At 45.4% G+C, this 288,358-nt stretch overlaps 2 protein-coding genes, 1 long non-coding RNA gene and 1 pseudogene across 7 annotated transcripts; 2 read left to right on the forward strand and 2 right to left on the reverse strand.

Moving 5' to 3' along the window:
• Positions 1 to 17,902: 17,902 nt before the first annotated feature.
• On the reverse strand, positions 17,903 to 25,539 carry LOC134366651 (uncharacterized). Its single transcript, XR_010022353.1, has 3 exons — positions 25,470 to 25,539; positions 24,155 to 24,302; positions 17,903 to 18,318 (listed from the first exon to the last, which is right to left on the reverse strand). It is a non-coding gene; the product is annotated as an uncharacterized LOC134366651 (long non-coding RNA).
• A 798-nt stretch (positions 25,540 to 26,337) lies between these two features.
• On the forward strand, positions 26,338 to 143,668 carry WWC3 (WWC family member 3). 2 transcript variants are annotated; one of them, XM_063083238.1, is made up of 23 exons: positions 26,338 to 26,621; positions 65,347 to 65,456; positions 69,576 to 69,779; positions 79,582 to 79,658; positions 80,793 to 80,872; positions 92,592 to 92,721; positions 95,264 to 95,395; positions 98,946 to 99,019; positions 110,496 to 110,738; positions 116,109 to 116,198; positions 116,934 to 117,499; positions 122,765 to 122,885; positions 123,883 to 123,957; positions 124,798 to 124,884; positions 125,987 to 126,179; positions 127,303 to 127,452; positions 127,863 to 128,014; positions 129,090 to 129,255; positions 133,701 to 133,868; positions 136,978 to 137,070; positions 138,786 to 139,013; positions 139,461 to 139,588; positions 141,011 to 143,668. In XM_063083238.1, exons 1-23 carry the CDS (start codon positions 26,338 to 26,340, stop codon positions 141,075 to 141,077), a joined length of 3,618 nt encoding a protein of 1,205 aa, XP_062939308.1. In that variant the 3' UTR covers positions 141,078 to 143,668. The 2 variants fall into 2 exon arrangements, with proteins under 2 accessions (XP_062939308.1, XP_062939309.1); XM_063083239.1 differs by lacking the exons at positions 26,338 to 26,621; positions 65,347 to 65,456; positions 69,576 to 69,779 and having other exon boundaries at positions 80,801 to 80,872.
• On the reverse strand, positions 39,106 to 39,253 carry LOC134368726 (U2 spliceosomal RNA; annotated as a pseudogene).
• Positions 143,669 to 157,018: 13,350 nt separating the features above from the next.
• On the forward strand, positions 157,019 to 228,570 carry CLCN4 (chloride voltage-gated channel 4). 4 transcript variants are annotated; one of them, XM_063083142.1, is made up of 13 exons: positions 157,020 to 157,254; positions 178,138 to 178,332; positions 182,497 to 182,651; positions 185,222 to 185,321; positions 190,468 to 190,655; positions 193,372 to 193,494; positions 206,690 to 206,896; positions 207,017 to 207,097; positions 208,169 to 208,714; positions 211,379 to 211,565; positions 212,227 to 212,625; positions 218,392 to 218,608; positions 228,448 to 228,570. In XM_063083142.1, the coding sequence occupies exons 2-13, from the start codon at positions 178,266 to 178,268 to the stop codon at positions 228,536 to 228,538; spliced, it is 2,361 nt and encodes a 786-aa protein (XP_062939212.1). In that variant the 5' UTR covers positions 157,020 to 157,254; positions 178,138 to 178,265; the 3' UTR covers positions 228,539 to 228,570. The 4 variants fall into 4 exon arrangements, with proteins under 4 accessions (XP_062939213.1, XP_062939212.1, XP_062939214.1 ...); XM_063083143.1 differs by lacking the exon at positions 228,448 to 228,570 and having other exon boundaries at positions 157,019 to 157,254; positions 218,392 to 218,612; XM_063083144.1 differs by lacking the exon at positions 178,138 to 178,332.
• The last annotated feature ends 59,788 nt before the right edge of the window (positions 228,571 to 288,358 follow it).

The raw sequence follows: 288,358 nt of genomic DNA on the forward strand, positions 1-288,358 counted from the left end.
AAGCCTGTCACCGCACAGGGAGGCATGGCAGGGCCGTGAAATGGCCGTGCACGGCTGCAAGGCTGCCTCGGGCCCTACTGGCAGTGGCAGAAGCTGCCCTGTGAGTCCCCGTAATAGGAATCGCTTCCCCTTTCAGAGCAGCAGCCCTTGCTCCTGCTTGAGAATCATGACCCCTCGGATCCTCGACAGGAATTGCTCTGAATGTCACCCTCAGACCGAAATATGGCTGGAGTGTTTTAGATGGAAAAGTTACTGCCCAGCCAATTTTGAGACCCTCCTGAGTAAGAGAATCGTGTCTCCCAGAATCTCTGGGGCATGCGAGGGACGTTGAGACTCTTAATTACAAATAAGCCAAACCAACTTGATTTAGGGTGTCAGTGGTTCTCAACTGTAATGATTTTTGTCCGCCCAGGGGACATCTGGCAATGTCTGCAGACATTTTTTTTTGCTACCGCTTAGGGGGTGGGGTTGCTACAGGCGTCTAGTGCACGGGGGCCTGGGATGTTACTAAACAATTTCTGAAAGGACAGGCAAAGGACAGCTCCCACCACTAAGAATTATCTAGCCCAAAATGCCAACAGTGCCTGTTTGAGAAACCCTGGCCTAAGCCAGAGAAGTAAACAAACAAAACGGCACCTATTACAGGAGTCCTGGGGTACTTCACAGAACATAAGGAGAAGTCGAATCAGTCTCTGTAGTGGATTGAATTATGTCCCCCCAAAACTCCCTGCAGCTTGAATTGTGCCCCCTAAGTTTTATGTATTAGAAACTTAGCCCCCACTGTAACTGGTAAGAGGGTGGGAAATCCTGTTACGGTTATTGGAAGGTGGAGCCTTGAAGAGGTGACTGGATTGGAGGACCGTGCAGTGGTGGATGGATTAAAAGTGTTGGTCAGGGGTGTGTTTCTGAGGGCTTTAAAAGAAGAGAAAGTCTGTCTTTCTCTCTCTGTGCTCTCTGTGCTTCCACCATCTTGCAGTGTGAGACCCCTGGGTCACTTTCGCCACCACCAGACAGACTTTGGACTTCCCAGCCTCAGAAACTGTAAGCAATAAATTTCATTTTCTTTAGAAATCACCCAGTTGGGCTGGCCCGTGGCTCAATTGGGAGAGCATGGGTTAAGTCAAGGGTAAAGATCCCCTTACTGGTCACCTTTAAAATAAATAAATAAATTAAATAAATCACCCAGTTCAGTGTACTTTGTTATAAGCAACAAAAACAGACTAATAAAAAAATATTTAAAAAAAACAGCAGACTAATACAGTCTCCAAAAAAGAATATTTTTTTATATTTCCATTGCTTATCCATGATCCTGGGCAATAGAAGAAGTTCACGGACATTGACCAAATTCTCCTGTACTGTATATATGACTTACCTCCCCAATTCCCAGTCTCTCAGGAAAGAATTAGATTCATCCAGCTCTGGTCAGAGCCTACTCCTATGAACTTCAGCTGTGGCCAGAAAAGCAGGGTCGTGTGGAACAAAGGTGGCACACAGAAGACACTCCATAAACATCTCCTACGTGAATGAATGACCATGGCTGCCGGCGGCCACTCCTGTGAGTTGTGATGGTGTTCGTAGGGAGGGGGCGGAAACCCACAAAGAATCCCTCACATGCGGCCTGCAGGGTTATCTGGTGTTAACTCAGGCTCATCCTGTCTGCTTGGTCACTCTCCCCTGCCCTCCGAGCATTCCCGTGAACCCCCTGCACCAGTCATACAGGCAGCCAGGAACACAGGCTGTTTGTGCTAGTCCATTTCTGTTGTTCATAACAGAATATCTGAAATTAGGTAATTTATAGAGAAATGAAATTCATTTCTTAAAGTATTGGAGGCTGAGAAGTCCACGGTCCAGGGAGCACATCTGCTGAGGGTTGCCTTCTGTGTGCGAACTCTCTATAGTGTCCCATGGTGACCAGGGTGTCACATGGCAAGAATGGGCTGAGCAAGAGAGAGCTGACCTGCTCACTCGCTTTCCTTGTAGAGCCATCAGAACCACATCCATTACTCCATGAACAGCTCAATTCATTCACAAGGGTACAGCCCTCACAATCTAATCATGTATTAAAGGCTCCACCTTTCAAATATCAAAATTGGATTTCCTATACTCAGCACTGTTACAATGGGGGTCAAGTTTCCAATACATGAACTTTTGGGGAACACATTTAACCCATAGCACTCTTGTCTCCTGCAATTTCAGCAACCCCCTGATCTCCTGAAAGCCAGGAGCCATGTTCTTTGACCTTCATTCCCCCAGCCAGCCCATTCTTCCAGCACCTAATTCCCTGTATTAAATCCTCCCTCTTTGAGACCCCCAGAGTTTTCCTGATTAAAACTGACTGACGTAGCAGAGACGGTTTCCGACACTCCTGATTACACACTTGATTATCTCATGTGTGATGACCTGTTGGAGACCACCTCAGACCCCAGAGGCCTATCTGCTTCCTGCTAGGCCTATAGTCTCTGCAAAGCGGGGCTTCTCAAACTTCAGTGTGCATCCGCATCCCCTGGAGGGCTTGGTACAACACGGTGTTCTGGACTCCAGTCCAGCGTTTCTGATTCAGCAGGTGTGAGCTTGGAATGCCAATTTGGAACAAGTCCCTGGGGACCAACTGCTGGAAATCATTCCTAACTAGAGTCTTCCCACTTCTACCTAAAGCACAATCACTCCAAACACCTGAAGGAATTATCAGTACTTTAAAAAAACAAAACACTAACTCTTCAGTGATTACAGATAAAGTTTGTATCAAGACTGCTACAACTAAGGCAGCAGTGCTGTGCCGTCCTATTTCCTAACGTGCTACCAGCGCCGATGGTTTTCAACATCGCCTTTGCACCTCCCGTGTTAATGATGGCATGGGAACCTTTGCAGGCACAGGATAAATGGACTTTTCAAAGTCAAGTGTGATACTTGATTTTGAAGTAGGAAAATTCAGCATAAATTCAGCCCATCCAGGCAACTTTTTTGTTGATATTTAATGGAGAGCAGCAAGAGGATAGAATCAGGCCAATCCGTGGTGGGAGAAACAAGAAGGCAGAGACGAGGCGAGAAAGAAATTCAGTTTCTAGAAAATGAGCAGAACAACCCCTGCACTGGAAACACTGTAAGGAAGCTTGAGATCAATGGTCCATGTTCAAACAAAGTCTACTTTACCACAAGGCACTTTTCTCAAAAAGCCTGGTTTTGGAAGCAAAGAGGTTGGTTTCTCAGCCAATCTGTTGGCATAAAGCTGTGACAGGATCAAAAGAAGACGTCCAGTCAAAAGGAAAAATCCACCAATCCAACTGCTAAACATGGCATTGCCGTATTCCCACTGGGACACGTAGGTGGGGAGGTCAGAGCCCCAGGACCTCTGCACAGTGGCATGGGCATGTAAGACACGTGCCTAGAGGCTTTACTAACTGTCTAAGAAGTAGCTGAATGGGCCCCCACAGCAGCCCCTGGCCTCGCTCACTATCTGAAAAGCAGGTCAGCAACTCCACCCTTGCAGACCAGCTCCTGAACTGCAAAGGGAAGCACGACCTCACATCAGGCCCCAAGAAATGAGATGTCGGTAGGACCGCTGGCAGACCCACATTCAGCTAGTTGAGCCAAAGCACATCCATGCCTCTGACTGAGAGAAACAGCTCAGCCTTCATGTCCCTGGAAGACCGACTCCTGAGTCTTAGAGCCATCACATGCACGTTCATCTGAGTGACAAACAGCTTGGCTGACATGCCCCCGGTGGGCCCACCCTGGGTCAGAGAAGCAGCACAGAGACCCTGCCACTGGCAAACCAGTGCCAGAGATCCTGACACACCATATGCCCACACCCCCATCCTGAGAATCAATGCAGCAACTACATCCCCAGTGAGCCAGCTCCTGAGACAACTGCCCCACAGGGTGCATGTGCACACACCCAACCTGTGAACTAACCCAGTAATATCTCCCCAAATAGCCAAAGCAATCCCAAGCAAAAAGAACAATGTGGGAGGGATCACACTCCCTGACTTCAAAATATACCCCAAAGCTATAGTAATCAAAACAGCATGGTACTGGCACAAAAACAAACACACAGGCCAATGTAACAGAAAAGAGAATTCAGAAATAAATCCATGTACCTACAGCCAACTGATGTTGACAAGGGAGCCAAGAACACACATTGGGGAAAGGACAGCTTCTTCAATAAACGGTGCTAGGAAAATTGGAGGTCTATATGCAAAAGAATGAAAACTAGACCCCTCCTTCTCACCATATACCAAAATCAACTCAAAACAGATTAAAGACTTAAATGTAAGACCAGAATCAACAAAACTTCTAGAAGAAAACATAGGGAAAACACTTCAGGACACAGGTCTGGGGAAGATTTTATGAAAATACTTCAGAAGCACAGGGAACAAAAGCAAAAATTACCAAATGGGATTATATGAAACTAAAAGCTTCTGCACAACAAAGGAAATAGTCAACAAAGTGAACTGACAACCTGTAGAATGGGAGAAAATATGTACAAATTGTGCATCCAATAAAGGATTAATATCCAGAATATACAAAGAGCTCAAATGACTCAAAAGTAAAAAAATAAATCATCTGATTTAAAAATGGGCAAAGGAACTCAATAGACATTTTTTGAAAGAAGATATACAAAAAATGCTCAACATCACTAATCATCAGAGAAATGCAAATCAAAACTACCATGAGATATCATCTCACCACAGTTAAAATGGCTATTATCAAAAAGACAGAAAATAAAATGTACTGACCAGGATGTGGAGAAAGGGGAATTCACTCATTGTTGGTGGGAATGTAAATTAATACAACCGTTATAGAAAACAGTATGGAGATTTCTCGAACAACTACAGACAGCGCTACCACACAATCCAGCAATCCCACTACTGGATATGTGCCCAAAGGAACGGAAATGAACATGTCGAAGGGACACCTACACTCCCGTGTTTATCGTGGCTATATTCACAACAGCCAGGAGTTGGAAGCAACCTAGATGTCCTTCAACTGATGATTAGATAAAGAAAATGTGGAATATATGCACAATGAAAATCTACTCAGCCATAAAAAAGAATGAGATTCTGCCATTTGCAGCAACAGGGATGAGCTTGGAGAAAATTATGTTAAGTGAAATAAGCCTGGCCCACAGAGAGAAAAAAATACCACATGTTCTCACTCATATGTGGAAGCTAAACAAGTTGATCTCACAGAAGTAGACAGTAGAACAGTGGTTACTAGAAATTGGTGGGGAAAGGGCCAGGGGGAAGGGGAGAGGATGGTCAGTGGATACAAACTAGTATAGAGTTAGGAAGAATGGGATCTAGTGTTCAACGGTAATATAAGGAGGCTACAGTTAACCACAAAGCACTGTGCGTCCTTGAATAGCTAGTCAAACTCATGCTGAATGTTCCTAACACAAAGGAGTGACAAATGTCTGAAATGATGGATATACTAAGATCCTGATATGATCATTGCCCACAGTATGAATGTACCCAAATATCATTTTGTACTCCATAAATATATTCCATTCTCTTGGGTCAATTAAGAAAAATAAATTAAGGAGGCTGGCTGGTCTGCGCATTTGGTTAGAGCATGGTGCTGATAACACCAAGGTCCAGGGTTCAACCCCTGTACCAGCCAGCCACCAAAAAGAAAAAACAATTTTTTATTATAAATAATGAAAATAAAAAATTGAAATAATACCATCTATTTTGTCAAACCACAATGGAATAAAACAATAAATCAATAACAACAGGTGCCCTGGAAACTGTACAAATACATGGAACTTAAACAACTTGCTCTTAAACAACAAACGGGTCAAAGAAGAAATTAAAGAGGACATTTAAAAATTCCTGGAGACCAAGGAAAATGAAAACGCAACATACCAGAACCTATGGGATACAGCGAAAGCAGTTCTGAGAAGTTTCCAGCCAGCAGCCAACAAAACAAAACAAAAAAGGCTGACTTGATACTGAAAGAACTACTGTACCCTGCCCAGGAGAGTTCAGAATCTTGAGTTAATGGTAAAGTGAAATTTGGGTGGTTCTGTTGTTTCTTTGTATTTTTATGGATTTTCTAATTTTTTTTTAATGATGAGCATGTATTCATTTTTGCAAATAATAGTTATAAATATCTTTAAAGAACAGTGCTGAATTTTATAAATTACTGTACATTCATAAAGCATTCTTCCATTTCTCCACCAGGTGACAGCAAAAGCACATCAAATAGTAGCAAAAATACTTTCCGAGTATTTGGTCTGGAATTGAATACTGCTGCTAATTGCTCACATGTTTATTTTGACATGTTACTGCACAAATGATTCACTGCATTGTTTATTTTTCTGGTAAAATGACTATATATTCATTGTAAACTTGGTATATGGGAGAAAAACACAAATCACCTGTGTTGGCACTACTCAGGTATAGCCGAGGTTAACAATCTGACATTTATCGTCATGGTTATAGATATGTGATGGAGAGGTGGCTGGCTAGCTGAGCTGCTTAGAGCACAGCCTTATAACACCAAGGTCAAGGGTTCAGACCCCATACTGGCCAGCTGCCAAAGAATAAATAAAGAAAGAAAAATATCCTGCAGGACAGAGGTACGGGAGTGGGAAATACCTGCAAAGGATGCACGGTGTTCCATCCTGTGGACACATTGTAACTTGTTTAACTGATATAAATAAGTACTTTCAGGTGTCTTTATAATTTAACTGTCTTTAAATTATAAAAGTTTTCGCATATAGAAAATATACAGAGAAAAATGTTGTATTCCCTCAACTAATCACTACCCAAAATTGATACTAGTTAATTTTTTGCCATTTTTGCCTCAGATATTCCAAAGAAATCATGGTTTACAGGCACAATTGAAGGGTCACTCTATTCAACTAATTCCTATCCTTCCATTCCAAAAGTAACCTCTAATATAAAGTTTGTATTTATCCTTCCTATATTTGATCTCAGATTTTAACTAAAAATATGTTCCATAAACAATATAGCATTGTTTTGAGTTCTAAAATTCCACACGTAATCATAAGTGTATATCCTTTATTCACTTAACATTATGATTTCAAGACTTACCCATGATCATATAGATTTAGCTAATTTTACCTGCTCTAAGGTAAATTTATAAATATAATTTATTAACACATTCCCCAGTTGCTAAGCATTTTAGGTCGTTTCCAGTAGTTGGAGATCAGTGCTCTTGTGATGGAGCAGTGCGGGCGCGTTCCTCTAGGGGGCGCGCCTAGAGAAGAACTGAATGTGAAGGCCTGAGGCGTTGGGATTCCCAGGAGTGGCTGATGGAAAAGGATGAGGCTCCTCAGTTCTACGAGATAAGGCCGAGTTGTCCTCCCACATCACTCCGCTTTCCAATTCGGCCAGTAGTAAACGAGAGTCCCGCTTCCTCACATCCTGGCCACCACTGTGTGGTAGGAGACGTGGCTTAAGCACCTTTGAGGTTGAGCATCTTTTCGTGCTCACTGGCCAGCAAGGTTTTGTCTTTTGTGAATTTCCTCTCCAAAGCCTTTGATTATCATCCCGTTGGGTTCTTTGTGTTTTTCTTATTGATCTGTACATTTTTTGTACATTTTGATTCAGATAGGGTTTCTACAGGAAGCACGTGGCATGCCCAAACCAGGTAATTTAAGGAGAGCTTAATAAAGGGACTGTTTCTAAAAGCATGGGCAGGTTCGGTACCTAAGGCTGGCAACAGTGGCAGTGCTCAGCACCACAGGCCTGAAGTGGCAAGGAGTGTGTGCGGTGACAATTCTCCCTGGATTTCTCAGCATTCCTGCAGGGTCTGGGTGTTTGGAGCAAAAGGCACTAACGAGCTTTGCTCGAGGCAAAACCAGCCTCGGGAGCTAGACAGAGGGACCTAATAAAGATAGGGACAATCTCCCTCTTCAGAGGCATTCCAAGCCTCTAAAGCCTGCTCCTTCCCCTCCCGGGGAGACTTTGGCTTGCCTTCCAGTGATGCAAACCTAGAGATCTTTCTCCTCAGCCCCTGAGGGGTTTAGTGGCATTCCAGGTAATGAGTCCTCTCTGGAGGGAAGGACCTGCAGGCCATTAGTAGCCCTGACAAAAGCTCAGATCGGGGTTCCTCTCCAGTGAGGCAACCCGTGCTCCTGCAGGTGAATGCCTGGCCCTCCCGGCATGGCCTGTGGGAACTGCGGTGTTGGGTACCAACCCAAGACGTTGCTTGGGCTGCTGCTTTTTGCTGTGAATAATAAACAGTCTGCGTCTCTGACCAGGGCTCCAGGGTCCTGACTCTGGATATGAACATGAAACCGGGCCAGGCTACCTTGTTAGCTGGCAGGTGGGGAAAAGCCTCAGCCCCTTCACAATTTCTGACTTCACGGGAATGAGCAGAGCCCTGGAAGTGAACTGTACTAACAGGAGCTAAGCTTTGATGGAGGGACATAGCCAGCAACAAGCTCATTTTTATGAGGCCGGCAACACCCTGATACCAAAGAGAATAGAGGTTACCAGGGCTGGGAGGAGGGAGAAATAGAGAGATGTTGGTCAGGGGGTACACAGTTCCAGTTATGCCAAATGAGTAAGTTCTGGAGATCTAATGTACAGCATGGTGACTATGGCAACAATACTGTACTGTACACTTGAAATTTGCTAAGAGGGTATATCCTGACTGCTCTCATCACACAGAAAGAAAAGTATGTGAGGTGATGAATATTTAATTAGCTTGATTGTGATTATTTCACAGTATGAAATTTCAATCACCAGGTGATTATTTCACAATGTATATCAAATCATCAAGTTGTATACCTTAAATATATACAATAATTTTTAATACAAAAAAGCTTTCAAAAATCTCCCAAAGAACCAGCAGCACTTTTTCAAACAAGACTACAAAGCCACAGGCAACTAAAGATAAAATACATAAATGGGACTAATCAAACTAAAAAGCGTCTGCACAGCCAGGGACACAATCAACAAAGTGAAGAGACAACCTAAAGAATGGGACAAAGTGTTTGCAAATTGGAACACATAAGGAACTAAAACAACTCAACAGCAAAAAACCCAGATAACCCAATTAAGAAATGGGCAAAGGACCTGAACAGACATTTCCCAAAAGAAGATATACAAATGGGCAACAAGCACATGAAAAAATGCCCCAATCACTAATCACCAGGGAAATGCAAATTAAAACCACAATGAGGTATCATCTCAAACCAGTTAGAACGGCTATTATCAACAAGACAGAAAATAACAACTGCTGGCAACGATGCAGAGAAAAAAAAAGTCTCCTACATTGTTGGTGGGAGTGTAAATTGGTACAGCCACTGTGGAAAGCAGTGTGGAGGTTCCTCAGAAAACTGAAAATAGATCTGCCTGAGCACCCAGCTATCCCACTACCGTGTATATACCCAAAGGGAATGAAATCAATACATCAAAAAGACACCTACACTCCCATGTTCATCACAGCACTATTCACAATGCTCAGAGATGGAATCAACCTGAATGTCCATCAGCGAAGGAATGCATAAAAAACAAACAAAAAAACCCTGTGGTATAACCACAATGGATTACTACTGAGCTATTTTTTAAAAATGATATCCTATCATTTGCAGCAACATGGATGGAACTGGAAACCATCATGTTAAGTGAAGTCAGGCACAAAAAATAAATACTGCTTGATCTCACTCATGTGGAGTTAAAAAAAGTGGTTCTCATAGAAGTAGAGAGTAGAATAATGGTTACCAGAGGCAGGGGAATGGGTGGTGGAGGAAGAAGGGAAAAATGGGGGACTAATGGGTACAAAACTATGCTGTCTATCATAAGTGAATCATTGTGCAGTATATGCGTGTATTGAAACAGCACACTGTACCCCAGAAATACGTACAAATAAATGTTAAAATAAACAAACAAACAAATAAATAAATAAATAAAATATGCAAAAAAAAAAATCTCCCACACGTCATTCTTTTGCATTTAAATGTTGATCAGCTTAGAGTTTACTTAGCGGAGAAGTGAGTTAGGAATCCATGTGAGGTAGAGAGAAGGCTAGCCTGTTTTAGAAATGAGATTCCAAAAATTCAGTGACTTACAGTACAGATCTCACAAAGGGAGTAAGAGGGACATTCCAGATCAATGGGTGCCATGGTTCCAGTCACTCAGGGATTCAGGTGCCATCTTGTTTCTCCTCTGTCTCCTAGGGTGTTGTCCTTGTCTCTAGCTTGATGCTGGGGTGCCCCACGTGGAAAATACATTCGCACTCCCGCTTTATCACATACCAATTCCTCAAACTATGTACAAATTTGAGTCCATTTCTCCTTAGTCTATCTGCTTATTAATGCTTGACTGATACACTTTTAAGATTATGCTAGCTTTGCAGTGTGTTTTAATATCTCACAGATCGAGTACTCTTTCCCCCACTTACTCTTCTTTTGCAAAACGTTTTCTGACTCTTTTGCATCTTTCTTTTTCCACACAAATGTTAAGATAGCTCCTCTATTGCAGAAAATATGTTCTCATATTTGAGATTTTGTAAAATTTGTAGATAAATCTAAGTATTTCCTATTCAAGCTTTTCCATCCGTTCAAGACTTCTTGGAGTCCCCTAGTCGTGTTTTAAGTTTATTAAATATACATTTTGCCTATTTCTCCTTAAATTTTTAAGTGCCGATTTATCTGGGTATAGAACTTTAAATGATCAGGTATTTCCTCTTAGCTGGTAGAAGATATTATTTTACTGTTTTTCTGCTTTTTTTGTTGCTTATGTGATTCCTATTATCAAACAACTTCATTTTCATCTGTAGGTGATTCTATTCTCTCTGTTGCTGTTAAATTTTACTCTTGATTTTGTGTTCTGAAGTTCTAATATGATATGTACAAGTGCATATGTGTTTTTGTTTATCTACTCTGAGAATTCACGTCTTTCATCAACTCAAAAAATCATCAGCTGCCATCTCTTCTCTATTGCCACTTCCACATTCTCTCTATTCCTTCCTTTGGAACTCATTAGACATGCGTTGGAACTTCTCATGTTATCCTTTAAGTCTCTTCAACTTTCATCTTTCCCACTTTTTAATCCCTCTGCAGTACATTCACGGTAATTTTCTCTAATCTATGTTTCTAGTTCACAAATTTTCTCTTTAGCTCTTTAACCCACTCATTGAGTTTATTTCAGTGACAAACTCTTTTCCCCTAGAAGTTCTCTTTTGTCCTTGCTAAATTTCTCGTATAGTTTTGTTGTTGTATCCTGTTATTTTATTATGGTTTCTATTCCTTCTTTCATGTTTGGAATCAACTCAAACCATTTATTTTATGGTCCTTTTTAGATGGTTTTATTATCTTCATTTCTCAGGCTACTAATCCTCAAGTGTGTTGTGTCTGCTAACTCTCCATTATGGTAGATAATTTCTCAATTTTAGCAGGACTCTTCCTCTTGTGGGAGCCCTAAATGACCTGGGTCATGGAAGAGCCCTTGCCATGGGTCAAATGTGGACCCTAAAAGTTCATGTATTGTAAACTTGATCCCCATTGTAACAGTGGTAAGACAGTGGGAAATCCAATTATGGTATTTGAAAAATGTGGCCTTTGAGAGGTGATTAGATCATGAGGACTGTGCCCTTGTGAATGGATTGATCCATTTATGGAGTGATGGGTGTGGTTCTGATGGCTTTATAAGGAGGGCAAGTGAGCAGATTAGCTCTCTCTTGCTCAGCCTATTCTTGCCATGTGACACCCTGCACTACTGTAAAGACTCACCACCAAGTAGAAGGCCCTCACCAGATGTTTTTCCTGGACCTGGACTTCCCAGCCTCCAAACCATAAGAAGTAAATTTAAATTCTTCAGAAATTACCCAGTTTCAGATATTCTGTTATAAGCTACAGAAATGGACTAATACAGCCTTGTAGTGTAGATGGCCTTTGTTTCTGTCAGATACACCAGGGGCTGGATGGGGCCAGGTTTTCCATTAATTTCCCATGTTGGAATTTCCATGCCGCAGGGATAGTGTGTGTTCAGTCTCCATAAATGTGTTGCACAGGCTTGAGATTTTGTTTTCTCATAGGATTGTTTCCCACACCCTCCCGTGGGGTGTCCACAAGAAACAAGCTTTTTTGCTACTTTCCTGTGTAGATGACAAGTTTAACTAGTCCTCCCATTCATGAAGAAGGTAGTTAGTCCATGTCCCAGCTTTATGATAGGGTCTCAGCTCCATCCAGCTTCCCGTTTGGGGGGGGTTTTGGGGGAGGGGGGATGTCAATGTTATATCTTTCATTCCTATACTGGGTATTAAATCCTCAGCCCCTAACTGTGAGTGTCTATGTTGGGATACAATCACCTTCTGACCCAGGAAAGTGAGGCTTCTTTCCAGCTAGTGTGTGTATTTCATATTTGTATTATACTTTATACAACATGTGTATGTGTTTGGAGAAATACGGGGAGCATGGGATACATTACCTCAATCTGGCCAGTTGCTACAACTGGGAGTGGAGTCTGTTTTCAATTTTTCAATACTATAAATAATGCTATGATGACTCTCTTTGCCCATTAATCTTATGAATATCTCTGGTTATTTTCTTTGGACAAATGCCTAGAAATGGTCAAAGAGTGTGAACACTTTTAATATATATGTTGCCAACCCCAAAGAATGCACCACTTCACCTTCCCTGAGAATTTCTGTTTTTCTGTGCCCTTGCCAACATTTGAAAACTTTTTTAAAAAATCATCACTTAGTTAGACAAAGAAAGAGAATCTGAAAACAATATTTTTTACATTCTTAACTGGTTAGAAAAAAATAAAAAGAAGAATAAAATTTTGTGACATGAAAATTTTATGAAATTCTAATTTGAACATTTATAAAGATAGTTTTTTGGAGCACAATCATATATACATTTGTTTACATATTGGGTATGGCTGCTTTCAAACTACAGTGATAGAAATGAGTCGTTGTGACGGACACCTATGACAAGCAACACCTAAAATACAGTCATGTGCCACATAGAAACATTTTGATCAACTACAGACCACATATACGACAGTGATCCTATAAGATTATAGGGTGTATTAGTCTATATCATCTAGATTTACATAAGTACATTCTATGATGTTTGCACATCAACAAAATCACCTAACAACACATTTCTCAGATGTATCCCTGTTGTTAAGTGATGCATGACTGTATATACTCTCTGACCATTTATGGAAAAGGTTTGCCAACCCCTGTTTTAGGTAAAATAAGCCCATACACAAATAAACTGTGGTATGTCATACAGTGGAAGACCATCATTGAGACCAAATGTACTACCACTACACAGAATGACACAAATGAATCTCACAAACGTCAAGTTGAGAGAAAGAAGCCACATACAAAAGAATACACGTAGCATGTTGTAGTGGATTGAATGTCCCTCCAAACTCATTGGAACTTGAATTCTGTCCCTCAAGTTTTATGTACTAAAAACTTGGCCCCCATTGTGACTGTTAAGAGGGCGGGAAATCCTATTATAGTCATTGAAAGGTGGGACCTTGAAGAGGTGATTAGATTGTAGGACCATGCAGTAGTGAATGGATTAAAAATGGTGGTCAGGGGCATTGGTTTGAGAGCTTTAAAGAAAGAGTGAATGAGGAGTTTAGCCTCTCTGCTCTCTTTGATCCACCATTTTTGCAATTTGATACACTGACATCACTGTTGCCACCACCAAGGCCTTCACCAGCTGTGTTCCCTGGACTTTGGACTTCCTAGCATCAGAAAGTGTAAGCAATCAATTTTGTTTGATTTATAAATCACCCAGTTCTGTAGTATTTTGTTATAAGCAACAGAAACAAACTAATACACGTGTCCCATTGATATAAAGTTTAACAACAGACATAAGTGTCCTCTGCTGACAGAAGTCAGGAGAGTGTTAATCCTTTGAGGATGGGATAATGACTGGAAGAGGCCTTGAGGGGGCATCTCAAGTGCTTACCCAGGTGCCAGTTATGTGAGTGAATTATACCTGTAGGTAAGTTATAATTCAACAAAAATTATTGAAAGAAAAAAAGTTGGGGGTGGGGTGGAGAGCACTGCTTGGCCTCATCTGACTCCTTAGGAAGTCCTCTTAGCTTTGTTCTGTGATGAACAGGAAATAGGTTGCCATGTAAAGGCCTAAGTATCAGTTTCCGATACTTATTTCTGTGTAACAAATCACCCCCAAAAATAATGCTTAAATAACACTGTATTATTATTTGCTCATGATTCTGTGGGTCAGGAATTCAGGCAGGGCTCAGCTAGTTGGTTCTTCTGTTCCATGGGGCATTGACGACAGTCGTGCACTGGGCTGCACAACTGCCTGGGATGAAAGGTGTAAGAAGCCTTAAGTTACATTGTCTGACACCTCAGCATTCCTTTCCATGTGGCTGGCTTGGGCTGCCTAACAGCATGGTGATCTCAGAGTAATCAGACTTCTTACATGGTGGCTGACCTCCAAAAGCAAGAAAGTGGATGTGCCCATTCTCTTAGGCCTGGGTATGGAAGTCCTACAACATCACTTCTACCATATTATATTGGCCAAAGTAAGTCCCAAGGCATGTCCATTCAAGAGGGGAGTTAGGCTTCACCTGTTGATAAGAGGAACAGAAAAGCATTTGTGGCCTTCTTTGATCCACTCAGGACTTTCCGTAGGGTGATAGCTGAGCTAGTTGGCCCACTTCCTAGGGCCCCTCGGTTGCTAGGGCCTCCACTGATTGCTGCAGATAACCCCTGCCCCTTTCCATATCATGGGAGACTTCTGCTGAACCATTAATATAACATGTTTATGTTCCCATCACCCAAGTGCCATCTGCATTAACTTCAATAACAAATACACACATAATTTAATAATTTGCAGAGACAATTTTTAAAATAAATTGAATTGGAAACTCAGCTTTTCATTTCAAACAAATAAATGCTACTATGTACTCTGTTGAGCACGAAATTCAAGCAACACATCACTGAAACAGTAATTACTATCACCTGCACCCTTGTCTAGATGTTTAAAGGCCATGGGAATCACCTGAGGATTTTGTTCTGTAGGTCTGGGTGAGGCCCAAGACTCCCCTGAGACTCCCCATTTCTAATGTGGATGCTGATGGTGCTGCTCTGTGGACGCTATTATTGGGCACAATCAGACCACAGTGGACTTCAACCGGTCAAAGCTCAGTAACTTCCAAAGCACATACTGGCTGCAAACAGGGTTATTTGGACCTGCCAACAACACTTTCTAGCTCAATTGGCATAGAGTTAAGCTGGTCCTTTATGTTTTTATTTTTGTTTGGTGGCTGGCAGGTATGGGGATCCGAACCCGTGACCTTGGTGTTATCAGTATCATGCTCTAACTGTATGAGCTAACTGGCCAGCCCCTTGGTCCTTTATAAGGAGCGTAGATCAGTTGGTTATTGATGAAGTAATTTATTCAGATGACAACCAGTCTCTGTCTCCCTCTCTCTCTCACACACACACACAAATCTATCAATGGGAGAGAATGTGACAAGGGCAGAAAATTAGATTCAGATTATGCAAAAACAAGAAGACAAACACTTTAGGAAGAATGCAACTTGTATCATATCAGGTCTTGTCGGCTCTAAGCAGGCTCTGGAGAGCTGAGCAAGGTTTCTGAGTTTGAGTAGAATTTATCTGGTAGACAGTATCGGTATTTGATCATATTATTGACACAGGGTTGCAAAGATGGATTTGTGTTTTTTTATGTGAGCACGTTAATTTGGACATTGTACAGCCCTTCAGAAGCATTGTTTGTGTACCTCAAGAGTGTCATGTGTGTATGTGTGCACAAAAAAGATTTATTCAATTTCACAAATTTGATGGCCAATTTATCTGTTACAAGTTCAATGCCTACTTTTTCTTTAACTTTAGAATTCAGCCTAGAAACCTTGTTATTCTTTTCCTTTTTTAACTATATTGTAAGTCTATTATTTATAGCAACTACTTTTAAGGAGCCTTCAGAAAATGATTGATCCTGTTTGCAAACTTAATTCAACACCTTCATGCATTCTACAGTACATTTAAAAATTAGCATACTGCATTCGGTTCTGATTTTTTTGTTTTTTTTTTCTTCTGACCGGTAAGGGGATCGTAACTCTTGGCACGGTTTTGTCTGCCCTACGCTCAGCCAGGGAGTGAACCGGCAATCCATATAGAGGATCCGAACCCGAGGCCTCGTCGCTACCAGCGCCGCACTCTCCCGAGTGAGCCATGGGGCCGGCCCCGGTTCCTTTTTTAATCACTTCAGTTGTCTCAGTTAACAGATGCATTCTCATGTACACAAATAACTCTTTTAAATCCAAAGAATTGAATTTACAGAGTGAAACTTAAGTTTCTTTACGTGTTCCAATACTGCCTATAGAATTAGTTTTCAACTAAAACCGTAAGTTTAAATTACTCAATTATAAATTTTACAGTGACTCCCAAAGCTCAGAAATTCTTTTAAACTTTAGAAATGCATCAAATATCAATCATACACAGGTTCCTTCTGCACCCCAAATATGAATCCTATAGCTTTGATTCTCTTGAATGTTTCTATACTTTTCCTAAATCCTCCTAGAGCTGAAAGATTCGCCCCTATTCTAGATGATAGTTACCATCCCAGTAACTGAGCCTGTGGGCACACACAAGATTTGGGCCAGACCTTGACTACATTCTTGACAGTGACCCTAATGGGATACATGTGCCCTATTAATAATTGCTCTATCCATGATGCCATGATTCATGGGAGGTGGTTTCAAGGCCCCTGACCCTTACACATTATTGATTCTTCTAGGCACACATGGGCATTTATAGGGCTGACAGCGTTAATCACTTGATGGGATTTTGCATTTATTTGGCTCTCAAGATATGTACTTTTTCCTCTAGCTCTAAAGACCTTTGCACTTAAAGGAATCTTGTGGTAGGTAAATGTCCTTTCTAACTGTTCATAATGACCTTTGGAATCCATGAAATCTTTCTAGAGGCGTTGATTAGATTTGGGGTTAGGGGAAGGTTTGCCTCGGAAGTGGGGGTGTTTTTTCTCTACAGGCACATCATGTGTGGTGTTTCTCTTTTTGTGATGTCATCAGGAACGAATTTTTTTTTGGATATTCCAAATAATATTTAATTTTGGCTGTCTCACATGGCTTTGTCTGAGCTGTGGTCACAGCTTTGGAGGTTATTTGATTGACAAGAAGATGTGATGTATATTGTTAACAAGATAATACCTTATTCATTCAGCAAATATATCTTGATTATCTGCTCTTTGCAGATATACTGTGAAGAATAAAACACATTTTTTTCCGTCTGTTGCATCTTGCCCAGGGTTTCTCAGGCTCAATACTGTTGACATATTGAGCTGGATAACTCTTGTCGTCCAGCACTCGGTACGAGGTTTAGCAGCCTACAATCAATGGCCTCTGCCCACTGGATTCCAGTAGCACCGCCCCTCCCCCCTCCCTAGTCTTGACAATCAAAAATGTCTCCAGACATTGCCAAATGTCCCTAGGAGGCAAAATCACACAAATAAGCACAAATACAAACTTGATGGGGGCTATTGAGGGAAATGGTGTGGTACTATGAGAGATAGCAACAGACAAATCCTGGTGTCTTCGTCCATTTGGGCTGCTATAATAAAGTACCATAGACTGGGTAACTTATAAACAACCTGACATGTGTCCCTCACAGTTCTGGAGGCTGGAAGTCTGAGACCAGGGTGACAGCATGGTCGGGTTCTGGTGAGGGCCCTCTTCCGGGTTACAGACTGTCAACTTCCTGCTGTATCCTCACGTGGCAGAAAAAGAGCAAGCTAGCTCTCTGCCTCCTCCTTATATGAGCACTAATTCTATTCATTAAGGGCTCTACCCTCCTGACCTAATAACCCCCAAAAGGCCTCACCTACTAATAACACCACATTGAGGGACAGGATGTAAATATGTGGATGAATTTTGGAGTGACACAAACATTCAGTCGGTAAACACCTGGTGAGGAAAAGTGTCTCTGAGAAAGTGGTTTTCAAGTTCTGATCCAGCCCAGGAGTCACCAAATGTTTTCTGCAAAGGGGCAGATAGTAAATTTCATCAGCTTTGGGGACCGTGAGGACTGCTGTTGTCTGTATTTCCTGGAAGGTGGTAATCAGATTCACAGGTTTTGATCCCATTCAGGTTGGACTTTTTTGCGAGACTGCATCACAAGTGGTGTGTCTGTCCATGGAACCACATCAGGTCTGGCCATCTCTCTTTTGTGATGTTGGCAGACATTGATGCTCAAAGCTGAAATCCAGTCAATCCTTGGAAGTTCTATTCCTTTATTTTAATCCTAATCCCATCACTCCTTTAAAACATCTAGACTTGGTTATTCAAAGGTGAGTATATACTGCAAAAAAAAGAAAAAAGAAATTAAAGCAAACAAATTTAAGTTTTCTAGTATTGGAAAAATAAATAAACAAACAAAATAAAATGATCTAGAATGCTTCTATAAAGAGATACTTCCCTCATCTACACACAGACTGGGTAGTCAGGAGTCCAAGGCAAATGAGCACATGGCAAATAGGAACATTGCTGGTTTGTCTCTGGTCTATACTGCTTGTTGGCTGTTACAGTCTATGTAACACACTCATGGAGTGAAGCGTGCCATACATGGGGCCTATAGGTTTGGCGAGATTTCTGGGGGCTGCCGTGGTGGGCATCTGCTTTGTGGGATTTCCTGGCACTGACTGGGACTCTGTGAACAGAGTGCTGTAGACTCTAGCCCCACTGAAGCAGCGGCAGGAACCTGGGAGCAAGGTGCCAGGTATCCGAGTTTCCCAGGGCCACCGTAACAAAGTACCATAAACTGGGGGGCTTGAAACAACACAGCTGCATTCTCTCATAGCTCTAGAGGTCAGAAGTCTGAAACCAAGGTGTCAGCAGGACCACGCTCTCTCTGAAGGCTCTAGGGGAGAATCTGTTCCTTGCCCTTGTCTTAGCTTCTGGCGGTTGCCAGCAATCCTTGGCATTCCTTGGTTTGTGGCCACGTCACTCCAATCTCTGCCTTCATTTTCACACGGTCTTCTCCCTGGGTGTCTGTGTCTCTTCTCTCCTTCCTATATGGACACCAGCCACATTGGATTAAGGGCCCACCCTCCTCCAGTGTAACCTCATCATAACTAATTACACCTGCAAAGACCCTATTCCTAAATAAAACCATATCCACAGGGGTTAAGACCTCAACCTATCTTTTGGGTTGGGGCACAATGTAACCCCCAACACCAGGGAACCTGGGCAGTCAGGGCGAGTGGAGGTTCTCCCCACCAGCAGGGTTATGCTGACCCTGGGGAGATAACTGGGCTGCCAGAGAAGGCTTGGGCAACACGTGGTTTGATTTGCACAGATCATTTCCCCCAAAGGATCCCCTCTGCTGTTGCTGAAAATTGCTGTCCTTTTGGAATTTTCAAAGGACACAATGACTAGAAGTCAAAGGTACAGACAGGGCTGGCTTCACGGGCTGCCACCTGTGCAGTCACACAGGGCCCCATGGAAGAAAGGGCCTACACTTATGTTATTGCTCTACTGTAGCCATCTTGAAATTCTTCAGAGTTTTTGAACAAGTGGTCCTGCATTTTCATTCGGTACTGCAAAATGTCGACCACAAATTATGTAGCCAGTCCTGGCTAGGGACACTGGGCAGAGGAGATGCATAGGAAATGAAGGCAAAAATCACGCTCTGCCTTCAGTATGGTTGGCCTGCAGCTGGCTTTTTGTCCTGTTCTACTTCTGTGCCAGGGAGTTCAGACTAAACTTCACAACGACACAGCTTAAAGCTGAGTCACAAACAGAACCAGGCTCTTCAATGTGCTTATTACGCAGAGCAAGCGTGAAAGCGGCCTGGTGGCTGGCGTAGGATTCATTACCTCTCAAGTGATAAAAAATTCCCTACTGATTACGAGGTGAGGCAAGGCAAACACTGTTCAGACGGCTCTTTGCATCAATATCATAAAATCAGTTTTTCTAGATGCCTGCACCCCCGTACTTTCCCCTTCTGTGGGATCTAATACAATGCTTCTCAGCCTACGGGGTCTGGGGTGGGCGTTTCAATGAGCCCTGCTGTGACACTGCTGCTCCACCCCCACACTGTGAGCAGAACCAGGAGCAGAAACAAAGAGTGACTGTTTATAAAGTCAGGCAGTATGGTGGCTAATTTTATGTGTCCACTTGACTGGGCCATGGGGTGCCCAGATATTTGGTCCACCTTTATCCTGGGTGTGTCCATGAGGGTGTTTCGGGATGCCATTAACATTTGAATTATAGACTGAGTAAAACTGCCCTCTCCAATGTGGGTGGGCCTCGTCCAATCAGTTGAAGGCCTGAATAGAACAAAAAGGCTGAGGAAGAGGAAACTCCTGCCACCTGACGCTTTGAGCGGGGACATTGGTCTTTCCGTGCCTTTGGACTTGAACTGAAACATCAGCTCTTCTTGAGTCCCAAGCCTGCTGGCTTTTGGATTGGAACTACACCATCAGCTCTTCGGGTTCTCAGGCCTTCAGACTCAGACTGGAACTACACCATTGGCTCTCCAGTTTGCCGAGCACACATCTTGGGACATGTCAGCTGCCATAATTACATGAGCCAATTTCTTATAATCTCAACCTCTCTCTCTCCTATTGGAACTGCTTCTCTGGAGAAACCTGACTAATACAGGAGGTCACCTGGGATAGCTGAACTTCAGTCTCAGGGCTCATGCTGTTTAGCACTATCTAGATACATTCTCTTAGCCTTGTTTTCCCACTGTGAAGCCTAGGGAATATAATATTATCATAAATTACACACATTCTATTGGGTTTCTCAACCTCGGCACCAGTGACACTGGGGGCAGATTGTTCTCTGTTGTGGTGGGCTGTTGTGTGCACTGTAGGGCATGTGGCAGCATTCTGGCCTTCACCCACTGGATGCCAGTAGCACCCCTCTCCCAGCTGTGACAAGCAAAATATCTCCAGACATTGCCAGATGTTCCCTGGGGGACACAATCGCTCCTGTCCCAGCTGAGAATCACTGATATATAACAACCATCTCAGGGTTGTTGCTCTGTGTGAGGATACCCGTGTTCAGAAACTGTTCCATTCATGCTACAAAAGAGACTCATTTGTAACCCTAGTGTCCCTAAATGAAAACAACAAAAAAACGATTGCTCATTTCTGTGTCAAATAAATCCTCCTTCTTGTCTCTGCAAGCCTGAGATGTCTGAGCTGCTCTGCTTGACTCATAAAGCAGAGGTTTGCAGTTTTAAGAATGTGTTTTTCTATATGCACAGGGGACCAGAATCATAATCCTGAACAGGAGAAAACCAGCTCGGAGGAAGCATCTTGCAGCGTGCTGGCTCACGGCAGCTCCGTCTTCCTGAAATGATGGCTCGCCTGGAATACACTTGAAGTCAGCTCATTAGCCTTTTGGTGAACAGAACCCATGGGACGGGAAGGAAAAGAAGTAAAAGACAGCACTGGGAGGGGAGACCTAGAGAGGAAAGAAGTGGGGGACTTCGAATTTTCTAACTTTGAGAGAGAAATTGGTCTAAAATTGTTTAAAAATCTGAACTTGAATAACTCAGGGACAAATCGAGCCTGCCTAAAACATGACAGCCATTCATCAATTCCAAAGAAGACGCTGTTTTGCAATGAGCACCCAGACAGAGCACAATAAAGCACTAAAATGAACCAAACACAGACTGGCTGGCTCAGCCACACAGCTGACTCTCCGGGAATACCCCGCATCTCTTTCGAGTGGAAGACTAGAAAATGAGAAAAACCTTCATCTCAAAACTGGACGCGTCTCCACAAATCAGGGAAGCCTTACTCGAGACAAGCGCTCCCAGGCTCCCTTTCCACACACGAACGCTAAACAATGACTTTTTGGTTACAAGTCAAAAGAGTGCCTGAAATTTATGTTTTTGCATAAAGCAACAAAATAAAACATCAGAGAATGACCCCACCCCACCCTCATTCCAATTCCTGAGCCCGGGGAGAGGTCTCTTCCGGCATCGAGACAGGAATAAACAGACAGCTCTTCTGATCTCCTCCAGGGCTCCTGCATCTATCTGCATTATTGAAATAAATGACATGCACCGGTAATTGAGTAATTATTTCAGCATTTAAAGAATGCCAAACAATGAACCATTTCTTCTTCAGACCCAATCCGGCCCATTTCCGTTTTCCTTTTAGCACAATGTGAGAATTACCCAACGGTATCACTTCCTAGAACATTCTGTGGTTTACACAAGGTGGGCAAGACTTCTCTGGCAGTATTTCTTTCTCTCATTTTAGACTTGATGATTGCAGCCTTCACAGATTTTCCTTTTCTAGAAGCTTCTAAAGTATTGAAGGTGTATAGATCCCATTTTGTACCTTCCTTTTTAAAATAAGTTCCCCTTTGGGGGGAGGAGTGGGGAAAGAAGGCAGAACCTAATAGAGTGAAAATCTTCAAACTCTGTCCTTGCATGTTGGATTTACTCCTTAACAGGCATTTTAAAGAAAGTATTCTGTGGGCTGGACGGCTAGCTCAGGGGTTACAGTGCGGTGTTATCACACCAAGGTCAAGGGTTCAGGTCCCCATACCGGCCGGTAGCACAAAAAAACAAAGTATTCTGCAAGTTTCCATCACCGCCTTTTAACAGCTTCGGAAGGGAATTTCCCAGCGGGTCGGGTAGGAAGAGAACAAAAGTATTTCCATCTCCTTTACCCAGAGCCTAAGCGGATTCTTTCCTGAGCTGTTTCTCCATCTGAGATCGGATGGGAGGATGGGTCACAACGACGTTCACACTTCGGTTGTCGGCAGGGCTGTGGTTTTAATGTGTAGGAAATAAAGAATGCAGAACTGTGCACTCAGTTAAGACTAGAGACTCCTTTCCCCGGCAGTGTTTTGTGTGTGCACGGGGTTTTCTGTCCACCATGGAAAGCCCCGCTTGACTGTAAGAAAGACAGGCCTTATCCTCCCTACCAATTACACACACACACACACACACACACACACACACACACACACACACACACACACACACACACACACACACACACGACCTCCCGATTTACCGCAAAGCTAGGGCGTCCCTTCATCTCCTACCAACTTCTCCTTCACAACTCCACTCACAAGTCTTTAAGGACACTCAGCAGATGCCTGTTCCAAGTCAAAAAGGGCTAATGGTGTAATAAAGAGGTCTCGGTCACCCCAAGTGCTGGCCTCTTGCTCTCTGCTTCAGCTCCTTTTAGGAAGACAAATGCAACGGCCCCGCTCCGGTTATCTGAGGCAGAGTGGTCCGGGGGCGGTGGGTGGGCACGTGGATTAAGCTTGTTCAGGGAGGGTCTCCACTCTGTCTGCCTCGCATGCCCCGTCACACTTTCTCCTCCACTAATGTGCAGATGAAATTAGGAATACCCACAGGTGTTGTCGTGACATTACACGAGCTCGTATTTGCTAAGTGCTTGGCCGAGAGCAAGCACGTAGGAGACTATCTTAGGTCGGGCTCCCTACAATGGGTGCTTCTAACAGAGGTGGGGGTTCTCGTAGAGTGACTGATCGTGTACGTGAGGCAGGACAGCACAGGGGAGGAGCTGGCAAACCTACGATTTCGGGAGAAGTCTAGCCTCAGCCCGATCCCATGGGGACCTCTCGAGTGTGAAGGGCACCAGTGTGTCCCAGCAAGACAAGGGGGCTGGGCTGTTATACTGCACAATCAATCCCTGGGGGTGGGTGTAGCCTCTCAGACATCTCTTGTCAGTGCAGGGTTATCCTCATTATCCTCTGGAAAAGGCAGCCTGACACAGCCAAGGGGGTTCGGGGGGGTGACGGGGGCTGCAGCATCTGCTGCACAAATCAACAACGGTTGGATGACAGCATCTCTGCATGCTAAGGGGCCAGAGCTCAGAACTCAGGAATCTGAACACCTGAGCCTCAGTTTCCTCATCCAAACCATCTTCCCTTTGGTCTCACAAAGCCTCCTCTGAGTCCCAGCTTGAGGTTGGCACCCTGGCTTCATTTGTAGACAAGTCACAATTGTACTCTAATTGCACAGACTCCATCCTGTTCTCTGCAGCAGCCCAACACCCAGCTCAATGTCCACAACGCACATTTGCCACCAGTATGAACGTGTAGAGATCTGTCAGCTTCAGCGACGCTCCCCTCTTTGGGCTCCTAATTGGATGCAGCGTTCCTGACCCCTGTTCTTCATCTGATGCTTTTCTTACCTTGTCTTTCCTTCTGTGAGTCCTTTGACGTGTGGTGGACGTGTTTCTCCCTCTCTTCTCACCCCTCTCCACAGAGGTTGGTTTCACTCCAATGTGCTCCAGCCCCATTCAGGATTTGGGATAGATCTGTGCCCCGATCTGTGACATCCTGAAACAACAAGGTGCCCGAGAGGGTGGGAATGCCGCTTCACAATGGCCATGTTGGGTGGTAAGGTGACTACTCAGTGGGCAGGAAGGAACGGAAAAGACAGCAGTGGCAGCCTCATTGGCGATAACTCATGCCAATCAGAACGGAAGGTGTCAGAGCAGGGACATCCAGCCCTTGGGATATACCCTGGCACATGCAACATCACAACGTATTTGCTTTTTTGACTTTCCCTTGGACGCTTAATTGTTCATGTATAACTAAAAGAACTCAAGTGGTGGAATTTCTAGCACAGATCATGCAGGTAGGGGTAGATGGTACTTGGGGAGCAAGGAAGTTTCTGTGTTGTAGTGGGAGGTGAGGAGGAAAGATTCCTTGGATAGTCTCCTGGCAGCCTCACATTTTTCCATCTTGTTTTTCTTGGGGTTTTTTTGGTGGCGGGCGGGGAAGAGGGATCGAACCCTAGACCTTGCTGTACAGTCTTCTTTACTAAAACAACTTTTCCCCTTGTAAAAGTAATATTACCATTTTGCAAAGTCTCTGGAAAGTAAATAGCTTTTGCACAATCCCACCGAAGGAACGCAAACTACAATGAGCATTTTGGGACATTTTCTTTGAGTCTATTCCCCTACGTATCTGCATTTGGATCACTGTTAGACTTTTTCCTAGACCTTTTTCTATCACTTGAACAGTGTTTGAAATCCTCTCTGATACTTGCTGGCATTTCCTGGCATAACGTCTTACCGCCAGGGTCTGGAGCACTGCAGGAGCTGGGGGATCTGGAGCAAGATACAGCTTCAACTCTGGGCCTTCAGTGTCACCAGCTATGCGACGTGAGGGGAACAGAAGTTACCATACAGGTTTAATGTTTTAGGAGCTGACCTGGCTTCCTCCCGAGCAACGGCCTACTTGGATTTCTGCTCCAGCTGTCAAACTCTGGGATCCCACAGACTGAATGCAAGAGCTCAGGGAAGGTCGAGGGGCCCCCCGCCCAGAGTGGGAAACCGGGGCCCGCCCTTCTGGGGCTCTCCGGGCAGGGACGCGACGTGGCCACCTGCCCAGATCCTCGCTTCCAGGTGCGTCCTCCCGCCCCCCCCCCAAGAGGGCCGGCTGCGCGTTCCTCCTGCAGCTACCGAGCTTCCTCGGCCTCCCCTCAGGGACTTTACCCACCTTCCCAGGACCAGCTTGGGGGATCGGGAACCCCAGGGCTGAGTCCCCGACCTCCACGTGCGCAGAGGGGAGGACCCCAAACATCCCCGGCCCGGGAAGGGGTCAAGCGAGGTGACCGCTCTCCCCGCCGGGAATTGTTTCGGTCCCAGGAATCAGCCCGGGTGGGGCGCCGTCCTCCCCGCCCTCCTTCCTGTCCGCGGTGGCCCGGGGGCGGGCGGACGCGGCGGCGCCCATCCTGGCCCGCGTGCGGTTTCCCGAGGCCGGTGGAGGGGGTGGAGCGGGAGGGAAGCGGGAGGAGGGAAGCGGGAGGAGGAGGCCGCAGGAGGAGGAGCAGCGGCGCGGGAGGGATGAGGGTGAGGTCGGGCAGCGGGGAGCAGAGGAGGAGCCCCCGAGGGAGGCCGGAGGAGGGGAGGCTGAGGGAGGAGGGGTCAGGAGGAGGCGGAGCAAGGGCGGGGGAAGGAGCCGGAGGCGGCGGGAGGAGGAGGAGCGGCTGACGGGGCGGAGCGGCGGGGCGGGGCGGAGGTGGAGCCTGCGTGCGCCCAGCCCCGCCTACCCGGCCGGCCGGAACGAAGATGGCCGGTCGCGCCGCGGGAATGGAGGGGCCGGCGGCACCGGCGGCAGTGGCGGTGGCTCTGAGGCTGTGACTCGGCGTGCGGCGGTGACCCGGACGACCCGGGCGGAGCGGTCGGCGCGGACAGCGGCGCGCCAGGCCGGGCGAGCGCCGGTGCGCGGGCGGCGGGCGGAGGATGCGCCGGGCGCGGCGGGCGGCTCCCGGCGGCCACCCCCGCGCCCCGGGCGCCGGGCCTTAGTGCTGGCGGAGGAGGCGGCGAGCGCGGGGCGGTCGGGCGGCGGCGGGGCCCGCGCCGTTATGCCGTGGCTGAGCGGCGGCCGGCGGCGACGGCGGGGACAGCCGCGGGAAGCCCCGGGGGAGCCGCCGCCGGCCGCGCAGCCCCAGCGGGAGCCCCCGCCTCCGCCGGCGCCTCCCGACGCGCCCCCCACGCTCCCCGCGCCCTCTGCGCCGCCGCCGCGAGCCCGGGAGAGCGCCGAGCTGCCGCTGCCCGCCGGCTGGGAGGAGGCGCGCGACTATGACGGCCGCGTCTTCTACATCGACCACAACACGCGCCAGACGTCGTGGATCGACCCCCGTGACCGGTAAGGGGGCCGGCGGGGGGCGCGGGACCCGGCGCGGACGCCAGCACCGGGACCGTCGGCCGGCGACGCCGCGGATGCGCTGGCGACACGTCCCGGCCAGCGAGGGGCCGCCAGGAACCCTGGGGCAAGGATCGGGACGACCCCATTCCCGGGGCCAGGGCCAAGATTGGGACACCCTTCCTCACCTGGCCCGGTGCGACGATCGGGGCGCCTCCGTCCCCGGGCCCGGACTCACCTGGAGTCCCCATCCCTTGGGCCCAGGGAGAGGATCGAGGACACCAGGAGGCCTGCGGGTGTGGGCGAAGATCTTGCTTGCCCGGGTCCCAGGCGAGGATGTGATCGCCCCCCTCCCCCAACTTCCAATATTCTTACTCCCTGGGCTCTGGGTGAGGATCACGGTTCCCCCTCTGCGGGCCTCAAGTCTCTGGAGCGCAGAGCCCTGGCCTCCTCCTGGTACCCCGCCGCGGGGCGGACACTGACTCGGTTCCCTCACGTCACCTACTGTCCGGCGCCTGGGAGCTGGGCGCCTGGAATTTCCTCTCCCGAAGCTGACAGATGGGCCACTTTTTCTTTTTCTGCGGCGGCCTCGCCCCTGTCTGCCCCGGGACTCTGCGGCCCACCGCCCCGGCTCTGGCCCCGAAGGCGTCCCGGCTCCCCGGTGGCGAGATGAGCTGTCACCTTGGATCACAAACGTGCGCCCGGCTTCGGGGCGCGGGTTCCTTGTCCGGCCGACTCAGCCCGGTTTCCTTCCAAAGCCTGGTGCCAGACGGGCAGTTTAGGGGTTCTCAGCCCTTTTGGAGTTGGGAGAGCCTGTTCCCAAACTCTGGTTGTTCTTTAGCGCCTTAAGAATCAAGTGAGTTAAAATTTTGTTTGAAAAAACACTTGTGTAGGGCAGCCAGAATGGAATATGATTAGTCCCATATGCTTTTGGAGTAAACGAAAAACAGTTGTATTTTAAGTTTCCTTTTTGTGCGACCTATGCGTGGGGCACGGAGTTGTCTTATTCATGTAAATAAATACGATCAAAGTAAAAAAACTGATTCTTCTAAAAGCACTACCAGATTTCATTTAATGAATTTCACGAGATGAAGCTTTTCCTTAACTTTCTGCTCTCCTGTCTATGGATTTCAGTGGTGCAACTGCTATTAGAGAGTTGTATTTTTGTGGAATTGGGAGTTCTGTTGAAACCAAGTGTTTCCACTGGTTATCTGATATCTTGTCCTCCCTAGAGCAATTTCTCTCTCCCGGGGCCTGAGTGCCAAAAAGGAAATACTGCAGGCTTCCCAGTGATTTCAAGATTTGAAGAGGCGCAGTGGGGTGACATTGTGCCTGCTTCCTCTACCTGCACAGGAAAGGCAGCGTGCATGGCATTGGCATTTGAAAAGGAACTCTTGAGGAGGGACGCTGTGGAATCCTTTGAAGGTTTATCTGGGTTCAGATAGGGAAAAACGAAAGAAAACAAAAGCATTGTGATTCCCTACCATTCTCTCTAAACATTGCAAACCTTTGGACTCAGAAACTAATATAAATCTTAGCACAATTTTATGGGTTAAAAAGATGCTTAGTTATTTTGAAAATCAGGTGAGATCATATTAGAATTTTAACTGAAGGCTAGAGCCCCTGCTGGTTGATCAAGCCTTGGATGGTTCTAGAATTGGTTGAAATGCTTGGAATGTGGTGCCATTTTGTACCGTATGTCTCTTAAAAACCCAAACGACTGGGAAATGAGCCAGTTAAAATTATTGTTTTGCCTCGAAAAGGCAGAGCCCCGTTTTATGAGGATAACGTAAAACAGTTGTGGTTATAGTGGAGTGGGGATCCATGATGAAAGATCTAAATGGAAGAATTTTCATTTTAATGGTGTAACCTGCAACGTAGGTGAGCAGACTCTACAGAAACCAGTTTGTAGAGTCTTCATTTCCATGTATTTCATCTACATTTCATATGCTTTTTCCCCCCAGAAATCAGTTTGTTACTGAATAACATTTTTCACTCTTTTCAGACATAACTTTGTTGTAGGTTTTCAAAAGGTCCTGCTTCTAGTGCTAAAAGTGTCGACTGAGTGAACAAAAGTGGATATTTTACATTTTTTGTAAAGTAAAAACATGTGTGTACTTTTCTGAGTTTTTATAGAGAGAGAAAATTCAGCAGGGGACAGCTTGAACTTCAGCTCCCATAATACCTTGCCTGAAATATGTATGGAATGTTCAGCAAGCCACAGACATGTAAGTGGAGGGCCAAAGGCTGGAATAGTCTTTCTCAGTCCCCTTTCAAAACAGAATGTTGCCGATTTTTACAGGTGACCGGCTAGCCTTTAAAGTTGTAATTAACTTTTATTGTGTGGAAAGAACTGTATGTCAGAGTGCAACGTTTTCTCCATGTGCATCTGACAGTCAAAACCCTTTTTGTGTCACATTTGATTTGAATGTTATTTGGGAAATAAGGACTTTTACCCAACAGCTTCCAAATAGAGAACCGACAGGAGAGGGGCAAATGAACAATCGATTTTTCAAGAAACTGAAATTATGAAGGAATAAATTAATGTAGTAGGTTAGGCAAAAATTGTTTTTGACTTTAAACATCATTTTCTGTATAATTTATTACAAACTGTAATAGCATAACACACGCTGCTGCATGCAGAGTAACTGAAGGCCAAGGGTTGTAAACAAAATCTCTTCTAGGGTTTTACAGTAATTCCATTCAGTGTTATGTTTAACAAGAACGGATACTGCCAGCTCAGGGCACATTGGTGAATTGCTGTAACTCTACTTTTTAAAGTGACAACAAAGAAGATGCAGGCCTCCGGAAACATCTTTACAGATGTGGCTACAGATGTGTTAAAAAAATTCTCAGTATTTTAAAAACAGAATTTTGTAGTTTGATTATGAACCTACCTTAGGTTTAAATTCACTATTTCTGTAGATTGACACTGTGCATATAATTTTCATTGTTTACTGTGACTGATACCTGAAAACTTTGTTTAAAAACAGAAAGCTGACTTACCATTTCTGTGGCTGGTAGTTTCCTTGCATGAGTCTTGTGTGTTTTCCATTAGTGACACACATGTATTCTGCATATGTTAACTCAGAGTACAGGGACCACCATATAAAAAGGTATTTGCCATTTGGGCAGAAAGTGTAGGGAGAACATTTTTGCCTCCTTTGTAAAGTTTCACTGGCTTCGACAGTCTTGTATATGTGTGCTTCCAGAGGGCTGTTTTGATATTAATCCTATAGATGGACCGAGTGGCTGAAACTTAATGTTCTGTTTCCTGTAGTTCGGTTGGAGTTGTACGGTACTGGACGTGCCAGCCACGAGCAGCTTAAGAATGGTGGACGGTATCACATTTGAGATCAATAATCGTGACGATGGTGGAAGACCAAGATTATGTCATGGCATGAGCTTTTGGGGACCCATTTGTACACTAGATGGGATTTGACCTGCACTGCATGGAGAAATTCGGTGGTATATTAAAAGTCCTCTGAACAGGGTTTTGCTTAGAGGAGAAAAGAGTGTATACCTCTGGAATCTGCCAGGTTGGAACCTCACATAACAGAGCCAGATAACATCATTACCCCCTTCTTGAAACCTTTATTCAATTAATAAGTAGGTTTACTATATTTACTCCACAGAGCCTATTTCTGGATTATATAAACTGTCCTGGTTGAGCTTTGTGATAAACAAGCAATGATTTCTCCATTTTTCATTTTTTAAGATTATAGACAGTGTTTATATGAACATGGGAAAGTGTCTTGCTTTTAAGGCCATAAGGGGTCAGCCCCTGGAAGAATCTTCTCTTGCTTCCATTGAGATCAGCAACAACTACTTCTTGGTCTAATGTCTTTCTTTTCCTTTCCTTCCTTTTTTTTTTTTTTTTTTTAAGAAAAGTGAAGTAGAAAAGTCATTCATTTCCAAAAATAGCTTGCGGATGTTTGGAAACCTCCAGGTTTCCTTCTCTGTCCTTCACTCTGATTTCGGAAGTGGAAATAACATGTATCACTGTCTGTGGTAGGTTCTACTTCAGGAGCCCATAGGTCAAATGACATGTTCAAGGTCACCTGGTGAGTTGGGGGGGGGCTTCTTGACTTCTAGCCCAGGTCCTTTTGCTAATGTTGGCTGTTTTTCCAAAAACTTCTGTGAAATTAATCTGGTGGAATAAAAGCAAAGTTAAATTTTACTGAGTTCAGCTATCCCCGCTTAAATCTAATAAAGTGAAGAAATATTTATGAAGATTCTTGGCCTTCTGTTTGCTGGGACGGTATATGGAGACCAAGTTTGTCTGCGAGATGGGAGACAGACATATAAAGTGAAGGCAAGAATGGTGGCCAGGCATCCCAGGATTAATTCAGTTCCTCAGGTGGCGATCCCTTCTGAGACAAGGAGAGAGGGCTCCCTTGAGCCTGGGGCAGTCTTTGTCCTTGTCTGTCCACCTCCTGGGGTGAGAGTGTCTAGTGCTTTCACAGCGCTGGCTGAGGTAAGGGGCAACGTGAGAAAAGTGCTGGAGATGAGGAAGTGCTGGGCATGTTCGGAATAAGTGAGAGAATCAGTCAACTTGACTGGGCCCGAGTTTTCATGTAAGGAAGGTAGGATTCTGTAAGACCACACATAGCTTAGAACCCCACAGCTTTGGCATTAGAAAAGCTAGAATCATCTTGTTCAAACTCCTTTTTTTGCATTGAGAGCCACAGGCAAGGGAAGTGTTCTGCCTCTAGTTAGAAGGGCAGGGACTTGGCCCCCTTCTGACCCCCAGTCCAGTGCTTTTTCCAATACACCACCAACTGCCTGAGTCCCACCCATTTTTAAGCATCCTGCCTCTGTTCAATCGTTTGTTTGTTCATGCCTCCATTCATTCATTCACCAACCAACCGTGTGCTTGTTGCATAGCCTGTTGGCCCCAGGTGTTCTTCCAGGGTTTGGACCTCCATTGGGAGCAGCAGCAGACAGGTCCCTGCCTCGGTAGGGCTTCCGCTGGCTTGTGTCCTTCTCCACGAGGCCGTTCCATGCTGCTCCTGTGCATGGGCTTCTCCCCACAGGGATCCCTTGGCTGTGACTGTGGGGGACATATGCTGAGTGCTCTAGGCATTTGCGTGGATGTTGTCATTGAAAGCCCACAATGGCTGCCCCAGGTGTAGGTGGACACGTGATGAAACTGAGGCCAAGGGAGGTTGACTTAGTGGCCTTGCTTCCTGTAGCCAATGAGGGGTAACATCTGGTCCATTCCAGAGCTGCGCCCTGGTCTACACCTGTCCTTGACCCTCCCTTGACTAGGTCACTGTGTGTCCCTTGCAGTGTGTTATACCCACTGGTTATTTTTTCTTGCGTTCATTGTTTGATATTTACTCCCTCTGTGGTATAATGGGCCTTCAAAGATGTCCACATCTTGGTCCCCAAAACCTGTTAATAAGTTACCTTCCATGGCAGAAGAGACTTTGCCATGTGATTACGTTCAGAATCTTGAGATAGGGAAATGATCCTGGATTATCTGGGTGGGCCCACTGTAATCAAAGGGTCCTTACTAGAGGGAAGTAGGAGGGTGAGGGTGAGAATGATAGACATGTGACAAGGGAAGCAGAGGTTGGAATTATATCACCATGAGCCAAGGAATGCAGGTGGCCTCTCGACGCTGGAAAAGGCAAGGAAACAAACTTTCCTCTAGAGCCTGCAGATGGAATGTGGCCCTGTGACACCTTGATTTTAGCTGAGTGAAACTGATTTTGTACTTCTGACCTCTGGAACTGTAAGATAATAAACTTGTGTTTTTTTAAGCCACTCAATTTGTGGCAATTTGTTACAGCATCAGTAGGAAACTAACATACCCCATGCATTGTTTTCCCAGTGAGTATGGAAGCATCTGGTCAGTTTGGTGTCATTGATAACAGCCACAACAGCTGACATTACATGCCTAGGCAGGTACTGTGCTCAGCATTTTACATCCATTTTCTCTCCCTGGCTGCTCACAGCACCCCTAGTGGGTCCTCTTTTCTTGTGGACTGAGCATGCAGTCTCACTTCCGCTGGGACTCATGTCAGATGCGACACACCGAGTCACAGCTGATTAATTCACCAAATGCGGGTGGTGCGCAGGTTGGATTTCTGAGAGAAGAAGCCAGTTGCAAACTATTGGAGGTTTTCTTGGATGGTGACGGGCCTGAGCTGGAGAGATGAGGGGCGCTAGGGCTAGAAAAGGCAGGGACCGCCTCAGGGAAATCGTGAAGGAAACGATAGGTGAGGAGGACTTAACCAATGCTTGGACGCAGGCAGGTGGGATCAGGAAGGGGTTAAAGGGACCTTGCTAACACCTTCGGAGTAGCTGAGACACACCAGGGCCACCCGGAAGGCCTTCGAGGGACCCCGCTCAGAGGCCTTCGTTGTTTGTTGTTGTTGTTTTGTGTGTTCAATAACTTGGTTACATAGAGAAACATGTTGAGTTATTCAAGTTACTGTATTGCTGATGGGCAGTGTTCTAAAAGGAATCCAAAGCAGCAAAGTGTTACTTTAGACCAGGGTTTCTCAACCTCAGCACTGGTGATTTTGGGGGCAACGTAATTCCTTATTGTGGGGACCGTTCTGTGTGGCATGGGGTGTTTAGCTGCTTCCCTGGCCTCTGCCTACTAGATCTAGAGGCAGGTAGCAACTCCCCCCTCCCCCTGCCAAGTTCTGACAATCAAAAATGACTCCAGATGTTGCCAAATGTCCCCTGGGGGCAGTATTTCCAGATTGAGAAGCTCTGAGCTACCTCTGTCTACCTGGGTACGATGATTGATCTTTAGCAGCCAAATTTGTGTCAAGCGGATTGTCAGCTCCTGATATACTGCGCAACACAGGGTAAGACGATGGAGGCAGGATTGCTGTGTTTCCATGAAGAATGGATGTTAAATATTCTCACATGAAAAACCCTGAACCACTATGTGAAACTGGGACCGTATATTAGTGCGAATGCGTTCTTCAGTTCCTAGCATACCATTGATTAATAGGCACTTACTGACTGTCAAGAGTGTCTACATGTGCAGTGGAACAGGAGCAGCACACTTCAGCCATCTGCAGCAGCCTAGACAGCTGGCCCGGCCTTCTGAATGCATGCACAGGAGGTGTCAGGCTGCCTGAGATGCCCCTAGCCTTTTGAGGATTGCTCCTGCCTCTGCTCAGAAAGTCTAGAAATCCGGAGCAAGGAAATCTGGAAAGGCCGCTTATGGTGCTGTGTGATCTCCAGCACTTTCCATTTGGAGAGTATTCTTTTTATTTCTTTAAAGTGGAAGCGGCGAAGGGAGAGTGGGAAGGAGGAGGGGCAATGTTGATGTTGAGGATGAGGAGGGGGAGCTGGCTGTGCCAACCTGCAGGTGACCAGCCTTGCGGTGTCCCTGGGTGGATCTTTGAGGCAGGTGGGAGATGTCCGAGCAGCTCCTGTGCACCAGCCTCAGGGCCAGCAGGAGAGACAGCACTTGCCACCACGGACGTGGCCTTTGCGGGCTGCGTGGAGCTCGGCCAGGAAACCACAGAGCCACTGCAGGCGACGTGCTTTTTCTGCCACTTAGTCTCGGAGTGTGGGGTCAACTGCATTTCCCCTGAAAGTTATCCCTGTTTTAAAAAATTGAGATAACATTCATGTACTATAAAATTTACCATTTAAGAGTGTACAGTTTAGTGGGTTTTGGTATATTTCCCAGGTTGTGTGACCATCAGCACTATCTAATTTTCATCATCCCCGAAAGAAACTCCCTGTCCCTCAGCACTCAGTCCCTGTCTCCTCCCCGGCCCCTGGCAGCCACTCATCTGCTTTGCATCTCTATAGATTTGCCCAATCTGGAAATGTCACAGGGACCTCTCTGTATATTTCTTTACAACTTCCAGTGAATCTATAATTATTTCAGAATAAAAAGTTTTAAAAAAGGAAATTGGAGAATGAGGGAGCCAAGCAGACATCCAGTTATTTGTAAGTTTTTAAAATTTAGCATGGTGCTGGTAACCCCAAGCTCAGGGTTCGGATCCCCCTATGGGCCAGCCGCCACACAAACAAACAAAATTTAAGTCATCTCCTTTCCTTGCACTCATTTAGATTTTATTCTTTGTCTCCAAAGTACCTCTCATATAGTAGGTCCCCAATAAATGTTTCCTGAATGTAATTATGTGTGTAGAGACAGGTTTTATTTCTCTATAATGATCATTTTGTATTTCTGTATTTCACTGAATTTTTCTTACATATTCTAGAGTTCTCAAGAGCAGTCCCTCCTTGCAAGCTGTCAGAGTCCCCATTTTGTTGGGGTGGCCACTCCTCGTTTTGACTCAAGGGATGTGACCCTTTCTGTACCTCCTGTTGAAGTCCTGGTTGCTCTATGCCAGTGGGTCTCAACTGGGGTGGGGGGTGTGGATTTAGCCCCCCAGAAGGTATTTGGCAACATTGGGAGATATTTCGTGTTGTTACAAGTGGGGGTTGGCTCTCTCGGCATCTAGTACACAGAGGCCATAAGTGCTGCTAATTGTTCTACAATGTACAGGACAGCCCCCACCACAGCGAAGAATGGTCCAGTCCCAAATTGCAGTAGTGCCTGAGATTGTAGCATGTAGCATGTAGGCCTGCAATTGGCTGAGGCAGGAGCACGTGACCCAGAGCTGTCCCGTGAGCTGAGAGGGGAGGTGTGTGTCAGGCATGGTTGGGGAGAAGCCTCCTTGTCCCCGTAGACCTGCATGGAAGGTAGTCCTTCTGCTAATTAATGTCCTGTCTCCACGTAAACCTGGAGCTGGGCAGCCTTGTCGCTGCTCCAAACACCAGGAGCGAGCTGGCTGAGAAGTCGAGGTTGGCAGAGTGGAAAGACTGTGTCTTTAAAACGGTGGATGGATGGATGCATTAAGCTTCTGGAGCTGTCTGCCCTCAGCACTTTTTTTTTTTTTTTTTTAATGAAATGAGAAATAACATGTCCTTATCCTTTTAAGCCGTTGAATTGGAGTTCTGTCATTTGTAGCCAGCGAAGACATCACCCCGCAGTGTTCATCATTAGCGTTCTCATTGGGGGAGTAGGCTGCCACTGAGCAGATATATTATTGCTTATTAAATATTCCTTTACTTAGATTGCCCCCTGATATTTATGATTAAATATGTATTATAGTTATAATGCTGCTTATATCCAATTAATTTCTCTGTAGTCTTTTGTTTTTTGGGTTTTTTTGGAGGCTGTCCCGTACAGGGATCAAACCCTGCACCTTGGTGTTATCAGCCCCACGCTCTAACCAGCTGAGCTCACTGGCCAGCCCAGTTTTATTTTTTTTCATTTTTGTCTTAGGAGATTGTTCTAGGCATGGGGTGAATGCAACCCAATACCTTTTATTTGTTTGTGTTAATACACTTCTGTTTTGGAATGTTTTAGAGTTACAGAAAAGTTGCAAAGATTGGACAGTTTCCCCATTGTTAACATCTCACATCAGAATAGTATGTTTGTCAAAACCAAGAAGCCAACCTTGATACATTACTATTAACCAAACTCTAGAGGTTTGGGTGTCACTAGTTTTTCTTCTAATGTTCTTTTTCTGTTCCAGTGGTGCTTAGAACTGTTAAATTGGTGATATTTGCACAGTTCAACCCAATATCTGTAAGTGTGTCCTCCATCTGTGTTTTGTGAGTATTTTTTTAATACAGTTGACAACCTTGTTAGACTTGCTCCGAGGCTTCACTGTAGAGTGCAGGGATTCTACAGGATTTTGGAATCACAGACCCTGGGAAATCTGACACAAGGTAGGGATTCTGTGTTTGGAACAAGGTGCCAGCACATGGAAGCTTTCAGGAGGATTACAGAGCTCTGGAAGCCCACTTGTGGTTCTGAGAATAATGGAGGCTTGATTTCAAATGGGCAGACACCCCCAGAGATGCCTGCCCCACATTCGCTCTATACGTATCACTGAGTGAGTGAATGCACGCTCATGTATTTTACTATCACTAGCCTAGGTACGTCATAAAGGATTCATTCAACAGTGATTCATGGAGAACCTTCCATGCTTTCTTCAACTCCTCCTGGCCTCATACCCATTCAAGTGTGGGTGGCCCTGACTTCAGACATGAGCCTTGAGTCTTACTCCTGGCTCTGCCATTTGCTGTGTGCTCCAAGGCAGGTTATTGGGGTTCTGTGAGCCTCAATTTTTTCTTGCATAAAATGAGAACAAAATATTTGCCTTTGACATTGTTTTGAAGACTCAATAAGACGAGGTAAAGCACTTAGGGCAATGTCTAGTGCAGAATGGGCATTCATATTTTAAGTTCTCGTCGTCATGTTACATAGTCGGTCAGCTTTGTGATTCTTCAATGTCTTTACTCTTCTGCCTATCAAAATGTTCTCCCTCCATCATGACACTTCTGTTCTGAGTTGCTTCCTTATTTTCCACATGGTTGGGTAGCATTGGAGGTTCACCAGCGTCAGAAGTGCTCAGAATTTGTGGTAACTTTTTCCTCTCTACTTGTTCTTTGCACTGTCTTGGTTTTGTGGCTGGGTGAGTGAAGTTGCTGGAAATGAAATGTTGTGAAAGAGAGAGAACCGGTTAGAACAAAGCCATGGAGCTTTTTCTGTCAAAGGCCAGCTAGCAAATATCTTAGGCTTCGCAGGCCATAGGATCTCTGTTGCATCTGCTCCACTCTGCCCTTGTAGCACAGGGGCAGCCATAGACAACATGTAAGTGAATGGGCCTTGCTGTGTACCAATAAAACTTTATTTACAAAGACAGGAGGCAGGCCAGATTTGGCCTGAGGGCAGTTTACCACTCCAGGATTGATGTCATTCCTGTTTGTTTAACATGTTAATACAGCCGAAGCTTTTGTGTCATAAACTTTCATTATTGTTGCATTTGCTTGGCTACAAATCTGAAAATACCCTGAATGTGTACAGAATTATGAATTTCCAGGTGTGGATGCCATCATGTTCTGGAACTTGAAATTCGTAACATTCAGTGATGTTAGAGACTTAAAAAAAAATTCACGTCATATGATTAGATGTTGTTCCGTGACTGATAGTTACTTAATATTGGACACATATTAAGAATAGGTGAAGTAGATTCAAGGTCAAGATCTTTAGCCACATCTTTTCGGCACCCTTGTACGATATTCTACAAGGCAGTTTTCATACGTGTCTGAATAGCTTTTGGATGTATGTTCAAATGCTCGGATGAAATTACTTATGGGATGAAATGACGTTGGCCCAGATCACTGTGCTGTTTGCAGTCCAAGAGTTTCCTTCCAAGACCCAGAATCGAGGGAGGTGTGGGCGGCCTGTCCATACTGACCCCTTGGAGAGTCCCTGCTCTTGTGGGGCTCACGTGCCAGTGGTGGGAGATGGGAAAGTGGGTGAAAGAAGGTTAGAGAGAGGCAGCAGAAAACAGTTAACAGTTAACTTCAACATCAGCTTAGGTGTTTTCCCAGCAGCATGTGACTGAAGCTGTAAAAGATCTTCCCACCATTAGGCTCACTAATTCCACTAAAATAGTGGTGGTTCTCAGCTGGAGGCAATTTAGCTCCGCAGGGGACATGTGGCAGTGTCTGGAGACATTTCTGGCCATCCCTCCTTGGGGATTTGGGAGTGTGTGCTAAGGGCATCTTGTGGGTAGAGATCAGAGATGCTGCTAAACGTTCTTCAGTGCACAGCCTGGCCTCTGATGCTGGACAATGAGCCGGCCCCAGTGTCAGTAGTGCTGAGGCTCTGGGGTTCCAACAGTGAACCATGCTTGGACAGCCCTTGCCCACGTGGGGCTTCCATTGCAAAGGTGGCAGATAGCCATAACTGAGCATGCCAGTGCCAGATAGGGCCAAATGCTGGCAGGATGAGGCTGATGGGGTGTGGGGTGGGGTGTGGGTGGCCGTTTTGTGGAGGGTGTCAGGTTGCCTTTGAGCCGATGCCTGCAGGGGGTACGGAGGGAGCCTAAGGTATCCAGGGATGGGGGCTGTCTGGGAGAAGGAACCACAGGTGCTGAGGTGAGAGTGACGAGGTGGCCCTTGGAGGACCTTGCAGGCCTTTTCAGGGACTCAGATTGTGATTCTGAATGAGACAGGGAGCCATTCTATTGGGAAGACAACTTTGTATTGCAGTCTCTCTGACTGCTGTGGGGGTCTAGAGGGTGGAAGCTGAAGCAAGAAGACTGGTCAGGAGATGGCTGCTGTCCCCAGGGCCAGGTGATGGTGGCTCAGGCTGAGGAGGAGCAGCAGGGGCACCCCAGACCTTGACGTAGTTTCTCAGGGCCCTGGACACTGTGTCTTGGTCCTCGTCTGATTCAACCCTGCTCTTGAGGCCTCCCCTCAGGATCCTTGCTGGCTTGGGGATGAAGTGTCCTGCCAGAGTGGCTACCAAGGCTGTGTGCTTGGGTCAGCACAGAGCAGCTGGGGTCTTTTGCCTGCCCTCTGCTGAGCTTTGCTGCTGGGGCTGCAGCAATTCCGTGGAACAGGATGCGCTATGCAGCGCACGTGGAATGTTCTTGTCATTTGAGCAGTTGGCTGGGTACCTAAAGATGGCGTCTTTGAAGATTTATACATGCCTTTTGAATGCCCGTATAATGTTATAAGTTCCTGTGTTGAAACAGGTATTTTATTATTACTTAAAAAAAAAGTAGTGATCAGTGATCAGTTACATTCTATACTTGATCTTAGCCAAAAGGCTGAGAAACGATGTGATCAGTTACTTTCTGATGGCTGGGGTGGATTAGAATCTAAAATGGTAGGGCTCAAGTCCATGGGGGCCAACTCTACAGAGCTTTTCATTTTCCCCCAGGAAAGCATTGTGAATGGTCTTCAGAAGTCCTATGGCACTGTTTTGTTTGCTGTAGATATACTGATTCAAAAGGCATCCCGGATAAATCATTCTGTTATTGATGTGGCCCAGGTTGACCCAAGATTGTCTGTTGTTAATCTCAGTATTAAAATCCAAGGCCCTAGAAACCAACCCCCCCCCCCCCCCCCGCCAACATGCATCATAAACCTCCAAAATGTCACCATGTACATGGCATATTGACAAAAATGTCAAGGATGACCAAGAATAGCTTCTTGCACTCACATGTAGTTATAAGAGAAGGACAGAGTAGCTTTTGCATTTCAAGTGCCACTGCAGTGGCCAGAACCACAATTGCTGTTTGAATAACTCAGTGCTCAGCTTTACCTGGAACTTTAGACCTACTTACTTTCAATTTTGAAAGAAGAACACACGTGCTCATTATGCTTTAAAACTGATAGAGAAAATTCTTTTTGTTATGCCATTTGTCACCCAGCTCCTTTTAAAACATAGGTGACTATAAAGTTTTACATTAACGTGTGACTGATAATATACTTGTTTTTCCTGAGTCATTGTCAGTGTCTCAGCTTTAAACCAAGTGCCAGCTCAGTAAATATTTGACGGAATTCAAAGTCTGCATTTCCCTCAGATGGGCTAATTTTTCGCTTGTTATGTAAAATGGAGAAACACGTCACTTTTTCCCACCCACTTAGAACTGGTTAGTAGCCCTCTTTCATCAGTTGGAGTGGACGCAGTCCCTTTTTTGCACCAGTGAAAATAACACCCTGACATTTCACTTCAGGGACAAGTGCTACTTTTGTCTCATTTTCAGAGTTATAAAGCCTTGTGGGTTAATCTCAACCAAGTGGTGGGGAGCAAGAGCTCAGCTGTTTCTTGCACCCGCATGAGCTGTGTGATTGGTTTGTGGGAGAACGCCCTGCAAACCCATGGCTAGTTCAGACAGCCTGGACTCTGCGGGGGCTCTTCATTGTCAGTGCCGAGGTCTTCATTGATGGTGTAGTGGAAAAAGCCAGCACGCCTCTGTGTCTTTCCTCTTTTCTGTGGTCTTTTTTATGTCTCACTGCTGTTGGCTTGCTTTACCTCTCCACCCAGAATTAAAAAAGGTGCCGAGGCATATTCCAAACTACTGAAATAAATGAAAATCAGGAAATTTTCCATGAAGCAAACCAATGACATAATGGTACCTCAAGCATATGAGTTACTGGAATTGGTTTTGCGGAGCGGTTGGCCGATAGTGTTTGCAAAGCTGGGGAGTGTAAGAAGTGGTTGGATTTTTTCCTCACCAAAAGGGCAGCTCTGCATTAAAGTTATAGCTCTTGTATTACTTAATGGGTTTCAAAGCAACTGATGTCCTTAAGTTCTTTTTTTCTCTCATGACTTGCTGCAGAAATAAAGATGAAACAGAAGTATGACTGTTAGGCCATGATTCTGTTACTAATTTGGTCTTGCTACTGGAAAGATGGGATCAAAGTAAGAGCTCTTCAGAAGCAAGAAGAAGGTGCTGGAGAAAGGTGTCGATTGCAGTGCAGTTTATAAAGGAACCAGTGAATGCCATGTGCAGTGATCCTTCCTAGTAACTACCTCTACACCAGTAGAATTGTTAATGAAACCATGTTTCACCATCTCCGATCAATGTTGTTATTATTATTATCTTATTTGTTGTTTTGTGGCTGGCCAGTACAGGGATCCGAACCCTTGACTGTGGCATTACAAGGCAGCGCTTTAACCAACTGAGCTAACCAGCTAGCCCCTGATCGATATTATTAATACCTGGTTTCTGAAATACCTATAAGAACTATGCAGAACTGGACCATCATAGGTTTGAAGCCACAGGCATCATTTCTATTTCCAGGTCAGTCTTGTTCCTCAGATGTCCTGCAGGAATCACAGACTCAAGCACCAGCCCATCAGCAGTCATGTGGCTGGATCCTTCCTGCCGAGTGACATCTCTAACCATGGGTGGTAATCTAGCTTTGAGTTAGATTATTCTCTTTTGTTGAGCTGGCCATGTCTAGAGCCGAAGTTTCTCCTACCCATTTGGTCTTCGTTGGTTCTCCTAAGAACCCATTAATGTTTGCGTTTATTTGGTGTTCATAATGAGCACACAGTGGTCTGCCGATGTTGCGTACAGCTCTGCAGTTCCTTTGAAGTGTTCCTCTGTGCAGACCAAACTGTCTCTGGGCCCTGGCAGCATGCCGTGGGCATGATTTCGAATCTACTCACTGTTCTGGTTATGTTGCTCTTGAGTGCCTTGTAGCTATGATTTTGTCATTACTTTCATCTTCACATCTACTTATATTGTTTTAAAATGTATTTTTTTTCTTTCAGGGAGAGGGAGGGGTCAGCAATGTTACACTCTTTATCCATGATGAGCATAGCATCAGGTAACAACCCTGAGGTCTTAGCTACGGAAGTGCTCCATTTTTATGTTAATCGAAGGTTGTGTGTATGTATGTACAGCATCCTCACCTGGTGCTTTTCAATCCCAGCTGTATGCAGGATTAACCTGGGGAGCTGTATATTTGTATATGTTTGTACTTGTCTTCACACACACATGTGTCCTTCCCCACCCCAGGAGATTCTAATCAGCAGGGCCCAGGAAGCCCCCTGATATCTATTTTCCCCTATTTAAAACAATTGAGGTAAAATTCACATAACATGAAATCAGTCACTAACCATTTTAAAGTGTACAATTCAGTGGCATTTAGTACCTTCACAGTGTTGTGCAACCACCACCTTTATCTGGTTCCAAGACATTTTTATCATCCAAAAAGAAAACCCTGTACCCATTAAGCAGTCACTCCCCATTTATCTCTGCCCCCAGCCCCAGGCAACCACCGGTCTACTTTCTGTCTCTATGGATTTGCCTATTCTGGACTTTTCATGTAAATGGAATCACAGAATATGTGGTCTTTTGTGTGTAGCTTCTTTCACTTAGCGTAATGTTTTCAAGATTCATCCACGTTGTGACAAGTGTCAGTACTTCTTTTCATGGCTAAATAATGTTCCATTGTGTGGATAGACCACATTTTGTTTATCCGTTCATCTCTTGACAGACTGGGTTGTTTCCACCGTTTGGCTATTGTGAATAGTGCTCCTGTGAACATGGGTGTACAAGTACTTGTTTGCGTCCATGCTTTTAATTCTTTTGGGTGTATAGTTAGGAGTGGAATTGCTGGATCATATGGTCATTCTGTGTTTAACTTTTTCAGGAACCACCAAACTGTCTTCCACGGTGGCTGTGCAGTTTTACTTTACCACGTGCATGTGGAAGGGGTCTGGTTTCTCCACATCCTCACCAACACTTATTTTCCATTTTTTAGTTGTTAGCTTTTTTGTTTGTTTGTTTTGTTTTTTGGGCAGCTGGGTGGTACGTTGGTCTTAGGAGGCAGCGCTATAACTAGCTGAGCTAACCGGACTGCCCCACCTTTTTCTTTGTCTTTTTCTCCTGTAATCGCTAACCTAGTGGGTGTGAATTGATGTCTCATCCTGGTTTTGATGTGCATTTTCCTAATGACCCTGACATTGGGCATCTTTTCAGGTGCTTATTGGCCATTTGTATACTTTCTTTGGAGAAATACCTATTCAAGTCCTTTGTCCATTTTTACATTGGGTTGTTAGTTTGCCTTTTTGTTGTTGAATTTCAGGAGTTCTTTATATACTCTGGGTACTAGATTCTTATCCAATAAATGATTCACAGCTGGTATCCTTTTTTGAAAAGTGCTCATAGTAGGTTTCATTAGCACCCCGGCTCAAGAACTATACTTATTTGGGCCAGTGATTCCTTGGGGTTTCCTACAAAATACCTAGAAAACTGGCTTCTTGCCTTCTAGCCACCCAGGTGATTCTGATACCCCACCACCACCCATAAATATAAAATTTCAGGGCAAAACAATTGTTTAACTACGGTGACCAATGACCTAACTGAGTGAACAGGTGTCATTGAAACAGAGAATCTGGTGGTTCCATAGAGTATCAGCTGGCATCAGCTCCCTGCTCCCCCTTTCCTAGAATGTTCTGTGCATTTGTTAAATGTGCAGTAGGCTGTCCTTTGTCACGATCGCTCACGTTACAGGACAGCCCAACCCCCTGAAGTGCCACCAAGACTTGTCAGGCCTCTGAGAGAGGTGACACTTTGTTCACCTGCAGGGCACCTCAGCATTCACGTGTAAGACCTCAAGCTGTGCAGTTCTTATTTCTTTTGGGTTCCTTCTGATGGGGAGAGCACTGTGGGTGCCTGCTTGAAATGTCCCTTTACCCACGTTAACATGTGATATTGAGGTTTTCCACTCTGGAGAACAGTATTGTCAGCCTGCTTTGCCCCTACCTCGGGTACCCTTAATTCCGAAGGCTGGCTAGGGCTTGGCTCGGAGCTGAGAAGGTGGGTTGGTTCCTGGCTGTTGGTGGACCTTTCTGATGACAGAAGTTCTTACCCCATAGGCAACTGGGCACAGGGGCAGGAGGGGCTGGGGACCCCGGGGTTCTCTGCTTCATAGGAATTTCTTTTTTTTTTTTTGTCTTTTTCGTGACCGGCACTCAGCCAGTGAGTGCACCGGCCATTCCTATATAGGATCCGAACCCGCGGTGGGAGCGTCGCTGCGCTCCCAGCGCTGCACTCTCCCGAGTGCGCCACGGCTCGGCCCCCATAGGAATTTCTTAAGGGAAAAGCCCATCCGCTTGATCTGGCATCCATTGTCTTGCAGCATCCTTTGTCACCCTGGTGGTGGCCTTCATGCTCCTGGTCCACAGGGGCTGGAGAGCCCAGCATAGTCCATGCCAGTGGCTCCTCTTTCCTGTGCCCTTCCGCTCCAGTCTGGACCTGCACTCCCCTTCCCCCACCCATGTCTCCTGCTGGTCTAAAATGAGTTACTTCCATACAAACTTTGGGAACAACCTAGGGGATCCTAAGAGCAGACATTGATGTGTGGAAAAGGAGACGAATAAGATGACCTCAAAGGGCTTCAGTGCCATAGAAGTGCATGTGTTTTATTAAATGCCATGTTGGGGCAACGTTTTCTTTTTTTTTTAGGGTGAACGGTATTTTTTGCTGTGCAGTTTCTATAGGATTATCTTGCTTATGTGCATCCTATTCAGTGTCATAGAGAAGTAGGCAAAGGAAAATCTCTTCTGTATAATCTCCTGGTCAGCTGTACATCTCATGTGTTAGTGTTCTCTATACCAGTTTTAAAAATTGATGACTATTTCAGAACCACAGGCTCCCTCCATAAAAGGAGAGACTGACTCTGACGTAGCCGTGGCATTTTATCACTCACTACAGGCAGCAGCGTGTCATCGTGAGCCATATCTCTCTCGTTCATGGCGTTGGCCACCTATCCTCTCTGCCGGGCTGTGTCGTCGGGGTGCCCAGCTGTCTCGTGTCTAATAGCTTTTCCTGCACCTGGCAAGTGGCGGGGCCCGGTCTCTCACTGCTACATGGGTGGATCAATAACTATTTGATTACAGCTCTGAAGACATTTTATATATTCCAGGTGGCACTCTCAGTTTGAAAAACAGTTGCTGGTTAAAATAACTGATCATGTGCCCTCCATATACGTTTCCTCTGTATAGGATAGGAAGAAACAAACTGTTTCAACTTTTATATTCACATTCAGTACAGAATACTTCACTTCTGGTCACCAAAATGTGTGTGGGGGGTGGGGGTAGGGGGGTTCCCCACATACCAGGCAATTCTCCAGTGAACACCATCTGGGTGTCGTATAATTCAGTTCAATTCTGACCCTTTCTATCTGGAGTTAGATCCCACAGGTTAAGGGCTCAGTCCCACAAGACTCCCCCACTTCAGATGCCAGTTGTGAATAGTAGGTTGTGACCTGTGCTTTTGACCGACCAGCTCTAAGTTGGGGCTTCCATGGCCCCTTCTCAGTTTTGATTAACTTGTTAGAATTACTTGCAAAACTCAAGGAAACACTTTTACCACTTTATTATATTAAGTATAATAAACAATACAGATGAACAGCCAGATGAAGAAATATGTGAGGGGATTAAGTTTCTAGTACATGAAACTTTGGGGGACACATTCAACTCATAGCAAGCATTTAAGAAATGCTGCACCATAGACCAATTAAGTCCGAATCCCTGCATGATGTCCCCGGCCAGGATGGAGATACACTGGCTTACATGACTCAATCTTGCTCACAGTAACCAATGGGCAAATATACCTTGACCCTGGAAACTAGAAACGTTGGGGTTTGTAAAGGGGAAAGAAAGGTGGAATAGCTACAAATGCCCCTGTATTATTCCTTTGGAGTGGGGTGGGGAGTGGGGGTGGGAGTAAGGGTTTATGTTCTGCTGACCAAAAATCCTTGCTATTTCTGTTGAATAGCTTCCTTCGCTCAGTTTCCATAGCTTTCTGTCTGTGTCCCACCAGCGAGTGAATCTGCTGGGTAGAGGCGATTTGTTATGTATTTGCTCCCCTGAGATTAACTCTTGGCACTGAGCATCTCACGTAGCTCTTGCAGTGCTGTCTGTGTGTGCCTGGGCTACCATAACAGTAGCACAGGCTGGGGCTTCAACAACAGATATTTATTTTGTCTCAGCTCTGGAGGCCAGAAGTCCCAGGTCCAGTTCTGGCAGGGTTGGTTTCTGATGGAGACTCTCTTCCTGACCTGCAGATGACACACCTTGCTGTGGCCTCACAAGGTGGAGAGGAGAGCTCTGATGTCTCCTCCTCTTCTTATAAGGGTACTAGCCCTGTTGGATTAGGGCCCCCCACCCATATGACCTCATTTAACTTTTATCGCCTCTTCACAGGCCCTATCTCCAAGTATGGTCACATTGGGGGTTAGGGCTTCAATTTATGAATTTTGGGGAGACACAATTCAGTCCGTCGCATTCCACTCCTGGCCCCCCACAACTCATAACCATCTCACATGCAAAATGTATTTATTTCATCTGGACAACCCCAAAACTCTTAACTCATTCCAGCATCATCTCTGAAGTCTAAAGTCTACAGCCTCATCTAAATATCATCTGAATCAGATATGGGTGACACTTGAGGTATGATTTATCCTGAGGCAAGATTCCTTTCTCTCCGTGAACCTGCAAAACCAGACAAATTATGTGCTTTTAAAATACAGTGGTGGGACAGGCATGGATAGACACTCCCATTGCAAAAGGGAGGGATAGGAAAGAAGGAGGGGGTGACGGGTCTCAAGCAAGTACGAAACCTAGCAAGGCAAATGCCGTCAGCTCTTAAGGCTGGAGAACAAGCCTCTCTGACCTGATGCCCAGATTTCCCGGCTCACTGGTGGGGCAGCATCACCCTCATGGCTCTAGGGGGTGACCCCGTTGTCTCTGCGAGGGCCCTGCCCTCTGCAGCTGAGGAGGGAACAGCCTTGTTCCCTGGCCCTGTGGTAGGAGCAGTAGCCCCGTGGTCTCTGAATCGCCTTCAGCGTCATTCTTCAGTTTTCTTAAAGAATAGTGCATGTGCTCATCTGAATATCTCTGTGGTCACATCTTGTAGAGTCCCAGAAGTCCAGCAGCCTTCTTTCATTCTGCCCAATTTCTCTGTCCCCTGCAGTTCAAACTGGCAGTCTCTCTGCTGGTATGATCCCATCTCTATTCCTGGCTTCTGCTGAGATGGCTGCTTGACATCATGGGGAACCACTTCGTGGAGCGACTGTCCAGCCACCCCCTTGGCGTTCTCTCCAGAACAAGCTTCCTCATTTTCCACATCCCTCTCTCTGTCCCTTTGTTTGTCCTCCATCCCTCCATCCATCCTTCAGTCCATCCATCCTTCGGTCCCTCCTGTCATCCCTCCCTCCATCCATCCTTTCTCCCCCCATTCCTCCAGTCCTCCATGCGTCTGAGCATAGTACACTCCAGGGTCTGTGCTAGGTCCTGGGGGACAAGACCTCTGTGATCCTTGACTTCGTGGTGTGCAGAGTCTAGGGGGGGGTGGGGCATCAGAAGACACTTGTCCTTCCGTGAAGATTCAGAGCACAGTCTTGGGATCAGGATTGCCTGGGCTTGTGGGGAGGCTGCCTCTCCAGGGAAAGGGGCTATGGGTGCCTGGAGGGAGAAGATCCTTTGAGTTAAGGTCATTTCCGGGCTTTGGCACTGGGCTGCTGTTTTGGAGGATACAAAGCCAAAAGACCTATGTCCTTGCAGTCTCCTTCTCTGCATTGGATTGCTGGGCTACAGTGTCCAAAAGCCAGGCAGGTGTGGCCCTTTGGCTTTCCTTGGTTTCTGGACCTGAGGGTAATTCCTTACTTCTGTCTTGTCCCCTCTGCTGTCATGAAGCCGGCCTCAGGCACTCGAGGTTGCCTCAGCAGAAGGAGCTCACTGTGGAGTTCTGATAAGCAGTGTTCCAGTGATACGGGTGGCCGGGCAGTTCTGCACAAAATGACACAGGTCCCAGTTACCTGACGGTTTTCTTTGATGGCAGCGGCAAACTCTGCTCAGCTGGCCTCAGGCGCCCAGTGCTGCTGGCTCGCTCTTAGGGATGTGCATTGACAAGTTTGAGAGAACAAATGCATTTCAGAAAAATGGTGCGCCGCGTGTTCTAAGTGTCACTTTAAGTTTTGGAGGCAGCGGGCTGTTGTGCTTTTGTTTTCACCATCCAGTGGTCCTGTTGGCCTGACCTCGGCTCCCCCTGGCCAGGGCTCAAGGTGGCACTTCTTCCTGCCTCATGGCCTTGTGCATCAGCACAGAGAAGGAACGCAGGCTGCAGCCAAGGGTTCCTCCCTGTCTGCAGGGGTTAAGGATGGATCTGCAGTCTTCCTAGTTGTAAAGATTGGAGGAACCTTTGGACAGGTCCTAGTTTGTCCTCCAGAGGAGCTAACTAATTCGGCACGCATGGGCAGCCTGGGTGGACTCAGCCCCATGCACCCCAAGACCGCGTGCACCTTTCCCTGCTGGCGCTTGGGAGGCAGGCTCAGTGTGGATGCTGTGGCCTTCCAGGTGCTTCAGGGTCCAGAAATTTCAGCCCGAGTAGCAGGGGCATATGGGGCCGTGCACTGGCTTGGTTCCACATAGTGTAGTTTGAAATAGTCATTATGATGCGGAGTATTTCCTGTGCTCCTCCAGGTAGGAAACATTAGCTTCTTTTCAGTTCTAAAGGAGAATTTGGGACTTGCTGTTAAGCCATCTCCTGGGGCTGCTGATGGGTCTGGCCTTCAGATGGTTTGAATCAAGTGGTGCTGCCCACGGTCCTGCCCTGAGGATTTTTTTTTAACAATTCTTGTGATTGATATTGAGCAAAATGAGAGTCCCTGCACCAGTGCCTGTTAATTTGGGGGTGGCTTCCTACATACAGGTTGTCCCAAGTGCAGCCCAGTAACACCTGGGCTGCTTCCCTCCTTCATTTGTTCGTATGCCCGTGTATGGGGTCCCTGCTTGGGGGCTGTGATAAAGGTAACAGTGAACCCGTTTCTGCCTCCTTGGAGACTATCTGGAGAGCGTAGCATAGGAGAAATCTTTACACCGACCATGGGTTATGGCTTTGATGGGCATGCATTAATGCAGATATACTGGAGAAGGTCTCACCTTCAGTGTCACACATGCAATGTCTTCCTGATATCACTTAGAAGGGAAACCGTCAGGGCCATGGGAATGAGCAGAAACGGTCTCACAGTAAGTGCAAGAAGTCCTGTTACTCTTCCGATGGCATACAGCTGCAATGATGGTGTTCACCTCACTCTTGCTCAGGGTCCCCACCACGACTGGGCTCCCTCCTGCCAGCACCTCTGGTCTCCCTCCCTGCCACCCACATTCTCTGTAGCCCAAGGGCTCTTTCACAAAGCAGATCTGCTGATGACACGCCTGCTTCACTTTCCTCTGTGGTGTTGTGTCACCTGCAGGGCCCAGCTCGTACTCTTAATGAGGATGGCCATGGTGTCTTCAGGAAGCTTCCTTTCACTCCACCTGTCCTTGCTCCACCTGGATGGGGCCAGAGCAGGTCCCCAGTCCATCTGGGACTGGCCCAGCATGGCTCAAGTGGCCTCCCCTCCTCGTGTGCCCTCCCCAGGCAGGTTAGAAGTGGTCTTGGTGCTCCTCTCAGGCCTAAAACCCACCACTGTTAAAAGCAGCCCTTCCCACATCAAGCTGCGCTTGTTTATCTGGATGGCTCTTCCCCTGGGCAGAAGTTTTGGGCACAGGGTTTCTGAAACTGGAGTTCCCAGACTGGCAGCATCTTGTGTATATATGAGGCCAGCGTTTTGGGTGTAACATAGGCACATTTTTCTGGGAGGAGATTGATAGCTTGTCTCAGATTCGCAAATAGATCCAAGGCCTAAAAAGAACTGCTGTTCCTGAGAGGTTATATTCTCTGCATCCTTTCCTGGCATGTAGTTACTGCTGGGTGCTTGTTGCATGGCTGAAGGTCATAGATGTTTGATGTTCTGTCCCCCAACATGCTTTTATTCAGGGATTCAGTTGGTGATATATGCAAAGATGCATCTGTAAACAGTGGAATTCTCATGCCCAAAAGATAACAGGTTAAGTGATTGCTGAAAAGTTGTGGTTTTTCGTCTGGAGGTGGGGGTGGGCAGGGGTGGTGTTAGTAATTAATGCAAAAAAAGGTGAGTGATAAAATCCTTTTACTCTTACTCTTAGAAGCCTGATATAGGACTTTCTGCAATTGGGCTCCAACACAAAGGGGAGAACTTTGTCTTGAATTTGAAAAGTTTAAATTGAGATTACAGAGCCCAAAGGACTGTGACATCTCTGCTGCTCTGTGCCGCTTGTCGTCCAAAGGGATGACCCAGAACCGTCCGTCCTGAGCTGCCTCCCCTGTGATGCCATTTCTCAAAAATGTTATTGTTCAGCCTCTTCGCTCTCCTTGGCCAGAGAGACTTTCCTCACCCATTTCAGTTGAGTTTACTTCTTCCATTGATTGTTACTATTTATTTCTTTTTTCCTTAATCCTTCCTTAAAACCTGCCTTTAAAATCTTTAAATATCCCTTCCTATCTCTTATAGTCAGTAATAAATTAAAAACCAAAATATAATATTTTATTTCAAAAGGACTATGTTAAGATACCCATCTAGCATTTTGACAATATTACAAATAAAAAGCACGTCATTAACTTCCCTAACTGTGCTCTCACAAGAGTTATTGTCATTAGAAATTTGTCAAGAGGGTAAGGGAGATAAAAAATTATTTAAAAGTGGAGTATGGTGCATATTATGCTTATTCTTATAAAGGGCTCTTGGAATCCTTTAATTTTGCTTGGAATCCCGTCCGCAAGCTCAGCGTGCAAGTGTAGGGAGCTGGCTGATTCCATGTGCAGGCTTCTGAATCCTCAACTGCCTGTGTCCTGGTCTCACCACTTAAAAGTGTGTGTCCCTGAACTCAGTTTCCTCCTAGGTAAGATGTGGGTGGTGATGATTAAATGAGATTCTCCCTGTTTGGCCAAGCACAATGCTGGGCTTCGCCGTGGGGCTGGTGAGTGTGACTGCACAGTTTTAGTTGTGTCTGCAGAACCGGTGGGGTTGCAGGTAGTGGCCCTGCGCATTAAGTGCTTTAGCGCTTACATGACTGGATACATCTGTGTGTAGAGATATCCCGGAGCATTGCCTGTGCAAGTACTGCTGACTCTTACCCAGAGTAGGAGATTATTTTCTATCATACACACAACCAAACCAAAAGTTCATGATGTACTATACCACCCTTATGAAGTGTGATGTGCTTTAATATTTTCTTTTTAGAATAAAGCACTGGGGGCTGGCCGGTTAGCTCAGTTGGTTAGAATGTGATGTTATGACATCAAGGGTCAAGGGTTCGTATCCCAGTACTGGCCAGTCACCAAAAATATAAAAATAAAAAACATAAAAATAAAACACTACCTGGGACCTATTCACTGGATTTCATTGCTCACTAATGGGTTGGGACTATAGTGTGAGGGCCCTGATGTAGAGTAATGTGATGAATGAATACAGAGGATTGGAAATAATTAGGGAATGTTTCAACACATGTCAGATATTTAGAAGATGTCTGGGACATCCATTAGCCATGACTTGGAATTTATGGATAAAAATTGCTGGATGCGTCGACCAGCTTGGAGCAAGTGTGATGACAGTGAAGCTAGCAGTCACAGCCGAGTTCTCTGAGTTTTTCTTTCTTTTTCTTCTCCCAAGGGTTTTGTATGATTTGGAATCCTGAAATCGTTTCTTCCCACTATAAGTGAAGTACTCAATAGGAATCTCAATATGGGTGTATATTTTTAAAATCGTTTTAGTGAGGTGTAATTTACATACCATAAAATTCACCCATTTTAGTATAGTTTGATGAGTTTTAGTCAATTTATACAGTCATGTGACCATCACCACAATTAGGTTTTAGAACATTCCCATCCCCATTCCCACTCCAGCCCCAGGTGACCACTGGCATCCCTGCAAGGACCCCGTGGCCTGCATTGGCTCTCTACAGTTAGCTCTGTGCATCCACGATGCCATTCCTAATGTGACAAGCTGCATTTCCGATTGTGCTGGTAAACAGATCCCAGCACCTGTTATGCCCAGTCCTCGAAGAGGAAGCCATGCATCCAGCACACTGCAGCTCATTCTCTCTAGGATCCAGTCCCTCAAGCCTCAAATCTGGCCACCTGCTCATCAGCATATTCTGTCGAGACCAGCACCATATAAAAACAGCTCTAGAGCTGCCACAGAGGACAGCGTTGATCAAGTCAGGTCTGACTCACCCTGTATACGCAGGAATGCACCTGCTGGGCATGCCCCGGAGCCCTCTGGGGGTTAGGTCAGAGATGGAGGAGATGCCAGTCTTGCCCTGAAGGAACCAGTGTGAGGGGAGATGTGATATGAACAAATAACGACATTCTGCTTGTAGTTTTAATAAATGTAATGGGTGAGGTCAAGTTCTGAGGCTGGCCAAAGAAAGGACAACGTGCTTCCTACTGGACAGGCTGGGTCTGGATAGGAGGAATCTGGACCACATCTTGGAAAAAGCATTAGGATTTGAACAGGAAGGGCTGGGAGCGAAGCATGGCAAAGGGAAAGAATAGCCTAAGTTTGGGGATAGCAAACCGTGACAGCGAGGGGGCTGGAGGAAGCCAGGAGTTCACTGCATGAGGCTTTGTGGTCTTAGAAACGTCGCTCCTTCGACACTCCCACTCGGGGCTTGTGGAGGACGGCTGCTCAGGCCAGGTCTTTCTTAAGTGGACTCAGGCTCAGCTGGGTGGATTTTGCTGTGATCATTCGTAGAATGAGGTGATTGTGGAACTTAGATGAGACCCTAGAGCTGAGGTGCCCAGAGAGGAAGCCCTAGCCACCTGCGATGAAGCCCCTGAGTGAGATGGGCTCGACATGGAAGACATACCCTGGATTTTAAGGACTTCACACAAAAAAACTGTAAAAAGTCCCGTTTACAACTTTTATAGTCACTACATGTGCAAATGATAGTATTTTCAACATATTGGGTTAAATGAAATACGTTTTTAAAATTAATTTCACCTATTTCATTTTACTCTTTTCAGTGTGGGTACTAGACATTTTTGAATTAAGTATGTGGCTCTCATTGTGTTTCCACTGGACAGTGCTGCCCTAGACAATTCTTTTTACCAGCTGGGCAAAAGTTTGTCTTTATGTTACTTGTATAGCTTACATGTGTAGGTGAACAGAGTGTTTTTATGTTGCTTTGGAGTGTGCACTTGATGGGCTTGCTGAGAAATCCTTTTTCTCTGTTATTTTTGCATCAGAAGGACCCCTGTGGGTGGTGCGATCAGGCGTTGCTCTGGGTGTGGTTTCCTTTGGGTGGTAGACTTGCATCTTGGCCTGAGGTCAGCTTGCTTTTAAGCTATGTTTCCCTCCTATAGTAGCATGCTGCTAAATCAGAAGAATAGTGACATTCTCCTAGTTTTTAGAGGAAAAAATAACACGGAAGGAAAACAAACATTGCTGGAGTATGTAATAAGTTCCAGAAACCTTGATATTAGTCCCAGCCTTTCTTCCCCACCACCTCCACAGTACAGAAAACCGAGGCACAGTGAGACTGAGTCACTTGCTGAAGCTTGTCCTCACTAGTGAGTGCTTAAAGTATAGTTTCCTCAGTTTGGAGTTTTTCTCTCTTAGAGTTTAAGAAAATTATCACCATCTATGTCTGGAATTCAGCAAAGTATATACTGAGGGACCTTGCATTTATTCTTTCACCAGTTGGTGGTATTTTTCAGGTGTTCTGATTTGCAGTGAACCATGCCTGAACATGGTTGAGAACTGGTTGGGGGGTTGGGGGGCAGAGCCTGGGGATGTTTGCTGGTCTTCCTAAATACCTCCCAGACTGAATTATCTTAGGACAGTTTCTTCTTTGCTGGAGGGTAGAATATCTTGTTGAGATCTTGTCTCTTTGTCTTCTGTGGACACTCCCTTTCTGGTGGACAGGCACACATTCAGGAAGCCATATTAGAGATAAGAAGTTGGCTTGGTCAGTAGAGAATCAGAACAAAAGGGAACGGGGGTCTTCAGGGATATCTCATCAAGCCTTTCTTACTTGTAAGGATAGATCTGCCTTAAAAAAAAAGAGCTATCCGAACAAGGAATGACCCTGTAGTGCCCTGGCCTCCTGAGTCCTGCTTTTCTTATAATCTAAGCCTTGTGATCCCAATCAAATCCAAAATGTCCTTTTCTCTTTCTATTCTATCCCCTTTCAATTTTGTCTTGAGTATTAATTGGCTCCATTCTGGAGTATATAATAAGTTCCAGAATTTCTGGTATCACTTTCTGGAATTGGCTGGATTAATTTATCAGACATTTTAACGGAAGCCTGTTGTACTCGAGGGCTCTGGCTTAGAGAGGTGAATTAGAGAAGTAGCATCCTTTCTTTCAAGGAAAAACAGACTAATAGGGGAGGTAGCCATGTCAAATGATCGTTACGCTACAAAGTGAGAAGTACTGTTCATAACAGAAATAAGGGCAGTGGTTCTTCTTACTCCTTCCCCCCAAGACTCCATAGTGGGGGAGGGACAAACCAATCCTCTTCAAAAATGTTTATACTTGGCTAACTTTTTTGTGAATCACTAAAGATACTCACATCATCAAATAAGATTAAATATTCAGAGTTTTCACAGATTCTCATTATTTCCCTCCTTCATTCAGATCTTCACGTGTGTAAGCCACCTAACTGCTCTAACAAATAGCTCCAAAGTCTCAGTCACTTAGCAGAATAGAAGTTTGTTGCTCATGTTAGTTCAGTATGGATGGAGGAAGGTCTTCCAAGACCCTCTGATCCACACAGTCATTCAAGGACCCAGGCTTATTCTATGTGGTGGCTTGCCTATGCTATTTTTTGAGGCTTTGCCACCCTCCACTGGGTCCTCTCCCTTTTTGGCCAACAGCCAAGGGAAGAGAGAAGGCATGGAGGATCCTGCCAGAAGCTTTTGGGACAATCTTGGAAGGGTGCGTGTGTGTGTTATTTCTGCCCACTTTCCATTGGCTGGAGCCCATTCACATAACCCCACTCAACTGCAAGGGAGGCTGGGAAGTGGGTGATCATTCTGTGGGCCTGAGAATAAAGTGAAGCAGGGGTTTGTGGACACGTAGCACTGTTACTGCTCCATTGCTTTGAGTAACTAATCCTGACTTACAGGAGGCAGCCTTCAAATATTGGCTCAACTGATGGAACAGTACCATTTTATCATGACTATTGAAAGGGGCATTTGGCATGCTTCTCACTGGGGTTGTGTGACCTGAGTGATATTCTTGCTGGGATATCAGTAGCACTGGCCTTCAAACTCAGGCGAGTTGACCGTGGGCAGTTTCCCCCAGCTGGCTGGCCCATTGCTCCGCTATGAGAAGCTGTGCCCTGTGCTGGCACCTGGCTTTGCAGGTGGAGGGTCAGGAAGATGGATGCACCCCTAGGGGAAGTTGTGTTCCCAGGAGGGACATGTTCATTTAGAAAACTGTCAGTAAGATGTGCCTAGTTGAGAGCCAAAGGACAGTGCCACAACTCGTGGCTCCTGAAGCAGTGAGATAGGTGTGGCACTGCGCCTTTCATTTGTTCAGATCGGAGCCTCTGAGAATGGAGGTCGCCTGCAAGTGCAGTTTCGTACTTCTCAGGCAAGGATGTTTACCTGTATCTGACTCTCTGTGGTTACTTGTCTATGGATTTACTGCCATTTCTTGTAAAATCTCTGAACACCCTTCTTCCTTGAGATAAGTTTGAAAAGCCATTTTTCATATTAATCTGGGAATTTGTCTGTGAACTGTGATAGTTTTGTGTTGGAGACACCGAACAAACTGACAATGTATAATTGTTACTGTTTTTTGATTTTCAAGAAGACTTAATATTTTCACATGGAAATCACAGATGTTATTTAGGAATGATCAGTTCGAAGACTCTATCACTAACAACCGAGACACCGATGCTACTAATACATTGAAATGTCAGTTTCAAGCGTTTAGACTGAGTTCAGGTATGATTACTCTTTACCCTACTTCTAGAATTGGAACATGATGACAAGTTCCAGTTCAATTTCTTTGCATATTCTTTTTTTTTTTTTTTTTGCATGTTTGCACACAGGCAATTTATTTATTTATTTATTTATTTATTTATTTACACATTAAGCTCTTTTATTATTAATACATCATTTGTAAATAGGCTGAATATTTCTTTACAAGACAGTGATTCAGTGGGTTAGAAATTAAGTAAGTCTCTCAGGTAATAACATAAGTGATTATTCCGAATGGCTTTTCAGGACCAATGTGGCAGGTTTGTGGTATATTCACCACTATTTTAAACTTTGACAGAAAAATGAGGAATCTCTTTAAAAGAGCTTTGCAACTTGTTTTTTGGGGGGTGATTGATATCCCTGGGAATCTGCTGTATGCTATGGACTGTGCTCATCAGCGTTTCTGTACAATTTTAGGGAGCTCAGGGACCAGCTCACTGCTAAGCGAGAGCCCTGGCTCTGGGCTGTAAATATTATTTCACTGAAAGCTTGGAGAAGCAACTAGCTCAGGAAACAGGGTCGCATTCACCACACAAGTAACCACAAACAAGCTGGTGTCCAAGTTCTGGCAGGCTTTGAAACTCACTGTGAGCCAGGTATCTTAGAAAAGGTGAAGGAAGTCATTATAATTTCTTGAGGATTGGTTTGGAACTGAAATCGAGATTAATAGTATCCTCTCTGAATAGCATATTAAAAACAAGCATGAATTGGAAATTTAGAGATTGTCTAGTTCCAGGAGACTGGAAAGTATAGTACAAGTGCCAGAGGATTACTCTGGCCTCCTTTTGATAAAGAAACTGTGTTAAGAATCAGTGTTTAGACTTTTCTTTCTGTTCCTACCTCTGTGTTTCTACAATTTGGTATAGTTGGTGTTGTATATTCCAGCCCCCTGAGCCCTGGCTGGGAAGGGAGGTCGTGGGCTTCAAGGCATGGGACTGCCACCAACTGTTCTGCCCACCCTCTCTGGCCCTGCAGTCTCCCTAGCTGCTGTCTTGCAGTTGGCTGAATAATGAATAATGGCCACCAAGATGTCATCGTCCTAATCCCTGGGTCCTGTGAAGATGTTGCCTTGTGCAGCAAAAGGGGCTTTGCAGATGTGATTCTGTTAAGGACTTTGCAATGGGAAGATGATCCTGGATTATCTGGGTGAGTTCAGTGTCATCACAAAGGTCCTTATAAGTGGAAGAGGGAGGCAGAGGAGAGAAAACCAGCAAGATGGCATCCCGAGAAAGACTCAACCAGTCATGGCTGGTTTTGAAGATGGAGGAAGGAAGGGGCTACAAGCCAAGGAATGCAGGAGGCTTCTAGAAGCTGGAAAAGGTAAGGAAACAGATTCTGCCCTAGAGCCACCAGAAGGAATGCAGGCCTGGGGACCCATTGTAGACTTCTGATCTCCAGAACTGTAAGAGAGTAAATTTGTGTTGTTTAAGGCCACCAAGTTTGTAGTCATTTGTTACAGCAGCCAAAGGAAACTAATACAGTCTGAAGCAAGTCTGCTGGAGAAATGTGAGGGTGGCAGGCAGGGGAGTGAAGGGGAGTGGAAGGGAGCTGGGCGCCGTGCTGCAGCTGAAGAGGCTGCACCCAGCTCGCATGCTGCCGTGAGGCTCGGCCCATCATCCCGTTGTAAAGAGTAGGAAACCGAGGCCTAGAGATGCACGGAATAACTCACCCAGGGTTTCATGGCTGTAAACGGCTCTCTTCAAGTGGCCTAGTACCACCTCTTAATAATGAGCCCAGCAGGATGTGACAGATGAAAGGGAACAAACAGAAGCCAGTGTCTGCATCATCTGTCATTCTCTTTCCTTATGGCCCCATTCTTGTAAGAATGACCAGCAAGACTTATTTGTTTGCTCTGCTGGGGCCAAGAAACGTGGTCTGTTAAGGGAAGATCTGTGGGCTGGGGTTGTGGCAGAGAATGCAGTGACTCTGCCCAAAGAGGGCAGGGAGGGGAGCCAGCGGGAGGGCGGGATGGCGTGTTTCCCAGTCCAGAGCTTGCCAGTTCCCAACTCTGGAAAGGCTATTAAACCTACACTGTATCCCCTACTAGCTTGTTCCCTGAAGGTGAAGCGTGCTTGGGCGTGTGGATTTATTCTGAGCCCTTGAATGAATGCATTAAAGATATCCCGAGGGGGTGGTGAAAAAGACCACCTCTTCTGTCGCTGGTGGGAGTGCAAGGAGTAAAGCACTTAGGCAATATATATCAAGCATTTACTGTAAGCTCATATCCATTATTTACAATAAAGGGCAGATAATTGGGATGTACCTAAAAAGATGACTTGAGGTGTCTGGTAAATAGATTGTGGTTGGAAGATTCCAGCATCACAGAAACTGATGCTGACAGAGCTAAAAGACATGAGTAATACCCACATTAAAAAAATCAGGGTGTGTAGTTGTGGCTATATGATATCAGCTGTGGAAAACTATAGGAAGAAGAAAGGAGGAAAATAAGCTAAAATGTGAATCCAGGGCTTCTGGATCATGAGCGATTTTATTCCCTATTCTTTATACTTTACTGTCTGAAATTTTTACATTGAATTTAAGATATAGGGGAAAAGCTTATATCCCTTGACCTTGAAATTTAGTTCTAGGAATCTTGTTTTTAAAATTGTAAATATAGCTTTTGAATTTTATACACACAGATACTCCTTTCATCATCTTTTCTTTTTTTGGCAGCTGGCCAATATGGGGATCCAAACCCTTGACCTTGGTGTTAACAACACCGTGCTCTAACCAATGAGCCAGCCCTCATCGTTGTTTTTTAAATTGAGGTATAATTCACATATGCCATAATATTCACCATTTTAAAGCATACAGTTCATTGGTTTTTAGTATATTCACAGTGTTGTGCAGTCATGACCTCTCTCTAATTCCATAGCATTTCATCATCTCCGGAGTAAACCATGTGCCGGTTAGCAGTCACTCCCTGTTCCCCTTCTTCCCCAGAGCCTGGTAACCACTGATCTACTTTCTATCTCTATGGATTTGCCTATTCTGGACATTTTCTACAGACGGAACCTCACTACACGTGGCCTTCTGTGTCTGGCTTCTTTCACTCACCCTGCACAGTGACTTCAAGGATCATCCACGTTGAAGCATTCAGTACTTCATTCCTTTTTGAGGCTGAATACTTTGCCATTGTATGGATAGACAGTGTTTCAGTCGATGGATGTTAGTTGTTTCTACCTTTTGGCTGTTGTGAATAATGCTGCTAGGAAGATTCATGCACAAGTCTTTGTGTGGACACACATTTTCGTTTCTCTTGTGCGTACACCTAGGAGTGGGATTGCTGGGTCATATGGTAATAAATCTGTGTTTAACTGAGAAAGTGCTGAACTGTTTTCCAAACTTGAGTAGCTCTCATGAATATTTATACTAGTGAAAGTTTGGAAATAATGTGCACGTTAATAGTAGGAGAGTGCTTAGGTAAATTACATTACTCTCCTTAGTGAACAGTTTGTACAAATGCAAGTTATTTATTCAGCAAACATTACTGAACACCTACTTCATGCCCTGTCCTGGACTGAGTCAAAGGCAGTTGAAGGGGGGTAATTGTTCTTGAGGAGGTGGAGCTATTGAGCTATTCCAGGTGATTTACAAATAATTTATGAAAAGGGGACAGAACTCTTACGCTATAAGAGTTAGGGTAGCTTCAGTAATATTTGGAGAGACTTAAAGTATGAGTTAATAAGTAAACATGTTATGAAGTTAAATGCAAAGGGTAAGATAGAAAATTGCATATACTGTATGATCATGACTGTCAGAAAAAACAAAAATGCATTGAAAAGGTAGAGAAAAGCACACCAGAATAGGAATAGTGGTTACCTTTGGGTGGTGGTAGAAATGGAGATTTTTATCCTATTTAGATGTATTTCCTAAACTTGCTGTAATGGAAACAGAAGTCAGCCCCCTAGTCTGTGTGTAGTGGCTATGGGAAGGAGTGGGTGGGGAGAACCTGGCATTGGGTTTTGGGGAGAACTCAAGAAACTGGACTGGTGTACCTGTGGGTGAAGATGGAACCTCAGGGGCAGCACCAGAGTGCAGGCCCCTGGCCCGGACCCCTTCCTCCTCCCTTCTCAGGCTCCAGTCTCCTTTTTGATATCCTCTGCCCATCTGTGGCCCTACCTGGGCACCAGCAGTGCCCCATTGGGTAGTTAATAAGGAAGCTTTTTCATGCTTTCAGAAAAAAAAAAGATTTTCAAAGTTATTAAAAGCTTTAATGATGCTTGTGTAAGAAGACAAAATTGAATTGCTAATATTTTATTTCCTCAAATTTTATTATCTAATCTTCTTTCCATATATTAAAAAGGATTCTAAGATAAGAAATGAGAAACTGCCTAAACCGGCCGATCTACTTACCGGCTCTGCCTATCCCAGAATGCACTACTTTGGGACTGCCCGACAGCCTCCCTTGCAAGCCTTCTTCTCCATGTTTTAAACAAGTGGTGCTTACATACTGATCACCAGACCTGGGACAGGTGGATGGGAGAGGTGGGAAGCACAGAACTTGCATGATCCCTGCCCCATGCAGAGGGTGGGAGGAAGTGTCAATGCGGGGAGTCCTATCACAGTTGGAACTAACTAGAAGTTAGGTGTGAGAGTGCCATGCTCAGAGCAACAGGGCTCTTAGAACAAAGTGCTTTTTCTTTTTAGCTTTACCTTCATTTAAACTATTCTCAATTGTGCGCTCAACATTTGAATTAGTAAAAGCAAATATAATGAAAATCAATTACATTTACAAAAGTAGAAAATGTTTCCCCTAGTGACAATTTAATCACAGGATTAGAAGGCCCATATATTTTGTAGGCGCAAAAACAGCTTGGGGAATTAAAATTAGGCATAAATAAATGCATGGTGGTCTTCGAGAGTCTGAATCATTGGAGGGAGCTGGAATAGAGATCTGCTCTCATTTTGAGGCATCAGGGTCTTTACTTTATGCTAAAATGGCCTCTGGTGCTTTGAGTTCTTCATTTTTGTCATTTTCCTGTCTCCTTCTACTTGTTGATAAGCCACTGTCTTCTCTATGCTACCGCTTATAATAATGTACCTCCTTCCACTTCTAATTTTTCTTCTCTGCTTTCTTGCGAGGGGAATAAGCTGTAATGTTGCCATTGCTCTGCTTTTGTATGATGTGTGAATATGTGTGGGAAAGCTGAAAGACTTAAATGCACTGAGGGCAGTGGGGAGGAAGGGGCTCCTTTTCTGGAGAACTGAAAAATATGCAGACATCTCCAATTCCACCTTATCTTTTACCCATAGTCATTGACATATTTCTAACTTTTTGTTTAGTTCTATTAAATTTGTTCTTTTCTTTTTGGATTCGATTTAGTTTGGTGATTAGCTAAGGTTTTAGCCTTTCCACATACCAAGCAATTTCCACTTTTGTCTTAACTGTGTAAAGTCCATACAACCTTTATGCTAGCATTAGCAAGTTTATTCTTTCTGTTCTTTTATTTTGATAAAAGAATATGAACAGAATGCATTAAATCAGATATAAGCCAAGCTGCTGGGAATCCCAGAAGTGGTTCCTCCTTCTTCTGGCCCATGCTGGCTCTACTTTGAGATAGCTCTGTGTTTCTACCAATGACGATTTTAAAGCCATGCAATGAAACATAAAAATTGCCCACGTGGTGCTGGACAGACCTAAAGATGCCCGAGCTCTTCAAACCAAACTCTTTCCCATGCAAAGATCTGGATCCTAGGTTCATCAGGAAATACCTTAGAAGCATGAATCCACCATCAAAAGTCAGCTAAAGGGGTATCAGGGCAGTTTAAACAAAGGGCCACTTGTCTGAAATTGGAGGTATGGCTGTGGAGGTCCACTGTGGCTGAGGCTTCTAAGTGAGGACGTGAAGGACTCTCTTAGGAGTAAAGCAGATGTGCTTTGGGCTGACTCTTTGCTTCAAAATCTTCCTTCCTTTCCAAGATTCCTGCTGGATTCTGGTGGAATGAGGAGACTAAACAGCTAACCTTCGTTTATGTGGAGGATGTACGCAAATGTAATAAACATGACTGGGGTGGTGATTTGTGCCCAGTGCACACAGTGACTGTGAGGACGGAAGTGGCTCCTGGGCAGTGGAGACGGTATGGGTTTGGGTCAGGTAAAGCCTTCCTGATGATTTGTATAGGGCAGAGCTGACCTGTGCAGGTGAGAGGGGAGTGGGGAGCCTATCCACAGGCCCGGGGAAGACTGAGAATAAGATTGCTCAGACTAGAATAGGTCTGGTGATTTGGGGGGCTAGTGAACAGATCAGTCTCCCTGTAACAGAGGTTGTGTGTAGGGTGGTTGGGAGTCGAAGCAGAAAGAACCAGAAACTTTTCATGGGCTTGGCTTAGGGAGGACTTTTAACACGATCCCAGAGGTTTGCCCTGGCAAACTCAGTGCTGTGCACGTTTGTACAGAGCCGCTGTGCCTGAGGAAGAGTCTGTGGACATCTGTGTCTCCATCCAAGAGTGGGGAAGGGACAAGGGATCATGAGCTCGTCTAGGATGAAGCCTAGCATCTTGCTGAAGGTGCCAATTGTCCGCCAGCCAAGTCTGAGATCTCTCTCCCGGTGGCTCCTGGCCTCAACCTGACATTCAGGAACTATGCTTTTTAGCCAACAACAGCCAGAAAACACTTCTTGCCAAAAAGCTAACACCAAAAGAACTCTAGTGCTCCAAACCCCCAGACATTGCCCTTCTGACAATAGAAGGGGAACCAAAATTTATTCAGCTCTCCTCATTGTAGGTATGTGCTCAAATAGATTCTGAAACTGAGTAACTCATTGGAAGTGATTTACTCATTACTGAAGTAATTTTACCCACTGACACCTTTCTTGGGAGAAAAACATCATTTTGATATTGGTACAGTTTAGAATATTCATGATAGTATGTTCTTCAAATGAGAAAACCACAAAGTCCCCATGCCATAAATATTTTGGAATGATAGTAAGGAAAATAAATGTAGACATGCTCAATGCTGTGATTGAAAATTGTGCCCAAATTTGTCTGTATACAGTGATGCCGCAGCTATCAAGATGTCTCGAGGATGCACCATCCTGATAGATGAAGCAGAGAGACGTGTAGATGTGTATTTCACTGCTCTTAGATAGGACTAAAAAGCGTTCTGTGCATTTCACTGACTCCTGATAGAGGACAGCCTGGATCATCACCGCAAACATCTGCTGGACTGTGAAGGGATGTAAGGGCTTAGGTATTAGTCCTCGTTGCTGCATGATAAATTACCTAGAAATTTAATGGCTTCAAATGACAGTAGACATCATCTCATGTGATTTCTGTGGTGCAGGAATTTGGGGGTGGTTTAGGCGGGTGGTTCTTGCTGGGGGTCTCATGAGACTATGGTCAAGATGTCAGCTGGGCTATAGTCATCTGAAAGGCTTGACGAGGGCTGGAGAATCCACATCCATGCTGGCTCCCTCCTGTGGCTGGCAAGTTGGTGCTGGCTGTTGGCAGGAGGCCTTAGTTCCTCACCACATGGGCTTCTCCATAGGACTGCTTGAGTGTCCTCATGACATGGCAGCTGATTTTGCCCCAGAGCCAGCGGTGCAGGAGAACCAGGTGGGCCCTATGGACTTCTGAGACCAGCTGCGAGAACGTGACCACTTCTCTGTGGTTGTAGAACCTTGCTCTTGGTGTTAGCTGGACTCGTGAGAGTACTCGAGAGTGTGACTCCTCATTGACTTGCTTTAAGGCATCCATTCTGTGGATGGTCATAGAAACTCCTTGTTTGGTTTAGAAAGGAAGAGGACTCACGAGACATGTTGATTCTAACAAAGCCAAAATAAAGTTCACCAAAATGGTAGAAATATCAGTCAATTTATTTTTGGAGCAAGAAGTATGGAAGTGTTATTATAATAACCTGGGTTGTTTTTTAGAGAGAAATTGGAAAAATATAAACTTATAATTTTATAACAGTTCAGAATTATAAAGTGGATTGGGCTCAGCAGTGCTGTAAGAATGGGTTTCTACCTATATTTGTTGATTAAATAAGGTCATGTATGCTTAGAATACACTTGTGCTTGGAATACACCTGTGCTTGGGCATTTTACTCTAGGCTTATTGTGAAAATTATTATGCTAGAATAGCAGCAACATGCTCAGGACTCAATTTGGGTTAAAGTAGGATTGTTTTTGCTGTGGTTTGGTCCCATTCGGGACTCGAATCCCGCACAACACCCTGCTACTACCTGCTTGACTTGGAACCACGCCACCATCACGCCATTCCCGACTGGTAAAGGAACCATGCTGCAGATGTCAGCGTGGTGGATGGGACAGACAGTGTGCAATAAGCTCATCTTGTGGTGTGGTGATGTGTTTTTTTTTTTTTTAGTGCATCATGTTTGGGAGGATATTCGCAGCATATTTCACCTTTATATATTTCTGTTTTTATATTGACTCTAACTTCTTAAAACCATATGTTTAAAATGAAGATTAAATGAAGATTAAAGTCAGTGTTGTTCTGATGGTGTTTATCAGTTTCAAAATACTCTGTGAGAGATAGCCTCATTGTTGAACCAGTTTGGGGAAATCACATGTTCAAAATTCATACTGGTCTCCTGGGGCTTGGCCATGGTGTGGTGTCTCACTTTCTTGGGGCCAGGGACTTGAATAGAAGTGGAAGGATTGAGTTAGTGAGATTTAGGTTATTGGATTCCCATGCATACCAGTCAGTGTGCGTTTATAGAGGCGACCAAAGAGATAGCTGCCCAGACTCAGACAATTATAGGTGTGGCCCGTTTTATACAACAGCTGTGGTCCTCAAACTGCCTTGTCAATCAATGTGATCATGGGGGTGGGGGAGGGGAAGCTCTACTTAAAGAAATCCATCTGAAAACCCTTTACTTTATCTCTGGCACGTGTCAAGCCAAGGTTTCCCTAATCAGATTTCCTTCGAGCAGAGATGCCTGTAGACAATGTGCTTTTGTTGTTTTTCTCCAGAAAAACAAAAAAGGACCCTTTGAAAATTTTGTTTCCTACTCTATAAGGAATACAGGAAATATTTAGTGGGCATCTCGTTGTATTGTGACCTTGCTTGGCTCTTTGCATTTGGTCAGTGGTCGATGTTTAATTCATTAACTTATGACTACTGGTAGATGGAAATATTACAGATGCGTTGTATATAGATTTCAGCTGGTGCTCATGTGTAATGTGTGGAAACAAAGTTGTGACGGAGAATATTTCTCAGGGAGTGAGAAAAGAGCATAGGTGCTCTCCTATTGTTCTGGAAGAGCTGCATTCCATTGTCACCACCTCATTAAACATACTGCTTGGAAGAAGACACTTGTTTTGCCTGTTTTGTTAGTAACTGTCAATATCTATTTTCACTGGTAAAGGTGCACTTTGAGATAGGAATGGTTTTGATTGTGCATATATTAATAAAGTTATTGATTATTATTTAGGCAAAGCTGTTGAATTAATTTTCCAACCAGATAGAGCAAAAGCAGTCAATTAGATAACATAATGTATAATTTTGTACTAAAACCTAATTATAGAGTCAGCAAACTTATACAAAATAGACCTGACTTTCAAATTTGTTTTCCTAATTTTATTTTGCAGGATAACAAAACCACTGACCTTTGCCGATTGTGTTGGGGATGAACTTCCTTTAGGATGGGAAACTGTATATGATAAACAAATTGGAATTTATTACATGGACCACATAAATAGTAAGTAGAGTGCCAGTTTTATGTCATTACATATGAATGAGTTTTCATGTTGAATCTCAAAGATGCTAAACACTCTTTGTAAAAACAATTGTTACTATCCAATACAGCATTAAACTGGGTTTTATAAATATAATCTGAAGTTTTCATTAGCTGAGTTCTTCAAAAAGTGAAGCAATTATGTAATTGTACCTTGCTTGTGTCTTGCTGAGGACTGCATGTAATGTTAATGGAGAGTTTTAATATCTTTTATAGGGAATAAATTTCCCAGGCAGTCTGAAAGCAAATAGCTCTCATAATGAACAGGTTGTTTATTGCCAAGTGGAACTTACAAGTTCTTGGAACAATAAGTGCCCAAGTGGTGGTTACCTTAAAATTCATTTTGTCTTGTACATTTAACTGATACACCAAACCTTTTTGATATTTCTTTTCTTCTTCTTTTTTTTTTTTTTTTTTTTGTGTGTGTGTGTGTGTGTGTGTGAAGGAGAAAATGGTTTAAAGACTGTTGCTAAAACTAGTGGGTCTTTGATCATTCCAGCCTCCTTTGCAAACTGTCTGGAGCAGTGGGTATCAGCCTGGGGTGATTTTGCCTGCCCCTGGGGCAATGTCTAGAGGCATTTTCCCTCAGCAGTGTCTGGAGGCATTTTCCCTGGCCGTGCCTGAGAAAGGTGCTGCTGGCATCTGGTGGCTGCAGCTCCGGGCTGCTGCTCACCATCCTACGTGCACAGGGCAGCCCCACCACAGAGAATGAGCCACCCCAAATGTCAGGAGTGCAGAGGTGGAGAAGCTCTGATTCAGAGTCTCTGTTTCCTTCTAGATCTGCTCTCCACCCTTGGCACTTGGCTTTCTGCCTCTTTGTCAGCCGTCCCCAGTCAGGTCCCAGCTGGGGACCCATTTCTCACTGTCTTGTTTTCATTCTGGCCTTCCTCGGTGTTTTGTTTCTGTCATTGTCATTTTACTGCCAGGGGTGGGGGGTGGGGGTGGATATGAAGCGTGGTTTCCCCTTGGTTTGCTTTCTGTCCTTCCATTTATTAAGATGCATGATGCCCCCCACCTGAGTGATTTTGAAGCCCTTTCCTCTGCGGTCCCATGGCTCCTTGTGTCCCCTTGGTGTGATCCATCGGCCAGGTTGGTGTCTTCAGAGCCAATTCCCGCACTGTGAGCTGCTGGCGACCTTTTGTTTTTTGAGTCTTCCTCTGTCAGATCTCGGGGCAGTGGGGTTTCTGATGCCTGGCACCCACCTTGTATGCGATTGTAGCTGTCATCCAAAGACTGGGTGGTGGTGATTGGAGACGGGGGATAAGCCCTGTCCTGGCCTCCCGGAGGGCTTGTAGGTGGATCCACCGCACATTGGACTGGGCAAAGTGCCTGGACGAAGAGAAGCCAGGAGGCTCCAGCTGAGGGCAGCCCTGCTGTCGGCCCCCAGCTGGCCCGGCACCTCATGGCTGTGTGTGTTCAGGGAGTGTGGCTATCTGGGTGGGGCAGCACCCGGCACGTGAGAGTGCTGTGGGCCTGGGCACACCAACACACCAGGCTTCCTCCTGCCTGGGCCGGGTGGTACGGGTGCTCACTGAACTCCATAGGCACCTGCCTTGCCTGCCTGCTGGTGAGGCCCAGGACCTACTCTGGCTCGCCTCTCTCCTAAACCCAATTTGCTCATCCCTCCATGCCCTCTCCTTTGCTGCTGACGTTCCTTGTCACTTGCTCACTGAGTCACAGCAAGTGTTTGCAGAGCACCTCTCTGTGCTGGCCACTCTTTTTAGGCCCTGGGGACACAGGAACCTGAGGCCCAATCTCCACCCTCAATGGTTTGACACTCTAGAAGTGGCCATGGACCCTAAAGTCAAGTAATCCCCAGATTTACTTTCCTCCGGCCACCATGAGTGTAACTGGGGTGACCCAGCACCATGGGGGGCAGTGGGTAAAGACATCAATTCTGGGGTCACCCCACCTCCTCCCCCTGAGACCTTGAGGGAACCCAACTCTTGATCGCACAGCTCTTGAAAGGCACAGAGCCAGATATTAACCCTGGAACTGTGCAGGTTGACAGTGGGGGAGGGACCAGGGGGCCTGGGCTGATAGCCTTTGAAGTTCCCTGGCCCTCCAGGGCACTGGAGCAGCATGAGCAGGACTCTGATTTTTGCTTTTTTTTTTTTTAAATTTTTTTCATGTTAACTCTTAAGGCCTGGAGAGGCTTTCTAGGAGGGGCTGTGGGGTGGCCATGTGAAGGGGTGAGCAGGGGATGTCAGCAGGAGAGTAGATGGGGAGGGTGTTTCCAAGGGAGAACTTAACCTTAGAACATTCTAGCAAGGACACTTGTGTGTGTGGCGTGGGGAGGTAAAATAGACATAACATAAAATTGACGTTTTTAAGCATTTTGAGGCGGAATTCCCAGAACATAAAATTCAGCATGTAAAAGTGAATAGTTCAGTAGCATATGGTACATTCACAGTGTTGTACAACCATCACCTTTATCTAGTTCCAGAACATTTTCATCACCCCAAAGAGAAACCCATCCCTATTAAACAGTCACTGCCCATTCCCCTCTTCCCCAGCCCCTGGCAACCATTGGTCTGCTTTCTTTCCTTATGGATTTGCCTAGACTGGGTATTTCATATAAGTGGAGTTGTATAACACGTGGCCTTTGGTGACTGGCATCTTTCACTTAACATAATTTTTTTGAGGTTCCTCCATGTTGTAGCGTGTGTCAGCGCTTCATTCCTTTTTCCGCCCCAATGACGTTCCACTGTATGGACTGAGTGAAAGGGCGGCTGAGGCTGTGCCCCTGCCGTCTAGGGGCTCGTAGTTTAGGTGGGAAATAAAAAAGATATAAAAACAGTTAGGTGCCAGGTGGTAAGAATCGCAGTCCTAGCTGTTGCAGAGAAGGGCCAGCGAGGGCTCCCAGAAGAGGTGCCTTTGCGTTGCATCTTGGAAGACGGTATGCTTTCCTGGTGGGCGGAAGATGACAGAAGCAGCAGAAACGGGCACAGGTGAGCCAGACGGGCATATTTGGGGACTTTGGAAAATTCAGTCTGTGTAGAGGATGTTTGTGAAGAAAAGGACAGAAAGTAGAGAAAAAGCTGTCAAATAAGTTTTGGGACTCATCTCACTCTAAGGAGATTGGACTTTGCGCTTTAAAAGAGATCACGTGTTAAAAGAATCGCTGCAGAGTTAGGAAGGTAACCTTGGTGAGTGCGCTGAGGACGGGATTCAGTGGGATGAGACAGGAAGCAGGGGGATTTGGGAGGAAGATCATGAGGGTCTGAATGAACCGAGGGGAGACAGAGAGAAGGGCACGCCACAAAAACGTGCAAGGGTGGTGTGGGGAATGAGTTCTGCCTTGGACGAATGGCTCAGAATTGCTTCAGGTCTGTCCAGGTGATGTGTCCAGGAGGCAGTGGGGCATAGAAGTGGAGCTCAGGAGAGAGGCTGGAGCCGGAGGCAGGCGTGGGCCGTCCGGGAGCCTGTGGAGTGGGCAAGCTGGAGTGGAAGATAGGGAAGTCCTGGGTAGGAGGAGATGGGAAGTCCTGGGTAGGGGGAGATGGGAAGTCCTGGGTAGGGGGAGATGGGAAGTCCTGGGTAGGAGGAGATGGGAAGTCCTGGGTAGGAGGAGATGGGAAGTCCTGGGTAGGAGGAGATGGGAAGTCCTGGGTAGGAGGAGATGGGGAAGTCAAGGAACAGCGAGGAGAGACTGGCCTGGGAGGGGGAGGGAGAAGAGGAGCAAGCCGAATCAGGGGGACAGTGAGTTCATAGTATCCCGGCTCGAAGAAGTCAACAAGATGGTTGTAAATACTAGTAGTGTGACAGTTCCAAGCTCATTCGGGTTCATCTCCTCCAAGACTTATTTAAAGTGTGGTCCTTATCGGTGAGTAATTGCCTTGTATTGTCTTCCCTCCTCCCACGGACTGTTGCGTATCTGTAGAGTTTTCTTCTCATCTTAACTGTGGATATACACATAGGTGTTCCACACTTTAGAAAGGTTTGTGATGTAGAATCTTCCATAATGTGCATACTGGCAATGAATTAATTTTCATATTGGCTAGTAACATCATGGCATGATTGTTGGTCGACCTAAAGATTTTACTTTTAAGTCACATAATGTTCTTACCCTTTGAATTTCAGAACTGACCCAGATCGAAGATCCAAGAGAACAGTGGCGGCGAGAGCAGGAACGGATGTTGAAGGAATATTTAGTTGTAGCCCAGGAGGCTCTCAATGCCAAGAAAGAGATCTACCAGATTAAGCAGCAGCGGTTCGAGCTGGCTCAGGAAGAATACCAGCAGCTGCACAAGATGTGCGAGGATGACAGCCGCTCACATGCCAGCTGTGAGTTGATGCATCATCGTCTTTGGGTAGCACGTGTGCCTTCAAAGCTGTCTTTCTGCTGGGTTATCTGCAAATGCTGAGCTGTACTCAGCAAAATACTGTACTTGGCAAGACAGCTTCATAAGGGTTATAATTGCTCACAGGTAGTTGGTATCCTGCACTGGAATCACATGGTCACTGTAGCCACTGCTTTTGCAAAGATTTATCAGGTGCCTACTTTGTGCCCAGGCACTGTGATATAGTGGTGACTACGATAGGAAAGTCCCTGCCCTCATGGAGCTTATATCCAGGTGGGGACGGTAAAAAATAAACAAGCAAACAATAGAATTTTAGATAGTGCTGCAAATAATAACATTTCAGATAAATTTCAAACAATAAAATTTCAGATCTTCAGTTGGAGATCTGCAGGTGGTCCTGCTTGTCTGGGAGGATCTCTTGGGAAATCCACATGGTGGTTTCATGAATCCTGGCTGGGAAGATGCAGGAGCCTTCAGCCATGTCCCTCACCTGTCTTTTTGTAGCATCCTTTTTGGGGGTTAGGTTTTATCAGGCAGTATGCTGAAGGAAGCGGCACACAGGTAGCTGGAGAATCAGGGGGGCATCTCTTTCTGCCCCTCGTGTGAGACGGCCGTATGCTCCTGTTCTCAGAAGGAACCCGTCCTGAGTTTTGGAGGCTGCCAGAGGTGGGCTCCCATTTCATTAGTACTCAGCAGATGTGCAGGTATTGAAAGACCAGGTCCAGTCTCGGAAGTCAAAGCATTTTGCTACTGGCACTGCTTGAGCCAGTCCTTTCCCAACAGAATTGTCAGGCTCGACAGCCCATCACAGGTGGCCTGGCCACAACTGTCCAGGGTGCCAGTGAGCTGGTAAAGAGTGTATGATGTTGGTACCGCTAGGTTTTATTTTATAAAAACCTGAGTCTTTTTGAGACATGGGGGAACTTACCTGTAACATTACTGCCATGTTGCCAGGTATTTGGCTCTAGTGACACAGCTTTGAACATTAAAGACGTGGTCATAGCTTTATTCTATGTTGCAAGTCAGAATGGAGTTAAGGCCAAGGGGCCAGAGTCTTGTGCTCTTTTTTTAAGGCAGCTCCTGGTGAAAGGGAATAAGCCATAGAAACTGTGGACAATGGTGGGGGTTTCCACCTGTAATAGGAATTCAAGATATTTCTATTACTATGTGCCCTAAAGGAATGGAGGGGACTCAGGTATAATGGTGTGTTGCTTTCAGGTCATCTTATCTCTGTTCTTTAAATATTTGTACATACTAGTTTTTCTTTTCTTTTCTTTCTTTTTTTTTTTTTTTTAACTTTTCATCAGAATGGGATGGGTCAGCTTAGTGCTGATTTCTTACCCCCACAGTTTTCTTTTCTTGTAATGTCTTTCTCTGATTATGGTACCAGGGAAATGCTGGCCTTATAGAATGAATTGGGAAGGGTACCCCCTCTTTTCTGAGAGAGTTTGTGTAGGATCAGTGTTAATGCTTTCTTAACTGTTTGGTAGAATTTACCAGAAAAGCTGCTTGGGCCTAGAGTTCTTTGTGGAAATGTTTTTAACTACAAAGTCAGTACCCTTAATAGATACAGGGCTATTCAGATTTTTTTATTTCTTCTTGAATCAGTTTTGGTATTTGTGTGTTTCAAAGAATTTGTGTATTTCTTCTAATCCAAAAGTCAGAACACTTTTCTGTAAAGGGTTAGATAGCAAATATTTTAGACTTTGTGGGCCATGCGATCTCAGTCACAACTACTCAACCCTGTGGTTACAGTGCAAAAGCAGTCAGAGACAGTGTGCAGACCGACACATGTGGCCGTGTTCCATTGAAAGTATAAAAACAGGTAACAAGCTGGATTCGGCCTACAGGGAGTTTGCCAGCTTGTAAACTCAGCTGTCAAGTCTATAAAGTTGTTCATAGAGTTCCCTTATTGTCCTTTTAATGTCTGTGGGCTCTGAGGTGTTGTTCTCTTTCATTCCTGATGTTAGTAATTTGTGTCTTTGCTCTTCTTCTTAATCAGTATAGCGGTTTTACTTATCCTTACAACGAACTGGATTTTGGTTTTCTTTTTTCCCTCTATTTCTCGTCTGTTTTCTATTTTATTAATTTCTTTTATTTCCTTTCTTCTTCCGAGTTTGGCTTTAATTCATTCTTCCTTTTCTAGCTTCCTAAAGTGGAAACTTAGGTCACTGATTTTAGACCTTTCTTATTTTCTCACTAGCCTTTAAAGGGGTCCTTTAAGTACCACTTTACATCTCACAAATTTTGGTATGCTGTATTTTTATTTTCATTCAGTTCAAACTATTTTTTTGTGTGTGTGGTGAATTTTTTGACCCATGGGTTCTTTAGAAGTAAGTTGTTGGGACTTTTTAAAGGTGTTGTGTTATTGTTGATTTCTAATTTAATTCCATTGTGGTAAGAGACTATACTATGTAAGATTTTGATCTTATGAAATCTTTTGAGGTGACTTTCTGGCCCAGCATATGGTTTCTCTTGGTGATCTTGTGGGACCTGAGCCCATGGGCTTGGTGCCTTGAGGTCACACCCAGCAGAAGCACTGGCTCAGAACTGGCCTGAGATCTTAGAGTTAGCAATTCCAAACCTTTCAGAAAGCTGCTTGGTCAAAGCTAGGTTGAACCATATGAAATTGCCATGTTTGTAGCTAAAGAAGGGCTGAGTATTTATTGGCAGTTTCTTATGATTCAACCTAACAGTGTGTTTCTTTGCAGTAGCCTTTGGGTATGTTATCTGTCACATAGTTGGATTTGGTTAGGTCTCCAAAGAGGATCTCAAATCAGTCTTTCAGAGAATGGAACAGAAGATGCACATATCAGAAAAACATGGCAGGAAGTTTCTCGCCACTGACTGAAAAGAAAAATTGAGTCAAGAGAAGATGTGTGTAATGGACTGGCTGCTACCAGCATAGCCAGGACTTCAGCTGCAGTGACTGTGGCGACTCTGGACTGTATGCCCCTGAGGATGCAGACATAGGGGACCTTAAAGCAGCCTATCCAATACCACACTCACCCTGAGGGAGAGTGAGGGGGGACCCCAATGCAGGGCCAGGCCTGTGGGTTACAAGGGTATTTAGTACTTAGAGTACTGTGGATCTGGGACATCTCACACGATCGGTTTTTTATTTCCGTGGGCTTTTCACTCCCTTGACATTTGGACAAGGGAATTATATGCAATTACATTCCTTCCTGTGCCCCATGGAATTTTATTAATGCCCAATAAAAAGAAATTCTCAAGATGCTCTCTTTGAAGTGGCGTCTGTTTCTTCCATAGAGAAAGCTGATGATTGTGGTGTTGACTTGAGATTCTAACATGCTCATCAGATTCCATTTCCTGACCTGCTAGAAGTCTCTGCGTGACACAGTCCCTTCTTACATTTCTGTAGGTTGCCTTTGAGGCCACAATTAGGCCTGCCTGTTTTCGTGAAAGGGCTGGAGATGCTAGTGGCTGTTCCTGGGGCCTATCAGCTCATCAGGGAAAAAGTCAACTATGAATGGAATCTAGGAGTTAATCCAAGTGATTTATCAAGTTGCTGCTGTCCCTCAGGTTTCCACCAAGTGGTTTCAATCTGCCATTTAACCTGAAGTACAAATTACAGTGAGAAAAACCCTGCTAGACATGACTCGAATTCTTTCTGGCCATAGGGTAAAGTTCAATACAGTGATCCTGTTGGCTTGAATTGCTGTGATCTAACAGATGGTTTGTACAGCGACTCCAGAAGGGCTGGTCCCACGTCAGGAGTTGCTGGTGGCAGTATGCATAGCACACCTGGCTCCAGTTGGCCACATGGGTCTCACACTGCCCAGATCTCTCAGTGCTAGTCATTTCCAGCGGGAGGCCATCTGCTTGTTCTGGTACTGGCAACAGGTTAACACCTGGACTTATTTTCCATTACTTCCTTCACTGGTAATGGCTTGGAGTGAAAGGAACCAATATTCAATGAGGTGTGGTGTTTTTATGCATCGTTATGATTGAACTGACATGCAGTACATGCTCTTACCTTCATTGCTCACTCGAGAAACTGACTGGGAGGCTAAATTACATCCTCACTAGGTGGCAGAACTTGGATTTGAACCCAGATCTGTTTGTCTTTGTGGCCTTCAGTGTTCCGTCCTATTTCCTAGACGTGGGAGAGGTAGCTCAGAAGAGCCGATCATGTTTTTGGAACACCTCGCCACCCCTTCCCCCCTCCCCCCAGTTGTCAAGTTATCTGGAAATAAGGACTGGTTATAAGTTGACAAGATGTCTGGCAATTTTGCAACAATAAGGGGGCAAGTGAAAGACAGAGCACTTGCTACTTCTTGGCTTCCTTTGGCCCGTGTAGGACCACTAAACTATTTATTTCTCAGCAGATATTTATTTAACACTTAGTGTTGGTATATACTAAATGTTGGGGACACAATTTATCACTGGTGGCTGATTATAGGGAGAAATGAGGGTAATAATGGTGAATAGAGGAATTAATTAGAAAAGCCATTTCTTTTTTTTCTTTTTTTAAAGATGACGGGTAAGGGGATCTTAACCTTTGACTTGGTGTTGTCAGCACCACGCTCTCCCAAGTGAGCTAACCGGCTGTCCCTATATAGGAATCTGAACCCATGGCCTTGGTGTTAGCAGCACCTCACTCTCCCAACTGAGCCACGGGCCGGCCCTTAGAACAGCCATTTCTAATGTTGGAGCAGAAGGGTGTCGGGGAGGGCAGGAGGGGGGAAGTGCGTTTTGCTCACACACTTCACAGATTTCCCCCTGAGCTATGGAAATCACCAGAATAAAACTCCATTCATAAGATGGGTAAGATTTTGTGTCAATATTGGGCCATCTGGTATCTAAGAATATCCAAGCCTTGACCGTTTTTATCCCTGACCTATTTTTCTTTTCAATCAGTGGCAAGAAACTTCCTGCCATGTTTTTCTGATATGTGCATCTTCTGTTCCATTCTTTGAAAGACTGATTTGAGATCCTCTTTGGAGACCTAACCAAATCCAACTGCGTGACAGATAAGGTACCCAAATGCAGATGCGTTTCTGAGTTTGAGCACACATGTCTCCATGAGACTAAAACCCAATTCCACTTTATTTCTGTGAGCTTCTGAGCTGGCTGCCTGCTACCCAGTCCAGTTTCAGGCTTTGTAGAACAGTGAGATGAAACTGCTCTTCAGTGGATTCGGTCTCTCTGGACACACCCAGCACTTTTCTGCAGCTCCGTTTTAGAGAGTTTGCTCCTGCTTTTTCATTGCAACATGCTGTGTTTGCTTTCCTTTCAACACTAAATGTCGCGGGAACTTTTTTTCCTGCAGTTATTCCTTCATTCTTCTTGACAAATGCTAGCCTCTGCATGCATTCAGATGAACTATATGACTATTTCCAGGATCTTTTGGGAGAAACTCTTGCATGGGGTAGAATTATAGTCTGAGCCACAGGTCTGTAAATTATGTTAGGCTCGCGGGCTGAATCCTGTCCATTGCGAGTGTTTGTAAATAAATTTTTACTGGAACACAGCCATGCCCGTTTACTTACCTATCGTCTGTGGCAGCTGCAACAGCAGAATTGAGTATTTGAGACAGACCGGATGGCCTACAAAGTCAAAAATATTCACTCTCTGGCCCTTTACTGAAAAAGGTTGCTAACCTTTGGTCTGCACCGTGGTTCTCAACCCTGGTAACAAGTTAGAACCTCCTGGAAGTCATTTAAAAACTACTGCTGCCTGGGGCCTAGCCTCAAGAGACTGATTTAATTGGCCTTGGGTGGGGCCATGCATTTTTTTTTTTTAAGCTCATCATGTGAGGGGTGGCCGGTTAGCTCAGTTGTTATCCTGGCTCCTATGGAGCTACCCCAAGTCTACACTGAAAGTCTCTTTGGGTGGCTGGGAAAGAGTGGCCTTATCTCTCTTGAGAAAGTGCTGACGCGCCCCGAATTCCTGGGTGAGGTGGTGGTGAAGCTTATCAGCCATCAGTCCTGCCAGCCTTCCTTTGAGGCTCCCAGCCCGACCCACAAAGACTGTCTGCCATTGCTGTTCTGTCAAAGGGTTTCTCAGCTGGGTTAGGATAAGGGCTATAACCAACCCACTCTGCCTGCTGTTTTGCTTCATGCAAGCGTGTTGGAGCAGGCAGGAGAAAAATGGATCACACAGCATTCTTCCCACGTATTAGTAGGCAAGTCTCAATCTTGAGTGCTGTAGCAGAGCACGTGTGTTTACTGCAAGACAATCCCCAGTCTGTCCTGGACAGAGAATTCTTGGTTAGGATTTGGTGGAATCTTGTATTACTTCTGTAAATCACCCCTGAGTGGGCTTCTTGAATTCTTTTTGGTCCTTTGCTTTAAGTGCTTTTTCAAATAAATGTCATGCCCCCTTGGTTGGCTGTGGTTATTGACATGTGCACCTGTCTGGTAGAGAATACCTGGAGCCTGTCTAGGCTTGCTGGCCTTTCTACCAGAGTCCTCCTTGGCTCCCTTGAGCAATTCCGGACAGTGCTGATCCCTGGAGGTGCACACCTGGTCCTAAGGAACAACCTGCCCTCAGGGACGTCTTTGGACAAGGACTGCTGGTTATTTTAAAGCTTGTCATCTCCCCAGGGTGACCTGAGGTTCCCACAGCTCAGGCTTGTGTGTAAGAGACAGACACACAGACACATGCATTTCTCCCTTCAATAGCCCATAAAATCCAAATCCGGGATAAGCACTGGGACTTGTGGCATTTTGAGTGCTAAATACACAGGTCAGGTTCACCTGTCGGGCAATGGGCATTGGGGAGCTGGGGGAGCATTCTTTCTTATGCTGGGAAAGTTAGTCCGATGAAAGGATCTTGGGCAGCGGACCCACAGGAGCCCAAGTTCTAGATACTAATTCCTCTGTGAATGATGGCAGAGATCCAGTTGCTACAAACTCAATCTTTTAATTTGTAAAGTGGGGAAACATAATCATTGTCTCACTTTCACAAAGATTTTATGAGAATACTCATAGATGAAATACATGAGAAAGGTACCCTATAATAGCAAGGTATAATAATTTACATTGCTATAGTCCGTCTAAGCTATAACCTTATTATTATATCATCTGAAGCAATATTATATGTCTGAGCAGACTCCTTAAGCTACTTAATAGCTCTGCCCACTCAACTCTTTAAGAGAGAAGAAGACTTCAGAGGTGAAAGTCTGGTGTTTATCATAGCTTAATAGAGGAAGCTATTTCTTTTTATAAGTGTCATGGAGTGCATGCTGTTAAGAGTGGAGTCTGGAGTCCTGAGCTATTCCTTGGACTCTATAAATGGTTCTATTATACTTATTGATATAAGATATATGTATATATTTCAGACACAAGGAACTGAGAATTGTTTATAAGTTGAGTTACAATATTAAAAGTTTTGCCAGTACTGATTCACATCTATCCTTAGCATTTGAAGATAAAATGTATTCAATGTCTCAAGTAGAGTTGCCTTGTCCCTCATTCCAGTCCTGGAATTTTATAATTTTAGAGACCATAGTAAAGGTAACATGAATGGTATCAATATAAGTAAAACCTATTCTGTCATTTAGGATGGTTTCAGCTGTAAGTAACAGAGAAGACTAACTTCCACAGGCATGGACGATAGAGAAATTCGTTGTCACGCAACAGTCCTCTGGAGGTGGGGGGGGGGGGTTCCTCGTGGGTAGATTCAGTGGCTCAGTGGTGTCATTGGTTTATCAGGTTCCCTTTCTAAGACTGGGTACACACCGAGTACCTGGGGGACAGGTGGCTATCTGACAACATCAGGCAACATCGGGATTCTGTTAGTTAGGAAGGAGAAATAGGGGGAAAGTTGCTGTGTAGATGTCCAGCTGTATCCACTACACCTCCCCTGTGTATTTCAAGTCTCTGCTGATTTTCCCTATGGAATTGCACAGACAGAAAAAGTTTGGTGGCCATGATTTCAGATCATTGTTACTAATGTTTAACATTGCAGTTAACTTTGTTGAACTTCGGTGGTGGGGTTACTTTCTACCCTTAGTGGGAGAGATCCCAGGTGATAACTGTTGGCAAGTGGACAAGTTTACAGACAAGTTGTAAGCCCTAGCTTCATTTGCATATTATCTTATCCCAAGTGGAAGGCCTGTAAGCTCAGGTCTGGGAAACTTAAGTCCTAGGAGTTTAATGTGAAGATTTTTTATAAATGAATTTTGTCTTCTGAGGGCATTGTTTAAGGTGTTGCTTTCATTACTTAAATGAAACCAAAGAGTCAGGAGAGATCAAAGTTGTAGGATTTGGAAATGGGCATTTTTGTCTAAGAAAGAATTTTGTTTAAAAATATTTTACTCCTTGCCTTTGAAAGATCACAATTCTAAGAAAATTTGAGATAAAGCTGGCAAACATCTAGCTCCTCCAGATATTTATTCCCAGTAGATTCAGTTGTTTGAAATTCTGAATGGGGCTTAAATAGTAGATTTTCCATAGAACTGTTATGAAAATAAGAGATCTGAACTGCTCAAGTTAGCTTTGGATGTGGTTCTAATTGAGGTTTTAAATAATCTTGCTGTTTAAACTACTCCATGGCTTTGAGCCATCGTTTGCAATATAAAGTAAGGAAATGATTTCGAATTCGTTTCTAGTTGTTGGCACCTAAGTTATCTGAATGACAGTCAGCCTTTGGTACCCAGATCAAAGGAGTAAAAGAAAGGACGCCGGCCCTGCAGATGTGTCTTCTGAGTGGGTGATGTTTAATGACAGTAACCAGGAGGCAGATGACACCAGTGTGGGGTGGTCTACAGATGAAAGCAAAGGAGGCTTGCGCCAGCCAAGGAAGAGAACAGAAGCCAAGTGGCAGTAGTGCGAAAGCCCATGGCTTCAGAAGGCCAAAGGCAGGAGACAGAAGCGTTGAGGAAAAGCAATGCAGAGAGGAGGAGGGGGTGGTGGAAATCAGGCTGCCACCGCCGCTGCAGCACTGGAAAAGGCTGCCGCTCTCTGTGCGGGCAGCACGTGGCTGCCGCTGCTTAGTGTGTGAACAGCTCTGGGGGTCTGTCTTACTCACCCCCAGCTATTGGCTACTTGTAATAATGATGCTGTGTCTGTAAAAGGAGTTTAATCATGTGCACTGCACTGTTTAAGAAAGCATTGAGCTATGTGATATATTTTAGCTACACATCCATCAAAAACGAGCTGTCAGAATAAAAGTGCGAGGGCCTTACTTCGGTTTCCATGGGTAAACAACTTGGGGCACAGCTTCTTCTCAGGCCTGCCAGACACTGACACATTTGAAAGCCGTCTTTTCTATTTTACAAATTCTTAATGTTTTCTTTTTTCTTGTGTCAAAAACTGTTCATCTGGAGAATATAGATATGAAGAAAATAAAAATAAAATCATTTGTAATGCAGCCACTGAGAATAACCAGTTAAATTTTTGTTTCTGTCTTTCCAGTGACTTCTGTGTATGTATTTTAAAAGAAAGTAATAATGGGTTTATACTGCCTGTGCTATTCATATATTAAGAACAGTTTTCCATACTGTAATCATATCCCTTTTTCTTCCTGTGTATATATGGTTTTTAACCCTAGTAGTCTTGTAGTAGAAGTCAACAGAGTTTTGTTTTACCTGTAGCTATATATTTTATCCCATGGGATCATGCAGAAAGTCCTGAAGCAAAAAATCAAACATCAGGAAGATGTGAGGTTGTGAAATGTTAACTCTTTAGGAGCCAGCGCCCACTTGTAAATCTGAGACTTAAAATTATTCAGTACAGTGAATCAGAAGTTCCTTATGTGCATTTATGTATTTATTTTAAAGGATGCATTATAAAAGAAAATATTTTCCTTCTGTTTAGCCTTCTCTGGATATTCGACAAATACAAAGTATGACCCACACCAGATTAAAGCAGAAATAGCGAGTCGTCGGGACAGGGTGAGTAAACCGGTGTCTGCTCAACTAGAAGCGCTCTGCGTATTTGTATGTAATGTCACTTATCATGGTTCACTTCGTGGTGGTCAGTGTATGTAACACTCATTTTGTATGATTTTAGATTTCATGGATTATTACTGCATTTTCTTTTGCTCTCCACTTTCTTCCCAGTAGGAGGAAAAAAAGTTTCCTTTTAAAGCCTTAGCTCATCTAACAAAAAGTAGCCTGTGTCCCTGTGCATGCTTTATGGGGCTAGACCCACCAACCACACGGGAAGATTTTGTGACAGCAGGGCCCGTCTCTGCGGCTGCTCACCTGTGGTAGCAGGTGCCACTTTGCCCCTGGTCAGCCTTGGCAGCTGCTGCTGTCCCCTGGCTAGTCCTAGAGGGATCACTTCTGCAAGGGCGTTTACCAGAAGGGTCCTGATGCCCCTTCCCTGGTCACACCTGAATTCTTTATGTGTTACCTCGTTCCGTCCCTTCAGACCTTTGTCTTGTTTGTCTGGAAAGGCAGATACTTTTGTTGCACTTGCAGTAAAGCATGGGAGACATGTTGGCAGCGAGGCCTCCTCTTCCCCTGGTGTATTGTTCCCTGACCCAGGGTGTATCTTTTAGTGCAGTGGTTCTCAAATTTTAGTACACCTAAGAAAAACACCTGGGAGCTCGTTCAAGGTGCAAGCTCCTAGGCCCACCCTCTGAATTTTGACAGAGGTCTGGAGAGGCTCCCAGAATCTGTTTAATAAGTGCTCTGGGCGATTGAGTTTCTGGTAGGCAGAGACCATGCTTTTAGAAACAGAGTGTTATGTATGGGATCTATGAGTAGTAAGAAGAAGGAAAGATGAGAGAAGTATTACAGAGTGTGCTAATTGTAATTAGCAAATCATTACCTTGAAAAGGAAAACAGGTGCCGGTTCCCCACTCGGCTAGGAATCCATTGCTGATCTGGGATTTTTGTATCTGAGCAAGGCTGTTCTTCTAGAATGGCTGATGTAGTTGTGTGTGACTGGAAGTTCGTGGAGGGCATAGATGACCCACTGAATTGTAAGCTAACTAGAAACTTAGATGACAGTGCTAATACCAACTGTAGAAATAATTTTTCACAGCTTGTTTTTGGAAAAAAAATGTAATTTGTCTTTAGCTTTCCAGATTAAAACGCGAGCTGACCCAGATGAAGCAGGAACTGCAGTACAAAGAAAAGGGGGTGGAGACCCTGCAAGAGTGAGTTGCCTGCGCTCCAGATGGGAGCCTCCTCCCGTGGCCTCCTCCCACCTGGCCTGTTTCATTCTTGGGCACCGAGAGCTTCGCGACCTTCGCTTGCATGCCTTTATTCACGCTTACTATATCCCAGTTCCCAGCAGAAGAATCTCTTTTCCTTGAAGATGCTTCACTCCTTTAAATGGGAAACAGGACTTCTATATTTATGCGCATTCTCTGTAGCAGCACTGTCCAAGACACATGGCTACTTCCATTAAATTTTGCTTTTTGTTAGATTATTCTCTTAAATTTATTTAGGAGATATATTCTCCTAAAATTAAAATTTAAAAGACGATTAAAAATTGAGTTCCCCAGTCTCAGTAACCGCATCTGAAGTGCTCAGCAATCACACGTGGCTAGTGCAGATTTTCTCCCCCACAGCACTAGTGACATTTGGGACAACATAACTTCTTGTGGGGAACTGTCCGGTCCACAGTAGGATGTTGAGCAGCATCCCTGGCCTCCACCCATTAGCTGCCAGTAGCACCCCCATGCACCATTGTGACAACCAAAAATGTCTCCAAACATTGCCAAGTGTCCCCTTTTCTTCTGTTCTCAACTTTACAATTAGAACTTCATCCACTAAGAGCTCGGGGATGCATTTCTTACAATTAGTGAGCTATACTAAATCAGCAGATTTAATGAACTAAAGTTGTTATTTTACCAATAACGTTGGTTTGAAAGAATTAATTTTCTTAGGGAAGGGTATTGTGCGCTTGCTAGCTGAGAGTCACTCTCTCTCGATCCGGAGCCTGACCTCACTTGCTGAGCTTGGACACGTGCTGCACCCGTTCTGCGCCTACGCGTCTCTTCTGCAAATGTCGATCCTATGCTGAATTGTCTGGGAGGCAGCACCAGCTCCCGGTGCCTCGTCAGCCTTCAACAAATGCTAGGACTCCGTATTACTATTACAGATGAGGGTGGAGGCGTGCCACTCTTTGGCGTCCTGTGTGCGGACTCAGTAACAGTGCGTCACCGAGGACCGCAGCACTGTTCTTTAAGGGGAGGTAGTATGTGAACCGGGGTGTTTGACAGATGCAATGATCTCAGCCTCACAGGAAGGGTAGCCGGGGCGTGTCAGACCCTGCTGTTTAACACTTTCTTACTCATCCAGGGTTGGGTTGGCTAGCATTTGTGTGTGACCGTTTTTCATTAAGGTCATGTAGGCACCAGGGGAGACATAAAAGGTGAGCTGGGCCCTGCCTAAAGGGGCTTGGCTCTCTCTGGCCTGTCTCCAAGGGCTGTTCAAAGACGATTGTTTATTCAGAAGCACTGCGGCGCCCCCTGCAGGTGGGTTTTGATAAACCTGTTACTTTAACCTTACCTGTTGTCCATTCGCCTTCTGCTTCCACCCGGCAGTGTGCTAGCGTGTGTTCTCCTGCGTTTTGGATCTACCATCAGGATTCCTTTAATTGGCCCTAGTACAGCTTTTTTTTTTTTTTTTTTAAGTTTGTCTTGAGCAAATTAGCTTCTTTTTCAGTACTGGCTGCTGGTTTGGTCGCTCATTTTGTCCATTTGCTGCAGTGCTTCCAAATGCACTGATTCGTGTTCTGGCATTTTCTCCCCTGCAGTCCAGCCAGCCTGTGGCTGTGTCATCCCATACACCATCTGCTAAAGGGTGGATAAGGAATAAGGAAAGCAAACCGTTTGATTTGCTAGGTTGTCAAAAGTTGCTAGGACTGTCTAGTTGAATTTGAGGTTGGTTTCCAACTGTCATTGGGCCACGCAGTAGCTCTCTCTCATTATTCTACAGTGTCTATGGATAATATGTAATTTTAATGCCAGGCATTTGCATGCTGGAAGTTGTAGTTAATTTAATTCTCACCAGCAGAAGCTCTGAGGAAGATGACTGAGGTTCAGAAACAGTCTGAGGTTGCACAGGACCCCCGAACCTCAGAAGGGAGCCAAGCCCAGCACTTTCCTGCAGGCTATAGCTTCTGTAGTGGGCTGGCTGGGCCCAACACCTGTTCCTTTGCCTGGGTTCCATCATTCTGGCAAACTCTGTTTCCTTATTTCAAGACAAGGGTTATATTGCAATGTAGCTTAAGACTAAATAATCTGGAAAATAAAGTGTGCTGGTGACTAAGAAAACCCCCTTCCCCTTGGCATTGCTAGGAAGTACATTCAGCTCTTGTAGTTGCAGTGATTTCAAGAACAGGAAAGGCAGCCTCTGTTTCTCAGAGCATATTGGACGGGGAAGCAGAAGGCAGTACAGGGAGAGTTTTAGCTTTTTACCTGCGGCCAAAATGAAGTACGAGTTGTGCTCCTGGAAGACGAGGGCCAGTGCTGCTTGTTTTTCTTTCTGCTTTTGTTAGCAAGAGCCTACGTTTGGAACAGTGATTGTAAACTTGCCCCTTGCCAAGGGGAGGCTCCGTGTGCCTGCCAGAGCTGGTGGGGACGCCAGCCCTCCCCCGAGGAGGCCAAGGGGAGGCACAGAGAAGACTCTGGACCTGGCCTTGGTCCTGAGGGGCCCACCCCAGTGGCATGCCTCAGCTTTCCAGATTGGCCTGTTGCCTCCGCTCCGTTTGACACTGCATTGTCACTGTGTGTGTTTACTTTATTCTGTAAACACAGCCTCACAGGAAGAAGAGAAACACGGGCACTTGTGCCACCTTAAAATTCATTGTAAGTGAAAAATAATCTCTCTGGGTTCCACAGTCTGTGAGATGAAAACAGCTTCATTATTTTTCTGGTATTGAAGATTGTGCTTTTATATTTGGATTGAATCATGCAAATTTACATTATTTACTAGGAAATTTTGAAAACTGTTTTCAAGCATTGATGATCCCACCTCTACTGTGAAATCTCAACTATGAGTACAGACAGCACATAAACATGAAGTTTCTCTGATATTATTACATCGATTTAAGGCAGCAGCCCTCAATTTTCCTCCAGAAAATTTTCTGCTGCTCTTGCTTCCCAGAATATCCAGTGTACTCTTTTCCAGAGCACCTCACCAGGAGTTTGGCTTCTTATAACATTTTAAACTCAACTTGTTTATCTTGGTGAAGTTCCTGGCTAGCAAGGAAATCCATCATTACACTTGGGTCCAAGTGAGGAAAAAAGAACCATTTGTATTTTTTAAAAAAAATTTGTATATGTTAATTTTTGTAGAGGGGAGCAGGCCATGGATACATTCTCTGGATTAATGACAGAATCTGTACATGTGTGTGTATGTGTATTATGTACATGTAATCTTTTAACAACAGAAAATGTCAAACATGAAAGAAGAGAGAAATAGTATAATGAAACCCTCTGGAGGGTTTACACCACACAATAGCCAATTGTGGTTTGTCTGTGACCCTGCCCCATGCCCTAAGCTCTTATTGTCTTATTGTCACAAACCCCAGACTCACATTTAATCCACAAATATTTCTTCTAAAGTTATGGACTCCTTTTGAGAACATAACTCTAATACCCATGCTCCACCTCATAGGCTTCCCTTCTCCAGTGAGCCTTCCCATTTCTCCAGATCCAGGTGAGGCCACGCAGTGCATTTGGATAATGTGTCTCTTAAGTCTTTTAAGTCTTTCCTCCCCCTTCTTTCACTGTCCCCCTACCCCCCAGCAAGTTATTTGTTGAAGATAGTAATTTGTTTATCCCAGAGAATTTCCCTGGTGTGGATTTTGCTGCTTGAATTTGCGTGATGTCACTGAACATGTTCTTCTCTCCTCTGTTCTTTATGCAAATAGGTGTCATTAGTTCGAGAGTCCTGATCTGATTCAAGTTAGATTTTTTTTCTTCTTCTTCTTCTTCTTTTTTTTTTTTTTTTTTTAGTAACAATGTTTTGTAGGCGGTGGTGTTACTTGGGGGCACACACACTCTATGGTTGTGGCTTTTCGTGACGTGAAGATTATCTGTGGGTTCTGGCCTTGCTGGCCTGATGCTTCCATTTATAACATTTTCCATCAGCTTGTCACCTCATTGCACCTGTTGAGAATATGTTCCTGAAGGTGGGCTTGCTGGATAAAGGGTGAATGCATTTGTTATATTATTGGATTTGGCCAAGTCCCCCTCTTCAGGGGTTGCATCATTTCTTGTCCCCCCCACTAACGTATAAGTGTGCTGTTTCCCACAGCTTTGCCCCCAGAATGTGCCATCGGCCTTTTGCATTTTTGCCAGTCTCATGGGTAAGAGATCATGTCTCAGGGTAGTTGTAATTTTCATTTCTCTTGAGCCCTTTTATATAAATCTTCAGAAAAGAGGGGCATTATTTACAATGAGTAATTAAAGTCTTCAGAAAAATTGAGCTTTTCCTAGTGGAGGACCCACTAGCCTCTGCTGCTTTAAGGTTTCTGAAGCTTGTAATGGAAATTTATCTTAATGTAGCTCATCAGTAGTATCCAGAGGCAAAGGGAAGATGGGTGAGCCACGAGAACAGGCCGAGTGCACCAGTAGGTGTAGGGAGATTCCCCTCTCTAGTTCTCTCCTGGAGATCTAGAACGTACTTTGTGTTAGATGCCAAGTCATTGTGCAGTCAGCAAGCACATTTAGTGTTGCTTCACCCTGAGTTTCCCATGGTTATGTGACATCAAAGCCTTTTTTCCACCATGACACCTATAACATCCCTGAGTGCTGGTGCGGTGGCAGAAGACGCTTTGGGAGAACACTGCTTTGACCACCTTGTTACCACATCTGCTGTTCATGGTGTGATATTTCCACACCTAGCACTGGATCCTTCTCACAGTTTCCACTGTGATTGCTCTGGGCTGAGCACTGCTATGACTCGCCATTCTCACGTGGCAGCCACGGGTTCTTTAACATGTCTCCTCTACGGTGACCCTCCTGTGGCTTTCTCTCTCACTTAGAATACAGGCCAGACTCTAGATGAGTTGGCTCCCTGGCTCAACCTTACTTCCCCCTGGTTTCACCCTTGCTCACTGGTGCCGACTCCCCCCCTCCCCCTGCCACCCTGCAGGCTGTCCAGCATGCTGGGGACACCCTGCCTTTAGCATTGGTACTTACAACTCTCTGTGCATGGCACGCTCTTTCCCCAAATTCTTGCATGCCTGCTCCCTCCCTTCTGTAGGTCTCTAGTTAGTGGCATCTTGCTAGGATTCTGCTTAACCATCCTATCTAAGAAGGCACTCTTTCCGTCACTCCATCCCCAAGTATGGCTTCATTTTCTTTAAAACACTGATTGCTGCCTGACCTAATGATTTATCTCCTTGACTTGAGTCATGCTGCATGAGGACAGGGACTTTGCTGTGAGATCCTCAGGGCCCAGGCAGTTCCCAGCACAGGCACAGGGTGGGTCTGAGCGAGATGAATGGACGGTAACCTGGGTGCTTTGCAGGGTGGCAGATGCCGCCGCTCTGTGCACCGGCAGCCTTCACCTGGTTCACTTTGTTCTGGGACACTGGCACCCTTTGAGCGAGGGGAGATCCATTTGTGGCCAAAACTTTTGCTTGGGCTGCGAGGAACTCAGGGTGGCCTCTGTAGATTGGGCCAGTCGCCTTCTCGTTAACCACCCCCTGCTGTTTCCTTCTCATCTTCATTAGAAGAGCAATAGTGTGTTTTGGCCTTGTTTTTAAGAAATCCTATGACTTATTACCACTATTGATATCACAGAAAGGAGTGTTCACCAAACATTCCAATAACCAGTTTTTACGAGGTACAGTTTTAGCCTCTGGGTAAGGCTCTTTGCTTCGAACCTTTTAATTTCGTGATTCACTTCCCTACTGGGGTGGTGTGGGTGAAGCTAAACACATTTGTCTCCTTAAATAAGAAGTGACTACACGCTTCTGAGCATTCGATACCAGAACGAGTTGTTATTAGATATCAGAATCAGCATTTTCTGTCCGAGGGGATTTAGTAATTTCCGAAGAGAATGGAATTGTTCACAGTTGGGCAGGCGGAGGTGAACCATATCCCATGAACGCAGCATGTAAGGTAAAGCCGGTGCAGGAACCCAGCGTACTCAGATAACAGCAAAACATACAGAAATGGGGGTGGAAACAGAAAAGCCATTGTTCCTGGTTGTGGGACAGGTCTGGCAGTGCACACAGGACCTGCTGTTGATAGAAAGCTGCCGGAAGCTTTCTGAGGTTCACCCGAGGCCTTCTGCCAGAGCTGCTGATGTCAAAGGTAGCAGCTGTAACAGAACTTTCCACTCTTTTGGGTTGGAATCGGTGGTATTAGCATGGCATATCTTTATAGGGCTGGCAGCCCTTTTCTTCAAGATGTGGGGTTAAGAAGTTGTTTGGTTTCACTCTTTTACTGGTGCAATTCTCTTGACGTCTTAAATTGAGCGATAAATATGGAAACTTTTAAGTGGGGGAGGTAGAGGTTCATGATAAACATCTCTAAAATGCCTTTTCAACACACTAGGTTCCTCATCCGAAGCTGTATCCTCTCCTTTTCTCTCCAACCTGTTTCTTTCAAAAGCAAACCATAAAGCACCAGTTTACTTAGGGATGACAGCTGACTGGCTGAGCGGGTGGCCTTCGGGCTTGACACAGTTTGGAGGCTGTGACTCTGGGTGTATTGCTAACCCAGTGATGAAGAGGATGAACGCTGGTGTGAGGGGACTCGGCTGTGAACCTCACTGCACTTTGTACTGGCTGTGTGACTGCGAGCAAGTCACGCAACCTCCCCGAAGCTGCGTGCCAAATGTAGAGGGTGGAAGGCAAAGACGGCGAGCCTGCATGCTGGCATGATAGCTCATGTCCTTGTCAGTCCACCTGTTACTCTCTGTGAGCAGTCGTCACTTTCCTAATGTCTTATTTGTGATGTATGGTAACAGTACTGTCTTGCACTCCTTTTTTTGGCAGCTGTCTGGTATGGGGATCCGATCCCATGACCTTGGCACTCTAAGCAACTGAGCTAACCGGCCAGTCCCCAAAGTCTTGCACTCTTGATTAAACTTAAAAACAATAAGACAGTTCTTTGGCAGTTGCAGATATTATGATTTTTTTTTATGAACTGGACCACATTGATGTTTTAGAAAATACCAAATCATGGAGCAAATCCCCTAAATTTCACCAAAGTTCTATAGGGAATTTTTTAAAAAGAGAGAGAGCTCTGAAATGCATGAATTTTGCAGAAGTGAAAGAAGAGGTTTCCTGTCCTTTGAAATTTTTGTTAGATGAAAATTGATCGCAATTGGAAATGGAGGTGCTTTGAGTTCTCTGAAATACAGCTTGACCTTATAAAAAACATCCGGACCCACCCTGGCCACTCCAAGGTGGGCGATGGATGTCGTGCCCAGCAGGAAGGGGCATTGCCACACCCCGCCATCCTGTGTGGGCTTTAGAGTCAGAGCATGTGGGTTTGAATCCCAGCTCTGCCAGATATTCACTAGTCATTTGGGCCATTTAGTTAATCTCTCTGAGCCTCAACTTCTTCATTTTAAAATCCGAGTATGCTTATCTCATAAGGCTGTTGAGGGGGTTAAATGAAGTGACAAACGTAAAGCCTGCAGCAAGACCCTGTCACCTAATAGCTGCTTGACACATTGGACTATTTTTAGGTAATATTTATATAATATACTAATTATATAATGTAATCAAATATACTATATGAAATATATTTACATAATATTTTATATAATATTTTAATGTAATATTTTCTATAATAATGTATAATTATTTAAAAATAACAGTATTTTGGAGATTCCTAGCTTTGATATCATGTTATCTAATGGCTTTCCCACTTTTTATTTTATTTATTATTTATCATTTATTACTTATCTGTTCATTATTTGTTCATTCATTTATTTATTTTGGTGGGTGGCTGGTACAGGGATCTGAACCTGTGACCTTCCCACTTTTTAGCAGTGGAACCTTTTCCCTTTCCTTCCCAGCACATGACACCTTATAAGGAACCAGAATGTCTAAAGCAGAGCAAAGGGGAGCTGCCATTGAGGCAGGGCTGAGGGGCCTCGAGCCCTCCCCGGGCTACCCGCTTAGCTACTTGGGCTTGCCACCGTGGGGCACCCTCGGGGCTGGGTCAGAACAGCTGCTCTAGTCCAGTCTTCTTCAAATCCTCATAGCCACTTTGGTAGCCCTAAGGCCAGAACCTAGGTTCCTGGCGTCCAGGTCACGCTTTTGTCGTGTGATGTGCTCTGCCGTGTCACCGACAGAATGAAGTCCTCTCCCTATGGGAACTGGGCCTGCTTGCTTTGTTGTGGCAGCCATTCCCATCCTAGCACCTGGTGCCCCGAGAGGCTGCTGCCTCAATTCCTGCGTTTACTGTGGCCCCACGTAGGCTTCGTAGCTGCTGACAGCTGTAAGGATGTCACCACGTTTCAGTGTAAAGGGAAATGGATGTGGTTAGCCTCTCACACTGCAGCCTTCACAGTGGGTGTGTGTCTGTACTTCTGTGGGTATTGGATGAGCACTGGTTTCCAGGCACTTGAAAAACTGTTCCATGCGGGAGAATTTCATTTCTCTGTGTGGGGGTCCACGTCAGAGGAAGATCCATTTGCTGGGGTGTTCATTCTGGAGGAGCTGCTGGACTTGGGGAGCAGGGGCACTCGCTGCTTACTGACTGGAGAGAGCGACCAGACTTTTCTGGCTTCAGGGTTTTTGCCTGAAATTGATGTAACCCTTTTCTACAGACTTCGTCAGCTTGGTGGGCTGTGGCTTACGACATTATAAGAGATGTATCGGAAAGCTTTTTATCCGAAGATGAATACAAAGAGACAATTGCATAAGTGCATCTAGCCTTCTCTGTAAGAAAAGTTTGGTGGCCTCTCTGGCATAGTTAGTACTTTGAGATGTATGGCCTTGTATTCTGCCTTGCATTAGCGATGCTTGATTCTCCATAGAGTGTCTATGGTTGAAAAACACAAGGCTTACCTTCTGTTTCATGTTTTCCTGCATCGTGTGTCCTGGTGTTGCTGGGATCCCTGCAAGATTAATGGCTCTCTACAGGGGACCTCACCCCCAGCCTGAGCTCTTAAACTGGAGACAGAGAGGAAGATTTCCACCTGTTTCCTGTGTTGCTTTGTCCTTGAATAATTTCATTCCAAAATGGTTCTGTATTAAAGAATTCTTTCTCCTGTCAGTTCACTGGGTATTCACAGTGTGTTGAGACCATGGAGCTCATGTTAGTTGTAACTATTATGTAAGGTCCACCAATGAGTCATAATCAGTCTAAGAAGAGGCTCCTCCAGCCTGGTGGTTCTGGGACCTGGTTGACAGATCCACAAATCTCAGCTCCACCTGTCGAGCTTCACTTTCTCAGGGACCCAGAGGCTGTTGTTCTGGTGAGTGGCTGGATTCAGAAGCCCCATTCATCCCCACGCTTCTGGTTGCTTTGCTTTTCCATCACACCATTCAGCCACACAGCGCCCCCTGTGCACAATTTCAGTGAATGACATTGATTTTTGTTGGGAAGTTGTGACAGGTAAGAAAGCACAAGGTGGACCTTCCACGAACAACACAGTTGACTTGTGTAGGGCCAGGTGAGGCACCAGCAGTGAGGGAGAAAGCCAGCCATTTGGGGAAAGTGATTTTTCTTTTTTAAAGATGACCGGTAAAGGGATTTTAACCCTTGACTTGATGTTGCAGCATCACACTCTCCCAAGTGAGCAAACCGGCCATCCCTATATAGGGATCCAAATCCATGGCCTTGGTGTTATCAGCACCACACTCTCCCAAGTGAGCCATGGGCTGGCCCCTGGGAAGGTGGTTTTGAGGGACCAAAAAAGTTTTGAAAATGTACAGGGGGCTTATATATGCCTACTGCTGCTGTCCTTGCTGCTGGCTCCCACTTCTCAGGAGCCACCAAGTGGCTAGCTGGTACTGTGCTAGCAGCTTGTTACATTTTATTGCTGAATTGCACAGTGCCCCTCAAGGTGACACAGAGTGTTAAAGCTTACCACTTCGCTCACTGGATGAACTGTTCTGCGAAGGGGCCAAAGTGGGGATTTAATGAGAGCAGAGAAAAAAGAGAAAATGTGCCCACAGCCCAAACTTTAGTTCATGCTCACTTATTTTACCATCTTGCATGGAACACTCTATAGGGAAAACTACTTTTACCTTTTTATAAAAATGTATAAATAAAGAATTCTGCTTTGTAGGAGCATACAAGGCAGTGTGTGTTTGAGAAACCTACAGGTCTGTAACTGGGCCTTTATGGAAGTGGCTGCAGAGTCAGGCCATGTTGGGATTTAGGGGTGTCCCCATTCAACTTGCAGGGTCCCATCATGGGCTTGCATGTGCTCTCCATGGGGCAGGACTCAGGACCACTTTTGTACATGTTTTATTTGCAGCTGATCGCAGTCGCAGCAGTGCTGTCACGCCTTGTTCCCAAGGGAAGACAGATTCCTGCCTTTTTCATCTGCTTTGCTCCTATTCCAAGGGTACTGGTAGCTCAGAACAGCCCTGGTGCTGAGTTTGCCTGTGAGTTGTGACATGTGCAGCGAGGAATTTATTAATGATAATAAAGTACCAGATTGATGAATTATTTGCTTTTTCTCCCATGAGTAGATAGATTTCACATTATCCTGATAATAACAATAATCACTGCAAACATGACGCTCCAGACCCTCTGCCCAGTGAGCCCTTTCCTTGCATGTTCTCATCAAATCTCACGCCCATCCAACAGGGGAGGTATTTTGAGTGTCCCTGCTTGAGACTCAAGGAAATATGTTGAAAGAGGTGTCGTGACTTGGCTAGGGTCCCCCAGCCTGTGAACGGCAGAGCTGGGATTCCCCTCGTACCCACCAGCATGCCAGGAGGGTTTTGTGAGTGGAAAACAAGGGAGTTGGGGCTGGCAGTTAATGATCCCGGTTTTCAGGATAACAGAGAAAAAGCATGAGGACCACAGCTGGTGTAATGGTGGGCCCGGAGCCTGAAAAGCTCGCTAGTTGCTTTCCAGAGAGGGAATTCTCTCCATTTCTGGACTGAAGTTTCCCAAGTTCCTTAGCCACAAGGGCTTCCAAGGCTTGAGGCTTGAGACTTAGGGATGGAAGACGTGACAGTGGTCGTGCTCCAGACACCGTCTGCTCTGGAAAGGTGCTTGCAGGCCTCATCTTGTCCTGTGCTCTGTCCTGCTGTGCACAGGGGTTGGTGGAAGAATGGAAGGGTGGAAGAAGGAAAGGGAGGAGAGGGAAGGACAAAAGGATGTTTGGATGGATGCGTGTTGGGATTGAAGGAAAGAATTGAGGAGAGGTGGGTAGGAGAGAGAGGGTGAAAGCGATAAATTAGGACCCAAATGAAATGAAAGAGATAGAGGAGACAGGAGAGTTGCCAGCTTTTGCACAAGGCACCATTATGGAAAGCTCAGTTACCTTTTGCTGTTTCCCTTATATTCTCTTTGCATGCAGATCTTATTCATATGTTTACTTAATAAACATTTTTGACCGCCAACCTGGATGCTTGGGATAAACAAATAAGATGTGGTCCTTTTCTTAGAGACAGGAGTTTACAGTCTCAGGGCCTCCCTCACACCAGTGATGTCGTTGCCTGATCATTAGCAGAGGACATGGCCATCCTGATGGGACATCCTCACCTGCAGAGGAGGCTCCCCCAATAAAGGCCGTCATCCACCAGCCAAGGCTGTGGTCTTTGTATTTACTACAAGGAAGGAAGCTTTCATGGAGTCTGTCTTTGCCAAAACATTGCTTTTCACTGTTTCCTACCTTGATGTGAGGCTTTTGGGTTCTTGTTGTTGTTGTTTAATGGAATGTTAAGATCTCATGAGGAATGACTCTTATTTTTCTTTTTTTACCCAGGATTGATCGTAAGATGTCAAGTGCTCACACCAACTACAAACTGGATGAGGCCCAGGCTATCATGAGTGAGCTCCGGACCATCAAGAAAGCCATTAGTACCGGCGAGAAGGAGAGGCGGGACCTGGTGCAGGTAAAGCCTGGGCCTGCCCCCTTCACACCCCTGCCACTCACCTGCCTGCCTGCTCGTCTGGTTTTTGTTTGTTTGTTTGTTTGTTTTTTAGTTTTTTAAAAAGATATATTTATCATATATGTTATATATTTATTGTCTGTACAATCCATATGTAATATAATGTGCGTATATTATATTTGAATGAGTGTATGATTTTCCTGGGACTGCTGTAACAAAGTGTCACAGACTGAGTGGCTTAGAATGATAGAATTTACTCTCTCAGTTTTGGAGGCCAGAAGTCCGAAATCAAGGTGGCGGCAGGATGGCGCTCCCTCTGAACGCGCTAGGGGAGGATCCTTCTTGGACTCTTCTAGCTTCTGGTCGCTCCAGGCATTCCTTGGCTCATAGATACATGACTCCAACCTCTGCCTCCATAGTCACATGGCCTTCTCCCTGTGTCTCCATGTCTAAATTTCTTCTTCCTATAAGGACACTAGTCATTGGGTAAGGGCCCACTCTAATCCACTATGACCTCATCTTAACCAGATTACATCTGTAAAGACCCTATTTCCAAATAAGGTCACATTCTTGGGTTTCGGGGGTTAGAACTTCAACATGGGGGACACAGACCCACAACAATGGGTGATATGTTCATATTTGTTCAGTAATCAAAATAATTGTAAAGACTGATGATGAGAAATCTTGCTGTCGCCCCCTCCTACCACCTCCCATAAGTACTCTTATTAGTGTTGTGCGTGCCCTTCCTGTGTTCAGGCAGACACAGAAAAATACGAATACGTGTTCAGCTGCCCTCACACAAAGCTAGGACTTTGCCACTGTTCTGCACCAGCTTCCTCACGTGATGATAATATCCTGTACCTTTTCCCATTATATGTGCCCAGAGAGCTTATTCATTCCTCAATAGGGTTGTGTAGTATTTTACCACATGGATATGTCTACATTACATAGCTGGGATCATTGTAGCTCCATATCGTTTTATGCTTTTTGCCCCTTGAACTCCTGGAGTTACTGTTATTATTTTTGGAAAATGTTGAACTTGTACAAATGGATGCACACTGGTCTTTTTACTTGATTCTGGCATACATTCAGTGATTTCTTTTGTAGCTTTTAGTGTTTGCTCAACACCCTAAGTGAGCACCTAGTGCCTGGTAGGCATTTGTTTAGATTCTGCTGAACATAAGACACAGAGGACATATGAAAGAAAGCTCAGACTCATAGGCAAAATGAGACAGATGCACAAATGACTACCTTGCTCAGCAGTGCTTGCTAAGGTCAAGGCCATGAGCGACCTATGGAGAGTCTGTGTGGTGCTTGTTAAAATGCAGATGACTGGGCCCCACCCCAGACCTACTGAATTAGAATCTCTGGAGGTGAGGCCCAGAAACCTGTATTTTCAGATGACCTCTCCAGGCCATGATAGGTAAAGGGTCAATTGTTAGATTTTTTTGGTGCACTGGTAGCACTGAAAACAACTATTATTTACTGAGATCTCTGGGCATATGGTGTTGGACAGGGTGCCCTATATTCATTACCCATATGATCCTAGCCAACTCCCCAGGGTCAACCAGCTGGAGTTTTTCAGCAGGGACACGGAGGCTTTGCCCCACAAGGTCAAATGGGGCTCCCTGGCCTGGCTTCTCTGAGACCACAGTGGGCAACAGCGGGATGAGCCAGCCAGTTGCCTCATTTGGGTTCCCCACCATGGAGGCAGGAGGTCGAATTTCTGGAAGAAGCTTCGGGCCCCAGCATCTCCTTGGAGGTCTCATACTCTGAGGCGTGCCCGCGAGAGGCACGGGCAAAGTCCTCAAAATCAAATAAGTTGTTTTGTCTTTCTAATGTGAACTTGACAATACTGGCTGCTTCCCAGAAGCCTCTGTGTTGATCGCGAGCCAGTTCCATGAGTACTCCTGCACTGGGGCGTTCTGGATTGGGTGTCTGCGGTCCTATCTGCTGAAGGTGAATGTATTCAAAAGTCTAAAAGAAATGGCCCCAAATCTGATTTCTCTTTAACTTTCACATGAAGGGGTTCCATATACCAGAACACATACTTACTCTACGTTTTGTCAAACTTCCATATGCGATGACTTTTGACCATATAGAATTATGATGGAGAAACCAGATTTTAAAAATACGTAAGCAACACCTGGCAGCTGTTTTCACCTTCAGTGTGGTTTATCTATGAAAATCTCACGGTGGCGTTCATCTGTGTCACATACTGATTGGACGTTTTGGGAGGAATGCTTATTTTTTTCTTTAGGAAGTGTGAAGGTTTAAAAAACAGTACGGATGGTCCCAATAATTGTTCTTTGCCTTATTCACGTGCTGCCAGGAGCGCTCAGTCACTATCTGATTTAAATGGGTAGGAATTGTATTAAAGGTGCGTGTGGTGAAAAACAGGTATTTTAAGTCTACTGAGAATAGGGTGCGGGTGGGGACACCGCAGTAACAAAGCTGCAGGCCTGAACTGGGCTGGACGACTGCTGGTAGAGGGAGGAGGAATGGTGCCATCTCTGTTCACTGAGCTTGCCTCCTTCCGTTGCAGAGCCTGGCCAAGCTCACCGGCGGCTTCAAGAACAGCTGCTCTGTCGCCAACACCCTGCAGGATTTCCCTCGCGACCCCGGCTTACCTCCACAGTTCTGCGACGCCGGCTCCCAGACCGATGTCATCGGGGAGGTATGCTGGCCTGGGGAGAAGGGACGAGTGTGCCTTGCGTCACCATTGCTCATTTGGTTTGATTTTCCACTTTCACTTCAGAAATATTTTGGCTTTGCTGCTGTTAAGTTTGAAGGAATAATATTGTGTCCCACATCCAGCTGTGAAGGTTCGGTGGTGTAGGGTGTGGCTGGATTGCTTGTCAGCTCCATCCTTGTGATTTGCATTCTTAAATATGGCAGACTCCTTGTGAGAGTTGTTTAAATGTCTTCTTGACAGACACGTGGCTTTTTAGAGCACAGATCAGCAAACTTTTTCTGTAAAGAATCAGATAATAAATATTTCAGGCTTTGCCGACCATATGGTCTCTGTCATTGTGGCACAAAAGTAGCCATAAGTGATGTGTGAGTGAATGAGTGTGGCTGTGCTCCAATAAAACTTTATTTACAAAAACAGGCAGCGGGCAGGATTTGGCCTGAGGGCCATAGTCTGCTGATCTCTGGCTGAGACTGGTGATTTCCAAAGGCTTGTAGCTGTGCCACCTTGGGTTATACTTCGTTGCTGTTTCTTACTCTTCTGAAAGAATGTCAGGAAATTCAATTGAATTAAGAGTAATTTTGTTTGAGACTTGGAAGAATTTCATAACGCCCCTTTTGATAATTAGGGAAGCCTTGAGTCAGCCACAAAAACAAAGCTGGGAAAATCACCATTGGAAGCAGGGTTGTGAGTATTCAAACACATTACTACTGTAATGTCATTGAGTGAATTTTGACATTAATTTGTTACCAAAGGGAAAAGCAGTTTACCTCTTCTTTTTCTTAGGCTTATTAAGTAAAGATGAAGTATCAATGGAATGCTCAATGCCCCTCCCACCTCACTAAATTAAATAAATAAAAAGGAAGTTAAAAAGGGAACAGAAACAATTGATAGAAAACTCTGGGTTTTAAATAATTAGCTAATATTTTGAAATTTTGGCAAATAGTGCCTCTTTGAGGGGCGTATAATGTAGTAAATAATGAGTCTTTATGTCTTAGATGTCCTGGAACAGGCCTATCTTCGATTTTACCCTCATTAGTCTCAAAAGTACACTTGGCCATTTTCGATCAGGCCTCTTCTTTGGTTTAAATAATACAGTTACCACCTATAATACACAGAGAAGAATCTGTGAACCCAAAATATTTGGCATTTTTGCATAAAGATTTTGGAGTGAAGGAGGGAAAGAAGTACGAGACTCATTGAATTCTGTGACTAATTCATTGCTGCTTAGAACTGAGAGACTCTTAACCAGTTTGAGAGAAGCAGGTAAGATCAAAGGTTCTCTAATGATTGAAATAAACCATTCTAAAAATGTCAGGTGGGGAGTGGTGGCTGGTTATGCTACTGTAGCAGTAAATTATCATCGTTTATGAGCCCCTGTGGTTTACTGGGGCTGGCTCTGGGTTGGCAGCTTCCCAGCTATTATCTCGGTTTAAGTAGTTGTTCCCATCTCTCTTTGACAGGCGGGGAGACAGAGGTGCCAGGTTACCTGAGGTCATGTAGCTAGGGAGAGGCAGGTCTGGGTTTGAATGAACAACTCTGATCCCTAAGCCCCTGTACTTTCTACTATATCATGTTATTATAGAAAAATATGTCAAAAGGCTATGATGTATTAGTTAGTCATTGTGACATAATGAATTAACCCCAAACGTATTATCTTAAAACAAGACTCCTTTATTATCTCACTATTTCTGTAGCTCAGGAGTCTGGGCTGGGTGCTCTGCTTCAGGGTCTTTCAGGAAATTGCAGTCAGGGTGTCAGCAGGGCTATGGTCTCATCTGAAGGCTCGCCTGGGGAAGGATCCATCCCAAGCTTACATGATTGGTGGCAGAATTCAGTTCCCTGAAGGTTGTTGGACTGAGGGCTTTGGTTCCCTGCATGTGGGCCTCTCCAGCACAGGAGCTTGCTTTGGCAAAATGGGCTGAGAAAAAAAAAGCTGAGAAAAAAACTGAGAAAAGCTGAGAGAGTCTGCTAGCAAGATGGAAGTCATAGTCTTTTGTAACCAAGTCACAGAAATGACTTCCATCACCGTTGCTGTGTTCTGTTGTTTAGAACCAAGTCATAGGCCCAGCCCTCTCTCAGGTGGAGGGAATTTCACATGGGGTAAATCCCAGGAAGTGGAGATCATTGGGGGACATCTTAGAAGTCTGCCCGCCTCACTTACTTCTTGCTTTGAGTCCATTTTATGGGGTGGATGTTGATGTATATCAGACATGCTTTTCAAGTCCAGGGATTTTGAGCCACAGGTTTGTAGCTGCTATAGGGTTGCACAGGAACTGTGAAGCAGGAACCTGTCAGATCGTTCGGCTGTCTTTTCTTTTGACTAAAACGCCCATTTAATTCCTGAAGAAGAGTGTAAAAACAAAGCTTAGAGGTGCATAAACAGCTAAGAAAAGAGGTTTATGAAGTGACTTCTATTGATCTTCATGGAGAGTTGGCTGCAAGGTCTCTAATAAAGAGTCCCAAGGAGCAGCTCAGCTCACCTCCACTGTAGACAGGCTTTGGAGCTGTGACACGGCAGCCTAAATATATTTATATTTAGGAAACCATGGAGAGGGGTATTGGATGCAGTCGTTTAAACATGTAAACTGTGACACTCTTGTTGGAGAATGCTTGGTCCCTATAAGCCACTTCCTCATCTTGCCACTCAGCAATAAAGTTGTAAGGAAATTCCCCATTGACATGGATCAAAACTCGTATTGATAAATTCATCACTAATCATTCAAGTAGAATATGAATATTTGTTGACATGAGGTCATTTCTAAAACATAAGGCTTGGTGGTCGTAATATATGGTCTAGTAAGGTCATATCTACAGATGGACCTGACTTAATGAAACTAGAGTTGTATAACATTTCCAGGAACAAGAAGAGGTAACCAAGGTGAGCTACAGTTAGCTCTTGTACATGTCTTTTTTGGTTTTATGTAGGATTTTGTTGCCTTTAATGTAACAGGTACGAAAATATTTCAGTCCAGCTACCAATCACGTTCAGAGTGCTGTCTTTAAAGTCTGGCTCTCAGATTCTCTGCAGCCCAGGCTTTCTAGAGCTTGCTTCCCTTCCTTGCACCTGTGGCTCCTTAACATGCCTGTGACATTGAGAGGTGTCCAGTCCACACCTCACACAGCTAGTCCATCTTCTTCAGACCTTGGGATTTCTTAGTAGAATGTCATTATTTTACATTTGCTGAGGAATTAGAGAATATACTACACAAAATGAGATGACTTTTTGCCTTTATATCAACTTATTTGTTGTTGCTTGGAATTACACAGTAGATGAGTATACTTCCACTATAAAACAATAACAACGAGAAAACACCAGTTTCAGGAGACAAAAGGCTTCCCAGCCCCAAGGCCAGAGGTGGCAGAAGGGTAGTGTTTGGTGTGTTTCCTTCCAGACCTTTGAAAAATTGAAATTGAAAGACAAATTAAAAGAGTATTCTTCCTTGTTGCCAAAAGTCTAAATGAATTTCTATTTTGAAATGTGTTTTTAATATGTGTTTCCTTTCTTTTTTTTTTTCTCTTCTGTTCCGGAAAGTTTGTCTTTGATGATAAAACAAGACTCGTAGACCGAGTCAGACTTAACTGGCAGTACGAAGAAGCCAGAAAGAGGTAAGAAGCACATTTTTCCAAGGTCACCATCTGCTTGCTTCCTTTCTCCTGTGGAAGGCACATGGCAAAGTTCCAGTACGTGACTGTCCACAAAGGATCTTCATTTACACGTAGCTGCTTAATACATACGACAAACTTTCAAGTGCATTTAAAACGTGACATTCTCAATATTGCAAACAGTCGTAAAGATGTGATTCAATAAGAATAGAGACACATTCGGTTTTCTTTGCCATACCGAGTAGTTCGGAACTCCCACCCCTCCTTCCAGGAGACTGAACATCAGTCCCTCAGACCAGCTGCAGTGAAACCATTCTGTCTTCTATATACGTGACTACTAACTAGGTTAATGCGAAAAGCCGCGTATCTTGGTTTAAAAGACATTCTAATAAGTATTAGGCCAACAAATGGTAGCAGTACCTAATCAATTTTATTTCACTAGAGAGAATCCACATGCCGCCATTTTTATGTTGACCTGTATTGTAAATCATCTGCCTCCTGCCAGTTGTGACTTCACTGGGTTTGTGCATTTGCGTGGCTCTGCTCGTGTCCCACCCAGTCTTTCCCTAGGACCTGGGCAAAGCTGAGTGGCCTCCGGCTCCTCTGCAGTGCATCATGTTTCTGCTCTCATGCCTAGTGGCCTGTTCTCACAATTCTTTCCCTACCCTGGCTCTTATGTCCTCTTTTTAGAGACTCCTCTCCTTGGTGTCTTCTGGAAAGAGTCTTAACACCAAATCATTTCAAAACATGTGCTTTGGAAAAGTATGAAACATCTTTTTAAAAAAGTTTCTTTAGTTGCAAATGAAATATGATCTTGGCGGGGGTGGTGGTGGGAGGAGTAGGGCAGGGGATCCTTTCTGGAAGCTGAACAGTTGGGCATGTTCAGAGTACTGTATGTCTCACGGATGTCTGGATGTCTGGAAATCCACTTCGTTGGCTTTTTAGAAAATGTAAAAATAGCAGCAAAAGCAGATCATATGACTCCCTGCCACAGGGCCAACTTAAACTGACATGGTCCTTCTGTTCACTGGGAGGGTTTTTTTTTTGGCAGCTGACTGGTACGGAAATCCAAACCCTTGACCTTGGTGTTATAAGGCTGCACTCTAACCAACTGACCCAACCAGCCAGCCCACACTGGGAGGTTTTATACCCAAGTCCTCCAGGCATTTTAGGATGTACTCGTGGTGGGCTTTCAATTTCTCCAAGGAACGCTGCCAAGTTCATTTAGCAGTACTGGTTATCTCCGTGGTCACATTCTTCATTTATCATGCATTCCTTCTCTTCAGCTTGCTGGAGTTTATGAGGGGTGGTTGTCTCTTCTGAATGATGAAGCTGCTCGTTCTGCTCTTTCTTGCATATTTCTGGTGGAACTGCAAAGTGTGGGTGCTGGAATTTGCTGTGCTGTATTAAACATGGAAAATAGATCATTGCTAGACTTAGGAACATAATCGTTATGTGTTTTGCTGTGACATTTACCAAATATAGCAAGTGATTTCTTTGTCTTCAAGAGAGATGGTATCAGTACACAGTGAGTAACCTTTTTAATGTCATGATAATACATTTGGGCAAATAGAAAATTATTTGGGAGCAGACACTACGCTTCATCAGTACTGTTGAGTAAAAGTATTACTTCAAGATCATAGACTCTTGCTAGGAAATGCACTGCAGCTACAGAGGAAGGTCCTGTTGTCAGCATTTCACCCTTTGCACAGTGGGGGCTTCTCAGAAATGCCTTTCTGGGCTACGCTGAGACATTTAAAACATCAGAGACGCATCCTAAAGTTGTCTTGGGCTGGCTTGCCTGTCCTTTTGCTACTAGCATAGTGGTTTTCAACCTGCGGAGTGGGCTACCAGGAGATTTACTCCTTTACCCTCCAGGAGATTTCTGGCAATGTTTGGAGGCGTGTTTTATTGTGACAACCCTGGGGCAGGTTCTGCTGGCATCAAGTGGGCAGAGGCCAGGGATGCTGCTAAATATCCTACAGTGCATAGAACAGTCCCCACAGCAAAGACTTATCTGGCCCCAAATGTCAGTAGTGTCACGGTGGGAAACCTAACTCTAGGACTTCTACCCATCTTGCTCCTGAGTCCTTGCTGTGTGTGGACAACGGGGCCTACATGAGCAGATTGCCTGCTAACTCACGGCTGGTAGCCCACTCCTCTGGGGCCTCCTTGCTTGCCCTGTTCCAGGCATGTTGGCTGCTCAATGTTCCTCAGACACGCTAAGCCCCACTGGTATCCCACTGGATATCCCACTGCCCAGCAAATTTGTGGCTTAGTGCCTGGAGTGGGATGAATAATGGCCCCTTAAAGGTGTCTACATCCTGTTCCCCATAACCTGTGAATATGTTACCTTCCATGGTAGAAGGGACTTTGCAGATATGATGAAGCTGAGGATTGATATGGGTTGAATTGTGTTCCTCAAAGTTCCATGTATTAGAAACTTAATCCCCACTGTGACAGTATTAAGAGGGTGGGAAATCCTATTATGGTCATTGAAAAGTGGGGCCTTGGAGAGGTGATTGGATTGTGAGGACCATGCCCTAGTGAATGGATTAATCCGTTGATGGTTTAATGGTGGTCATGGGCGTGGTTCTGATGACTTTAAATGGAGAGCACGTGAGAAGCACCCCCCCCCCTCCAAGAGCAAGGCCCTCACCAGATGTGTTCTCTGGTCTTTGGATTTCCCAGCCTCTGAAACTGTAAACAATAAATATTGTTTGTTCACAAATTACCCAGTTTCAGGCATTCTTTATAAGCAAAGAAAAGGACTGATACAGAGATCTAGAGATAGGGAAATTATCTTGGATTATCTGGGTGGGTGCATTGTCACAGTGTCATCACAAGGGTCCTTCTAAGAAGGAGGTAGGGGGATCAAAGGCAGAGGAGGAGCTGTGAGGATGGAAGCCGAGGGCAGAATCATGCATGGCCATGAGCCAGGGAATGTGGGCAGCCCCTAGATGCTGAAAGAGGCAAAGAAGCAGATTCTCCTCTAGAGCTTCCGGAAGGAGAACAGCCGTGCAGACTCGTTTTAGACTTCGGCCCTCCAGAACTATAACAGAATGATGGGTGTGGCTTTAAGCCTCCAAGTTTGTGGTTATTTGTTACATCAGCAGGAACAAACTCATACAGTGCCCTTGGCCCTTGTGTTTGCTCTGCCTGGAAAGGAGTGCTTTCCCCAAATTGTCACATGGCCTCTGCTCTCCTTTTGATCACCCTGTGAGAAAGGTTTCCTTGACCATCCTGAATAAAATTGCACCACCCCATCCCCACCCCCACCCCTGTCACCCTGTTTGGCCAAGCAAATGTTATTACCTAACCTGTTTATTTGCTTTTTGGCGGTCTCTCCCTGTGAGAATGTAAGCCCCCTGAGGGTAGCGATTATAGGTCATTGCTCTACTCCCAGTAGCTACATACTCAGTGAATACTTACTGAATGAATAAATGACTGTCTCGTTTGGTCTTATCTGCTATTTGGCCTTCACCCCTGGGAGTAGGCAAGTTGTGGGCCCGCGTCAACTCCTGGCCAACTGTTCTGCTCCTGGCTCCCTTCCCCAGGGCCTACATCCTGGGTGGAGTCTCGGGTAACCCCCCCTTGCCTTGAGAAGGGAGAGGGCTTTAAGACATGGGGGCCTTTAGGGATCTAACGTGGGCAAGGGATTGTTACTCCCTCTCAAGGACTGTGTTCATGCGATATACAAACACACCGAGCTCAGCTCACAGTTCCTGGACCTGCACGAACATTGAAGAGGGCTAGTGGTGTTTGAACCCTCTGTGATAAATCCTCTTTTGGGGGGCTGGAGAAAATGGCATGAGAGCTGGGCCCCAAAGGAGTGCTGGGATTCCAGCTGCCTATACATTGGGGAAGGCCCTTCTTAGCTAGGAGGGGAGTGGGCGTCAGGGCCAAGGTGGGGGGTTTTCAGTCTGCAGCAGCTGGACTGGCCTGAGTAGCAGAATGCAGGCGAGCCAGGAGTGGAATGAGGACACTGTGAGCAGAGAAGCACGGCCATGCGCGGGGGTCCACGAGGGCCTGGGAAAGCCTGGAGTTGGCAGTGCTGGGCATGCTAGGCCTTTTGAGTTGGGAATGTTAAGTGTGAGCCATCCAAATGGTAGCATGTTCAGGAGAGCGACGAGAGGAACCAATATGGGGATTTTCCACATATGGATGATACTTAAGTCATAGAGTGGCTGAACTCACCTCGGGAGAGACAATACACTGAACAAGGAAGAGACTCCAGGACTGAGCCGCGAGAATGTCCTGTAAAAGGTCAGGGTGAGATTGGCCAGAGGGGTACAGCAAAAAGTCCAAGAGAGGATAGCTGGGAGCAGGAGGACAGACAAGGAAGTAGACCTCAAAAAGCACTTTCCTCCAAGGGACCGATGGCAGTGGAGGACAGTGGCAGATTTCCGTAATGCCGACTGACCTTTTTCCATTTAATGAACTCTCTTGTTCTGATGTATATCTTTTTTTCTGTTAAAGCCTCTTTCTCTTATGAAAAACAATAGATGATGTGTGTTGGTTTTTTTCAAAGTCTTTATGTGGCAAAATAAAAAGTTGGCAGTCCTAAGTTAGCCCCTCCCCACCCCCTTTCTTAAATTGTCCTGGCCTGTGGGACGCGTGACGGCGATGGCGCTCTCCCTGGAATGAAAGCAGGAGGAGGAGGCGGCGCCAGAGAGGCTCATGCATTAGGGATGAGGATCATTAAGGCAGCTCTTGATTTTTGACAATGAACTTGGTGCTTTCAACAGGATTTAAGGTGCTTAGAAACATCCTTGAAGCATTCTTGTCAGTGGAGTCCTTAAACAGTTGATCATGGTTCACTGATCCATTCATTGTGGCCCCTCTGTGGCCTGGTCCTCTGATGTGGTGTCAGTGTACCCTGCCAGTCACCTGGGAGTAATTACATTCTACCTCCAGTCATTCCAAGTTGGTGCTTGTAGTTAAGGCTTGACCGGAAAGCAAGTGTGGGCCCAACTTGTCAACTGCTGTGCTGTAGCTCCCGTAATCCCAGGCGGCACTGGCAAGGCGCTAGGCTTTCTACACCTTGTAGCATTGTCAGGGCAATCTTATTACCACCCATGCCCCCCACACCCCTGGACAGGTTGAAAGTTAGGGAAGGTTAATGTCATCAAATCTCACCCAGCACCAGACCACAGATTTTATTACAATTGCTTTTTCTGAGTGTTTTTTCGGACTGTTTTTGAATGAGGCGCATGATTAGACCAGCGTAGACCTGGGAAGAGAGCAGCAGCAGGCAGTTCTCTGTTAACAACTAAATTTAGAACAGATGTTAACATTCTAGGACCCAGGTAAGGTGCACCGCAGTCAAAGCACAATGGTTTTGAGGTCCTGTCCATGGACTCTGCATGCAGCCCCTGCATGTGGCTGGGACACATCCCTGATATCCCCACGAGCGTCACTGGAGAAGGGGTGTTCCACGTACAGGAAAGCATCATGTACCCCCGTTCACCGACCAAAGCATTAAAAAGAATACATCCTTTTACTGGTGCATGAGCAAAGAATCACGTGTCCTTCCCTGCTCTTTCACTATGAGGCTAGTGAACGTCATGCAACCTTTTCTTTTGCCCAGGTGGACTTGCGTTAGTTTAGTGCCAGAATTCATTGTTCAGTCTTTTCGTTCTGCCACCTCACCCTTGGACATTAGTCTCCCAGTTCTCATATTTCAGATTATTCACCCTGCAAAGTTTAGCTTCCCTGCTGTATTAGTCAGGGTTCCCCAGAGAAACACAACCAACAGGATACAGATAGAGGGAGAGGGAGAGAGATTGACTGATTGATTATAGAAATTGGCTCATGTGATCATGGAGGCTGAGAAGTCCCACCGTCTGTCATCTGCAAGCTGGAGAACCAGGAAAACTGGTGGTGTACTTCAGTCCAAGTCCGAAGGCCTGAGGACTGGGGTGCGAAGTTGAGGGTGGGGCGAGTGGTGTTGGTGTAAGTCCTGGAGTCTGAGGGCCCAAGAACTGGGAGCTCCAATTTCTGAAGGTAGGAGAAGGTGGATGTCCCAGCTCAAGAAGAAAAAGCGAATTCGCCCTTCCTCTACTTTTTTGCTCTATTTGGCCCCTCAACAGATTGGATGATGGCCACGCACATTGGTGAGGGTGGATCTTCCTTACTCAGTCTACTGATTCAAATGCTGACCTCTTCCAGACACCCTCACAGACACACCCAGAAGTAATGTTTTACCAGCTATCTGGGCATCCCTGGGCACAGTCAAGTTGACACATAAAATTAACCATCATGCCTACCCTCTGCAGAAAGAACCTCTTGTGCTTTGCCACCTCTAAATGGTGGGGAAGTTTATGCCTTTATGCATTTGGGAGAAGTCTTCCTTGTATATCTGTATTTGAGATTGCTTTTAAGATGTGGGAAATTGTCAGAATGCAGAATTCTGGACAATGAGGGGTTTCATATGTATTCAGATTTAAAGGAAGTTTGTGGAAGTGGAACTCATAATTCCAAGTAGTGGTGTGATTTCTAGAGAATTCTCTAACCAAACTGCCACTGTCATGGTGACCAGATTTGTTTTGTGTTTTCAACTCTGAGTCATGTGAAATGTATCAAAAGGACAGCGTCTGCCTTTCCCTTCAGGAACATCTCTTCGGATTCCCAAGGCAGACTTTATGATAGGAGTGTTTTCACATTACTTGTTTAAAAAATTTTAGAATTTTTTAAAGCAAAGTTGGAGGAACAAGTCTTCTTGAAGCAATCTCAATGACGCAGATGGATCCTTATTTTTAACCTAAGAGCACTTGTTCCAGAACTGTGCACAAAGTGTAGCCGTTTCCATAGAAACACTCTCAGCCTTGATAGGATCAAAACATTTGGTCCACCCAATTTCTCCGTGTCTTAGTTTTTGTTGCCAAGATCAGTCCTGCTGTTCATCCGTTGTCAGGAATCAGTGTAGTGTTATGATTCCAGTCGAATTTGATCAGTCACTTGGATTTTCCCTTCATTTCTCAGGTGACTTCATATCTGGGTTTTGGGGGGTAGGGCGTGGTTAAACGTCTTTCCCATTGTATCTCCATCTTCCCCATTCAGGTCAAGAGAAAGAAGCCTGTAAACTTTCTGCTTTTTATGTAACAAAGTTGCTCTCAGAAGATCTGTACTTTCCAAGGGGAGATATGGGAAGTTAAGGGAAGCTAAGGACAGGGTAGTATATTGGCGTATTAGTAGACCCTTCTTACGCCTCATATTCTAGATTCAGATGTCTCGAATTTTTGACGTAAAGTGTTGAGCAGAATGGACACTGGTTTAATCAATATTTAGTTTAATCAGCTTTAGGAATTTCATCGTCCATCTGACTTAGATCTCAGCTGAGATTTTCTTTAACTTTTGCATTTCATTTAAATTGATATTTACAAAAGGATAACTAAGAGAAAACATAAGAAGTATCAACTCTGTAGCCGTAATCGAAATCTGAAGGCATGAGGCTTTCAGCTGACCACACGTCTTGGAATGTGGCACTGGGATCTGTTACGACTCATCACCATCAAATGCTGGAGTTCCATTTGCTATTCCAGAAAGGATTTTAGTAACATGAGTAATTATACAGTAGACTGTAGATTTTAGGTATCAATTTAAATAATTGGGGATCACTCTTGATATGCCTCAAAACTTAATAGTTCATTTTTTTCCAAGAAAAATGCAAATCATATTTAAGATTTCCATGTGAATTGCGAGGGTCTAAGTAGCTTCTGCAGCATAAATGGAGGTTTTCATTCATGATTTAATGATGCCTGGGTTGTAACAGAAAAGGTGTCGAGGGAAAAATAATTCATATTTTACTTCTATACATTAGACCTGCCCAGTGAATAAAATTTGGAAATCACATAATAAATATGAAGTCTGAATGCTTGATTGAGGATTTGCTTTCATTTCTTCACTATCTGGGCTTGGGGACATATATTTTAAAGCTTTTAAAGGCATTTGAGAGAGATTATATAGGCCATAAAATGTATTACCTATCAAAAATAAAAATCAGTAAAGAATATAGTTGACTTGTTAGGAAAAAAAGAACCTTCACCAATTTTAAGTTGCTCTCAGTTCTCTTTACAAATGAACTTGGGAAAGTTTTTATTTTTTCAAATTTTAATCATGACCTTGCTTTGCTTCCATGTATTTAATTTCACTGGAATGATATTTCAAAGAAAAGCCTTTCTGGAAATTGCTTTTCCTTTAGTAGCCAGAAGTGGAACAAAGCACTTGCAGGAGTGCAGTTCCACGCAGCAGATCAGCTGTTTGGCATGGGTAGAGAAGAAGGTGCATTGAAACTTGGTACATCTGTGTTTAGCCTTAGGCAGGAAGTCTGTTTCTTCAAGTAAACCTAACATACTAAAGATATTCCCTGTGGACGGCTCGTTTCCAGGCCAGCAGCGTGGCAGACAAGGCGTACTGTCTTAAAGGCAAAGACTCAATTGTTGAAGGAATCCTTCTAGTGCTTTTGGCTTCTAATACAGATAGACAGATAGACGTGCCTCTCTTGACTTGGCTGAAGCAAGCCCCAATTGTCCACTCCCAGAGTATGGCTACAAGGAGGGAAATTACACTTCCCAATATATGCCAGTATTCTAGATACATAGCTCTAAAATGAACATGCAATGGTTTGCACAGTTATGAGATTTTATTATTAAAAAAGCACTAGTTTAAGCATATTTAAGCATAGAAATGTTTTTCTAGTGTTCAGCACAGCTCAAACAACTTTTCCAGATGGGTTGCAAGAGGTCAGCCTCAGAGATTTTGTTTCTGCTGGAGAGGTCGTCCCTTGCCATATGTCTTTGCGTGCTTTTCCTGCCAGCTGTGGAAAGTTATAGTGCATGGCTTAATTTTGGCTGCTGTACTATTTCTTTATGCCTGCAGTGGGCAGGCCTTTTGAAATTTGCCCTTTGCCTCACCTCCCTTCTATAATTCATTTTTTCCCCTTCATTCTTTTTTTCTGATAGTGCATATTACTTGAGATTTTCCTGGAGAGGTTGTGGCTATCTGGAATTGGATCTTCTGCCACCCACAGCTTGAATCCCTGTAGACTAGTCGCTACCCTAGAGCTGGTAGACTCACATGGAGCCTAGATCTCCTCACAGTTAAACCTCAGCAAACTCAAAAGGAGCATTTTAAAAAATATGTCTGTACTATACATATAATAATTAGTATAAATACAAAATGACCTGGCTAACTTTAGCTGGGCTTGGGTAGACTTTCCTGTGGACCAGATAATTTGAAATGAAATAAAGTAGGAGGACTCAGTAGATTTGCTTATTGTTCTTCAAGTCTTTTATATTTATTCTTTGCCTTTGACTTGTCTTGGTCTACGTAGAATGTTCCAGAAATTTCATTGGGTATACTGATTTGGCACAAACTTATTTATGGGTCCGCTTGGAGTGTATTTTCCTTGGGCTTCAGTTATATGACTTCCATAAATTTTAATTACACTAATTAGACATGTGGAGGTTTAAGCCCAATTGGATTCCTAACCCTGTTCAGCTGCCTCTGTCATTAGTTTTTTGAGTAACATGATTGGGCACTATTTTCCAATATGTTTTCAGGAAACTGGTTTTAAGTTAAAAGAGAACTTGTCTAATAAAGCTACTAACATTCAACTAGTTTCTTTACCTTCTTGGAGAATTGGACCTGAATAAAATGAATACATTTAAACTATAACTTGTATACCCCCCTTTTTTACCCCGTAACTGTGGATTTTCAGATCAGTCCAGTTCCTAGAGAAGGAGTCATGCTGGATCCTCCAGCCAGGCTGATGGGTCCCTGTGCTCATGTCTAGTTAGGGTGGAGCCTGACTTGGCACATGGCCAACGGGTTTTAACATGTGCGCCAACTTCAGGCAGATGGTGGTACCTTCGTGGAACATGGTGTTGAGAAGGATTTTGAGGTCCGGACCCAGCAGGCAGGGCCTTGATTAGTGCGGTTTACCCTGGGCACGGAGGGGAGTCGTCTCAGGACTCCTGCCCTGCATTTGCCATTCCCGTTTTAGTGAGGAGTGTCACATCGATGCCTAGTACAAACTCCTCACAACTCTGAGGCCAGTTAAACGTCCAGGCCAGGCCAGGCTGCAGAGGAGGCAGCTGTCTGAGAGCCGTGGGTGCAGTTTGAGTGAGCATCAGAGCACCTGGAGGGCTTGTCAGAACCCACATTGTCAGTCTCCATCCCCAAAGTGTCAGATTCAGTGGGCCTGGGCTGGGGCCTGAGATTAGCATTTGTAACAAGCTGCCAGGGGATGCTGAGACTGCTGGTGTGGGGCCCCCACTTTGAGAACTGCTGCCTTCAAGGATACAGGGCTATGGGTGCCCACTGCTTACCTGTTCTCACAGCCTTCTGTGATTTCAAAGAAGTCTTTGGATTTTGTTTTGGGCGTGTGTGCCAAACTCTGTCCTCCAGAGCATCGGGTACAGGTTGTATCTGGCATTCCTAGTTTATATCTGGAAACAGATATCCCTCATTGTTAACCCTACCTGAAGGGATTAAAACATTCTAGTCCTTGTTTCAAAGGATGTGTTAAAAATACGAGCCACATCTGCTTCATTTAATTTGCATTCAACACCACCGCAGGACATAAAACGTGACATAGTCTGTTTGCCAGGCAAGCACTTGGAAATTTAAGGGCATGGAAATTGACAAGAGTCTCTGCTTTTACACCTGAGCATTGGCACGCTCATGCACTTGGTGAGATGGACTGGTTCATGTGCAGCCGGCACCCTCACTGGCCGGGCCGCCTCTGGTTCTCTTGTGCATGGGCTGCCGTGTGTGTGCACTGAGTAATGCACTCAGCCTTTGTTGAGTGCCTGCTCTCTGCCAGGGCTTTGAATTCACATATGGCCAAGGTCTCTGGTGCAGGCAGGAACACACGGAACCAGGAGACGTGGGCACCAGGCTTCACAGGTGTCCTCTCCAGAAGCCCGGCTAACGGTGCGTCTCCCTCCTGTTATTTTCTCAAGGCATGTCAGTGGTTGGGAACAGTCCAGGATGCATCTCTCCAGTGCCCAGTGCAGTGTGTAGCTACTGATGGGGAAGGGGGGAGAAGTGAGTTGGCTCCCACCTTCTCTGGGACAGTTTCACATGGGGAACCAGGAATCCGAAATAGCGGTATGGGCATGTTGAGGACCGCTAGCCATTTTTTTGTGGGTGGCCGGCCGATCGGGGGATCCGAACCCGTGACCCTGGCTGTGCTCTAACCAGCCATCTCTGACCGCTAGCCTTTTTGCCAGTTCTTTGAAACAAGCCAGATGTGGTTGTTGTCATCTCGGATCTCAGACTAGGGGAGATTCTGCAAAAGACTTACGCACGGTTTTTATGACCCATCGTTTCCAAATCCTTTTAAGGTTCACTCTGTGCAAGGATTTCACTGTTCAGCCAAATGAGTTCACAGAATCAGAGTGATGGTGCTGAGAGAGTGTGAAGTCGAATTTTTCAGTTCATTGATTTTCCCGCCTCTCTCCCCCTCTCACAGAGTCTGGAATATCCAGCAGCAGCTGGCCCAGCTTGACAATGAGTCCTGGCCGGGCATGGCTGAGGCGGACAGGGACCGGCTGCAGCTGATCAAGGAGAAGGAAGCCCTGCTTCAGGAACTGCAGCTCATCATCCAGCAGCGGCAGGCAGCGGGAGACGTGGAGCGGCTGGAGGAGGAGCGGAGGCGCCTGGAGGAGGAGATCCAGCGCGCGCGGGCCACATCCGCACAGGGTGCCACCGAGAGGTGCGCGGGCTTCCGGCTGCCAGGGCGGACCCTGGGGCAGAGCTGCACTGGCCGGCTGCCTACGGCTTGAGGATGTTCTGGCCTGGGGCTTTCCTTACCAAGGAGAGGGGAGGGAGAGGCGGGGGGAGGTATGTCTTGCACCTGCAGTAGGGGCCAGCTCCTCGCAGGGCTCCCGAGGCTCCTGGTGCCTGTTCAGAAGTAGGAGGTGACCAGAAGGGTGGAGGAGTGAGGAAGGACAGGTGACTCACCAGCTGCACCCTGCCCCTCCTGCTGTGTTCCTGCCTGCTCGGTGCTTTTGCCTCTGTTTGTCTCTATTTTGGGGACAGCACTCTGTGCAGGCTTGGGGTCACCAGCAGGAAGGTGGGGAGGCAGGTGTGGGACGGGCCACTCTGTTGCCTGGGGAGAAAGTCCCTGTTCCTGCCATCGTCAGTGTTGTGGAAGTCTACCTTACCACTTTTATCCCCAGCTTCGGTTTCTAGCCAGGAAAGCCTGCTCTTTCTTTTGCAGTAGGAAGTCAGCAGCCTATTGTGGGTCCCTTTCCGAACGTGCCTCTCCTCAATTGGTCTCGAGACTCTTCCATAGCATAGGACATGTGAAGCCAGCATGCTGTCTTTTGTATTCCTCAGTGCTGAGTTGTGCAGCCTTTCATTGTGTGACACGTTTCCTGGTTTCCATTTGTCGTGTGCGATTGCTGATTGTGTCAAAGGCTGGGTCTGCTTTCCACATTTAACAGCTGTCAGAAGTTTATCTGTGGATATCTGCCAGGCTTTGGAGAGCCCACCCCCTGTACGTTAATACACTGGCTCCCTAAAGTTCAGTGTATTAAAATGGTCATGGGCTGTGTCTGTATGAGCATTCTCCGCATAGAGTTTAATAGTCGCCTGAAGGAGTTGATCTGCACAGATGCACTTGGAGCTAGTATTTCATCCCGTCCTGTGATTGTTCTCCATACGGTTAGGTGTTCTTTGTGTTTGGGTATCCACCATTGATCTTTATGGTAGGCGAGGATGTGGCAGGGCGTGAGGAGCTCGTGGAGGGCCGTGATGGTGTTTGGAGAGTCCAGCTCCTAGTTATGGGCAGAGCGAGTTCATTTTGCCTGACGTGACAGCATGCCCTGTCATATCAATCAGAATAAACCAAGGTTAATTCTGAATCTGAAAAGAGACTGTGCAACTGAAGTTTTCTTCTGTGTTCTTGTGCTTCTGTATTTTTTTATTTAAATGTTACCTTCTGTTCTGCCCTTGATGTTTTGTTGCATATGGTCTGGGTAGGAAGGCCTGAGAGTTCTAGTTGGTTCTCTCTTAAGGGAGTTGGATTTGGTCCCCCAAACACTACTTCACAGGACCCCATAGCCACACACTCGTGACTGTGGCTGCCCTATCCATGTGGAAACCCAGCCCATTTCCCAGGGCACAAATCCACAGAACTCCACGGAGCCAGTGTTGTCCTGATGCCTGGGCTCCAGGCCTGGGACACCAGAGCTCGACCAGCTTTGACCCAAATGGCGCCTCTTGTGGGACCAGCCCAGGTGCTGAGTCGTGGGACCCAGAGCCCTCACCTGGGACTGAATTGACCCACGCATTTCCTGTATCTGCCAGGGAGAAACACGCCCATGCACTAAGTGCTTTCGTGCCGGGTCCCCATCTCCCATGTGCCGTCTCTGTCTGGGACCTCTGCTGCATTGTGAGGAGATGGGCCGAGCATCGCTCCTGCAGCTCTTGATGTCCTGTGTGGGGGGATGCAGGGCATGTTTCTCAGTGTCGCCTCCCTTCATTTGGGGTGTGCTTCAAGGTAGGAGGCCTGCCCTAGCGCAGGCTGTGGGGCGATGGAAGGAGACTCAGTGTGGAGCCAGGCACAAAGGGACTGAGCTTGGCGACTGAGGATGTGCGAGCTGTGTGACCGGGGCCCAGTCCTTGACTGTGTCAGCTGCAGTAGCGTCATCTTAGGGGCTTAGAGGCATGCAAATCCTTGCCAAGCCTCCTGCCGCTGGCCAGTGACATGCGGAAGGCATTCCAGCCGCTTGCCACCAGAGGCTCTGGAGGGAGCATGTGCACGTCTCTCAGGTACAGGAGCAGGACTAGCTTTCACACTGCTCCGTCAGGACTTCAGGACACCCTTCGTTATTCAGCCTGCTCTGGTTTGGGTGTGGCAGGCATTTAGGCAAGATGCTGAGGTTGCACAGAGAACCCCAGGGGCGACTACTTTTGTTATGAGGCTGTGAAAATGAAAGATCTGTCAAAAAGCAGAAATTTGGTTTTTGTTGAAGCTAGAGTTAAATTTTCCTTTCAGCCACAATTTAGTGACATCTTTACAATAAAGTACTTTATCTAAAGGAAATAAAGACAGTAAATTAGGCTTTCTGTTTTCTTAATGTGTTAGCCTATTTTTATACTCCTTTCATAGCAGTGGTTCTTAATATTCTTTGAAGTTCATCCCCTTTGAAGTGGGGACACGAGGCTTTCTACTTCTGGGGTTGGACCCTGGCCAGTTTTCTGCCTTTATGTATCCCCTTTCTTGGTAGTTGGAAAAATGTGTACAAAAAGTAAGGCAAATATTTCAGACTCCTGGTTTAGCACTTTATGTCCCATACAAGTTTTAGGTGTCTCAGTTACTGATGGCATGGTTAATGTGAATGCTCCCACCCCTGTTCGGTAAGAAAATCACATTTTTAGTCATCTGCAACTTTTAGAAACTAGCATAAAGGTAGACTGTGTCTGTGGGCACTTGTGGGCACTCGTGGGTGGTCTTGTGTACAGACTGTCTATCTGTCTCTCTCTGAAATGCACCTGTTCAGTGTAATAACAAGTGTGATGTATTAGATAGAAGCGGGCAGTTTGTTCTAAAAATTTTTTTGCTGCAGATAAAACAATCTGAAAATAAGTCATGATTAATCAAAGACAATATAAAATTGTTGTGCTGCACATATGAATGTGTCTGCATATATATATATATATATATATGACAATGTAGAGATATGGAACACATGGATGGATTTTGTAATAGGCTGGAAATCTTACCCTGGGCACTCGAGAGTGGAGCCAATTTTCAGTAAGAACTCAACTTAGATTCTGTTAATTTGGGAATTGAGCTAATAGAATTCAAAGTGGGTTAGAATTTATGCAAAAGCATTAAGAAAAAAATTAACAGCTGTGCACCAGGCTTGGGTATATTCCCGACAACAAGTCACTTTCTGGGCCGGTTGCTGTTTGCTGTAGGGCGCCCTCTGCTGGTGTGGTCCCTGCCCTGGAATGCTGTGTGACTTTCCTAGTGTCCCTGGTGGTTGTGAGAGTGCGATACAGAGAGTGGTTTTCAAGTTACAGCTCGAAAACCCAGTGAGGGCTGTGTTTTCATCTCTTTATTCTCTACAACTTCAGGGGAAAAAAAAAAAGATGGAATTTTTGAAGCTATCTTCCTTGATAAGCCATAGGTAGGAAATGAAGTATAACAAAATCTGGAAAATGTTTCACTATTAAAGGAAGCCCCTCTTTCTTGCCACATATGTTGACAACAGAAATGTATGGAAGGAGGTAGGGGCAGCGCAATGTCTTGGTAACGTGGCTTGGCTTGGGGTTCGAGCCAGCTTGGCCAAGCTTTGAACTTGCGTAGCTGAGGCCAGTTCCTTTCGCTCCTCGACTGTCAGTTTCTCCTTAGTTCTGAGACGACATACAACTTCCACTCAGCGGAACTTTGCAATTGCTTTTACAAAATTATACTCGGAGGAGTTTATTACAGCTGTTCTCAAACATTTTGGTCCCAGGACCTCCTTCCAGTGTGAAAATTACTGAGGACCCCAAAGAGCTTTTGTTTATGTAGACTTTTATCTACATGATTTAGAAATTAGAACTGAGAAATTTTTTTAAACATTATTAATTTATTAAAGATAACAATACAAACCCTGTTATATGTTAATATAAATGACATTTAATGACTGATAAGTTTTTTGAAACCAAACAAATGTAGTGAGAAGGATGGTATTATTTTTACATTTTTATAAATCTCTTTACCGTCTGGCTTTCTAGAAGGCAGCTGCTTGGGCATTCAACCTTTTTTTTTTTTAATTGAAACATAATTGTACAAGCTGCTTTGATGCATCACTTTGGGTGAATCTGTGAAGAATATCTGACTGCCTGCGGTATGTAGTTGGGAAAGAGGGGACCTCATAGGACCCCTGAGAGAATCTTGATGATCCCCAAGGGTCTTTGGACCACACTTTGAAAACCATTGATTTTAATATGTGATATACACCTTTAATATTGGTTGTGTAGTGGCTCTAGTCATGAAGATGTTTGACTGAGTAGGAAACGCTGTGGGCCATCCGTGCCAGAGTGTAAAGGAGCAGGGCATGTTTTACTGCAGTGTCAACATTTGCAGTTCTCTCTGCATATAGGAGAAACAAAGACACATTCACATTTATGGCTTATTGTTCAAACTTGTAAACTAATTCATACTGGATTGTGCTCCTGTGTTTAAATTGGTGGTACATCAGTTTCTTTTATTGATGAAAGCTGTTCTTTGTTGACCCCTTGTCATTTGCCATGCATTATTTTATTTATGCAGCATCGATTTTCTGGACTAGATTGTGGCCTCCATTTTAGCAGGTAATAAAACTAAGGGCTCAGAGAGGGCAAGGCACTTACCTGCCCAAGGCCGCACAGCTTGCGAGTGAGCAGCAAAGTGGGATTCTTTGAATTCCAGGCTCACTCTCACCCTCGCCAAGCTCTCTAAAGTAGAAGGGAGAGAAGAATCACCTCCAACCCCGTGACCTAAAGAGAGCTACAGCTGCTATTTTATTTGCTTCTAATACTCTAATTCTGTAGATTTTAGAATTGCATTTGGGGGGCCGGCCCGTGGCTCACTCGGGAGAGTGCGGTGCTGATAGAATTGCATTTGGTTTTGCCTGGAAGGGGGCCTAGGATGTGGGAATCGGATTTGTTCCATGGAATTCCAGCACGTTACCATATTGCTCTGCATTTGAACCCATCTTCTAGTTGGCCTAGTCTGCCATCCTCGTCTGTTCTTCTGACCACCCGCCTATCCATGTGCCCATCCATGCACCCACCTGCCTGTCCACTCATCCATCCACTCACCCATTCAGCCGTCCATCTGTCTGCCCGTAGTACACACACTCACCCGTCCACGCAGGTGTTAAGCTTCTCCAGCATGTCAGGCACTGCTCAGGATGCCGGGGACATATTTCTCCAACAGGACAGAAACAGTCTCTGTTAGCTTGGTGCTTATGACCTTAATGCTTTGAGAACTGATAGTCATTCCAACCTAAATCCATTGTGGAAACTTGTAGTTGAATGTCTTATTATGAAAATATGCTCTTTATCTCTCATATCCACTAATCAGCTACGTTCTTACCAACAGGATTTTACTTCAGGAAAAAAGAAATTGTCTCCTTATGCAGCTGGAAGAAGCTACCCGCTTAACATCCTATCTCCAGTCCCAGTTAAAAAGGTAGGTTACTTCATTTAAAAGAGAAAACTATACTTAATTATTGTGGTGAACTTCATCATTCCTTTTAGCTTAGATTTTCTCCTACTGGAACTCAGACCCTGAATAGAAGAGTGCGTACATTATGTTTTGAAGACGACCTGCTAATAATATGGGACTCAAGGAATTTGAGGAGAACCAAATTTGGCTTCAGAATAAATAACAAGTCTGAAGTCAAATTTATCTAAGGATTTTGTAATCTAACAGCTTTATCAGAAGTGTACATATGTGCCCGTGCACATTTCTATTTTGGGTTTTTTGAAAAAGAATATGAATATTTTTAAGGTAAGAAAGATATGGATGCTCAATGATAGCTCATGTTTTCAAGTCCTTACTGTATCGTGAAGCTAATGTTCAGGGCTTTGTATGTATTTTCTGTTATTCCCCCTAACGATGGCATTAGGGTGGAACTGTTACTGCCCCAGTCCCCAGTGAGCTCGTGGGAGGCTCAAAGAGGTGAAATCACTTGACCGAGTGCACGCAGCTAGTACACATTTGAGCCTGGACTTGACCTCAGGCACGACTCTTTGCTGTTGCCCACTGCTCTCTGCCGTCATTGAAAAGAAACAAAGGAGGTGTTGATGAAGGCCAGGCAAATTCTGGGGTTTTTCGGGTGTGCTCCGTCCCTGGGAATGCTGCTGCTGGGGGTCGTTGCCCTTGGGGCCCCGTCTGTAAGGTCGCGTTGCGCTCTCGTTTCAGCCTGTCTGCTAGCACCCTGACGGTGTCCTCGGGGAGCAGCCGCGGGTCCCTGGCCTCCAGCCGCGGGTCCCTGGCCTCCAGCCGCGGATCGCTGAGCTCAGTCAGCTTCACTGACATCTACGGCCTCCCGCAGTACGAGAAGCCCGACGCCGAGTGCGGCCAGCTGCTGCGCTTCGACCTCATCCCCTTTGACTCCCTGGCGCGGGAGGCCCCCTTCTCAGACCCCGCAGGCCACTCGGCCTTCCACAGGCAGAGGCGGTCCCTGGACACGCCACAGTCCCTGGCCTCGCTGTCCTCCCGCTCCTCCCTGTCCTCTCTGTCGCCCCCAAGCTCACCCTTGGACACCCCCTTCCTCCCGGCCTCCCGGGACTCGCCTCTGGCGCAGCTGGCGGACAGTTTTGAGGTGCCAGGCCTGGGCGCCCTGGACAGGCTGCGGGCTCAGGCCTCTGCCCTGGGGGACGAAGACTTGCAGGGCTCGGCGTCCCTTCAGCTGCATGGATTCCCCGGGGATGGGGAAGGACCGCGCGAGCGAGGACCCCAATTGGCAGGCGCTCCCACGGGTGGAAGTAAGTGCTGATAAGGCTTCCTGGGTGGCAAAGTCTACCATTCGGGGGGACGTTGTGTTCAATTCTTGGAGGCCGGCTGGCTTTTCAAGTCCATAGTGAGCTTTAAATTTAGGAACATTGACAGGGTCAGGAAGGGCCCAAACCTGCTCTTGTCATTTGCGTCTGTGTTGGGGAAAGATAATTGAAATTGGCAAGGTAGTCTTTCCCAAGCATTAGCTTGTTTGCAGAAGGCACTTAATTGTTGAAAAGGAGGGTAAGATCCACCCAGTCTTCCACATTCAGAGGCTTCTAACGACATCCTGGGGCCTGAGTGAACTCTGCAGGGTGTTTGCCAGGACAGAGCATTGTGTGTGACGCCCAAGACCAGCACGTGCACTGCTGGTAGCCCAGCAGAAATCTCCATTTCCTCTGTCGCTGTGGCTGCATCTCTATCCTTTGTCCTCGTGGTTTTCAAGGATGCAATTCTGTCAGACATGGAAATGAAAATAGTTGGCATGATTTCAAAAGACGTGCCAGTAAGATATCAGTCTTTTCTACTCAGGGAATTTCTGAAGTCAAGAAGCGTGTCACTGCATGGAGCTTCATCCATCCAGTCGGTGTTAATTCAGCTCCTTCTTGGTGCCAGGGTCTATCAGCTTGTAGCCCATGTGGAGAACCAAACTGCTATTCTAGAGAAAAGTCCAGCCCGTGCCTTGTACACAAAGCAGAGTCTGGGCTTCAGCCCTGTTCATCTTGCCCTCATGTGCTTTTGGAGCCAACCCCCAGTCACTTTAACTTTCATAGGTTTTAAAGTTGATCAAGAACAAGGTCTCCCATTCCTGAAGTTCAGCGCATTTAATGAACTTGTATTTGCACAGTGGAAATGTTTTAGACATTCCATTTAGTCAAACAATAGATAATTTGTATAGCATAGTAAATCTCATAGATCTCAAACAGGGGGGGGTTTGCCACCACCCCCCCCCTTAGCAACATCTGGAGACATTTTTGCTTGTCACAGCTGGGGTGGGGGATGCTACTGACATCTAGTGGGTAGAGACCAGAGACGCTGCTCAATATCCAGCAATGCACAAGACAGTCCCCACCGCAAAGAATTGTCCAACCCCAAATGTCAATACAGTAGCCCCGACCCCCATCCACAGGGGATATGTTCCAAGACCCACAGTGGATAACTGAAACTGCAGATAATACCAAACCGTATACATAATACTGTGTTTTTTTCCTATACATACCTATGATAAAGTTTAATTTATAAATTAGACACAGAGATTAACTATAATTAATAATAGCAGTTATAGCAATATACTGTAATAAAAGTTGTCTGAATGTGGTTTTTCTCTCAAAATATCTTATTGTATTACACTCATCTATTTTTGAACCTCAGTTGACCACAGGTAACAGACCAGGGAAAGCAAAACTGCAGGTAAGGGGGGCTCCTGTAGTGCTGAGGCTGAGAAACCCTGGTAACATACTACTGAGTGGTTATGCAGCAAAGGGTGGAAATAAAACTAGAATATGGAACCAGTGTGGTGGAGTGGAAACAACTTCGGACTAGCAGCATGGGGACTGGGATTCTGTTCCCTGCCCTGTTGACTGCTAGCTGTGTGACCTTGAGCACATCCCTAGACTTGCCTGAGTCTCGCCTTCCCTGCTCTTGAATGAGGTGATCTTTATGGTCTCAGCCATTCACCACCATTCTGTTACCCATGAAAGACTGCTATAGGATAGTAGTCTGTGTTAGCACTTAATGTGTTTAACAGAGACTCTTATGTTCTGGGGCTGCCTGATGGCTTTTCAGCATCTCTGTTATTTTGATGTCTTTCTCTCTGTGTTTGCGAACACACTTTCATATCCTCAGATACATTGTTTCTGTAATTCACATATACAAGTACCCTTCATTAGCCTTGTTCTTTTTTTTTTTTTTTTTTTTTTTTTTTTAGCAGCTGGCCTGTGCAGGGATCTGAACCCTTGAACTCGGTGTTATCAACACCGCACTCTAACTGAGTAAGCTAACCAGCCAGCTCTTTATTCTTCTTTAGAATCGCAGATTCGTTGCTCCATATTTACTTCTTTTATTCAAAAAAGAAAATATGCAATAAGGACTGAATTGCACATCTGTCATTGCTTAAGCTTACTTTTCTCTTAGTCTCCCCACACCTCTCTCCCAACTTGTTTTTAAAGGTTGAGTCTGGTTATAGAGAAAATCTACGCAAGGCCTAAGGGCCCCTTTGGGCCAGGGGAAAGACAGGGTGGGAGGGCGAAGAGGTGACTTAATTGGTGATCTCGATTTCTTTATTTTTCCTTCCCACTCCCGTGGCAGATGGTTCAAACTTAGACTTGGAAGCATTTGCTTATACTGTATTTAGACACTGCCACCTGCTGGTGGGTTCTTGTATGACATTTTCATTGACTTGTGTCCTTAGAAACGAAATAATGGACCCAGTCAGTGGGTCCTGTTGGGTGCTCCCAGTGGGCTGGGTTGGGTAACCAGCATCAGGCATGGGACACAGGAACTCCTCACCTCCCTTGGTGCTTGTGGGGGCTCCTGAACCCAGACTCGTCATAGCTTCGTGGAGTTGAACCTTGGTGCTCGTCATACTACACCTGGCCCATCGTTTACCGATGCCCAGGACGCGTAGTTTCCTCCAGCTTTTCAGTCTTGCTAGAAACAGTGCAGTCTCAATTTGGTCCAAACAAGTTTTAGTAAGATAAAATTTTAGTAAGATAGAAATAAAAAGTGCCCAAACCTACAGAGAAAGCTCTGTGAATGATGAATGATTTCTTCCTTTGTGTTTTAAATCAGTCAGAGGAGACAGAAGGCAGGACAGAGGAGTGGGGCAGTAGATGGTAATCTTTACCATTTTTTTGCATTTTTACTACAGTTTTGTCTTCCCGGGATTTTAAAACCCAAATGTGTCATGATTTTGAAATGCTTTACTATTTTCATCTACCCATTAGTATTTGCTAATTAAAATCCATAAAAAGCTTGACTTTGCTCATCTATTTACTGATGTTTTTATTAAATTCATACTCTGTTTAAAATTGTTGGCTTAAATTCTGCAGTTTTTTCACTTTGTGCTTTTTTTCCCTTATCTCTTCTCATGCGGCTCGACAGACGCGTTCACTGTAAGTGGCCTTGGGATTCCCCTCATTGCCCTTAGTTGCTCAGGCTGTGCACATCTTTGTGCTGTGAGTCAGTGTATTTAGGGTGGCTGGGGTGTGGCCAAGGAGGGCATATCTTATAGCTGTACTTTAATGTAGCTTATCAATTGTCATTATCATTATTACTTCAAGTTTAACATTCATGATGGCTACTAAAGTTGTGTTAAGAACTTTTTAAAAAGTTTTAACTATTCCCTCAATGTATTTTTTTTCCAGAATTTAGTGATGTTCATTATTTTAATATGCCAGGTGACAGCTTTGCCCACAATGTGGTTTTCACTGTGTTTTCTTCCTTTTTATCAAGCAGTGTTCATGTCCTTGGGTCTCAGTGTCTGTCTGTCTGTCTCTCTGTCTTTAATGATGGAAAGGTCAGAGACTTCTTAAATGAGTGTGTGAGATTTTTGGATTTCCTGCTTCATTGGCATTGCTCCCCATGTGGTCAACCTCGTTGCCTTGAAGCTCAGGAGCGGGTGTCTGGGGTATGCAGTGTGGGGTCTTCTGTGAGCTTCCTCCCGGGAGGCAGCTCCTGCTTCCAGTTGCTGTGAGTTCAGTGTCTCAGCCTGCGGATCAGTTCATTTCCTTTCTGTCTTCATCGACTTCCATTGTAATGATAAAAGAGAGATTTGGTGAGAGTTGCCCCATCCCACTGGGTTAACTGGAAGTGCCTAGGATTGTTACCTGTTGCTATTCCTTAAGGGGATTTAAAGCTCTGTTCAGGAACTATGCCAAGAGGCAGGGATGGGAGTGGAAATCATGATCCGTTTGGTTGCTAGGGATCGGCGCAGCAAGCTGGCAGGTTCCGCGTGCAGTTTAGGACTGGCCAGGGCAGAAGCTCAGAATTCCCCCAGGCTTGGCACTACAGACCTTTGGAAAGATAGCTTTTGTCTCCAGTTGACATCGTGAGACCAAAGGCCACAGCCCCATCTGTTTGTTTTGTGTGCTGTTCAACGTGTTTGTATTTAATCGGTGTGAGTCATAATTTGGTTGAACAGGGAGATGGTCGTCAGCAGACTCACCATTTCCCCCAACCCGGGAAGGCGCAGATGTCAGGACTTTCAGTGTGTAGAGCCTAGATAGCCAAAGAAAAGTACAGAGGCTGCAGACGGGCCTGCGTTGTTAACAAGAGGCATCATGATGTTTGAGTAATGTTCAGTTTGGGGCTTCATATTTTATTCTGTGTTCTATCAAAGTATCCTCTTTATAAAACATCGAGACTCCAGTGCACATATTCACATTTAGCATGGAAAGATTAAATGCATATTATTTTTATTGGTTTTGTGAAATGTAACTTACTGCAGTGAGGGAAGGGGTAAAAACAGTTGAGGAAATGTTAAAAGGAAAACATTCAGTGGTTATCTTTGGCTCTTGATTAAGATAGATATGAAACATAAAAATAAGCTGCCCAGTAACCATAGCATTCTAACCCAGGAAAGTAATTCTGGAAGCAGCTCTGGCTCCAGGGCAGCTGGGGAGGATGCTGTAGTCCCAGAGACAGACAGACCTGAGCCCCCAGCATCCTCCCCGTGAGCCGCACATCTCCGAGGAGGTGTTTTCAAAAGATGAGTCTGGATTCAGCCGTGTCTTTTGACTTGACGGTCACTAAATTTTCTTAGGGTTTATTTGGATAATTTAAACGAGTTTTTTTTTTCTGATTACAAAAGCAACACGGTATATGTTTATTGCATTAAATATGGAAAATACCAAATAGCATAAGGAAGGGAATGAAAGGTATCATCACTTGGAGAGCACACCTGCAGTTCCCATTCGGGGTAATATTTCTTTCATGGGCTTTTGGGTATGAGAGTGTTTCTTAAAGTGTGCTTCGAAGGGCTTCCAACCATCATCTCATGTTCTATGTTCTCATTAAGGGGGCTAAAAGAGACTTATGAATCCAAAGGTCTTTCTAGATAGCTTAAAATCTCTTAAAGAAGTAGCCAGAAGTTTATTTGTTTAATTTTTCAGTATTGAGCACAAGCGTATTTATATGTATGTACATATCACGACGTGTCTCTGGAACGCTCAGTTCCTTAGTGTGTGCTCTAATGTAGAGGTCCCTGGCCTCCCTTGCCATCATCTCCTGACCGCAGGTGTGTCCCTTATTTGTAGCAGTGACTCTTCGAGAAGACAGCGCCAAGAGGTTGGAGAGGAGAGCACGCCGTGTCTCTGCGTGCCTGTCGGATTATTCGCTGGCGAGTGACAGCGGGGTATTTGAACCTCTAACCAAAAGGTTAGAAGCTGATCTTATTATTTCCTTCTCCCTAAGCAGACTTACCACTCATTACTGTTCAGCACAAAGAAGATCTATACTGAAACTTTTATGTATTGAAGCTTTGTTTGTATATCCAAGGGTAGGATGTTTTTCTAGCTTCTTTCAACTTTGGGAGGTTGGGCCTTAGAACTCTACAAAGAAGGGCCAGCCCATGGCTCACTCGGGAGAGTGTGGTGCTGCTAACACCAAGGCCATGGGTTCGGATCCCTATATAGGGATGGCCGGTTGGCTCACTTGGGAGAGCGTGGTGCTGACAAGACCAAGTCAAGGGTTTAGATCCCCTTACCGGTCATCTTTAAAAAAAAAAATAAAGGAACTCTGCAAAGAAAACGCCCCTCTCCCATGTGGCATTTGGAGGCCAGCTCTTGCTCTGTAGTTCCAGGATGACTTCTTTCTCTCTGGCCCTGGTGGGTCTAAGGCTTAAGCCCAATAGAACTGAAAAAGGAGAATCAGCGTATGAAAGAGACCTGCTTTTCTGAAAAGGACCTTCATTAGGAATGACTTTCCTCCCTCCCTTCCTTCTTTCCTTGGCTATACGAATTGCTTTGCAATGATAGAACACTTTGGAATTCTGTGCATTATTTTGATTGGGTATCTTCATGTCATTGTTTGTACATTTGTAAATCTTAGGTATCTATAAGACGTTTTACTTATTGCAAACTTTTTGAAAGTTAATTTTTGAATGGTGCTCTGAATATCACATGTGGTTTTGAAAAGTATGCAAAGTTATTTTCTGAAAAAATGAAAAACACAAAAAAGAAACACTTTGTAGGCCGGTGCCCAGTGAGATGGATCCTGGGGACCTGCCCTTTCAGCCACTTAATGGATTTATTTATGTGTCAGTTTGATGAAGCTTTTCTCAGGAAGAAGCACTCTTAACATGAGAGAGCTTCTGCAAAATCCATAGTATTCCGTTCCCTATACAATAAGCCGGGTGGATTTCGATTGTGTTCAGGAATGAAGATGCTGAGGAGTCTGCATATGGAGACGCGAGCACTAGCGAAGGTCCCCACATCCACGTGGGATATTTGTGAGTACAGAAGACTCCTTCCCTGGTGCTCTTAAAGACCAGTAGATCAGGGCCCGCCTAGTGGTTCCCACTTCCATGCACAAGCCTGGAGGGATAGACGGACCCATGTGACTTGGGTGCTGCTCTCCTGTCCTTGATACCCCCAATCCCACTTCAGCTAGTCTCAGGTGAGGGAACAGAGGTGGTGGGAAGGAGTGACAGGGAAAAGTGGCTCCGTTGCTGCCTTTCAACTCTTGAGATTCATAGCTGGGAACTGTCATCTCATGGAGCTGGGGTTTCAGGGCATCATAATGCAGGGGGTATTGAAAACTCCCAGTGAAGTCTGGCCCTTGGGGCAGTTTTCCTACATTTCTTCCAGGAATTGATTGTGTTCACTGCAGCACAGGTAGTGGGGTCCTTCCTTGGTCCCCAGAGTAAGTAATCGGGTGGTTTGCAACACAGCACTTTTTGGCTTCTAATGGCAGTTTCAATAAAGACAGTGACCGTAGCGTTCACAGTAGCACTGTAGGCTGTGCAGATGCCTGCAGATTCCCTTTGCTCTCTCTCGTTATGCCGATCCAGGGCTTGTCAGTGTTGGCACTGCTGAGGTTTGGGACTGGATTATTCTTTGTCATAAGAGACTGTGTTAGGCACTGTAGGAAGCTGAGCAACTTCCCTGGCCTCCACCCACTCGATGCCATAGCATCCCCCTCCAGTTGTGACGATAAAAAATGTCTTCAGACATTGCAGATTTCCCCTGGGGGCAAGGTGGGGGAAAGCCACCCTTTGCTGTAGTTCAGTCAGAAGGACTTTTCCAGCAGGGGGCTTTTACGGTCCGTGGACGCCTGTTTTCTGTTCTAGGCACGACAGTGCCAGCGAATGTCTCCTCGTGCATGTGCTCCAGCTGAAGAACTTGGCCGGGCTGGTTGTGAAGGAAGACTGCAGAATGTAAGCTCCCCGGGCCCAGTCCGGCAGATGGTGGCCTCGCTTGGGCCCTCCCCCACACCTCATGGCTCTGCCACTCTTCTGCTTGGCAGCTTGGGGAAAGGGAAGAGAGTTCGAGAACCTGAATTTACAGTAAAACACCAGGGAATGTCTGTGTGCAGTATAAAGCATCGGAAGTTTTAAAAAAGAGTCTGATTAATTATTTGAGGTAGAGGAAGTTAACAGTGCCGGACTAGCCGTGTGCTTTGCAGATGCTAAGAAAGTGCCCGCCATTGGCAGTATTTGGGTTTAAAATGTCCTCCTCTGTCGTGGGGATGAGTGGTGACAATGCAGCCACTTTCGGCTCTGTGGTCGGTGAAGGGCATTATGAGGCCTCTGGCAGGGATCAGGGCATCCTTGGCTGAGGAGGGAGAAGAAGATATGTGTTGGGACCAGTTGGGAGTCACCTGGTGACTTCGGCCTCTATAGTGAGATCACTTTTGTCTGAGCTCTGAGGCCCCAGGTGGGTGCCTGATAGAAGGTTCCACTTACCCAGGCAGGTGACCACACCTATAATGGTCCATTCAAGTCCCCTTCCCTGAGCCTTCTTTATCAACTAGTTATCTGGAGGCCTTGGAAGCAGCCTGGCTGGAGTGGTGAGGATGCAGCCTGGGCTCCTGCCCACCCCAATGGTCTGCTTTGCAGTTGGCAGGTTCTGGGGCTCCTCCCGTGTGCTGCATTCAGGGCGGGGGGCGGAGAGGCCGGGAAAGACTGGCTGATGGGCTAAGTCGGCAGGCGGAGCCATGAGTGGAGAGACAGGGGCTCTTCCTGAAAAAGTGGTGAACAGCAGAGCCTCGGAAGCCCTCTGGAGTCTTCAGTACTCACCGAGGTCTTTCTCTTTGCCAGGGACCTCCCTGCCTGCCCATCCCCAGGGCACATCGGTTCTCTGGACTTACTCTTAGTTGAGAAAGGAACTTTTTCCACAGGGTGTTGAAATCCTCCCGTGGGCGACCGGACAGGGTGACACGCGGGTCCTGGGTCGTGCTGTCCCTGCCGTGCCGGTAGGAGACTGCGCGGCAGTAAGCGCTGCCCGCACCCATAGGCTCTTCCCCCCTGTCCCCTGCAGCCACGTCCGCGTCTACTTGCCCCCGCTCAACTCCAGCACGCCCACCACGTACTGCTCCAAGGCCCTGGAGTGGCAGGCGCCGCTGCTGTTCAACGAAGTGTTCAGGATCCCCGCGCATTCCAGCTCGCTGACGCTGAAGTCCCTCCAGCTCTACGTGTGTGCGGTGAACCCGCAGCTGCAGGAGGAGCTGCTGGTGGGCGACACGGCCCCCTGCCTGCCCCTCCCTCCATCCTTTCCTCCCATTTCAGTCCGTCCTTTTTTCTTTCTTTCTTTCTTTTTTTTTTTTGGTCTGTCTCTCTTTCCTTCCTTCTTTTTCTCTCTTTGTCCTTTATTCTTTTGTCATTCTCTCTGTTAGTTTTTGTCTGTGTTTGTCTCGCTCTTTTCTTTTGTCTGTTTCCTCCCCCTCTGTTGCCCTCTCTCCCTCCGTCCCCTCTCTCCCATTTTTTGTCCTGTGATGGGTAGCTTACAAATTGTGGTGATGTCAAGTAGTCCCTGCAGCTGGGAGTCCAGAAAGGGATGGTCAAACCAATGATCCTGTCAAGTGTTTTATATTTTAAATGTGTTAATTCAACTAGTCGTTGCAAACTCCCCACGAGATAACTTCCCCTTTATCCCCATTTTCAGTTGAGGAATGAAGTACGGTTGACAGATTAACAAATAAAAATATAGGCTAGTCAGTTAAATTTGAATTTCAAATAAATTATAGATACCTTTTTAGTGTAAGTATATCCCATGCAATATTTGAGACTTATACTAAAAAAAAAAAAAAAAAATCCATTGTTCATTTTTAGAATTTCAAATTTGCCTCTATGTCCTGTGTGTTATCCCTAGGACGAGGCCTGAAGAGCCAGCAGCTTGTCTTCAGTATCCCCGCCATCTAGTGCGCAGGCCAGGATTTTGAAGCCAGGGTGGTTTCTTTCCACGGGTGGAATTTTTCCCCTTGGTCCTGTCCCCTAGCAGTGGAATTCGGGATTGTGGAGTTCAGCAGTCCTTTGTTATTTCAAGGTTTTCTGGAGGAATCAGTGGCTCATCTTGGGGGAGCCCTGAGCTTGACCCAGCACCCCAGGTTGCCTGTCCTTTGTCCCCTGTTCCCTTTCCAGCACTTTAAAGATTGGGCCAAACAAGCAACCAGGGAGCCACCCGTTAGGATCCTCTGTGACCATTTGCATTGTACTGCAGTCCTTTTAATAGGAATGAAATATTTTAAGTCTCTTTTGGCTAAGATTGAAGGGTGAACTTGATGTTTTAAAGGACTCCAGTTGTTGAGGTGAGATCCTTCAGTACCTGGCCTGGCTTTCTTTTTAACACTCCTGCAGGGCATCGCTCAGATCAACTTGGCTGACTACGACAGCTCAAGTGAAATGCAGCTGCGCTGGCACCCCGTCCAGGTCTTCACCAGCTCTGAGCTGCCCAGGACTGGGGAGAGTGCCGCACGAGACCCCATGCACACTGTCGCTGGAAAGACGGTACTTGGCCCTGGGCTAAGGAGCTGATCACGACTGCTTTCGTGACTTTGAGACTGGCTTTTACTTGAGCAAATCATTTCTAAGTGTTTATGTAGACAAAATCAGAGTGTAGTGGCAATGATGAAGTAGGATTTCAAGGAAGGTCATAAAAATGGAACGTATCCATCTGTATGGCCATTTCCTGATAATGCTTTTTAATGCAAACGTGTTGGTGACCACAGGCAGGTGGCGTGTTGGTTATTTTTAAGCTGGAGCCCTCGGAGCTGTAGGAGCAGGCAGTGGCGATGTTCTGCTGGGGGGAGGGCGGTTTCTTCTGCTGAGTCGCAGAAAGCGGAGGCTGCCCCCGCTGTCGCTGTCCACCGCGCCTCAGAGCCACCGGGCTGAGGTTTTCAGCGCCCTGTCCCCTGCAGGATGCAGTGTCAGTGCTGCTGGCCAGAACCACGGCCCAGCTGCAAGCGGTGGAGCGAGAGCTGGCTGAGGAGCGGGTGAAGCTGGAGTACACCGAGGAGGAGATCCTGGAGATGGAGCGCAAGGAAGAGCAGGCCGAGGCCGTGTCCGAAAGGTGGGCGCCAGGCCACCCGCAGAAAGGGATGCGAAGCTGATTTTCTTGGGGCCTGGCAGCTGGCGTGTCAGTCAGTCATGGCTCTTTCCGAGGAGCTGTGTCTTTGGGTGCAAGTTGCTTTTCTCATCCACGCCTCTAGAACGTGCTGGGCGATTCTTCTGTACCATCGGCCAGAAGTTGGGGTTCTGGCTGGAATTGAATGCTAATCGGGTCAAGGGCGAGACCCTGAACTCTCTCCCCCAACTCTCCATGTAGGCTTTTCACCTTTTCCTGCTGTCCTGGAATTTCCCTTCACAAGTAGGACTCTTAAGTGACTCCCCTCTGCTAGGATTGAATCAGTAAGGTCCCTGTTCATTGTTTTGGGTTTTCTTGAACAGCTTTATTGAGATATGGTCTACCTGCCATACAATGCACCCATTTAAAGTGCTCAATTCAGTGGTTTTTAGCAGTCACAGTGTGCCACCACCATAGTGCATTTTAGAGCATTCTCGTCATGCCGGAAAGAAACCCCACCCCCACCGGCAGTCGCCCCCTCCCTCTTTCCCTCCGGCCGCTGGCAACACGGATCCGTGTTCTATCTCCGGATCTGCCTCTTCCACACATTTACCATAAATGGAATTACATAGCGTCCTTTCACATTTTACTTGAAGCAGCTATTGGTGAATCCTCGACTCCGTGGAGTGTTGCTCTCCTTCCACATCTCTCCATGAAGAGTGTCATCTTTCCAAAGCTTCCTGCTGCTTCCCACTGGCTTTCCCTGAAGTTGCTTAGAGAGGAATTTATTTTTGGTAGGGACAGTGCAAGGCAGAGGGGAGGGTATTGTGGGGGGTGGTTTCTGGCATCTTCAGTGACTATGATTGGTTGATAAAGAAAGACCCTCTTAATGAAAGGCCTTGAAATGTTGTCTTCCCTAGAAAACAGAAATGCCCTTTTACTTCGTGAGAAAAGCAGCCGTCTTCAGTCTTTGGAAAGAAATGGGTTTTATCTGGTGCCTCTGTTACTGTGCTCAGAAAGCAGCAATGAAATAAATCCCTTCTGATGAACATTTTGTGGGATTTTGCTGTGTCACCTTCAGGAGCTGGCAGGCTGACTCGGTTGACAGCGGCTGTAGCAACTGCACCCAGACCAGTCCCCCGCACGTGGAGCTCTGTTGTGTCACTATTGACTCCATCCACAGACACGTGTTTGCTGGCCACGCGGACCCTTACAGCCCAGAGAAACTCCAGTCCCTGCCGCTGAAGGTCAGTAGGAAATGCCAAGGGATTTTACAGAGCCCCTGGATGTGTTGCTGTACGATACGAGGCACCGCCATGGAAGGAGGGGGTGTGGCAGGCCTGAGGGGGCAGAGGAGGTGCACGGAGGAAACCAGAGCTGGTGGGCTCAGCCGCAGGCAGAGCGGCGGGGGTGACCTACAGACTCGCCCAGCAATGGTGGCTCTGGGGAAGTGATGGTGTGAAATGGACAGGGCTGTCGGATTTGGGGTTGATGGATAAGGTCACGTTTCACTGAAAGCTTGAGGAGAAGAAGTGGATGGCCTCAGATCTGTAAAGGGCTTAAGATGCGCATGAGAACCCCAATGGAAACGTTTGTCAGCATTAGATCACAAGGAGGGTACAACCACAACTAAAAAAGATAGATCTTACTCCTTTCTGTGCAGTCTTGCGGCAGTCCGTTCCCATCTTCAGGGACTCATAAAGCTCAGGAAGTTTCATGAATCCCAAAGGTATTGGACGCTGATAGTTACTCTTCCCCCTTTGTGACATTAAGAACAGCAAAGTAACCATTTGCCCCTTCTGGTCATCTGATCTTAGTTGTGCCCCTCACCACATCTTCAGGGGAGACCTCTTTCCTGTTTGCAGTGGCGAATGCTGGAGGAGCCCAGTGAGGTTAGAAGACACTGTATCAGCGCTCTATCAAAACTTTGTTCCCAAACTGTCCCACTCACAAAAACATTTTATCACCACGCTGTCCTCACCCTGTAAACAAAGTAAAATCTGCCCCCTGGGCAGCTTCCCAAGCTGCGGCCCATTCAGCAGGTTTGGAGCGGTTGTTTTGGACTAGCTGCCAGTAATTGCTGCTGTTCTACTTTATAAGACCTTGAAAAGCATCAGCCCCAGTCAGGGTGCTTGGTCATGGGAGGCTAGTTTGGTGACCCCCACCCCCGCTTCTAATTTCAAAAACTTCAAATCTACAGAAAATTTGCTAGTGTGAACAAAAGAGGACCACAGGATCCACTAAAGAGCAAAGGGAGACTTTATTTTCTAGAAAAAGAAAAAAAAGGAAAAGGACAGTGTGCAGATTGGGGGTGTTGGGAAAATAGAATAGTTTGGTCAGGGCCCTCGCCTTGGGTCCAGTTGGGTATGGTTCAGCTTTCTTCGTAAGCAAATTTGTGTGTGTGTGTGTGTGTGTGTGTGTGTGTGTGTGTGTGTGTGTGTGTGTGTGTGTGTGTGTGTGTGTGTGTGTGTGTGTGTGTGTGTGTGTGTGTAGTTAGTGTGCATGCACACCAATGTATCTTTTTAGTTTTGTTGCTATTCTTGTGTTCTTCAGAGAAAGAGAGAGAGAGAGAGGAGTTTTAGTGAAGCAGGCGGGCGGGTGTTGGCCTTGGGCATCCGCCCGGTGCAGCCATACTTTCCAACCTGTGGCTCCGAGGACCTTTTGGCTGGTTACGTAGCTCATAGACCTGCGTGTAAGGGGTCTGGTGACCCAGCCTGTCGTGTGGAGGGTCTGGTGACCCAGCCTGACATATGAAGGGTTTGTGACCCAGTCTGTGAAGGGCTTGAGGGGTCTGGGAGCTCCAGACCCAGCCCTGGCTCAACCATCGGCCCAGTCGGCAGGATTACTGGCAGGTAAAAGAGCCCGACAACTAGCATGGTCATGTGGCTTGACAATTGGCATCACGAACAGGATTAAGAGTGCTACAGCTGGCGCTGTGAGCAGGATTCCAGGCTTTAGCCTAGCCAGACGGGGACACAGGCCCTGACTGGAGCGAGACAAGCATTCAGGAGAACAGAGGAGGAAGCCGGTGTCTGTGCCTTCCAATGTCAGGTCACACGCACGTTCGGCGAGCTTAGAGGAATGCTGTGAACACGTGGGGAAGGCTGTGCACATGCGTGGTGAGTAAACTCGTCACAGAAGTGACTGCGCAGGCTCTGTGGGCTGCCCTGGCTGGTTTTGATGTGGCCTCTCTTGTCAGAGAAGAGGGAGAAGAATGTCCTTGGAGTCTGTTTCTGTCTGATCGGAGCCACAGTGGGCCCTCAAGAATGAGAAGGAGGGGTCGATGGCTGGTGCCAGGCAGACTTGTGGAAGGGCGGCATCAAATCCGCAGCTGTAGCTGGCTTGGCCTTGTCTTCTGAGAGTTGCCGTTGCTTAGTTACAGACGAGCAACGTTCAGAATGGTCAGTGAGATACATTCATGCAGGCCCTCAAATCCGTGTCTGCCCTTTCCCTCCCTCTGTGGCCATTTGGTTCTGTTTAGCAATTGAGTGTCCCTTTTCACCACAGAGTGTCCGTTTTGTCTGTCCTTTGGGGTACACTTTAACACTGGAATAGTGCAGCGACATCCGTATAGCTACCTGTCACCTAGAGTCCCCAGCCATTCGTTCTTTACCACATTCGCATTCTCTCTCTCTGCGTGGGCCGGTGAGGGTGCCAGGCATCGTGGGTATGCAAAGGAGAAGCAAACAGATACTCCTGCCCTCAAGCGGGGGCAGGTGATGGAAAGGATAAATCAGGAAAATGCGATAGTATTTTAGGTAGTCAAAGGGGCTATTGGAGAATAAGAGGGTGGTCAGCGGGGTTTAGCTTTAGACAGGTTTGCAATGTTAGAAAGGGTTTACATTTAGAAATGGAAATTTATATTTGCACTTGAGAAAGGTCAGCATTGTAAAATGGTGCAACCACTATGGAAAACTGTGTGGTGGTTCCTCAGAACATTAAAAATAGAACTACCATATGATCCAGCAATCTCACTTCTTCTGGGTGTGTATCCAAAGGGAAGTGAAAGCAAGATCTCAAAGAGATATTTGCACACTTGTGTTCCTAGCAGCAATAGCCAGTGGTGGAAGCAACCAAAGTGCCTGGTGACAGATTTATGGATAAGCAAAATGTGGTGTATTCATAAAATGGAATGTTATTCAGCTTTAAAAAGGAGGGAGATTGTGGCACATGCTACGACATGGATGGATGAACCTTGAGGACATTATATTAAGTGAAAGAAGCCGGACACAAAAAGACAAATGCTCTGTGAGTCCGTTCATATGAGGTACCTGAAGTAGTCAGATCCCAGAGACAGAAAGTATATCGGACTTGCCAGGGGCTGGGGGAGCAGGGAATGGGGAGGTGTTTCATGGGGACAGAGTTTTAATTTTGCAAGATGAAGAAGTTCTGGAGATCTGTTGTAGAACAATGTGAATAGATTTAACACAGCTGAACTGTACCTTTAAGGTACAGTTAGTGGTTAAGATGGTGATTTTATGTTATGTGTTTTCTACCACAATTAAGAGAACGGTCATGGAAGACCTCAACTGAGAAGGTGATTTTTGAGTAGAGGCCTTAAGGACGGAAGCGCAGGAGCCTGCAGGGTGGAGACCGCGCAGGTGCAGGAAGGACAAGTGCAAGTGCATGGGGCAGGGAGGGAGTCATGGAGCTGAAGATGGAGGGAGGGGGCCAGAGCATGTAGGGCTCACTAGGGACTCTGGCTCTTCTCTGAGAGGCGTGGGAAATTGGTGGGCGGTTTTGAGCCCAGTGGTGATGTAATCTGACTTAAGGTTTTTTGGTTGGTTTTTTCTAAAATTTATTGAGATGAAATTCACATAACATAAAGTGAACATCTGAAAGTGTACAGTTCAGTAGCATTTAGCACATTCACAGTGCTGTGCAACCGTCCCATTCCTCCTCCCTTCAGCCCCTGGCAGCCACCAAAATCTACTTTCTGAGATTTGTCTATTCTAGATGCTTCATGTAAATGGAATCTATACAATATGTGGCCTTTTGTGTCTGGCTTCTTTCACACAGCGTAATGCTTTTGAGGTTCATCCATGTTGTAGTGCGTGTCAGAGCTTTATTGCTCTTTATGGCTGAATAGGATTCCCTGTACGGATAGAGCACATTTTGTTTATGTCTTCGCCCATCGATGTGCATTTGGGCTGTTTCCACCTTTTGCCTATTTGAGTAATGCTGCTGCAAACATCTGTGTGCAAGCATTTGTCTGAACACCTGTTTTCACCTTTTCCGAGAATGTGACTAGGAGTGAAATTGCAGGACCTGACTTGGGTTCTCCCAGGATCTCCCTGGTGGTTGTGTTGAAGACAGATTGAAGGGGCAAGGAGGCGTGGGATCAGGGAGACTTGTAAGGCGCCCACTGCACTAATCCAGGCATGAGATGATGGCGACTTGGATGAAGGTTTGGTGACAAGTGGTCGAAATTTGTTTAATCTTGACCATAGAGCCAAAAGGATTTGCTCTTGAACCCTGTGTGGGGTGTGTGACAGAGTGGAGTCCGGGATGGCACTAAGATGCTTTTTGCATAAACAAGTGGAAAGAAGTCCCCGTGAGAGGAGGGGGCGGGGGCTGTCACAGTTCCTCCAGTTAGACCTCCAAGTGGAGGAGTCAGGGAGCCAGTTGCTCACCCGGAGTTTATTGCTTGTATTATGGAAGAAATCATGGTAATCAATGAACTACCACCTAGGTTGACAAGGAAACCAACACAGAGGACGTCTTCCCAGAAGCAGCAGCGAGCCCTCTTCTGAAGGAGCGGCCGGGCCGCCGGGTCCGCGGGTCGCCTTTTGTTCGGAGCAGCACAATCGTCCGGTCTCAGACCTTCTCACCCGGAGCGCGAAGCCAGTACGTTTGCAGAGTAAGTTGGGATTCCTCCGCCACCTGTCTGGGGCGTTTTCTTTTCTGTTCCCTTTGTTGTATTTTGTTTTTTTACTATTTGTGCCAAAAGGCATATGTGTCCTCACACGTAGCACCTGTCGGTGTACACCGGCCGCAAATGGAGCTGAAATCGGTGTTGTGTCATTGTCCCCGCTGTCGCCCCATGCTTACGTACCTCGGATGGCTTCAGGATTCTAATACTTTTTCCCCTGGGTTTTCAGGGTTGTATAGGTGCCACCTAGTGGTCAGGAAGCAGGCCAAACCATTTCTGCCTCAGTCGAGGAATAACACGTCAAAGCAGGGGCTCTGCTGGGTTGGGTTGAGGCCTGGGCAGTAGGGCCCTGCATGTGGTAACAAGTCCTGCGGTGTGGCTGAGCCCCGACTCACCCATGTGGGCATGTGCCCTTCAGGGAAGGCGAGGGATGCTCACAGGTCTCACCCTTGGCTGCACCTTGCTGTCGGATCCGGTTGGGGACTTCACCAAACATTGATGCCTGGGTCTCATCTCCAGAGATCTGTCATTGGTCCCAGGTGGGGTCCAGGCATCAGAGCCTTTGGAAGCTCCCAGATAGTTCTAACGTGCATGCCCTGAGGTGGGTGGAGGGAGGCCTGGGCCAGAGTGGTCACTGGAGACAGGACATGTATTGGGGGCTGCAGACAGCGGCCGTGTGACAGTATCAGTACAGACTTGGACAGAGAAGGGGCTTTTAAGGAGAAATGGTCATGACACAGTGGACTGGAGGAGCTGTTTGGGTTGAGAACCTTGACCCTTCCCGTCCCTCTGAGTTGGGCCGTTGAAGTAAACGCCTTCCTTTGAATGAGTGGGCTCCATGAGGGCAAAGCCAAAGTTAGATCATAGGAGAGAAAAAGACCCTTGTGCTCTGGAAGGAGACACTGGGAGTTGCAGTTCTGGGCTCCCCAACCCACAATCAGGTGTAGTAATTTGCCAGGACACACAGAACTCAGGCCATTATGTTAATGATTATGGCGTGGACAGTGAAGGGATACAGACTGAGGTCAGCACAGGGAAGAGGCACAGAGCAGCGTTCAGGAGACCACAGGCTCCATCCTCTTCCAGTGGAGTCCTGGGGACGGCACTTGTTTCCCCTGGTCACAATGATGGCAACACAAGGGAGCACTGCCAGCCAGGGATGCTTGCTAGGCCTCGGTGTCCAGGGTTTTTATGTGGTGTTGGTCATGTAGGTGTGGCTGGTGGCCTGATGGCTGACCTGAGACTCTACCTCCTCCAGAGCTCAAGCTGATGGCCCAGGGCCTCCTGCAGTCACACTGTTAGCATAGACTGTGTGGCCTGTCCCAAGGCCCCCAGGTAAACAAAGACACTCTCCTCAGGTGGGACATTCCTGGCCTTACAGGTCATCTTACAGGTTACCTTCAAGGAGTTGGGCAAGGACTAAACCTTTCCTGGGGCGAGGTAAACCCTTTGCTGCACAGGAGTGAATGGCAGCGGGTTGGGACCTCGGTAGCCCAAACTGCCCCTCGACCATGCTGGCGAGACCTGCTGCCGCTGTCCCCACAGATGTGCTGTGTCCCCACTGGCGGCTGCCCTGGCTAGCACAGGGTCAAGTCTGAGCACCCTGCGCCATCACACATCAGCCCTGTGGAGGCTGATGCTTCAGCGTGCCAAATTGAAGGCCCTCCTCACGCCCTCCTTATTCCAGGCTGTTGTGAATACAGCGAGGAGCCGCCTCGAGGCTGCTTACTGGGGGACTGAGGTGCTGAAGGGACAAACGCTTGGCTTCCCCAGAGCAGGAGTGCCACTCCTGTGCTGTGCTCTGAGCCCTACCTAAAGGCTTGGGTGGATCGGTGATGCTTCTAGAGGCCTCGTTGTTTTTGTATGTTGATTTGTGTTGCTTCGCCCCCTATGGATTTGTCACTCCACTTCCTCTGGGTGACAGAGACGCAAAGGATTACTCAAAGCCCATCTCTTCTGAGCAGCGAGAAGCCCCAAAGTGGTTAACTTCCCTGGAAATGCTCCAATGAGAGGCATCCCTTCCTCGGGAAATTAACCCTGAATTGGGGTTCTCTTCCTGGATATATTCTCCAGACCAGGAAGTTACAGGAAGAGAACATAGGTGGGGTTATAGTTTAACAGTATAGGCTGGCAGCTTTCAGTGAAACAAGCCAGATGACATTCCAGTAGACAATTAAGTGATCTTACAGCAATTTCTCAGTATCTTTACATAACAATCAGTAACTAGTCTGTCCTTGAGCCAGCAACCTTGCTGTGCCACAAATCTTTATCTTACACCAGAGACTTTATAGCCTGAGGAAAATTTCCAGTCCTCCGCAAGGTCAATATTTGAAACTGCAAGGCTTTGGAAAACCAGGCCCTGTGAAGTACATTTGCTTTATAGTATATTCCACATTTGTACATGTTTGTGTGATCATGGGGCAGGTGAACTGCCATGCCACTGCATTTCCCGAGTATTTCGGGTTCATTGGCATGGAAAATAAGGCCATGAAGGCAAGGACTTTGGCTTTTTCACAGGTGCACATTGATCCTGAGGCGAGACCCCAACCCCCAATTAAATCCATAATGTGTCAGCTCCCATAAAGAAGGAATTTTTTATTTTCCTTTTTAAAAGCAGACCTTTCCCCCTCACTGGCACAGTGGGAGTTGGTGATGTTGGCTTGTCTTACTACCAGGAACAAGTCTCTTTTTAGGAAAGCCATTTTTCCCACCTCTTGCCAAAGCTAGATATACAGCCAGTGAGAATGACTGGCCATCCACGCTGAGGACAGCAGTCGCTTTTGTGAGCATCATACACAATGCCAGATCATGGTTGGTGTTGGTGAGACAGAAATTTTGTTGACCCAATTATCCTGGAAACCAGCTCGGGAGTTTTGTTTGTTTATTTCGTTTTTAGTTTTGTCTTTTCATTTTACTTGAAACTCTTGTGTATGTTTTATTTTAAGTGAAACCCAAAGACCTGGTAAAAGCACCAAAAGTTTTAAGTATGTTTGAGTGCCTGTGACGAGAAAGGAAGGAATCCCATTCAGAGTACACACAGAGAATGAATATTGAATTTTGGAGAAAGTATTTCTGAACATCATTCTTTTTGGTACAGCTTTATCGTAGTGACAGCGACAGCTCAACACTGCCCCGGAAGTCCCCCTTTGTCCGAAATACTTTGGAAAGACGAACCCTTCGGTATAAGCAGGTGTGTGCCCATAAACCAACATGGAATCTGTACTTGCTTTGGGAGTTATTTCTGCAAATCCTTAAAAGGTAATGTTTCAGGTCATATTAATTAGAAGGTAATATTTTTATTTCCTTGTTTACTTAGCATTTAATTTTTGAAAGCATATATAATGTTACCAATATTTCTTAAGTTAATATCATGATTTCAGATAATTTGTGATCTTTACATTCTTACATGTAATAAATTAATAAATAGTTGACCATTTCTATAAAATAGGTTGTTTTTTCTTTTTTGACAGGAGAATGTATATAGTTTAGAAAATTTGAGTTTTTCAACATAAAGTATTCTTCTACATAAGACTGTTCTATGGTTTTCATTTCCTTTGCTTACCAAGTTTTTTCTTTATAGCGTGCCAGTTTATAAAGTTTTGGTGCTTTCAGTTTGTAAGCTAGTGAGTCCCTATCTTTTCTGGGCAAGGATCCTTTAGGCTACATATACTAAAAGAAAAAAAAAAAATCCCAGATTTTCATGTAGTAATTGTAGTAAGAGTAGTTGCAGACTGAGAATAATAAGAAGGTACATAATTCAGCTACAGAAGTGTTTCTCGGCAGCAACACTATTGACGTTTTGGATGGATCGTTCTTTTTGTGGGGTCTGTCTGGTGCACTGTAGGGTGCCGGCACCATTGCTTCTCATCCCGCTGGATGCCAGTAGCACGCCCACCCTCCATTTTGACAACCAAAGATGTCTCCACACATTGCCAGATGTCCCCTGGGGGACCAAATCCCCCCTGGTTGAGAACCACGGAACTCTACTATGAATTCAGCAGTGCTTTTAAATGATTTTGTATTTATTAAATTATAACCGTTATTTCTATTTAAATTCTGTGTCTGTGCAAAATAGTGCTATGCGTGTGTGAAAAGCATGCACTTAGTCCACTGAACAATGTTGATCTGCCCTAGGCTCTGTTTCCCATTTGATGGGAAGCACTGCTCTCAGCTCCATGACCAAAAGTCTTTTCTCCTCTTAGGACTTTTTTGAACATAGCACATTTGCTTACTTGAGGCTTATATGGGAAAGAAGGTTTTTTGGCAGCTCGTGTGTGTGTGTGTGCATGGGTGTTTATGTATACTGTTTTAAACAAAAAAAGCACTTGTGGTTTATAACATGCTGTTTTTCCCATATACATTAGATCATTAAGATTTTTCCACGTTAATATATTTTTTCAACTGTTTACAGTGGCTGCATTTTATGCTGGCCTTGTAATTTATTTAATCAGTTTCCTGATGTCATATATTTAGGGGTTTTTTTTCCTAAACCTTAATTGCTTTTTCACGTCAACAGTTGTGCCTTTCAGGTAAAAGTCAAAAATGAAATTTCACAACCAAAGAAAATGCTCATTTGTTGGTTTTAAACATATATTATCACATGACACTTCAGGAAGATTGTGCCCATTTTTGATCCTGCCAGCTCCACGTGTGAGGGCCTATTGCTCCACACTTTTGCAAATATGTAGGTCATCACTAAAGAAAACAATTTGCTGTTAACTAACCTTGATCTTGAACTGGAGATTTACATTCATCTTGCCCAAATCTATGTTTTTAACCTGGGGCCACGCTTAAGGAAATACCTGTGTCTGACCTATCTCCTAGTAATTGTGGAAGAACCTTCTAGAGGGCCTGAGCGGGCCTACCGTGGGCCAAGTGTGTGCTCACAGCCACCGTCTCGTGCAGTCCTGCAGGTCTTCCGTGGCTGAGCTCATGGCCCGCACCTCCCTGGACCTGGAGCTGGATCTCCAGGCGTCGCGTACGCGGCAGAGGCAGCTGGACGAGGAGATATGCGCCCTTCGCGAGCTGAGGCAGCGGCTGGAAGACGCCCAGCTCCGAGGCCAGACCGACCTCCCGCACTGGGTGCTCCGGGACGAGCGCTTCCGCAGCCTGCTGAAGGAAGCCGAGCGGCAGGTGAGAGGCCACGTCCCGGCTCCTGCCTGCTCAGGGCCGCTGCGCTTTGCCCGGTTGTGCTGGCCTGGAATGAGCATCTCAGGGGATGAGCCTATAATCTCCATGATCCAGGCACTTGCCTTAGGGAGCCAGTTCTCTGCCTACCCAGGCTGGGAGGCTGGCATTTACGGTGGTGCCAGCACACATCTGGAGGCTTTGGGGGCTAGAGGGAACGATCCTGGGCCCTCCCCACTTTGTGGGAGGAATGTTCTGGGTCCCCAGTCTGCCCGGCCTGTCTCCAGGTACCCCTAGCATCCCCTGTGAAGAATTCCAGAGGTCTTGCTCCCCTCTGGGTCTCACTGATGGTGGTTGGTTCTGCTGGGCTCCAGGGCTGGCGGTGGGCTCATTCATCCTGCCTTTAAGAAATAGCAATAGAAACGTCTTGTTCATCAACCATTGCTGTTCCAGACAAGACAGACCAAACTTGACTACCATCAGGAACAGGCAGCTGAGAAGATGCTGAAGAAGGCCTCCAAAGAGATCTACCAGCTGCGAGGGCAAAGCCACCAGGAGCCCGTCCAAGTGCAGACCTTTAGGTACGGGAGACACGGAAACCTGCACGGCCCTGCTGGGCACTGCTTTCCTCTTACTGTTATGACGTTGCTAGGATAAAAAGCACAGTGAGTGTTGAAAAAGCCCAGGGAAGTTGAGGACAAAGCAGGAATCCATGGTAACCAGCATCCCCACTACTAGTAGTAGTTCGATATTTTCTTTTGATCTTTTTTCCTACACACTATTTTCTTATGCTACCCAAAATCATAACGTAGGTTCACTTTTGCATTTAGCGTTTTTAAAATTAAAATATCCCGTACCGCTACGTAATCTCTTACCTTGTTAAACTGTAATGTTTCATCTAGTAGATATAATTTACCCAACTACTCTATTATGTAATATGCTGCTGCTTTCCAAATATTTCCTATTTGTAAGTGACAGTGACTTACATACATATACATGTCACTTTTGCTTTTTTCATTAATTTTTGACTGAAACAAAATCTACGTACAGGAAAGTGTGCATATCATGTGTAATAGTTCAGTGATTTGTCACAAACTCAGCGTCACAAGATTCAAACATTATCAGCACCCCCAGATTTCCCACACTACAGTTACCACTGCCTTGAATTCTAATAGCATAAATTAATTTTGCCTGCGTTTGTTTTTTTATAAGAGGGGAATTACACATATGTATCTGTGAAAAATTAAGGTGAAATTCACAGAACATAAAAGGAACCATTTTTAGGTGACCAATTCAGTGGCATTTGGTGCATTCACAATGTTGTGCAAGCATCACCTCTGTCTACTTCCAAAATATTTTCATCAGCCCAAAAGGAAACCGCCTTGTACCCATTAAGCCATCACTCTCATTCCTCCCTCCCCCAGCCCTGGCAATCCCGAATCTACTTTCTGTCTGTCTGGATTTGCCTCTTCTGGCTAGTTTGTATAAAATGGGATCATACACTGTGTGGTCTTTTGTTTCTGCCTTTTTTCACTTAGCATAGTTTTTTAGGTTCATCTACATTGTAGCACATGTCAGTGCTTCATTCCTTCTTATGGCTGAATAATATGTGCCTGACTTTTAGCCTTAATTTTTGTATATCCTTAATATTCATGTCCCCATCATAAAATACCTTAATTGTCTTCCTTCAATTATGATTTAGAACTCATTCGTTCATATAGTTTTTCATGTTTTTATTCATTTATTAACGAAACAAATATTTCCTGAGTGCTTACTATATACCAGACACTGTTCTAGGTACTGGAGAAAAACAAACCCCTGCCCTCATGAGGGTTCATAATATCTGTTGAAATTTAGAGAATCTATATACAAATGGATGTGTGGTTGGGAATTTAAATTCAATTTGTTCTATGGTAAGAAAAGCCATCGCTGATATGAGAGCCTCCTGCCAGCTTTCAGTATCTGCAGATCAGGTTCTAACCTGTGGTTCTTTCCAATCCCAGGGAGAAGATAGCATTTTTTACAAGACCAAGGATTAACATACCTCCTCTCCCAGCCGACGACGTTTGATGTCGTGCATTGTGCACATGAAGTATTTATCTGTCTGTTTTATTTTCATGAAGTACTTAGACTAGCTAAATTTGTCTTTAAAATATTTGTGCAAAGCTATTAATATACACATTTTGTAAAAAAAAAAAACCCCAAAACACATATATCTATACATATATATTTTATAATAGCGACGGCAACAGGGCTTGGTTTTTCCTTGTTGTAAAATCGACATCTCTGAAGACAGGTTATTTTATTAAAAAAGATCAACTATCATGTTAAGAGTGTACAGTTTTTACGCTGTTTTATTTGACTTAAAGGCTGGAAGACAGAAACGAAGTGAGTTCAGGCAAATTCACTGTATTGTAATTTATTTATAGTACTTTTTTTTTTCCTTGAAGGAAAATACTGACTTTAAAATGTATTTTAAGACTGAAATTTTGTTCTTCAGTATTTGTCATGCAGTAGAATGGAACTTGGGGCCGGTTTTATTTCTGACACCCGAAGTGCAAAGACTATGTGCTAAATTTGTCGATCGTATCAGCTTCTCTTGTGCATTTACCATGAATATTGTACACTTTCACTCTCTCTGTGTTATGTTAAAATATCAACTGTGGTGGTTCCATGCAATTCACGAGCTGCGTATGCTTTGCAGAGCTCCGTGTTTAATGTGTACTGTGCGCTGATCGCTCCTTATTTCTATATTGTCTACTAATGCATCTTTCCATGCTTACCATGAGTCCAAAGCAGGTGACAGAGCCTCCGGCGTCCCGGGTTTCCGCCCGCCTGTCCACGGTGGCTGTGCACACCGCCCCCGCTTGTCAGACCATGCGCAGCGCTGCTGTTGCCATCCGCTCTGATTGCAGCAGACCGGGGGTGGTGGTGAAACTCCTGCGGTACTACTGTTTCATGAAGGAAAGTGAAGAGAGAGCTAGCAACGCGCATTTTCAGCCACCCTGCTGGTGAATATAGAGTGAGGACAGAGACGTGATGACCTCTGAAGTGCTTTTGTTGTGGAGGGAAGGACATGTGGGTAACTGGAATTACCCAGCGAGTCACTTACAGGAGAGTATTTGACTGAAGTCAGAATGCCCCCATACTGGGGTCTACCCAGTATTCCTCAAGAAATCATAGAACTAGCTCATGAGGAGAAAAAAATTTTAACATAATAAAAATATGCCATTATTCTTTTAAATGCCAAATGATATAAAGATTTTGCCTAGTACATATTTATTCTATGTGAGATGCACTCCTTCCCGTGGCCTTGGGTGAGAAGGCAAGGCGGGTCACAGGCCATGTCAGAGACAGCAGAGCTGTCGGCCCTTGTCTCTCTTACCCACCCTTGCAAATGTCCCTTTGAATGGGGTCTTCCTCTTCCCATCAACCTGTCATCTCCCTGCTTGTATGCCCTGCTTTCCTTTTTTCATTTATAAAAATTGAATTTTGTAAAAGCATTTCATTGACACGCGACAAATCACGGACACTGGAATTTGTCAGTGCTGGTAAGACTGAAATCTCTATGCTTTTCTTCATAGATGTCGTCTCTTGCTATGTATTGCTGCCTCTGGTCTCGCTTTTTTTTTTTTTTTTGGCCTATTCCTTTTTATATGTACCCACACCAGAGACCCAAAGCATCGGTCCTTAGCAGAACTGCCAGTCGGCAGACAGCACTGCCTGAAACTTTAAACTCATCCTGGCCGCCAGGCTCGGGGGCTGCGGGGGGGCAGAGCGGCTCTGTCTGGGGCATGCGCTCACCTGCTCTGTGCAGGGGTCCCCTGCCTGGCCACTGGGCTTGGTCTGCTTTTTAGCAGCTGCCCAGTCAGCTCTCTAAGCGGTGTGGTGGGTTGAGGCAACTTTTCTGCCAACCCCTGTTAAGTAGCAACATGGGGAAAACCCACTGTGCTGGTACAGAAAGCCCCCAAACAGGTGTTTTCCAATAAATATCACCGCCCAGTTTATACAGATTTCCATCTGGAGGGCTTCCCTCCCTGTCTCCCCCCACCCCCAAGGTTATTTTTAAAAAAGAACCCCACCTTTGCCCAACAAGAGACAAACGCAACCCCTGCTTTGGCTTCAGTGCAAGGAGCACCATGTCTGCCACTTTCCACTTTCACCGCCTCCTGCAGGTGAGGGGACTAGGGGGCAGCTGTGTCACCCACAGCAGCAGAGGATGTCCCGGGCAGGCAGGGCGAGCACCTGCAGCTGCTTCTCCTTCATGACTGGCTTTGAAACTGCCACCCCCAGAAAATAGCCCACACGCCAGAGAGTGAAGTCCCCGTGCCGTGAGGGGGGGTTTTCACCTGCTGCTTCGGTTTGTCCCTATCCCGGGCCACATGGGAAAGAAAACAGCCCTGTTTCCTGAGCAGTTCTGATCCAGAAACGATCAGAATTCTGCCACCAGGGGTCTTTAGAACTAGTGCTCAGGGTAAAGGGGAATTTGGTTTTCACTTCATCTAATCACTATAAATTGTTAGGCTTTGGTGGATAATCGCTGAGATCAATAACCTGTTGTGGGAATAAGTTATAATCAGTATTCATCTCTTTGTTTTTGTCACTGTTCTCTCTAATTGTGTCCTTTGTATCGTTTGAAAGTATCTCTTCTATAAAATTAAACTAACCTGCCTTAAGAACAGAGTGGAGATGTGTGGTTTTTTTGAAAACATTTTTAATTATGGAGACTTAAATATATTAAAAACATATATTTTAAAATATAAAAAGAGAAGTGTGAAATCAGAGAATAGTAAACTGACCGCACATGCAGCCCTCGCCTGACTCAACACACATCCGTCACGGCCAGTCTCGTTTCGTCTGCACCTCTACCCACTTCCTCTTGTGATTTGAAGCAAATCCCATACACTTTATCATTTCGTCTGTAAAATATTTCAGTGCATATTGCTAAAAGAGATAATAAACATATACACAATACCCTTAACACATCTTAAAGGCATTTGATAATTCTTTAATGTTATTAAATATCCAAGGTTCACTTTTCCAGTTGTCTCATGTTCTTTTTCTTTTTAACTCTTAGAACAGAATCCAAATATGATCCACTTATTGGGATTTTTTTAATGTCTATTTTTATTTTTGATCACAGCTTTCCTGAGATATAATTTACACACCATACAATTCATCCATTTAAAACATATAATTCAGCAGTTTTTAGTATAATGAGTTGTGCAGTTATCACCACAATTTTAGAACATGTTTATCACCCCAAAAAGAAGCCCCCTGTGCCCATTAGCTGTCTTGCCTCTTCTGGGCATCTCCTATAGATGGAATGATACAATGTGTGGCCTTTTGTTCCTGGCTTCTTTCACTTAGCGCGATGCTTTCAAGGTTCATCCGTGTGTAGCACATGTCACTACTTAGTTTCTTTTTGTGGCTGAGTGATCTTCTGTTGCGTGGTGGACCACATTTTCTTCGTTCATCAGTTGATGGGACGTTTGGATTGCTTCCACATTTTGGCTATTAAGCATGATGCCGCTATGGACTTTCATGATCCAGACTTTTGTGTAGATGTATGTTTTCATTTCTCTTAGGTCTTTGCCTAAAAGTGGAGTTGCTGGGTCATATGTTAACTTCATATTTAACTTTTTGAAGAACTGCCAGACTGTTTGCCACAGTGGCTGCACCATTTTACAGTCCCACCACAGTACCAGGGTTCCAATTTCTCCACATCCTGGCCAACACTTGTTATGCCGCTTTGATTACAGCAATCCTAGCAGGTGTGAAGAGGTGTCTCATTGTAGTTAGGTCTGTTTTTAATCTACAAAATCAGCTCCTCCCTCCCATACACACACACACAAACACAAACACTCATAATTTGTCGAAAAGAGGTTGCATGTCCTATAAGTCTACTTTCTGGACTTAGCTGATTGTATACCTGTGGTGTAGTTTAAAACATTTATCTGATTTTATTACCTATAAATTGGTAGTTGGGTCTAGAAGCTTGATTACATTCCATTTCATTTTTTTCTTTCTTTTGGCAGGGAATGGGTGGTATGTTCATCCATCAGGTGGCTTACAACGTCTCGTGTCCTTCTGTAATGTTAGCAACTACTGATAATCATTGCCTAGACCTGTTAGTTCACCAAGGGTTACAAAATGGTGATATTCTAATTCTACCAATTTTTTCTACTTCGTTGAAGTACCTAAAGGGAAACTTATTCATCTGTTTGGTATATATACCCTGTGGACCGTTTATATGGGAGAAGCAAGATAAATGCTTGATTATTTATTTACCAGTTTTCAAAATAATGAATTGTTTTGCTACCACTGTACAGTGGTGACCGATTTGTTTTTTGTTTTTGAGATTTTTTTTTTAGTATCCTTATTATTAACACATGGATTTAAATGTGTTTGTTGCGTGTTACTCATTGGAGTTGTTATCCTTATCGATGCCCGAATTCTGCTGTCTTTGGCTGGGGGAGCCTCTCCTGGTGGGCACCCAGGCCATTTTGTTATGACCCCAGTCATGTGAGATGCCATCCCGCACGACCTGGAACTAGTCATTTCCCCAGGGCAAGTTGGTTTCCCAGTGCTACGGGTACTTCTTACTACTGGGTTGGTCATTGTTTTTAGGCCTTTTCAATGGATAGAGTTAGATGATACTTTTTTTTAAGTGTAAGAAAAGGATGATAAAATTAAAATTAGAGTATCACATAATTACTCATTTGCTTTGTCCCATGTCACACATACACAACAGTTTCGGGATAAGAGTACCAACACTGCCACCAACAATAGAATTATTGAAAACCATTTGAAACTTTTCTTGCAGTTATTTTAGTTCTTAAAGTATATCTCACAAGGAATGTGCACTCAAATGACTGTAATGTACAGTAGTTTGGAACATTTCCTTTCTGTGTGCTTAAGCTATCAGTCGGACACGTGTTTTTCACTTTATTTTCGATTTTTATGGATTGGTCTTTTCAATTTTAATTTTGTAAAATATTGACTTGGTTCAAAAGACAAATCTACAAAACAAGGTATATTCAAAGGAGTCTAATTTGTATTCTTGCCCCTCTACCCTATTTCTTCCCTCTCCTTACAGGTAACCATTTAAGAAATATTGTTTTACCTTGCATAGTTTCTTTTTAATATAAGCAGATATATAAACATGTAAATGTGTATATACAAAGAAGTACGTATGTGCACACACACGGATATGTACACATATATACATGTGAATACACACAAATATGTGTGCATCTATATTTGTATTTTTCCCCTTGGGTAAATGGTAGCAAAATCAACACACTTTTCTCTGCCTTTTTTCACTTAAAAATATATCCCAGAGACCACCAAGATCTGTATTGGCTGCTGTAACAAATTACCACAAACTTGGATGGCATAAAACAACCTATTTATTCTCTCAGAGTTCTGAAGGCCAGAGGTCCAAGGTCGAGGTGTCAGCAGGGCTGCGGTCCTTCCTGCCTCTTCAGCTTGCAGTAGTGCTGGCAGTCCTTGGCGTTCCTTGATTTACAGACACATCCCTTCAGTCTCTGCCCCCATCATCACATCACCCTCTCCTCTGTGTCTATTTCTTCTCCTCTTCTGTCTCTTAGAAGAACAGCTGTCATTGGATTTAGGGCCCACCCGGTTAATCCAGGGTGATCTCATCTTGAGATCTTTAATGTAATTCCTCTGCAAAGACTTTCCAAATAAGGTCACATTCCCAAGTTCCAGGTGGACGTATCTTTTGGACCACCATTCAACCCATTCCAGTCTGCCCTCGAGCCCCTCAAATTCACATTTGTCCCACATACAAAATACATTCACCCCATCCCCACACCCCACAGAGTGATACATATAGGTGTCCATTCCTTTTTACCTCTGCACACTGTGTTAGTGGGTACACCGTAGTTTATCCAACTATCTTCTGGTTGTTTCTAGTCTCCTGCTATTAAAAATAATTCAACAATGGAAGTCTCCTGTAGACATTTTTGCCAGGGTTCCTGTGGGACCTAGAAGTGGGACCTCTGGGTCCAAGGGTAAACGCACGTGGGTTTTTGCTAGGTGTCGCGCATTTACCTCCTAGGGCTGTGCCATTTCACATTCTCACCAGCAGCGTGTGTGACGGTTTCCCCACAGCCTCACCAATAGATTGTCGATATATCGGTGAGTCTTTGCCACTGCAGAGGTGACAAAACCTATCTCAGCACAGTCTAAAGTTGTGCTTTCCTTATGCTGCTTTTTATAGGGGCTTGTTGGTAGATATTCATATCTGTTAGGGGTAGCCCTCGTTCTTTCTTTCTTTCTTTTTTTTTTTTTTAGTGTTTTCCTGGCTATTACTCTTTCAAATGAATTTTATAATCAGCTTATCTAGCTCTAGGAAAAAAAAGTTGATGGACTCTCTACTGGAATTGCATTAAACTTACAAATTCAGAACTGACATCTTTGTGCTGCTGAATCCTCTTATCCAAGAATGTATTATGTATTTCCATTTGTTCAAGACTAATTTTGTGTCATTCACAATGCTTTACAGTTTTACTCATGTGTATTTTGGGTATTTCTTGATAGGTTTTTGCTTATTTTGTTTTCTGTCTTTGTCCGCATCACGACAGAAAATAAAGATAAATACACATACACTCAAGGCTATTTATCCTTTTACAGATTTTAGTGAAAAAGCTAGTGTTTCTCCATTAAATAATATGTTGGCTTTAGGGGGTCAATCACACACACACACACACACACACACACACACACACACACACACGGTGTTAAAGAAACATCCATCAATTTCTGTTTTCTTTAGTGTTTTTAACATGAATGGTGTTGGATTTTTTCAAATTCCTTTTTTTCATCTAGTGAGATGGTCATAGGATTTTCCTCTTAGCTCTGAGAGTATGACTGATTATATTAATGGATTTCCTAATAGAGGACTACTCTTGTTTTTGTCAAATAAACTCCATTTGGTCATGATGTACTGTATATATTTTAATGTGCTTACCCTGTAAATTTTTTAGCGAAATCTTTGCCAGGTGGGGATCAGTGTTGTACTCCATAAAATAAATGTGAAGGTTCTTCTGATTTTTCTTGGCTCAGGGGATAGGTTTGGAAGAATTCTGCTGCGAAGCCATCTGGGCCTGCTCCATGCTTTTTTTCTAAGAGGAATTCTTTAAATCACTTTCTCTATTTCCTTTGTGGAAATTGGTCTTTTTAAACTTGTCTCTTGAGGTCAATTTTGGTAAGTTGTATTTTTCTTAAAAATTATCTATTTCATCTGTGTTTTCCAATTTATTTGTAAGGAGCTGTACAAAATAATCTCTTTTCTAATCCTGCCTTGTTCTTTCCAGTGACTGGTGACCAGCCCCCTGCCGAAGCGACCTAGAGGCCCCCAGCCAGCAGTCAACTCATTAGCATACAAAAGACACCCGTCACTCCTGAGATCCCAAGGGTTTTAGGAGTTGTATGCCAGGAAATGAGGACGAAGACTAAATATATATTTCACAATCTCACAGTCCATATCCAGTCTTCAAACACAGATCCCTTACAGGAAAAGGATTATAAAAGTCAAAAGATACTAGCACATTACTAAAGTCCCATTCAATTGCTAATAATTAGTCTAGACCATCATCACAGTGTATGAAAATGTCCCCCAGGGCAAGGCCACTCAGGTGTGCAGGCTCCATTCACTTTGTCAGGTTCCAAAAGCAGGAGTGGTCCTGGCAAACATACAGCTTCACCCTTTCAGGCATCTGCAACTGGTCTAAATGAGCTAAGAGACCACGCGTCTCTTACTCTGAGCCTCTTTCGCAATGTTCATGTAACGTTGGATTTCCCTTAGTACATAACCCATTTATTTATCTCTTTACCCTCAGCTACTGTTCTTCCTTCTCTCAATTAATACCCAAACTTTTCCACCTTTGGAAGGGACTTTTAAGTTTGTCCCTTGTGCCGGTCCCGTGAACGATACTAGTCTAGCAAGTACCTCCCCTCACTCTCTTTTTCAATAACTTTAAAAAATGCTACCATGGCCAAATCAAACGTGCACCGTTGCTTCGGCATCAAGCCTTCCCCTCCTGGCTGCCCTTGGGCACGCCGCACCTTCCCCCCCGTGCACGTTCCTCCTGCATTGCCCCGGCTGTGCTGAGTCCTCCTGGAGGTGACCTGCATCCCTAGATCAATCCGGCCCCTCTGCTTTCTCTGTGTGTTGGTTGGCTGGGGCTGCCGTAACAAGGTACCACAGATTGGTGTCTTAAACCACAGGAATGTATTTCCTCCCACTTGCTCAAGATCAAGGTGTGGCAGGGTTGGTTTCCTCCGAGGCCTCTCTCCTTGGCTTGCCTCTTCACGTGGTTGTCCCTCTGTCCTTGCACCCCTGGTGCTTCTTCCTCCTCTTCTAGGGACACCAGTCAGATTGGATTGGGGCCACACCCTAATGGCCTGATTTTAAGGTAATCACTTCTTTAAAGACCTTATCTCCAAACAGGGTTACATTGCATTCTGGGGTACCAGGGGTGGAGACTTCAACATATGAGTGCAGAGGGACCCAATTCAGCCCCTAATAGTGTTTTTCCACATCGTCCAGCATTTCCCTTTTAGTTCGTTCCCCTCATCAGGATCCCTGATGCTCTCACGGTTCCCCCTTACAGGAGGGCAGGTGCAGTCTCCCGGGCCTGGGGGAGGCGGCGGGGCTCGCCCAGGGCAGAGAGGGCGCTGGCACTTCACGGGGACAGGGCGGATGGCCCGTCTCGCGTGGGAGAGGCAGGGGTGAGTGGGTGGCCGGGGAAGCGAGTTGCGGGGAGGGCCCCACGTCTTTTAGGTTTTTGTTGCTTGGTGATTCTCCATTCGGATGCCTTCCTGGCTGCCCAGGGTGGGCGGACAGTGCAGCTCAGAGCAGGGCAGGGGAGGAAGGGAAGGGACAGCAGCAGGCTGCCAGGGGTGGGGGAACGGCAGGGGATGGGGGCACAGGGGTGGCTCCCGGGGCAAGGCACAGCCCTGTCTTTGGCTTTCCTGGTGAGGAGTTTCGTTCCCTGTACCCACTGCCTGGCCTCTCTTCCCACCTCCAACCTCCCGTCCCCCCAGGCCCACAACACACAGTCCCAGGAGTCAGGGCTACCTCCTGAGGTCCCTGATCCAAGTGGCCTCAGCCACCAGCCCCAGCACTGCAGGGGCTGGGAGAAAGGACAGGGGCAAGCCCCGCTGGAGGAAAGGGAGGTGTCAGCAGCAGCCTGCTCAGGACAAGGGGGTGGGGAGAAGACCCCAGTACCAGAGAGCTGGCCCCTGCCCACTAAGGCCTGGAAGGAGGGGGGCGCCTGGGAACTGCTGCTTCCTTGTGGGTCTGGCTGGAGACCCAGCCTGCCCTGGCCAGCCGGGCCCAGCTGCCTGCCAAGTGACCAGGATATTGTGCTTTGGAATCCACGCTGGGGTAGGGCGTCAGGCCAGGGGAGGGGGGGGGAGGTGCCACTAAGGTGCTTGTGCTTTAGGTGGGGGTGTTGACTCCTGCCACCCCCCCACACACACTTGGGCCGGCTGGGAGCTAAGGTTTTGGGGCCAGGCAAGGGATGCAGAGTGCCGGGACCCCAGCCCAACTTGACACCACGATGGACACCTCCCCCCAGCCCCGTCCAGCACTTTTCTCATTAGAGCATTTCCACCCTTGACTGGGGAGACTTGTTTCGTGACTGTCTCCCCTATGGACCATCAGCCCTCAGAGCAGAGGGACAGGGTCGCTCCAAAGCATGGCTAATCTGTGGGTCTTGTGCTGTATCTGGTACACACCAGGTGCCCAGTGAGTACGAATTGGGTGAATGAGGGAGTCAAGACCCTATTTGCTTCCCATGGTTGCTGTAACAAATGACCACAAGTGCAGTGGTTTAGAACAACAGGTACTTATCCTTTCACAGTTCTGGAGGTCAGAGTCAGCCATGGGTCTCACTGAGCTAACATCAAGGTGTCCGCAGGGCTGGGCTCGTTCTGCAGCCTCTAGGGAACAATGTTTCTTCTCTCTGTCCAGCTGCTGGAGGCCACTTGTATTTGTTTGCTGTGGCCACATCCTCCATCTTCAGGGCCAGAAATGATACATCTTCACGTCTCTCTCTCTCTGATCTCTTCTTGCAGTGTCATATCTCCTTCTCTGCCTCTGCCCACTTATAAGACCCTTGTGATGACATTGGACCCACTCAGATAATCCAGAATAATCTCCCCATCTTCCCAGGATCCCTAACTCAATCACATCTGCAAAGTCCCTTTTGTCATGTAAGGTGAGATCTTCACAGGTTCTGGGAATTAGGGGGTGAACATCTTTTGGAGGGAGGTCATCATCCAGCCCAGCACAGAGCACTCGCCTTTGAAGGGCTGTTCCTGTATTCTGGTATGTAAGCACTCCTGCATGCATCTCAATTTTTGTTTTGGAACAAGTGATCAGATGCTCTCCTCTCCTCTTGGAAGAAGATTTGCAGGCTCCTGGTGAAGTCCAAAGGCAGAGGCTTTTGTGGCATTGGGAAGCATCTTGCCTGAGACCAGTAGCTAGAGGCACACAGCCTTCTGGACTCCGTTCCCCCCAGCAGACACTGGCCAGATGGCCTTTTCTACCACGCAATTATAGGCAGAATCCCGTGGGTAATAAACACAAATTGTTTAACTAAAATGAAATTAGTTTAAAAGAAATGCTTCATAGCCCTGTCCAATAAAACTATTTGCGATGATGGAGTTGTTCTACATCTGCACTAAAATACTGTAGCTACTAGCCCCATGGGGCTCTTGAGCACTCAACACATGGCTAGAGTGACCAAGGAACCAAGTTTTAACTTTAAATTAATTTCAACATAAATAGGAATTGTGGCTGGTGACTGCCATATTATAGCAGTGCAATTTTTTTGTTGTTTTGGTGGCTGGCCGGTGTGGGAATTGAACCCTGGACCTTGGTTTTATAACCAACTGAGCTAACCGGCCAGCCCCTACAGCAGTGCAATTTTAGAAAAATCATATTGTTGATCCAAAGCAGCTGGACAAGGAACACCTTTTCTCAAAGGCCAGGTCCAGGGTGAGAAAAGCTTTTCCTTGTCAAGGTGCAATAAAACAATTTACTTCTTTCGTCTGTGTATGGTGGAGATGCTATATAACAATGGTGACTGTCTAAGTCCGTTTTCTGTTGCCTATAACAGAATACCTGAAACTCGGTAATTTGTAAAGACACAAAATTTGTTTCTCACAGTTCTGGAGGCTGGGAAGTCCAAGGTTTAGGGGACACATCTGGTGAGAATTTCTTGCTGGTTGGGACTCTCTGCAGAGTCCTGAAGTGGGGTATGGCATCACATGGAGAGGGGACTAAGTGTGCTAGCTCAGGTCTCTCTCTCTCTTCTTATAAAGCCACCAGCCCCATTCCAGTAATAATCCATTAATCCATTAACCCATTAATCTATGAATGGATTAATCCATTCGTGAGGGCTCTGCCCAATCATCTCTTAAACGTTGCACTTTTCAAATACTATAGTTGGGTTTCCCACCCTCTCAGTATTGCTACAATGGGGATTAAGTTTTAACGTGAGTTTTGGAGGGGATAAACATTTGAACTACAGCAGCTACTGTGCATTGTCGGGTCCGCCGCCAGCCGACCCGAACAGCCCTGGCCTCGTTCCTTGGTGGGTGAGCGAATGGCCCAGATTCCTTTTTCCCTCCTGTCCCCTTTGGAAGGAGATGGGGAAGAGAGCCATGAAGAGAGGTGAGCACAGCCGCCGGCCCCAAACAGCCCGGTTAAAGGACACTCAGACGCGGCAGGGGTTCTGTCTAGCAGTTCTGTTTATTATCACACAAGCACTTGCTTTTAAAGGCAAATGGGGAAGGGAGGTTTTTACATCCTCCAATCAGCTTAAGGGTTATGAGAGCGTGCATCCTGTCTCAATGCCTAGCTATTGCAATCACGCAGTGTTCAAGAGCGCGTGGAAGCGCGTATTTGGCCAATAAGGGCTAAGGCAAGGTTCCCGCAGACACCCCCACCCTACTTCCTCCCAGCACCATCTTAGGCTGCCACGTTAATACGCCCTTGTGGGCCCATAATGGCGCCGCTTGTAATGTCACTTAAGGTGGCGTTAGTTTTTAAGGCCCGACAGTGCATCACCTTGCAACTCCTCATTCAGTAGTTTGAAACCAGCCATGGTGGCAGAATTTACACCCTGGGAGTCAGCAAACACCGTGAATCAAGGCTCCGCCCACTCCACCTTGGGAGAGCTGGATTATTTAACATTGACCAGCACACCACTGTGCATATGCCAATTTCAGGAGACAGGTCTACTGAATTGCCTTAGCACAATCTGAGTTTCCTGGAACCCAAAGAGAAAAAGGAGACACTGTCAGCCACACAATTCTTACTGTTAGAGAAGGAAAAAAAAAAAAAAACATATGGTTTCTTGGGAGAAGCCAGACTTCTCAATGCCTTAGAGCTACACAGGATCTTCTCTTGGGCTTCCTAGAATGGACAATGTCCTTGACAACAACTCCAGTGCAAAAGCACAGAGAAATTCCGAAGCTGTTGTTTGTCACATCAATCAAAGCCATCCCTTTGGACAGATGTCAGTGTAATATGGTCCAAGTTTGTAGCTTTTAGATGTTGCGATTTACAAACACAGCTCCGAATGCCGGAAAGTCGGGATTGCATATCCTTGTATTCCACATTGCTTACTTATTTCCCAAATCTTTTAGGATGTTGGCCATGTGCACAGCAGCAAGCTAGGTGTGGGAGGAACTCATTCATTCGTTCACTTGAGACAATATATTCAGGTGTAAAGGAGCTCAAGACACAAAGATATAAAATAGCATCCTCACCTCCAGGTTTTATAAGACCCACCATTTATAAGAATAACTTACCACATAACTCAGGGAGGTAAGGGAGGCACTAACCTTGGGTGCAGAATTTAAGGCGGCACCAAAAAAATCAGTAATCAAGGTAAAACATTTATAAAAATAAAAATGAATGCAAAAATTCATAATGCGCAAAATAACAAATTTAAAAATAAAGACTGTTATCTGTTTGACGACCCTACATTATTGTATAAGGGGAACAGTCATTTTCAATCAGCCAGGGGTTACAGGGCCCACATGTTGCCGAAGGGTGGGTTTATGTGGGTTGACAATGTCGCGAAAATAAACTGAGCCATGTGATGCTCTATGTATACTTTGTGTGTGTGTGTGTGTGTGTGTTTGTGTGTGCGTGTGTCTTGACTGTAGAATTTTTATTAACTTTTCCCACTTGGTTCACAAAATGGGAGGATGTTTTGATAAGTGTATACAGGGTTGCACATTTTGCCTTGTGTCTCAGGCTCCAATAAGGCTCTGAAGCTCCCCCAAGTGATGGATCCTATTACTCGTCCTCCTCTCCATTTTACAGAAGGGAAAATTGAGGCTTGCAGAGGGTTAGCAAAATAGCAGAGACAGAAATATTGTAATACAGTCATGTAATACCTCAAGATGATGTACAATTAAAGGTGCTGATTTTTGGTTGAGAACATTTGGGGACAATTTCAGTTCTGGTGTAACAAACATTGTGTCCTGGAGATGGTGCAAAATGCTGGGCTTTCAAAGGCAGGTAAATCCAGCTCCCCTCTCTCCTTCCAGGAACTTGGGAGTCGATGTGAGCAAATGATTTGGGTATAACCTGGTCAGTGCTGTGTGAAGGGTCGCAGGGAGCTGTGGCTCGGAGAAGGGGTGAAGGGGATGGTCTGGGATGGCTCCTGGGGGAGAAGCACGGGTGCCCAGTGTAGGACCCAGGGTGACCACAGGGTGCTGCTGCTGGGGGAGCAGGAGGCTGATATCAGAGCTGTCTCTGCTTGCTCTCTCTGAACCTGTCTGCAAAATGGTGCTGTTAACAGGCTGCTGCGAGACTCAAATGACATATTGGAGATGTATGTGCTCTATACAATGTACATTTGCTACATTAATACAAGGGGGCTTGAAAAATGTCCATTTTAGAAATATGTAGTGCATTCCAAATCCAGAGAATTTTCCTATCCGCCCTCGTGCCCCATCCACCCAGTTCTCTTCCCCAGAGATAACCACCTTTAGCTGTTTCTCATGTCTCTGTGTCTCTTTTCAGAGACAGTGCATGCATACCTAGGCAATGCATAGGTAGGTACTTTCCACATGCCAATAGTACTACAATTTAAGGGATTTACGATGGAGCAGAGCTTCCAGCACATTATACAATGGGGCACTCAAAAATGGCTGGGAAATGGAAAATTTGGGCAACAAATTCTACTTTGTAAGTAATTCTAAACCAGGGTTTCTCAACCTCAGCACTGTTGGTATTTGGGGCTGGATTCCTTGTTACTGGGGCTGTCCTGTGCCCTGTAGGAGGTTCAGCAGCATTCCTGGCTGCCACCCACTAGATGTCAGTAGCACTCCACTGTTCCCCTATCCCCAGTCGTGGCAGTCCAAAATGTCCCTGGGGGAAAGGGTGCAACATAACATCATCCTCCCCCCCCATTAAGAACCACTGTTTTAAACCTTGTGTGACATTTGTGGACAAGAGAAAAAAGTATAAAAGATTCAAAGGCATAAAAAAAATCTGAGAAGAAAATAGAAGGATTCACAGAGAGAAATTATTTCATAATTACCTGAAGGATCTTTTCATGAAGGATGGTAATGACTAACTTTCTATCTCCACACAAGGCAGAATAAGAAGAGGTGGGTTTAAGTGGAAGAGAAATTGAGACTAGACATACAGACGATTAAACTGGTCATACAGACAATTAAACATTAACATCAGGTCCTGAATGGAGTCTTCTTTCCTAAAGATTTTTATGAGCAGAATAATCTCGGATGGCTAGCAATTGTCCTCTTTGGGCTTTATTGTTAAGCTTTGAGGATCTTCAGGTAATGAATCTACTTTAAAAATTAGCCCAAAATGTTTATTCCATGATCACGTCTACTCTAGTGCTTTCAAGAAAACAATAAACCTTTTCTGGTTACGAAAGTAACCTATTAATTGCAGAAAAGTTAGAAAATATAGCTAAACTAAAAAGAAGAAAATTTTAAAACACCCTTCATCTCACTAACCAGTGACATACCACATTTGATACTTTAGTGATTCACTTCCTAATTATATAATATGTGTGTGGATATAAATATATTACACCTACATACAAAAGATGGGTCACTCAGCGTATAACGCTTTGGAGCTTGCTTTTTTTTCATTTAGTCCACTGCAAACGTCTTTTCACGTAAATAAACATCTACCACCACATTAGTTTTAATTCTTCCATTGTGCAGATGTCTTATAATTTAGCACATCCTTTAGTTTTGGAGATTTAACTAGCTTCCAGTATTTTGAGATCATAAATAATATTGCAGCAAACCCTAGTCTATTCTTTGCAAACCCTTTTTACCCCTAGGGCAAATCTCTGGATATATAATTGCCAGAAGCAAGTGATATCAATGGGGCTCAGAGTAACTGGTCAAACTGTGCATACTTGCAAGGCTTTTGGTGGGAATTGCTAAATGGGGCCACCAGAAAGATTATTCAATTTACATTGTCATTGGTGGTCTCAAGTTTTTTGTTGTTGTTGTTGTCGTTGTTGTTTTGCTTTTTTATAATCTTTGCCAGATTGACAGGTGGAGGGTTTTGGAAGGGTTATCTCATTCTGTTGAAAATTGCGTGGATCAGTTTTAGACCTTTTCTAAATTGCCTGTTGACTGTACTTTTTTTTTAAATGAGAAATCACCTGGAAGAAGAGAAGGTGAACCTAACCTAGTGGCAAAAAAACTGCCTCAGCAGGAGGAAGGTGCCTGTACGTAGTCATTTCAGCCGAGCGGGAACACAGAGCAAGGCCGTTTCACACCGTCCTCCCGCTGTCCTCTTCAGCCCGCAGGAGGGCGTTTTGTATACTCCCACCCCCCGTTGATTCTGGGGACTCCCGTCGCAGTAGTGAGTGCAGCCCAGCTCCAGTGGGCGGGGCGTCCTGTATCAGAGACGCTGGGTTCTCTCCGGACACAAATGCAAGGGTAGGAGGCGAATGACATTGGCACGGCGGGCCTCCGGAGCCAAGAGGTGGCCAGGCCGGCTGGGCAGGGCTGAGTGGCTGGGCGGAGCACGTGATGTCCCCAGCCTGCCTCCGGGGCCCTCTGAGCGCCTGAGGCTGAAATCGACATTTGCCGCTGGCAGGAAAATGTCACTTTCCACCTTCATCACATCCTCAAGCCAAAGGAGCAGGAGATTTCGGTAGCATTTTAACCTTATATCTCAGAAATCTGAAAACCAAAGGTAAGTTGCTGATCACTCAGAGAAACAAACCTGAGAGGCGTGACCTAGAAAACCACGCTGCCACTTTGCTGATTTTAAAAATCTGGTGTTGAAAATAATAAATGGCTGTGAGACGCAAGGGCTGTATTTATCCCTAAATTAGAGATTGACCTTCTGAACAGAAATTTGGTTCATCTGGAGGGAAGGGTGGTAAGAGGGCCAGGGTTAAATATAGAAGGACATAAAAGCCGATGGAATAAATAGCAAGTAAACTCAACTGCAGCCTGCTTGTAAAACAATCTATTTCACTTCTCTTTCCAGCGTGAGCGAAGGCAATGTTCAAATTGTGATTTCAGCTCAAGTGAAAATAAACTAACCTATATGAAACTGGAATACAAAGTTTCTGCTTTTGTCCTTTTACATTTCAAAAACGTTTATATGGTTTGGCAAAAGAAAAATTGGTATGTGCACTGCTTAAGTTTGAAATATGCTATTACAAATTTACGAAATGATCACAGTTGGAATTTTCTAAGGCTTTCTAGAAGACTGTTTCAGTTGTGAATGAGAAATGTAGACATTGTATATATTTTTCGTGATAGTGAAATGACTCAGTTCTTCAGAATGTGACAAAAATCAGAAAATGTGAAATAATGAGTTATTGAGAATTAATTCTTTATTAATCTGAGAGATTAGATGCCTTACCAGAAGATTTAAGAAAACATACACAGACAAAATACAACTACACTCACTCAATAGTGCTTTATTTTCTTTTTTCTTTTTTTCCTCTTTTTCTAGTGCTTTATTTTAAATTATCAAATATTCAAGTAAGTAGTGTAAATATGTAGTGTCACCATTTTTTCTTTGGCAAATACAAATTAATATTGGAATGCAGCTATTGAGAGTAATGAAAGCATTATTCATCAGTGCAATTAGTATAATATTCCATAATGAACTGCTTCGTATTAAAGTATTTGATATTATATTTAATTTTTTTTGGGGGGGGGGGCAGCTGACCGGTACAAGGATCTAACCCTGGACCTTGACGGTATCAGCACCACGCTCTAACCAACTGAGCTCATCGGCCAGCCCCAATATAATATTCTATATACGATTTGAAACATCGAACCTTTATGCAAAGTCCGTCCGTGCACGCTGTATTTTCCGTGTCGTTTTGATTTGCACAAAATATACTGATTTCTCCAGTGCATTGACTAAATACTGGTTTTAAAATCAAACACGACAGGGTGTTTCCTTGCCCTATAATCCCCTTCTTGCTAGTTCTTTGGAAATCCTGTTCCACGTGTGGAGCCTGCAATCCTTTGCACGGCTCCCAGGCCAGGCAGGCTCCGGCGCTCGCCCCCCACCTCCTGGAACTTCCAGGGGCTCCCCGCGCCCACCGCCGGGCGACCCCGGAGGCGTCACGTGGGGCGTGGGCCCGCCCCCCCGGTGACGTCACGGCGCTCGCAGCCGTCGCGCTGAGGAAAGGATGCTGCCGGATGCTGTCCAGGTGGGCGGCCGGCTGCGCCCTGCGGCACCGCAGGTAAGGGACGCGCGACGGCCCGGCGCCCTCCCCGGAGCCCCGGCGGCGCGGACGCTGCAGGGGGAGTCCCGGACCCGCGGCCTGCAGCCCCGCAGCGCCCCCAGAAACCGAAAACGGGGCCTCCGGCGGCGGCTGCAGGCTCGAGGCGTCAGGCGGGGGTGGGCCGTTGCAGGCCCACGCGTGACTTGGGTCTCGGGGTGTCCGCCCCGAGCAAGTGGGCAGGGGCCGGACAGGAAGACGGGGACCTCTTGCTCACGAGGGAAGCCAATCTGCACTGACCGCAAGACATGCATTGTAAGGGGAGAGAGGCTTTGCTTTTAAAAGCTACCTACGACCTGTTTTCCCACCGTCATTGTGCTGCTGAAATAATGACACATTTACTCATTAATTCTCCTTACAGGGGCTGGTCCTCAGTAGCTGGCCTAATTGCTTTCGAAACAAAAGCGTGCTGGGGAAAGGAAACGTCATGGTTAGCAATTTAAGAGCTAGATGTGCAATATAGCTCATTTGACGTTCTTTTGCAAGGTTCCAGCATTTAAAGGGCATACGTCAGAAATGTATTTTTTTTTCTTCTTCTAGGCGTTTAAGTAGATTTAAAAATAACGGTATCCAATAAAATGAAATGCAGCCTCCGAAGATAACGTGGGAGAGTAAGAGACAGCTCCATCTCCTCGAACAAAATGGTCTTTAGCAGGGAGTGGACGTGGAGATAACACCTAAACCCAAGAATTTCCAGCGTTCTTTCTAATTCCCTTGCGGAATAATTAGCTTGCTGAAAGAAGGGGCTTGATGACTCAGCGGCAGGTGGTCAGGTGACTCTCCAGTTCTAGCATGACAGTGGGGGGGATTTTAATGGGCTCTTTCGTGTTTACGTTTCTTTCTCCATGTCCAAAGGAAACTGTCCCTAGGACGTGTGTGGACACTCTTAGGAGGAGAATGTGGCATTCTTTCCTGTAAAACTTGACCCTTCCAGAAGCCGTGATGTCAGTAAACTGTATTGGAAACCACACCGTGAATAATTTGACTGACCAGCAACTTTTGGGGGACATGTAAAATAATGCTATTTTCGTTGATACTGAAGAAGGCATTTCTTTCAGAGTGTGGGATACCCTGATGTATTGCTGCAGTAATTCAGTGATTTATTTATTATTGTGATTTTCTTCCTTTGGTTATGGTTTGCTACAAGAATTAAGATCCCTGGGTCCCCACCCTTCCTTCTCCCCCAGCCCCAACCTAGACAGAGCAAAGCAGATGATAGAGGCTGATGTAATGGGGACATGGTCTCACTTCTGGCTTTGTGACTGTGTACCCTTGGATAAGTTACTTTGTGTCTTTGGCCCTCAGCTTTCTCATCGTCCAAGTAACAAAGGGATTTAGGTCAGGGTTTCCCAATCTCGGCACTACTGGCAGTTGGGGCCAAATAACTCTGTCACGGGGGCTGTCCTTCCTGTGCATTGTAAGATGTTTAGTGGCATCTTTGGCCTCCATGTACCAGAGGCTAGTAGCAAACTCTCCCTCTTTCCTTAGTTGTGACAAACAAAAATGTCGCTGGTCATTACCCAATGTCTCCCGAGGGCTCACTGGTTGAGAATCACTGATCTAGGTGATCTCTAAATGTTCTTCTGGCTTCAACATTCTGGAATTCATTTTCTTATGATTTGTTTGGTGCTGAGCCCTTGGTTATAAATCTGATTCCATTTCATAATGTCATATATATTGGAAAATACAGCGTGGAGGACTTTTTATGCTGTGGGTTTCCAGAAATAGCTTCTGTTGAAAAGGAGGCAGGGGGAGGCTGTTTGTATGCCATCTGCAGCTGGGAGGCTTGGCAGAAAGGACAGTGGCAGGGATGAGAGAAGAGAAAATGCACTTGGGGGGGGGGGATTGGTAAAGGGACAGGAAAATCAACTACACCGTGTATTGATAAATTAAAGGAAAGAAAAAAGGAAGTGCGCTAGATGAGCGTGGCTGAAGCCTGCAGGGCTCATGCTCAGCACACCCGGGCCACCTCACTGTCCATATTAACTGTGGACCTGGCTTAGTCCTAACAGCTGAGAGTCCATTTCCGTGTCTGCAGACATGGGAGTCACAGTCTCCACTCGGAGATGGGGCAGGATGAAATGGGGCAGCGTGCGGTTCTGGCGCCCAGTGTGGTAAGGACGCTATGGTGGCGATGTCCACGCAGCCAGGAGGAGGTGAATGCAAACCGCCCACGGAAGCTGCGGCGCGGACGCTCCCTCAGGGCGGGCCTGGTCGCGCGTTCAGCTTCAGTGCAGCACTGGTGCCTGATGGTCTGGCTTTGACACTTGCGAGGGCGACGGTGGCTGCACCACCTCACCTCTCAGAGCAGGTGCTGGTCCTGCTTCCTTGGCCTTTCGGGAGGACCAGCTGGATGTAAGAGGGTCTGCGCGCTGGGAAACTCCCGAGAGACATGAAGCAGTGATGGCAGTGGCGCTGCAAGGTGTGTGACATGTTTACTGTGTGGGGGGCAGACACTTAGAATGGCCAGAAAATATTCCCTTGTGTCCCAGGCCTGGGACCTCGATGCGCCCCTCCCCTACGTCCCTTCCCGTCGGCGACATCCCTTCCCGTTGGCACTCTCTTGCTCTCTCCCTTCCTGGCTCCATAAATGTTGGTCTCCTGGGAGGGACAGGAAAGCCGTCCTGGGGCAGGGTTGGCCTTCATTGAGAACGGGCCACTGTGCGACAGCCGGGGAAGAAGCCGCTGTGGCGAGGACCTCGAGTCCTCGGTCCAACAGCCTGTGAGGAAGTGAAACCCGCCCGCGGCGCGAAGGAGCTTAGAAGCAGATCCTTCGGCCCCAGCCGAGTCTGCAGAGGGTTGCAGCCTCAGGAGAGGCCCGGAGCCGAAGCACTCAGCCACGCCGCTCCTGCAGTCCGGACGCAGAAACAGGCAGGCAAGACGTGCGTGCTTCCTGCTGCTGTGTTCCCGGTGATCTGTTACACAGCAGGAGATGCCCAATACCTGTGTTCATGTGGAAGCCTCTTGTTTTTTGAGAATGCATGCTGAAGTATTTAAAGAGGAGTGTCAGGAGAACAATAATTTAGTTTTTTCTTTTCTTTTCTTTTTTTTCATTTTTAAAGATTTTTTAATGTGTGGCTGAATAGAAGACACATGAATTCTCATACCTGCTTCTACATTCAATCTGTTGCGATATCACACATCATGTAGCCTCTGGAAAGTTGCACTGTACACTCATGAGAGAATGAGCTTGGAAAGAGGCAAATAACAATTTAAGATGATTATAAAAATATTTTTTACAGCATGGACCTCCTTAAAGGGTATTGGGGACCCCAAGGAGTCCCCAGACCACACTTTGAGAACCACTACTCTAGATTAATGATTTCCTTTTAAATGGCTCATTTAAATGGAGACGTAGAAAGAGATGAGGCACATGTGGCCAAATGTGAAAAGGTGTTCAATCTGATTGGTATTATTCATTGGATTCTCTGCATAGTGTTCTGTGTATTTGAAAGTGTTCATAATAAAAAATTTAAATAAGTGATAGAAAAGAAATGTAGACCCTCACATGTGTGGGGGCATACTGGTTGAGCAGGTCTCAGGGTGAGGCCCAGGGGAGCACTTTTTACCCGTGCTCCAGGTGTCCCTGATCACATGGACCTGAGACTCCCCCTGAGACCTGCTGTCTCAGAGGTCCTCACCTTACCCACTTCCCCTCCAAGCCTTAGCCTTGCCGTATCAGACTGAGGGGATTCAGTGGTGATGGCCACTAAAATATTACCAGTACCCTCAGGGGGTCCCCGCTTGCCCCACTTGAGCTAAGCCCTCTGGCAAGAGGCAGCCACATTCTGATTTCTGCCAGCACAGTTTTTGCCCATTCTCGAACTTCATATAAATGGAATCATACAATAGGTGCACTTTTATATCTGGCTTCTTTCACTCAGCATGCTTTTGAGATTCGTCCATGGTGTTTTGTGTAGCAGTAATTCATTCCATTTTCTTGTGACACTTTTAGAGATAAAATGGTAGATACACCCCGCTTCTCTTACTACTATCGTTTGGAGACAATTTTGCATGAGCATGGTCCCAGTACGTTCCATTGTGCGGATAGTATGATAATTTATTTAACCAGCCCCCCATAGATGGATATGTGGAGTAATTGATCTTTTGTAATCCAAGATAATGGTATTATGTGAATGTAAAATCTCTAAAGAGGAAAAGATCCTCTGGGATTAATTAAAGGAATAGAATTTAGATGTTGGAAGTGAGCTTCAAAATCAAAGCAAACCTTATATTTTACATATGAGGAATAGATGTCCAGTTAAGTCAAGTGACTTGCCCAAGGTTATGTGACCCATAGTGACCAAGCTGTGGAACAACCAAGGTCACTCAGTGCTTTGTACTGAATGTTCTTTTTTCCACTCTAGACTCTGTGAGGGCAGAAGCTGTGTATGCCTTATTCATACTGTAAACACAGCATATAGCACAGAGCACATGGTAGGTGCTCATTAAATATGTGTTGCATGAAAAAAATAAGTGAAAAATTAGTATCCTGAGAAAAGCCTTCAGTACAATGAGACTGCAATGACATTTGCATAAGACCTGAGCTTCAGTATTAATTCATCCATTCATTCACTCATTCACTCCCTTAATTACCTCTTCCAGCAGATATTCCTTGGGTCCCTGCTGTGTATCTATCTAGGCCAGGGTTTCTCAACCTTGACACTATGGACATCTGGGGCTGGATGATTCCTTCTTCTGGAGGGCTGTTCTGGGCAATGTAGGGTGTTTAGCAGCAATCCTGATTTCTATCCACTAGATTCCAGGAACTCCCCATCCCCCAGCTGTGACAACCAAAGATGTTTCCGGATATTGCCAGATGTCCCCTGGAGGCAAAATTGCCCCTGGTTGAGACCTACCAGTCTAGGCAAGGGGATACATGGTGGAACCAAATGGACAAGGTTCATGCCCTCTTGGAACTGTCATTGGAGTTGAAGAAAGAGACAGTAGGTATTGTATAGGTTGAGCTATTATAGGAGGCCAAGGAGGGACAGCAGTAGGTTCACAGTGCTGGTTAGATAGGGAGGTCACACAGGCTCTGGTAGGGGCACACCTGGACAGAGACGAGAACGAAGAGAGAGAGCCATGTACACACGAGGGAGTTGAGTGTGCAGGGCTGGTGGAGCCGAGTATATTTGAGGAACAGCGAGGAGGTTGGTGTGTCCAAAGAAGGGCAACCCAGAGAGCATGTGGTGGGAAAGGTGCTATGAGGGGTGGCAGGGGCAGACCATGCAGGAACTTGGCAGTGGTACTGTCAACCCTGGATTATTCTAAGTGTGATGGAAAGCCACTGGATACTTTTGTATTGGAGAGTGACATGTTGGGACTGTGTTTAAAGGGATGACCGTGGCTGCTGTTGGGAGAAGAGTCAGAGGTGGGCAAGAGAGAAAGCTGTGTGTGCTGTAAGGAGGCTTCGAGGTTGGGACGGTGGCTGGGTGAGCAGTGACCTGGAGGACCAGGTGAGCTGGACCATGCATCTAACTTCTTTAGCAGCAATGTTGTGCTGGGTCCAGGGTGGGCCATTGGTTATCAAAGAAGCCTGGTCTGGTAGGGTCACCTTGTAAGGTGTAATTACAGTGTCTCAAGATGGGGGATGTGGAGGCTGCCCTCACGTCCTGTAGTGGCTGGATCAGTGACAACATTACCTTTGATGTGCAGCGGCTCGCAGGGACAGCAAAGGAGGTGGTCTGTACGTCCAGCGTATGACACCGGAAAGGCTCTCCTTGCAGTGTCCTGTCGCGGATGAAGTCACCTGAGTGTTCAGGCTACTGTTTGGCACCGGTAGTTCTTGCGGTCCACCCCACTCATTCCTGTCACTGGGTCTAGGAACTGGCTGTTCTCTGTGCCCCACACCTCACATGCTGGCTGGCCCAGGTCGTTCATGTCCGTTGTCACCTTCTTTGAGTGGCTTTCCCTGACACCCCCCACCCATCACTGTGGCATGGATTCCATCAGGACACACCGTCCCTGAAAGGTGGCTCATGGAAGTGCTTGCTTGCCGTCCTGCTCAAGAGCGGGGAGCCTGGCTGTGTGCTGAATGGGACCTAAGAAGACCAGAGTCTCCCTGGCGGAGGTGACCAGAGCCCTGAGCCCCTCCCGCCCCAGAAGCTACAGAAGAAGAGAGGCCTGGAGGGCTGGGGCCAAGCCTGGACCCGCACCAGGGACGGCGCCTGCCTATGAGCAGGGATGTGCGAGTGGCACGTGGGTCCCTCCTTCTGTGTCTTCCCTTGGGCAGTGTGCTCCTTGCCTGGTGCTGGGCCGCTGACTCCTCTGTCTCTGAGGCCACCGCACCTGGTCTCCCTACACCTTCCGTGCCCATCTCTTCCCTCCAGGTTAGCCTCGGAGGCCCTGGATGGGGTGAAAGGGCTGGGGGGTTAGCAGATAGGAGGCCCAGCCCCACCGGCTCTTTCCTCTTGGCCTAGTCATGCCCTTGATCAGCATCCTCTCCCCTGACGTGCCAAGTGGCCGAAATCTCAGCCCTCACTGTGGCCACCATGGCCCTGTTCTGCTGCTGCGGCCCGCCCAAGGGCACGGGAGGAGAGCATCGGAGCCACCTCTGATGCCTCCCTGTGTTTAGCCTTCACAAAGTGGCCAGACATGAGGGGCTGTGTCTCAGGTGAGCAGCAAGAACTGGCAGAAAACAGTCAGGGGAAGGCCAGTCTGAGGATGTCTCAGGAGCGGGAGGGACACGGGCTGGTATTTCCCACCAACACTGTCTGGGGCTGAACTGAGTCCCCCCAAATTCATGTGTTGAAGTCCTAACCCTCAGTACTTCAGAATGTGACCTTATTTGCAGATAGAGTCTTTACAGAGATCATCAAGTTGAAACGAGGTCATTAGAGTGGGCCCTAATCCGATATGACTAGTGTCCTTATGAGAAGAAGAAATTTGGACACAGACAGGCACAGAGGGGTGACAATGTGAAGAGACAGAGAGAATATGGCAACCTACAGGCCAAGGAGCGAGGCCTGGAACAGATTCTCCGTCACGGCCGTCTGAAGGAACCAGCCCTGCCGACACCTTCATCTCAGACTTCTGGCCTCCAGAACCACGAGGCAATCAATTTCTGTCATCTGAGCCACCCAACCCATGATCCTTTGTGATGGCAGCTCTAGCAAATTAATACAGCAGCATTTGGGGGGATGTGTGAGCCTTTGCCCACCCGGGAGGTAGAGGGTAACCCAGGTGCCCTTGAAGAAGCCCTTTCTGTTCAGTTTAAGAGAAACGTGGCCCCTGGTGCCCTTTGAATGGGAGCAGGTAGCTCTGGGGTCCCGAGAGGACCAAGGCCCGCCAGGCAGTGGGAGGAAGGCCCTCGGGGCCTGGGCTTGGTGCAGCCGTCCCTCCCCCGCTGTGGCACTGACCCTCTCCTCTGCCTCAGTCCGCTAATCTGTAACGTGGGCCTGAGGGCGACAGTATGGAATTCAGAGGGTCGGGAGCCCCACCTGCTCCATACGTGTGATGTGTCTAGAATGGCACCTGGCACACTGGGAGCCCTGTAGCAAGCCGTCGTTGTTATTATGGGATGGAGTCTCGGGGGACATTTGAATTCCTTGCCTCTTGGCACCAGCAACACAGAGACCTCATGGTCCCCCTTTCCGCAGGGTGGGGCTGTGAGAACACTGAGTGCACTGTGTGACCCGAGGCCACGTGCAGTGGGCCTCATCCTCTTTCCAACTGTAGGCTGGATTTCAAAATGGGACAAATAGCTGGGTGGCCCCGGGGCTGCAGGAACCCTGAGGTGGGCCCACGGCAGCTCACCCAGTGCCTTGTGAGCCAGGCTGCAGCTGAGGAGCACGGAGTGTGCTAGGGGCAGGGCAGGGGGCCAGGGAGGGACGAGGAAGAGGAAAAAGGAAGTGACCATCCCCTGTCCCTGCTGGCCAGGCAGAACTTTGAACCAAGCCAAGTTTAATTGTCCCATGTCTTTCTGCATGTTCTTTTGCACTGAGCCTCCCTCTTGTTGGTCCTGTGGCCCTCAGCCCCTCACTGGTGGCCACCAGGGGGCTCCTGTCACTGTCAGCGCCTCCCTTCCTCTCCCTCTGGGCTTAGCTGGAAGGGGTGAATGGACCATGGCCCCCTCACCATCCTAAAGGTGTCTGCATTTCTAAAAGCGAGACTCCATGATGTCAAATGAATGTGAAACTGCTGGGTTTCAGGCAAGGCGGGAGGTGAAGAGAAGCACTTTGATGTGGGAGCTGCCTCCAAGACGGGCCCCGGCGACCCCACCTCCAGATCCTCATGCCTAGGGGTAGCCCTCGCCCATATTGAACCACTCAGGGCTGGCCCGTGTCACCACTAGGATGCTGTGGAAGTGACGGCATGTGACTTCCAAGGCTGGGTCGTAAGAAACTCTCCCGCTGCTGCTTTGATCCCTCAGATCACTCCCTCTGGGTGCAGCCACCTTTCGTGTCATGAGGGCCCCCGAGCAGTCCTGTGGGGATGCCCGGAGGGGAGGAACCAGGGCCCTGCCAGCAGCCAGCCACGGGAGGGGGCCCGCTTGGACGTGGGTCCTCCCGCCCCGTCAGGCTTTCAGATGCCTGCAGCCTCGGCTGACATCCCGAGCGCCTCCCGAGGCACCTCGTGCCGGAAACACCCCGCCAGGCTGCTGCCGCAGAAGCTGTAAGAAGTGGACGCGTTAGGCGGCTAAGTTCTGCGGTCATTTGTTGAGCAGCATCTGACATCCGACAACTAATACAACTGTAAGAGCTCGCAGCTTGCTGGGAGGGAGGCCTAGCACTGCCTGTCCTGGGCCAGCTCCTCAGGCTGTGGCTGTGACTGCCTCCCTTCGCCCCTGCTCAAGCTCCTTTTCCCTGGTTGCTCCTTGTCTGTTCGTGGTGTGTTTCCTTCCCTGTGTCTCTCTGTCTCTCTCTCGGTTGGGGAGGAGAGGAGCTTCGTGCAAGGTTTAGGTATATTCACGATAAGTTAGGGCATGCTGATGATGAGTTTGGGTATATTGATTTTAAGTAAATGGGCAACTGCCTATATTTCATGAAAATGTGTATCCCTGTGCGTATCTTCATGGTCTGGAGACTTCAGTAAAACAGCCCCCAAGTGCCACTGGGCTTTGGATGTCTGGCCGTCACTTCCAGCGCCCAGCATTTGCAAATGGGGAGTGTCATTTTCCCTGTGAGCATCCCCCTTTCCCTCCAGCACCAGTGAGGCGTGCACCAACCTGTAGCAGCGTGGAGCCCGTATCCTCGGCCTCTCACATGGTGGCTTTGCCAACCCCAGTGCCTTTGCTTTGTCAGAGGCGCTGACCTGAATTATTTTTCAGACTTTTGACCTGAATTATTTCAGTGGGAGGTCATTTTTGTAAGAGAGGATGCAGTGGGTATTTTAAAAGAGAAAGAAGGTATTTCACGGGCACTTCAAAGTGTTGCAGCATGCCAATTAAAACCTAACTTTTGTAAAGTGAGACAGGGATATTTAATTCTAGCTGATGCCTTTTTTTGGATTGCCTTTAGTAAACTTTTAATTGAAGTATATGTGCAGAAAAGTGCATGGAGTCTAAGTGTACAGCTTGATGAGTTTTCACAAGGTGGCCACACCCGGCAGCTAGTGCCCAGATCAAGAAACGGAACATGACCAGCTCCCAGAAGCCACTCACAGGTCCCCTTCCAGTGACTCCTCAGCCCAAGAGTAACTGCTATCCCGAATGGCACCATGGGTTCGTTTTGCTTGTTTGGAGCTTTACAGTAATGGAATCATGTATTCCTTAGTGCTTTCTTTCCCTGTGTCCTCCTTTCACTTGACCTTGGGTTTGTGAGTGTCATTCTTGTTTCTGTTTGGAGTGTACTTCGTTCATCCTCATAGTCATGTGTAGTCTAATAGTTTTCTCTGTATGTAACATGTCCTTTTCTCTCTCTGCGTTTAAGATACCCTGTTTTTCACCAGTTGTAACAATTTAATTATAATATGCCTTGGTGTAGTTTTCTTCACTTTTGTTTGTACTTGGGGTTTGTTGAGCTTCTCGTATCTGTGGGCTTATAGTCTGATAGATTAAATCTTTGTGTAGAGCAGGATTTCCTAGAGTGAATGTTCTAGTCAGCTTGTCAAAATTTATTTCAGAGAAACTTCTCGAGAGTTTGAAGGGATTTTTAAACCAACTTCCCTCTTTAGCTCTCACCTCCTGCACTTGGATAAGAATGGTGAAGAAGGGTTTGTCTCATTGGGCTGCTTAAGGAACTGTCAGACCGTGGTGCTTTTACCCTCTGTTATGGGCTCAACGTTCACCCCGTTGGGAGCCAGCCATTCTGTGTCAAATGCCTGTGGGTGGATACCAGCCAAGATGCTCGCCACCTGCACTTAGGACATCTGTCTTTGTCAGCCCGCCTTTTTTCATGACTGAAAAGTAATGAGAGAAATCAAGATGAATTCAGAAGTTAAAAAAACAAACAGTAGGGGGAAGCAAGTTATGCCCTTCGCACACGCACTGCTGCCAGTTACAAAGCTGATGGAAGATGGCACACATTTCAGAAGCACTCACATCTTACATGTCCCGTGACTTCAGCTCGTTTCCATGGTCTTTTTGTCCTCTGCATGTGCACAGATAAATCATCTTTCTTGTAACAATTCTGGAGCACGTCTGTGCAGTTGTGTCCAAAGCATTTGACTGACTGCCTGATAGAGTTGTGTATCTCTAGATGAACATAGTGTTAATAACAGTTCTCGGAGAATAAGGATGGTGTATGTGGTTGGCTAAGCTTTTTAGGTTTAATGGACATTGTTGCTATCTAGCAGGGTTCAGCAGGCATTTGTGTAAAAGGTCCAGATAGTGCATAGGGATGAGTAACCTAGGCCTCTGCCCTCAGGGAACTCACAATCAAATATGGGAGGAGCAAGTTTGTAAATAATTAGCCCAACAAAATAACGTTTCTTTTTACAAATAAAAGATTGATATTAAAAATCTTAGTAATCACAACAGAATGGAAAGGATGCAAGGGATGGGAAGGGAACAGAAGGGTCTACTAGGCCACTGGTTCTCACGGTGCAGTCCCTGGACCAGCAGCAGCCTCCCGTGTTAGAAATGTGGATTCTCGGGCCCCACCCCAGCCCACTGAATCTGAAACTCTGGGGGTGAGGCCTGGCAGTCTGTGCTTAAGCAGCCCTCCTGGCAATGCTGATGCACACTCAAGTTTCACAACCCTGGTCTAGGCAGTGGTCAGCCACCAGTGTCCTGCTGGGAAGGTTATGACAGACCATTTTGATTCTCGGGTTGTTCCTTAGTTGCCAGAAGCCTCAGCACAGCTTGGACCCTTTCGTTGGGAGACTGATCATCCCTTGTGATCAATAAAATGTAAAAGTGAGTTCCTCTGAATTCTTACATGGAGGGAAATTTTTACTTTGCCCATTGGTACAACTTACCAATTTTTTTCTTTTATGGATTGTGCTTTTGGTGTCATTTCTGATAATTCTTTGCCTAGCCCTGCATCATGAAGATTTTGCTCATTTGTGTAGGGCCATAAAAATCACTCACATGCATTTTACATAGGCAAAGGCATCACTGGCTGAAGAAATATAAAATGCCATGCAATACTGCCTTCATTTGGATTCTCTCAGAAGTAGAACCTGAGATGAGGTTTCCAGTGCGATGAGTTTATTTGGGAGGTTCAGGGACTCCTGGGAGCGGAGTGGGGACGTGCGACCGGAAGGAAGGTGGCCATTAGAGGCTGGGCTGTTGACGCAGCCCATGCAGTGGGAGACTGGAGTTGGATGCCACACTTTGGAAGCCCTAGGGAATGGTGTTGCTGTGTCACAGGCCCCCAAGATCACCTCCAGGTTCAGTGATTCCCTGCAGGGCTCACAGAACTGAGCCTATGTTGTACTCATGGCTGTGATTTATTATAGCAAAAAGACACGGCGCAAAACCAGCAAAGGGAAAAGGTGCATGGGGCCAAGTCTGGAGGAAAGCAGGCGCGAGCCTCCATGAGCCCCCTCCCAGGGGAGTCATGCAGAACATGCCCAATTTCTCCCACAATGAGTTGAGACAACACCTGTGAAATGTTCACCGGGGAAGCTCGTTAGAGACTCAGCACCCAGACTTTTCATTGAGGGCTGCTCACCTAGGCACCCTCTGCCTAGCACAGATCAAAATTCCAGACTTGCAGAAGGAAAGCAGCATAAGTCACATTATTTGGACGAACAGTTTAGGCACAGTGAACCGCTCTTACCAGTTCTGGGAATGGTGGGAACCCTCTGAAAATCCAAGTTCCTAGATGCCAGCCAAGGGCCAACCTCGCAGGCCTTTCTAAGGAGAGCAGTCTCCGGCCTGCTATGCTATGTGTTTTCTGCGTGGGTACGAAACACATGCCTTAGAATGACCCCTTTCAAGGGGTGAGGGAGTGGGGGATTTATACACCAGTTCTTGAGAGTCATCTGTTAATACCTGCTCCCAGTAATGCACTTCAGGCATATCACGTGAGCAGAGCCACCTTCCGTGGGTCCCGAAACACTGACCTCAGGCACAGAGACACAGTTGGAAATCGGCTGGAGCTTACTGGAAGGTTTCGAGCAATATGGGTGGGGCACTGGTAGCCTCTGATACAATAGTTATTCTAGAAATTGGGTGGGGACAACAAAGCCATGTGCACAGGGCAGTTCACAGTATTACAACTTTGGGTGAAGAGGCCAAGGTCAAGGCTTCCCTTAACTTCCTCGGGGTGTGGCAGGAATGTCTGTTGTAGGACATTGCTGGCCTGGAGGTGCAGGGAGAGCCACAGATGCCCACCTCCTTCCGGTGTCTGCCCAGTGGAGAGATGGGGAAGCGCGCGCTTGCGCACACGTTGTGGGGCGGAAAATCCCGGTATGTTTGTTATATTTTAAGCTTCCACTTTTTAATCTTTCAATTCTGAGCGGCATGAATAGGCAGATAAACAAATGTTTGCTACAGCTTCAAACATTCATGGCAAAATTTTTTTCTCCCATCCTCAAGAGCAAATGAAGGGAACACTGCTGTGTTGTAGCATTTGAAGATAGCTATTCATTTGCGTTCGATTGCGTTCCTTAAGCACGTCACGTTGTGTACACGGAGATCCAGGGTCTGCATGAAGGTAGCCTGGAGTACCCTCGTTTTGTTTTAAGGTCTTTTACTCCCCCTGTTAGAGAACTGAGTGGAGGACAGGAGCAGAGGACCAGCTGGCTTGGCCGTCTCTGGAGGAGGGCCTGGACAGAGGAGCAGGAAGGAGTGAAATCAGACAGTTGTGACGGTGATCCTGGTGATGCCAGCCTGGCACCGAGCTGACATTCTTCAGAGACAGCTTCCTATGAGACTGCGCTCTTCCCTTGATGCGGGCAGCCCGCCTTCCCACCCGCCTCTCTGGGGTGTTTCTGAGACCCTGCCAGCACGCGCTCCTCATGCTTCTGACGGCAGTCCATTCTTTCTAGAACCTCGGGTGGTGGTCCCAGAGGGGCAGAGTCTCGGGCCCCACCCCTGCCCTCCAGGATAAGAATCAGCAGTTTAATAAGACCCCCAAGGGGTCAAGTGTGCCCAGCAGTTGGAGCACTGTCATTGGCCAGCCTGGGTCATGTGCCCACTCCAGGGGCCAGGGGCCATTTAGTTACCAATCGAAGGGGGATGGGGCAGTTCTGGGGAGAGGCAAAAATGGCTGCTTGGGACCACTCTAGTGCCCCTTTATGAAGCTAAATACTGCACTGAGCTTTCATCCAATAACGAGCTCATTTAGCAAATGCCTGCTGTGTGGCATCCAAGAGCCGGGCACTGTTCCAGGGGCTGGCATTTCATAACCGGTCCTTGGGCCCATCCTGGGAGGACAGTCTTGTCCTGCCGGACATCCTAGGAGGGAGCCCACATCATAGGCAAGCAGACCGCAGCTCAGCACGGTCCTACCTCCCGACCCCCATGCCCCGTTTTTTAGCCTCACTGTTATGTCACCCCTTCAACTTCTTCCTGTCCTCCAGACCACCCTACATGCTGCTGCATAGCTTAGTGTCCCCACCCCTCTACCCAGGCCAGGAAACAGAACGTTGCTGGCATCTTATGTCCCCTCCCCTTCACTCTCACCCCCAACCCCCCATCCGTTCTCCTGACTCTAGTGTGTTTATGTGTCACTTTCCTTTGTAGATTTACCACTGAATTTGACATTCCCAAGCAGCATAGTTTACTTCTGCCTGTTTTTGAACATTACGTAAATGGAATCACACAGTGTGTGTTCTGATGTATCCGGATTCTTTTGCTTAATGTTGTGTGTTTAAGAGTCATCTGTTGCAAGCATATTTTAGGAAGCACTTGAGTCAGTGGGTAGATGGAAGAGAAGCTGCCGAAGGTGGCAGAGGAGTGGCCACGGGTCAGAGATAGAATTACCCTGGGGTACTTCAGGCAGAGCTGGACTGAGGGGTGGGGATGGGGGATGCTATGCCGGTAGGAGGTTCTGGTGAAGCTTAAAAGGTCCTGGTAGGAGCTTAAAGGTCCGAAGGGGCAGGGAGGATGGCAGGTGAAGCAGGGCAGGGGCAGGCGTTGTCCTGCTCTCTCTTTCGGTCGGAGGAGGGAGTACTGGCTTGGAGCGAGCTGGAGAAAGGCGGAGGTGGTCCTCCCAGGTGCTTGCTGGACCAGTGGGTGCCGACTCCAGGCAGTACTCTCTGGTGGCCATGTGCTGCAATGGCACCCCTTCTGAGACCAGGAGCACCCAGCCTGGTGGCCTTTAGAGGAGTGGCCAGCAGCAGGGAGCTGGCAGCCAGCAGACACCAGCCCCTGAGCTCAGCGCCTTGTGTAATCCACGTAGGCTGCAAGAAAAGGAACTGTGTAAAGGCTGCTGGTGATTAGTCATTGGAGCTTCTGGAAAGCCTGTAAGAACTGAAGCATTTTGGAGTGTTTATTTTTAGATGCCATCTGACCAAAGCCCATCTCTGAATTCAGTGTTCTTGGGTCCTCTCTTCTAGCTGTGTGATTCTAGAATCCCTATTGTCTCCTATACTTTTCATGGTCTCTTGTAAATTATACAGGTAACCTCTACCTATGATGATCTTGAACACTTTATTAGAGCTGTGATCTGATCATATTTTTATTCATGAGCCAAGACAGCTAGAATCTCAAAGCATTAGGATAGTTAATTAGTCTGAGAAACTTTTCTGACTGTAGGATCTCATAGAAACCCCAGTGTGTGTGTGTGTGTGTGTGTGTGTGTGTGTGTGTGTGTGTGTGTGTGTGTGTGTGTGTGTGTGTGTGTGTGTGTGTGTGTGTGTGTGTGTGTGTGTGTTAGGAACTACTGTTTATTTTCCCAAAGCTTTGAGATTGAAATGTTGCTAGCAAGGTCCTTTAGTTGCATTTCTGGGATCTCATTCCTTCCCATGAATAAGGCTATAAGGAATGACTGTGGCCACTTTTCTTTGTACCTGTCCCAGTGGGTCGTGATGCTTTGTTTGCTGGGTTTTGCTGGTAGGTGAGGGTTGTAAGTGTGCTGGTAGCTCTGGTGCTGTGGACAGGGGTCTGGCAGGTAGCAGATGCCCAGTAACTGCTTGTGGTATAAAGCAGGGGCCAGCAAAACCACAGCTTGCAGGCCAAATCCAACCCATTGCCTATATTATATTTATTTTACTTATATTGCAATGAAGTTTCATTGGCATGCAGCCACACCCCCTCATTTACATATTGTCTATGGCTGCTTTGAGCAACAGTGGCAGAGAACAATAATTTTGACAGAGACTCTATGGCCCACAAAGGTGAGAATATTTTCCATCTGACCCTCTGTAGGAAAATATTTGCTAACTCCTGACTATCAGTTAAGTTACCACGAGGGGACAGGAAGCTGAAAGGTGGCAAAAACAACTTGTTGGAAAGGGTGTGAGACCTGGAGAAGATTTTATAGCAGTTTCACCCATGCACATGCTGGCAGAAGTCTATGCTGTTGCGTACCCCTGTGATGGCCAGCCTTCCTTGCTGACTGGAGACTTTTAATCTTTTAATCCAAGTTATAACTTTCCGTTCCATCTGTTCAAGTCATCTGGGGATTAGCTACAGAGCAAGTTGGCAAATAATATGAAAGGATCTGTGATTCCGGAGAGGAATAGTGGCATATAAATTGTCAGTTTCCCATGGCACCTGGCCACTGCTGGGCAGCGAGTGGAGGGGACAGACGGAAGTCCTTCAACTACAGCGTTTTATGGGTGGGTGTAAAAAATGATGGCAGCACGCTGAGGAATGGCTTCAAATAGGAAACCACTCAAATGTCCCTCTGCAGTAGAACGGATGACACTGGGGCCTACTCCAACTGTCAAATGCTGGAGAACGGGAGCTGGCAAAGTCCATCATCCTGTGGGCCAAGTCCAGCTCACTGCCTGCTTTTATGCAGTTTGAGAGCTAGGAATGGTTTTTACATTTTTATATGGTTGAGAAAGAACCAAAAGAAGAACAGTATCTTGTGACACATGAAGATTATATGAAATGCAAATTTTAGTGTCCATAAATAAAGTTTTATTGAAACAAAGCTCCAGGCATTAATTTGTGTATGGTTTCTGGCTGCTGCTTTCGAATGACAACAGGAGAGTTGAGTATTCCTGACAGAGACTATGTGACCCACAGAGCTTCACATGTTTACTATGTGGCCCTTAGAACAAGTTTGCCAGCCCCTGCTGTAGGGCAAAGAGAATGAACAAACAGTAATTACATTCAACAACATGGATAGATCTTATAGCATAATGTAGAACAAAAGAAGCTGGAAACAAAAGAGATCATTTATATAAAGGTGGGAAACAGGCAGCAGTTATCTATGGTGGAGGGGTCAGGTGGTTACCCTGAGGGGCAGAGTAGGGACTGGGAGGGTTATGCTCTGTTCCTCGATCTGGGTGCTGGTTACTGGGTGAGTTCCCTTTGTGAAAATTTGTGGAGCTATGCACTTGTGATTTTTGCATTTTTTGGATAGATGTTTACTTCAATAAAAAGCTTACTCAAGAAGAGTGATTTCAGGCTGGCAACTCCTCAGCAGGTTAAACATAGAGTTCCCATCTGACCCAGCAATTCCACTCTTAGGCATAAACCCAGGAGAAATGAAAACATACGTCTACACAGAGACTTGTACATGAATATTCATGACACTGTTATTCATCATAGCCCCAACTGAAATGGCCATCAGCTGATGAATGGATAAACAAAATGTGATACAGCCAGGCAGTGGAATCTTATTCAGCAATAAAAAGGAGTGAGGCCCTGGCACACGCCACAACATGATGACCCTTGCAAACATCATGCTGAGTGAGAGAAGCCAGACACTGAAGACTGCTTATTGCATGCTTCCATTTATATGAAATGTCCTGAATAGGCAAATTCATAAAGACAGAAAGTAGATTAGTCATTGCCTGGGGCTGGGAGAGGGGAGTTATTGTGAGTGGTTAGGAGGTTCCTTTTAGGGGAATGCAATTATTCTGGAATTGTATAGTGATGATGGTTGTACAATCTCGTGAATATAAAAACCACTGAATCATACACTTTAAAGAGGTGAGTTTTATGGTGTGTGAATTAGATCTAAAAAAAAAAAAATGCTTAAAATAAACAGATTGTTGCTATAGCCCCCTGTGCGTCTGTACAAGTCAGCAGGAAAAGGTCCCCAGGCAACAGCGACCTCAGCTGCTCTTTCTGCGGCTCTTCCGAGTATAGGTAACTTGAAGGTTGTCAGGGGAATGTCTAACTTTTCCACGAGGTAATCCAGACCCATCTGCTGCATCCAGGCCAGTAGAGTGGCACAGAGCAGTTTCTGAGATTTAGCTGAAGTGGGCACGTTGTTAGATTTGCTACTTTTGTTTACTAAATCTGCAGTTCTCAGAAAAACAGGACAAACGGAAAGATCATAGATAACTCGCTTCCAGGACTTGTCCCGTGATTGTGCCCAGCTTCAATCCCGTGTCCTGACGTTTGTTTTCCTGTGGTCTGATTGGACAAAAATGGGGCTCTTCCCAGCAACCGCTGGCGAACATTCCCATGTCTGAGCGTGCACTGTTGGCTCCTTGCTGGTCTCTACAAGACTCCACTGCTCGCCTGTACGTTGCTTTGGATATATATTTGCCAGTCTCTTCTGGGTTACACTTTTGGGTCCCTACTGTTAAGTGTTAAGGGCAATAATGGTCACAGATACCTCAATAGCTTCTGAGGGGATCCCTTTTGAGGGTGTGAGATATCACCCAGATTATCTCCAAGTCTTAATTTCGCTGACACTGAAGAGTATATTTCTTCTGATTTTGTGCTTTGTAATGACTGATAAAAACAGCTGGCAGTGAAGATAGTTCTGAAATTTCTGGAAAGTCCCACAGACCTAAACATTATCTGTGGCAGAGACAAATAGTTTTGATTAATGAAAAAAGGTTTGCTGGTCTCTAGGAAGGTGAAAGGACTGGTACTAAATTTCTGTCTTGGTGTCACATGCTGGGGCAGGGGTGAGGATCCCATTCCAGGCCCTGGCTTTTGAGAGGGGGGCAGTGAGGGCCAGCCAAGGTCACACAGCTAGACTGGGGCTTCACACACATCTCTTGCCACTTTGAATAGAGGTATTTCAGATTTGAAAGAAAACAGTCTGTAATAAATGTGAATGCTTTGAGGAGTTTTTAGAGAAGTATATTTAAAATGTCAGGCAGAGATTCATATTTTAATAGCCTCACAGATTCTTGATAAACAGAAGCCCACAGAAGGTCCCCCAAAAGCTCAGTTGGACTACCTCAACCTCCCTGAGCAGAGCTGGAGTCCCTTGGGTCCCTTCTGTCAGCTGTAGACAAAGAGGAGTGATTAGATAAACTTTAGAAATGAGGCACCAAGCAGGGTGGTAAGAAAAGTGTGTTTTTATGACACACTTATGATTTTTGTTTTAACACACGCTTATGAAGCACTAACCATGTGTCCGGTGCCAGGTGCTTTACAAATGTTAGCTCATTCAATCTTTGTAACAGCACCCCGAGGCAAGTGCTGTTATGATCTCCACTTCATAGATGGGGATACTGAGTCACAGTAAGTTTCAGCAGCTTGCCGAAGGCCACACAGCTAGTAAGCTGCCGAGTGTGAGATTTGAACCCAGGCAGTGCTGTCCCAGAGTCTGTGTTTTTAACCACTATGCAATTTTGCCTCTCATGATAAATGCTCAAAATATAGAGGGAAAAAGCATAATATTTAAGAACCAGATGTATTATACCCCCAATTTGTTAAAAAATATATCTATGTAGAAAATATAGCAACAGGTTGTAGCAGTTCTCTATCTAGAGTGTGATGACAGGTAATCCTTATTTTCCTTTTGATACTTTTCTGTATTTGCTGAGATTTTTCGTAAGTTGAGTGGTTAGTTGTATTTTTCAAAAATAGCCACAAAAATATTTTTGATTTCTGGACACTCTTGTAGAGGTTTGCTATTCTCCCATCAAGAGGTGGAGTCTACTTCCTCTCCCCTTGAACCTGTGTGAGCTTTTGTGACTGCCTCGATGGACAGCATGTGGCAAAGAGACGCTGCCTGACTTCTGAGGCTCAGTCATGCAAGATGACACAGCTTCTCCCTGGTCTCTCTCTCAACGCTGGCTTTGGAGCCGAGAGCCTCCAGGTAAGAAGTCCTGCCACCCAAAGCTGCCATGCTGGAGGGACCATGTGGGATGCCACATGGAGAGAGAGATGCCTGGGGAGCCCCAGCTATTCTAGTCTCTAGTTGTTGAATCTTCCATCCCCAGCTCCTTTGAGCCCAGTCAAACCCTAGTACCAGGGGAGAGAGTGATAAGACTATTGATACTGTCTGAGCCATGGTGTTATGGCGTTGGCAGCAGATAACCCAGACCTCGGTGTTATCAGCACCGTGCTTTAACCAACTGAGCTAACTGGTCAGCCCCAGGTTTCCTTTAAATGGTACAGACCCCTGCTCTGAAGGTGAGCCAGCCCAATCAGAGTTGCCTTCAGAATCAGTCACAAATGACATCATTGATGATGTCATAATAACACAGCCTTGTCATCACTGGCGCTGGCTGAAGTGGGTTTCACTGGACAGGTTCGGTCGTTAGCAACTGCTGTTGAAGGCTGACCCTGGCCTCTTGGGGTCCTCGTGCCGGGAGACCAGACATACAGAGACTCTCTTGCCTTAAGGGATTGGATAAGGACCTAGGTGTCCTGCACGTCTTCCAGAATCCGTTTGTAGGCAAATGTAAATAATGGCTGTGGTAAGAGAGATGTTATATTGTCAGGCAGGATGCCTCCGGTGTGGACTAGGGGGTGTTCTGGTCCATCCTATCTCTTTTGATAGCTTCGTCACCCCTTGCTACCCCAGTCCTTCTACCCTGTCATCCTTTCTCCTCTCCCAGAGCCCAAGTACGTTCTGTCTGTTGTCCATTGTTATGATGCTGCTGTATAACAACTCCTTTGAAAGACTCAGTGGCTTAAAACAATAACCACTTTGTCCTCACAAGTCTGTGGGTCTGCTGTGTGGTTTGACTGGGCCAGAGCTGCAGATCTTGGCTGGGCTCACTTAGGAATCTGTGGTCAGATGGGCCGAGATGATCCGGGATGGCATCAGCTGAGGTGACCCAACTCAGCTCCCTGTGGCCTCTCATCTTCCAGCCTTCTAGTGAGGCTTCTTCTCATGGTGGAAACAGAGGCCCCAGAAAAAGAGCAGAGGCTGCACCGCCTCTTGGGGTCTAGGCTCAATTCATGCGTACTGTCACTTCTATTGCATGACACAGGAGTAGAGAATAAACTCCCTCTTAATGAAGAGGAGTGGCAAAGTCACATTGAAAAGGCAGTGGAGACAGGGAGGGCTAGAGAATATGGGCCACTTTTGTGGTCTGCTGCAGAGATCAGGGGTCAACAAACTTTTTCTGTAAAGGGCGAGATGGTGAACATTCCAGCCTTTGTGGGTGATATGGTCTTTGTCGTAACTACTCAGCCCTGCTGTTGTAACGTGAACGCAGCCATAGACAATATGTAAACAAGTAGATATGCTTGTGTGCCAGTAAAACTTTATTTACAAACCAGGCAGCAGGCTGGGTTCGGCCCATGGGCTGCAGTTTCCTGAGTCCTGATCTAGGTGATCAAAACCAAGTAGAAATCTTAGATCCAGGCTGTAGGATGCTGTTCTTCCTTGAACCCATGGCCTTGAGGACGTAAGTGCAGGTGTCACCTGCCAGCAGAAATATTCTTGTTGGAGAGAAGAAATAAAAACAGGTGGGAGGAGCAAGGGCTCCCTTGTAAGTTGCAAATGACTGTTTGTATCCATTTGGGGTTGTTCCTTGTACTTTATTGAACATACAGAGTTTCAGTTCATTTCTCAGTTAGCAAATCCTTGGAGTTCCCTCCCTGTGGCTCCCCTGCCTGGCTGGATTCTAGTTCCTCATCCATTTCACCTCCGAGGTGGATCCCAAATAGCGTCCTTCCCATTTTCCCACCCGGGTGTTCTCTTCTTGCACTGTCTCTGTTCTGGTCGTCTCTTAACTCCAATTTCAGACATGACATCACCATTTCCTTCCAGGCCCCCAGGAAAGCCCCCCGAGGCTCTGCAGGTTATATCATGTTTACTTTCCTCTACCAATTATGTGTCTAATCATCACGATCATAACATGCTCCATCAAAGTTTAAAGATGTAATTTTCTCTAGAGCAAATTTTTATCTCAACCATTATTGCCTGGAGTAGTTGTTTGACTAGAGGTTTGGTTAAATTTCAAGCAGCAAATAGAATATCCAGGTCTCTGCTATTATTCTATATGCCAGCTGTGTTTTTCTGATGAGAGCTCCCACTGTGGGCCAATAGCCTGTCATCTTATTTTTCCCATCAGAGATTTTCTTTACCACATGTAATAGGTTATTACCTTCTTGTTTTTGTAGAAATGAGAATGAAATCTTTGCGCTCTAATTTGACCCCTTCCCTTATATTACTGGTTCTGTTATTGGCTGCTCCTGCCTTATGCAATGCGACTCTTCCCTCTATACTCATCAATGGGTGTAGTTTTGGACTTGGCACTGCTCAAACCTCAAACTTTTAAAGTTTTGAAGCAGCCGAGTTGCACGGACGGTCAATAAATCAATCACTGTGGCCATTTTATTGCTTGGAAGGTGATTACTTTGCCCATAGCGACTTTTCAATTTGATTAAAATCCAGTGTCATCAGGTCATGACTGAATCCTCCAGATATAGAAATACAAAAGCAATGAGAAGTCCGCACTCAGATATTTTTATAACCACCCTTCAACTTTTTAACCATCTATTTCGGCACTTTTGTGGCCCTTGTCCTATAATTCAAATTCCCACGCTCATTACCAAAGTAGTTTTTATTTAGTGCATATTTCAATCTCCGGTCTCTGTAGGAGCACATTTTTCTTTCTGCTAACTGGTGGTGAGCACTGGTCCTGCTCCAGATTAGCTCCCACGGGATCTGTAAATCAGGCTCTGATGGCAAGAGAGCCTGGCAGATGTGTTGGTTCACTTGCAATTGTTTTCCAGGCAAGGGGAGCTGGAATAGTGCGAGTGGAATTGTGATCTCAGACAGGAAAGGAAGAGACATTCACCTTTGCTACTACCCTGGCAGCAAGAGCCCTTCTGACTGTATTTTAAGAAGAATTAAAAATGAGCATCTGTGCCCAGAGCTCCTTGCCCAGGGCAGTGTGCCTCCAGCCTTGCATGGCTCTTGGCTCGTGACGGCTTTTCCTACCTCCCTTATCCATGTCCGTGGTGGCGCCAGGAGTGCAGAGGACCGCTGCCATCTGCAGATTGCCTTGGCTCCCACCAGCGTCTTCACTGGTGCTGTGCATTATGAATATCTGTGATGACAACCACATAGACTGTCTGCCCGAGTGGTCCACTTATCTCCCAGGGGAACCAGTTACCAGTTTGGCTACAATTATTTGATTTTGAGTGGTATGCGTCAATCCTATTAGCCCTCGACACTCTCATTTTGACACCTTGCTTTTGCAGGATGTGGGACTTCTCAGAAATGTATCTAGTTGCTCCTCATTTTTGGATTTCGTTTTTGCTAATTTGCCTGCTCACTCAAATTTATTTGTAGCCTCCGAATCAATACTTGTGGTGCTTTCAAGGTCATTCACAGACATGTGCACGTGCACAGTGGCAAAAAATTGAGTTGCCAGAAGCACATGTTCCTCGCTGAGGTCGAAGAAGGCAACGCTCTGCCTTCTTGTTTTCAGTCTCATGCTTTAAACAAGTGTCCTTCCTGTGTTCTATTTAGTGCCACATTTTTCACATTTTTGCGCTTTTTGCTTGGTAATCTTGCTGTTTAAAATGGCCCTGAAACTGAGTGATGAAGTGCTGTCTAGTGTTCCCACGTGCAGGAAGGCTGTGCTGTGTTTTATGGAGAGAATACGTTTGTCGGAGAAGCTTCACCCAGACGTGAGTGGTAGTGCTGTTGGCCATGAGTTCAATGTTAATGGCTGAGCACTGTCTATTAACTACAGTGTCTGTAGACAGAAACACGAGATACAAGGTTATGTATTGATAGGTTGACGAGAATGTGAGCAGAGGCTCTCAAGGCCCTAATCCTATATTCTCCTAGGAGCGGTCATTGAGTTTCTGCTAATGTAGTGTCTGAAGTGACTTTATAGAACACATCTTCTACTGATAATGAGAGTTGACTGTGTATATATGTTACTACAGCAGAGATGCCTATGCTGAGATAACTTTTTGTTGTGTAAGAAAATAGAGCCTGTTGGTTATCTTCTGCCATGTCCACGTAGATATCCTGTTCACCTTTTCCATGACCGTTTTTCTCTCTCAGGTGTAACTAGCCTGGTCAATGCAGGAGTGATGAGTGGCAGTGGAAACCTGATGGATTTTCTCGATGAGCCATTCCCCGATGTGGGGACATATGAGGACTTCCACACCATCGACTGGCTAAGGGAAAAGTCACGGGACACAGACCGACACAGAAAGGTAGGTGGCATTGCGAAGGGACAAGCTGAAGGGGACCCCTGCAAGTGGCTGTGGCATGCTGGCATCTGGAAGTTGTTGAGTGGGGGCTCAGGTTCATGTGTCATGTACCAGGTTAGGTTCTAAAGAAGAGTGGGGCGAGGGCAGAGATGTGGACAGATGGCTGTAGCTCCGGGTGCTGGGGATTGGAGGCTGTGTCATATAGAGGGAATGTGGTGCGGAGCACAAGGAGGGGACTCTGGAACCAGATGAATCTGGGGCACGTCCTGCCCTTGACACCTTCGGGCTAGGTGACTTTGGGGGTGCCAGTTCTGAGCCCCTCATTTTCTCATCTGTGGGGACAGAGGTGATTATTCCTCAAGGGTGAGTGAGGCTGTGTGTGTGTTAAAGTACATGTTATGGGGCCGGGCGTCTAGTTGGCCGTCGATATATATTTTAATGGGCTGCAGTGAAGCTACGTGTAAGTGCTATGGGATCCTCTAAGAGGGACGGTTAGAGAAGAGGTTCTCAGAGGCTGATATTTCAGTTGGGACTTGAAGAAAGACTAAGAGTTCACTGGGCAGACAACGGGAAAAGCGTTCTAAACACCAGAGTGGCCCTTTCTTAAGTCAGAGGCATGAAAGAACATGGCACACTTGGGCAATTCAGGGAGCTCCAGGCATCTGGTGGGAGATTCCTGGAAGGGGAAGAAAGCAGATGAGTCTAGAAACGTGAGTAAGGGCTGGCCGGTTGGCTCAGTTGTTTAGAGCGCAGCCTTGCAACACCAAGGTCAAGGGTTCAGATCCCCTTACTGGCCAGCTGCAAAAAAAAAAAAAAAAAAAAAAAAAAAAAAAGATTTGTAGAAACATGAGCAATGGGGCCCATTCGGAGTGACTGAGTAGGCCATGGGGAGGAGTTTGTATTTTGTGTTGCAGGCAACAGAATACAATAAAGATGCATCGCAAAGGGAGAAACAGAAGGCTTGGACGTGAGATCGGGAGGAAGCGGGAGGTCTGACTAAAGGCCGTGAAGTAGAGGTGGATAGAGGGGAGCAGGGACCTCAGAGAGCCATTGACAGGACTAGGGGAGGTGCTGGGGTCAGGTGGGGAGCAGAGTCAAGGAATACCGGGCTGTGGCCAGATGGGGGTGATGCCTTTGATGATGGGGCACGGCAGATTTCAGAGGGAGCCAGTGAGTTCTATTTTAGATGCTTTGAATTTGAGCTGCCCACCTCGCCTGCAGCTGGGGGTGGGTGGTTGGCAGGTGGAGGGAACTCTGCAGTTCCAGGGCAAGGTCAGGGCCACAGTGATGGGTCCCTGGCATGAGAGTGGATGCTGAAGCTTTAGAGGTGGCCAGGGTGGCTGGGGAATGTGGAGGGAGACGGAAGGAGGCGGTCAGGACCCTGGGCAATGCCAGGAGTTAGGAGGTCTGGGGGAGGTAGGTGGGTGCCAGTGACAAATTCTGAGGAGAAGCAGGGAGAGGTGAGGGAGGGAACCAGCCGAGAGTTGTCCCAAGTGAGAAGAGTAGAGAGTGTTGAGGAGGGGCTGCTCCCAAGGTCAGCCTCCATGGAGGGGTAATGGTGAACCAACAACATGGGGGGTGTTGGCAACTTCAAGGAGAGCCGCTTCAGAGGGAGATGTGGAGGGACGTGGAGAGTGCAACCGTGTCACGCCATTTCATGAAGGTTGGCAGTGAAAGGAGGAAGAGCTTTGCAGGAGTGAGGTTCAGTCATGAAGGTGGCGCAGCCTCTTGGCTCCAACGTGGAGGAGGATGGGGACAGGGCAGCCTTCCCTCTAGAGCAGGGCTCAGCAAACTATGGCCCTCGGGCCAAAGCCAGCTGGCACCTCGTTTTGTAAAGTTTTATTGGAACTTAGTCATGGCCATTCATTTACATGTTCTTTATGGCTCCTTTTGTGCACAGTGGCAGAGTTGAGTAGTTGCAACAGACACCATTTGACGTGCAGAGCCCGAAATATTTACTGTCTAGTCCTATATAGAAAATGGTTGCCAACCACCGCTGGAAACGGTTGTGAGGGGAATGGTGATCTCGGAGGATTTTGTGAACACAGAGAGGCAAAGGTGTGTTCTTACAGTGTGTATAGACGTGTCCATCTGCCATGGTAACTGTGATCCATGCTGCTAATTCACAGTTCTTGCTGTTAAAATTAAACCTTGAAAACAGAAGTAGGAAATGCAGTCTTTGTTGAAGAGGCTTTTTAATGAACAGACCTGATAATGTAAGTTAGAACAGTAGCTCATATTCAAGGTAGTGATACCCAGTCAGTGCCTCGTTCAGAATGGCTTTAAATAATGAAAGCTCAGATCACATTCAGTATGTTTTTCTAATCAAGTGCAGTTTTTGCTACTCTTGTTTCTTGGAGACTATGATGGCACCTCCATAGCTCTGTGAACTAGGAAGCCCATTGTGTCATGTGGCACACAACTGAATGAATAATGTAACTGGGAATTTGGTTGCTGAATGACCTTCATTTTCTCTTAATTACCACCCTGTTTCCTGAGAAAACAGTTTCAAGGAGAAAAGCATGAGTTGAAAAATGTGTGCACGTCACCTGCTGTGTCTGCTCTGCTTCCAGATAACCAGCAAAAGCAAGGAGTCCATATGGGGGTTCATCAGGAGCCTGCAGGACGCCTGGTCGGGCTGGGTGGTCATGCTGCTCATCGGCCTGCTGGCAGGTACGCAGGGCACGCAGCGCTCCCGGGCGAGCTGCGGACGCTGACGACCCCGAGCCCCAGCCGCTTGGGATGATGTTCGGAATGTGGAGCGTTTCCCTTTTACCCCGTGCAAGAGATTTCTTACTGGAAATGTCTAAGAGCAGAATACATGACCATATTATTAGGCAATTATGTTTTAGCCAATGTCTAAGATGGTGGTGGGCGGACGGGAGGAACACCCAGAATGGCTGCGGAGAATTTCAGGTCCCTAGAACAGCACGCTTTCTGAGAATCACAAGAAACCCCCTCCCCCTTCTTCACCACCACATCCCCTTCCCGCGTGTGTGAACTTCTCCACCTATGGAAAAATCCCAGGTCAGCTTAAACCTTGCTCGCTTCCCTCCCCTGCCTTCTTAGCCAATAGGAACAGTCCAGCTCCGCCTAACTGGGTATAAAAGGCTCAGCCTGACTCTCCCTGCTTCTGCTCCCACTTCCGAGAGGGCAGCCCGCTGGTTCATTTTGCCTGCCTAATCCACTTTGGTTGAGTACCTGTCTCCTGGTGTGTTTCTTTTGCGCTCGGGCTGGGGTTTTTTCCTTTCACGTATAGTTTCCATCAAAGGTATCATCGATAAGGCTTCTGGAGAGCTGTCATTATAGAGCTGGTTGGCGGGAGTGTACTGAAAGCACGCGTTCTGCATTCTGCTGTCCTTGGTTATGTAGAAGCCAACGAAATATGAAAAGATTTTGAGCTGCCATAATCAAACACCACACGAGACTGGCTTTTGCTACTACTGGCAGGCCCTGGAATGACCTGTAAACACCGTAGGGCACTCAAAACAATGCTAGACACCCACAGGATCTGAGGTAGGCCCTGGGAGATCCCCAGCCCCGACATCGTTCTGACCCTCGGGGACTCCGTGTCCTTCCTTTTTATAATCCCAACACCGTGTTTGCCAGTAGTAGATGTTTCCAGAGTAAATGGACGAATATCTGGAGGGGAAACCTGTCGTTTTAATGTCAAATGCACCAGCTCTTCATGGAAATTGTGTCCCCAAACTTACTTCCTTTGAGGAGGCTGGGAGGGTTAATGTCTAAGAATTTAAAAATTTGAGCATGCTGAAGAGATCCCCTGAATAAAAATCCCCTACATGTAACAACATAATCATTATGGCAGGAAAATTGATCAGAAAAGTGACTGTAATACAGGCAGAATATAGTAAGTGCTTTAAGAAAGAACAGTAATGAGACACATGGTTTTGTGATTACAGGTGATTCCGATTTCCCTACTTAGAATAGATTTATCAAACCTTACACTGTATCATTATTCTTGGCTCCTAGGAAGGAGAAATAAACAGGGTAAATGAAGACACTTGGAACAGATGTTCTGGTGTCTTGCTGGAATAAATGGCACAGCTTAGATTTATTTGGCTAGTGGAGGAGCGCAACTGGGCTATCTTTAGCTGACCTGATATTGACCAGCTGGTCTCACTATCAACTCAGTTGCTGTCAGTTCTCGCAGGAGGAATCACCTGGGGAGTGAAACAATATGAACTGCCTGGGCTGCAATTAAACAGACTCTCTGGAGGGGGCGCCCTGGCATTGAGTAAAGCCCCCTCTTCTCCCCTCTGTGATTCAAATATGGATGCCGGGGTGAGAACCGCCGGAGAAAGGAAGGCCCGTGGGCGCATCTGCGCATGAGTACGGAAGGAGGGCAAGAATGGGAGGACAGTGGAAACAGAAGTGGCTCAAGTGTTCTTTTGGCCTGGATGCACCAATTGTCTGGCTGGCTGTCCGTCCCCTCAGTGGCGCCCTGGCCACTCTATTCTGACCCCGGATGGAGAGGCCCAGCGGCATCTCCTCTGCAGGGCGTTTATCGGGAGCTGCCACTTGGGGTCGCTGTTGTACCGTAGAATAAAGATGATGCTCAGTCAGCACCAGAATCAGCAAGGAGGATTGGGTGTGGGATAATGTGATGATGAATGAATGAATAAAGATGGAATTTGGGGTGATCATTGCGTCTTTCCCCTGGATATCTGCAGGACCCCTCCCCCCACTTTCTTTGGGTCTTTGTTCAAATGTTATCTTTCATTTGAGGCCTTCCCCGACTGCCTTCTCTAAAATTACATCCTTCGCTCTGAATCTCATCCCCCTTTCCTGCTCTAGGTATGTATATATGTGTGTATGTAAAAGCTTTATTGAAATATATTTCACATGCTACACAATTCACTCATATAAAGTGTCCAGTTCAGTGGTTTTTAGTATATTCACAGAGTTGTGTAACCATCACCACGATCAATTTTAAAACAATTTTATCACCCCCGAAAGAACCTCTGTACTTTTTAGCTATCAAAGCCCCAGCCCCAGTCCCCTCTCAGCCTCAGGCCACCACTAATCTACTTTCTGTCTCTATGGATCTGCCTGTTCTGTATATTTCTTATAAAGATGAGGCTGGAGAGATACGAGGTGCCTGCCTTCAGGGACAGCAGTTTGTTGAGGATTTGGGCGTTCTCCCAAGAGCAATGGGAAACCGTGGCAGGCTTTTCCATAGGGACTGGCATGGGTCAGATTGGCAGCTTTGAAAGCCTGTTTGACCACAGTGTGGAGAACCCACCGGAGAGGGGCAAGTTGGGCATGGAGACCCGAAAGGGGGCTCCAGCTGCAGCCCAGACAGAAATGATTCTGAAACGGTGGCCTGAATGGCAGCACAGGCCGTGGGGAGGGAGGGGACGGGAGCGATTCAAGAGAGATTTGGAGGTGGAGTCGCTAGGATGTGGTGATTGCCTGGAGCGGGATGTGTACGCAGGTTTCTGGTTTGCACAAGTACCTGGATACTGGGCCCTTCTCTCAGCTGCGAGCAAAGCTGGGCCTGGGAGGGAGATGCTGTCGCTCAGCATTGGATGCAGAGAGCTGGGGTGGAGATGTCCCACAGACCTGAGAAGCCAAATAGACGCGTGTCCTTTGACAGTTGCTGCTCATTAGCTTTGACTGCCTGGGGCTCTGTTAGAAAGGGTGTTTGAGGGTGATTGCACACGAGTCTGCCACAGTGGATAAGTGGTATCTGACAGGGGCATGTCAAAAGTGCTGTGAAGGCGAATCCAGTAGAGTGTGTCAGATCGATGGGTGATGTCTGCCATGGGCAGTGGAGCTGGCGGCTGGGCTCTGTGGTGACTGAGCACAGTAGGCAGGAGCTCCTACGTGCCTGGAGGGCAGAGCTAGATATGCACAGCTACAGCTCAGTGGCAATAGAAGGATGTGAACCAGGTGGCCAGGGTCGAGAGCGTAGTGTAAGAAGAGAGAAGGGTTCAGGGTCAAGCTTGGACGAAATGTGCCTTTTAGAAGTTGGGTAGAGCAGAGATCAGGGAGACAGAGAAAACCAGAGAGCCAAGAGGAAACCAGGAGAGTATGATGTTGTGGAAACCAAGGGCAGGCGTGTTTCTAGAAGGATGGAGTGGTCAGCAGTGTCAAAGAATGCTGAGAGGTCTGGAATTGGGGTCGGCACACTTTTTCTGTAAGGGGCCAGAGAGTAAATATTGTCAGCTCGGTGGGTCACCCATATTGTCAGCTCTGTGGGCCACCCCCTTTCTGTGTCACCTCTTCAGTTCTGCCTCTGTAGCATGAAAGCAACCACAGACAGCACCTCATCAAGTGGCACGGCTGTCCTCCAGTAAAACTAGATTTACGAAAACAGGCAGTGGCCAGATTTGGCCCGTGGGCTGTAGTTTGCTGATCGGGTCCTGGAAGATGAGGACTGAGCAAAGGCCATTGCCTGAGCTGCAGGTCTCCAGGTGGACAGAGCGGAGTGAGGCTGAGCAGACGAAGAGACAGGCTGGTGGCTGGAGGGGAAGGTGGGGCCGGGCAGTGTTGACACTGAAGGCTGCTGGGAAGGAGCCATCAGAAAGGGAAGGTGGCAGGGACAGGAGAGAGAAAGGGGAACTGTAAGAGGGAGGGCCTGAGGATGCAGTGTGTCTGGGACCCAGGCGGGCCGCTGCGCATGGAGCAGAGGACAAGGGACAGGGCGCGCCGATGTGGGGATGCGGATGCCTTTGGGGGTGATGCGGGTGTGAACCCGATACTGTCGTGAGGATTCAGTAAAAGTTTCACAAGTTAAGAAGCCGGAGAACATTCTGTGCCTTTGTAAAAGACTAGAATGAGTTATTGTGGAAAGAGACGCGAGGCAGCCTTTTGTGGCCCGCTGAGCTGCACAGTCTATTATTTATGTTTTCGTTGGGACGTAAGTGACTGTACATGTGTGTGGGGCACAGTCTTGAATATCTGTGGCCGTGTGCAACATGCGATGCTCCGACCAGGATAATTGGTACACTTGGCATGACACCATGTCATCGTTTTGGGTGGCCCTTTACCAGTCCCTCCCTTAGCCATCTCCCCTCCCCCTTTCCCAACTCTGGTAACCTCGGTCCTGTTCTCTCCTTTGCAAAGTATTATTGGGATCCTTTTGTCTTTCCTTCTTTCTTTTAAAATGTATTTTGCAGCTCCCACTTATTAGTGAGGACATGTGGTGTTTCTCTTTCTCCTGCACATTCTATTTCATCCCACTTCTATCGGCCTTTAAAGTCATTATCTACTTGTATGGACCCACGATCCCTTACCCAGAATTTAAAGAATCCGGAACGTCCTAATGAGCATGGGTTTCCCAAGTTTGCTTCCCATTTGGTGGCAAAACCTCACTCATTTATGATGCGAGGCCGTCATGGCTGTTATGCCTCCAATTTGTCTGCATTATCGTGTTTCCCCAAGAAATGTTATTGTGCGCACCCAGTATCCTGCCCCAGAAGCTGCTGAGGGGGCTTTGTCTTTTACAGTGTACATACCCTATTTCCAAAATTTGGAAAGGGATGAATTCGGAAAGTTGCTTGGCCCCAGTGGCTTGAGATGAGAGTGTAAACCTGCGTGTCTCACTCTCCTACCTGGTGTAAGCCACTGAGCGCTTTGTATCTCTCCCTGGGCTGCTGCTGCCCTCACCGTATGTGTTCAGTGACTGCGAGGTTAATGAGAGAAGCTTCCTATGTAAGTGACAGCCCATGGCATGTTCGTTCCTGCTCTGGTGTTGGGGCCTGCGTGGTCGCCACGTTCCTGTGTGGCTGCTGCATTGTGCGTTCCCTTTGCATCACGGGCGCCTCCTCTTAGTGGCTTGTGCTGCTTCCTCCAGGCACCTTGGCTGGGGTCATCGATCTTGCCGTCGACTGGATGACAGACCTGAAGGAAGGTGTCTGCCTGTCTGCCTTCTGGTACAGCCATGAGCAGTGCTGCTGGACTTCCAACGAAACCACTTTTGAGGACAGAGACAAGTGTCCACGGTGGCAGAAATGGTCGGAGCTGCTGGTGAATCAGTCGGAGGTGGGTGTCTGGGCAGGGTCGTCCTGGGGACTCACGCAATTCCACATGCCTTTGGAACCCTGCGGGGTGATTCGTGAGTGTGATGTCACCTTCAAGTGTCTGTTGCGATGACAGTCCACGGCGTAATACTAGTGTGACTTGCTTTTCTCTAGCTCTAATGCAGCCACCCAGACTTCACTTGGAAAACCCTTCCTCACTGTTTCATGTGCTATATACATATATATTTAAAAGCCTTCTATTTGGCTTTATTTTTCTTACTGAACATAGTTTGTTGATCATGCTGAAGAAATAGCGTTAATTTTTATACCTTTTAATTGAGGAGAAAAGACGAATTATCTTTTTTAGAATAACAGCTTTAGTGAGATATAATTCACATTCCATATTTAAAGTGTACAATTAACCGTCATCACAATCTAACTTTAGAACATTTTCATCAACCCCCAAGAAACCCTGTACCCATTAGCAGTCACTCCCATGACCCCCCAACCCACTAGCCCCTGGCAACCACTCTATTTTCTGTCTCTATAGATTTGTCTGTTCTGGAGATTTCATGTAAATGGAATCATATAATGTGTGGCTTTTTTGTCTGGCTTCTTTCACTTAGCACAATGTTTTCCAAGTTCCTTGATCTCGTAGCATGAATTAATAATTCATTCCTTTCTATGGCTGAATAATATTTCACTATACGGATTTACCACTTTTTAATTTTAAAATCTAATTGTTCACATTTGTGGGGGGATATACCACATTTTATGTATCACTTTATCAGTTGATCAACATGGGTTGATTTCACCTTTTTGCTATTATGAATGATGTTGCTATGAACATTTGTGGACACATGTTTCATTTCTCTTGAGTGTATACCCAGGAGTGGAATTGCTGGGTCAGATGGCAACTCTGTGTTTGACCTTTTGAGGAGCTGCCAGACTGTTTTCCACAGTGGCTGCACCATTTTACCTTCCCACCAGCAGTGCATGAGGTTTCCCATTTGCTCTCCTTCTTGCTAACACTTATTATTATCTGCTTTTGATGTTAGCCATGCTAGTGGGTATGAACTGGTACCTTATTGTCCTTTCAGTTATCTTCCACTACATTTTATGAGCGCATTACAGAGGATGTTCTGGGCCTTCTGTGAAGAGAATGTCCCAGGCACAGGGGATGTGGTGGTGAACCACAGACCTAGTGTTTGCCTTCAAGGCACCTAGAGCTTCACATCTTTATAAAAATCTTAGCTCAGGAAAGGGTTAACTTTTAACCAAATTCAGTGGTTACCACAATGACTATGGGTCCTTGAAGGATCAGAAATCCAGGTGAGGGGAGCTAGGAGCCAAGCTTCACATTAGGGGTGATGTGAGGACTGTTCAAGCTAGAACTGTTCTTGGAAGGTACATGTAATCTGTTTATACATCTCCTCCCTGCCCCACTTTTTTTTGCCTGACCAACTTACCACAGCTGAAGACATTTGGAATGCACTTTGCCATTTTGCTAAACCCCTTTCTCAGTGGAATTGAAAATGAATTTCTTCAAATTTCAGAAGTAGACAGAGATCTTGAAATCTCACACATTCTCAGTGCTCTCTGTCACTTCCAAAAAGAAACTGTCTACTTGGGCCTATGGGCGTGGGCAGGGGGAGGTGGCTGGGCGCCATATTTTATTTCTTCTCTCCTACTTGCAATATGTGTTTTGGGGCAATATGGCCATCGATCTTTTCAACTACTTTTAATATTTATCCTTTGGTTCAAAGAGTTACTGTTAGTAGGAGTGAGAAGTTGTTTTTAGCCTTCAAAAAAAGTACATATTTAAGTGGGTGAAAGATATTCCCCTGTCCAAATTCTCACCACATAGGGTGTGAATATATGTGCTTGTAAAGGCCAAAGCAGTCTTCTGGAACGTGTTTTGCATTTAATAGGAACACATGTGGGCTGTATCCATGGCCTGACTTGTAGGTGACCTATTTTTCCTTCCCCCATCACTTGAGTCATCCAGATGGTAGCAAGAAGCTGAGGCCTAAAGAAATGCGGACTCCACTCAGCAGACCAGGTCCTCAAACGAAAAAACCCCAGACTATGTCTTTGGTTCAGAAAAATGCTCCCCACATACCAGATAATTTTGAATCAGTGAAGTATTCTGAGGGAGATGATCAAGTTTTCCCTCAAGTAGTGCCTCTCAAATAGGACCTGAGACTCTGCGTTTCTGGCAAGCTCCAAAGGCGTGCTGAGGCCGCTGGGCTAAGCAGCTCACCTGAGTAGCAGCATTCCAAACCACAGCTCCCACCCTTGCTCATCATCAGTGCGGTTGCTTCCTGGGGTGTGAGCATGGCCTCAGTGAAAGCTAGGAGAGACCAGTCCACCGCAGACAAGAAAGACAGGCCTTCCAGGCTCTAAAGACAGAATTTTCTGCATCACACCATTCATTAGCTCTAGTGCAAGTGGTGATTAAAATCGAGCATCATTCACGGCTTCCGTTACCTCTGAGACGTCAGCCGGTGGAAGGTGCACGTGAACAGCTCCTGGAGGAACACAGGTGCTGTGTTGTGTGTACCCATTTCAGCGATGGTGACAGCCTATAAAACTGACTCTGGCCTTTTTGTTTTTACAAGACAGGGCCTGGGCCTGCCCGATCCCATCAAAGTGTCTGCTCTCCCGACAGAGGGGTGGCTTTGGTATGTTGCTCAGGTTTGCCATGGCTCATGTCCTCTTCCTTTGTGTCTGTTTAGGGTGCCAGTGCTTACATTCTGAATTACTTAATGTACATCCTGTGGGCGTTGCTGTTTGCGTTTCTGGCCGTCTCCCTGGTGCGCGTGTTTGCACCATATGCCTGCGGCTCTGGCATACCCGAGGTGAGTCGTGGCTGAATTTCTTTTGTACCAATAATAAGAATAGCAAATACTTCCGTAGCACTGTTGTGCCAAGCACAGTTCCGAGCATCAACTCATTTGACTAACTCATTTACTCCTCACAGTAGACTATGAGGCACGTACTATTATTGTGCATTTGGTAGCTGAAGAAACTAGCACAGAGAGGTTAAGGAACTTGCCCAAGGCCAACAAGCTGGTCAACTGTGAGTTCAGGATTCCTACTCTGTATCCAAGATTTCTGCTTTATCGCTTCTCAGATGATTAAACCATTGTCGTCGTAAACCAGGCATAACTCTTAAGGCCCGTGGAATCAGAGTTTATTAACCACACGCATAAATTGGCAATGGGATGACTCGGAAGTGTGCCTGTGATATAATGTGAAAAAAGGGCAATAGCGGAGGTTTGTTGCTGAGAAAGTTCACTGATGATTAAAATCCCTTGCCACATTCTGCTCTTCTGATGACCAGGTAATAGCAATCTTTACAAAACTTAATTTCACTTTCACCGCATGCACTGTGAATTTACCCTTGTGAATTTAGCGTTCTTATAAATAGTTTTCAGCGCTTTCATGTAACCAAAGTATGAGGGAAGTGAGCTCATCCATCAGGGCGAATGCCTGAGACTGAACTTGAAACCTACAAGGATCTACTGGGCAGAATAATGATAATTGAGCTGATTCGCAAAGAGCCCAGACAGTGACAATTTTAGCCAGAAATAATTTTAAAAATTCTTGTATTATCCCTCGAATCAATGCAATTCACTTCTTCAAGTTGGTGCTGCAGCAAGGCCCACAGGCGGTAGAGATGGTGAGTTTGAAGATGTAGTTGTGCACCAGTTGTGGCGACACGTCCCCACCATAGGGTGGTGCCCTCCACCACTGATGCTGGTCCAGGCAGTTACAGGAAGGCCTGAGTCATTGAAAGATGGTCAAAAGAAAAATTCAATATGGTCTTGTTTCAGGAAAGAAAGGGAAAAAAATCTTAACATGTCATGCTGAATTTTTGATGGTTTGTTTATATTAACAAATTGCTTCAGGAACCTGAAAAACAAGCTGTGTTACCATCCTATTTTCTCAGTACAGCCAGTTCTGCTATAGTGTGACATATGCATTCCTAAACATCAGCATGCCATGCAAAATCAGACAATTTAAAAAAAAGGGCTTATGGAGAAAATGGGGTAGGAACACAGTACTCGAAAACTTCATCAGTGATACATATAAAAAAGATAGGCTAGTAAAAACAACAGCACAGTTTTACACAATAAATGGCTAAGAAATATGTCAATACTACAATAAGTCTGTTTCTTCTTGAAAAAACTTGAAGTTGGCTGTCGAAGTGGGTGTCAGAAGGGCTACAGCTTGTGAGTTACTGTGAAGGGGCTGCAGGAGGGTTATCTGGACCTGGAGGGGAAGCTGTGACAGCGGCGTGCACGGGTGTGGCTCCCCAGCACACGTGTGGACTGGTTGTTGTTTGAGGCATGTGTGTATGTATGTTTTGTGTTTTCCTACATAGCTCGGTTCAGCTGGGTACGGTGTTCTGCATTCACCTAGTATTTCTCCCCGAGCATATTGTGCATAAACAGACATGAAATTTGTGTTATGCTCAAATTCTTCCCTAATGTATAGATAGCATTAGAACAAATTTGCATTTTCTAAACAAGTATTATAGCCGAGCTGACTGCATTTTCTCTGACATCTAAAGCGTAAGGCACCCTGGCGTCTTAGTTTATGATCCCACCACCTGCCAATACGTGTTGTTGACTCAAATATTTCCAAAATAAGGAGATGGCCAGTGGGGAATTGGTGGAAAATATAAAGCAGAAATAAAAGGCATGATGGGCAGTCCCGTCTTCCTCTTCCAGGAACCAGAGGTGTGAGGCTCAGCTTGTGATCTTACAGACAGACCTGGAGCTCGAGTATGAGCTCTGTCTTTGAGGGCTGGCCGGACTTGGTGTTCACTCGAAGTGGGCATCTTTAGTGGTGACAGCTGGACTCAAAAGACGTGAACTACCCAGAGGAGCATTGAAATTTCTTATATAACAAAAGTACCAGGAACACATCCATGTGGAGGAAACTGAAAAACGTGATGTCAAGTGAAAAACTAAGTTGCAGAAGACTATATAAAGGATGCTTCTCTCTATAATAAAGTCCATAGGGAAAGGCAAAGAAATGATCGGAAGTGGTGAAGGGAAGGAGGACGTTTCTACTGGGGAGTGAACACGGGGCTGTCAAAGGGACCCACTCTTCTATTTCTTAAACTTGGGAGTGGGTACATAGTGCTTGTTTTAGTAATTTCTTTTAACCATATGTAAGTATGGTGGAATAGGTTCATTTCTCCATTTAGAAAAGAGTTTATAACAATCTTTTAAAGTATCAGGAACCAAATAACCTAAGTTTAGTTATTATGACTCAGCAGTAGCAAAATTTTCATAGTAGAGCTTGAAATTCTTAACCTAAGAAGGCAGTACCTATCCCAGTTCTTGGAGGAAAAGGGCAGAGTAAAAAGGAAAATAAGTAAATAAAGGTAAATTTAAGTAAATAAAAGTAAATTTTAAAAAAAGTAAATAAAAGTAAATTTCAGTTCATGGATAAAAAGAAGGTCCTCCTGGTCAAAGCCCTACTAAATATGTGAACCGACTTCAGTTGAGACATGGAGCTATTCTTTCATATTAGCAAAGATACTAACCAAACTATTTAAAAACAAATTTTGAATGCAATGCTCCTATATACATTTATTTTTTTATTTTTATTTTTTTTCCGTGACCGGCACTCAGCCAGTGAGTGCACCACTCATTCCTATATAGGATCCGAACCCGCGGCAGGAGCGTTGCCGCGCTCCTAGCGCAGCACGCTAACAAGTGCGCCATGGGCTCGGCCCTCCTATATACATTTAAAAAATGGCTCATCCTCGTAGCATTTGATTCCAAAACATTTTTATTATTTAAAATGAAGATTCCTTTGGAAACATTTTTTAAAATGCAAACTTAGAGAAAAATTTTTTATGTGTCATGAATATTCCAAGAACTGGGTGCTGCCTTCTTAGGTATAAGTTCTATAAGGCACATTTAAAAGTGAACACTCATAGTTTCTTGGATTTGGGAATTTAGAGAGAACTGGGTAAGAGTCTCTCTTTCTGCTTCTGTTCGCTTTATCAGTAGAACCACTATCAACTATACAAGGACTTCAAGAAGGTCGTGGAAAAATAGACTTAAAATACAAATCTTTCCACGAACGTTTTGAAGTATCCTCGTATATGAAATCATGTCTTCTCAGAACTTACTCTGAGTTGATGTTTCCGTTCATTACAAGAAATGAACACTCTCACAAATATTTACTTAACAGAAAGTATTCTGGTTTTAAAGTTAAAAATACGGTTTTTCAAGATGGCGGCGGCTGCGGCGGCTGGCGCGGAGTAGCTGAGGTGGAAAAGGTGGCCACTGGGCCTCAGGCAGCCGGGAAACTTGTGGACCTTCCTCTGGCCATCTCTTAAGGGAGGACTGCTGCTGCTGGCCGGTCGTGGGGGCTCAACGCCACTTTGCCCCCGGCAGGAGAGGCTGCCTCATTTTCAGGGAACAGCTTTGAAGTGTGGAGCAGGAAAAGAACTGATTCTTAGCTGCAAAAGCGAGTCTTGAAACAGGGAACACGGCACCAGGGCTGCTGTGGATGCAGCCAGGATCCCGGAGGCTGGGGCCGCACTGAAGGCGGCCAGCTGCCCTATTCAGGATTCGAGGTTTCAGGCCGGCATTAAAGAAGATTCCTGGGAGCGCCCGAGCCGCGCCGCGACTGAACAGCCCGAGGCGGCAGCGCCGAGAACACGGAAGGCAACAAACCAGAGACAGAGCGAGCGCTGGACCTGGCACAGCACTGTGAGTGATCCCTGGCACAGCTCTGTTCGGGGGATGGATGCCCACGCGGCTCCCGCCTGCACCACCAGGCCACTCACTGCCCCGGTGCTGCCTCCATTTTCCCAGGTGCGGGCAGCTCCGCCCTGCTCGGCCATCACTGAGCCCATTTGCTTGGCCTGGCGCGGGGCTTTCCAGACCCTGCGGCCGGCCTCCTCTCCCACTCCCTCCGCGGTTCTCTGGCGGGGCTGGGGGTGTGGGGCGTCCCGACCAGTGTTGGGAGGGCTAGCAAGTACGGGCGGGCCGACTGTCACTCCACCACACCCTGGTCTCCGGCCCGGTAAACTTCCTGTTACTGGGAGGCAGATACCATCTCTGCGACCACCAGTTTGGAAAAAAGCCTAACGAATTTCTGGTTGAGAATAGTGTGGTAGGAGAGTTCCCAGGTCCGCTTGAACCTGCCGGAGAGCAGGCTGCAGGCGGGCACTAGACTCGGTTTATACCGGGGGGATACAAAGGTGAACAAGACCCGAGAAAGATCTACACAGTGCTACAAAGGCACCCAGAGAGACCGGTCGTCTGTGCCTAGCAGAAACCTGGTAGACTTCCTGGGCGAGGCGGTGCTGAGCAGGGTCTTGAAGGCCCAGCTGATAGACGAGGGGTGCAGAAGACACACCCCAGCCCAGCACAGTGTGCACAGAGGGGGGAGACGTGCGGCCAGGGAGGCGGAGACTCGACAGAAACCACACACCCGGTGGGGTCGCCACTGCACGATCTAACAGCCTGGGCCAGAGCACACGGAACGGGGAGAAGTCCTGTACAGAAAGTGAAAGCTCAACAGAGATCACACACCCTGTGGTACGTGATCCACCAGCCCAGCAGAGTCCAAGCTGACCAGAAAGGTGGATCCCCGGAGAAGCCCAAGACCCGAGGCAACCACACACACAAGACACTAGAGGCCAACTGAGCAGTCACGGCGGGGGCCATACCAAATTGGCAACCACAGCAACATCCTAGTAAGTCATTAGTCTCAAACCGGTGGTCTGTGCAACCCCCTGCCACAATGAATAAACACCAAAAAAAAGACACCAGAAATACAAAAAATCAAGAAAGTACACCACCAAAAGTTAATAAATCTCATACTCTAGATCCTATAGAACAAGAAGCCCTTGAAATAACTGACAAGGAATTTCGAGTGATAATTCTAAGGAAACTGAATGAGATACAAGAAAACTCAGCTAGACATCATGATGAAATGAGGAAAAGTATACAGGATCTGAAAGAGGAAATATACAAGGAAATCAATGTCCTGAAAAAAAATGTAGCAGAACTTGCTGAACTGAAGAAGTTATTCAGCGAAATAAAAAACACAACGGAGAGTTTAACCAGCAGGCTTGTCGAAGTTGAAGAGAGAACCTCTGAACTTGAAGATGGGCTGTTTGAAATAACACAAGCAGACAAAAAGAAAGAAAAAAGAATCAAGGACATGGAAGAAAATCTGAGAGAGATATCAGACAACCTCAAGCGCTCAAATATCCGAGTCATGGGTATTCTAGAAGGGGAGGAAAATGGAGATTCCATTGAAAACATATTCAACAAAATAGTGGCAGAAAACTTCCCAGGTATAGGAAAAATCACAGATCTTCAGATCCAGGAAGCTCAACGATCTCCAAACGTATTCAACCCAAAAAGGCCTTCTCCAAGACATGTCATAGTCAAATTGGCAAAACTCAGAGACAAAGAGAGAATCTTAAAAGCTGCAAGAGAGAAGCGTCAAATCACCTATAAGGGAGCCCCAATCAGGTTAACATCAGACTTTTCATCACAAACCCTAAAAGCTAGAAAGGAATGGGATGATATTTTCAAAATACAAAAAGACAAAGATTGCCAGCCAAGAATACTCTACCCTGCAAGGCTATCCTTCCGAAATGAGGGGCAAATAGTATATTTCTCAGACAAACAAAAACTGCGGGAGTTCACTACCACAAGACCACCCTTACAAGAAATCCTCAAGGGAGTACTGGGTTTGGTTCCTGAAAAATAACTACCACTGCCATAAAAACCTAAGAAAAATCTAAACCCGCTAGTACAATAAAAATGGCATTCATGAAGAGAAAACAAGCTAACAAAAACACTATCTACAACCTAAGGAACCAACAAACAAAGAAACCAAACAGTAAATCAGAAAGCAAGGAACAAAAGACACCTAAGACAACCAAACAACCAATAAAATGCTAGGAATAAATCAACACCTTTCAATAACAACTCTTAATGTTAAAGGCTTAAATTCCCCAATTAAAAGACACAGACTGGCTGACTGGATCAAAAAGCAGGACCCAACTATATGCTGCCTACAAGAGACACACCTCACCCATAAAGATTCACACAGACTAAGAGTGAAAGGATGGAAAAAGATTTACCATGCAAACAGAAAAGAAAAACGAGCTGGAGTGGCTATTCTTATATCTGACAAAATAGACTTTAATCTAAAAACCATAAAAAGAGACAATGAGGGACACTACTTAATGATAAAAGGACTGATCCATCAAGAGGACATAACAATCATAAATATGTACGCACCCAATGTTGGAGCAGCCAGATTTATAAAACAAACTCTATTAGACCTAAAGAAGGAAATAGACACTAATATCATAATAGCAGGGGACCCGAACACCCCACTGTCAATATTGGACAGATCATCTAGGCAAAGAATCAGCAGAGAAACACAAGATCTAAACAAGACTCTAGACCAATTGGAATTGGCAGATATCTACAGAACATTCCACCCAACAACCTCAGAATATTCATTCTTCTCAGCAGCACATGGATCATTCTCCAGGATAGATCACATATTAGGTCACAAATCAAGTCTCAATAAATTCAAAAAAATTGGAATTATCCCATGTATCTTCTCAGACCACAATGGATTAAAACTAGAAATTAATAACAAACAAAACTCTGGAAACTATACAAACACATGGAAATTAAACAGCATTCTACTTAATGACATATGGGTCCAAGAAGAAATCAAGCAGGAAATCAAAAAGTTTATTGAAACTAATGAAAACAATGATCCATCATACCAAAACCTGTGGGATACTGCAAAAGCAGTATTGAGGGGAAAATTTATTGCATTAAATGCTCACTTCAGAAGAATGGAAAGATGGCAAGTGAACAACCTAACACTTCACCTTAAAGAACTAGAAAAACAAGAACAATCCAATCCTAAAGTTAGCAGACGGAAAGAAATCATTAAGATCAGAGCAGAACTGAATGAAATTGAAAACCAAAAAACAATTCAAAAGATCAACGAATCAAAAAGTTGGTTTTTTGAAAAGATAAATAAAATTGACAAACCATTAGCATGGCTAACAAAAAAAAGAAGAGAGAAGACTCAAATAACAAAAATTAGAAATGAAAAAGGCGATATTACAAGTGATTCATCTGAAATACAAGGAATCATTCGAGACTACTATAAACAACTATACGCCAACAAATTTGAAAATCTGGAGGAAATGGATAAATTTCTGGACACACACAAGCTCCCAAAACTGAACCGTGAAGACATAGAAAATTTGAACAGACCAATAACAATAAAGGAGATTGAAGCTGTTATCAGAAGGCTCCCAACAAAGAAAAGCCCAGGACCAGATGGATTCACAGCAGAATTTTACCAAACATTCAAAGAGGAATTTACACCGATTCTTTACAAACTATTCCAAAAGATTGAAGCGGATGCAAATCTCCCAAACTCATTCTATGAAGCAAACATCATCCTGATACCAAAACCAGGTAAAGATATAACCAAAAAAGAAAACTACAGGCCGATATCCTTGATGAATTTAGATGCAAAAATCCTCACTAAAATACTAGCAAACAGAATACAGCAACACATACGAAAAATTATTCATCACGATCAAGTGGGATTCATCCCAGGGATGCAAGGTTGGTTCAACATACGCAAATCAATAAATGTGATACACCATATTAATAAACTCAAACACAAGGACCATATGATCATCTCTATAGATGCTGAAAAAGCATTTGATAAAGTTCAGCACTCATTCATGACCAAGACCCTCTATAAGTTAGGTATAGAGGGAAAGTATCTCAACATAATTAAAGCCATATATGACAAACCCACTGCCAATATCATCCTGAATGGGGAAAAGCTGAAAGCTTTTCCTTTAAGAACAGGAACCAGACAAGGATGCCCACTCTCACCACTCCTATTCAACATAGTGTTGGAAGTACTAGCCAGAGCAATCAGAGAAGAGAAGGAAATAAAGGGCATCCAGATTGGAAAAGATGAAGTCAAACTGTCCCTGTTTGCAGATGACATGATCCTATATATCGAACAGCCTAAAACCTCTACAAAAAAACTGTTGGAATTGATAAATGATTTCAGCACAGTAGCAGGATACAAAGTCAACACACAAAAGTCAGTAGCATTTCTTTTCTCCAATAGTGAACATGCAGAACGAGAAATCAAGAAAGCCTGCCCATTTACAATAGCCACCAAAAAAATACAATACTTAGGAATTGAGTTAACCAAGGAGGTGAAAAATCTCTATAATGAGAACTACAAACCACTGCTGAGAGAAATTAGAGAGGATACAAGAAGATGGAAAGATATTCCATGCTCTTGGATTGGAAGAATCAACATAGTGAAAATGTCCATACTACCCAAAGTGATATACAAATTCAATGCAATCCCCATCAAAATTCCAAAGACATTTTTCTCAGAAATGGAAAAAACTATTCAGACATTTATATGGAACAATAAAAGACCACGAATAGCCAAAGCAATGCTCAGCAAAAAAAAATAAAGCTGGAGGCATAACACTACCTGACTTTAAGCTATACTACAAAGCTATAATAACCAAAACAGTATGGTACTGGCATAAAAACAGACACACTGACCAATGGAATAGAATAGAGAATCCAGAAATCAACCCACACACTTACTGCCATCTGATCTTTGACAAAGGCACCAAGCCTATTCACTGGGGAAGGGACTGCCTCTTCAGCAAGTGGTGCTGGGATAACTGGATATCGATATGCAGGAGAATGAAACTAGATCCATACCTCTCACCGTATACTAAAATCAACTCAAAATGGATTAAGGATTTAAATATACACCCTGAGACAATAAAACTTCTTAAAGAAAACATAGGGGAAACATTTCAGGAAATAGGACTGGGCACAGACTTCATGAATACGACCCCAAAAGCACGGGCAACCAAAGGAAAAATAAACAAATGGGATTATATCAAACTAAAAAGCTTCTGCACAGCAAAAGAAACAATTAAAAGAGTTAAAAGACAGCCAACAGAGTGGGAGAAAATATTTGCAAAATATACATCTGACAAAGGATTAATATCTAGAATATATAAGGAACTCAAACAACTTTACAAGAAGAAAACAAGCAACGCAATTAAAAAATGGGCAAAAGAGCTAAGTAGGCATTTCTCTAAGGAAGATATCCAAATGGCCAACAGACATATGAAAAAATGCTCAACATCACTCAGCATCCGGGAAATGCAAATCAAAACCACATTGAGATACCATCTAACCCCAGTTAGGATGGCTAAAATCCAAAAGACTATGAACGATAAATGCTGGCGAGGCTGCGGAGAAAAAGGAACTCTCATACATTGTTGGTGGGACTGCAAAATGGTGCAGCCTCTATGGAAAATGGTATGGAGGTTCCTTAAACAATTGCAAATAGATCTACCATACGACCCAGCCATCCCACTGTTGGGAATATACCCAGAGGAATGGAAATCATCAAGTCGAAGGTATACCTATTCCCCAATGTTCATCGCAGCACTCTTTACAATAGCCAAGAGTTGGAACCAGCCCAAATGTCCATCATCAGATGAGTGGATACGGAAAATGTGGTACATCTACACAATGGAATACTACTCAGCTATAAAAACGAATGAAATACTGCCATTTGCAACAACATGGATGGACCTTGAGAGAATTATATTAAGTGAAACAAGTCAGGCACAGAAAGAGAAATACCACATGTTCTCACTTATTGGTGGGAGCTAAAAATTAATATATAAATTCACACACACACACAAACCGGGGGGGGGGGGAAGAAGATATAACAACCACAATTATTTGAAGTTGATACAACAAACAAACAGAAAGGACATTGTTGGGGGGGAGTGGGGGAGGGAGAAGGGAGGGAGGTTTTGGTGATGGGGAGCATTAATCAGCTACAATGTATATCGACAAAATAAAATTAAAAAATAAAATAAAATAAAAAATAAAAAAATAAAATAAAATAAAATAAAATAAAAAAATAAAAAAAATAAAAAATAAAAAAAAATAAAAATAAAAATACCAAGTCACAAATCCACTGCAATACATCTTGTGAAAGCCCTGCTTGCTTCAGTCTCAATGAATCCAAGTTAAAGCAAGTCATTGGATTTTGGCATCTATTGGGAATGAATTTTCTCTCTTTAGTCCCTAATTTGATCATGAGAATGTTGTCAAATCATTTTAGAGAATTAGAAAATACCTATTACATTCTTCAATTCACCACATGTCATGGCTGGCAAAGGCTCAGGTAATTTAGATGCTTGTAATTTTCTAAGTGGTATTACGCTTTTAAACTGTAGCCTGGGGTCCAAATCCACATTAACTAACTGACAAAAAAGTATAGAGAATTTTATTCAAGGCAACACAAAAGGGCAGGATTGTGGCAGGCATAATAAAACATCCCTTAAATAAAGGGATCTGAGATCCCCAGAGCACAGGATCAATTAGGCCAACTACCACCTGTTACGGCCTGGTTTCGCCACCACTAGTTTGCCATCAGTTAAAGGCTCGTTCAAGAAACACCAGCTGACTGCGCAGCTAGGAGGCCTCTGGCGTGTCCTGTAGGGAGGAGCTCATTGAGTTCTTCAGGAAGACACGCACGACCTGCTCGCGTGGGCTCTTTCCCTCGCCTGCTCCCTCTCCTTGAATTAGGATACGGATCTGTCAGTAGTTCCTGAGATGAAAATGGTCCTGTGCACACCCCTTTAACAATCTGAAGATTAGCTGACTTCATGACCCTCCCCAAGTCACCACAGGTGACACGACGCTCAGTAGCAGGAATTTGCGAAAGAACCAAGAGTGTTTCAGGTCCGTCTCTTAAATATTGAGAAATTAGGGCTACCTGTGCTACATTTTCCCAGAATGGAGCAGTGGTTCTCCACCTGGGCTGCATTGTAGATTCACCTGGGGAGGCTGTACAACTCCTCATACCCTGGATGCACCCGGGGCCAATTACATCAAATCTCTCTGGGGAGAGTCAATTCTCAATATTTCCTAATTCCCAGTGATTCTGATGAGTGCTGAGGTTGTGAAGGACTGTAATAGCTACTTGAGAAATTGATTAATTGGCAGAGCAGTGTCCACAAGGAGGCATTTTGAAGTTATGTAAATGGCACTGACAAGCGATAACACTGTCCTGTTATGTATTACACAATGGGAAAACAAATTGACCACGAACTTCATGGAGTGACTCACGTGGTGTCTAATTAATCTGTGATTACAGGCTTGTAAATTGCCAGCTCAGTGGTAAACATTCACTCCACTTTAGCCAATGGTGGGAGGTTGGAGGTAGAAGTTATGTAGCCATGGTAATGTTTCTGTATCCTAAAGGACACTGTTTTGGGGGAGAGGACCCCAGTATATGAAGTTAATCACTGAGATTGGCACTGGGTTGAATTCTCAAAGCCTTAGGCAAAATGCTCAAGCACGCCTTTAGGAAGAAAGCCATTATTTGGCATTTACAAAATGCAGCAGGTCTGAAAATGGAGCAAGACAATGCTACCTGTAGTCAAAGTCCTTTTCAATACAAGAGATAGGATTAGGTGAAAGAAAAGGGGTTGCCATGGATTCAAACATCTGTGTATCCCCCGAAGTTGCGTTATTAGAATGCTGAGCATCTTCTTCCTTTTCCAACATTGTGTTCAGAATATTTTCAAACATATAGAAATGTTGAAGGAATTGGACAGTAAACACCCATTTTACCTATCGCCTCTAGCAGGGGCCAGCAAACTTTTCCTATAAAGGATAGAGAGTCAATATTTTAGGCCTATGGGCCAAGAGGCAGGATGGAGCAACTATTCTCACTGAAAGGCTAGTAATCTTTTTCTTACATATTACTTTAAATAATGTAAACACCATTCTTAGCTTGTGAGTCATATAAAAATAGGCAACAAGCTGGATTTGGCCCATGGGCCATAGTTTGCCAACCCTTGACCTAAAGTTCAACTGACGTTTTGCTCTTATGGGGGAGGCAGGATTTTACCTCTACCCTTTTAGGGGTTTTTGGCTGGGCCTGAGAATTAAATTGATGTAGGACAGATCCATAGGAGAAAAACATACGAATTTATTTAATATGTTTTATATGACATGGGACCCTTCATAAGGAAATGAAGACCTGAAGACGCAGTTAGAGTTGTGCACTTATATGCTGCATTGGACAAAGAGTAGTCAACTATGAAAATGTGACAGGGTAAAGGGGCTTGGGCTCGGGTAGTGACAGAGAAGTGACTAGGAGGATAAGGGCTAGTCTAACAACGTTGGTTTGTACAGAATTCCTTCAGCCTCAACTTCCCATCCTTGATGATAAGAATGACACTCTCCTTCTCGTACAGGAAGGGCATCTTTCACATGTGAATTTCATCTCCTTCTTTTAAGAAACAAAATGAAGGTCAGAGAGATCTTGCACCTTCTGTTTTCTGAGTGCCTGTAACTCAAAATAGTCAATCTGCCAGAGTGGCATACTCTGGGTGGTGTATTCTAAACTCCTTCACTCTGTTTGCTCTGTCACGTAGCTGGCCAGCTCTCCCCGTCGTTTCCCTGGGATATCTTCCAAGAGTCAAAAGGTAGCAGTTAAAATCACAGGTATATGAGGATACTTCAAAAAGTTTGTGGAAAAATGGAATTAAAGATAATACAAATCTTTCCATGAACTTTTTGAAGACCTCTTGTATGTCTCTTCTCAACACAGCAAAGGGTAATGTGAACAGGACAAAACATCCTGACTAAAATGAGACCTTAGATTCAGTCCTGTGATCTTTTAGTACTTTGGGAATTCTTAAGGTTTACTTGCATTGAATTTTTAATGTTTCTGTTAATATAAAATTATATATTCATGTAAGTTTCTGTTAATATAATATATACAAATGGAAAACTAAAAGAGCCTGTCTTCCACGTGACTTTGTGAATTGAAACTTTAAAAATGCCTCTCAGAGGAATTACAGCTATTTTCCTGGCCGTGCATTGAAACAGTTCATTCCCTCTCATTCTTGATCCTCTGTTTCAGATCAAGACCATTCTGAGCGGCTTCATCATCAGGGGCTACTTGGGGAAGTGGACCCTGCTAATTAAGACGGTCACCCTGGTGCTGGTAGTGTCATCCGGCCTGAGCCTTGGGAAAGAAGGGCCGCTGGTGCACGTGGCTTGTTGCTGTGGCAACTTCTTCAGCAGCCTTTTCTCCAAGTACAGCAAAAACGAGGGCAAGAGGCGCGAGGTGAGCCGACCAGCTTCCGCTGCAGGAAAGCGTTCTGCCCGCAGCCCCTCCATGTTCTCGCCTGCACACGCTGGTGTTCACGGAGGGCCCAGAGCTCATACGTAACTGTTTGCCTTGCAGGTGCTTTCAGCGGCGGCTGCGGCTGGAGTCTCCGTGGCCTTTGGTGCTCCGATCGGGGGTGTGCTTTTCAGTCTGGAAGAGGTGAGAAGGGGCAGCAGAGGGAATGCGTGGGGCTGAGAGGCAAGGACCCGTGGATGACTGGCATAGCAGTGAGCCTTCGTCTCCTGCCCTGTGAGGAGTACATTCAAAGAAGTGTTGCATAAGATTCCTGCAGTTAATTAAGGAGCTACAATTTCTGCCATTTAAAAATATTGTTTTAAAAATTGCCAACATGACTTTTTTTTGAAGATTTATAGCGTCTTCTCTGTTTCTCAGAGCCAACTGAATTAAGCATTTTTGGTTTTGGTAACGCTAATGGATCATTCCAGGGGTTGGCTGGTTGGCAAACGTCTTCTGTAAAGGGCCAAATGGGAAATATTTCAGGCTCTGTGGGCCACACAATTTCTGCTGCAACTGTCCAACTTGGCCATGTGGCATGAAAACAGCCATGGACAACACATAGTTCGTGAATGGGCATGGCTATGTTCCCATGGGCACTGAAATTAGAATTTTCTTTTTTTAATATCCTATGTGTGTTTGTGTGTGTGTGTGTGTTTATCATTATGCAATTTTAACTTTCTTTGTGGCCTTTTACCGTGTAATTAGAATTTTCTATAGTTTTCACGTCACAAAATATTATTCTTCTGAGTAGTTCAACTCAAAAAAACCTTTTTTTCTTTTCCAACCATTTAAAAACGTAAAAACCATTCTTAACTCGTGTGCCTTACGAATACATTTGCTGGGCTGGAGTTGACGTGTGGGCCAGAGTTTTCCAACCCCTGAATCAAATCCACAGGTTTATTTGCTTTTAGGAGGGTCTCTGTGCTATGAACAGAATTATGATTAAATATTTTTCTCTTTAAAAAAGTGGCTTAAGCAACCCTGCTCAGTATCAATTTTACTTTTAGACACAGTTAGATCACTTTGGTATCTTTGTTGGTGCATTTTGTCATAGTCAAGCCTGGACTGACTGATGAAGTGAGTGCCGTTCGTCCATGTTTGGTCCCAGTGTGTCTCATGGTGGGCACCAGTAGGTGGCTGCTGACCAAACGGACTGAACTCTGAGCAGCTCTTTCTCTGGCCAGTCTCTAATTTTCTACTTCTTCATCCCAGGTCAGTTACTACTTTCCCTTGAAGACCTTGTGGAGGTCATTTTTTGCGGCCCTGGTGGCGGCCTTCACGTTGCGATCCATCAATCCCTTTGGGAACAGCCGCCTTGTTCTCTTTTATGTGGAATATCACACGCCCTGGTACATGGCTGAACTCTTCCCCTTCATCCTGCTTGGGGTGTTTGGGGGCTTGTGGGGAACCCTCTTCATCCGCTGCAACATCGCCTGGTGCAGGAGGCGCAAGACCACCCGGCTGGGGAAGTACCCGGTGCTGGAGGTCATTGTGGTGACTGCCATCACCGCTGTCATTGCCTACCCCAATCCCTACACACGCCAGAGCACCAGTGAGCTCATTTCTGAGCTGTTCAACGACTGTGGGGCCCTTGAGTCCTCCCAGCTGTGTGACTACATCAACGACCCCAACATGACCCGGCCTGTGGATGACATTCCAGACCGGCCAGCTGGGTTTGGCGTTTACACAGCCATGTGGCAGCTGGCCCTGGCGCTGATCTTCAAAATCATTATCACCATATTTACCTTTGGCATGAAGGTAAGTGAAGGGTAAGAAAGTGAGGGTGGGTGCTGGGGGGGGGAGGAGCCCATGTCCTTCTGGGGACAGCACCCTACTCTCCTGAACAAAATTGTCATGGGAGGAAAAGGGGATCCGACCTTTCTTGAATGTTCTCATGTGCTGGGCACTTGACATTCTTTCAATCAGGAATCAGTTCTTATAACAACCAACAAGCCTGTGAAATGAGGTTTTAATCCCATTTTACAAGTGAGGAAGCTGAGGCTCAGAGACCCGGAGTGGCCTAATCAGACCCACAGCATATGGGAGACAGAGCTGGGCATGGAGCTCACTTCATCTCACTCCCAGACCAGGGATGACCACAGCTTTGCCTGCTGGCAGGGTGATGCCAGGTGGTGGGACAAGCCCATGTGTGGCCCAGTTTGGATCGATGAGCATGCATTGAGCATCCGCTGTATCTAGGCTCTGTGCTAAGTCCAAGGTGTACAGCACTCGAAACAGAATGCTGCCCCTAAAGAGCGCCTGCCTCTGGGAGAGACAGATGCAAACCCAGAGTTCTGAGACTGTGTGGCAGCACCTACGCTGCACACCACGTGATGGCCTCCCAGTCTGGGTGGGGCTGGGGCCACGACGGGGGCTCTTTGCACACATCGTCTCCTGATGAGGGGTGTCCTCAAGAGCTGTGGATGACACCGTGTGCTTTCCTCATTTTTGTTCCTAAAGCCAGAGAAGAGACAGCTTCTTTCTTCCTGCTTTTAAACACTGCGTTAAAGTCAGACATACTTTGAAAGCCCTTCCTAAAGAGCTTTCTTTTATGGAAACTGACATTAAGTTGTTATTGCTTTTTTAAAAAAAAATTGAGGTAAAGTTTACATAACCTGAAATTGGTCATTTTAAAGTGTACATGTTAGTGGTATTAAGTACATTCACAATGTTGTGCAACCGTCACCTCGGTCAAGTTTCAGAACATTTTCATCCCCTTCATAGGAGACCCCATGTCCATTAGCAGTCCCTCCTGTTCTCTGCCCCAGCAGCCCCTGGCAACCACCGATCTGCTTTCTGTCTCTATAGGTTTGCCTATTTCGGACAGTTCATTTTAATTAAATTAATTCATTTCGGACCGTCCTTGTGGGACTGGCTTTTTTCACTTAGCACAGTGTTTTCAAGGGTTATCCATGTTGTAGCACGTGTCAGAACTTCATTCCTTTTCTGGCTGAAAAGTGTTCCACTCTGTAGATTCCCCCACACGTTGTTTATCCACTCATCCTTTGATGGACATTTGGGTTGTTTCCACCTTTTGGCTATTGTGAATAGTGCTGCTATTGCTTACTTAAAAACAAAATGAAACTTTTATTCGAGTGTTAGAGTGTGATAAGAGTGTCATATAGAGATGCGTACAGCTTAATGAATTTTCACAAAACCCACATGCTTGTGTAACCAGCACCCAGGACCAGAAGCACAACATTACCCACCCCCCAGAGCCCCTGAAGTGTTCCATTACTTTTGCTTTCTGTGTGGTATTTCTATGAATTGTCTTTTTCAAAAAAAGTCTAAGAAATGGTGTCCCTGGGTGTGTAGTGGTCAAACAGAAACCCGAATCTGTGCCTTAAGAACAAGGATGGGTAGACTTTATTAAACAGCTGACTGTGTCTGATCCATCATCTCCTTGCAAAAGAATTTATTTTTGTGTCCAAGGAAGATGCTGGAGCATCTTCTGGTGCTTGCTGAGACTTTACTTTGAAGTTACAGGGGATTAAATGGCTGTGGACTAAGGGGGAGCCAATATAGGAGCCATTTCCTAAGGAATATTCCAAACTCTAGAAATCACGCCCAAGGATCTGAACTTCAGTTCGCCTGGCATCCTCAGACTGATGACCACCTGGGGCGACATAAATGCAGCTGTGGCTCAAGGTCTGCACTCACGTCTCAATGAACACAGAGTAGTTAGGAGTGTCCTTTAGCACATGTACGGTCACCAGACAAACTAAAATGCATTAGCAGTCAGCAAAGTAAGCAACACGCTACTTCTAAGATCATTCAGTTTACATAGTCTGTTTCTTCGCTGCCGCTAACGTGGCTAGAAAATATTCAGGATACATCTCGGAAGATGTAGTTGGTTAGGAAGATGGAACTGCCTCCCTCATCTCTCTCTGACTGGTATCCACTGTCTATAAACAGAGCAGGAAGCCTTTGAAAGCTTTTTGGAAGATCGGGGGCAGCTGCGATGGTGCGTTCAACTTCTTTATTTTACCAGGGAGCAGTTGCAGGCTCTTCTTTTCTGTTTTCATGCTGTGGCTTGGCATTTAATTTTAAAAGCCAACCTGAATGACACGGCAAGGGGAGAGAGAGTCACGAGTGTCTCAAGTGACAGATGTTCACTTTGAATTCTATGTGCACTGGGGCTTATCATTCTTTAATCCACAGCAGGCAAACTGGGCCAGACTTTGCAGGGGAAGAAATGAAAGTGTAAAAGGGCATTCTCTCCATGTTGCAGTAGATGCGACCGACTAAGGAGGTCAAATCACTTGTCCCACCTTTTCCCAGCTGACTGATTTTGAAGAGCTGTGCCTCCTTTGAAGGCTGAGCAAAATGCAAGCTTGTTGAGGGGGCACCGTGGTTCCTGGGGATCGGGAAGGGGGACTCAGCTGCCTTCCCTCATGCTGCTTTTCTCTGTGCTCCCTCGAGATCCCGTCGGGCCTCTTCATCCCCAGCATGGCCGTGGGAGCAATGGCGGGCAGGATGGTGGGCATCGGCGTGGAGCAGCTGGCTTACCATCACCATGACTGGATCATCTTCCGGAACTGGTGCAGGCCCGGAGCAGACTGCGTCACTCCAGGGCTTTACGCAATGGTGGGAGCTGCAGCCTGCCTAGGTACAACCACGGGTGGGGCAGGGAGGGGGTGGGGGCACTGAGCTGGCTTAGAGGACTGGCGAGCAGGAAGACGTGGACTTGAACATTTGCATTACTCAGGATAGGCTAGGTTGTGCTGCTATAACGAGTATCCCCCCAAATCTCAGTGGCTCACACACCAAGGCTTATATCTTGCTCACTATATATACACACACACACACATATATATATATGTATATATATATATGTAAAAAATATGGGTGAACGGAAGATTCTTCCCACCCAGTCATTCAGGGGCCCAGACTGATGGAGTCTCCACCATCTTACAGCCATACCACCTAGAACAGTAGTTCTTAACCAGGAGTGATTCTGCCTTTCAGGGACACTTGGCAGTATCTGAAGACACTTTAGGTTGTCACACCTGGGGAGGGAGGTGCACAAGCCAGGGTCCCTCATTGGAGCAGAGCCCCCAGCCAGGTGTGATTTACAGCTCCCTGACCCAATGCCACGTTGAACAGAACCTGGCATCTGTTCCTGAGGCCTGAGCATGGGTAGCATGTGGGAATGTCCCCTTGGAACACGTGTAAGGAGCATTTACAGCCGTCTATCCATTTCCACACATTGTGCCCTCCCGAGGGTCCGGGGTCGGGCTTCGGAATCTCACTCGTGTCTTGTGTTGCAGGTGGAGTTACCAGGATGACAGTGTCGTTGGTGGTCATCATGTTCGAGTTAACGGGTGGTCTGGAGTACATTGTGCCCCTCATGGCGGCGGCTGTGACCAGCAAGTGGGTGGCCGATGCCTTTGGGAAGGAAGGCATCTACGAGGCCCACATCCACTTGAATGGCTACCCCTTCCTGGATGTGAAGGATGAGTTCACCCACCGCACGCTGGCCACCGACGTCATGCGGCCCCGGCGGGGAGAGCCGCCGCTGTCGGTGCTCACCCAGGACTGCATGACCGTGGAGGACGTGGAGACGCTCATCAAGGACACTGACTACAACGGATTCCCCGTGGTGGTCTCCAGAGACTCCGAGCGCCTCATCGGATTTGCCCAGCGGAGGGAGCTGATTCTCGCAATAAGTGAGTAAAGAGGGAAGCTCGCCTTTTGTCAGGAGCCAAGAGGCAGCTCTGTGCCCCCCAGTGATCAGAGAGGTGCGAGAGAATGCGTGTCACGCCAGGGGCTCGCAAGTGTTCATGTGTGCGCGGTCACCCGGGGATCTGGTGGAAATGCAGACGCTGATGGAGCAGGTCTGGAGTGGGGCCCAGACTGCGCTCCTCATGGTCCTTCCGTTGATGCCAATGCTGCTGGCCCCCAAGTCACTCTGTGAGGCACAAGGGCTCAGACCCAAGTCTTGCGTGGCTGGAAAGGGACCACGTGTTTGCAAGCAGCCCCCTGGCCCGCTCCTCTGGGAGGCAAGCTGCAGATGCTGCCTTTTGGGGGAAGTGCTGGATGAAGTTCAGGAAGAGATGTGAGTAGCCCGGGCCGGCTGCTTTGGAAGGGGAGCAGAAGGAAGGATTCCGCAGACAGAGGGCACTGAGGGCCAGAGGCCTGGGTGTGAGTGGTTGGAAGCCCCGGGCAGGGAGGAGCAGTGAGCCTCGGAGATGCAGCCCTGCTGGACCTCAAGATGCAGCAGGGGCGGAGGCCAGCATAGCCCTTGCACCGGCACGTGGCCAATGCCATCTGCTCAGCATCCTCGCTCCGAGATCTGCACGGCATCCAGCATCCTGTGGTAGTCGGGGGCCCATGGCCGGCTTCCGTGTGCATGTGATGATTTTTACTGTGCGTGCCATCTTCCAGAGTATTCGTGACGCTCATCAACGGGACTTGCCCTGGTCTCGTTGCCGATTGCCTCACCGCGAGCATGTCTTCACCAGACGAAACTGCTTGCTTCTCCCTGCTGTTTGTTTTTTATTTCTAAGTTGCTTCCCTTCAACTTCTAAATCCTCTTCCCCATGTTAAGTAGCTTTTAAAATATCTTTAAAGTATTTTCATCAAAGGCTTTATAAGATAAGATAAGCTATGGCCTCTAATTTTAGCTGGCTGTTCAAACATTTTTACCTCCCCCGAAGCAAAAATTGATTTTGTATTTTAGACACCATAGCAAGTTTGTGCTTCACTGTTCAGTTTGTGTTCACTGTTTGTTGCTTTAATATAAGTCCTGTCCCTTAACAGGTAGGTGCTTTTAGGTGTAAATATTGCCTTATAAATAACAAGTTTTTTAAAGTTGTTTGAGTAGGGTTGGCTTTCTTTTAAAGTAATGTAATCAGCAGCCTTTAAAAAATGTATTCAGTCCCTGAAATACTTTAAGCAAAGGTTGAAACTTAAAAACTAAAGTAATAAATGTCACAGCATCCACTATCTATTGTGTGGTTGCAGGCACAGCTGCTAAGAGACAGCTGACTAATTTCACTGAAACCCATTACTGTAGTCAAGGGGGAAGCACTAACTGTCGTCAAGTGGTTAGGGAAGACCCTTAGGCTTGCCCACCACGCCCTCTCCTAGAAGCTGTGTTTGGAGCATCTGAAGAGGTGTCAATAGTACCTGTGCGCTTTCAGTCAGACCCGTAATAGTACAGAAGCAGCTATTTACACAGTTTGTGCCAAAGCAAGGAGTGTGTTGCTCTGAGGAATTACAAGAGCTGTTTTCCTGGTCTGTGGAAAGAGAAGAGTCCCTGTACTCTAGGGGAGAAATTCATGACCTGTACTTGAGGAATTATCTGCCCTTTTATGAGTATAGAAATGTGACGTTCACATTTAGCCAGTGTCACTTTTAGGGGAATTGGAAGCAAAGATTACAGACAGATGCAAGATAGTTGCGATAAGAAAAGAATGGTGATTGAGGTAAATGAGGAGTTTTCTTACACATCATGTTTACAATTGTAACAACCGCTCACATGAAGCTGAAAATGTTTTATTTTTAATCCGTCTCTGGAATACCAAAGCACAGCTATGTCTCTGCTAGAGGGGGATTAGTGAGCACTGCCCGGGCAATGTGGCCATCTTCGTCACCACATGTTAACACATGGGGCCGTACGTGACCCGTGTTCCAATTCCTGGTGAATGGGACTTGGCCTCTCGTTTCTCTTTGCAAGTATGAGGCTCTTTCTGTACTCAGCGGGGCTCAGGCTCTTCTAGTCTTGAGTTGTGCAGTTAAGCCAGGAAGGCTTCAGAGAGGCCTCAGTGGGAGCCACAGAGGCGATGAAAGGAGGGAAGGGTAGGGTGGCGGGGAAGAGTGGAGGGACCTCATCTCCTCGTCTGGTGGATGATTGAATGATGACTCTTCAGCACGTGGAAGATGCTCACTTGCAGAAAGGGGCCCACATCCAGGACTGAACAAGAGGATAAGTGTCACATCTGTTGGACAAGCTATTCAGAGGTACAGAGGTGTCTGCCTGGGTGGGCTGTTGATGATTGGACTAGATCATGGGGAACAGTAGGGCCATCTACTTCTTTCTGCTGCGGATGTTAAAATGTACATATATGTAAATATGTAGATGTAGATACAGATATACAGATGGATGTGCAGGGGGACTTTTCCATGCTTTGGTAGACAATAACGTGTCATAAGATAATATGCTTTTTCTTCTATATAGTGTTTACTTTTTTATCCCATCATCTACATACCGACCGCTACTGTGGTTGCTTCCAAGTTTTTATTTTAATCTTTTTCATTAATTACATCTGTTTTATGGAAGCATTTTTAGTTAACAAGATGGTAGAGTATTACCTCCCTAAACACATAATTACTCTAAAGTAGGGGTTCTCAACCTTAGCACGATGGACATTTGGGGCTGGATCGTTCTCTGTGGTGGGAACTGTCCTATGCACTGTAGGATGTTTAGCAGCATCCCTGGCCTCCACCCACCAGATGCCAGGAGCACCTCCCCTTCCCAACTGTGACAACCAAAAATGTCTCCAGACATTGCCAAATGTCCCCTGGGAGTGGGGGGTGGGGGCAAAATTGCTCCCAGTTGACAACCATTGCTCTAAAGCCACTTAGTAGCTTACCAGATGTGTGATTATTTCTAGTCTTTTAAAATTTCTTGGCCTATCACAGTTTGTAAAATTCATCTTACAAACGCTATTAATTACGCCCTCTGTGTACAAGGGTACTTCAAAAAGTTCATGGGAAAATAGAATTAAAGGTTGTATGAATCTTTCCATGAACTTTTGAAGTATCCTTATATTGCTGCTAGAAAGTGGAATGTCAAGTTGAATAACCTCAGCGGTTGCTCATAAAATGTACATCATGTATCAGGGGCCGTGGCCACTGAGAGTAGTTCTAGTAGAATATATGACAAACCTCCTATGTTAAAGACAGTAATAAAAACAGTTTAACTACTTTAACTTTAAAACATTTAAAAATAAAGACTATTAGGTTTTTTAAAAAGTAAAAGTAATACACACTCATAGACTATTGGGGAAATTAGAAACAAAAGGAAAAATTTTAAAAGGCATCCACTTTCTTATCACCATAGAAGGACATGGTTAATATTTAGTGCATTTCTTTCCTGTCTTTAAAAAAATATGTTCATTTTGGGCTATATTTTTTTGGTTTGTTTCCCAACATGGGCTCCGAAGAGTCCCTGGGGCCTGTGAGTCTATTCTTTCCTACCACTAGCTCATCCCCTGGGTGAGGAGTTGGTTTATTCTTTCACACAGAAATATTTCTTGAGCGTGCACCATGTGTTGGTGCTATCCTAGGAGCGGTGGGTCCGTGGATGACAATACACAGTCTCTGTCTCTGTGAACTTATGTGCTATAGTTTTGTTGCAGGCATTTTGCTGACTGACAAAGATTTCTGGTCCAAACTGAGAGTAGGTGGTTCACTCTAGTAGAGTTGCAAAAAGCTTTCTTGCCAGTTCTTCTTCCATTCACCAGCTTTTGGCCTATACATAGCACCTCTAACCCCAAAGTTAATATACGTGCTTATAATAGAGTTCCAAAGTGGCCTAGCAGAGCCCTTCTGGAGACAGCAGCAGTTGCTGGTGTCAGAGCTCAAGCTCAGATCTCTGGCTCGGACCCTAGCCGATGCCTACGATTCTTGCTTGGCAGTGAATAGCTCATGGGCTTTCCTTCCTAATGCCTCCCATGTGAAATAGGCTCTGTTCTACATGGCAGGCAGAACCAGATACACTGCCATATGATAGACCTACCATTCATTCATGTGTGCATTTAGCAAATATCTGTTTTGTGTCTACTGTGTGCTAGGCATTGTCCAGGCACTGGGAGTGCACTTGAGAGCATGAGTTCAATGAGGTACTGGCTGTTAGAATCAGAGCTATAAACCCAATCAGTAAATTCAGAGGAAATATAAGCTTGTTATTTATTTTAGCAAGTGGATTTATGGTTCACTATGTCTTACTGGGTTTTATAAGAGGTTCAGCAAATCCATGTGATCAGTTCTTAATTGGGGTCTGTGGCTTGATTCAATCCTGACATTCAACCTGACTGTTAAAAAAATAGATGGAAATCTTGTTACGTGGGACATTAAGGGAGTCAGTGTTCTACAAAAATGAGCAAGTGTGTGTTGACCGCTGCCTCCCTGCCTTAGTGCTTAAGATGGAAGGAGGTTTAGGAAGGAGGTACACAGTGTGTATCATGCAGGATCTACATTTGAAAACATGTTGTGCATCAGTATCGTCTGGTGTTTGTGGTTGAATCATATTCCATTTGATGTAACTGGATTTCACCTGACCCATATAATGTGCAGGCATTTGCCCAGCAGGCCCACTGTTCTGCTTTTAAACAGAGACCCCCTTTCAGACTCAGCCTGACCCCAAACGCTGCCAGTTTTCCATTAAAGTACTCTATTGCACTAAATGGCCTTAGAGGAGGCAGTTAGAATTTTATTTTTGAAAGAACAATATAGGTGAATAGTAGTCTTTGAGAAGGCAAGAAATGTATTACAGAAACCAGGATCCATTCTAAGGCAAGCCTTGCTGTACATTTTCCCTAAGCTTTTCTCATGAACCAAAAGAAAGATTAAAATTCCAACAGAAGGAAAATCGCCTTGGAGAAATATCTTGAGACCGACGGATTTATTTCATGTGTGACTTAAAATAGCCCGGGTTTCTAGCACTGCATTAAGGGGTATTTCTAATGAGTTCCTGTTACCCTACTCTTCTTCAGCTTTCTTTCACATGGCCTTGCCTACAGACAGAAACAGGCTAATTGCTACCATAACAGTTTTACTATCTTTCTTTGAGAAATGCACAAAATGGCCCATTTTTAAGACAGGAGATCCAAGGGGTGGGGGGATGTAGCTTTTCTGAGGTCGTTTCTTTGCACCCAAGGGCCATATTTGGGATTGAGCTGCATTTCTGGGCAGTGAGCCTGGGCTGGTCTTATTGGTTCCTTCTTCCTCTCAAGATTCACAATGCCATTTGGGCCAGTTATGAGTGAGTTTGTAAAAACAAAAAAAACAATGTATTAAGGTTATTGGGCAGCTAAGTGAGGTTTCTTATCCTGTCAAACTTCAGCCTGTGAGGAGGTGGAGGAGTGTTAGGAAAGCAAGAGTGGAGGGCCCTCGGCCATTTGGGGTGCCCTGGAGTCCAGGGGGGAAGCAATGAATATCCCCAAAGGAGCCGTCTTGATCAGGCCCATTTTGCAAGACTTTGGCAACCAACGATCTGGTCACAGCAGGGGGACCCTCGCATAGCATAGCTTAAGAGAGATGCCAGTTTCACAGATGTTTGGCTGCAGCCCCTCATTAAAAATGTGTAGTTTGTCCTCTAAACCCCTTTTCTGTGGGATTCGAGGATGCTGTGTGGGGCAATGGGGTGGGGGGAGTTGCTCGGCCAGGATTTTTGTGTGGCTTATTGTTCCTGCTTGTCCCCGTTCTAGAGAATGCCAGACAGAGGCAGGAGGGCATCGTGAGCAATTCCATCATGTACTTCACAGAGGAGCCCCCTGAGTTGCCGGCCAACAGCCCGCACCCCCTGAAGCTGCGGCGCATCCTCAACCTCAGCCCTTTCACGGTCACGGACCACACCCCCATGGAGACGGTGGTAGACATCTTCCGGAAACTGGGGCTCCGGCAGTGCCTGGTGACACGGAGTGGGTGAGTGGCGGGACAAGTGTGGACAGAATGTGTACTGTGGCCGGACTCGGGAGAAAAAGATGCATCGTCAGCCCTTAGGGAACTCACGGTCTGCTGGGATGGACCAGTGCTTGCTAGGTGATGTCAGGGGGTCGTGGTGAGTGTATTGAGAAGGAAATGTACAAGGAGCTTTGGGACCTGGAGCCGGGATGGCCAGTGCAGCCCAGGAAGGCGGGAGACGCTTGCAGGCTGCACTCCTGTCTGGGCTGAGTCTGAGGGTGGAGTCAAAAAGGGGAGGAGCCAGAGGAGAGGGGCTTGGTGCTGCTTTTCTATCACCTGGATGGTACTTGGCTCAGGGAGAAAGTATGGCCAATTCTGTCCTAACGCAACATAGGCGTTCCTCAAAATCACAGCGCTCTGCAAAAATGAGCAGTGAAAACCACAGGACTTATGGGGAAAATGGGGTTAGGCGCAAAACACTGAAAAACTTCATCAGTGACACGTTTAAAGAAGTGATGGAAACATAATACAAACGGTAGTGCCATTTTATACAGTTAAATGGTCAAGAAATACATGAATATGCCAACAAACATGTCACTTCTTGAGAAGACCTGAAGGTGGCCGTGGTGTGGGCGTCAGAAGGGCTGCAGCCTGTGTCACTGTGAAGGGGTGGCAGAAGAGCTCTCTGAAATCGGAGGGGAGGGTGTCCCAGCAGGTGTGGACCCATCAGCTGGAGTAGCTCATAGATGTTTGAGGGGTGCGTGTGTGTGCATTTGCATATTCCAGTGCCTCTGGGTTCAGCTAGGTGCAGTTTTCTGCATTCACCTGGAGTTTCTTGTGGATAAAATCTTGCATAAGTGAGGTGGTATTCATATTATGCTCCGATTGTTCCTTAATATATCACTGTTTGAAACAACTTCAGGTATTCCAAACATCGTCAGAGAATTGAGAGGTTTGGCAACCCCATGGCATTGTCTCTGCTGCCATATTACTTTTGCTTTGTGTCATCACAAACCAGTAAACCAGTGACACAAAGATCAAGGGTCCATGACAGTGCCAGAGGTGCAGTTCCCTGAAGGTCATTCTTTGGGCTGTGAGTTGTGCCCCAGGTTCCATGACTCAGAAGCTTGGGTAGAGGAGGGAACTTGCTCAGTCAGGGTGGGCTGGAACCTAGGCTGATCTGTCCATTTTATTCCTTTATATGCTGGGGTAGGAGGTGGAGGATGGGTTGTGGAGACATTGGTACCTGATGTAGTTTAGGCCTTCACAGAATCCATTTGGGGTGTCACAACTGGAGGCCAGGGCTGATGCTTAACATCCTGCAATGTACAGGACAGCCCCACAACAAAACATTTGGCCCAAAATGTCACTGGTCCTGCAGTCGAGTGACCCTGGACTGGATGACCATATATAGCCAGATCAGCAATTCTGTTCATTTGTCTTTCCTCCTGCTGTCCTGCTAACAGGGACACAGTCTGTGCAAAGGGTTAGATTTGCACATATACTCAGAGAACTCAGCCAGCAGGATGAGCGTCCTCCTTAGGTCTGACTGCAGCCAGAGGTGTGTCTTGCACATGGGAGGTGCAGTCAGCAGGGAACAAATCAATGAATCCTGTGTTTGAGGATAGAGATCATTTCTGCTGGTGAATCTTAAAGGAGCTCAGTGGCTTCTCAAACTTGAGTGTGCATCAGAGTGCCCCAGAGGGTTAAACCTCCAGGTTAAAACCCACCACAGAGCTACTGATTCCTGAGGGCTGGGGCGAGGCCTGAGAATGTACGTTTCTAACAAGCTCCCAGTGAAGCTCCTGCTGCTGCTCTGGGGACCCCACTTTTTGAACCCCTGAAGTCAGCTTATGCACTTGAGTTTCCAGCGCTTGGCACAAATACCACTGTGATCACCCGTGTCATTTCAAGTATATAACAGTTTCTCCTTTCCTTTAAAACAATAATCCAATGTCGTTTATCATCAGAGTTTCCAGTCCAGGCAGGAAATTCTGCCCTTAACGCCCGCTCACACCTCATGGAGCCCCATGAGATTTTCCTGTGAAGATCTGGGTGCCAAAATTGGCTCTGAATGTTCTGCGAGAAAACAAAATCGCACTCTCTCTCGCTCTACATGTTTTAAACAAACACAGATGCTGATACGTTGGTGCTGGCAAGGGATCCTTGTTTGCGGGGCGTTTCATCTCCTTGGGCTTGCAGCCTGGGCAGGCGTCTCAAGCCGGCTCGTGTTTCTGGTGCGCGCCCCTGCCATGTGCCTGACTGGCTTGAGACAGCGGGAGCCGAGCCCGTCCTGCCCACCTGGATCATCTGCAGGATTCCTCAGGGCCTGGGGCCCAAGGTAACCTTGAAACCAGACCAGGAACTGTAGAAGTCTTTGTCCCCAGGATGCCAGAGTCTAGGAAGCCTCTGTTGGCTAAGAGTGAGATTTTTCCCTAGGAAGGTTCTAGAAAAGAAAAGTGAGTAGGGGAGATGGTGTCAGATTTCCTCCAAGGCCTGCTAGGTGGTTCACAGGGACCTGGCCGAGGCAGCTTTCTCAGAAGAGCCCAGCTGCTCGAATCTGAGTTATGTTCTTGGTCATAGATCCGGCCATTTATAATTCACTAGATTCGCTCAAACTGCTACCCAAAGGGGCTGGAAGTTCAAAACCTTGATTTAAATCAAATAGGACATTTCGTGCCACTAATGAAGCCTGCTGGATTTGATGTCGTCTCCTTCTGGGCTGATGTTCAGCTTTCTTTCAGTGTGTGCGTGAACTCAAGGCAGCTCCTGAACTATTTCCCCAGCGCCATTGGAACCAACTTAACTTTTACAGTCACGGGCTCTTAAGAGGAGGTTTCCAGAACTGCAAGTGCCTGATCTTTTGATACTGTCTCCTGGGTGAAGATAAGGAAACAAAAACCAGGCTTTATAGATATGGGAGGGGTGTGTGTGTGTGTGTGTGTGTGTGTGTGTGTGTGTGTGTGTGTGTGTGTGTGTGTGTGTGTGTGTGTGTGTGTGTGTGTGTGTGTGTGTGTGTGTGTGTGTGTGTGTGTGTGTGTGTGTGTGTGTGTGTGTGTGTGTGTGTGTGTGTGTGTGTTATAGTGGAGTTCTCATCACTTTGCAAACACTAACAAGTCACATTTTTTTCAATGCAACATTGGTTTAATCAACATCTTACTGAGCATCTATGAGTATTTTGGCTGAGAACTGAAGAAAGCTCAAAAAGTGTTTTAAAAAAAAAAGCCGAGGAGCTTGTCATGCACTAAGGAACATGGACGTAATCCAGTTTAAGTGCTGTTACTCAAGGCAGGTGTTCTAGAGGGGAACGTCCTGAACTAGGCTTTCCGGTAGAAAATAAATGTCAGAGGATGACAGCTGGTTAAGTTGAGGGACTGTTGCTAGTGGGCGATCATCAGCAGCAGAGCCCTTGCCCACTGCATGAGAGCCCCTTTAGGTGTCCCGCCCGGGTGGACGGAACTGCTCACACCTGCTCTCATCTTCCTTCTGATCAGGGCTTTCCTCGTGGGCTATTACAGGTAAACGCTGCCGGCCTTACAACTATTCCTTATTCATTATGAAAGGACAGTTGGAATCCCAACACTTACAAATGCTCATTTAAAAAAAACTTCCATCTCCTGTTCATTTGCCCTGTTTTACAATGAAACTTTCTGAGGGAGAGGTCAGTGAGAGAATTCCTCACCTGCCCTTCGCTCCTAGCTGAGGATTCTTGGCATCTGAGTGGTGGGTGGGACTTTGCATCACATATGCCTTTATTTATCTATCTGGCTGTCTATTTATTTAATAGTTTTATCAGAACAACTCACATACTGTACAATTCACACCCTTAAAATGTACAACTCAGTGATTTTTAGTAGAAAATGAATTGTGCATCCATCTCAACAATTTTAGAACATTTTATTATCCCAAAAAGAAACCCCACACCCCTTAGCTATCACCTCTTATACCACAGCCCTAAGGCGATCACTAATCTACCTTCTGTCTCTGGGGATTTGCCTATTTTGGACATTTTATATAAATGGAATCATACAATATGTGGCCTTTTGTGACTGGTTTCCTTCACTTAGCACAATGTTTTCAAGGTTCATCCATGTTGTAGCAAGTGTCAGTACTTTGTTTGTTTTTCTGGCTAAACAATACTCCGTTGTATGGATAGACCACATTTTGTTGATCATTTCATTAGCTGATGGACATTTGCCTTCTCTTTATTTTTCAAATGAAGATATGGGACCTTAAGAGTTAAAACACTTTGCTCAAGCTTGAAGGGAATCGGTTGCACAGCCAGTCCTACCTGGGCTGCTTCCAGGTATCCTATTTCCCGAGGCACCGTGAGCTACCAGGCACTGGGGCAAAGCTGTGCAGAGACGGTGCCATCAAGGGCCTTTGGTAGAGGACCCTGCCAGCTGACCCTGACCCCAGAGGACATCAATGCCCTTCATCAGCAGCCTTGGGGGTCAACATCAATGGGGAGTGGACCTGGGGGCAGTTGGAAATATGCAGCAGCACCTTCAATATTCAAGATAATTGGAATATTGGAATATCTGGTCAATAAAATACTGAGCATGTGGGGCCAGGTAGTGGGATTTCCATGTTCCAGGCTGACGGTGCATTATACATTCACCTACAGAGGTCCACTCTTGCTTGAAAACTCCCAGCCAGGAGTGATATTGGAAGTATTTTAGAGCTGCTGCCAGATACTAACCCTTTAGTTATGAATTGTGGGGAGATAAGTGGGGTTCTAGAAGTAACACAGGGGCAGCAGGGACATTTCAGGGTGTCCAGCTCAGCAGCTATAAACCAACTGGTCTAGAAATATTTACTACTTTTCCATCTGGGCAGTGGCTCTCCAGCAGGGGCATTTTTGCCTCCCATCCTCAGACATTTGACATTTGGCAAGGCCTAGAGACATTTTTGATTGTCACAATGAGGGGGGGATAGGGGTGGTGGTGGGAGTGGTGCTTCTGGCATCTAGTGGGTAGAGGCCTGGGATGCAGCTGTATGTTCTACAGTGCATAAAACAGGTCCCCCACAACAAAGAATTATCCAGCCTTAAATGTCACTAGTGCCAACAAGGAGAAACCCTGAGTAAAGCCTTCGTGGGGCATGGAGGAGTAGAGGGAGACCTGGAGACCCAGACTGGGACTCATATGGCTGCTACTGCACAGGAGGGGGACTCACTGAGGACTCCTTCCTGCCCTTATATAGTGGCCCCTCCCAGTGACAAAGCCACCTCTCCTTGTTATCCCTTGAAATTAATTAGAATCATCAGAGCTAGAAGGAAATTGATCTGACCCCAGGAGGAAACCTCCTTTTCTTACCTGGGCCACCAAGCCTCTGACATGGATAAGACAGGGGCTCACTGAAGCTTCTGTGACTGTAGAAGCAGGGTGATTTGGCAAAGCAGTGGGTAATAGTGCCCTTGAGGAAATGTTTACCTTTAATCAAGTGAATGCAATGGGCCTTTGTTATGGCAGTTGAACCCCAAGCTCCTAAGACAAATCAGGATGGAAAGAAGGGGTTCCAGGAGCTGTCAGCTGGACTCACTACCGTTCCTGTGTGGGGAGCCCTTGTTGGGTTCTGATCCCATCAGCCAGGGTGATACTTACACATGGCTTTTCCCGGAGAACCCAGCATCGTGTGCAAGGAAGAGAGAGGATGTTTGTTTCCTTTAGGTGTCTTGTTTCAAGATTGAACCAGCACAAGCCAGGTGCACCTACATCAGTTCCATACACCTTGTTATCAATTTTAGAATTCCACATGGTGTAGGAAGGAAAGCATTCAGAGGGGATTACTTTACTACAACTGTTCAGTGGAGAGGAAGTTGAAGGATTGTTATGGACTGAAACATGGCCCCATCCAAATTTCCGTGCTGAAGCCCTAACCCCCAATGTGACTGTATTTGGAGACAGGGCCTTTAAGGAGGTAATTAAGGTTAAATGAGGTCAGAAGGGTGGGGCCCTCATCCTATAGAACTGGTGTCCTTATAAGAAGAGGAAGAGACACCAGGGGTGTAAACTCACAGAGGAAAGGCCATGTGAGCACTCAGGGAGAAGGCGGCCATCTGCAAACCAAGGAGATGTCTCAGGAGAAACCAGCCCTGCCCACACACTGATCTTGGACTTCCAGCCTCCAGAACTGTGAGAAGTAAATAGCTGTTGTTTAAGCCCCCCAGTCTGTGGTATTTTGTTAAGGCAGCCCAAGCTGACTAATACAAGGACTTGGCGGGTTTAGAAGAGCAGCATCTTGTTTTATGGGGCATCTTTAATTTTACTGCACTTTGATAAGTTTCCCAGAAGTATTTAAAGTAGTACACAAACATGGTGAAAGTCGAGTGGTCCTAAACAGCTTGAGTGAACAACAGTTCCAGCTGTATCCCTCGTCACCACCCCGCCTCTCCTTTCAGGCAACCACTTTTCCCCCCAAGGTTCTGTTTTTGTTTGTTTGCTTGTTTCTTTTAATTAATAGACTATTTTTAGAGAAGTTTTAGGTTTACAGAAAAATTGAGCAAAAAGTACAGAGTTGCCATATACCCCCTACTCGTCCCTCCCGTTTTCCCTATTGTTAACATCTTGCATTAGTGTGTTCTATTTCTTGATGGAGCAATACTGATACATGCTTATGAACTGAAGTCCATAGTTTACATTAGGGTACACTCTCTGTATTGTACATTTCTATGGATTTTGACAAATGCATAATGTCATGTATCCACCATGATAGTGTCATATGGAATAGGTTCACTGCCCCGTATGCATCTCTCTCGCTCTCCTCCCGCCTCCTGGAAACCAAAGATCTTTTTACTGTCTCCATAGTTTTGCCTTTTCCAGAGTGTCACATACTTGGAATCAGACAGTATGTAGCTTTTTCACACTGGCTTCTTTCATTTAGCCGTAGGCATTTAAGGTTCTTCTGTGTCTTTTTGTGACTTGAGAGCTCGTTTCTTTTTATTGCTGAGTAGTATTCCATTGTATGGATGTACCACGGTTTATTCATTCACCTATTGAAAGACATGTTGCTTGCTTCCAAGTTTTGGCAATTAGGAATGAAGCATGAAGCATACATCCTCTAAAGATAAGGGTATTCTTTTACAAAATCATCAAACTGTAATTACACAAAATTAACAATAATTCAATATATCATTCAATATCCAGTCCATATTCAAATTTCAATCCAGAATCCCATCAAGGTTCACATATTGTATTTGGTTGTGTTGCCTCTTTGGTCTTTTGTCTAGAACAGTTCCCTGCCTTGTTTGTTTGTTTGTTTGTTTTTTATGGCATGGATTTTCTTTGACAAGTCCAGACCAGTAGTCTCACATTTTAGATTTACCTGATTCCTTCTTCATGATTCAGTTTGGTTTCAGTAGTGTTTGGCAGCATTCCAACACAGGTGATGCTGTAACATCACCTTTTCTGACTTGGTTGATGTTAAGCTCATCACCTGGATGAAGTGGTGATGATCAGAGTCTTCTGTTGTAAAGGGACATTGTGATCCTTGCACATAATCAGTATAATAGTACTTGAGACCATGTGAATTTTCTGTTTTCAAGCAACATTTACCCAGTGGTTTTGCTATCCATTGATAATTATTGACTAAACTAATTATTACATTGGGGCTTGCAAAATGCTGACCATCTAACTCTATCCTGCTTTCTAGATTTATCAAGTGTTCCTCTCCAGTTTTTTGGTTGTTTATTTTCATCACTATAGAGTCATGACATTTTCTTTCCGTGTTTTTGTAATCCATGTCATCATTATTATTTTTGTTTAGAATGCTTTTAAAGGCCCCTTTGCTATTTTTCTCTTTCCTGAAGATGTTCCTGTGAGATGGAGGGAAAGGGGCATATTTGCTGTCTCCCTGGGTGTGATAGATGGGGAAACTAACGCAAGAAATAACTCACTTTTTTCAAGGATGTTTAAGGTGCAGTGTGGTCAGAGATAAAGTAGTTAGAATTCTGGTCTGATAGTTTCACTGATCAGTGTCCATTTCACCAGATGTAACTGATTTGAATACCTGCATGCCCTCTTCTTATTCACTATCTATTAGTAAGAGATGTGTTTGGCTAATTTGGCTTTAATTAAATAAACAGCAGTGTATTACAGTGGTGTTTTCTGATTGTTGTTGTTTTTGGTATGGCATCATTTTACATAAACACAGAGTAGAAACCTGTTATTTTAATAGCTATACATTATTCCTGTGTGAGACTGCCATAGTTTTCTTCCCATTTCCCTCTTCTTGGGTAAGATCGAGATATAGTGATCAGTATTTTGTAAACTTATTTGGCAATGGAACTTTTTTCGCAAAGAAGTCGTGCATGTCCCCTTCTTTCAAACCTTCCGTTTTACCCAGAGGGCCTGATTTATTCCCACAGGTGGTCATTTAAGTATTCAATAAAATGATGAAGTGAGGGTTTCTGTGAACAGTTGTGCAGATGTTCACTGCACAATCCAAGGGGCAATCTTTTAGTCCGTTTCTGTTGCTTATGACAGAAATACCCGAGACTGGATAATTTATAAAAGAAACAATATTTATTGCTTACCATTTGGGAGGCTGGGAAGTCCAAAGTCCAGGGAACACATCTGGTGAGGACCTTGTTCTTGGTGGTGACTCTACTGCAAAGCAAGATATGACATGGTGGATATGGCAGGAGTAAGAGAGAGACTAAGCTCCTCACTGGCTCTCCTTTTAAAGCCGTCAGGACCATGCCGATGATCATCCTTAAACGATCAACAGATTAATCCATTCACTAGGGCATGGTCCTCACAATCTAATCACCTCCCAAAGGTCCCATCTTTCAATGACCATAATAGGACTTCCTACCCTCTTAACACTGTCACAGTGAGGATTAAGTTTCTAATACATGGGACTTTGTGGGACACAATTCAATCCATAGGAAGCACTGTTTACACTGTAGTATTTGTGAACAGTGTTTCTTGGAGTTATGTAATGTACAGTCTAGGAGGTCCTATACAAAGAACCTTGATAAGTGGCATTGATTTTTGCTTTTTGGGTTTTTTTTGGCAGCTCGCCAGTATGGGAATCCAAACCCTTGACTGACCTTGCTGTTATTATATATATATATTTTTTTGGATGTTAACTTTTTTTTTTTGGTTGCTGGCCAGTATGGGGATCTGAACCCTTGACCTTGGACATTGTTTTCATAAGTTGAAAACAATGGAATTTTGAAAGGGGAGGCAATTTAATCTACAGATATGGTCAGAGATGAATGTCAAACTTTACCCCTCCAGTAAGATAGAATCGAAAATAGAATCAATTTTTATCTTATACTTAAAATTCTTTATACTTAAAATACCTTATACTTGAAATTTCTGTGGTGTGATTGAGTTTCTGACAATGGTTTTTGTAAGCCCTTTTTTAATTGATTATAGTCTTGAAATTTAAGAGAGTATTTTAGTCATTGTAGGTTTGCTGCCATAATAAACAAGCTTGCAATCTCAGTGGCTTAAAATAATAAAGGTTTATTTTTCATACACATCTCATCCACTGTGGGATACAGCGGGCGTGGGCTGTAGACCACACAGTCATTCAGGGATCCAGGTCTTTGAATCTGGTGGCTCCCATGTCAGTCTTCTGTTACTCAGAGTCCTTCACTAGCTCCTCTGCCTCTGACTGCCAGATGAGGAGAGAGAATGGGGAAATGTGCAGAGACCTGGGAGTGGTGTCTGTCATCTAAAGCAACAGGCCATCGGCCAGAGCTCACTGCATTGGGCTGCCCAACTGCAAACGAGGCTCGGAAACATTGTCTATCCCTGCGCCCAGGTGGAAAGGCACTGGGGTTTAGGGACAGGGTTGAGTCAATATTGCAAGGCTGACCTTTTTTCTCTATTTTGTTTCTTCTGCAGAAGACTTCTGGGCATCATCACAAAAAAGGACGTGCTGAGACATATGGCCCAGATGGCAAACCAGGACCCTGAATCCATCATGTTTAATTAGCAACAAGGTGGCAATTATTTTGAGAAAAACAGTGACTGTATTATTTTAAAAGAAATAAATAAATGATACATTATTATCCCAGGGAAAGATCGTGCATGCACTGGGGGCAGCTGAAACAAAAGCTTTATTTGAAAGGAGGGCAAGAAGGATGAATCCTTTTTTAAAAACAAAACATCAGTGAGTAGGTATTTTATAGCTTTAACCCTGTATGCATTTCAAGCTGTGTTTCTTAATGAGTTTACTAACTGCTGTGGGGGCATGTGGGTGGGTGTAACTGATGTGGTTTGTAAAAGGACATGGAACACCAATGCCAAACCGAGAAACGTTCACCCCTTCTGCTCGAGGCTGATGTTTGTCACTTAGGAAAGCACATGAAACTTTGAGTCCAAAAGGCAAAGGGGTGTTGGCAAGTCAGTGTCCTTGCTTATTGGTTCCCGAAGTTTTTTCTGCTGTGTTACTGCATCATACTAAAGACATTTGCACTTACTTTGTTGGAAAAGAAAAAGAAACTAAATTTGAACCCAGTGAAAACTGGGAGTATGCCAGTGGTCCACTTACAACCAGCCCATCTCTTGCTCCTAGTTTTAGACTGTTATTTTGCTTATCAATCAGTTTCTGAACCAAAATCAGGGCACCCACCATGATGAGTGTGAAGAAATCATTTCTCCACGCAAGACTAGCACCATGGGTGTTTTAGTGCATTTTGTGTTGCTATAACAGAATACCTGAAACTGGGTAATTTATAAAGGAAAGAGGTTTATTTGGCTTACAGTGCTGGGACAGCTGCATCTGGCATGAGCCTCAGGCTGCTTCTGCTCCTGGTGGAAAAGTGGCAGGCAGCCGGCAGGTACATGGAGATCACATGGAGACAGGAAGCAAGAGAGGGAAAGAGGAGGTGCCGGGGTCTTTTCAAACAATGAGCTCTTGCAGGAACCAGTAGAGCGAGAATTCACTCATTAATCTTTCCTCCCCCAGGGAGAGCGGTAATCCATTCATGAAGAATACGCCCCCATGACTCAATCAGTTTCCAACACTGTCACATGAGTTTTGGAGGGGACAACATATCCAAACTCCATCGTTCCACCCCTGGCCGCCCAAAACTCATGTCACTCTCACATAAAAAATACAATCATTCTGTCCCAACAGTCCCAAAAGTCTTAGCATGCTCCAGCACCAACTTAAAAGTCCAAAGTCCAAAGTCTCATCTGAGACCAAAAGCAAAAGTCCTTCCAGCTGTGAACCTGAAAAACAAAACCAAATTTATCTACTGCCAAGATACAAGGGTAGAACAGACATTGGGTATACATTTCCATTACAAAAGGGAGGAATAGGCCAAAAGAAAGGAGAAACAGGCCCCAAACAAGTCTGAAACCCAGCAGGGCAGACATTATGTCTTCAAGCCCCAAAATAATGTTCTTTGACTCCAAGTCCTGCATTCTGGGCACATTTGGGCATCTGGGCCCCCAAAGCATTAGGCAGCCTCATTCCCACAGCTCTGCCAGGTGCAGCCCAGTGGGCTACACTGGTGCCTGCAACTTTTCCAGGCTGGTGTTCCACTCTGGTAGCTCCATAAGTCTGGGGTCTCCATGGTAGTCCCGCTGCCTTGGCTCTACTAGACATTTCCCTGGTGGGGGCTCTCCGTGAGGGCTCCAACCCCACTTTCCTGTTCGGCATTGCTCTAATAGATGGCCTCTGCAGTGGCTCTGCCCCTGCAGCAGGTCTCTGCCTGGGCCCCCAGGCTTTTCCATACACCCTCGAATCTGGGTGGAGGCTGCCACGCCTCCACTGCTCACATGTCCTGCTGGCCTGCACACTTAACACAACGTGGACACCACCGAGGTTTCAGGCCTCTACTCTCCAGGGCTGTGGCACGAACCACACTTGGAGCCTTGCCAGCTGGAGCAGCTGGGATGCAGGGAGCAGGATCCCGAGGGCAACTGTGCCCCAGGTATGTCCTCCAAGATAACTCAGTCCTTCTAGGCCTCAAGGCCTGTGATGGGTGGGGCACCCTTCCAGATTTCTCAAATGCCTTTAGGGCATTTTTCCCATTGTCCTGGTTCTTAGCATCTGGGGGCCTCACCACCAAGACAATGTCTTTAGCAAACAGTTTATCTGCTTCACCCTTGCATTTTTCTCCTGCTCTCCACTTCTTTACCTCATGGCCAGGCTGCAAATTTTCCAAATCTTTATGCTCTGCTTCTATTTTAAATTCTGGTTTTATGTCATGCCTTTGCTGCCATAACTCAGAGTAGGCTATCAGAAGTAGCCATGCAGTCTTCTTAATGCTTTGCTGCTTAAAATTTCTTTGGCCACATGCTCTGGTTCACAGCTCTTGAGTTCCAACTTCCACAAAGTCCAAGGGCATGGACCCAATGCAGCCAGGTTCCTTGCTATGGTATAGCAAGGGTTATCTTTTGTCCAATTCCCAGTAAGTTCCTCATTTCTATCTGAGACCTCATCATCTGCATGGCCTTTACTGTCCACATTTCTATCAGCATTCTGCTCACCACTACATAAGTCTGTAAGACATTCCAAACTTCCTCCTCTTTTTCTCTTCTTCTAAGTCCTCCAAACTCCTCCAACCTTTGCCCATTACCCAGTTCCAAATTTGCATCCACATTTTCAGGTATCTGTATAGCAACACCCCACTTCTGGTACCAATTTTTCTGTTTTAGTCCATTTTGTGTTGCTCTAACAGAATTACCTGAGACTGGGTAATTTATAAAGGAAAGGGGTTTATTTGGCTTACGATTCTGGGATGGCTACATCTGGCACGGGCCTCAGGCTGCTTCTACTCATGGTGGAAAAGTGGCAGGCAGCTGAAAGGTACAAGCAGATCACATGGAGACAGGAAGCAAGAGAGAGAGAGAGGAGGTGCCAGGGTCTTTTCAAGCAACGAGCTCTTGCGGGAATCAATACAGCAAGAACTCACTCATTAATCCCTCCTCCCCCAGGGAAGCATTAATCCATTCATGAAGAATATGCCCCCATGACTCAATCAGTTTCCAACACTGCCACATGAGTTTTCGAGTGGACAACACTCCATCAATGGTTCTGCATGATGAGCTGTTGGAATGTGCAGTGCCGCACTGTATTTTTTCCTATACAAAGGGATGCCTCCTTATTTTGAGGGTATACACACCTGATCATTGATTTGCACTCCCATTTTCCTCATTTATTTATTGCTGTTGCCCGTACATTCTTAAATATTGATCAGTCCAGCAGTTTCAATGGGCCATAGCCTGTGTGCTCCCAGCTTGCCGTAAGCATGCTTTAATTTCCAAGTAGCATATGCAAGACTCAAAACAGGCTACTCAGTGTTAATACTTATTTTTCCTCTCAGGTCTTATCAGACATGGCTGTGCAGAGGGTGAAGCATATGAGTGCTCAGTGGGAACTCCTCCAAATGGATTGCAAGAGAAATACTAAATTGATTCTAAATCTGTTCCATTCTCTGCTTTGTAGGATGCAAAATTTTCAGTTTTAATGTATAAGCATGCACTTTCATCCTAGCAATCACAGCACAGAAAGACAGAGTTAAATTTCAGATGGCCAATTTCAACATTGGGCATCTTCATACTTGAATGTAATGACACATTTATTCTTTTAATCAGGACTTCTGTCTTTTCTGCAGGGAGGAATTAAGCTGTGTTTTAGGGGCACTCTACAATCTGTGTAAGATTGATCCCACTTGCCCTTTCACTTTAGTCTTTGTCCCTTCCTTTTCACTGAATCATCCTCATCCTTTCAATCTCATTGTCATTGGACATTGATGTATCAGTTAGGTGTGTGTTTGGCTGCAAATAACAGAAAACCCAACATACAGTGAAGGGCAAAATAAGAAATGTAGGAGGTGGGCACTCTGGGACTGTCTCCACAATATCGTCAAGGATCCACACTTCTGGTATTTTCCCCACCATCCTTACCCTTTGTCCTTTGGCTTATTGCCTCCTAGTTGCTGCACCTCCAGGTATCGTGTCTGCTTTCTAAGAGGGAAGACAGAGGAAGAGGCAAGTAACAAGGTGCAGTGTGTATATTAAGAAGGTGGAGATTCCCAGAGATGCCTGGCTTACTTACACCCACCGGCTGGAATTCCGTCGCACGGCTCCCCACCAGCTGCACATGATAGTGGGAGGGAAAATTTTTAATTAGGCACATTACTCTCTGAACAAAATTCCGATTCTTTTAATAAGGAAGGGGGATTGGTGCTTGGGAGGGGGAGATGTCTGCTGTATTGGATGCCATCATCGTGTCCCTGTTATCGTCCTTCCTGTCCTCTTTACTCCAAACGCTTTTCGAACCTTCCTGCTGCCCATCCCTTGTCTCCGATTTGACATTGAAACTCCCAATTAGAATCCATCGTTTCTTTTTTTTTAAAGATAGTTTATTATACATACACGTGTGGTAAAAGTTTGATTTTCAATAATTGTGCACATTGTGTGATGGTTAGATCAGGTTAGTTGGCTTATTCGTCATAACAATACACAATTATTCTTTGGGTCCATTAATCAATTCCTTGTTTGCCTCCCCTGCCTCCCCTCCCCTTTTCCACCTCTGCTAACCACGGTCCTTTTCTCTCTAAAAGTTCAGTGTATTATTGTGATGGTTGTTTCTTTTTCTCTCTCTGTCTCTCTTTATTTTTTATTTGTTTATTTATGGATTCCTCCCAGTTATGAGTGAGAACACGTGGTATTTCTTTTTCTGTACCTGGGTTGTTTCACTTAGAATAATTTTCTCCAGGATCATCCACATTGCTGCAAATGGCAGAATTTCATTCTCTTTTATGGCTGAGTAGTATTCCATTGTGTATATGTACCACAATGTCCTTATCCAGTCATCCATCAATGGACATTTAGGTTGGTTCCATCACCTAGCTGTTGTAAATAGAGCTACAATAAACATGGGAGTGCAGGTATCCCTTCAACCTGATGATTTCCAATCCTCTGGATATATCCCCAGTTGTGAGATTGCTGGATTCTATGGCAGTTCTATCTGTAGTTTGAGGAATGGCCATACTGTTCTCCGTAAGCGCTGCACTAATTTACATGCCCACCAACAGTGCAGGAGGGTTCCTCTTTCTCCACATCCTCATCAGCATTTGTTATTCTCTCTCTTTTTTATAATTGCCAGTCTGACTGGGGTGAGGTGATACCTTAAAGTGGTTTGGATTTGCATTTCCCTGATGATTAGTGATGCTGAGCATTTTTTTCTTATACCTGTTGGCCATTTGTATGTCTTCCTTTGAGAAATGTCTATTCAACTTCTTTGCCCATTTTTTTAGTTGATAGAATCCATCATTCCTTAACCCTAATAAGAATTTTCATTTTGGATAAAAATCTAGCTACAAGTGGATTTCTGTGAAACTTCTAGTTAATGTAGGAAAATATATTTTCCCTCGATTAAAATATATTAAGTCAGATCATGCTGACATGCTATGGAAAATTTGTTTCTGTGTTTAATTAGCCCCCTCCAAAGTAACCTCACATAGCACTTCTGTGTGGAAATATCCGGTCAATAGTAGGGAATTTAATCTTTGATCCTTTAATAGAATGAAATTCATTGTCTCATTCACAGCACTTAAGTGTTGAGTAACAGATCCTGATGTTAGTGTTGTCGGGGTTTCCACGGAATATTTGCAAGTGAAGTTGGAGTCTCCTGGACTTTAAGTCTTAAAGATCGCTTCCTGCAGTTCTCTCTTGTTCCCACGTGGGCCTGTAATGGAAGAGTGCTGGTCATAGCCTGGCTCTATGGAATCCAGAAAGTCCTTCCAGCTGAAACAAGTAGCTTCAAAAGGGAACACGAAAACAGTGAAAAGATAGCCAAAGGTCAGTGAAACCACAGACTTTTCTTGTAATCCAGCTGAAGCCATGGAGAAGCACGAGAGGATGGTTTACTCCGGGCCAAGGTCACCGAGGGGGACCTTGGGAGTTGTGTCCTTCCCAGTGTCTAGCATAGAGATGTCCGTGAGTTCATAGGAAACAGAGGAGTTACTTGACTGACATAGCCCCATCTTATTTTCCTCTGCAAGCTGAGCCTCTCATTTGTTGTGGGCTTCAGGCTCTCCTCAACAGAAGGCCAGGTCAGGCGTGCAGGTTACAGTCGAGGATGGGGAGTCCGCAGTGGGGACTGCCACAGCAAACTGCCTTCCGCCCCTGGAGCCTCAACTCCGCCATGTGGTTGGTCCTCTTGCGCACTGGCAGGGGCTCAGACCGACTTCGTGGGGAACTTACGGCTGCAAACTGCCCCTCATCCTCCTGAGAGTGAGCGGGTAGAGAGTCTGAGGGTACTTGCTGTGTCCAAATGCACAGCTTCAATCCATTTTACCTGTTGATCTGATGAGCAGAAGTGGGATGTGGAGGGCAAATAAACGTCTTTCGGGAATAATGTTTGGTTTTTTCCCCCCTTCTTTTCCAGAGCCAAAGGCTTTAGACATTTGCAGAACTTGCTGGATTGTTTCTGAGTCAGTTTTTAATATAAAAAACCATAAATGCGTAGTGGAAAAGTTCTTCTATAATGAGGCGCACCACCCATGTCTTGACCTGCCTCTCTATTACTAAAGAACTGTGTGGCAGGAAGACACCAAATAAAGGGTATACTGAAAGTGACGAGTGCATTTCTTCTCAGTGTTTTTTCAGTGCATCCCCTGGGAATGCCGATGTTTGTGTGGCTTTTAGGGAAAGGTAAATGCACTGGAGGTAAATCGGGCAATACTCTGCACTTGCTGTTACTTAGAACCAGACAGCCTCAAAGTTCTCTATTCGGTGCTTCCTAAAGACCTCACAAAGGAGAAGACATGGAAAATAGCTATATTTTGTTTTTATTTTTATTTTTTTTTTTGTGACCGGCACTCAGCCAGTGAGTGCACCGGTCAGTCCTATATAGGATCCGAACCCGCGGCGGGAGGATCGCCGCACTCCCAGCGCAGCACCCTACCAAGTGCGCCACGGGCTCGGCCCAGAAAATAGCTATATTTTGAATCCTAATAAGTCACAGAAACTGAAAACGTTAGTTTGTTTCACTTGGGTGAGAATTGATTACTTTGAATTATCAACAGGTGGAAATTCTGCTCAGTGTTCATTATCAGATGCTGAGTTGGAAAAGATGAGAAACCAAAGGAGGACAACTATTGGATTACCACGGAGTTGTCATACTATGCTTTCATTTTAATTTCACATGGGCAGCGTTTTATCAGACTCAGCTTAGAACCTTTGAACTGAGCTGCATGAGGAGAAAGTCTGGGTACGACTTGGGAAACATTAACCAGACCCCATTTTCACTGGCACGGTAATAACTATTTATTGGCCACCCTAGGTGTGCTGGGAACGAGCCTACGTGAGACTTTTATGAGATATATTCGCATTTGGTGTTGGAATGACCACATAGCAACGTGTTGTTTTTTTAAATCCTAACACTCTGTGTAAACATTGGCATCTTATTAAAAGTTAAATGTTTGAACTCTATTTTTTAAAATGAAATAAGCACAGAGTCCTCAACAAGCATGTAGTAAATAGAAGAGATACTGATTTCACAGTATGTTTCTACCCCACAGAACCTCTGGAAAACTGGTCCTGGTGACTTTGCTCAAGTATTCAGGAAAGTTGAAGACCCATCCTTAAGACTGTCACACAGAATGTGATGTTGACTTCGTTGACGTCAAATCCTTTGTTCTTGACTGGCTGGGCAACGACCAAATAAAAATTAAGACTGGGACTATAAATTTCCAAGGATGGGGTAGGACTGTTGTCCCCAGGCCATCTGTGTGTCTGCCCTGTGCGAGGCTGCTGCGGAGCACGGCTTGGGCAGTTGTCTAACATTCATTCATTTTTAACATCCTTTCATTCAACAAAATTTTCTATTACTTTGGGAGTCACAAGCATTTGAATTATGTCTTTCCCCACCATTTTTTTTTGAAAACTTTCAACTTTACAGAACATTTGAAAACAAAAAAAAAGTACAAAGAATGCCCACATGGTCTTGACCTAGAAGAGGTGCTATTTAATATGGGCAGTGAGAGGAGGATCCTCTGATTAGGGGAGGGAACCTGCTATGGGGCAGCTAGGGGAAGGACATCCTCAGCAGAGGCAAGTGAAACTGTGCTCAGGTGGAAAGGGGCCTTGGCTGCGGGGATTGGAGCAGGAGTGGGAGTATCTGATGTTGGTTTTGTTTTCCTGTTGGGCGGAGAGTAGACACAGCAGATGCTTCAGGGGCTTGAAGGGCCAGGTAAGGACCTGGAATTCAGAGGAGTGACATGATGTGAACTGTGTTCTCCACAAATCATTCTGGCTGTTGGATAGCAAGCCAGGGAGCCAGTAGTCTGGTTAGGAGACTACTGCAAATAGGTGAGTGATGGCGAGAGCTTGCCCAGCAGAAGTTCCTGAATCCTGTGTATATTTCCAAGGCAGAGCCAACAGATTTGTTGGGGGACTGGATATAAATGATACAACCAAGTTGCCATTTATTGAGATGGGCTAGACTAGGCAAGGAGCTCCAGTTTAGAAATGCTACATGAGAGATGTCTGTGGGACATTCAAGTCCAGAGTTCAGGGGAATCATTGCAGTTGGAGATTAAATCAAGCCATTGGCATATGAATGTCATTTAAAGCCATGCCTGGAAACTTCTGTGGTCTGATTATATCCTAAGAGCAAACAGAACTGACATTCTAACAGAATTTCAATATTGAGTTTTCAGGTAGTCGCACCAACTTCTGATGCTGATAGGACCACACTTGAATTCCAGCTCCATCAAATCCTGCCTGTGTGACATTGTCAAAGGGATGGAAACTCTCTGGTCCTGGGTTTCCCCATCTCTGTAGAGTGAGCTACTGCTCTTGACTCAGCAGTAAGGCTGTGACAATTAAGATTATCACTGTCAAGTATTTGGCATAAAATATGACCATGCAAATGGTAGATGTTATCTCCCATTAGGAAGCCCTCTCAGTAGCTTTAGTTGGAAATCACTTTAATTAATTTTATGTTGTTAAAGGACATATAACACTTTAGTTTAATTCTAAAATCCCCAAAAGTAAACACAGACTGGGCAATCTAATCGCCTTTCTTTCCAACTACTGCAGTCATTGTTCTAAAAAATAAAGCAAATAAACAAAACTCAGATCTCTTAAGAAATGTCAAAAAACTTCTCACTGACTCCAAATTAATGGGAAATTATAGAAAAGAAACCACTTGGTAAAAAATTCCATTTCTCTGTGGCTTTATATGGGCTTGGAAAGCAGAAAAGCGTCAATACGCATGGATACTGAACTATTTATTGATCAATATGAAATATGGAGGGAGTTCATGAAACACAAGGATGTATGCAACTCGCTTGTTTTCAGACAACGTAAAACCCAGAGACAGAAAAATCTCTACGGCATGGTGTTAATGTACAAATAAGTCTGTTGGTACAATTCACGAAAGAACAGCCCATTGTGGCCCTTAGATATTTCCCTTTAACATGATGTAGTTAAAAGCTAGAGGGGGAGAATGAACCAAAAGGATTTGTCTGAAAGGTGACAACTCATCAGTTTTAATTCTGAGGGCCTAGCTAGAGCTGACCAGAATGGCCTGGCAAATAAATGTCGGCGTCACGCATGGGCTTTTTGGGCTTTCAAGGGTTGAGACAGGACAGAAACTTCCATCTTCACCCTGGACAGCACGCTCCGTCTGACACGGGGTGCCTGGTGCCTGTTGTCACGGCTCTTCCCCAGTTCATCGGTACTTAATTGGTTATCAAGAAGCCACCATATGTGAAGGCAAGATAGGGAACATCTATTTTTGGCAGTTCCTCAACATTGCATTTCATTAAAGAAATGTTTTTTTCTTTCCGAATGAACAATAAGCAAAGAGCACCTTGTGGGGATTTCCAATCCCCTTTAGTCAGGGTTTGGCTCACAGAACGAAGGGAGCAATTTACATGGGATTGCAGCATTTGTTCTGGAACACATATTGCAAAGATTGCACGGCCGTCCTCAATCCAAACAGATTCTGTCAGAGAAATTGAAAACACACCCATAAATTCTCATCCCACAGGCTGCCTGACAGGTTGGGGCCAGAGGCTGCTCGCTGGCAGCAGACTGTCCCTCCCTTGTGCCAGGCTCCGGGCTCACTTCACACACGCACACGCACTCTCTCAGGGCGGCCACCCCTTTCCAGCTGATAGAAACCCAAGCGGAAATTGGAGCCAGCTCCCTTTGGCTGACTGGGTTTCCTCTTCTGATATTTCTTAAACTTCAGCCTGTTCCCAGAAAGACATTTTCAGGCATGGGTGCTGGATGGTTTACACAATTGTTTGGGGGAAAAAACACACATACACAAAAGCAAAGTGCTTTTCCCTATCCTCTTAGCAACAATCAACACAGAAGACGGACTTCTGTGACCAGATGTGGGGGGATTTCTCCCCACTAGCAAGCAAGCCAGCAATTCTGCAGCGGACACCAGCTGCGTGTCCTCTAATTCAATTCCCACACTGCCTATCTGGAGACAGTGTCAGATCCCACAGGGCGAAGGCTCAGTCCCCAAGACTGCCCCCCCTCCGATGCCAATCACAAACTACAGGTTGTTTCATCTGTGCTTCTGACTGGCTATAAATTGGGGTTCCCACAACCCCCTCCTTGGGTTTGATTAATTTGCTGAGCAGCTTACAGAACTCGGGGAAACACATTGTACCCATTTATTACAAAGGATGTTACAAAGGGTACAGATGAAGAGACGCACAGGGCAAGGTGTGGGAGAAGGGGCACAGAGCTTCCATGCCCTCCCCAGGCTCGCCACCCTCCAGGAACCTGCACGTGGTCAGCTGTGCCGAAGCTCTCCAAACCCAAGCCTCTTGGGTTGTGACAGAGGCTTCATTACACAGGCATGATTGATTACATCATTAGCTACTGGCAATCAACTCAACCTTCAGTCCCACTCCTCTCAGGAGATTGGGGGTGGGACTGAAAGTCCCAACCCTCTGATCCTGCCTTGGTCTCTCCGGTGACCAGCCCCCATCCTGAAGCTACTTAGGGGCTGCCAGCCACCAGCCAACTCGTTAGCATACAAAAAGATAGCACTTTGGAGATTCTAAGGATTTTAGGAGTTCTGTGCCAGGAGACGGGGATGAAGATCAAATATATATTTTCACAATATCACACTGATCAACAAGGGGCTTTTTCCAGGGAGTTGCCCAGCCGAGTTGCTCCATAGGGCAGGAGTGTCCGGTGGTTACTGAAGAGCTGGGGAGGAGGCGCGGGTCTGCATGCAGCGGAGCTGTGTTCCTGAGCGCCTCCACGACACAGCGTTTCTGCAGGGTGCTCCAGGTGCCAGAAGAAAAGTGGATTCTGTGGTTAACTAAATTGGTGGCTGGAGACAGGCTCCAGGATGTCTCTTTTTGAGTTTCTTTTCAGAATTTCTAGCTGAGTGACCTGGGAGAAAGTGACTTAACTTTAATGGACTGCAACCGCATCATCTGTAAAACAGGGACTTTTCCTTATGTTTGATCAGAGTGTGGTCCGGGGACTACCTGTGTCTGCATTACCCGAGCAAGTGCCAGGAACAAATGCAGGGTCTCGATCCCCTCCCAGGTTTGCTGAGTCAGCACCTGCATTTTAACACGGGCAGGTGATTTGTGTGCAGAATAAAGTTGGAGAAGTGCTGCCTCAGGTGACAGGGGTCTGAACAAGACGATCTCCTGAGTTTACTCCCAAGTTTAAGATCCAGCGTTCTCCAAGGTTCTCTCACTTCGAAAGGAAGAGGGGGTGATGGCTGCGGTAATCAGGCACTGGAGGAGCCCGTGTAGAAACAAGGTGGAGAGAAACTTGGCATGAGGTCTCTAAGTCCTGTGTCCCTGTCCCAGACTTCTCAGCCACACTGCCGTGCTGTTCGATGCTCGTCTCAGGCATGCTCAGCCTTGGCACTGGTGACATTTGGGGTGGGTTGAGTCTTTGTGATGGGGACTGTCCTGTGCACTGTAGGATGTTGAGCAGCATTCCTGGGCTCCACCCACTAGATGCCAGTAGCGCCCACCCATCTCCTAGTTGTGACAGCCAATAATGTGTCCAGACATCACCAAGTGTCGGGGGGGGGGTGCAAGTCCCCTGGCCCTCACCTCTCATTGTACAGAGGGAGAGCTGTGATTTACAACACCATGGGAAAAGGGACCACCCTCTGCTGTCGTCTTGGTGGGATTTTCATAAAGCTGGATGAAAATCCCTAGTGTTAGGCAAAGACCAGTGGGGACTCCCCTACTCACCTGGGTGTGTCCACGTGGCTGGGGAGGGGTCCCCGCAGCCTTTCAGCAGGAAGCAGCAATTGAAGGGGCGGGGGTGCATGTGCTGCTTTCTGAGAACCTAATGGGGAGCCCAGGAAGAGTGCAGGCATCTTATCTGGGCATAAGCCTCACGCCACTTGGTGACCTCAGAGCGAATGACTTCATTTTCACCTGTGATCGGCCGCCCTTCCTGCCTCGGCCGCCTCCCACTGTCAAGCAAGCGTGGAGAAAGATCGCTCTGTGCTTGGTACGTCTCGTTAGAAAGATTCCCAGCTGCTTTCTCCAAGCGGCTTTGACCATTTTTGCGTCTTTATGGGAAACTTACAGGAGGGGTCGGCAAGTTATAGTATGTGGCCCAATTCAGCCTGCCACCTGTTCGTTTCTGCAGATCAAGTTTGCTGACACACAGCCACGCCCGTCTGTTCACATATTGTCTCTGGCCGCTTTCTTAGTTTTGCTTGTTTTTGTCTAGGGCTGCTTTTGCACCACAATGGCAGAGTTAAGTAGTTGCAACAGGGACCATCTGGCCTGCAAGGCCAAAAATATTTACTACCAGGTCCTTGACGGAAAACCTTTGCTGGCCCTTGGCATAAATTAGGATCACCAAACCATTGGATAGCCACCAAGAGCAATTTAACTTTCTTACACTGGGTGGAAAATATGAAGACGGGCTTTAACAGCAGAAGCAAGGAGAGATGGATGCGTCAGTGGAATAAGATGGATTTGTTAAAATGTTTTTTTATCCTCCAAGTTTCTCCAACAGCTTAACTCCTCGTGCCAGAAATACCTGTCCTGACTAATACGTTAACAGGGGTGTTAATGGGCTCTGTTAAAATTTAAATATGTTTTCTGTGATGGAAAATGACACCTAACATTTGAATAGCACTGTCATTTACAAAGGGATTTTAATATTGATTTAAGCTTATTTGTCTCAATGGTCCTGTGAGGTAAAATTATACCCATTCTTCAGGAGATGAAACTGAGGCTCAGAGAGGTTAAAACATAGGAGAATCACCTGTAGACATTTTACAAGATACTGATGTCCTGGAGCAAGGCCCTGAGATTCTGATTAAGTGGGTCTTGGGTGGGGTCTGCCATCAACTCTGTAAAAGGTTGCCGGGTGATTCGGATGCAGGGTCATGATCGAACCTCTGGGCCCAAGCTGATACAGCTGTGAGGTGGTCTGGTTGAAGGCAGCTCAAGCCGGGCTCTTCTTGGTGACTTCAGGACCAGGAACATGTTCCTACAACATGACAGCCCACCGTAGCTTAAATTAGTCTCTCAGTTGAACTGGGTGGTCTAACCCAGTGATTCTCAAAGTACGGTCCTTAGACCAGCAGCAGGGTCACCTGGCAGTTTGTTAGAAATGCAGATTCTCTGCCACACCCTGGACCTAGTGACTCAGAAAGCCCGGGGGAGGGGCCCATCCATCTCTGTGTTAACAGGCCTCTGGCTGATTCAAAGGCAGCTCGTTTGAGAACTACTGATCTGAGGTCACGGGAGAGAGGGTAGACACGTCTTAATGGAGGAAAGGTGCTAGAACCAGGACGCGCACATGCGCATATGTGCCTGCCCCCGGGAAATTAGCCGTGGGTGTGCAGGAGCAGAATGCGTGTGACACGTGATGGGGGAGATCAGAATGCAGGGCGGCTGGGGACGTGTGAAGATACCAGGGCCGTACACGAGGAAAAAGGATCGCACCAGCATCCCGAGATGAGCCCCTCTGAACTCAGTTTTCCCGTGGGCAGCCCTGACGGGGTGAGCAAGGATTCGTGCATTCCTTTGCTGTGCTGGCAAGTCAGAAGGTTTTTTGGTTTCATTTCATTTTTGTTTTTTAAAGTTTGGGCCCCCCCCCCCACCCGAGTCAAGCACTTTGTAGAGATGAACATTCTTGTGTGATTAAATGAGCCCCCTTCTGCTGGAGCTAAAGCCACATTCTTCGCTTCGATTTTATCGCAGGTGCCCCTTTTTAATTGCATTTTGTATTCAACTGTGTAGCCATCCCCTTCCTGGAGAGGGCTGGCCCCCTAATCACTACGTGCTTTTGCCCTGCAGCTGGCACTTCAAAGGCCCCAGAAGTCATATTGTAATATGAGCTCCAAATTGTCCCCAAGGCGGAACACAGAGAGGCATCGCCAGTCACGACTCATCAAGGGGAGGGCTACCTTAGTGTGGCGTGGGGGTGAAAGACTCCAGACTCATCCTCAGTCCCTCTCAGAGACCCCTGCCTGCCCTCTATAGCACTGCCATTCCCAGTCCGAAATCCACACCAAGGCACACGTAATTCAAGTCTGTGCACTGGTCACCCAGAATGAGGGGACAGATGTGTATGCCCAGGAAAGAATGTTTGTTTCAGGCATGAGCTGCGGATGGGAGAAGAAAAGCAGAGAGGGGGGACTCCTGCAGACTGACACGGGAAAGTACAAACAATGATGACAGGCTCTGAGAAAGGGCTGCTGTTGAGTGAAATCACATCATCTGATCTGAGTTTTGTTCTTGTAATTACTGGACCTAGAGAAAATAACTGCAAAGCACATGCTGTTTCCAAAATGGGTGGAACCATGTGAGCTCATGACGGTTTCAAGTCTGCACGTTGACATTCAAGTTTGACTCCAGGAGTTGACAAGAGCAGGCCCTGCTTGACATAGTAGCTTAATTTAAGTTCCAAAGCAGTCGACGGAGTAAAACTTGTGGTTTTATTTCCTTTCTTCAGCCTGGAGCTAATATGGAGTGTTGATTCCTAGTGGAAAACTGGGATTGGCTTTCTTGATCAAATCTATGAGTTTCTCAAGGTAAAAGAACTGTCTTCATTTTCTTCAGTGTCAGTTCTATAGCTTGTATATGAATGACAATTAAAATATGTTTTTGAAGAATGGATAAATGCTGAAAGTCTGTTCTTTAGATGTGACTTTTTAGAATAAATCAGAAAAATAATCCTGGCAGAGTTTTCTGGAGACATGGAACATTTCCCCAAGACATATCTATCCACAATTGTGTAAAATGTCACATAAAACACTAGATGTCAAATGAAAATGATAATTGGCTTGGTGTTGCACGGCCTGAGAGGAGCTGCTTAGTTGAGAGACCCTGAACTTTCAAAGAATGAATGTGCAAGTGGGGTCTGAAGACTCTACGTGCCCTGGAATATCTTTGATCAAACTCAACCTGCAAAGAAGTGTGGCAGGCTCTAAATGCCGCGGCGACTGGCTGCTCAGGAATCCATGCCAGTGACTCTACTGAACATGCCACATCAAAGGGGAAAAATGCCCCAGTGACTAGAAAGTTCTTTTGGTCTTCAATGTTGAGAGAAAATAGAAATGAGATTAAATTTCAGTGTTTCTGGATTTGGTTAATAGGTTCTCTCTCTTTCAAATATAACTTGAAGTGATTCTGTTGACTTAGTAGAAAAATATCCAAAAGGTGTATCTAATAACCAGTTGTGAAGCAGAATAAAGAAACCGCTACAGAGAGGGAGAGCATCGCAATCTTTAGAGAAGTGGTTCAAAAATGACTTTCAGCTGTGACATTCAACATGGCTGCAGTTCGCCAGCGCAGACACCTACTTGGGTAGATGCCAGGTTGTAGGCAAATCCCAGGACACTACTTGCAATTTGACTCTGAAGAAATTAAGAAAATGCCACGCCAAAATATGCTGCTCTGGCATATTGACCATTTTGAATTAAGGGCACTTAAAAAAAAAAAAAAAGCAGGTGCAAGAAGATCACGCTGACCTTTATCTGTTTCTTCAGCAGGAGATGAAATTCGTATGTGAAAGACGTTCTTCTATGAAAAGGAATAACGTTCTGATCAAGGATGGGAAGTTAGAACCGATTCTGTATAGACCTTGTGAAAATAACTCTCATCTTTCAGCCTCCACACGTAATTTAGTTGCTTCTTGGTCCAATTTAGTATATAAATGATTGACTCTAACTGATTCTTTGGGTCTTCACTTCTTTTTCAGGGCTCCCGCGCCACGTAAACTTGTATTAGGTCTATTGGTATGCTTTTCTCCTATTAATCTCTCTTGTGTCATTTTAATTCTCAGGGCTCAGCTGGGACCCTACAGCTTCTTTCCTGGGGACTCCAGGAGGCTAAAGCAAAATGCTGGGGAATAATATTGGAGGAATAATCGTCCTAATTTATGTTTTATAAAAAGAAGAAAACTATGTACACTGGAGTACTTCATATTATTAACAAAGCACTGGGCCCCCGCTTCACAGCTGCTTGGTGGATGTCTCTTCTTGAGTCCTGCGATGGCCACCAAGGCTCATGGTGGCCCCATCCTATACCGGGAAGAATCTATCTTTACTTAAGGCTCAAAAGACAAAAGACAGTGCAAACATTTTATGTTCTCTCTAGCTGCCCTTGGCTAGAAGGCCAAGCTGTCTTAGTTTCTCTTCCTTTTCTCTCTCCTCCCTTCCAAGGACCTGGTTCCATCCCACCACCCCTTTTATGCTTGAGTGAAAATGCCATTTCCCTTGGATTCTGACATTCTTTAGAGGAAAGCAACTGCAAGTTAAATAAATATCTATTTGCTAAAACCCATTAATGCCCAGGACTAGCGTTCATGGGTCCCTTTGCTAAACTCCAGCCTCACGCACTTGGGGCTAAAGGTCTGAAAGGGCCAGACTGGAAACTGTGTTTTGCCAAAGGAGAATTGCTTTCACTGGTATCTGATTTAAGGACATATTATCTCTGACCACCATTTTTATAGAGGTGAAGCCAGGTGAAAGCGATATATTGAAGAGCTTTAACTTTGGCAATAGGATGGACACGGTTTTGAGTTCAGGCACTGCTACTTCCTAGCTGCATAACCTTGGACAAATCACTTCACTGAGCTTTAGTTTCCCATCTATAAAATATGTTAATTCATTTATCCATACAGACTCGTGGAGCACAGTAACTGGCCCAGCATGAATGCTCAGAACTATAATTGTGGCAGAGAGAACTGATGCTCACCAAATCCACGTTCTCCTTTTCTTCCTGGACACATGGCTAGACTACATTTCCCAGCATCCCTTGCAGTTAGGTGTGGCCACATTCTGATTCTAGTGAATGGAATATGAACAGAAGTGAGGCTCATAGATCCCATGTGCAATCCTCTCCAGTCTACCTCTCTGCTGGGCTGGAAGGGATATGACCCAGGGTGACCTTGGAAGCCTGTGTTGATGATGACAACCCTGCTGTCAGCCTGGGCCTCTGAACGACTGTGGAGCAGGACTTCCCAGTGACCTTTTACCTGCCTAGTACTGACATATGTTTAAGACACAAAGCTCTGTGGTATTGAGCCATTTTCCACCTTGGGGTCAATTTGAGAAAACAGATAGTGTATCCTGACTGTGCAGTTATTACCATTTAGATTCCTAGAAGGCTGAGCAGTGGTGTGATGAACCCAGCTTGTACCAGCTCACGAGAGCCACTGGTTGAGTTTGAAGGGGTTTTCTTGATGTCATATTTCTAGCTTGAAATCAGCCATGGTGGGAGTATTTACACCACCAAAATTGGCAGATACTACTAAGCAGGCTCCCGGCCTGCGCCCCCCACCCCTGAACATTTACCCGTACAGCAATGACTAGGAATACACCTTTTTCCTCTTTGCCTTACCACAAAGCCTCATAACCTAATGCACTGTGTATTTGTATGACTCAAAAAATGTTTGTGGTTATGAATCAAGATCAGGCTTAAAAATAAATTAAAAGAGAAGACATTATAAAAGGATGAAAGGTAATACTTAGGGTTAGTTGGGGCATATGGTGGGAGGGGAAGAATGATCTAATCTTTGCCCTTCTAAAACAGGGATATCCGGGGCTAGGGATCCATTTTTACGTCTTGGGTCTCTTTAGAAATTTCAGGTCTTCAACCACCTTCACCTCCCCTGCCTTCACCTTCACCTTCCCTGATCCATCAGCAAGTGGTGTCTTCTGAAGCACAGTGATTCTCCCCTCACTCCTAAGCACTCCATAATGACAGACACTGGGAAAACTGTCTTATTCTCTTCATGCTCCTGTAAGGGAGGCTGTGGCAACTACCAAGTGGGCTTTCTCAGTCTGGGACCCGCCAGCAGCAGACTGAGACAAGGATTCAAGTGCAAGCCAATTATTTGGAAGGTGATGGTGGGAAATAGCATGAGGGAGTGGGGAAGACGTGAAGCAGAGAAGAGAAGGCCGCTCACAGAGAGTGTGTTATCCACACATTGCCACTGTGGGCAGCTGGAGACACTGGGAGACAGTGCAGAACACACAGCTCAGAGTTTCACCCCCAAAAGGGACAAGGGGACTGGGGTGTTTCTCTAGTAGCTCTCTGCAGTCATTGGTCAATGTAGCACAATGTGCATAGGATGCCGATAACCAGACCGTCTCTGTTCTTTCATTAACTAGACCCTGAGATTCTCTTTACTCCCGCTGTAAATGTAGAAACCCCGACTCCCATGTATACACTATAGAGCTAGCTTTGTTTTCCCTTTGTAGCTAGCCCTTCGTGATGAGCTAAGATGGTATTGTAAGCAGCTAACCATCACATCCTGTCCCCACCCATGCATCTCTCAAAGATAGCATCACGGAACAGAAACCAGATGACACCTTGGCTTCCATAGATGATGTCAGAAAGCAGCTGTCTGTCACTCTTCAAGACCCTACATCCTGTGTCCCTGATACATCTACCTATACGAACCCAGCCAATTATATATAAACCTCAGTCAATTAGGGAGGCAATTGGGACTTTACTCTCGGTCTCCTGGTTGACATCTTCTGAAATAAAAAGGTTTTCTTTTAAGATCTGTCTGGTGAGTGTGACTGGAAATCCTGTAGCAGTGACCACCTGGACCCACAGGGGTCAGGAACTCGTCCGACTAAGTCAGCCTCTCGCATGCTGGCTGACAGTGGAGGGGGATCCTACTGGACTCGCTCATCACCAAGACTTGCCTGCTTTATCAGAGGTGAGCTGACTCCTTTCTTCTGACCTCTCCACTGCACTTCACGTGTTTTCTCTTGGCTGCCCTTGACTGGGGCTCCTGACGTCTATATGCATTTGGTTCCCTTCAGCGCATTCAAGTAAACGAAGAGTGATTTGAATCACAATTTCAAAAATGACATAACTGGAGGGTTCTGCTCTTATGATCCAACATGGTTATAACCATTTTCGATTAGATATATGTTTCATTGGAATTTCTGCGCTGTGGTAGACACAAAATTGTCCCCAAAGATGTCCACTAACTAATCCCTGGAACCTGTGAATATGTAATTTTACATGGCGAAAAGTACTTTGCAGATGTGGCTAAGAATCTTGAGGTGGAGAGAGTGTCCTGGACTATCCAGGTGGCCAACGTGATTACAAAGCGTTTTTATAAGACAGAGGTAGGAGGGGTTAGAGTCAGAGAAAGACAAGTAATGACGGAAGCAGATCAGAGTGAGGTGGGGCCATGAACCGAGAAACCTGGGCAGCTTCTAAATGCTGGAAAAGGCAGGGAACAGATTTTCCCAAGTCCCTGGAGAAGAATGCAATTGTGCCAGCACCTTGATTTTAGCCCATAAGATCCATTCACACTTCTGCCCTCTAGAACTTTAAGATAATACATTTGTGTTGTTTTAAGCCACTAAGTTTGGGGTAATTTGTTACAGTAGCACACATTCAAGTTTTTAAAATTATGTATTCTTGAACTGCTTTTTTTGTAATGGGGACGTTTGGCTGTCCTTTTTCTCAGTTGGTTTCGGAATTAGTTTTGTGGATTAACAGCAGCCAAATTAAGGTGGGGGTGGGCTCCTCTCTGAGCCCGCTCTCATCAATCGGCTGGCGCTTCTCACCTCACCCAGGGAAGAACAGGGAGGGAAGCTGGCTGTTGATGGCCCTTGCTGATGGCAGTCCAGTTATTTCTGGATTAACTGCTGCTTTTGATTACCCACGCTATTTTTTGTGGGTAATCCTTCATCCAGATAATTGAAAATTTTCTGCCCAAACACGCTGTGTTTTAGGGCAACCGAAATCCTAAGATTTTGCATCTCTGCTCCTCTAGTAGTGCCTTCAAAGCCCAGTAACTTCTATGTTCTCAGCAAGTGCACTGGCTAATTGCCGAAAGCGCTTCAATCAGAATCATGACAGTGAAGACTTCTCCACCCCTTACTATGCCAGGCAAGGTCTAGGCCACGCACGTTTTATGTTCATTGTGTCTCTGAATGCTCACTCGGCTCTGAGTCCACCGTGGACTTACATGAGGGCTCGACAGGTGTGGGGGCTTGAGGAAGCTCCCACAGGAAGTGCACGGCAGAGCTCTACTCCCAAACCAGGCGGCCTGCTTCTCAAGCCCATGCTTCCAACCAGCGATGACACCATCCACTGTTTTTGGAAATGGCCCAAGTTTGTTCCCAGAAGTAGAGCTGAAGTTGGCATCTCACTTTAACTGGTAGTGGAAGAGGCCGAGAGTCAGGAGGCAAGAACAGCCCCTTTGTTCACTGCTGGACTCTGTCCTGGTCACATGCCTCTGTGACAGGAGGGACTTCCTGTGTGTGTGATGGTCGCTGGGCTCCTTTCTATTTCCAGGAAGCGGGACCTCATTTCCACCTTGCAAAGAAGCAAAGATTATAATTCTTTTGTTGTTCAGGGATCAAAATGGATTAAAAAGTGCTCCCGCTTGTGTCCGATGGTGGTGCAGACAGAAATGTCTAACAAACAAGAACAAAACGAAAAAGAACGTTGCTGCTTATTTCTGCATTTCTCCCTCTTTTAGTTGCGTTCCTCATTTGTCCTGCATGTTGACGGCCTTCGTGTGCTGTTGTGTGTGTGTGAGGCTGGGCCGCCTTTACAAAGCTCAGGGATTCCTTCCCTTCATAGTGGAGGGCATCATGCTAACACAGTGGTTCTCAACCAGGGGTCATTTTGCTCCTGGGGGGACATCTGGCAATATCTGGAGACATTTTGATTGTCCAAATGGGGGAAGGATGCTACGGCATCTAGTGGGTTATGTTAGTTTCCTGATGTTGCTGCATGTATCAAACTGCCATAGACTTAGTGCTTAAAATAACAACTATGTGTTCTCTCTCAGTTTTGGAGGCCAGAAGTCCAAAATCAAGGTGTCAGCAGGGCTGGGCCCTTCTGGAGTCTTCTTTCCGTGCCTCTCTCCCAGGTTCTGGGGGCTGCCGGCGATCCTTGACATTCAGTGGCTTGTGCCAGCATCGCTCCCATTTCTGCCTCTGACTTCACATTGCCTTCCCCTCCATGTCCCTGCGTCTTAAATTTCCCTCTCATTTCTCTGGTATGGACACTTGTTATTGGACTTAGGGCCCACCATAAATCCAGGATGATCTCGCCCTGAGATTAACTTAGTTACATCTGCAAAGACGGATGCTATTCCAAACAAGGTCACATTCACAGGTACTAAGAGTTAGGATTTGAACGTATATTTTGGGGGGACACTATTCAACCTGCTACATGAGTGGAGCTAGGATGTTGACAAACATCCTTCAGTGCACAGGACAGCCACCTAACAAAGAGGCTGGGAAATGCTGCTCTGCCATGAGTGAGAAATTTGACTGCAGCAGACAACACCTCTCACTGTACTGCAAGCCCGTCAGCCAGCTGTGGCGTGCTGTGCGACCCAGTGCAAGCAATGTTGTCACATGCCAGCTGTCACCTCCATTTTTCTGGAGTGGGAACGATTGATGCCAGTGAGAGGAGGCCCCCTGTGCCCAGTAGGTGGCATTCAAATACCCCTTATAACCAAGACAGATGTGCAGATAACACAAGAGAAGAAATAAATGCAACTTCCAGAAGTGTGCGGGTTCAGGTACATGAATATACAGTCTATATCTCTCTCCTAAGGGCATATTAAGAATCTGATTTCCCGGTATAGGTTGGGGCCTGGCTCCAGGAAGGGGGGCAGGAGGTCGGGGAGGGGATAGAGGGGTGGGGTAGGGTGAGGCTCACCGCTTTGATGAGTTTTACTCTGCCCCTGTGACACCCAGGTCCTGGCACACCCTCTCGCCCTCCTGGGGAGCTGGGCTACCTCAACTTGGGCAGCTAGCTGGAGGGTCCTGGACTGCTCGGTGCCCAGTAGTTGCCAATAGCAGAGGCTACAGCACGTAGGTGGCTACAGTATGGGCCCTCAGCAGCGGCCACTGTCTCAGGAGGCAGGTTGTGGGAGCAGAAGGGAAAACAGAGGTGAAGGGCGATGTCCTGGCTGGTCTCATGTCCCACAGTGCCAACCTGCTCCAGCAATGTCTGCGGGCCGTACAAACACTGGTGGTGGCTGGATCTGGCCTGCGGGCCATAGTTTGCCAGTCCCTGGTTTGACCATATAACAAAGTGCCCAATTAGTCCTTTTTGGCTTGACAAACTGCCCGTCTCATTTGCAAAAGCACCATGTTGAAAGCGGTAAGAACCATCTGACACCCCTGTGCTAAGTTAGTCTGTAGGTTTTTATCGATAATATATTGAGGCTTAGAAGAATGGGGGCTGCAAAGCTTCTCTTAGCAAATTAATATGCGGGCCAAAGAAACACCCAGGATCAGGGAGCTGAGAGGACTGTTCTTGCCCTTTGCATTTTGAAGTTTAGCTCCTCTCCTCCTTCCACACCCCCAACCATCTTAGTGCAGTATATAATCCCGCAAAAATGCAGGTACCAGGGATCAGATTCTATTTGTACTTGCGATATATGGTTTAGTTTTGGCAAACTGATGTTTCTTGTCTTTTACTATGTCATCCTTGAAGACATGTTAGAAGCAGTATGTTTGAGAAGAAGAAAAGAGCAGGAAACTCCAATCTAATGTCATAAGCCATGTGCCGCAGGCACCACCCTTTGGCACTTGCAATATGGACGCATTGGTTAAGACAGCATGTCTTCTGAGTCAAAGCCCCAGAATATCGTCTGCTGTCACAGTAGTGACTGCTGTCTGTCAGCAAGTATTCTTTCCTTGCTTAGAAACCTCATTTTAATGCTGCAGACATTGCAGGAGCATTAAAATGCATTCTCAAAACCCAGCTGTAACCTTCCTTTTTTTTCCAGCTAACCTCATATATCCTCCTTTGGATGCCCACCTGGCAGTCCGTGCTGAGCCAAGTTAGATGAGGTTTGTGGAACGCCAGCTCTTGCGCCTCCCCTTTAAAGTCCCTCCTGGTGCAGCTCGAACATGATCTTAAAGCCTAGGGAACTTTTCCCAAGTCCTTAATACTGCACATATTCAGAACTAGATAAATGTCAGGTCTGCTGCTCTACCATAAAAGTGACCAATAACCACCAGAAATAGAGGTTTTGAATGGAAAAATGGGAAATCTAAGGTAACAAATGAGAGATCCGAGTCTAGGAAAGAGGGCAGAAATTGGTTTTCAGACCTCCACACCCGGCTTCCTGCCTCAGTCAATAAGAGCCTTCAGTGATGCGATTGGTGCTGACAATGGAAATATCTCAGAAGAGAATATCCCGGAGCTTGACGCTCAGAGATGTGGCTGAAGGTGCTAAAATGACCCTCTGGCCCCCCAGATCCAGCTCCTTGCCAGTGCGAGGCAGAGGGAGTCTGTGGGTGCGGAAAGGGGCACGTAGTGAGGGTCCTGCCACCTTCTGGATCCTTCTTCACCTTCAGGAGCAGCTGATATTCTGCTGCTGAGTTTTCTTCCAGGCCTCTGTGACATGCCTGTAACTTTGGGGAGAGTAACAATGAGCGATGTCCTCCCCCCCCCCATAAATACGGGGCTTGCAGGGCTCCAGGCTTGGCCTTCTCATCTCTACAAACTCTCGGTTTTGACCATCATTCCCCAATCTCTGGCCTTGCTCTGTGTCCCAGAACTCCAGGCTGGCTTCTCTCTTCTCCTGTTTGGATGCAGTGGAAGGTCCCTCAGGCAATTCAGGCTCAGTGTGCTGTCTACAAGAGACGAGCTGCAAGTTCAAAGACACCGATAGGTTGAAAGATTTGGTATCTACATGGAGATTTGGCACCTGCCAGAGATTTGGCAGCCCGTCCATGTGGGAGGAGATGGATGACGAGGAGCCACTGACGATGCGTCATCTTCCTGGGGCTGACAGGGGGGTGGAGAGGGACTGGGAAGACAGAGCTAGTGGCACTAGTGACAGGGGGAAGTGGCCACTTAGAGGAGGAAAATGGGATTGTGTTGGTGAGTTTTCTGGTTGCAGATCACAAAGTCCCAACTCAAACCAGCTTACACACACACGTACACACACACACACACACACACACACACACACACACAGAAGAAAAGGAAAAAAAGAGACTCTGTAATTTTATTGGGTCAAAGAACTAAAAAGTTGAAGGAAGTAGTTTCAGAAACGGCTGGATCCAGGTGTTGAAATGGTGCTGTCTGTCACTGACTAGGTTCGTCCATAAAGGAGGCTGAGACAAAGGATTGTCCATGGGCAGTTTATTTGGGAGTCACACTGGGAAGGGGATGTGGGAGAGTTAAGAGAAGGGTGCGAAAATGAGTTGGCTGGCACCAGGGGAAACTGGATCACGCTGCTGGGGCATCTTCAGGAGAGCCTATGGAACGCATCTCAGGAGACGAAACGAGGAAGCATTTGCTCATCAGCTCTGTCCCCTGTTCGTCAAGTGTGGCTGTGGGTGTTGATGTCCCCCACAGTGATTGGTTGTGCATGTGAGTGCTGAGCAGCTTCCACAGGCGTCTCACAAGAGAGAAGTCTCAGGGTGGAGAGCGAACAATGGCAGCCTCACAGAAGTCTTAGGGAGGGTGGAACACGCTGCCAGGTGCACGTGTGAGAGGCTGGCCAAAGCCTGCACGGAACTGATCTTAGCAGCAGTGGGCGGAGTAAGGGCAGAAGCCAAGAGGATCTGAAGTGGCCATAAAGCTGTCTTATCTATCATCAGCATGTCTCTGGCTCCATCTCTTGAGTCTTCACACCTCTGCGTGATTCTCATACAGCTTTATCCACATGGTGACAAGACATCCCCAGGAAGCTCCAAGCTTATACGAGGCTACTTCAAAAACTTAATGGAAAAATGGAATTAAAAGATAATATGGATCTTTCCATAATCTTCTTGAGGACCCCTCATATGATCTTTAGAGTTCATCATCACAGAGAAAGAGAGATCCTGGCCACCCCATGCTTAATGTTCAAAATTGATTCTCATAGTCCCTCCTTGGGACATATGCTCAGCCTGTGACCAGAAAAGCAAGGGGTCTTGTCTCTTTGCCCTGCTAGAATTACATGCAACTGGGAGTGGGGCTATTTCCAAATGAAAGAGTGGCTATCTGTGGCAGATGCGAAGATGTGCCGCTCAGATCCTCCTTCAAGCTTCCAGAGAAAACTTGGAGCCGAGCTTCGAGGAGTATGTTTGGCCAACTGCCTTAGCCTTAGAGCCAAGGTCATGCTCCCCTTAGAGCAGTCCTGGCCAGGACTAAACAAGGCAATGCTACAAAGGCTCTAGCTATTCATGCCCTCTTCTAATGGCCATCTTTGTTCTGGAGCTTTCTGTTGGGCTGATAGAGAAATTGCCAGGTCAGCATCACAGTCTGGATGCTTCCTCTGTCCAATCTTTCTTCCGTCCTTTTTTTTTTGCAGTTGCTACTCTCCAGTCCACCTCCTGCATTCCTAACTCCATCTCAGTGCCGGTTCCCTGGAGAACCCAACCAGCACTCAGGCAGATGAAGTAACACAGTACTTTCTCAAGGGATAAGAGGACTTGAAAGATGAAGGAAGGGAGGAGGAAGGAGAAAACGCCAAGTTTTGAGCAGGTACCGCAAAGGACTTCCAATGGCCTCTTCTTTGGTCCTTCTCTTCAGAACCACTTCCCAACGTGGCCTCCCTACAGCACTGAGAGTGGCCCGAGAAATAAAAGGCAGACTTAACATTTGAAATCTAGGCCATCAGGTTGTGATGTCATATCAGCTGCAGGGCCTGGATTGCACTTTCATAAGACAGTGGGCTACATAGTCAGGGAGATAAATCCAGAGAACACACTCCCTGGGCCAGCCCAGATGCAGGCAAGGCCACTTCTCATAGACCTTGGGCAGCACCTCATGGAGAACTATATGAATTCCAAAGACTTCCCTCCATACAGGACGCCTTTGCCAGCAGGCACGTTAGGGAAGGGAATGGAGCTCCTTTGTGTGGGGGTTCTTACTCAAGTGGAAATACAGGTCCGAGGAAGGGTAAGGAAACACGCTATCGACCTACACTTGAATGTTCTCATTTCTTGGAGACTGCTCTGTCTAATGTGTCTCCAAACACCTGGTTTGTGCATCATTGGCCTTGGGTTTACAAATTGAGAGTGAATTTTATGGAAAAGTGGCACATAAAATTATAGGTCTATAAATGGCCATCATAAGCTCGCCAAGTAAAAGGCATAAATTCCAAGTCATATGATATGAAGAAAATGAGCTGAAATTGCTGTTATTTTCGCTGGCAGGCAAACACAGAAGAACAAAATCCTTATTCTTCTGAGCGGACAGGAATCCAAATGCATTCCCACAGTGACTTCTTGTGTCCTACATGCAAGGGAGCAAAACAGAAGTCCTAGTTCAGCAATGTGACTTCTGCTCTCAGAGATTTGATGTGAAAACAATAATAATGATTTTCTGTGGTACCGTCAGCCTGGAAATCCAGAATACATGATCGGCAGTGTCATACAACTTTTCCCGTGGTCCTCAGGGGCAAATTTAAGGCAAACACTGTTACAATCATGTTTGAAGCTAGATAAGTTTAACAAGCAAAGGGTTATATGATTGCTACTTGGTAGTTTAAAGAATTGAGCTCATTTTGTGTCCATTCCTGTTCAATCACAAACCACAACAAAGCTGAATGATTTTAGCTTATGTAAAAGTTGTACTGATCTTGGTAAGATACAGAATTACCCCAGCGTCATCTTAGAGAGGCACGTCTACAAAATGATTGTAAACTATTCCATCGTGTTATATTTTTCCTAAGGAAAGGCTATTTCTTTTTTTAGAAATAGAATTTCCCCGTGGCTGTGAGAGAGTGTGGGTGCATCCGGGTGCAGTTAGAGAGATGGGGAAGCCGAGATGAGGTGGTGGGCCATTTGGGTAATGCAGGGGTTGTTATTAGGTTTTGGGTTTTCAAGAACAGAAAGCCAATTTTGCTCATGTCATCAGAAATATCGAGCTCTTGGGAATGGACTCAAGCTAGTCAAACACCTAAAAGACTGAGGGATGACACGGAACACAAATGTAAGCACTGACTTTGTGCAGGGCTGGCGTGTTGGTGTCAGCCACCTCGAAGCCTTCTGTTCTGGTATCCAGACGTTTGGGAATTTGGCTTAGAAATGAGAAGACTGGGTAGATAGCAAAAAACTAGAATTGGGCTGATAGATGGTACCAAGTGCTACTCTGTCCAGGCCATGGTGACTCCTTATAGATCACACAACTGTCTCAGTGATATCTATCTCTAAGGAATAGAATATTCATATTTCTCAGAGTCAGGGCCTGCCTCTCTCCTAGATTAACACGTTTTTCCAAGCCCCACGTAGACCAACATTATCTCACCTGTAAGAAAAAAAAAAGCCTTTCTTTAGAAAAAAATATAACACAATGAAATAGTTTACAGTCACTTTCTAGGCTTCCTTCTCTAAGATGACGCTAGTGTAATTCTGGATCTTACCAAGATCAGGGATAACTTGCTCTCCTTGACAGTCCTAATTATCTCATTGGTTTTTGAAAATGTTTGGATGGATATTTAAAGCTACCAAGAGGCAGGCAAACACAGGAGAAGTTTTTCTACAGTTTCTTTTATTTTTCCTATGGCAGTATCGGGTAATAATCACATATTAACCACATTGGGTTCTTTAGCCCCCTATTGTTGAGATTTTTCTTTATCTTTTCAATGTTGGAGCAGAGGGTGCCCATTCTGAGATGGAGGGCTGGACGAATGGCTGGCATGACCCAGTGACTTTGTTTCACCTGGGGTAGAAATGATGGGAGTTGGTGGTATCTGCCTGTGACTACTCTCCTCATTGGAAGCACCGAAAGGCCGGCCTCCTCCTCCCTTTCTCTAATAACATACTTTAGATAGCAAGTCATAACTTTGGGACAGAGGAAGCTTTATCTCCGTAATTCTCTACTTCTATCTCCAGTTCTCTTTCCTTGCCGTAGACTGCCTAAATTACATTTTGGGTTGAAGTAAGAGTCTTGCAGCACCTCGCAATAATAAAGTATCCCTTAAATAAAAGTATCCCTTCTTTCCAGGGACAAGGAAAAACTGACCCACTGCCAGTGACCCGAGGGCTCCATGCCTGTTAATCTCTAGATCAGCCAATGATTTTCTAGAGCAGCACGGTGTTCATGGAGGGCTGGATGTCTATATCAGACTCTCGTCACGCATTTACACACATGCTCCTGGCTTTCTAATTTCATCCATGGTATATGAATGTTGCCTGTTTAACTTTCTGAAGGTAATCTTATTTCCCTTTGAAGGCAAAGGTGGTTAATACTCATCAGATTTACAATGTGCTTCCGTATATTTCCCCACTTCCTTCAAAGGGAAGTGGAGGCCATCTGACAACTTCTACTGAATAAATTCTGCATGGAAATGGCATGTGTCACTTATGAGCCGAGGAAGTGAAGAGCTGGAGTGCTTTCTCTATCCCCCTCTTTCCCAACCATGGCAACCTGGGAATTTACATATTGAGATGGCAGCCTCAGCAGATGGAGGAAGCTTCAGTCCTTGAGTCACCAGATGCAGGCGAGCTCTTGCCAACTTGCACCAGATTTCCTGTAAGTGAGAAACAAAGATGTTGTGCGAAGCCTTTGTGATTTTTGTTACTGTAGCATAGCCAATCCTGTCCTGACTACAACTTATTTCCACATTTTTGTAAAAATACACACTGCCTTCTCTGTGAATGGATTACAAATCTATTAAAGATAAGGAGATCTCAGACTCAATATCTGAAGTATCAGAATAGACTAGGTGGAGAAACATTCTGGTTAGTCTCCTTTAGGACTTGAACTAAACAAAAACAAACAAGCAAATAGAATCCCAAGTTTTCTGCTCAAACAGTCTCCTCTTCCAAACGACCCAGAATCCCAGAAGTTATGTAATTTGTCAATGCAGAACTGTGGAGCACTATCCCTTCAAGCATATTATTTACAAGAGGGGTCAGAGTTAGCCTAAAGACAGTGTTGAGGAGTATCTTTGGTAGGGGTGGAAATGGAGGGCTTTATGGAAAATTGTGCATTCACCAAAGTTTTCTGTATTATTGTCCTTTTATCTTGTGGCATTTGTTCTTTAGGTACTGGGCTAGATCTGATTATCTCATAGGAAAACTATGTGTGCACACACACACAAATCATTCTGGAGGGTATTAAATATTTTGAAAAAACAGCAAACCAATAATCATGGGAAAAATCAGAAATTGGTTGGGCTTCCTTACATTTTGGGGGGCTCAGTATTGTTTGTATTTGAGTTGACATTGGGAAGGGAGTTGAATGTGGATAAAGTTTGCCACATCTTTCAGAGCTAAAGCTCTTCATAGACCCTGCTCAGATATTTCTTCTGAATTCTATCTTGTATCCAATTCTTCTCAAATAGCAGCTAACAGGTACAAATTAAGCATTGTTTTTTGTAATGCAGGGTATTTATATTTTAGAAAAGTAGGGATGCATTACTAAGAGTTTAAGGCAGGGTCTGACTAGTTGATCACCAAACCACTTTCCTCTCTTTCTAGGGCATACAGCTTGACTACATTTCCCAGAATTCCTTACACTTAGGTAGAGAATATGTTGTATGCTATCTCCAGGCCTGGCCCATCAACAGTCTCCATGTGATTCTCCATATTCTTTCTCTTTCCTTGAGGGATGACCTAATGCAGATCATCTAGTGGAGGCAGCCCCCAGGGATTTAGAGCCATTTAGATGGAAGGAGCCTGGGTCCTTGAATGACTGTGTGGAGCAGAGCCTACCTGATGGCCTGCATTGAATTGTGATATGTATAAGAAATAAGCCTTTTTTTAAAAAAAATTTTATTTGTCGATATACATTGTGGCTGATTATTGCTCCCCATCACCAAAACCTCCCTTCTTCCTCCCTCCCCTCCTCCCCCCCAACAACGTCCTTTCTGTTTGCTGGTCGTATCAACTTCAAGTAATTGTGGTTGTTATATCTTCTTCCCCCCCCCCCGGTTTTTTATTTATTTATTTTGTGTGTGTGTGTGTGTGTGTGTGTGTGTGTGTGTGTGTGTGAATTTATATATTAATTTTTAGCTCCCACCAACAAGAGAGAACATGTGGTATTTCTCTTTCTGTGCCTGACTCATTTCACTTAATATAATTCTCTCAAGGTCCATCCATGTTGTTGCAAATGGCAGTATTTCATTCGTTTTTATAGCTGAGTAGTATTCCATTGTGTAGGTGTACCACATTTTCCGTATCCACTCATCTGATGATGGACATTTGGGCTGGTGCCAACTCTTGGCTATTGTAAAGAGTGCTGTGATGAACATTGGGGAACAGGTATACCTTCGACTTGTTGATTTCCATTCCTCTGGGTATATTCCCAACAGTGGGATAGCTGGGTTGTATGGTAGATCTATCTGCAATTGTTTGAGGAACCTCCATACCATTTTCCATAGAGGCTGCACCATTTTGCAGTCCCACCAACAATGTATGAGAGTTCCTTTTTCTCCGCAACCTCACCAGCATTTATCGTTCAGGGTCTTTTGGATTTTAGCCATCTTAACTGGGGTTAGATGGTATCTCAGAGTGGTTTTGATTTGCATTTCTCGGATGCTGAGTGATGTTGAGCATTTTTTCATATGTCTGTTGGCCATTTGTATATCTTCCTTAGAGAAATGCCTACTTAGCTCTTTTGCCCATTTTTTAATTGGGTTAGTTGTTTTCTTCTTGTAAAGTTGTTTGAGTTCCTTATATATTCTGGATATTAATCCTTTGTCAGATGTATATTTTGCAAATATTTTCTCCCACTCTGTTGGTTGTCTTTTAACTCTGTTAATTGTTTCTTTTGCTGTGCAGAAGCTTTTTAGTTTGATATAATCCCATTTGTTTATTTTTCCTTTGGTTGCCCATGCTTTTGGGGTCGTATTCATGAAGTCTGTGCCCAGTCCTATTTCCTGAAGTGTTTCTCCTATGTTTTCTTTAAGAAGTTTTATTGTTTCAGGGTGTATATTTAAATCCTTAATCCATTTTGAGTTGATTTTAGTATACGGTGAGAGATATGGGTCTAGTTTCATTCTCCTGCATATGGATATCCAGTTATCCCAGCACCATTTGCTGAAGAGGCAGTCCCTTCCCCAGTGAATAGGCTTGGTGCCTTTGTCAAAGATCAGATGGCAGTAAGTGTGTGGGTTGATTTCTGGATTCTCTATTCTATTCCATTGGTCAGTGTGTCTTTTTTTATGCCAGTACCATACTGTTTTGGTTATTATAGCTTTGTAGTATAGCTTAAAGTCAGGTAGTGTTATGCCTCCAGCTTTATTTGTTTTGCTCAGCATTGCTTTGGCTATGCGTGGTCTTTTATTGTTCCATATAAATGACTGGATAGTTTTTTCCATTTCTGAGAAAAATGTCTTTGGAATTTTGATGGGGATTGCATTGAATTTGTATATCACTTTGGGTGGTATGGACATTTTCACTATGTTGATTCTTCCAATCCAAGAGCATGGGATATCTTTCCATCTTCTTGTATCCTCTCTAATTTCTCTCAGCAGTGGTTTGTAGTTCTCATGATAGAGATTTTTCACCTCCTTGGTTAACTCAATTCCTAAGTATTTTATTTTTTTGGTGGCTATTGTAAATGGGCAGGCTTTCTTGATTTCTGGTTCTGCATGTTCACTATTGGAGAAAAGAAATGCTACTGATTTTCTTGTGTTGATTTTGTATCCTGCTACTGTGCTGAAATCATTTATCAATTCCAACAGTTTTTTTGTAGAGGTTTTAGGCTGTTCGATATATAGGATCATGTCATCTGCAAACAGGGACAGTTTGACTTCATCTTTTCCAATCTGGATGCCCTTTATTTCCTTCTCTTCTCTGATTGCTCTGGCTAGTACTTCCAACACTATGTTGAATAGGAGTGGTGAGAGTGGGCATCCTTGTCTAGTTCCTGTTCTTAAAGGAAAAGCTTTCAGCTTTTCCCCATTCAGGATGATATTGGCAGTGGGTTTGGCATATATGGCTTTAATTATGTTGAGATACTTTCCCTCTATACCTAACTTATAGAGGGTCTTTGTCATGAATGAGTGCTGAACTTTATCAAATGCTTTTTCAGCATCTATAGAGATGATCATATGGTCCTTGTGTTTGACTTTATTAATATGGTGTATCACATTTATTGATTTGCGTATGTTGAACCAACCTTGCATCCCTGGGATGAATCCCACTTGATTGTGGTGAATAATTTTACGTATGTGTTGCTGTATTCTGTTTGCTAGTATTTCATTGAGGATTTTTGCATCTATATTCATCAAGGATATCGCCCTGTAGTTTTCTTTCTTGGTTATATCTTTACCTGGTTTTGGTATCAGGATGATGTTTGCTTCCTAGAATGAGTTTGGGAGATTTGAGTCCGTTTCAATCTTTTGGAATAGTTTGTAAAGAATCGGTGTCAATTCCTCTTTGAATGTTTGGTAAAGTTCTGCTGTGAATCTGTCTGGTCCTGGGCTTTTCTTTGTTGGGAGCCTTCTGATAACAGCTTCAATCTCCTTTATTGTTATTGGTCTGTTCAAATTTTCTACATCTTCATGGTTCAGTCTTGGGAGCTTGTGTGTGTCCAGAAATTTATCCATTTCCTCCAGATTTTCAAATTTGTTGGCATATAGTTGTTTATAGTAGTCTCGAATGATTCCTTGTATTTCAGATGAATCACTTGTAATATCGCCTTTTTCATTTCTAATTTTTGTTATTTGAGTCTTCTCTCTTCTTTTTTTTGTTAGCCATGCTAATGGTTTGTCAATTTTATTTATCTGTTCAAAAAACCAACTTTTTGATTCATTGATCTTTTGAATTGTTTTTTGGTTTTTCAATTTCATTCAGTTCTGCTCTGATCTTAATGATTTCTTTCCGTCTGCTAACTTTAGGTTTGGATTGTTCTTGTTTTTCTAGTTCTTTAAGGTGAAGTGTTAGGTTGTTCACTTGCCATCTTTCTATTCTTCTGAAGTGAGCGTTTAATCCAATAAATTTTCCCCTCAATACTGCTTTTGCAGTATCCCACAGGTTTTGGTATGATGTATCATTGTTTTCATTAGTTTCAATAAATTTTTTGATTTCCTGCTTGATTTCTTCTTGGACCCATATGTCATTAAGTAGAATGCTGTTTAATTTCCATGTGTTTGTATAGTTTCCAGAGTTTCGTTTGTTATTAATTTCTAGTTTCAATCCATTGTGGTCTGAGAAGATACATGGGATAATTCCAATTTTTTTGAATTTATTGAGACTTGATTTGTGACCTAATATGTGATCTATCCTGGAGAATGATCCATGTGCTGATGAGAAGAATGAATATTCTGAGGTTGTTGGGTGGAATGTTCTGTAGATATCTGCCAATTCCAATAGGTCTAGAGTCTTGTTTAGATCTTGTGTTTCTCTACTGATTCTTTGCCTAGATGATCTGTCTAATATTGACAGTGGGGTGTTCAGGTCCCCTGCTATTATGGTATTAGTGTCTATTTCCTTCTTTAGGTCCAATAGAGTTTGTTTTATAAATCTGGCTGCTCCAACATTGGGTGTGTACATATTTATGATTGTTATGTCTTCTTGATGGATCAGTCCTTTTATCATTAAGTAGTGTCCCTCATTGTCTCTTTTTATGGTTTTTAGTTTAAAGTCTATTTTGTCAGATATAAGAATAGCTACTCCAGCTCGTTTTTCTTTTCTGTTTGCATGGTAAATTGTTTTCCATCCTTTCACTCTTAGTCTATGTGAGTCTTTATGGGTGAGGTGGGTCTGTTGTAGGCAGCATATAGTTGGGTCCTCCTTTTTGATCCAGTCAGCCAGTCTGTGTCTTTTGATTGAGGAATTTAAGCCTTTTACATTAAGAGTTGTTATTGAAAGGTGTTGATTTATTCCTAGCATTTTATTGGTTGTTTGGTTGTCTTCGATGTCTTTTGTTCCTTGCTTTCTGATTTACTGTTTGGTTTCTGTGTTTGTTGGTTCCTTTGGTTGTAGATAGCGTTTTTGTTTGCTTGTTTTCTCTTCATGAATGCCATTTTTATTATACTAGTGGGTTTTGATTTTTCTTGGGTTTTTATGGCATTGGTAGTTATTTTTCAGGAACCAAACCCAGTACTCCCTTGAGGATTTCTTGTAAGGGTGGTCGTGTGGTAGTGAACTCCCGCAGTTTTTGTTTGTCTGAGAAATATACTATTTGCCCTTCATTTCGGAAGGATAGCCTTGCAGGGTAGAGTATTCTTGGCTGGCAATCTTTGTCTTTTATCATTTTGAAAATATCATCCCATTCCTTTCTAGCTTTTAGGGTTTGTGATGAAAAGTCTGATGTTAGCCTGATTGGGGCTCCCTTATAGGTGATTTGATGCTTCTCTCTTGCAGCTTTTAAGATTCTCTCTTTGTCTCTGAGTTTTGCCAGTTTGACTATGACATGTCTTGGAGAAGGCCTTTTTGGGTTGAATACGTTTGGAGATCGTTGAGCTTCCTGGATCTGAAGATCTGTGACTTTTCCTATACCTGGGAAGTTTTCTGCCACTATTTTGTTGAATATGTTTTCAATGGAATCTCCATTTTCCTCCCCTTCTGGAATACCCATGACTTGGATATTTGAGCACTTAAGGTTGTCTGATATCTCTCTCAGATTTTCTTCAATGTCTTTGATTCTTTTTTCTTTCTTTTTGTCTGCTTGTGTTATTTCAAACAGCCCATCTTCAAGTTCAGAGGTTCTCTCTTCAACTTCGACAAGCCTGCTGGTTAAACTCTCCGTTGTGTTTTTTATTTCGCTGAATAACTTCTTCAGTTCAGCAAGTTCTGCTACATTTTTTTTTCAGGACATCGATTTCCTTGTACATTTCCTCTTTCAGTTCCTGTATACTTTTCCTTATTTCATCATGATGTCTAGCTGAGTTTTCTTGTATCTCATTCAGTTTCCTTAGAATTATCACTCGAAATTCCTTGTCCGTCATTTCAAGGGCTTCTTGCTCTACAGGATCTAGAGTTTGAGATTTATTAACTTTTGGTGGTATACTTTCTTGATTTTTTGTATTTCTGGTATCTTTTTTTGATGTTTATTCATTGTGGCAGGGGGTTTCACAGTCCACCGGTTTGAGACTAATGACTAACTAAGATATTGCTGTGGTTGCCAATTTCGTATGGCTACCTCCGTGACTGCTCAGTTGGCCTCTAGTGCCTTGTGTGTATGGTTGCCTCAGGTCTTGGGCCTCTCCGGGGAGCCACCTTTCTGGTCAGCTTGGACTCTGCTGGGCTGGTGAATCACATACGACAGGGTGTGTGATCTCTGTTGAGCTTTCACTTCCCGTGCAGGACTTCTCCCTGTTCCGTGTGCTCTGGCCCAGGCTGTTGGATCATGCAGTGGCGACCCCACAGGGTATGTGGTTTCTGTCGAGTCTCCGCCTCCCTGGCCGCACGTCTCCCCACTCTGTGCGCACTGTGCTGGGCTGGGACGTGTCTTCTGCAACCCTTGTCTATCAGCTGGGCCTTCAAGACCCTGCTCGGCACCGCCTCGCCCAGGAAGTCTACCAGTTTTCTAATAGGCACAGATGACCGGTCGCTCTGGGTGCCTTTGTAGCACTGTATAGATCTTTCTCGGGACTTGTTCACCTTTGTATCCCCCCGGCATGGACCGAGTCTAGCGCCCACCTGCAGTCAGCTCTCCGGCAGGTTCAAGCGGACTGGGAACTCTCCTACCACACTATTCCCAACCAGAAATTGGTTAGGCATTTATCCGAACTGGTGGCCGCAGAGATGGTATCTGCCTCCCAGTAACAGGAAGTTTACCGGGGGCCAGAGTCCAGGGTGTGGTGGAGTGACAGTCGGCCCTGCCCATACTTCCTTGCCCTCCCAACACTGGCCGGGGGTGCCCCACGCCACCAGCCCCGCCAGAGAACCGCAGAGGGAGTGGGAGTGGAGGCCGGCCCTCAGACCCCAGGAAGCCCCATGCTGGGGCAAGCAAGTGGGAAGGCTCAGTGAGGAGCCGAGCCGAGCCGGGCCGGAGCTGCCAGCACCTGAGAAAATGGAGGCAGCCCCGGGGCGGTGAGTGACCCAGTGATGCAGGCGGAACCCGGGTGGGCGTCAGCCCCCCGAGCAGGGCTGGGCCAGGGGTCACTCACAGGGCTGTGCCAGGTCAGGCGCTCACTCTCTGCCTCTGGTTTGTCTCCTTCCCTGTTCTCGGCCGCTGCTGCCTCGGGCTGTTCAGTTGTTCCTGTGGCGCGGCTCGGGCGCTCCCAGGAGTCTTCTTTTATGCTGGCCTGAAACCTCGAATCCTGAATAGGGCAGCTGGCCACCTTCAGCACGGCCCAGGCCTCCGGGATCCTGTCTGCATCCACAGCAGCCCTGGTGCCGTGTTCCCTGTTTAGAGACTCACTTTTGCAGCTAAGAAACAGTTCTTTTCCTGCTCCATACTTCAAAGCTGTTGCCTGTAAATGAGGCAGCCTCTCCTGCCGAGGGCAAAGTGGTGGTCAGCCGCCACGACCGGCCACTGGCAGCGGTCCTCCCTTAAGAGATGGCAAGAGGAAGGTCCACAATTTTTCCTGGCTGCCTGAGGCCCAGTGGCCGCCTTTTCCACCTCAGCTACTCCACGCCAACTGCCGCAGCCACTGCCATGTTGAAACCCCAAATGAGTTTCTGAGGCTGGGAAGACCAAAGTCCATCTGGTGACAGTGACCCAGGGGTCTCACGTGACAAGATGGTGGAAGCAGAGAGAGCCAGAAATAAGCCTTTAAAGTGTGAGACCACTGAGGTTTGGGAGGTGTTTGTTGGCTGCATTAGTTAAGCTGCCCTGACTCATACAGACCTCTTAGCCAATCACAGTTTATTCTTTTCTAAGAGATGTGCACTGTATGAAGCAATTCTTTATGTACCCTAAATACCTCTGTAAAGCTCAAGGGTTTGAGGGTTACCACAAAGTGTTACCACCTTTGTGAAGAATTTCCAGATGCATCCTTCCAAAGGTAGTATTATTTCCTCTTTTCTGACAACATGGTAAAAAATGTTTACCTCTCTTATGTAACCTGTCACACAGAATTGAAATTATTTTAATGGTGTAACTTGACAACCTTAGGCAAAAAAGAGGGATTTGGTCCATATTAGGAAGTGGGGTAGATCGTCTCCAAAGATGGTCACCATCAATTCCTCTCTTGCACGCGTGTGTTGCTCCACCCATCAAGGCATAGTTTGTTTCCCCTCCTCTGGTGTCTGGACTGGCCTTATTACTTGCTTTGACCAATAAAATGTCGAGAATATGACATTCTGGGACTTTTGAGCCCAGGCTTTAAGAGGAATGGCTGCTTTGACATCCTCCCTCTTAGAAGCCAGCTGCCATATAAGAATTCTGACTATCCTGAGACCACCAGGCTATGAGAGTGCCTGAGCCTATTAGGTGGAGAACCCACATGGAGAAGCATTTAGGCACCAAATGTAAGTGCAACTTTCTTGAATATTTCTGCTCAGCACAGATGCCAGCTGAATACAGCTGGGTGGTTGACTCCAGCTAATGCCAAATGGATCAGAAGAACCTTCCAGCTGAATCAACTCACAGAATCATGAAAATACTCCCAAATTGTTGCTGGCTTAAGCCACTAAGTTTTGGAGTAGTTTGTCACACAGCAAGAGATAATTGAATCAGGAGGAATCATAGGTGTGAAGTTCTGATTCCTTAAAGAAAGAACTGTAAAGTCTCCCTTGGGATTGTTCATTGTTTTGTTTGAAGTCATGAAAGTAGAAACATGGCTTTCAAAGAAGTCTGAGAAAGGCTATTATTCTCAGGGGCATGCAGTGGCCACTTTCCCATGCTCATACACAGGCCTTGGCAAACATTTGTTTAACAAAAGTTTTTTGAATGAAAGTAATCGTTCACTTATCTCTTTGCTTTCTGTCTTGGGCCATGAGCTCTTTTAGGGGAGCAATCATACATTTCCTGGGCATGGAACAGGTTTACTGACTGAGTTACCCCTGGCACGGTGGCGGAAACCTCATCCTTTGAGGGAATGAGTAAACTATGAGAAGGAGCCCCTGCCTTACCCCTAATGTCTCACCTAATGGTGAAAGGAAGTGGCTAGATGAAGAAAGGTTCAGTGCACCTCGGCAGTTGCAGTAAATCGATAAATATACCACTATGTGTTGCAAAAGGGAATTCAGTTGCCACTCAATAGAAAGAGAAAGAGATTCTTTCTCACTAGGTCAGAAACCACTACCTGCAGGTAAAAATCAATCAAGTTGCATTTGAAACACTCTTTGTATTGCTCTTAGAAAGTGTTCTTTTCTTGAGAAATAATTTAACACTCACTATAGACAACGTGATGACCTGTAGGTACAACTAGCTGAGATGGCCCTGTGCTAGGAAGAATAGATGTGAAATGGAGCACACCTGGACAGAAAGAAACCCAGTGAAGACAAAATATGCAAGGGCTGTTGCTTACCTGTTTTGCCCCACACTCTGGATATACCTATTTTGATTTCAATAGCCAGGTAAAGATCATTCAATTCATGTGTCGATGTATAACATAGCCAGAGGGGTTCTTTAACCTGGGATTTTTGAAGATAACAAAAGGATTAGCTGAGAGAAGATGAACTGTGCCGTAGAAAGAGAACTACACCCATTTTAATATTAAGTTGACTAAATATTTACTACAAATTCCAAGGAATATACTGTGGGGTTCTATTATAACTTCCAGCTACTTCTTAAGGAGCTGATAAGATCATTTGGTCTGTTTGTTTGACCAAGGGACCCAGCGTGTTGGACTCAGGGTTTGCTTATCACCTATCCAACCCTCCATTTCTAAACTACTTATAGAAGCACTTGCTGTTTGCCTGGTGCTGCATATATCGCTGGGAATATTAACAAACAGGTAGTATTACCAGAGTGGTTTTCATGTGGGAGCCCATTGCACATCAGTCTGCTGCTCTTATGACTGAGCCCCAAACTGGTCTTGACCCATTCCATTCTGTATTGGGCATGGATGCTTTCTTGTCTGAAGACCCAGTCTATTATTTATAGAATCCCATTTCTTGCTCCTGTGATTGAACAAAGTTTTCTTGAAGTACAGAATCTTTATCACTGCATTGTTAAGGTTGTTTGATGTTTCTACTATGCCCAGACAAATGCTGGCAGCCTGATTCACTCCTTAATCTGGTGTAATATAACATTAAATGAGACATTTCTTGTTTCCCATTTCAGCTGAGGCCTCAGCACTGAGAATATGTAGCAAGTTCCCACATTCTAGAGAGAGGACTATATCAGGTATATAGGGTAAAATAGGGTATTATGTTTGTCCAGGGGCCTTTAGCCTGTCACTCACCTCAGAAGTGTGTGAAGGAGGCTGAAGTTGGACTGAAGAAACTGAAGAGGCTGAGTGGTGGGTGGAGCTTGCCTTTACCCCACAACCACCTCTGGATGCTTGATTGGAGGTAGAAACACATCATGCAGCTATAGCCATGGGACCAGAGTGAAAGTCCATGGAAAATCTGGGAAAGGATTCCCAGAGTTCAGAGGGCACACAGATTGCTGTCTGACACTTGCCTGGACATGTCTAAAGTCTGGAAATTGGCAATTTCTGTGAGGGAAGAGAAGAGAGAGGGTTGCCAGAAGAGTGGCTTGAAGTTTGAAGTTCGGCTCAGCAAAGAGGCAGATTTCTGGTGGCTGGATTGAGTACTCAGGAAGGGACCCCTCTCAGGAAGACTGCCTGCCTAGGAGAGAGGGTCCAGGCAAAAGCATTCTGCAAGGGGTGATGAGGTGGCAGGTGGCTTCTGGAGATTGTATCCCCAAAGCAAGGGAGGGAGAAGTGGGAAGTTCCCAAAGGAGGGCTGGTGCTGTGGTCTGAATGAAAAAGGCCCCCAAATTCATATGTTGTAACTTAATCATCAACATGATAGTATTAAGAGGTGGGGCCTTTAGGAGGTGATTAAATCGTGAGGGCGGAGCCTTCATAAATGGGATTAGTGCTTATAAAAGGGCTTGAGAGGGCAAGTCCTTTCCTTCCATCCCTTCCATCATGTGGGGACACAGTGTTCAAGGTGCCATCTTGGAAACAGAGACCCAGACCTCACCAGACACTGAACCTTGATCTTGAACTTCCAAGCCTCCAGAACTGTGAAAAATAAATTTCTGTTGTTCATAAATTACCCAGTCTCAGGTATATTGTCATAGCAGCACAAAGGACTAAGACAGTGGGTCACTGAAATACACAGCAAGGCATCCTGTGAGAGAATGAGCCAGCTTTTGTGTACCTGCTATACCACCACAATGCAAGTACACAGCCAAGTAAGGCCTTTACCCTCCTGAACGCTTCTGCTTCGCTCCTACCCACCCTGGAGTAGCCAGAAGCAGCAGGGGTAGGGGACTGAAAGTAGGAGAATAAAGTGGAGAAAAATTAAAGAAGCCAACCATGCCCCACCCCCTCCTACAAGCTTCCTAGTCTGAGTCAGGTGCATGCGTTGAGACCGTTGTCATCCTTGAATTGGATGAGCCATTTTAGCTTTGCTTTTAGGCTATGCCAGGCTCCAGGATCTGCAGATTCATTGGTGGAAACCAATAAAGTTGTTTTTCACCTTGGGCCTCCCCAAGTGCAGCTTATTCAATATGCAGATGGCCCCCAACTTACGATGGCTCGACCTTACAATGGTGTAAAAGTGACACGCATTCAGTAGAAACTGTACTTAGAATACTCATACGTCCATTTTGTTTTTCACTTTCAATACGGTATTCAATTACATGGTATGTTCTACACTTTATTAAAAAACAGGCTTTGTGTTATATGATTTTGCTCAAATGTAGGCTAATGTAAGTGTTCTGAGTACATTCAAGACGGGCTAGGCTAAGCTATGATGTTTCGTATGTTATTTTCAACTTACGATGGGCTTATCAGGATGTAACTCCACGGTAAGTCAAGGAGCATCCATCCTGGGTATATCAGGAATGGTTTTTATGACGTTATTATTTTCTGTCTTAATCCAAGTGGTCTGTTAACCTCTGTTTGCTGGGTCCTTTGCTGCAGTTGGTATTTAACTGGAATAGAGATGGGAGATGTATAAATTTCTTTCAGTGGAGAGAGTGGGTTGAATTCTGAGTTAAAAATGGTTTTAACTGTTTTGTATAAAAGTGGGCACCATGACTTAACCTTCTGGCATCCTTCAACATCCTTTTCTGAGTAAGGCAGGTGACAGGTTGCCTTTCTTTAGCCATTTCATTACCAATATTAAGGAGGTTTCATGGACCTGTAATAAAGGCCAGGATGTCTGATATCTCAGAAATGAAAAGAATTAGAGGAAACTGGATTATGTAGAGAATCTCATAGTGGAAATCAAGGCAACAAATGACAAGAACTTGAGCTAAGTTTGTGGCAGGGTGGAAAAATAATTGGGGATGGATTTAAAGGTAAAAATAGAGGCTTCTGGTCAAGATGGCAGAATAGACAGTCCCCAGCGTCACTCTCTCCCACAAACCAACCAATCGGCAACTATAAAAAAGTGACAACAGCCAAGCTGGGGCCGCTAGAGCTCAGGGGAAGAGGAGGAGAGACCTACGGAGTGCATGAAGGTGGGAGAAGCCACGACAAGAGTAAGAAAAAACCACTCTGACCATTTCGTGTTGCGGCCGCTTTAAAGATGGAGCTGCTGAGCGCACTGAGCAGGAGCCGGAAAAAGCTGCAGCTGTGCCCTTCAGATGGAGTTGCTTGGAGGTGGCAGGGGAGAAGAGGGCCTTGCTGGCCCCCAGGATGGCAGGACCACTAATAGGGTTCCCGTGGACCCACACAGGAGTGAGGAACCAGAACAACTGAAAAAAAGGAGCCACTCAGAGGCCGGTGAGTCACCACAAGGGACCAGCGCAGGGCCCGTCCCATGGGAAGTGTTTGTAGCACTGGTGGTGGGGGAGATTGGCCCACTGGGGGAACACTGGGGCACAGCAAGGACAGCTGATCTGCCCCCCAATCAGCATAGGACCACTCAGAGGAGACTGGTAAGGAATATAGGATTACAAGGAGTGTAGTTTGATGAAAAGACTCAGGCCCAGATCAGAGTTTCTACACAACCCAGGTGCACCCGGTCTCTGGAGAGCTGGAAGTACATACAAGGTCAACCATTAAAACTGGACCTGCACAGAAAGCCTTCCCTAGGGAATCAGCAGCAAAGCAGCAATTTAGCAAAACCACACAGCTCAAGTACTGGTCCCAACAGGAATTACCCCCATTTTAGAAGTAAGCAAAGTACAAAAAGTTACAGCCTAGGCACACTGCCAGTGCCTCAGCGCCTGCCCGGGGACCTGAGGCATGGATCTGAGGACTGTACCCCCACCTTCTGCAACCAGGCACACTGCCAGCACTTCAGGGCCTGACCGGGGACCTGAGGTATGAATCTGGGGACCAGACCCCCTCCCACATCCAGCACACCACCAATGCCAAGGAGCATGCCAAAAACATCACCTCCATGTAGGTGGCCCACCACAATAATCATGGCTGCTGTGAAAGTGGCTAGACACCACAACCACCACGCAGATGGTCCACCAGCCACTGGAGTGCATTGACACAAGGAGAATCACCAGCAGAGACCAAAGAAGAGAAGAGGATGTCTCTCTCCACAAAGCCCATTCCAGAGTGACAGAAGAAGCATCTGCTCTATGATGATATTGGGGAACCTGAACACACTTCTCAACATTGGACAGATCATCTAGACAACAAGTCAACAAAGTAACCATTACTCTTTCAGGAGGAGAGAAGAAATCTAGGGTAATTAGAGGGGGTAAGGGGAGAGATTGGACAAGGGGCATAAAGAATAAGTATGATTTGTAACAATATATACACTAGTAATATTGATTTGATCAACATATGTCAATGTTGAACCCCCAAAATATGTATAATCAATTATGATTCAATAAAAATGAAAAAAAAAAAAAAGGTAAAAATAGATATGATGTAGGAGAAAGACCAGCTGGGAGGCAGCCTCCTATCTCAGGGCCAGCACTGTCCATCTACTAGCCAAACCTGTTTCCTTGGAACAATCCTAGATTCTTAATTCATCCATATAATTTCATATTCTTTTGTGTCAAAAATATCTGATCTACTCCTGAAATGCCTCTCAAATCTGCCCCTTATTTTCAGTTCTCACTGTTCCTGATGAACTTCACCACTACTCACCATTCCTTTCCAAATAGTCTACTAATTGGACACCCTGCTTCCTTCCCTTTTTCTCCAGGTCACACTCCACATTGAGGATAGAGTAACCCTAAAAATTTTTCTAAAACTTCAGAGCTGAAGAACATGGCCTGAGCAAAAGTATTTGTGCCCACTGTGGTAGGCAGAATGCCCCACCTTCCCCAAATATCCCTGCCTTAATCCCTGGAACTTGCATATTACATCACATGGCAAAAGGGACTTGGCAGATGTAATTAAAGCTATGGACCTTATATTAGAAAGATTATTCTGGATTATCCAAGTGGCCCAATCTAATCACATGAGCCCTTAAGAGCAGAGAACTTTTTCAGGCTAGATACAGGCAGAGATGTTACAGAAGGAGAAGTTGGGGTGAGTCAAAGCACAGGAGGAACTCAACCCAGGGTTGCTGGACGGGACCATGGGGAAAGCATAAGAAGGAATATGGTGGGCAGCCTCTAGGAGTTAAGACTGGACCTCAAGCTAACAGCCAGTAAGGAAACAAGGGCCTTTGTCCTACAGCCATAAGGAACTGAATTTGGCCAAAGATCTGAATGAGCTGCGAAGCAGATTTATCCTCAAAGCCTTCAGAAAGGAATGAAGCCCTGTCACAACTTGAGTTCAGTCTTTTGAGACCTGAAACACAGGACCAGTTGAGCCATACTGTGCCCAGGCTTCTGATCTATAGAACTGTAAGCGAGTGAATGTGTGGTGTTGTAAGCCACTAAATTTGTGGCTATTTTTTCCAGCAGCAATAGAAAGTGAATGCCCCCACTCATCTCAACCAAAAGAGATGAACAGGGAAGGTTTGAGAGGTGGGAGGCTTATCTGAGGAGGAACTATTTCACCAAATATCTGGGAGCTGTAAAGCAGAACCTGCAAAGCTGGTTGACAGATGAAAGAGAACAGAGGTGCCACATCCCAGATTCTCCAGTGAAAGTTGCAATGGAGGTGGGAGTCAAGCTGTCTCATAAACCTGAAGCAACTCTGGGGCTCCAGCAAGCAGATAAAACAGAGTGAGAGCAGGAAGTGAGGTTCAAATCGGGGGGGATTCACAGAAAGTGCACCCTCTCACCTCTACATGGAGCAGCAGCCTGGTTAGTACTTACATCTGGGTACAACAATGACAATTCTCTAAAAAAACTGAGCCCACCCTGTCGCAGTGTCTACAGAGGATCCAGAGGGTGTTCATGCCTGGATCATCACAGGTGGCATCAAGGACGGGGTTCCAGCAGGTAGGGGAGAGTATAATGTAAGGAAAGTAAAGCCAGTGTAAAATAAAGAACAGCTTAGTCTGGCTCACTGGCCTCATATCTGTTACAAATGGGCAAGATTCAGCACATTCATTAGAAACAAGTTATAAAAGTAGTATAACTGTGCGTGTGTGCCCATTTACTGATTCGGCATGTTTGTTATAATTATGTAATGCTTGGCTTGTGGCCGTGATTGTGTACTGAGTATAAAGGTAACTACTCTGAACTGCTGGTCGGCAGAGCAGGTCGGCAGAGCATGGAGCGTCAGTGGGGGAGAGCCTGAGCTTGTCTTGGAGGAATAAAGCAAGTTTGTGAAGCTCACATTTGAAGAATAAAGTATGTCTACCTTGCATAAAGCTACCAGAATCTTCTTTCGATTACCTGACTCATGACCTGCACAGGAAGGGGCAGAAGGATCTGAGATTCCTGCCTGAAAATAACTGAGCAAAACGTTCATCTTCCAGAACAGAGTGTCAATATCTAGCACATCTAGTTGATAAGGCAACAGAGGATGAGCACATTCTCATTTCTTTCCAGCCCTGCAACTTCTACACCAACCCTAGCCCTGGAGGTCAACACTGTTCCCAGCTGAAATGTTCCTTTCTGACCTTTTCCTGAGTTATTATTTAGAGCTCTGGTGAGAAATGCCAGAAGAACTGAAAAGGAGAGATTGCTTTCAGGGATGAGACTGAGGCGGGGATGGGGGTGGGTGGTGGCAGGGCTACAGCAGACACTGCTTTTCATTTTCCTAGTCCTTCTTACTATTTGACTTTTCATCATTTAAAATCATTACATTGATGAAAAAGATCAAATTATTTCTAATAAAGAACCGCAGAACTGGTCTGAATCACTTTCCTTTTAAAAATCCCATAGTGCCTCCCTAACATCAATCCTGGGAGCTTCTCCATGACTGTTTCATAGTTCTGTTACCTCGGTGGGGAATGACCTTCTCTTTTCTTTGCCTGGGAAAACCATATGGGCTTCTAATAGTCTAGGTCAACTGTCATCACCCCTGTGAAGCTCTCCGTGACCCTCAGGCCTTTTAGCACTGAATTATAGACTTATTCACTTGTTTGCATGTACATTTCCATTGCTATTTTGTGAGTTTCTTGAAATGTACAGTAATGTCTATTTCATTGTTGAATCCCCATCCTCTGGCACAGTGCTGAGTATTAAGAGAGGCACATATTTGCAAACAAATATACTTCCCTTTGTGACTTTTTCTATCTTGTGAGGATGTATTTTATTTTAATCGCAATTTTACCCCCTTCTGATCCTGACATTTAAGCTCCAGTTTCGCTTGATCTGCGGGGGCTTTGAAGTCCATTTTAATAGATTTTGCCTGAGGAAATATATTTCAGCGATGGAGGACTCAGTTACCCCATATGACTTGCCCCAGGCCCTGAAGCCTCTGGAGATAGTCCTAGATCTTTGTGAACATAAACAGGGAATTTTAATGTACATTTAACTGGAAGGCTTTACCAACCTTTGGTTTTTTACTTGCCTGAATAACATAGCATTGACTGTAGGAAATTAAATTTTAAAAGCTTGCAAAATAGAAAAAATAGGTTGTGACTTGTATGTTCTTGTGCTAAAATCTTCATTTCTGTACAAGATGAAAAATTAATGAATGCACAGGTTTTTCATTTTTCTGCCTTACAAAAGAGTTGAGGCAGTCTGCGAAAAACAGGTGCCATCTCCGAAACATTATGTCCAGTGTGAAAGAGCAAGGACTCAGCAATAGAGAATCATTTGCCACAAGCTTTATTCCAGTTGTTCTTGTTGCACGTTTCAGATATGCCTCCATATTTAGAAATTTAATTCACTTATAATTTTTCTGGACTCTACTTATTGCATAAAGTGAGACACACCTGTAGATGATAAAAAGGGAAACAGACTCTCTTTAGCTGACCTTGCAATCAAAAACATGCTCAACGGAAACCACAAGAAAAGAAAAACCTACTTTCCTTCTGGGTGGGAAAATAATGAGTCATCATATCCTTGTGATAAATAGAATTATCAATTCATAAATTTCGAGTAATAGGTTTTCACTTGTCAGGGACTAATGACCCATTATTTTACTTATGGGAAATAGCACCTTCTAGTTCCTGGTACGTACAGCTGCCAAATTACATGTGTCAGCATCTGCTGGTCTCTGACCACGTCTAATGAATGTGTTCTGCTCATTGTGATGTTGCTTGTAAAATGGAAGAAATATTACACCTTACACCAACAGCTGTGGAGGCTGATGTCTTCTTCAAGGGAGGAATGAGTTTGGAATGCATTCTCTTTTCTTCACAATTTGTTCATGATAAGCTGCTGGTAGCCTGATACAAACTGCCTGACCTTCTCAAAATAGAAAAGGTCATCACAGCTTGGCTCTTCCAAAGCTGAGCCAGGCACAGCCTTTGACAATTGGAAAGGTCTTTTTCTCTCTCCATTCTCTCTGTAGCATGTGAACCACGTCCCAGGTCACTATTTGTTTGAGGTTTCCACTTCAGAGATGAAAATATTTAATGATATTGGGTTCATTGATCTCTCATCCAAAGAGTTTATTTTGGCCCTTAGAGTACATGAAAATCTGTACGAAACAGATTCTGTATGAACAGATTTCCTTTTTGGCCTATATTTGCCATAAGAAATAAATCATCAGACAGACAAATGTGACATCATAAAATTTATGCACCTTACAAAAAAAGAAATCATGTACATAGATTTCTGAGCTAATACTTGTTACAAGTAAATTTCTTTGTGCTAATGTAACCTACAAGCTCATTCTTTCAGAGTCACTGTTTCAGGGTTGATGAATGTTTTCAGCTCATGGACCATGTTCATTTCTTTCTACCTCCAGTTTCCTGTATGTTACAGCCCTATACAAATATTGGACTTGCTGGCTCCAGATCTCATCTCTGGGTGGGAAATTACATTATTAAGCTGGTGTGCAAGTTGGTGTGCTAGCTATTCCTTTTAAACAAATATAGACCTGGAAAGTCTTTGTCTAGAAGACTGGACAGGAGCTTAAAGGGTGGAATCTAGAGAGGTGATGGACAGGGGCGAACTGGCAGGTGACCCGAGTTCTAATTCTTGCTCCAGTAATCTCTAACTTTGTTACCTAGGGCAAGTCATTAAAACAATCTGGCCCCCACTTTTTTCCTCTGTAAGGCAGCTGTTCTCTAAGAACACTTGGAGCCTATCAGTTCTACATTTCTGATTTCTAGACTTGCACTTATCTGTAGTCACCCAAACTACAGGGTCTACTTGTCTGGAACTTTGCAGAGTTCCTGCCTCTGGATAGCACTATTTTTCAATTGGAACACTTGACAGATTATGTTTCCCAAATGTCAGTCATTCCTTACAAACTTCACATTTGTGCCACATCCCTGTCCCGCCTCTATTTTTATTCCCTAAGTATGTTTCTTCGAATTGATCCATTTTTAAAAAAATTAAATTTATTTCAGAAAATATTGTATCATTTCATTAAAAGGATACATGAGTTACTACTGACTGTAACAGAAATAACTACAACGAAACAAAAACCCATGACCCAGGGGCGGTAACCCTGAATTACTGCTGTAAAGGTCCAGACAAGTAGACCCTCTAGTCTGGGCAATCACCTGTGGGTGCAAATCTAGAAACTATTCCAGCAACACTATCCTTCAAAAATTAAGGAGAAATAACAATGTTTTCAGATGAACTGAGAGAGTTCATTGCTAGCAGGTCTACACTATAAGAAGTGCTAATAGCAGTTCTTTAGGCTGAAAGGTAATGATGCTCCATTACAACTTGGACTTTCAAGAAAGAGTGAAGATCAGTTCCTGTTGTGTCAGCTGATCTTGTAACTATTTCTTTTAGACAGATGGATGGCTAGAATGTGGCACAAGGAGCAACCGTCCGGGGCACCTGATGTATGACACAGCCAGCAGCTACATGTGAGGTGCTTCTGTACAATCTTGAATTTTCCCACTATAGAGACCACATCTTGATTAGCAGCCTCAATTGGAGTCTCCATCCGATTTTCCACGACTCGTCTATCTTTTTACCCATCACAATGCAGAGTTTATAGGAATTCCCATCCTACTCTTTGAAGTCTTCAGTGGTGCTTCCAATCAGTATGATTCCCCTGAGTTTGTGGTGTTGGTCATAATTTCCTTTCTTGTTACGGAGGAAGGACTCTGGATTCTTCCTCTTCCTGTCCTACCACAGGTTGGGAGCAAAATTGGCATTTAGCCGATTGCTAGGCATAATACTCAGGATTTGGGAGAACTAAACACAGAGTGGGCTTGGGGTCCTACTGGGTTTACCATTATGTTGACACAGATTAAATTCTGTTTAACTCTTGATCCCCATTAAGCCCCAACTCTGCCTAATGGGCAAAAGAAACAGTCTGGTTCCCTAGAAACCACTGTTAGCACAGCGTCCAAGAGGGGTTCAAACGCTGGCCACCAAAGGAAAAAAAAGACTCCCAACATCTTCTACTTTCCTTGCTGTTGCATTCTCATTGATCTCTTTTATGGTTATTCCTCTTATCATGCATTTAGGGCTTACCTCCACAACCAAGAGCTCCTCACAAGCAGAAACTGTGTTTTCTACTTTTCTAATGCATTGTGTGACCCCAGATCAAGCTTCTACAGAAGCCCCACATGTTCCCATGACTAATGCTGCACAGAGAGGTGAGCTTTCATCTGAGCATTCAAGTCCAACACCTTCACCTTTAAGAAGCTGGATGGTATGAAGAGTATTTAACATTGCTGTAACAGGAACCCAAACCACCACTAGGATGATGTCTTTCAGTTCAGGGTTCCCTAATATGAACCTTTGCTGACAAAGAACCCATGTCCCAAGTGAAACTTTAAAAGAATACAATGACTGTCCCCATTGTCTTTCAGTGGCATTTATAAAGTCCTCACCTGTGGTTGCTCAGCACTGAATTTTGTACAAAGCAAGATCAAAAGGCACAGACCTTGTTCTCCAGGGTTACGATTGAAAACAGAACTTTGTGTTCACCCTGTCAGCCATGCTAGATGCTGCCTTCAAAAAGTTTCTTTCGGGTTCATGGCTTATGGTGGTAATGTCATCCACACATAGAAAGTAACCAGCCTCTCTTCTTTAACAAAGCCCTCAGCTTCTGTGATTTTAGCCCCAGAAAGGAGATCTCTAGAGGAATTGGCTGGTGCACTAGGAAGCCCTGAATCTGTTCACCCTGATTCTGAGTTACTTCTTCCCTCTGGGGTTCTCTTCCTGATTTCCACACTCATCACCATTCTGCTTTCCTTGGAAAAAATGCTGGTCCACTGTGAACATCTGCCCCTTCCTTGGTTCCCATTGACAGAGGTGAGAAAGACTTTACTCTGAATACATTTAATAGTAATACATAAAATATGGGAAAAACAGAATTGCAATCCAGAAAAGACTTGACTCAATCCCAAAAGAGCTAAAATGATGTGAACACAAAAATACAACATGTATGATAACAGTACAACTTAGCAAGACTAACTAACTCCTGTTTGACCATTGCCTTCCATATCTTGTCTGAGAAAGCTACCTTCCAGGCCCCCAAAATCTGCAATAACTTTCTGGCTTTGCCTGCATTCCTACATCCCTAGTTCCCACACTTTGTATCAGGGTTTCTCTGCTTCAACACTATTGACATTTGTGGCTGGATAATTCTTAGCTATGGGGGCTGTCCTTTGCACTGTAGTATGTTAAGCAGCATCCCTGTCCTCTACCCAGCAGATGCCAGTAGCACCCCCCCCCAGTTGTGACAACCAAAAATATCTCCAGACATTGCCAAATTCTTCTAGGGAGGGTGAATGGGTAGGGCCGTGAACCACTCCTTTAAATTTTATGCCCCCTTTCCCATGGAGGTGCTACCCCCACCTGAGGCAGGGTGTTCCAATTACTGCCTGCTAAAGAACAAAATTTTACTCTGGCTCTGGTTTCTCCCCTAGGTGGCTGTGGTATAATAAAAAATATATTTGGTCTTTGTCCCTGGTTCCTGGCACAGAGCCCTTAAAACTCCTGGAATTTCCTGAATGACAGGAGTATCTTTGTTATTCATAATGAGCTCCTTTCAACCATACCTGAGTGTATGCTGTAACAAGATGAATTATGGGGAAGAGGGGCTAGATAGCTTCAGGATGGGGGCTAGTTGCCAGAAAAACCGACCACATGACTAGAGGGCTGGGACTTTCTGTCCCACCCCCTGACCTTTGGGGAGGGAAAAGGAGCTGGAGATTGAATTCAATCGCCAGTGGCCAATGATTTTATCAATCAGGCATACATAATGAAACCTCAGTAAAAACTTTGAATGATGAGGTTTGGGGAACTTCCTGGTTGGTGAACATATTGATGTACTGGGAGGGTCGTGTGCCTTGAACCCATGGGGACAGAGGCTCCCATGCCTTATGTACCTCTTCATCTAGCTGTCCATTTGTATCTTTTATAGTAAACTGTGATCATAAGTATAGCACTTTCCTGAGTTCTGTGAGTCATTCTAGTGAATTATTAAACCTGAGTGGGTGGTGGGTGATGGGAACTCTGAATTTGTAGTTGGCTGAGCAGAAGCGTGGGTAGCCTATGGACCTCATTTGTGGCTAGTGTCTGAAGTGGGGGGGTAATTGTGTGGGACTGAGCTCTTAACCTGTGGGGTCTGTGCAAACTCCAGGTAGTGTGTCTGAACGGAATTAAATTGTGGGACACCCAGTTGGTGTTGGAGAATTGGTTGTTGTTGGAAAAACAACAGTGGTTGACAGGACTGTTGGGACGTCCAAAATGAGTCTCATTCTTTTGGTGAAAGCCTACCTGTGGTTACTTATACACCAAAAGGTACAGCAAACCTTTAACAAAGTTTGACAAGCCTGATGGAGCACAGAAAATTGTAGGATATTGATGGAGCATTATTATGATGTCATTGAATTAGATACATAATTGTACTCACATAGACAGCAACATTAATTCTTCTGATTTCACAGATGGAATAATTGTTACAACAACTGATTAAAACTGATGACTTCCCTGGTGGTGTGGATTACATAAATCTATCACAAGAGGTTCTGTGACAAAATAGTACTCTGTTTTTTAAAAAATATTTAAAATGTTCGGACAAATTTGTAAGACTGATCCCTTTTGAAGGTGGCAGTTGTTATAGAAATAGAAGTCGTTGGAGGTAGGGAAGGAGAAGGTGCCCTTCCCCGTGGTGGATGTTTTCTCAGGGAGAACCTCTCCAGGCCCAGTGGACTGTGATCTGCATGTAATCTGCAGCACATCCCAATGAATGACACATTCTTCACACGGGACTGTGTCAGGGTGGCCAGGAACATGGTTTTGCCCCATGTGGGCTGGGGACTCTTGACTGTGATAGGAAGGCTGCTATTATTCTTGGTGTATTAGTTTCCTATCACTGCTGTAATAAATCACTACAAACTTAGTGGCATGAAACAACACAAATTCATTATTTTATAGTTCTGGAGGTCAGAAGTCTGAAAATGGGTTTAAACAGGGCTAAAAATCAAGGTGTTGGCAGGGCTGGTTCCTTTTGGAGGCTCCAGGGGAGAATCCCTTCTTTGCCTTTTCTGGCTTCCTTGGATCATGGCCCCCTTCCAGCCAGCAAGGGCATCACTCCAAATTCTGTTTCCATCCTCACATCTCCTCTTACTCTCCTGCTGTGCTTTCCCTGTTATAAGGACTCTTGAGATTATATTGGGATCACACAGAAAATCCAAGATAATCATTTCATCTCTAGATTCTCAGCTAAATCACATCTGCAAAATCCCCTTTGCCATCTGTATTAGTCAGGTTTCTCCAGAATTAATTGGTTCTAACAGAACTAATAGGCTATATAGAGATATATGAGAAGAGATTTATTAAGGGGGTTGGCTCACAAAATTATGGAGGCTTAGAAGTCCCACAATTTGCCATCTGTAAGCTGGGGAATGAGGAAAGCTGGTGGTGTAATTCAGTCCAAGTCCAAAGGCCTAAAAACCAGGAGCTCTGAAGTCTAAGGACGGGAGAAGATGGATGTGCCAGTTCAAGAAGAGAGTGAGAGGATTTGCTCTTCCTCTGCTTTTTTGTTATATTTGCGCCCTCAACAGATTGGATGAAGCCCACCCACACTGGTGAGGGGGGAATCTTCTTTATTCAGTCTACTGACTCAAATGCTAATCTCTTCTGGAAACAGCCTCATAGACATGCTCAGAAATAATGTTTTTCCAGCTATCTGGGCATCCCTTAGCTTAGTCAAGTTGAAACATCAAATTAACCATCACATCGTCTAAAGTAACATCTTCACAGGTTCCAGGGATTAGGACATGGACATCTTTGGGGGCCATTACTCTTCCTACCACACAGTGCTCTGCATATGATAATCCATGATGAAGTTCATTAACCCAGGACCTCAGAAACATGAAAGAAATACATGTGGAGCATAGGCAAATGCAACTATAAAAACTACTCCATGAGGTCCTGTTGCACATCTACAGGCCCTCTTTATCAATAATCTTCATCAGGGCCTCTCTGAGAATGGCCTTCATTTTGATAGGGTTTGGACTTCTCTCTCTTTCCTCCCACTTCTGCTGATCTTCTCTTCTGCTTGCTCAAGAAAGGAGGTTGTGTATAGAAATAAACAAGGATGTACAATCATTCCACTTCTTTGCATTCTTTGCATGTGCTCAGAGCCCAGAGGTGCTTAATAAACAGGCATTATTACTGGTGGTGGTTCCATTTTTAGTGCTTTCATGGCAAATATTGGGTGGATGCCTCTAAACCAAAATCTCAGATGCCCAAACTGAATGTCATATCCATGGGGCTTGGTGGCTGACAACAGTGCCACTGCCATTGGCGTTTCTCTGCAGCAAGTTGTGCCTAAGAGAGAGGTCATGACAGAAGGAATCAAGTTCTGTTGTAACTTTTGGGGACTGGAAACAGTATGCATGGTAGGATAAAAAATACAAGAAAGAATGAGCTACAGGGAACCCAAGAGTGGGAGAAATATTTAGGTTAAGGCTGTCAACCAGAGCTGCATATTAGATTCACCTGGGAAGATTTAAACAGTGCCCTTGCTCAACCTGCACTGCCAGAGATTCTAATTTAACTTGTTTGAGCATGAGAATTTTCAAAGCTCCCCAGACGGTTCTAATGTTTGGCCAGAGCTGAGAACCACTGAGTGAGGAATCTGAACCAGGCTGTGTAGAGAGTCTCAGGCGAGGTATCCTTGTACTTACAGAAGCCTCATGAGGCCCTCACTAACTTTGCCTGGAAGTCCTGTTAAAATCAGATGCTGATTAACAGGTCTGGAGTGGGGCCTGAGATTTTGCATTTCTATCGAGCTTCCAGGTGATGCTGGTGCTACTGGTGCACAGAACACACTTTATGTAGTCAGGATCTCCCAACCCATTATACAGAAGAGACAATTGAGGCCCAGGAAGCAAAGATGATTTACCAAAGGTTTGTGGCTGATTTGGCACCAAGATCAAATCACCTTCCTCCAAGTTCAATGAATTTTCCACATCACATGCCTCTCTCAGGTGAGAAAAGGATTCAACTGTGTTAGCCATCAGTGAAAACAGCATTGACTGTTTATACAAAAATTATCAAGATTTAGTAAAACAAAAAATTATGATTTTGTGAATCAATTATAATAATTTCTTATTAGTGAAATAAGCATAAGTTATTTATCTGCTTAAGGCACCAAACTGTGTTTATGTGTATTAGGATGTCTATGTCTATGTCTATGTCTATGTCTATGTCTATGTCTATGTCTATGTCTATGTCTATGTCTATGTCTATGTCTATGTCTATGTCTTTGTCTTTATCTATGTCTATGTCTATGTCTATATCTACATGAGCTTGGCCTTGGCTGAAAAAATCAGACCAGATTTCTTCCAGCCGGACTCAGATGGACATGTGAGTGGCTGTACTGCTGGGGATTATCTCTGGCTGGTTTGTCACCACCAGCAGCAGATTCCTTTCTTTCCTGCCCTTTTCTTCCTCTCTCTTTCTTTCTTCCTCTTTCCTTTTTCTCTTTCCTTTTCTCCCTCCCTCCCTCCCTCCCTCCTTTTCATAGACATTCAGTGGGTGCCCTTAAAAGTCTTTGGTCCCCAAGAATCCCCCTACCCCATATCAGTGCAACTACTTTAGAATGGTTAACACTTGAAGCTGGGGCAACGAGAAGGCAGGCAAAGTCAATGTTGCCAACTTCACCCTTTTGTAACATGGCCAAGTGGAAGGTGGGCTGTGCTGAGTTTTACACCCTGGGAGAGTGCTGGCCCCTCCACCCGTAGTTCTTCACCCTTGTACCTTTACTAATCTCACTTTTTTCACTGGTTAAAAGTGGGCAATAATATTATTTTTTAGAGTTTTGTTAAAGATAACACAGAGAAAAATATAGGATTCTTACCAAAGGGTGCTGTTGCTGTTTGCCTAAGGCAAACTCTGATCACGACCTCCCCTTAAACATTGAGAAAATAGAGGAAAGAGAAAAAAGGACTCTGTAAGGGGGTGAACAAAGTGAAAGGAGGAGGTAGCTTTATGAGTATTTTGTCATTATACGTGACCCTCAGGGAGAACCAAGATGTCCTGGCATGAAGAGGTACTTAGCACTGCCAGGCCCTTTCTCATGATGACAGGCCTGGTTTTTGTGAGCTCCAACTGGTCCCATGCAGATGGCTGCTTGTTATATGCTGTGGCTGTGCACACAGGCTTTTAGCAACACACCCTATTTGCTCTATGTTTGGAATACAATTTCTATTGCCAGTCTGTCTGCTTGGTACAATGCAATTTATGAAAAGCAAAATGAAAACTCCCATTGCTTGAAAATCCTCCACCCAGAGATGACATTTAATCTGATGAAATGGCTAGAAAAAGGTTAATATTGAAGAGAAAAAATGAATGTGAATAGAACCCCCAGACCCTGTAATGTCATTGGCCACCATTCTCAATAACTGTGACATTTGAGGAGGCTCTGCTGTTTGATCTTTTCTCTCCCAGTTTATATTAACTTTAAAGTATGCCCATATCTGAAAATACCAATGGCAAGAAAACATGGCATTAGCCTGAAGATTATAAAGTTAAAAGCAGTTCATTAAAAGAAATATTTGGGGGTGGCTGCATTTCTCATGTTTTCTTGGCTTTGTCTTTTGAACATGGGGAAGTTTAGATATTGTATAGAGGTGTGAGAAGCACCTATGGATTACGGGTAAGGAAATAGATCATGACATTGATTGTAAACCCCTATCACATGGGTGACAATGAGATAAGCTGTATGTGTGATCCGGCTTTTTAAAAGTGTAGATTCTGGGGCTCTGTCTTTGAGAGTTATAGCTCAGTGGCCCTGGGGTTGGTCCTATAAAAGTGGGTGAAGGATCTTCAACAAATTCATGGAAAGGTTCATATTATCTTTTAATTGAAATTTCCACAAACAGGGCTGTCTGGTTAGCTCAGATGGTTAGAGCCCAGGGTTATTATATAACACCATGATCAAGGGTTCGGATCCCTGTACTGGCCAGCTACCCCCCCACCCCCAAAACTCCCACAAATTTCCACAAACTTTTGGAAGTATGCTTGTATTTTTAAAGCTCACCCAGTGGTTCTATAACTTAGCTTGATCTAACACATACCAGAGCACACAAAGCTGTGTGATCCCCTGGGACTAAGCCAATTATCTTTGGCCAAATATCATTGGTTGGCAATCAAACCATATCAAGAGGGCAGTGAGTAAAACTTTTTTGGAGAAAAGTTAGTAATTCCAGAGAAAGGAAAACAGCTAGCAGTTCTTGAGCACTTATTATGGGTCAGCCACGATGCTAAGTGCCTTATAGAGATTAATCCTCAGCATTTATTTACTTGTTTGTTCACTTAGTTTTAGTGAATGAGGAAACCGATGCTTAAAAAGCTTAGGCTACTTGCCCAGAGTCATACAGTTATGAGTTTTGGAGTGACAGTTTGACCTCAAGTCTATGTAACTCTGCAGTTCAAAGCCCAAGGAAAAGAGAGAGACAGAAGTTGCCTCCTTCTCCACAAAAGACATACAATTTTGCTTTGTTAGGAGTTAGATTTATTTATATACAGCTACTGCATGGGACTGACAAAAGGCCTTAAGATGAGTTTTAGTTGCTGTTAAAATTCTCATTGTGTTTGGGAGGATGAATCTTGTTCACTGTGGTCCAAACAAAGTGATTTACTCTTAGGGAAAAATTATAATCAGATATTAAACATCTGAGTGATTAATTTTGTTTGGTTGACACCAAAGGCTAGTCTATTTTCTGGGTATAGCCTTAAATGTAATAAATCAATGTTTTAAATAGCATATTAGGGGTATAATTTTATTCTGCTTTGTTAGCTTTTGGTAGGCTGATAAAATATGACAATGGAACAAAGGACCCTCCTTCGGGTGGTATTTTAATTGTCATAAAAGTGTCGTATAAATTAAAGAGCCAGCTGAGCCCTTATAGTTTCTCGGGGACTAGGGAAATCATTTAAAAAATGCATACATTATATTTGAGATAAAAAAACTGTCTATGATTCCTGCCATAATGTTCTTTTTATGTGAATTTGCCAAATACGAAGTCATGAATTATGCTAATTTTCATAAATCATCTTCCAAAAAGCTTAAACATGGCTGCATCTCCTCCAGGGTTCTGTCTCCCAGCAGGCAGGGCCTCCCTCCATGGATGTACCTCTGCCTGGGCAAGGACTTGCCATGGTTCCAGCTCCCTCCAGGATGCCCCAGCTCCTGGGCTCTGGCAACACCACCTCCTCACTTTGATCCACCAGTCCTACGCAGGATAGTGGCTCTCTACGGAAGTTCAGACCCATTCCCTGAGCTTTCTTGCTCTACTCTGACCCCTACAGACTTCATTTCCCAGGCTCCTTTGCCAAATGACTTCCAGTTATTTTCAACCAATGGGAGACCAGGCTGGACACTGGAGGGTGGGAGAAATGCCAGGTTGCTTCTCCTCTTTCCTCTGCTGCAGTCTCTTGTGTTCTCTTGTCTTTATTGTGTTTATACAGCCCCATCTACCAGTTGCCTCTGCAGGACTGTCTCTGATTTGCTTTCTTGTCTTCCTTCTTCCTTTAATCTCCCAAATCTTGAAAGAGTTGGTGTTTGACTGCTTTTTCTTCCTCACCAGGCACTCTGCCAGCTGATCCTTTTCTTAAATGTGCACTGAGCAGAACTCTCACCAATGTCCTTGTCACCCAACTCTACGGTGTTTTCTCAGACTTTCAAAATGTTCCACAGTGTCAACCATCCCACCCTTCCTAAAATCTCTCCTTCCATTTTTCGTGATTCTTTTTATCTGTGACGATTCCTCCATGGGAATGGCTCTTCAATCCATTTATGGCTTCAGATAGTCTCTGGAGCATGGGACATTTCATCTAAATATTCCACGCACATCTCACACTCAATTTCTTTAAAACTAAATCTACAGGCGCAAGAAGACAACTAATTGGTCTAACTTAGTCTCTGCTGAAATCCCAGTGCCAGACAGAGTGTTTAGTAAATACTTTGTTGAATGAATTAATAAAATAATTATATCTACATAAGATTATGAGAATTTGTGTGGACTAATAAAGTGCTTAGCAAAGTACCTGGTAGATATCATGTGATCAATAAACATTAGGACAACCATGAGGTATGTAAGATGAGATTCAGAAGAGGTACTACTACTGTTATGCCTGGAGAAAAGTCATCACTTGGGATTGGAGTGGGCAAAGAAAGGTATGTGAGTACCTTGTCATAGTACCTTCAATAGCTTTGATGTTGCTTTGTAGGTGCTGGGAGACTCTGAAGGGTTCGCTCCAGCCTCTGGAGCCACTTTTCGTCACCACTAATCTGTTTTCCACCACAGTGTCATACCTCCCTCTGTCATTTACTAGAAAAACTTCTCTATGATCTTTTTCTAGCTCCTTCAGCTTTACTTTTTCCACATTTTCTTAACTCATCCTTAGCTCACCAATCTTCAAAAAGTATTAATAGAATGGCCACATACTCAATGCCTTCAGTTGCGTGCAAGGCAGGTTAAAAATGACTGATGACACTGGGGGAGTGGGTATGGACTCAGACAAGTCAGAAAGCTGATGGCCCATCTAAAGAGATTCCTCAGTTCCAGTGTGTTGTAGCCATGTGAGAATAATTTCTTTTGGCTTTATATTTGCATCCAAATAAAAAATACATGTATCAGTCAGGATCAAGTAGTATGAATAACAGTCAGGATTGTCTAGATTACGAAGCTGTAACAAACAACCCCAAAATGTGTTTAGTTAAAACAGAAACTTTATTTCTTGCTCATTCCACATGTTCATTGTGTGTTGGCTATAGCTTTTTCCAACACTGTTTGCTTAGAGAACCAGGCTGAAAGAATATCTACCATCTGGAATGTGTTGGCCATTGTGGCCAAAGGAAAGAGAGTCATCCATGGCTCTCAAAGCTTCCACCTGAAGGTGATACACATCATATCTGCCCGCATTTTGTTTGCCACAGCAAACCACACAGCTGTACCTTTAAAGGTGTAGCGCAATCCTACCATGTGCCAGGAATCTTTAGCACACAGCATTAATGAAATCTACCACATGCACGGGATGAGTAGTCAAAACTCCTTTCTAGGGATACAAAGGATGGTTTCATTTAATTTGAAAAGTTCCTTCATACTAGGTCCTGAAAGCCATCCAAATGAATCACTGCCAGAAGAAGACACACACACTTATAAAGTACTGAAATTTTTTTCCTAAATGGAATATAACCTTTCTAATATTTTAACTTGGTTGCAATCTTGTGTTGTGTTCAATATGTTTGAGAATGTATTGAGGAAGACTTTAAACACCTTCCCTGTTTCTTAACATTATGTATACAAATCGTTGTGTTCATGAAAAGAACTAAAACATACATGTCTATATCTAATTAGAATTCTTTTAGTTTTGTACAGACTATTAAAAGTGAATTAAAAAATTTATATTTTGAAAAAGAGAAAATGGACCAACTGTAATAATTCATGTTCACACACACACACAAAAAGAGTAGTTGAAAGAAACCAAACAATGGTATTTGCATATAGATGGAACTTGGAGTAAAGAATTCTAAGTCT

This window comes from Cynocephalus volans, chromosome X, assembly GCF_027409185.1.
Source record: "Cynocephalus volans isolate mCynVol1 chromosome X, mCynVol1.pri, whole genome shotgun sequence".
Lineage (NCBI taxonomy): Eukaryota > Metazoa > Chordata > Mammalia > Dermoptera > Cynocephalidae > Cynocephalus > Cynocephalus volans.

Bases quoted from the DNA above. Each gene is read 5' to 3' on its own strand.
- WWC3 (XM_063083238.1), top strand. From the start codon at position 26,338: ATGCCGTGGCTGAGCGGCGGCCGGCGGCGACGGCGGGGACAGCCGCGG. The intron at 79,659-80,792 runs GTGAGTAAACCG...ATTTGTCTTTAG, and splicing joins TAGCGAGTCGTCGGGACAGG to CTTTCCAGATTAAAACGCGA. The intron at 122,886-123,882 runs GTTAGAAGCTGA...GATTGTGTTCAG, and splicing joins TTTGAACCTCTAACCAAAAG to GAATGAAGATGCTGAGGAGT.
- CLCN4 (XM_063083142.1), top strand. From the start codon at position 178,266: ATGCAAGATGACACAGCTTCTCCCTGGTCTCTCTCTCAACGCTGGCTT. The intron at 182,652-185,221 runs GTAGGTGGCATT...CTCTGCTTCCAG, and splicing joins ACACAGACCGACACAGAAAG to ATAACCAGCAAAAGCAAGGA. The intron at 207,098-208,168 runs GTGAGAAGGGGC...TCTTCATCCCAG, and splicing joins TGCTTTTCAGTCTGGAAGAG to GTCAGTTACTACTTTCCCTT.